This window comes from Pseudopodoces humilis, chromosome 20 (assembly GCF_049639895.1).
Source record: "Pseudopodoces humilis isolate 2021_Gansu_Grassland_sample_001 chromosome 20, ASM4963989v1, whole genome shotgun sequence".
In the NCBI taxonomy this organism is placed as follows: domain Eukaryota; kingdom Metazoa; phylum Chordata; class Aves; order Passeriformes; family Paridae; genus Pseudopodoces; species Pseudopodoces humilis.
In genome coordinates this window covers 13,388,970-13,669,210 of record NC_142219.1, presented here as the reverse complement: position 1 = coordinate 13,669,210, position 280,241 = coordinate 13,388,970, and the positions used below count along the sequence as shown (strand labels likewise).

At 51.0% G+C, this 280,241-nt stretch overlaps 8 protein-coding genes and 1 pseudogene across 25 annotated transcripts; 2 read left to right on the top strand and 7 right to left on the bottom strand.

Annotated features, from left to right (window-relative positions):
• Positions 1 to 16,456: 16,456 nt before the first annotated feature.
• LOC102099190 (olfactory receptor 6F1-like) lies at positions 16,457 to 18,683 on the bottom strand (annotated as a pseudogene).
• A 1,693-nt stretch (positions 18,684 to 20,376) lies between these two features.
• Positions 20,377 to 63,872, bottom strand: POLE (DNA polymerase epsilon, catalytic subunit). 5 transcript variants are annotated; one of them, XM_088064870.1, is made up of 48 exons: positions 63,604 to 63,872; positions 63,040 to 63,120; positions 62,918 to 62,962; positions 62,706 to 62,798; positions 62,020 to 62,174; positions 59,830 to 59,971; positions 59,472 to 59,552; positions 59,132 to 59,239; positions 58,583 to 58,693; positions 58,227 to 58,312; positions 57,429 to 57,548; positions 56,541 to 56,673; positions 55,818 to 55,931; positions 54,836 to 55,048; positions 54,053 to 54,160; positions 53,264 to 53,392; positions 52,347 to 52,449; positions 52,108 to 52,254; positions 51,387 to 51,532; positions 50,466 to 50,614; positions 50,001 to 50,093; positions 49,208 to 49,352; positions 48,585 to 48,742; positions 46,444 to 46,639; positions 44,082 to 44,296; positions 43,722 to 43,824; positions 43,445 to 43,525; positions 43,245 to 43,367; positions 42,941 to 43,159; positions 42,434 to 42,643; positions 40,396 to 40,539; positions 39,926 to 40,066; positions 37,513 to 37,666; positions 37,326 to 37,432; positions 36,116 to 36,292; positions 35,513 to 35,736; positions 35,146 to 35,366; positions 34,336 to 34,540; positions 33,771 to 33,944; positions 33,377 to 33,502; positions 32,742 to 32,874; positions 32,453 to 32,639; positions 32,232 to 32,363; positions 31,936 to 32,129; positions 31,531 to 31,731; positions 31,120 to 31,245; positions 30,906 to 30,995; positions 20,377 to 22,186 (listed from the first exon to the last, which is right to left on the bottom strand). In XM_088064870.1, the coding sequence occupies exons 1-48, from the start codon at positions 63,832 to 63,834 to the stop codon at positions 22,148 to 22,150; spliced, it is 6,813 nt and encodes a 2,270-aa protein (XP_087920996.1). In that variant the 5' UTR covers positions 63,835 to 63,872; the 3' UTR covers positions 20,377 to 22,147. The 5 variants fall into 5 exon arrangements, 4 of the variants coding, with proteins under 4 accessions (XP_087920996.1, XP_005534123.2, XP_087920994.1 ...); XM_005534066.3 differs by lacking the exon at positions 20,377 to 22,186 and adding an exon at positions 27,359 to 30,699; XM_088064868.1 differs by lacking the exon at positions 20,377 to 22,186 and adding an exon at positions 27,359 to 30,699 and having other exon boundaries at positions 32,453 to 32,636.
• Positions 63,873 to 81,157: 17,285 nt separating this feature from the next.
• On the top strand, positions 81,158 to 131,702 carry AIFM3 (AIF family member 3). 8 transcript variants are annotated; one of them, XM_088064971.1, is made up of 22 exons: positions 81,158 to 81,208; positions 91,467 to 91,607; positions 98,926 to 99,139; positions 107,722 to 107,831; positions 109,219 to 109,328; positions 110,158 to 110,202; positions 111,387 to 111,483; positions 113,912 to 114,024; positions 116,847 to 116,933; positions 117,530 to 117,621; positions 119,344 to 119,474; positions 120,559 to 120,674; positions 120,997 to 121,068; positions 121,396 to 121,459; positions 122,396 to 122,472; positions 123,312 to 123,429; positions 124,353 to 124,451; positions 125,021 to 125,096; positions 126,513 to 126,572; positions 128,723 to 128,827; positions 129,977 to 129,997; positions 130,480 to 131,702. In XM_088064971.1, the coding sequence occupies exons 2-22, from the start codon at positions 91,577 to 91,579 to the stop codon at positions 130,517 to 130,519; spliced, it is 1,878 nt and encodes a 625-aa protein (XP_087921097.1). In that variant the 5' UTR covers positions 81,158 to 81,208; positions 91,467 to 91,576; the 3' UTR covers positions 130,520 to 131,702. The 8 variants fall into 8 exon arrangements, with proteins under 8 accessions (XP_087921097.1, XP_005524597.1, XP_087921100.1 ...); XM_005524540.2 differs by lacking the exon at positions 126,513 to 126,572; XM_088064974.1 differs by lacking the exon at positions 129,977 to 129,997.
• Positions 131,703 to 134,568: 2,866 nt separating this feature from the next.
• On the top strand, positions 134,569 to 136,709 carry LOC102100730 (transmembrane protein 17B-like). Its single transcript, XM_005524639.3, has 4 exons — positions 134,569 to 135,109; positions 135,378 to 135,481; positions 135,866 to 135,979; positions 136,377 to 136,709. Exons 1-4 carry the CDS (start codon positions 134,992 to 134,994, stop codon positions 136,707 to 136,709), a joined length of 669 nt encoding a protein of 222 aa, XP_005524696.3. The 5' UTR covers positions 134,569 to 134,991.
• On the bottom strand, positions 136,630 to 148,022 carry P2RX6 (purinergic receptor P2X 6). 3 transcript variants are annotated; one of them, XM_014253931.2, is made up of 12 exons: positions 147,767 to 148,022; positions 147,519 to 147,663; positions 147,254 to 147,325; positions 144,170 to 144,245; positions 143,647 to 143,740; positions 143,286 to 143,366; positions 142,446 to 142,587; positions 142,161 to 142,270; positions 140,746 to 140,839; positions 139,063 to 139,128; positions 138,299 to 138,376; positions 136,630 to 137,676 (listed from the first exon to the last, which is right to left on the bottom strand). In XM_014253931.2, the coding sequence occupies exons 1-12, from the start codon at positions 147,889 to 147,891 to the stop codon at positions 137,521 to 137,523; spliced, it is 1,239 nt and encodes a 412-aa protein (XP_014109406.1). In that variant the 5' UTR covers positions 147,892 to 148,022; the 3' UTR covers positions 136,630 to 137,520. The 3 variants fall into 3 exon arrangements, with proteins under 3 accessions (XP_014109406.1, XP_014109408.1, XP_014109407.1); XM_014253933.2 differs by having other exon boundaries at positions 136,630 to 137,559; XM_014253932.2 differs by having other exon boundaries at positions 137,550 to 137,924.
• Positions 148,023 to 155,744: 7,722 nt separating this feature from the next.
• Positions 155,745 to 163,145, bottom strand: SLC7A4 (solute carrier family 7 member 4). The gene is made up of 5 exons (XM_005524538.3): positions 163,056 to 163,145; positions 160,878 to 161,927; positions 160,084 to 160,760; positions 159,184 to 159,292; positions 155,745 to 158,679 (listed from the first exon to the last, which is right to left on the bottom strand). The coding sequence occupies exons 2-5, from the start codon at positions 161,857 to 161,859 to the stop codon at positions 158,486 to 158,488; spliced, it is 1,962 nt and encodes a 653-aa protein (XP_005524595.1). The 5' UTR covers positions 161,860 to 161,927; positions 163,056 to 163,145; the 3' UTR covers positions 155,745 to 158,485.
• Positions 163,146 to 166,844: 3,699 nt separating this feature from the next.
• Positions 166,845 to 175,022, bottom strand: LOC102100361 (DiGeorge syndrome critical region gene 6 like). 2 transcript variants are annotated; one of them, XM_014253962.2, is made up of 5 exons: positions 174,783 to 175,017; positions 174,554 to 174,714; positions 173,801 to 173,901; positions 169,657 to 169,797; positions 166,845 to 167,596 (listed from the first exon to the last, which is right to left on the bottom strand). In XM_014253962.2, exons 1-5 carry the CDS (start codon positions 174,965 to 174,967, stop codon positions 167,513 to 167,515), a joined length of 672 nt encoding a protein of 223 aa, XP_014109437.1. In that variant the 5' UTR covers positions 174,968 to 175,017; the 3' UTR covers positions 166,845 to 167,512. The 2 variants fall into 2 exon arrangements, with proteins under 2 accessions (XP_014109437.1, XP_087921094.1); XM_088064968.1 differs by lacking the exon at positions 166,845 to 167,596 and adding an exon at positions 167,604 to 169,296 and having other exon boundaries at positions 174,783 to 175,022.
• An 11,110-nt stretch (positions 175,023 to 186,132) lies between these two features.
• On the bottom strand, positions 186,133 to 205,866 carry SCARF2 (scavenger receptor class F member 2). 2 transcript variants are annotated; one of them, XM_005524537.3, is made up of 11 exons: positions 205,694 to 205,866; positions 200,458 to 200,516; positions 198,837 to 198,938; positions 198,002 to 198,521; positions 197,686 to 197,904; positions 197,174 to 197,302; positions 194,695 to 194,798; positions 194,503 to 194,620; positions 192,986 to 193,107; positions 188,648 to 188,800; positions 186,133 to 188,330 (listed from the first exon to the last, which is right to left on the bottom strand). In XM_005524537.3, exons 1-11 carry the CDS (start codon positions 205,849 to 205,851, stop codon positions 187,126 to 187,128), a joined length of 2,889 nt encoding a protein of 962 aa, XP_005524594.2. In that variant the 5' UTR covers positions 205,852 to 205,866; the 3' UTR covers positions 186,133 to 187,125. The 2 variants fall into 2 exon arrangements, with proteins under 2 accessions (XP_005524594.2, XP_014109263.1); XM_014253788.2 differs by lacking the exon at positions 205,694 to 205,866 and adding an exon at positions 199,508 to 199,550 and having other exon boundaries at positions 186,135 to 188,330.
• A 4,341-nt stretch (positions 205,867 to 210,207) lies between these two features.
• Positions 210,208 to 222,636, bottom strand: PRODH (proline dehydrogenase 1). Of its 3 annotated transcripts, none has more exons than XM_088065203.1 (15): positions 222,319 to 222,451; positions 221,599 to 221,786; positions 215,772 to 215,806; positions 215,315 to 215,464; positions 215,111 to 215,175; positions 214,641 to 214,757; positions 214,411 to 214,490; positions 214,073 to 214,154; positions 213,681 to 213,773; positions 213,444 to 213,590; positions 213,144 to 213,319; positions 212,965 to 213,063; positions 212,479 to 212,567; positions 211,491 to 211,604; positions 210,208 to 211,144 (listed from the first exon to the last, which is right to left on the bottom strand). In XM_088065203.1, the coding sequence occupies exons 2-15, from the start codon at positions 221,733 to 221,735 to the stop codon at positions 210,963 to 210,965; spliced, it is 1,566 nt and encodes a 521-aa protein (XP_087921329.1). In that variant the 5' UTR covers positions 221,736 to 221,786; positions 222,319 to 222,451; the 3' UTR covers positions 210,208 to 210,962. The 3 variants fall into 3 exon arrangements, with proteins under 3 accessions (XP_087921329.1, XP_087921330.1, XP_005524593.2); XM_088065204.1 differs by lacking the exon at positions 222,319 to 222,451 and adding an exon at positions 222,104 to 222,229; XM_005524536.3 differs by lacking the exon at positions 211,491 to 211,604 and having other exon boundaries at positions 222,319 to 222,636.
• Positions 222,637 to 280,241: the final 57,605 nt, after the last annotated feature.

Genomic DNA, 280,241 nt, shown 5'->3' with positions numbered 1-280,241 from the left:
AGGCAGGCACCATTCATCAACAGTCCTTGATTGTCGTATGAATTGATTTCCTGGCGTTGGAGAATAGAGTCGAATGGACGTCCGGACCGAGTCTCCTCATATGTAAAGAAGTTCTGAGTGGCTCTTGATTTCATTGTGGTTCAGGCCATCCGGATGGGATGGCTGGATCCGGGTTGGAGCCGATGGATATTTCGGCTGGATTTTTCCTTTTGTTTACCTGATGGCTTCCCCCAACGGTAGCCTGCAAGGCGGGGTGTTCAGGTCTGGTGATGAATATCTCGTCGGAGCCTCTCCGTTTTGGCTTGATGTTTCGTGTCCTGTCTATTCTTCCCTGTTGATGGTCACTGAGCCTGTCCTTGTTAGTTTGAGGAGTTTTTGTTCTGTCAGCTTGATGGGCCGTGTCCTGTCTATTCTTTTTCGTTGATGGGCGCCGGCTAGGATCGTTATCCTTTGAGTGGGAATTCGTGGCTAGATCTGGGAAGGGCTTGTATGTCATACTGTACTTTATATTTTATATCATTATTGTTATATACATTTATTTAGATTTCTACGAATTTTTACAAGTTCATTTCTCACAGTCCTCCGCCTAATAATTCATTACATTAAAAATTCGTGTTATTTCATCCAATTCTGTAGGGGAGGACTCTAATTTTTTTTTTTTTTTTTTTTTTACTCACATTCATTTTCTTCCCAGTCCGTTAACGAATTCTCACTATATGCTAGTGCCAGGTTATATTTATTTTCAAAATTCTTTAAGGCTTTAATCACATTTTCGTTTTCTTTTTCCTCCTCTAATTTCATTAGTTTAGAGAGAGGAGTAGGTCTCCTTTGTGCTTTCTCAGGATCGATTGGAAGTGTGGCAATCTGCATTCCTTGCACAACAGAGTGAATTAGTCTGATGAAGCAAGGAATTAAGCAGGGAAGGAAAATGATTCCGGCAACTGAACAAGTGATGAAAAATACTAGCTTCTTCCACCAAGCCCCCTGCCCGAATATCTGGTCTCACCAGGAGGCTTGTAGGATTGAATTCCATTTTTGGACTGGCACATGAGCTACCTTTTTAATTTCAGCAGCCAATCCTTTTATTGTTTCTCCGTAATCGTCTATTTCCATACAACACTCGGATTCGTTGTATCTGCCACACACTCTTCTCTCTTCGGCTAGCAAATAATCGAGAGCTAGTCTGTTTTGGTACACAAAAGCTCTCATTTGTGAATGTTGTTTGGCTAGGAGTTCTAGGGCTTCTGAAGTGTGGTTAGAAACTATCTCTACCACCGCTTGTAATCTGATAAGTTTGTTGAGGAGATAAATGGGGGTTCTGTACCCCCAGCTGCCATCGTTTGCCCAAGTAGCGGGCCCGTAATATTGAATGATCCTTTTGGCAGGTCATTCTTCCTCGTTCTACTTCTGGTTGCCTCCCGCTATTGGTAGTTTCCGTTTTAATTTCCTCCTTTGTCTGTTTAATGTCTCAAAGAGAGGGGCTCAATGATTTACTCTCTGTTTTAGGTAGAGTAAAGAAAAAGGGCCGAATTATTCCAAGTGTGCAGGATCCTTTCCATTTTCTGGGTAGCTCGCTGTATGCCTTTTTCCACATATCCAATATATACTATCAGGAGCTTCCCAACCCTTGTTCAACTTTGCCGGATCATCCCAATATTCCTTCAATCCTATTAGCTCATGGAAGGGATTGGCCCTAGAGTTTTTGTACCAGCAAAGTTCAATTATTTCCATCCATTCACAGTTATTCCCTCGGGAGCGACTCCAATAGCCCGCGGGTGGTTCAGGTTGCCAGGTTTTTGTTTTGCTTTCCGAATTCACCGTGAGTGTGCTTACACACGGGGTATAGCCTACTAAATCAGTGAATTCTTTTCCCTCTCTGCTAATGCAGACAGTACCGATTATTCTTTGGTTTATAACCCATCCCTCTGGTCTTTGTTTTGTTTTTGATGTTTTAGAGCCTTCTCATTTTTAGAAGTTGCTCTGGGGTTAGTTCCTCTCCCTTCCAAGGCTATCTTTCAGCTGATTTTAAACCGCCACAGATCCAACAGTTAGATAGACCTAATTCTGTGGCTATTTCTTGCATTAGATCTATGAAAAGATTCTGGTTGGGGTTTGGCAACCCCCAATTGCTGTATTGTTTCTCTAATTGCTCATAATGTTCACTAAGAGAGTTAAGCCTCTCCTGTTCTAGCCTCTTTTTCCGAGCTTCCGCTTCTTGCCTTTTTAACTCTAGGGTTAGTTGTTTTATTTTGTTTTCAGGGTCCACCCCTTCCTCATCCCTGGAGAAGCAGAATACTTGGTTGAATTGCAAACATACCCGGTCATCACTACTTTTTAACAAATCAAGGATTATCGGTTCATTATTAAAAAAAGCCTTTTCTTCATGTTTTAAATTTCTACCTTCTTAATATACCTTCTCTCCCATGGTACACATTTTCAAATTCGCTTTATTGTAACATAAAGGGTTAACCGCATAATATGCCAAAAAGGTGGATTGTCTTTTCCCCCCTATCTAGACCGTTTTGTTACATTGACTGCAGATTGGAATTGGGGGACTCATTCCCACTTCTCTCCTATACCTGAAATGGGAAGTTTCAGTCTTTCTTTTCATAGGAGTTTTAGACTGCCCGTTCTTAAGCCTTGCCCCTGAGTGGTAACACTAGACCTCCCCCTTTAATTCACAAAGATTATACTGAGTGCTGTTAGACAAACAACGTTCCGGAGGACAGTAGTTAACTATTCGTCTGGTATCTGTGGCAGTCTGACACTGCTCACATTTCCCCAGGAGACGCTCCCCCGGAGGTACTTCGGGAATCATTCTCTCGGCTAAGCACACGGCTAGACTCAGGACAGTCAGGATTCCCCACCGGTGTATCCCTCTGCCTTGCCCTTCGCCCGTATAGAAATATACGGCGGGGATTACCATCTTCTCGGCAGCAAGGATATTCTTCAGGGGCCTTTGTAGTCCTTATGGCGTACTTTCTCTTGAAAGCAGCCCACCGAGACGACTTAATTGTGTCTGTCCTGCTCGGTACCTTGACTGTCTTTTGGCACTCAATTTTTAAAGTTTTTGCTTTGGAGTCTAGTTTACCTCTAATCCCCTTTTGAAAAAGCAGGTACCACTCAGGAGAGTTAAGTTCTAAAAACCCCGCCCGGGTGACAAGTATTAAGAAACGGCTAGTCAGCTCTTGTTCTTTAGTCAGACAATTGGTACACAATCTCTTAGGTTTGTACTCTCCCCAACAGTGGGTTACTCAAATTTGTTTACAACAAGCACATTTAAAATGTATAAATGGAAAACAATCACAGTTTGCGTTGATGTAACTTATCTGGTCTGCAGCTCTACGATTTTAGAACAATCATGTACTAATTTTTCTGAATAGAAACTGAGCAGGATTTTTGTGCAGTGGTTTTCAATTCTAAACCGGGTGAGCTGATTAAGATGGCTTCATATTTTAGAAGCCTGGAATCAGTCAGCCACTTCTTTGCTTTTTGCTGCAATATGTTTTTCACATCGTGGGGAGTGTAAACTACTAGGGGAGGAAAAGTTATTTTCCCTGCTTCTCCTATTAACAGAGCTACTGTTACAATTGCTGGTAAACACGTAGGCCAACCCCGACTGATTGGATCTAAGATCTTTGAAGCCTATAGGCTTCCCTTTGTCTGCCCATTCCTGAGTCAGGACTCCCTGTGTTGTTTGTTTACTCACATTCACGAACAACTGGAATTCTTTATTCGTATCTGGTAGAGTTAGTACCGGGGCAGTCATAAGAACAGTTTTTAATTTCTGGAAATTAGACTCATCCTGTTCAGTCTACTTCAGCCTGTCAGTGTTTAATCTTTCATACAAAAACTTCACTTTTTCACTGAAACCCTCAATCCACTGCCTGCAATATCCCAAGAGCCCTAGAATTTGTCTAATTTGCCTTTTTGTTTTTGGTGCAGGCAATGCAAGGATGCCTGCTACCCTCTCCGGGTCTAATTTTTTCCTTGAGATATCCAATGTCTGAGGTATTTTATTTTTTATCTCAGGCTCTGTGAATTGCAGCTTGGATTTTGATACTTTCAAACTTTTCTTTCTTAGAAAGTTTAACAAGGCAATCGTGCTTTTCTTCACACTCTCTTCAGTCGGTCTAGCTATTAGCAAGTCATCTACATACTGTGAAAGCTTTGTCCTGTCTTCAAGAGCAAATTGGGTTAACATTTGTTCTAAAGCTTGTCTGAAAAGGTTCGGAGACTCCACAAACTCCTGGGGGAGGACCGTCTACCTTAGCTGTTGCTTACGGTTTGTATCTGGGTCCTCCCACTGAAATGCAAAATAATCTCTACTCTTTTCATCCAGAGGGCAAGTCTAAAAAGCATCTTTCAAATTAATCACACTATACCACACATCTTCTGGTGTGAGTCTATTTAGTAAAGTATAGGGGTTGGCCACCACCGGGAATCTAGTCCGGGTCCTAGCGTTTACCGCTCGTAGGTCCTGGACTAATCGGACGCTATCATCCGTCTTTTTTACAGCCAGGATGGGGGTGTTGTGTTGAGACATGCAAGGCTCTAAAGTATCCCCGTTTAGGAGGTCATCAATTATTTGTTTCAACTCCCTTCTCTCTTTGAATGCTATACTTCAGGGTTTATTTTCTCTTCATTTTTAGGAGTCAACTTAAATATTTTCACCACTAATTCAGAATTTTTAATCAAGATATTAATTCTTAAAGCAACAATCATGTCTCTTCCCAGTAAATTGTAATCTGCTTCTTCTACTAATAGCAAATTCTCTAAGCAAATTTTATTTTCAGATTCTATTTCCACATCTTTTATTATAGGTACTTCAAAGGGGTCTCCCTTTGCACCGATTACAAAAACTTTTTCTCTGCTAGCCACACATCCGTATGGCAATTTCTGCAGGGTACTTTTCTCTGCCCCAGTATCTACAAGAAAACTTACTTCTTGTCGTTAGGGGCCCACTTTTAATTTTATCAAGGGCTTCTTGGATGTTCTGGTCTCTAAATTAAAGAGCCCCTGACACTCTTAATCCTCTTGAAAAATTTTCTCATCTTTTATTCTTTGTTTACAATTCCGCTGAACGTGTCTTACCTTTTTACAGTAGTAGCATTCCGGGGGCTCTCTCCGTGGGGCCGGGGCTGCCCAGTGAGAACCTCGACTTTTTCCGGGTAGTGTTTTAAACTTACCCTGCATCTGTTCTTGTTTCTGGATCTCTTTTACTGCAGTTACTAAAACCTTAGCCTGCAATTTCTGCTTCTCATCTTCTCTCCTCATGTATACTTTTTTTGAGCTTCCCTTAGGAGCTCCTGGAGGCTTTTATCTTGCCACTCCTCGATCTTTTCTAATTTTCTCTTAATGTCCTCCTAAGATTTAGCAACGAATTGTGTTTTTTAACAGAACCTCCCCCACAGGAGAGTTCGGGTCAGTCTCAGAGTAAATCTGTAAACTTCGCCGTAATCTCTCGATCTATTCAGTGGGTGGTTCCTTTTTTTCCTTGACACTCTCTAAAAACTTTGCTAATATTCTGGCCCCTAGGGACCGCTTCTCTTATACCTTGTACAATCATGCTCCTTAAATCCATCATGTTCCGTCTGCCTTCCTCTGTGCATTCCAGCTCGGGCTTGCGCTAGGCCATTTCTGGTTACCTGGCATCCCCTGTGGATTGCGTCTGTCCCAGTCTCTGATCCCGGCTTGTTTAATCATTTCCCTTTCCTCCGGATTAAACAGTGATCTCAGGATTGCCATAAGATCGTCAAAGGTATAAATGCTACTCCCTAAAAAATTCATCTAACCTCTCAGCCACTCCGAGAGGGTCATCTAACAACCGCCCCATCTCTTTTTTAAATGCTCTTACATCTCCAGAGTTAAGGGGGACATTCACAAAACCGATCACTCCCGGGGCCGTCGGTACTTCCCTAAGAGGGAACAACCGGTGCCCCTCTTCACTCTCTCTCCATTCATTATCTATCATTCTTGCTCTTAAACGGGTTCTACTTGCGGGAGGGGAATTGGTGATTGTGTGTTGCCTCCCTGTTATTAATTGTGGGAATTCTGCCGCCACCCGGCTGAAGGGAGGAGTCCCCTCCGTTGTATGGGAGGGTCCCGGTAGTGGCGGCTGGACCGGCAGGGACGGATAGGGTGTTCCCCAGCCTTGTGCAGGAAAAACCTCCGAGGAGGTTGCTGTGGTTACGGTGTTTACAGGCGGGGAAAGGGGAAGGGCTGCCAGCATTGCTGCTGGCCCCGACTCTCCCGCTTGAGACACACGTATCTCAGTGGGTTGGTCTCGGGGGCCTAAGGGTGCTGTGGGCATTACTTGATCTGCAGAGGAAGGTCCCGCTGGTCCTCGATACGGGGGTGGTAAGTGATCGAGGGGTTCCCAGGACTTAGCTCTCGACTCACGTTTTTCTTTTTGCTTTATTGGAAATAGCCCTACTCTGACATTTACCCAGAGCTTAGCGTATTCCCTCTCCTCAGGATCTGAGGGGACTTTGTTCTCCACATAGGAGAACAACTTGTTACACGTCCATTTTTCAAATGTGCCTAACACTGGCCAATTGAGGTGACTTCTCAACTCCTGTCTTCCCCAAACCTCCATACAATAATGTATTAATTTTTCCTTTGATTTCCCCTTCTTCTGGGGACAATCTTCCCAGTGTTTTAGCATCCACCCCAAGGGACTTTCCAGTGGGATGTCTGGTGATTCCTCCCCCTGATCGGAGGAATCTTTTCCTGTGCTTCTTCCTTGAAGCTTACTCTTTTTCTGCTCCATACTTCGCAAATATATTCTTACCTTTCTTCGACTTCTCCGGGAGTCGATATCAGTTTCTGCGTTGTGTACTTAGGAATCAAAATTTGCCGATACTCACCTTTCAGCGAGCTGAGCTGAGGTCTCTTGTAATCGGAACTTTTGATTCTTCCCTGGACCTCTCCCTGGGTCCGTTACTAAGAGGGTTTACCAGCCTCGAGCTCGACAAGACGTCCCTTCCCCTCTAAGTACCTTGCGATCAGTTCCCGAGACACCCTTTGGTCTCAGGTTTTACGAGTGTGTGTCGAGGGAAAAAAAAACTTTCACTCTGTATCGCTTCCTTCGCGGCCGGCCAATTCCCTCGCGGGAGGATGGAAACGCGACCTTGAAGTCCGCACTCGCTTCGTGATCAGATCACGTCTCACACACTCGCCCGATCGCCCGCTCAACCAGCAGTACTTACAGCTATTTTCCTGCGTGGGTGTCCTTGTGCGCACTAGACGTTTTACGAGCAAAGTAAGCCGCGGCTTCCCGAAGGCTCCGTGCCTTCCGAGCTCTCCGATTCGGATTTATCCTTTTTATTGTGGTTTTTACCTCCGCCTAAATTTGGTTCGGATATCGGAATGAACTACGGGGGTTCTCAACTCACCAGGCCGCCAAAATCAGCGGGGGTACCCGTCCTGGGCAGCGAGATTCCCCGCAGTTTCTCCGATCCGAGTCACGGCACCAATCTGTTATAAATGCAAAGGCAGATTTGGGTTAAATAAAAACAATTTATTATAAAACAATTTCTATAAAAAATAAACAATGAGGAAAAACCACAATAAAACAAACAGCGCAGCGCTGGGTGGACAGGGGTCTATACCCAAAGGTATAGGTGTTCCCAAATCCACGAAGGAGGGTAAACTGTCCGGGGTTTTTATAGGGATTTTTAGCCTTGAGGCCAAATTCCAGGCAGGCACCATTCATCAACAGTCCTTGATTGTCGTATGAATTGATTTCCTGGCGTTGGAGAATAGAGTCGAATGGACGTCCGGACCGAGTCTCCTCATATGTAAAGAAGTTCTGAGTGGCTCTTGATTTCATTGTGGTTCAGGCCATCCGGATGGGATGGCTGGATCCGGGTTGGAGCCGATGGATATTTCGGCTGGATTTTTCCTTTTGTTTACCTGATGGCTTCCCCCAACGGTAGCCTGCAAGGCGGGGTGTTCAGGTCCGGTGATGAATATCTCGTCGGAGCCTCTCCGTTTTGGCTTGATGTTTCGTGTCCTGTCTATTCTTCCCCGTTGATGGTCACCGAGCCTGTCCTTGTCAGTTTGAGGAGTTTTTGTTCTGTCAGCTTGATGGGCCGTGTCCTGTCTATTCTTTTTCGTTGATGGGCGCCGGCTAGGATCGTTATCCTTTGAGTGGGAATTCGTGGCTAGATCTGGGAAGGGCTTGTATGTCATACTGTACTTTATATTTTATATCATTATTGTTATATACATTTATTTAGATTTCTACGAATTTTTACAAGTTCATTTCTCACAATCTTCTTCTGGAATCCATCCCATTGTTCCTGTCGTCTCTCACTGATAGCTACATCTTATCAACTGACCCACAGCTTGTTTGTAAAGACAAACCCATCATTCCTCTCAATCCCTCCTCTTTTAATTTTTGTTAGTAATTGTCTTTACAAACTTTAGTTATCATTGACTTAATTTCTTGTTCTTGGGTCCTTTTTGGCTTTGCAACTATTTGCAGTGGCATTACTTTCTGCTCTTTTGTAGCTATCTCTGGATCAGTAGGCACGGCTACTACCTGCATTCTTTTGATCACATGTTGAATGAGTTGTATTAAGCAAGGGATCATGCATGGTAAAAAGATTAGAGTTGCTACAACACATAAGAGGAAAAAAGCATTTGTTTGACTCATAGGCCACCAGGTAACCATGAAAACATGTCCCATTCCCATCCTTTCCATGTTTGGACTGGTACATGGGCTAACTTTCTTATTTCTTTTGTTATCTGTTTTACCACCTTTCCATTGTCATCTATTTGCAAACAGCAGTTTGAGTCATTAAATTTTTCACATACTTCCCCTTCTTCTGCTAATAAATAGTCTAATACATCCGATGTTGAAATATTGCATTTCTCATCTGAATAGACTGGTCAGCAAGAAGGTCAAGAGCTGTAGCTGTCTGGTTGATTATTATTTCAAAGACAGCTTGCAACCTAATTATCCGGTTTAGATTATAAATGGGTTCTCTGGCACCTGATATTAATTCATTTGGGTTTCAGGTAGCTGGTCCATAGTGTTGTATGATTCGTTCAGGTGGCCATTCATCTTTTTTTCACTTTTGGGTGCTTCTTCCAACCAGGGATGTATCAATGGACTGCTTTTCTCTAGTTAGATTATCATATACTTTGATTCTTAACTGATTTCCTTGAACTTGTGGTAGCAGAAAGAACAATGGTCTAATATACCTTACATAACATATCTTTGACTAGTTTGGAGGTAGCCTGCGGTAAGTATTTTGGCCACAAATCTAGTAATGCTCCTTTAGAGCCCAGGTCCCATTAGTAAAGGGACCTTTCCAATTTTTATCATCAACTGGTGGGTCAAAATACAGCTTGCTTCCAGGGCCTAGGGGTCCACCCACAATAGTTGCCTCGCCATAAGAATCACAATATTTACATTTCTAAGGTCTTACATGAGGTTTCCACTTGCAATCACATCCCAGATCTGTTTTATTAGATCTGGACCAGAACTTACTGAAAAGGGTTCGAGTTCCATTCCGGTGTTGCCATTTCCACTGATAGTCTCGGACAACATGTGTCTGACTTGTGGAATTATCTCGGGGGCAGCTTAAAAATAAAGGGTCAAAAAATTTTTCCTTCCCCACTGCTTTACAGCCTTCAAAATCTTTTTGGTAATTATGGAAGGAACACCTTATCCAGCTACCATTAGTGAGCTTAACATGCATTTGATTCCATCTGCCTTGATATCTGGAACAGTCATAAGGAGGGTAGTTGGGGGTCCAACAACCTAAACCTAAAGTCCAGTTACAAACGCTCTTTCTTACATATGTGCTTCCTGTTCTGTTTAAGCAATAAATGCCTCTTTCAGAAGAATGAAGCTGCCATGGACTTCTTTCTTTGTCCTAAAATCTTGTTCCATTATGGACTTCACTCAGGGTGCTAACTCACCATTTAGGCTTGACTGGGCTGGCCACCCATGGCCAGCTTTCAGATCTTCCTGGCCTTCCACAGACCTAACAGTTTTTAAGGTTAAAGGTCTTTGCTACTTGTTCTCTTAAAGTAAAAAATTATTTTCCCACTTTAGACCTTAACTTAACTGAAAATATAAAGGTAAAATTATTAAGAGAAACATTCTAATAGTGTTATAATCTAATTTCTAATTTTCAATTTCACGTTGTCTTCTACACCACCTGTGGCAAGTGAAAGCACAGAAACAGCTTAGCATAAAGAAAGCAATGACAGCATGGATTGGCTCCCACTGTCTGGAGATTTGAGAGTAGGGATGCCCATAGAGACTATTTCAACAGGCAGTCTATGAGTAGGCATTCAGGCCTTCCCCCCGATGTCGACGCACGGCTACTGCTCCAATCCACTCCTGCGGAGTGTTAGTCACAGCTTCCCATTCTTCTCCAGCTGAGATGTCTAAACCTCTGGGGCCTCAGAGACCTTGACTCGTGTTCAGTTGTCTTGACGGCTGTTTCTGTGGTCAGCAACACCTGGAAATGTCCACTCCACTTAGCCACCAGTGGTGCTTTTTTCCACTCCTTAACTAGGACTCAGTCTCTTGGTTTTCACTTGTCCAAAGGCAGGGTCTGTGCCAGCAGAGTTTCCTGTCGAATAAATTTCACAAGAGACAGTGTCCAGGCCACAAATTGTTTTAAATATACATCACTTAACTCTACTCTTGCCTCAGGCCGAGAATTACGAGGATAAGGAATTCTAAACATCAGTTCAAAGGGAGATAGTTGAATATCTCTCTTCGGTCTGGCTCTTACTCTTGCTAAAGCTAGTGTCAAGAGCCGCACCCATGACATATCAGTTTCTATCACCAGCTTTAGAAGATGCTTCTTTATTTTTCCATTCATCTTTTCAACTCGACTTGATCTTGTTTTAAAAAAAGACTTTAATAACTGACCTTGTAGTTGCGGAAACACTTGGGAACACTAACTGACATATTATTACTAAAAAATCTCTTCACCCGGGGCATCTCAGTAAAATCCACTTGGTATCTCTGGAAGGGACTTACAGCCCAAGGCCTTCCCCCCCGGCCAGTTTCTTTGTAACTTTGTTATTTGTCTTAGCACAAATGAAACAACCATCAACAGCTCGCTTTGCCAGAGCAAAAAGACTCACAGCAGCATACATTTTGAGGAAGGCTTCTGCTATCCCTCGGGAGCCTCGACACCTCCCCCATGAAGCTGCTTTAGCAACTGCGATGTCAGAATTCTCGGCATCCGCTCACCATCCCTTGCAAACTAACCACCTCCCTTTCCCTCTGCCCCACTCTCTACAACTATCTCAAGGTCTTTCAGTGGAAAAGACAACCTTTCTGGCAAGGGGGCAGTCACTGGGAGCAAGGGAAGTATCTCAGAAACTTCCAGCAACAATGCGGCTTTTTGCTTCTCTATCAACCAGTCTGCTTCTCTTTGCTTCGTCTGAGCACCCTGCCTGGTGCCTGCTAATGTGCATCATTGCTACTTCTTTTGGCAAATTCACCACTTCCAACAGGCGGGAGATTAAATTCTCATGAGCTAACGTTTTTCCTTTGCAGGTTAATAAACCTCTTTCTTCTCACAGTTTCTCAAATGCATGTATCACTTCATATACATATTTAGAATCAGTAAAAACATTTACTGTCTTGTCTCGGTATAATTCACAGGCACTCACAAGAGCATACAGCTCTGTCTTCCTTCTATCACCCTTGAAGACTCATCAATAAACACGTTTTCCCCCTCAGGCCATGGGATGTCTCGCAAATCATTCCTTGCCTTAGTTTGTAGATCTATTACTTGAATACAATAATGGAATTTGCTTTGGCTCCCCTCCTCAGGGCCATTCAAACAGGAGGCTGGGTTAAAAACTTCCCTGCTTTTAAATTCTAAATTTTCTTGTTATAATAAACAAGACTCATTTCTTTATTTTTTAGTAACTAACCACTCTCTATCTCAATTTTTGCATCAAGTCTATCTTAGGCATAGGGAGGTGACTAACAAATTAACTTCCATTGAGGAAACTCTAATATTTATAACATTTTATAACTTTTAACATTTAAAACTTCTATTAAGGAAAGAAACAAAATACTTTCTTTTAAAGTTTTCTCATAACTTCCACAGAGGAAGTGCATGACAAATACCCAGGCCTTCCATAGGACACTATTTTTACGAGGCTGCAGTTACAGAATTTGCTTTAAGGCTACAACAAACCACAGACTGGTGGGGATGTTCCTCACAAGGTATGACTTGCAGCATTGGCTTCATAACTGAAATTTGCCAATTCTGTCTTTTTACAACAAAACATACAAAAAGCAGAGGGGTATGGTCCCCTCCAAACTGGAGCCATTCTGCACAAAACTTCATGTAGACAAATTAATTAAATCTCCAAATTAACTTACTACAATTTTTACAATTCTTTCAGAGAAAGATGTGTTCAAACTTCTGAGCTCACAGAAGAAACTACAATTCTCACAACTCTTTTGAACGATTAAAAAATTCTTTAGACAATTTTCCCCCTCGGGGATAAAAATTAAGGTGAATCGAGAGGTCTTGGTTTTTACTAAGACACACACTTCTCTTTGATCCAGATCCACTTTAAAAGTTGACAACGGCTCTAGGTTGGTGGATATAATGAGAGCTTTTGACACTCTTAACAATCCATTTCTCTTATCTTCTGGACTTTCTCGGCAGTCCAGTTGTTTTTGGCTTTTTTGCAGACATTGCTGTTTTCAGTGTCTTATGCCTTGAAGACAGCACACTGATCCTTTCCCAACCGCTGTTTGGCTTGGGTCTCCCCTGCTGGGGAGAGAAAGCTTCTGCCACTTCCTTGTGCCCGATCCCGTCCTCTCTGTCCCGGGGGACCCTTTGGACCTTGTGGTTTTTCCTTCTTTGGCCTGAAAAAGACTATCACCTTCGCTTTTCCTCTTTGTGCTCACTCTATTTACTACACACCAAATACCAGAGCCAGTCCCTGTCCTGTCACATTGTCCAAACAGCTCCTCTCCGCTCCAGTGCTCCCAGCAGGCACGGCCGGCAGCACCACAGGCAGCCAGGGCATCTTGCAGCCTCAAAGGGCCGGCAGCTGCTGCTGCCCCTGCCCGGGGCCGGTGGGGTCAGGCACTGCCCAGTGCTGAGTCCCAGCAGCCTCACAGGCCCCCAGCCTGTGCTCCTGGTCCTGCACCTCCACTCCTGGTCCCGCACCTCTGCTCCTGGTCCCTGCTTGAACCACATCTCTCCACACTCTGCATTAACCAATTCTGTTCCAGCACACTAACACAATCTATTCATCCCTTGCTGTCAAAGACTCTTTCTTGACTCCCCTTATTGCCCCCCCCCCCACCCCGGGCGTGGATTCTCGAGATCCCTTCCGTTGATATAATATGCTGCTCCCTTCCTTCTACACCACTGTTGTTTTCAGGTGAAGCTGTAGGAACAGCATTTCCCTGATCCCTTCTAGTTCTGGAAGGTGAGGATACAGGGACTTGCAGCTGGCCTTAGGTCAGCTGGTAACACCGGAGGACAAGACGGGGGAAGGTGCTGAAAAAACATTTTAATCTTCACTGTTTTCTTCTTCCCCCTCCCCCCCCCCCACCTTTTTCCTCTTCTTTTTTCCTTAACGCATAGATTTCTCTTGTTGTTTGTTTAAACCATATCAATCCACATTCCCTCTTAATCCATTTTTTTTCCAATTCTCCTCTAGATACTTTCACAGAACTCAACACAAATGAATTCTGTTTTCTAAGGTGGCCATATAAGTCTATTTGGCAACTTATACTCTGGCCATAGATAATAACAATATTTTACCATCATCTCTATAGTTACCTCTGTGTGAATGCATAATCTGTCTCAAGATCTTAGCATTCTCCCCAAGGGATTCTCCGGGGCTATTATGGGATAGCTTTTGCCGGGACCCCTTCCCGGCTGTACCCTTGCAACCCTCCATGGGTGCTCTGTTTAGCCTGTGCTACCCTCCCTGGGTGCCCTCCCAGGCTTCCTCCCCGAAGATCCCATTTTACTCACCGGTGAGATTTTCAGTGGTCCTTTCCTGTGGACTCTTCACGGACCCCCCTGGTCCGCCACTCGTCTGTCTCCTGGACAGTCTCGGGAACCCAATCGATCGCCCAGTGTTGGTGGCCACCAAGGGGAGCTGATCACCAAAACTGGGTGAGGCGCGCCTTCAGCTCCGCTCGCTGCCCGCCGCCCCGGAGGGTGGAAATATCCCGGACGAGCCCCCAAAAATTGTCAGGAAAATTAATCCACAAACACTAGAGGTTTATGTCCAAAAAGGAGACAGAGGAGTCCTTTTTCTTTATTCGAATAAAGGGAGAGGCTATGGGGCATTCCCCTGGGGTCTCTCAAATTTTTGGAGGGCTCAGCCTCCTTTTTATCCTAATTCCCGGCCGCTTGTCCCTCCTCTCTTTCCCCATAGGCTGAGGTACTTGAGAGGTACAGGCTTCCCGGAACGCTTGATACCGGCGGCGATACCTTCCCCCCCCACCCCCAATGCATAATCCCTTCTTAACTTTTATGGAATTCATAGTGTTCTTTCAGTGCCTCTTTGATCCTCTTCTGGAATCCATCCCATTGTTCCTGTCGTCTCTCACTGATAGCTACATCTTATCAACTGACCCACAGCTTGTTTGTAAAGACAAGCTCATCATTCCTCTCAATAGTAACTGGTCCTTTCTAAACTCCCACCCTCCAAAGCACCCCGTTTGAAACAGAGAAATTAAGAATTAGGAATTAATTATAAAAATTGCCTTGAGTAAAAGAAGAGGCTACAAAACCCATGTGAAATGCTGAGTGCTCCCATAAGAGCAGGAAAAGAATAAAGACTGCAGGATGAGATAAGGAGCTAGAATTCCTTAACAGGAAGCAAGCATAAATGCACCATAGGATGAGGAGGTTCCTTGGATTCTTTTGGACCTCTAAGCCAAAAGAAATATGTTGCGAATTCATATAGTAAATACTGGCTTTTCGCAAGTATTCTGATAAATGTTATATGCTATATGCTTTTTGCTATATTCTTCTCTCTCTTAGCAAGTTATAGGCTTAGAAAGGAATTCTGAATGGTAGGGATATGTTTCATCTGGACAATGCAAGATAACTCCAACAGGCAAGACAATAGGAAGGCCAAGTTGTTTCCAGCAGAAGGACAGTGGAAACCAGGCTGTTATCAGCAGCAGGAAATGGAGACCAAGCTGTTATTAGCAGCCAGAACCAGGCCATTGGCAGCCGAAAGATATGAAACCCAGCTGCCCTCAGAGGAAGGATGAGGGGCCCAGATTGTTATCAACACTGACCATTTGCAGAAGAAAGGAAACCAAACTCAAAAATAATGATGATCAGCAAAAATAAAAACCATACAGAGCATGATCTAAGAAGGCGGAACCAGGGAGGGGACATGCTTTGAATATGCATTAAACCCTCACAGCAGGATGGGATAAAAAGGGTGTTCCCAAGATACCAGGTGTGCTCTTGGCAGCGCACCAAGGCACCTGGCCGTAATTATTTGCTTTATTTTATGTCTCTTATTGTCTTTATTAAACCTTTTTAAAATTTTACAGGAGTGAACTTCATTTTTCACAAATGGAAAGGGGGGGGGCGGTCAAAAGAACTGAAGGGAGCATGTGCAAAGAGACAAGGTAAAAAGTTCAGCTGAAGGAAAATTGCTGACTTCAGCCCCAAAGACCCCCAGAAGACCACCAGAGTGACCAACAAGGAGCAGTGCGCAGCTGCAAGTAGGCGTGGAACTAATTTTAATAGGAAGCGAGGAGAAAATGAATATGTGTTAGGCGTACTGTGTAACCTTAGTTTATAGAGAATATAAAGGGAAGAAACAAGTCTCCAAGCAGTGCATGCTTTGGGAGGAGATATCCCCCATGCACCTCAGTGCTGAATAAATTCATACCTACTCTCATAACTACTCTGCGAGTTATAGAGTTCTTTTATTCACATACCACGTTAAAAGAAGCAGCCTGAATCTTTTGTCTCTTTCTCCTGGAGTTTCCCTTTGCAGAAATAATGCTGTGAAATAGAACCCAGAAGAAAGGTCCCCACTCATTTCTTTGCTTGTTCGAGGACTTGTACTCAAGGTGAGCTGGTGAGCTCAAATCCTGGTCCAGAGCCAAACAAAAGTTCTGGCTAGGACCCCTCCTGGCCCTGAGCCGGAGAGAAAAGAAAACACATATTTGAGCCAGCCAGGGAGCTCTGGCCCAGGTCATCTAGACAGTTATAGTGGTTATTTTCACTTTGATATCTGAAATTCTTTTTGTTGATGCAAGTGAAGTTTGTGAAGATTGTGTCATGAATATTTATATTAATGCTAATTACCTTAGCTAAGAGTTGAAAACAGTTCCATCTCCTTCTAACAGAAGTCTGTCTTTGGAATCTGAGATGTCTCTGAAGCTTTTCTTTTCTGCTAGACTGGGGAAGACAGTCCTGGACAAGACCTTTGGACACAGTTGTTTGGCTACTTACGTAAAGCCTTTGTCAAGATGTTCTTCACCTCTGTTTCTGAACGTGTAGCTGAAGGGGTTTAGCTTCAGGGTTACAGCTGTGTTTAAGATGGTGACTGTTCTGGTCAGTCCCAGTGAAGCTTTGATAGATGGCTTGATGTAGAGAAAGATGGTGGAGCAGTACCAAATAATTACTATCATGAGATGGGAAGAACAAGTGGCGGAGGATCATCACTGGCCTTGAGTGTATGAGATCTTCAGTATAGTGGAGATGATAGAAATAAAGGAGGTCAGGGTAATGACACAGGGGCCGAGGATGACAATGGCAAAGAGGACAAAGCACACCAGCTCAATGAGTGTGATATCTGTGCAGGAAAGAGTAATCCAGAGGGAGATATCACAGAAGAAATGGTTAACGACATTAGAAACACAGATAACCTGGCACAGAAAGACATAGCTGCTGATATGACCAGGAAACCACCCGCTGTCAGCCCCCTGGACGGAGTGCTGGACATGATGCTGCTGTAGCTCAGGGGGTAACACACAGCCAATTAGTGAGCATATGCCATGACTGCAGGGAATAAATATTCTGTACAATCAATCAAGAAGACAAAGTTCATCTGAAGGAGGTAACCTGTGAAGGAAATGGAGTGGCTTTGTAACAAAAGATTGGGCAGTGTCTTTGGGATGTAGGCAGAGGTGAACCAGATGTCCTGGAAGGCAAAATTGCAGAGAAAATAGTACCTAGGTAGTGGAGTTGATGGTAAGTACTCATGAGCACAATAATGCTGAGATTGCCAGTGACTCAGGACATACACAGAGAGGAAGAAAACAAACAGGAATACTTGCAGGTGTTGAGAACCAGGGAATCCAACCAGGATAAACTCCTTCACTTGGGTTGACTTCTGTTGCACATCCAGCAACACAGACTACAGACTGCAGGGGCTGGACATGCAGAAAGCAGAGGCAACTGTGGAGAAACCTGACTCACTCTCCCTTGGTCTTGAGGGGATCAAGGACAGTTTACATTCAGAGCATACATCTCACAGAGGCTGATACCTGTTCCAACCTATCATGGCTTTGGCACTTTCATATGAGATGAGACGATGATGTCCTCTTAATCAGAGCTGGTCAAAGTCAGGGGAGAGAAATGGGCACTTCAAGGCTGCAGCTGTTTCCCCACCAAACCCTTTCCCGCTTCTGGGTGTAATAAATGGAATTGATTTGTGCTAACTAAATTATAACTATTTGGAAAGTTATTATTAAAAGCAATCAAAAGAATCAGTGTTACAAAGCAGATGTACCCCTTTACAGATGTTACATGTTAAAATTAAGGTACAGGATGTAGTGTGGAAGATAGGTGATATCCCAAGACAAAAATGACCTTAAAATGGACAAAATTAGAACGACTTTAGTCATAGGGCCTAAAATTCGTTAAATGTGAGAGGGATGACGTGTTTGTCTTTACAAACAAGCTGTGAGTCTGCTGATAAGATGAAACTATCACTGAGAGATAACAGAAACAATGGGATGGATTCCACTGATAGATGAAAGAGGCACTGAAGAAGCACCACGAATTCCACAAAAGTTAAGAATTAAGAAGGGATTATGCACTGGGGTGGGGGGGAAGGTATCCCTGGTATCAAGCATTCCGGGAAGCCTGTACCTCTCAAGTACCTCAGCCTATGGGGAAAGAGAAAAGGGACAAGCGGCCGGAATTATGATAAAAAGTTGTCGGCGCCCTCAAAAAATTGGAGAGACCCCAGGGGAATGCCCCATGGCCTCTCCCTTTATTCAAATAAAGTAAAAGGACTCCTCTGTCTCCTCTTCGGACATAAACCTCTGGTGTTTGTGGATTAATTTTCCTGACAAATGTAAGACTAATTAATAGACTTACATAACACAACGCTTAGTACACACGCACCAACCTGTGAGGCCATCCAGAGGACAGCGAGGATGAGTGTAAGCCTTCATCCAAAAGACCCCCAAAAGAAGACTGAAGACCCCCTAACAACAGGTGAGGCATATGCCATGAAGAAAAGAGACAAAGTCAGAAAAATCAGAAATAGCAGGAAATTTATGGGAAACATTAATGAATATGTATAAGCATACAATATATAAGTTTAGCTTGAAGTGCTTTGTTTTGTACATGAGGCAGGGTGGGGAATCCCCTGCATACCCTGGTCAGTTTTGTACATGATGTGGGGTGAGAAGCCCTCTCCATACCCCCGTCGATTTTGCTCATGCTTTAATAATACTTAATTACTGGCAAATTATATATATGAATTGTATTTTTTTGCTAAATTGTATTCTTTTACTAAACTGTATTATTTTATACCAAATTATTATTCAATTTACTAAATTGTATTCACTTTTAATTAAATTGTTATTAAGGGACCTAGGTCTGAAATTACAGAAGTAATTACAACTCTCTTAGCTTTGACAACGTTGTAGAGAATAACAGTTGCAAAATTGCAACAAGATTACAGAGTTTAATGGAAGACATTTTAGAAGAGAAGGAGCTTTGCTTTAAAACTGAACTGAAGGAGAAAGAATTTCCCTCATGCACATACATTCTGTCTTGCTCCCTAGTCTCTGGGAAGGCATCTCTAAGGAAACTGCCCAACAGCCAGGCACCATGATGCCAGCATTCACCTCATCTGTGAGGCTTCCAGATCCCCTCTGATGACACCCAAGGTGAGGAATGCCAGGATTTTCATCACTCCCACACTACTTGGACTCTTCCTAGGCTGGTAGTCATGTTCAGGTTTTGAGTCTCCCTTCTAGTACCTCTCAGGTAGAGGCACCTTTCCCAGAGGTGCTTGACTCTCATCTCTGAGACAGACTGGCTTTGCCTTCTTGCCTGGGTGTGCTATAATTCCTGCCCAGTTCTTTACCTTCCCAGCCTCAACACTTAATAGTTTGAGGATTTCTTCCAGTCTGAGACCAGACCATTGATTTACCCACCCCTCCCCCATCCTTCCCTGTTCCATTATCTGGGTATCCTGAGAAACTGCACTTGACATGCAGGGATCCTTTGCTGGACTGCTAATCTGGCTGCCATCCGCATGTGCTGCTTTTGGAAGTATTCTGCTTTTTGTTTCTCCTGATGATTCCACAGTTGTACATGAGCATTCCTTCAACCCTATGAGAAGCACGTAATGCAAGTAAAGAAGCACCATCCTGGTGATCAAAAAAAGAGATTTTGGCTCACTTGCTAAATATCTGTTTCTAGGATGTCACCAAAACTTGATACAATTAGTTTTCAGGGTTAATTTTCAGTGTTGATTTTGTTGTGATTTTGGGTAGATTTCACTGTGGAAACATCTTGATGAAAGGCTGTTAAACACACAGACCTCAGGCATGAGACAGGCTGAAGGTGGAACTCACCTATATTTAGCCATCAAAACCTGATGCTGACTGATCTTACAGCAACATGGTGGTTTCCGTGGCTTGAACGCTGTTCCTGTCACATATTGCCACAGTACAGCTGGCCTGGGCTGGACAAAGTGAATCTGACCATAAGACAAATCCAGTTTGGCTGGCCTGGTTCATACCTGAACATGTCCCTGGATAAGTTACAGAGGACCCTTGGCCAGCCCCATTCGAGCTGAGAAGTGAGCCAGAGATCACTGGCCAGAGATCTGGGCAGAGAGAGATCCCACCCAATAGCTATCTAAACCTGGGAGGTTTGAATTGAGTATAAAAGTGAGCTCTGCACAATAAACAAGGCTTTTTTGTTTCATGAGCATCTGGTTCACAAGTTGTGGATTTTCATCTCCCCACTGTTATAAATGAAATTAGAATTTTGACAACTAGGTCCTTTGGGTTAATGGCAGTTTATTTAAAAATGAATACAATTTAGTAAATTGTATAGTAATTTGGTATACAAGACTACATTTTAGTAAAAGAATATAATTTAATAAAAAGATTACAATTTGTATATATAATTTGCCAGTAATTAAGTATGATTAAAGCATAAGCAAAACTGACCGGGGTATGAGGAGGGCTTGTTACCCTATCTCATGTACAAAACCAACAGGGGTACGGAGGCTTCCCACCCTGCCTCACATACAAAACAAAGCACTTCAAGCTGTGAAAAACGAGGTTCACATAATTTTTATAGAATTTAAAAGTTTAATAAAAAAACAATTAGGAGAAAAAAATAAAGTATACAGATACGGCCGGGTGTCTCTGCATTCAGCCAAGAGAGCACACCTTACTGACAAAGGATTGTCCCTTAAAAACAGAACTCTACTACATATCCATAAATTCTCATACATATTCATACATTCTTCTTAGGATCTTTGGTGTTCTTCTGTTTAGTTTTCTCTTGCCCCCTTCCCGATAGATCAATCTTCTTGGCGCCATTGAGATTTACATTCTCTGATACCAGGAATGCAATAAATTCCTCCCCCAGAGCTCTGGTCACTGCTGTCTTCATCTGGATAAGATAGTTTACAAATGCAGGAGTCTCTAGCTATTTTTTCCTCAGTCTTTGGGTTATACAAACAAAGGCAGTTTTTATTTTAATACTATGCCATAACCTAACATATATGTATTATACTACTATTTCTAAATTTCATCAATAACAAAAATAAAGAAAACTATATTAATACAACAAAATATCTCATTCTTATAACATTCATCTTAATATTTGCGAAAAGCCAACAACATAAAATGTATCTATAACAAAGCTAAACTTAGTGTACTTATACATATTCATTAATGTTTCCTGTAAGTTTCCTCCTCTTTCCGATTTTTCTGACTTTACATCACTTTTCTTCACAGCGCATGCCTCACTTGTTGTTAGGGGGTCTTCAGTCTTCTTTTGGGGGTCTTTTGGCAAAGGCTTCTCCTCTTCCTCGTCGTCCTTTGGATAACCTTACAGGTTTGTGTGTGCATGCTAAGCGTTGTGTTATGTTAGTCTACTCATTAGTCTGATATTTACTGATTTTTAGGCCCAATGCCTAAAGTCATTCTAATTTTGTCCATCTCAAGGCCGTTTTGATCTTGGGACGTCACTTATCTTCCAAACTACATCCTGTACCTCGATTTTGACATGTAACATCTGTAAAGGGGTGCATCTGCCTTGTAACACTGATTCTTTTGATTGCTTCTAATAATAACTTTAATAACAGTTACAATTTAGTTAGCATTAATCAATTCCATTTATTACACCACCCATGACTGGAACGTGGAGCCCCGTCTGAGGACACAGTCTTTCCCACGAGCAGAGTAAGGGGGGAGACAGGGACAGAGCAAGAGCCTGTACAAAACATTGAAAAGGTGGAAAAAAGAGGCAAGGAGTGTGAGGTGCCCCCCGACCAGGGAGGCAAAGATTTAGTTTCAGAGAAGCATTGTTAAAATGAGAGGCGTGGCTTTAAAGTTCAGGAAGAGTAAATTCCATCCCTCTGCCTTGGGGGATGTGCCCGATGAGCCCAGGAAGAGTTGCCCCTCCCCGGACCCTCGTGGGGTGTCAGCCCAGGGTGTCCTGATTAGTTCTGTGCCCATGGGGTTTCTCCCTTGCTATGCCCTTATTAGTCCCCGATCTTAAACTCCACCCTGGCCCTGCCCCATAAAACCCCCACCGTGCCTCCGTTCTGGGCTTTCTGTCTCTGGATTTAAGCCGAGTTTGTTCCTGTGTTGAATAAAATTGTTTCCTGAGCTTAACCAAGCAGAGGCCCATCTTATTGAGTCACATGTTGGTCACCAGAATCCATAACCTCCCTGGACTTGATCCTGCACCTGCAAAATGAAGCAAGGAGAGCCTGATGTAGAGTGGAAAGCTGGAAAAAAGAGGCGAGGAGAGCCTGATCTACAGTGTAAAGCTGAAATAAGAGGCGTGCAGAAAAAGCCGTCTAAAAGACAGCGCCGAGAGCTGTTTGCGGTGAAAAAAATAACTCAAAAACTGGAATATTTTTTGACTTACTCTTAGAAATAGAAGAAAATACGGGAGCCTGGATATCAACTCAACCACCTCCAGTTTCGAAGGCATGGTTGCTTTTTTACAAGAATGGGACTTCGAATATGATAAAGACGCATTATTAGCTTTAATAACGTAGGGAAAAAAAACCACGGTTTGGACACAACCAAAGAGGATTCTCTTGATATAAATACATGGGAATGAACTAGACAATTTATACTTCGGGCAGCCTCAAGGGGAGGCGAAAACACTATGAAAGTTTTAAAGCCATGGAGATTTAGTTTTGACTTAATGAGACAGATAAATACTGGACTGCAAAACAAAAACAGAGCTCGGGAGGGGACGGAAGGAGATTGGGACACACTTCTAAGCCCACGGGGCACCACCAAACAGCTGTCCCGTGTGGCCGTGCCGCCCTGAATGCTCCTCTCGCACCGGGACTCCTTTTAGCGAGCGGTTTCCTGCAACCCCAGCATGCCGGAGAGCACAGGCAGCAAGCAGTGCCACAGTGGGCGGCCAAACGAGCACAAAGCACAGCGTGCAGCACTGAGCTGAACTGCGCGATCCCGCCACGGGGCTGGACCCCGCCGAGTGGCGGAGCAGGGGGGAGCAGCAGGACCCCGGGCAGCACCGACACCACCGCAGCTGGGGGAACCATAACAAACCGTGACCAGCAGCTGCCCCGACCTGCAGTGCAGCGCCAGATCTCCCTGCGGCTGCATGGAGCTGCTGCCCCAGGTGGCAGAACGCCATTTCAGCCCCGCCGTTCGCGGCCACGGCGCAGCCCCCGGCCATGCCCGGGGCCTCCCGTCAGCCGTTGGAGCCGGCCCCGCCCCTCGGCACCATGGAAACACGCGGGCCGCCCCTTGCCCTGACCTGATTGGCTCAGTCCAGAAGCCACGCCCACAGCCCCACCCCGCTGGCCGCGCCTCATGCCGCCATTGCGGGGGCGGTGCCCGAGATGACGTCACATAGAGGCGTGCCCCGGCTCGTACCCGGAAATACACCGGAAGCAGGAAGCAGCGCCTCGGCCCCCGATGCCGGCCCCGCCCCCGGCGCTGCCCCAGCTCCCGTGCAGCTGCAGCCAAGGCTCCCACAGCCCCAAGGAACCACATCGGAGATGGAAACACGAGATCCCTATGAAGGGAAACCACGTCTTCACGCTGCTACCAGCCCCAGAGAAAAAACCCCTACAACCCTGCTGACACCAGCTCCAGCTCCATCACCACTCCTATCAAACACCACCCTAATACATCTTCAGTATACGAGCCCTAATGAAAAATGCAGACATGTCTACTCCAACCCACAGGTACTCAAGCTTGAAACAAAAACTTTTTTATATATATGCATGAGAACTTTCTATCTGTATTACAGTGTTTATGATAATTGTTAAATTGTTTCCTACAAGAATTGTTAATCAGAGAATATCACAGTGGTCCTTTAAAAAGGAGAACTAGACACCCTAAAATCATTAGTACAAGAACAGCTAACTCAAGGACACATAGAGCCATCTATAAGCCCTTGGAAAACCCCGGTATTTGTCATAAAAAAGAAATCTGGTAAATAGAGGTTTCTCCATGACCTAAGGAAAATAAATTCTGTGATGGAGAGCGTGGGCACATTGCAAACTAATATGCCATCTCCTACCATGATACCTGTCTCCTAGGACATTCTGATTGTGTACTTAAGACCCAAACAATTAACCACAGAGGCAAAAGCTGCTCTCAAAACAGTAGAGCAAGGTATCTCAAACAGACAAGTCGACCAGATATACCCAGAGGTGTGTATCACTGTAAATCTTCACCCTACTTGTATTATAAGGCAGTGGAATACTCACTGGCCTGATCCTCTGCACATCCTGGAGCAGATATTTTTACCGCATCAACCAAAAAAAGTAGCACACCACACTGGTATTCCCTAATTAACAACAGGACAAATTATCATGGAAAGAACACACGGCACTTTAAAACATATTCTCAAAAAACAAAAGGGAGGAATGTCTGGTGAGACTCCACAGAGCAAGGTAGCTAAGGCTATTTATACACTAAATCATTTAACAGTATCAGAAAAGTCCCAGAAACCAGTCATTTCAAATAACTTTCTATCACTACAACCATCAGTTGAACAGTTGCTTAAGCCCAAGGTAATGGTGAAAGATCTCACTAATAAGTGTGGAGGCCCATGGAAAATCTCCTGGGGATGGGGATATGCCTGTGTTTCCACGGAATATCGGGATACCCAGGAACACACTGGGTACGTGCCAGATGTGTCTGTCCTGCCTGGGACCACAAGCTGCACCCTCCTGATGGCCCCTCAACAGACATGCTGGAGCAGAATGAAGAGTAATCAGAACAACCTATTCATGTATCTCATGAAAATCTGGGACTCTTGAAAAGACAGTTCATTTAAAAACTCTGTTTAAAAATTGTTTTTCTGTTAAATTAGTTCTTTCTCACAGTTCTAAAGGTTGAATATTTTGTTTTTAGTTTGTAGAGTCAAGGTTTAATCCCAGTTCTAAATGATTTATTGTTTTTTAGTGTTAAGTTGTAACTGTAAGTAGTTAGCCTGTGGCATGTTAGCTTGAAGGATTGTGATCTCACCTGCCAGCTCCTGGGAGTGGGTGCTGCAAACTCCATTTAGTACATGAAACACATTGCTAGCTGAGGGGAACTAGATTTGTCAAAATAAGTGGAAAATCTCATTCAAATTAAATCCAAGCAGTCTCCTGTCACCCTGTCTGCAATGGGTCCCTGCAGATAGGATAACAGAGAGCATTTTAAATTTTTTAATTTAACCAAAGAGGGTGAATTATCACAGTATTGTCACAGTACAGCTGGCCTGGGCTGGACAAAGTGAATCTGACCATAAGACAAATCCAGTTTGGCTGGCCTGGTTCATACCTGAACATGTCCCTGGATAAGTTACAGGGGACCCTTGGCCAGCCCCATTCAAGCTGAGAAGTGAGCCAGAGATCACTGGCCAGAGATCTGGGCAGAGAGAGATCCCACCCAATATCTATCTAAACCTGGGAGTTTTGAATTGAGTATAAAAGTGAGCTCTGCACAATAAACAAGGCTTTTTTGTTTCATGAGCATCTGGTTCACAAGTTGTGGATTTTCATCTCCCCACACACTACCCAAATGATACATTCCATTTCTGTAAACGTTACAGGGGACACAGACGGTGGAGAAAATGTGTTTGCTGCCAAGAAAAGCCTCTGCTGAGGAAAGGTTCATGGATAAAAGGGTCCAGTGTCAGGAATTTCCAGCTGATCAGCACCACTCCAGTTGTGGGGTCTGGTGAATGGGGAATCACTCCGAGTATGATAAGCTTTCACACAAATAGGTGGGAGCCTTCTCTTTGGGCTAGTCTTCTCATGACCTGCAAGGGGATACCCTTAGGCCTGAGAGATAGTTTTATCCTGAAAGCCATGTGAAGGGACTCTGAAGGTTGTCATGGTCTGTAGGTCCTACTGCATCCCTAAAACTCTGCATGTGCCACAGGTAGAGCAGCAGTTTCTGAGAGTGTGGTCCTAAGAGAGGAGGCTGTTGGGGTACAACACATGAGGAAGCCTGACCTGTTCACAGCCCTGAGAGCTTCTGCTGCTGGCACCTCCAGGGGAGGAAGGGCCGCTTCCATGTGTCACAGCCTTATTACTGCTCCCCTTTGGTGCTGGGCCAGTGGCCCCTGTGCTCCCAACACCTGCTAACCTCAGCCTCCAGCTAAGGGATGGCAGAAAGGGTTACCCTTTTTGGTAGGACTGGCACCTGTCCCTGGACTGTCCCTGTCTGCCCACGTTCTGTCATCCAGAAGTTTGTGTCTCTTATTTTCTATTCTAACCTGCCAGCAGGGACACTTCATTGTCCTGGAACAGCTTTATCACCATCAGCTCTCAGCAGACCTTGTTAAAACATCCTTACATCACCTCACCCTTTACACAGTATGTGATTTACCCACAGGAATTTCAGAGTGCAGGAACTGTGGTGAGTTCATTCTTGCCTGAAATTCTCCACAGAGCCAGAGTCTGGATGGTAGGTGAGGCTGTCCTCTGGGAAGGGTTCCAGAAATCATGGCTTTAATGAGCACAAGAGGAAATTGTTTAATTTTTTTGTCAGTTTAAGCCTGAGAAGTTAAATTGGTCTGTGTCAAATGAGCGTGATCCATCTCCGCCTCTGCTGGGGAATCAAACACTGTCCCACTTGAAGTAGCACAACAGTCCCTGAGGCAAAGTAGTTTCTGGGCAGCCTGGAGCTGGTTGTTTTCCTGCTCAGGCAACAAGGACTAAGCTGTATCTAGTGAGATCTCTTCTGTCACTGACCCCTGCCAGAGCACAATGAACACAGCCTGGGAATGCCCTGTGGGGGCTTCAGGTCTGTCCAGTGCCTTTCCTGTAAGCTCACCTGCATGCAGGGTGTCCTGGTTCTGGCCAGGAGAGGGGCTATTTTTGCAGTAGGCAGGAGTGGGCATGGACCCTGATGTTATTTTATACCGCCTCACGTCATTGCTGGGGACAGGGGAAAGGGACCATCTCACAAGAAGGGCTTCCTTCCAGTTGAGAAAACACTTGTATCCATTCGTGGGGTTTTCCCATGTGAATAAATTCTTTTAACTTTCATTATTAGCATTGTTGCTGCTACTGTTCGTTTCTCATCTCCTTGCTGTTTCCAGTGAATTGTTCTTATCTCAACCTGGTATCTTTACCTTTTGTAGCTCCACCTGGAGAGGGGAGGGGCACATGGTTTTAGTGGGAATACTACCTTGGAGAATGCTATTTCTAAACCATGACACAGCATCAGGAGAAATCAAAATGTACCAAAAGCCATGCTATGTTTAAAAAAACCTCCAAAATTCAGTGTTTTAATCCAACTCTAAACTGCCTGTATATCAGCCTGACACAGGTGGGCATGCAATCAAGAAACACAAACAGGGATATGTGAACATGGACAGGCAGGTGAGCTGAATTACAGATAAGAATCAGTAGAGGAAATCTGGCCAAAAATTAGAGAGGCAGGGCAGATCTCATAAAAAGGAAAAGTGACTGATGAATCATTAACAGAGAGACCCCCAGGCAGTGGCTGTGTTATGGTGTCATTGTGAGTGCAGCCGAGGAGGAAGAGGAGGACTGAGCAAGCCACAGCATGGACACAGAGATTTTGATTTCTCAGTCTGGAAAATACCGTTACACAATGATGGGCAACATGTGCAAGTTGTGCATCCATCGTGGAAAATAATTTTAGGGGAAAGAAATGAATTTAATTAAATCTAAAGAAAAAAAATATTTTAACTGGCATAGGCATTCTTTTAACTTTCAGAAAGCATCACGTCCTTTAAGCAAGTGGTCTTTTTTATTGATCATCTATCAGCAGTCCTGGGTCACCAGGGGTTTGGCAAATGTGGTGTCCTTCTACAAAAAGTATGAAAAGGAGGATCTGGTGAACTCTAGGCCTGACCTTAGTGGCTAGCTTGGTGGAGTAGATAGATCATGCTGAGCACACTGCTGACAACAAGGGAACAGCCCAGGGAGAAAGGGGTTCAAGCTAGGCTTTGAGCTGGGGGAGGGGAGATGCTGCTTTTTCTCACACCAGTGTGCTCCCTTATACTACTGGCTCAGGCTAGTAAAACTCCCCCAGCCCTGGGAAAATAGTACATTCACACCATGGCCTGAGGGTTTTCATTCCATCTGATGGGGCATAACTTGCTCAAGCACGCTGATGTGAGAGGAGGCTTTTGTCTTACACGGTGTCATAAACCATCCAAGATCCTTGAAGTGCCCCAGACTCATTTCTGGGGCCTTTGACCAGAGGACTGTGCATGATCCACAGTGCTGCAACAATCCACTGTGTTGCACTAGACAGATGCCAGATACAGAGTCCTCCAAAAGATCTTGGAGGTCTCCCTGGGAGGAGTCTGGGGCTGCTACCCATGACCACAGGGCAGTGTAAGAAGTGGGAGAAATCCTGGGTGGATCCTTGAAGAAAGAGTTCATTCCAAATGTGAAACAGTCACCTGAGGTTGCTTTTCTTGGAGGAGCCTTGAGCTGCTACTAGGTTCTCAGGGGACTAAAGCCTTCAGGAGATGCCTGGGAAGAGTCTTGGGTGGGTCCTTGAGGATGAAGGTCCCATGAAAAGGGAAGAATTATCTTGGATACCTTCCCTGGAGAAATCTGGGGCTGCTATTTGGGATTTCAGGTGCTGAAATAAAAGACAGACTCCAGAAGATGCATGGGAGGTGCCTCGTGTGGAACCTAGAAGATGCAATTTCCACAAAGAGAAAAATCCTGGGCACCTTCCCTGGAGGAGTCTGGGGCTACTGCCTGGTATATTAAGTGCCTATGTTAGAGATGAAAAGACTGGGAGATTCCAGCAAATACATTTTTGTAATCAGCCCAGCTAAAGTCAGCTGAATGCAGCCAAATGCAGCTGAGCCCACTCCGGCCGAGCTCAGCTGAGCTGCTCCGCTCAAGTTGGTCGAGCAGCGCCCCCTGCAGACGGGGCGGCTCCTGCAGCCACCGGCACCGAGCCCCCGGCCCCGCTGAGGTCCCCGGGAGCCAGAGGGGAGTGACTGTGGGGGAAGCAGGCATCAGGTGCAGCAGGAGCACGGTGGTGTCACTCCGGGACGGCTTCCCGTGCAAGCCAGGTGACGGGAGGGGACAGAGGAGCAGTGTCCTGCAGAGCATCCCCCTGTCTGCCTCACACCAGGAGTGAGAGAACCCATCCCAGTAGAACCACAGTGCTGCTCCATCCTGCCTCCATGTCTGCTGAGCCCAGAGCTCTTCCCTCTTTTTGGGATCCTCCAAGGACTCCAAAGTTATTCCTTGGCCCTCAGTCAGCACTTTCCATAGAATCATGGAATATCCTGAGTTGGAAGGAACACACAAGACTCATCAAGTCCTACTTCTGGCCCTATCCAAACAGCCCAACAATCCCACCCTGTGCAACTCTGAGTGTTGTCCAAATGCTCCTGGAGCTCTGGCAGCCTCGGGGCCGTGCCCATTCCCTGGGGAGCCTGGGCAGTGCCAGCACCCTCTGGGGGAAGAACTTTTCCTTGATCTCCAGCCTAACCCTCACCTGGCACAGCTTCAGCTGTTCCCTCAGGTCCTGTCCCTGCTCATGGAGAGATCAGTGCCTGCCCAAGAGGAGCTGCATGAAGGTGAAGTCTGAATAAACCAAGTGTCCTCAGCTGCCCCATGTATGACTTCACATCTAGACCCTCCACCATCCTCACAGCCTTCACTGGATGCTCTCTAATAGATTTATAATCTTGTATTGAGATGCCCAAAAGCTCCTGGTGCCATGCCCACAAGGATGCCATGGCTGCAGTGGTTCTGTGCCCATTGAGATGCCATGGCTGTGGTGGGCTCATGACCTTTGGAATACTGTGCCCTCACTTCTGAGGGATCTGCTGCCTCCATGAGGAGTGGCACACATGGAAGAGTATGATCTGTCCTACAGCCCACCTGCTACCACTGCCAGCCCCAGGCTGTCAATAAACCCTGCCTAGGGCTGGTCACTGCAGTGAAATGGAGGGACATGGGTGTCAGAGCTGGTGGCTGTGTCCCCATCCTCCAGCCCCACACTACCACAGTGGGGACATATACAGCCTCCAGCCATGGGCTGCTGGTCCTGCTGCAGGGATGTGTATAGGGTCTCAGGCCCCCCACCTCACTGGACAGACCCACTAATACCTTAATGAGAGCTGAAAAGTGCTTGGGCCAAGCCTGCCCAAGCACATTTGCACAGGGAAGTCAACCCATTGCAGTCAGGACCCAGGACCTGCTGGCAGGTGTGGGCACTGGGAACTGCCTGCCTCAAGCTGGCAAGGGCTGGGCTGAGGGTGGGATGAAGCCAGTGGTACCACAGCCACCAGTATGCCCCAGGCTATGGGTGGTACCACAGCCACTGACCCACAGCCCCTGCTTCCTCCCTCCCTAAAAACTACACCTACTTTCTACCACCCATTTATTTACAGAAACTGAAAATTAAACCACACATGGGGCCAGCACAGACCTGTGGAGCCCACCTCCAGCTACTGGATAGCCCCAAGTCCCCCACCAGGCAGCTAGGGGAAAAGACAACCCAGTCCCAAGCATGGCTCCCCCTTCCTTCCCTCACTGCAGGAGGGGTGTGCAGTGTCTCTATGGTCCGTCCCTTGACCAAGGGGGTCCAGTACCACTCTCCATGGATGTGAGAGCATGGAGTAGGCAGAAAGAGCAGCCCAGCCCTCACTGTTGGAGCTAGAGGTTGGTGTGCAGCAGCCACTCAATGGTTTCCAGCAGGTAGGCCATGCCATAGTGCTGGGCGATGTTCTGGAAGACACTGACATGGTCCATGAAGGTCTGGGGAGAAAAGAACAGGGGGGGAAGAAGGCTGCCCAGGAACCTGGGCAGCCATGGGCTCTGATGGAGTGGCTGGGCAGGGCTTCCCAGAGGACAGCTTAACAGGTGCCAGGGCATGTGTAGCTAGAGCAGAGGAGGCACAGGGCACCTTAGGGCCCCTCACTGAGCTGCTGGGCTGGGGCTGGGCTGGGCAGGTGTTGAAGTACCTGGGAGGAGATGGTGAGGGTGAAGTCTCCAGCACAGCTGCAGTACACAGGCATGTGTGTCTCCTTCACACCATGACACTTTTTGCACACCTGGAGGCCAAGGAGGTTTAGGTGAGTCAGAAGATGAGGCCAAGCTCCTCTGCCAGTGGCAAAGTGAATGTCCAGGGCTCAGACAACTACAGGAATGGGCAGAACTGGGGACCTCTGTGCTTACCAGGTCCTGAAGCACGAAAGCCATCAGCTTCTTCTGCAGGGCTTCCACCAGTGCTGTCTCGATGGCATCAGTATTGTACTGCACATGGCAATTGGGGCAGAGCCAGCCAGGCAGTACCAACCTGTCCTAGGAGCAAAGAGAAGGAGGTGAGCACCACAAGTCTCATGCACTGGGATTGTGGAACTTGTTTCTGGAGAGGACAGAACATAAGCCAAAGCTCAAGCATGCTCAGATCCATCACATGCATTAGAAAATATGAACAGAAAATTTGCTTTAGGTGAGGATGATCACAGGCAGCACACAGAGCTGCAAAACAAGGGGAAGATAAAGAGATAAAGTAGGTAAGATGATCAGCTGGCCTCCAGCACTGCTGTACTGGGGCCTCTATTATCCCTAGGAGAGAGGCTGCACCTGGGAAAGGGCAGGGTCCTTGCACAGGTCCAGATCCCTGCAGAAGTTGCAGTTCCTGCAGATGACTTCAGGAAGCACATAGGAGCGGCAAGGGTCCCGAAACTGGGCTGCTTCCGAGAACTCGCCCACTTCGATAAGGCGCAGCAGGTCCCGGCGTAGTTTGTTCACTTGGTTGGTTATGTTGGCATCCAGGGAGAGGACCTGCAAGGATAAAAGCCAGATGAGCCTAACAGCAGAAACTGTTCTCAGCAGGACAGCTCAGATCCTTGTGACACTCATATGGATTCAGGGAACAGTAAATTAGTTGTAGATCCCTCCTGGGAAAAGCTCCAGCAATGGACAAGGACCAGAATTTCAGTTCAGATCCAATCCTTCAGCCAAGGGGCCTGACCCACCCCCACTGACCTTGCAAACGTATTTGATGAACTCCAGAGCTGGGTTGTTGAGTGGGAGGTAGGAGCCAGGTAGGACTGGGAACATGTCTGAGGGCTCTGTGGCATTCTGGGAACCAGCCATCTTCTTCTGGATCTTCTGGGTGATGGTGAAGAAGCTTTGGGTAAGCTCATTGGCCACGTAATCTTGTGAGAAGGTGATCATGCCTAGAGGGGTGAAGCAGAGAGTGAACTGTTGATGGCACATCAGGCAAGCAAGGTGGGTGGCTCTCTGCCTGCAGCAGAGCTGCCCTGGCAGTTGACACTCACCAGACATGGCCCTCAGGTCCCCCAGAGTCTCCTGGGACACCTGGCTGGTGCTCTTCCTCTTGATGGGGGTACTCCCAGGCGCGTTACACCGCAGTTCCTCCTTCATGTTGTGGTACACAGCTACGATGTATGCTGGGAAGACATAGGCAAGGCTCCAGCTCCTACTCAGAGCTGGCACGGGGGGGTGTACAATGACTTCAGCATCTCCCTGTACTGCTCACCTGATATGATCATCAAGAAGTAACTCTGGCAGGAGCCAGCCTGGGGCAGGAACTGCGCAATGTTCCAGCTGTTCTCCAGCAGCTCCTCCACATCTGGCTCCCCTTCCTCCTCCTCTTCTTCCCTTGCTTCCTCCTCTTCCTCGCTCTCCTCCTCCTCCTCCAATGCCTGCCTCTTGCTGGTGTCCTTCTGGGAGTCCCAGCAATGCCACAGCAGTCCCTCATGCCCAGCCAAAACCTCCCTACTCTGCTCCCAAGGGACAGGGTGCTTCCCATCCTTCCCATCTCTTACCTCTCCATAGTGGATGCGAGAATCCACTTTTCCCTTGATACCTCCATAATTTGCTGGGTCCATCCAGAGCAAAAACTCCCAGCAGCGGGAGAATGAGATGGTCAAAGAATGGAAGATCTCCTTGGAATGGATGCTGGAGGGAAGAAACTGCAGTCAGTCCCTGTGTCAGCATCATCTCTTTTCCACGGGACACTGTGGGGAGGTGGTGCTGGCCAGGAGAGAGTGGTATCCCCTTTCCTACTGGACCCCTGCCAGGGATCCCAGGGGAAGTCAAGCCCAAGGACACGTGGTTCTCTATTCTTGTATCAAGGTGCCTATACCACAGCTGGGATGTGGACAGCCAGCCAGGGAACAAGCTGCTGGGCGTCTCAGGCTCTCCTAGAGATCTCGTCACGATTGAGTCCTATGAGTATTCTTGGAATACTGCCTATAGAGGACAGCTAGGTACAGATCAGAACTCCAGGCATGACAGCAAGAGAACTGGGAAGCCTTGTCCCTTCAGTAGCTTTGCCAAAAAAAGTAATAAATTCAGTTCTGAGGTGCATCAGAAGGCAAAAAGTCAGCATCCTCCTCCCTGGCCTTGAGCCCTACCCTATCCCCACCACCCAGGAGCCTCATCTCCAGGTGCACCCCACCTGTTGATGATGTACTCCATGTAGCTGATGGCATCCTCAATGTGCCGCTTCTTGGTGCACAGGATGATGCGGTTGAAGTTGGCATAGACCACAGAGGAGCCCAGACGCTTGAACTCGGCCACCAGCCTGCAGCAGGGCACAGGGTGGGGTCAGTGGATGGGAAAGCAATGCCCAAGGGGCAAATGTGACCCAAAGAGGATGTGTTGATCCATCAGCCTGCAGTCAACATGCAGCAACACTGGGCAAGGGAAGTCACACAAAGAGGATGGATGAGAGGTCCATCCTACTGCCCCACCTTTCTAGAGAATCACTGTGGATGCCAGCATCCTGGTCACTAACATCACACCTCTCCATTCCCCATCCACCAGCCTGGCACACTTCAGACCTCACTTACTGCAGGAAAAGCTTCTTCATCATGTTGTGGAGTGTGCGGTGCAGTGCCGGGTCATAGAGCAGGGAGGAAGGAGAGTGAAGCCAGCGGTAAAAGTGAATGACCTGGTTGTCTGCATAGACGTTGTGGTACTGTGTAATCTCCTTCACCCAGCTCACCACCATGCTCTTCAGAATCCTGCCAGCAAGCAGAGACCACCATCACCCCACCTGACACCAGCAACCCCTTCCCCCTCCCTTATGGACACATTAGAGGATTTAGAGTAGGAACTCCCTTGTTCAGCCCTCAGCACATGAGCCACGAGGTAAATATGTGCCTGTATAACCTGGTGGAGCATGAACAAAGGAGAAAGCAATATCTGCTGAGGCACCAGGCAGCTCTGATGATTTTCCAGTGTGTTGGAGAAGATGCTTGCCATGCACTTGAGGCCTGGATATATACTTAGAGCATTCTACAAGCCCTACTGCTGGGGAAAGGCTAAAGCCAAGAGGGAATGAAGCAGGACCCTGAGGGTACCTGCCAGGATGGAGACCACCCACTCTACCTCCTGCTGTTTCTCAAGCCACACCTGAAAGTGTTGGAGCAGAGGGCAGTCTCATCATAGCTGGCTGGGATGTTGGCAGCTTGGTTCCCTGTCACCAGGTCCTCCAAGGATGCCTGCTGAATCACATCGAAGCTAATGCTCATGCTGGAGCCTCCTTCCATGTCATTCACGTGGTGGGACTGCAACACTGTGTTCACAGCCAGGCTCTGGATGTCCAGCTCCAGACACACTAAGAGCAGATACACCTGTCAGCAGAGATGCAGGGAAAGGAGCAGGAACACCCTCCCTGCTGCTGCCAGAAGTGCTTATCACAGGTACAAGGTGATCTGTAGGTGGTGCTGCACTCTGAGAGCAAATTCTTTTATAGGCATGACTGGATGTTCATAGGTGCTTTTTATGAAAGGAGTCTTTCAGGACAAGGCTCGGACCTACTGACCCTTTGGGGACCACCAGTTTTCCTGGAAGCTACAACAGTGGACCTCAGAAGAACTCATTACACTCAAGCTGCCTATGAGACACCTGTCCCAGTGGCACCAGTGATGACCAAGTGAGTTGTCCTTGGGCAACATTGCAGGTAGTCTGCCAAGTGCTACTGTCCTTGGTCACTGGTAAAGAATCCCCATTTTGATGCCTGCACATGTTACAGGTGAACCTTCCCTGCTCCAGGACATGCCCCTAACATCCACCTTGCCCACATCAATGAAACCCAAAAGCTGCTAGTTGCAATTGTCACCACAGAGACTCTTGGGGGACTGCATCCACCCCTCTTGCAGGACTCACAGAGCAGGATACAGCTCTGCCCCATTCAGTGCTACCACCTTCCTCCCTCTTCACCTGTGGAGTAGCAGCCAGGATTGTTGATCTCAACTGAGGCCCTCTCATCAAACTCCATGACCAGGCGGTTGTCATCGGCCTCCTTCCCCCCCAGGTCAGGTCGGGCCGTAGGGGACAGCCACAACAGGTGGTTGTGACGACGAAGGTGGCGTGAAAAGAATAGGTCAGAGCCAAAGGTGGAGATGTCATCAGGGAGGTTCCCAATGGGGATGTGGTAGTACCTGAGGCACAGAGACATCAGTGGTCATTGGTCTGAGCATGGGTGCAGGGAAAACAGGGACCCTGACCATCCCCTCAAGGGATGAGGCAGCTCTTGTGGTCCCACTGAGGGCATGGCAGCCTCAGGGGACATGGCCACCCTGGGTACCTGCTCATCTCAAAAGCCTGGGAGAGGCAGGTGTCCAGGTTGAGGTAGTGGCGAATCATGCGGCGGGCAGCATGGCGCTGCCAGTCCAGGACTGAGTAACTGATGTCATCTACCAGCCGGATGGGGACCAAGGGGAACTCCTCAATGATGGGGATCCCACTTGCCAGCTGTTTCAGGTCCCAGTTGGACTGCACAGCCAGCAACGTGGGGCCCCGGCGCTCATCCTGCACCAAGGAGAAAGGCACATGTCCTGGTCCACCTCTCACCTGCTCAGCAGGAAGCTGGTGGTGTCAGGTGCCCCATGCCCACAGCAGGTCCCCAAAGTCCTGGGACAGCACACCCCAGCATTCCCAAAGCACCCACCCACCTCCAACACCACCAACTCTCCAGCTGAGTGTAGGGATGGAACAAGATCCTGAGGTGGCCTTGCCACCTTTCACTGCCGCGGGTAAGCCCCCGACAAGCAAAACAAGCATCCACTTCTTGATCTTGGGTCCAGCAGTTACGTGCAGTGTTCTTGGAACTAGTGCACCACTGCCTTCCACAGCATCCTTCCCTTAGTCCCCATGGTCTTACTGAAACCTTCCCCCCACCTTATCTCACCTTGTAGCCTAAGAGCAGCCGCTGGACACCTTTGTAGATGGCCTTAGGGTCAGTCTCAGCACGCACCTCAAAGGTGTGTTTGTCCAGGGGCAACAGCTCCTTGCCCACCTTCTCTAGCAGAGCCTCACGCTCCACCGAGAACAAGGTGGTGAGGTTTGGCATCTGGTTGCTGCGTACCTGGGTGCAAGAGGGACCAAGTCAGAGCAGGGGGATAGCAATCCTAGGATGTGCAGTCCCAGGGGCCCTGCCAAAAACATGGCGGGGATGTGTGATGTATGGAGAAACCTCCTGCTGCCTGGCTCAACCAGGGAAGGGTCCAGGGTGGAAGGGACCTTTAAAGGTTGTCTAGTCCAACCCCCTGCCATGGACAGGGACAATACATAATCTCAGAATTGTTTAGGTTGGAAAATATCTTTATGATCAAGTCCAGCTGTTCACCCAACACTCCCAAGGCCATCACTAAACCAAGTCTCCAAATGCCACATCGCATCTTTTAAATCCCTCCAGGTATGGTGACTTCACCACTGTCCTAGGCAGCTGTGTCAGGGCTTGACAACCCTCTTGGTGAAGTTTTTCTGAATATTCATCCTAAACCTCCCCTAGTGCAACCTGAGGTCAACTAGACCACATTGCTCCAGACCCCATCCAACCTGGCCTAGAACACTTCTGGGGATGGGGCAGCCACAGCTTTGCCAGCAAATCTGTGCCAGGGCCTCACCACTCTCACAGGGAACAATTTCCTCCCCATATCCCACCTAACCCTGCCCTCTGGCAATGGGAAGCCTTTCCCCCTTGTTCTGTCAACTCCATCCCTTGTCCAAAGGTCCTTTCCAGCTCTCTTTAGGCACTGGAAGGAGCTCTAAGGTCTCCCTAGAGACTTCTCTTCTCCAGGCTGAACCCCTCCAGCTCTCCCAGTCTGTCTCCAAAGCAGAAGTGCTCCAGCCTTCATCAGAGCATCTCTGTGGCCTCCTCTGATTTTGCTTCAGTAGCTCCACGTCCTTCCTATCTTGCAAAACCCAGGGCTGGAGGCAGCTTTGCATGTGGGGACTCACTCAAGCAAGGCAGAGGGGCAGAATCCCTCCCTTCCCTGCTGCCCACACTGTGGAGATCAGTCCAGGACATGGGGGGTCTCTGGGCTGTCAGGGCACACAGCAAGGGCATGTCCAGCCATCAGCACCCCCAATTTCTCACTCTCCACAGCCCTCCTTACCTTGTCCAGCACGAAGACAGCAGCCTTGCGCTGTGAGGGGATGAAGAGGCCCAGGAGTGCCTTGCTGCCCTTGATGCTGTGGTACAGGTAGATGTGGCGAATGCTTCCTGGGGACACAGAGCACAGAGCATCAGTAGTGCCCACAGGCGCCAGGTGCCTCAGGAATCCCTCTTCCAGGATGCCTCACCTGGCTCCAGGTAAGTGAACTGGGCCAGTGAGCACATCTCCAGGTGCTCAATGTTGAAGGTTTCAGCCTCTCTCCCTGCCAGGTGTCGAACAAGCTGCCTGCTGACCATGCACACACAGCCCAGGTGGATCAGGGCACGGAAGAGCAGTGGCACCTGGAATGGTGGGAAGAGATGTGATGGAACAACTGCTACTAAGCTCTTCTTGGGGGCTGCAGACCTAGAATAACCTAGATTAAAACCCACAGTTGGCACATATCTGAGGTACCTTGGCATGAATTTGGTATTATCAGCCTTGCTAAGGTAAAGAACAGGTATCTCAAAATCCACATCTTCCTACCCAGATCCTACCATCAATGTATTTTGGAGGATGTGTGGAGCAATACACACAATCTTGCAAGCAAGCAACAACCAAAGCAATCTTGCCAACTCTGCAACTTGTGGTTTGTCACTATGAGGCAGGGGTTCCATTTGAACCTCCAGATAATTGGCATCGTAGGAGATTCACCACAGATCCATCCTGTTTTATTAACCCTGTAGCTGTCAAATCCACTGCTGCAGGAGACTCCTGAATGGCTTGCTGAGGAACCTGGTCCCAAACTAGTGAGAAGCAATAAACAATTCTTGCCTGACTGCTCTTCCCTTGTGCTAGTTTTAGTTGTAGAGGCCCCTCACATCTCTTTAGCAAGATAAAGCATTCCCATTTAAGTTCCATCCCTGAGGGCAAACTTTCCCTCTCTTGTATCCTTCTGTTACTCATTTTTCTATTATTCATCCTTCTGCTACTGCATTTTTTGGGATCATGACCAGAACTGCACTGCAGATGTTTAAAGATCAAGACAGATCTTTCTTTGCTCAGGTCAGTGTCGAACTGGGTTCATTGTGTCTCTGAAGATGGGAACTCCACAACCCCTTGGGCAACCTGCTTAACAATATTTGCAGAAGTTTTTTTCTGAAATTTACACAGGATTTCCATGTTTTAGGTTGTGTCCACTGCTTCCCTTTCCCTGGGCACCAGAGCAGAGCCTGGCTCCTCTTCTCCACTCTTTCCATCAAGCAGGTCCCCTGAGCTCTTCTGGGCTGCACAGTCCAACTCACTCAACCTCCCCAGAGATGACAGATGCTGCTACCCCATGATTATTAAAATTCCTTAATATCTTTGAAACTTCTCCATGCCCTTTGTTTTACTTCAGCTGCTCATTTTAATTTCACCTTAACTTCTTGATTTTCCTGTTCCCACTTATTAAACACTACTAGAGTGGAGAGGACTCAGGTTTTCCTGGAGGAAGATCTGTAGATATAAAGAATTTAAGTACATGCCAGTCACTTTAGATAAGTAATCTGAAGTAAATTTTGGCTGCTGCTTACTAAACCTCAGTACAGTTTGCTGGGCACCATTTTCAACTGCTGATGGCATATATGGTTCAACCTTTTACATCACCACAGGATTTCATAGCCTCCACATAATCATTAAGAGTTGTGCCTTGCCTTGAGAGACCTTTCTTCAAATTTTTCAAAAGCAGAAACTTAAGGCGAATACAAGTTTTCTTTAACTCTGTCCCACTGGAATGCTTCACAGGTTATACCAGTAACTTCAGTAACAAAAGTCTCCCAACTCTGTGATAAACTTTTTGCCCTTGCAGCCTCCTGCACCTCAGAAAGCATTTCATAGCCAGTGGTACCTCTGCTCACAGCAAAGCTTGTGCTACTCAGGACTTTTCATCCATAATAATCCTACAGTGCATTTCAGTATCAAATTCACCTGCCTTTATGCTTTCTTTAACTCCACTCTTACAATGGTGTGATCTATTCTGCCACTTCCATACAGGCGAGGTCTTTTCTCTACAACATCTTTGTTAAATTCCTGTCATCAGGTTTTGATCTGCTGGACAAATCAGTATCCTCACTGGAAGCAAGCATCCCACCTGCATTTTCAGCACTGGCAAATTGAATTTTAGCCTGATTGCTTTCTACAGAATTTCATTTAGGTTGTTCTTACTCTTGCTGAACCTTCAAGTTATATGCTATTTTTTTCTAAAGCTTTTACAACCTTGTTTTAGAGGACATGGCACTCAGACCTATGTATCACTCTACATAGGTTGGGTTTTCCACCAGCTTTACTCCAAATGCCACTTCTCTTTCCTGGTTCCAATACCAGCAGGCTGGCTCTGGATTAGTTTAGAAGAAGCCATCCATTTCTTTCCCCAAAGTTTCCTAACTCCAAATAAACTGAAGTCCCTTCCCTGACATACTGTAACCCATGTGCTGATACTAAGCATTTCTGTCCATATGAGCATAACTCCCAGTTTCCTGGACAATGTCAAGGGTCTTGGATTTTTGGTGTCTCACCACTGGCATTTAGACTAAAAAGCTACTGCTCAGCAACCCTTAAAGATGAGCACCTGGAGGAGTTACCTGTGTCTCATACACTCCCTCGATGTCTGGAGCAGAGAGGTCTGCGTTGATTTCGTTGATGTGCTCTTGGTACATGTCTTCAGGAACAGAGTATTCATACAAGTTGTAAACTAAGTTTGAGCGGGGCAGGATCCTGTTTACCTGGCAAGGTAAGGGACAGGATTATCGGGACACATCCACGTGGCAGCACCGCCAGGAGCGAGGCTCTGAGCCAGGCCAGCTTCTGGTGCTCTCTCCTAAGGAAATCAGTAGGTTATGGTCATGCATGTTACAAATTCCTGAAACAGAGAACTCGATTTCCAGGCAAACTGGGATTAGCAGAGGACTAGGGCCTGGATGAGAGATATCCATGGGGTAGGAGAATGAGGTGTTGCATGGCAGATGCTGGTAACTCCTGCTTACAGGGGAGGTAAAGTGCCTTATCTCAGTGCAAGCAGCTGTTTCCCCTTCCAGAAGGGGCAGGTGCTCACCTTCCTGTAGGCTGCTCCCTCCTCAGGCTTTGGGACACGCTGGTTGACATAGAAGACACGGGGGATGCTCAGCTTGATGCAGTGCAGGTCACTTCCTATCACCGCCCACAGCCGGAAGAGCCCAGGCTGGCTGGTCTCAGCGATCTGTAGGACACAAGGCACAAGGTCAGCATTAGCAGGAGATCCAACATGCCAGCAGTGCTTACATCTACACTGCAGAGCACTCTGGGGATCTACATGGTCAACTGGTGGCTAAAAACAAAGCAGGGAGCTTAGAGAATCATCACTTTCAGTGCTGGAGTCTCTGTGTCCTGCTACTGTCCCAGAGTACCATAAAGAAAACTCTGCCACAGGCTGGCCAACCAGCTCCAGGGAATGTCATTCAAATCATTCTGAAGTCCTGGACCTGCAGCTCCGAGACCTTTCTGGAGGATGAAGTGGGTGATAGGAGCTGGGTTTAGGTGGCTACACGTAAAAAAAGTTTGTAAAAACACCTTTGGATGTTTGGATCAAACTTGGATGACACCACCCCACCTCTTTATTTGTACACTGTCTGCTTCTAGGCCCCACTGGAATCCTGTGTCCAGTGCTGGGCTCCTCAACTGACATACTGAATGGACATACTGAATTGAATGAAGGGCCACAAGGAGGAAGAAAGGATTGAAGCATCTTTCATATTAGGAAAGGCTGGTAGAACTGGGACTGTTCATCCCAGAGCAGATAAAGCTCATAGGGATCTCCTCCACAGGTATATACTCCAAGGGAAGTGTAGAGAGGACAGAACCTGACTCTTCCCAGTGATGCCCTGCTGGAATCCAAAATAAAAACCTCTCTGAGCTCCTCAGAGAGAGAAAAGAATTAAAATATATAGAAGCATAGATATAAAGTAAAAGTGTAAGTTTTAGTTTTAAGTAGGTAAAAATATAGCTTAAGTGCCCTAAGAGTCTGTGTTAGCTAGTGAAAAACCTTATTACCCAGTTTGAAGTTCAGTGATAATACCATTCACAGATTCAACTTAGCCCTAGACATAATGAAGGCATTGTTTACATTCTTGGATAAGAACAGACAGGATTAGCCACGTGGACAGATGGTGCCCTATACGTGGGATTCAGGTGGCAGGAGCATTGCTTTCGCATGTTGGAGTTGAGTTTGGATTGGTGTAGAAAGTATTGTTTTAGAAGCATGTTTTTAGCTGATTGGATGATTTATGAATTTAATCCCCTCTATTGGGGACCCAAAAAACACATCCAAAGAACAGCAGCACCACCATCATCACCAACTGCTTTTGCAACGCAGGACAACAGAACTCCACGCCGAGAAGCTGCTACCCAAAACATCAGGACCTTATACCAGACAGCTGCTGCTCAGAACTCAGGGCTTTATGCCAAAGCTTTAGTAAGGACTGTAACTTTCTAAACTCTTTGCCTTTGAGACTGATGCTTTTATACAATAAATACCTTTCTAGCAACCATCAACTGCTCGTGTCTTTTTGAGACCTGGAAATATTCCTGGAATCCCTGTTGACGTGTCAACAGTGTCCAATGGCAGGACCAGACATCATAGGCACAAAATAGAATGCAGGACAGTCCCTCTGCATGTCAGAAACTTTTTCCCTGCAAAGGTGAACCTGGTCCAGGTTGCCTGCAGAAGGTGAGTGCTCTCCATCCTTGGAGATATTCCAGGATGTAGTCCTGGGACCCCAGCTCTGGGTGGCCTTGACTGAGCAGGATATGGGAACAGAGCCTCAGCTGATGTTTCTGCAATTCTGTGACTGTGCAGTGCTGCCCACAGGCTGAACTACAGCTGCCCCACCAGCAGATCTACCCATGTATCCAAGAGTCACCAAGAATGACCCTGTAGGCACCTGTTTCCATCCAGACATGTGTGAGTCTGAGGCTCAACAGCCTCTCCTGGGCTCCCCAGGGCTAACACTTACATGGGGTAGGTCAGAGTTCCTGAACTTCACCATTTGACCACAGAGTGTAAATGTGAGGCTGTGTGTCCCAGGCTGCTGTGTGGCAGGTCCCCTCCCCAGTACCTGCACAACCTGCCAGGGCAAGTCCAGGATGCTGCGCGCTGTCCGGCGCAGGTAACTGCTCAGCCCTTTGGAAGGGGCATCGCGAACCACTCCTCCACCTGCCACCACCCCACCATCCTCCATCCGCCTCCTCTTCCGCCGCTCCTGCCGCTGCCGAGCCTGCAGCTCCCACTTCTTCTGGTGGAAGCGCAGCCAGACCAAATGCTCTTCCTAAGTGGGTTGACAACAAGCATAAAATCAGCAAAGGTTTCCCAGCCCCACAACATCACACCATACAGCCTAGCCTTCCAGCCCTCCCAGATTATGTTCCTGCTCCAGCTGTGAAGCCACCACCTCCCTTTTCTCTATCAGTGGTTGCTTTTCTGTCTCCTGATTATATTTCCCCTTGTATCCCAGAGCCATGTGTGTGCAAAGTGTTTTGCAAACCCACAGCTTGCTCCTGGAAACACCCAAGCTGCTTGGTTGGATGAGTCCTGGGGCATCCCCTGCACAATCTGCTTTACCTACCTTGGTGGTGCCAAAGGGTGGAGGTGGGCCCAGAATCTCCCGCCAGGACTGGGACAGCTCCAGGTCCTGGGACAGCTGCTGGCTTTCCTCTGCTGCAGGGATACGCTTCCGCTTATTTGTAATGGGAACCAGTGGCTGAGGGATCTTGACAGCCCCAAAATCCTCTATGTCACCCACCTGTGAGCTGGGTGTCCCCTCCACAGGCCGATTGGCAAGAACCTGAGAGCAAGGAGAGCAGAAGGATGGGGACTGCAAGAGAATAGCTCCACTGGCACTGCCAGCACCTTCCCCTCACCTTCTTTACCTGTTTTTTGCCTTCTGAAATGAAGAGCTCATTGATTTTTTTCTGTTTATACACATCATTCTTCTCCAGGAGTTTCTTGTGAAGCCAGTCTGGGTGTCGGACCCGTGGAACTGGGTTCTTTACCTGCAGAGTAGCTCCAAATCACATCCAAGTCCCCCGTACAAATCCTTCCTCCTGTCCACCCCTCCACTGCCCTGTACCTGCTGCAGGGCTGCTGGAATGGTGATGATTTTCTGGATGGTGCTGCCCAATCTCTCAATGTAGTAGTCCCAGTCCAGGATCTGCGAAGAGGCCAGAGCTTGGGCAGTGAAGAAAGACAAGCAGAAGGGTCCCCAGACACAGGACAAAGCATTCCAGTAGCACCCCTACCCCAGCCCCCTGCTTTGTGAGCACAGGAAGCCACTGCCCAGGTTATGTCTCCAAAAGGACAAGCTCCTGTCCCAGATGCGGGGTCATCTGTAGGGATGCCTCACTCACCGCACGGATGTTGAAGTCCTGCAGTGAGGGGCTCTTCAGCCATTTTCGGAGATAGTGCTTGCACACGCTGGGCTCAGCTTGGAAGATGGCAAGGGGGATGGCTCTGGAGGAGGCAGGGAATCAATGTCCTAGCACCCCACAATTTACTCTCCCAGCCTGTGGAGATCCTTCAGGCTTCTCCTGAACTCTTGTGAAGCCACTGGGCTGTACGGTGCTACCCACTGCCCTGCTCAAGGCCTGTGCCAGATTCAGGTGATCACCTGGCCATGTATTCCAGCTCCCTCCCTTCCTGCTACCTGCCCATCCCTTCTTGGTTTCTCCCACACTGCCAGAAGCACTGGCCCCTCCAGGTGGGGTTACCTCTCAGTGACCGGAGACCCTTCTGGTTTCTTGGAAATGATGAAGCGACAGCTCAGCCCTGCATCCTTCACCATCTGGTCCCCCAAAAACTCTGCCAGGCGCTTAGCAGTGCTGATGGAGGTGGACTTCTGCTCCCCGTAGTCCTCCAGTTTGCGTGACATAGATCGGTTCTCTGAGATGAGCTCAAACAGCTCTGAATCAGGCATGTTGGCAGCCTGAAAGTTAGGGAAAAGCCCAAAGTTAACAAGAATTAGTGATCAAACTTTCCTGTTGTCAGGAACAGAGAGCACCACAAACAGCTGATATGTCTCTTTACAGGGAGCCTGGGAATTGCTTCCTGGCACATCTGCCAGTGGGATCTATAGAAAAGAGGGTGCGTGGGTTTCAGGCTGGCACCAGTTTGTGCCATGGCTGAGCTGCGGCAGCACAGCTTTGTGTTGTGCATGCAAAGTTAGGCTCACCAAGAATTTGTTGTAAAACAGCATCACAAAACAAAGGGCTGTACAGGACCAGAACTAAACATGTTTTGTCTCAAACATTCTGAGTATTGCTACAGGAAAGGTGTGACTGGAGGGTCCCATGGAGGTGTGGCAGTGCTTTGCCACTGAGCCGAATCCCTGCCATGCCCTAAGACTCATGCTCAGTCCTTTCTCTAACACACATCCAGGAGGGCTAGCTGTGCATGAAAGGAAGCAAATAGATTCCTCCATCCCCTCTTTTCTTTTCCTCCTCTCCTTCTCTTCCACTTTCTTTGTCTCATTGTTTACACCAGCTCTGAACCATCTGTGTAGTATGACCAAAGCAAGACCAACACAGATCTAAGGACTAGTGATATTCTTTGTTTTCTTCCCTTGCTTTGCCTAAGCAAAGAAGGGCTGTCATATTCTACTTCATACTTTGTATTGAACCCTGTTGCGGGAGTGGAGAGCTTGTGTAAAGGTGTGCTGTGGCTTGTTTGCCAGGATCTTTGAGTAGTGGTGTTGTGGCTCATGTGCCAGCACCTTTGTGTGATGGTGCATTGCAGCTTGTTAGCAAGTACCTTTGAATATTGGTGGTCTATTGCGACTTGTGAGCCAGTGCCTTTTGAGGTGCATGTGGTGGGAGCTGAGAACTTACTGAAGTGTTCTGTACAAAATTAAGGGCTCTTCCACTCTTGTGGAAGTCTCTTGTAAGAATTCGCTTGTTGACTAACACCTTTTGAGTTTAAGCAGTGGGCTGGTTGCTGGAATTACAGTGACTGTACAATAAAACATAAAAGTTCCTGACATGTGACCGGTGTCTTTGTTCAACCTGATGAGAATTTATAATGAACATCATGCCCCATGACCAGTAGGTCATGTCAAAGACCCAGTTGGACTCTGTGATTCTACAAGACAAGGGGGTGGGAGGGAACAAGAGTCATTCGGATTGAAAAGCCCTCTAATATCAAGTCAAACCACTCCCCCAGCAGTGCTGAAGCCACCACCAACCCATGTACCCAAGTGTCACATCCACACAGCTTTTAAATTCCTCCAGGGATAGGGACTCCACCACTGCCATGGGCAGCCTGTGCCAGAGCTGGGCAATCCTTTTGGAGATGAAATTTTCTCTATTACTCAACCTAAACCTCCCCTGCTGCAATTTGAGGCCATTTCTACTAATCTTGTCACTTGCTCCCTGGGAGAAGTGCCCTACTCCCACCTGGTTCCCCCCTATTGTCAGGGAGTTGTAGAGTAAGAATGGTCCCCCTGAACCTCCTTTCTCCAGGTTGAGCTGCTCCTCACAGACTTGCACTCCAGACACTTCCCTAGCTCTTTTCCCTTCTCTGGATATGCTCCAGCCCCTCAATGCCTTTCTTGTCATGAGGTGACAAAAACTGACCCTAGTCACCTAGGTTTCAAGGTGCATCACCAGTGTCCAGCACAGGAGGATGGTCACTGCCCTGGTACTGTTGGCCATGCTGTGGCACAGGCCAGATGCCATTGCCCTTCTTGTCTACCTGGGCATGTTTAGCACTGTTGATCAGCATCCCCAGATCCTTTCCTGTCAGGCGCCTTTCCAGACCCTCTGTCCTCAGCATGGAGCATTCCATGGGGTTGTTGTGACCCCTGTGCAGGACCTGGCACTTGACCTTGTTGAACCTCACACCACTGGCTTTGGCTCATGGATCCAGCCTGTCCGATCCCTCTGCAGGGCTTCCTGCCTTCCAGTAAACCCACTCCCACCCAGCTCAGAGTCATCTGTGAAGCAACTGAGGGTGGAAGAGGTACAAGGGACCAGTGATTCTGTGCAAGTGAAGTCCACCTTCCCACAGTGCCCGACCAGCTCAGACACTCCTTCCCATGTTCCACCTTGGACCGCAGATTTGTTGAGCTGTGCCTACCTTGCTGTAGAGCACATCCAGCCAGTAATCAGCCACCTTGGCCACGGAAGCGTAGACCTCCTCCAAGGTGCTGCCTTTTAGAAAGGCTTCAAACACAGATGACTGGAATATCTTCACCAGCTGCAGTTCTCCCCGGCGTTTCACCTCAAACCCCTTCAGCTCAGCCAGGGACCCATCCTCGTTGAACACAGCATACCTAGGACAGAGTGTGAATAAACCTGGCCTACACCGAGGGATGTGTCCCCCAGGGTGCCCCTGGTGTGCCTCCTGCCAGAGTACTTCTCCCTATGCCTTTGTGCCACTATCCAGTACGTTCAAAGGAGCCACAGCAGCACCCGGATAATCTCAAGTATCAACAGCTGCTCTAGCAGCCGTTTTATCTTGGTCTGGAAAAGGACATCAACTCTTGCCCCAGCTCATCCACACTGACTCATCGAACTACAGCAAAAGGGGCCTCAAAGATTATCCAGCCCCATGCCCCTGCCATGGGCAGGGACACGTTCCACTAGACCAGCTTGTTCCAAGCCCTGTCCAGCCTGGCCTAGACACCTTGGGGCAGCCACAGCTTCTGTGGGTAACCTGTGCGGGAGGTCTCACCACCCTCACAGTCAAGAATTCCTTCCCACTATCTCATCTAATCCTGCCCTCTGGCAGTGGGAAGCCATTCCCTGTGTCCTGTCCCTCCATCCCTTGTCCAGAGTCCCCCTCCAACTCTCCTGGAGCCCCTTTAGGCCCTGAGAGAGACTCTGAGGTCTCCCTGCAGCCTTCTCTTCTCTAGGTAAACACCCAAACACCTCCAGCTCTCCCAGCCTGGCTCCAGAGCAGAGGGGCTCCAGCCCTTGGAGCATGGCCTCCTCTGGACTCAATCCAGCAGCTCCATGTTTTTTTGTGCTGAGCATGCCAAAACTTGATGCAGCATTGAGGGTGAGGAGTGATCTTAATTGGTGAAGGATGACCTTAACTGTGTGTAAGAAAGGGCGGGAGAACCCAAGAGGGGAAATGAAGATATTAGGAAGAGATTTAGAAAGAAGAAAACTGTCAACTCCAATGCTGGCAGAGTGGTTGACAGGAAACTGGGTGCAGCCGTGACACACCTAAGGGAACATTCCTCCCTCTTGCCTTTTCTCTTGCATTGTTTTGCCTTTCACAGCCCTGAAAACTACCTGTATGTCCCAAAAAAACCCCAAACCACCACTGTAGGAATGATCAGTGAGGAGAGGGGATACTAAAACCTGCTTGGCCAACCCTTCTCCACCTGCCTACATTCCCATCAGCACAGCCTTTCCTTCCTCCACTGACCATGGTGCCTGCAGCCACCTCCAGGCTTGGAGAGTGACCAGGAAATAAATGCTCTAAGATCCCTAAACTGTAGGAATCCAGAGGCCCTGAGGGGAGTCCTACAAGCACAGCCCACTCAGAGCTGAGCAACACTTTGACTCCTGCAGAGGGGTATGAATGCCTGGAGAGGAGCACTGGCAGAGAATGGCAAGTGCTGAACCTCATCCTGTCAGGGATTAAGCACAAAAAAGTCCAGAATTCTGAGAACAGAGGGTACTAGGGAAAGCAACAGCATGGTTTGGAGTCAGCCTGTGGGCTGCCACCCAAAATAATGGGTGCTACTGCTCTAGCTCACTCACTCTTGGTTAGGAGGTGGTCGTTGAGAAATCAGTGAAGTTTGGGTACAATTGTGCTGTAATGTGACAGTAATGGCAGAACCTGTCCTACTTATAGATGGAGAGAGAAGGGGAAACACACAGGAGTAGTGTTACTGAAGTCTGTGAACTCTTTAGAGATAGGAAGGTAAGAACTGCTGAGTTTAAACAGATTAGATTGAATACAAGCAGTATTAGAAATCTCAGAAGGAAAGTCAGCGTTCTCCTGCACACCTCAGAGCCAAACAGGGACATGTTTGGTCACTAGGCTGGAGAAATGTAATTTTGCTGTTATATGCTAAAATTTACTGCCATAGTAGCTGAATTCAAAGATGATCTGATGTAAAGAACTTGTTACTTAAAGCCAGTGAGTCAAATGCTGCTGTCTCTGGAGGCAAGGACCAACATGTCCCACATGCACAAAGGCAACAAGATCCTTAGTCTGTTAATTCAGGGAAATAGACAATATTTCAAGCTTTGAAATCTCACCTTTTCTTCAGCTTCTTGCCCTCTTCTTTGGAGGCTGGAAGGATCATGGCCAGGTATGGACCATCCACTTCAAAAAAGATGCTGTTCTCTGAGCGTGTGATATAGGTGAGTGAGGCTGGATCCTGCAGTTCCTGGTACTGATCATTTGTGAAGCCTTCCTGTGGCACAGCCCCAGAAGAACAGTTTCAATCCACAGCTGTCTGGTCACACCAGGGGATGCCCCTAGGACACACCCTGCCCAAAGGAACACCTCAGCACCCCTCTGGGATCTACAGCACAATTAGGATTCAAAAGTCAAAACATTTGTCCTGCCCGTTGAGAAGAAAAAGGCTTTGGACCCTAAAACTACATTTCCTTTTTTTACAGAGCCTGGAGTGAGCAGAGGATAGGTTTAGACCTTCCACTGGGCTCCCTACCATCACAGGTAAGCATGCACCTAAGCTGGCCTTTTACAGACCCCCCCTCTCTGATGGGGGATATTGAGACTCCTTCTCCATTCAGATGGTCTCCAGAGCCATCACCCCTGACATCTCACCCACTATACAGGCAGTGAAGATGCTCTCCCTACTCATCAGCTCTCTATCTCCTTTTCCCAGGCTGCAGAGGACAGGTGCCAGACTCACCTTCACCAGGATGTTCAGCATGGCACCTGGGTAAGAGACGGTCACTTTTGGCTTCTTGATATTGGTTGACTTGATGACAAAGTTCTCTGGGAAGCTGTTGGGAAGGACACACCAAATCCCATCGGTATCCAGTTCTAGAGGTCTCCTAAGGAAGGAAGGAAAGTCAGGAGTAGAGCGCATGAGAGATGACAATCAGTTCTGTGTCCCCCATGAAGACAGCAGCAGCCTGTTGCACCCACTCTGTTCCTTTCTGCAAAACAAATCCTCAAATACAACAGCAGTGTCAGGAATGCTCACAGAATCAGAGAATCACAGAGCACTTGAGGTTGGAAGGGACCTTAAAGCTCATCTCATTCCAACAACTCCTTGTCATGGGCAGGGACAACTTCCCCTAGACAAGGTTACTCTAAGCCTTGTCCAACCTGGCCTTGAAACACTTCCAGGGATGGGGCAGCCACAGCTTCTCTTGGCAACTTGTGCAGAGAAAACGTTTTTCCCAATATTCTGATCTTCCTCATCTGATCCTGCCATCCACCTCCTGATGCAGTGGGAAGCCATTCCCCCTAGTCCCACCACTCCTGGTTGTTGCCCAAAATCTGTCTCCACCTTTCTTGGAGTCTCTTTACGCACTTAAAGGGGCTCTAAGGTATCCCTGGAACCTTCTCCAATATGAAAACCTGGAGCCCTTCCTCATAGGAAATGTGTTCCATCCCTCTGAAAACTCCAGTGTTTAACATGCTCCCACATCTCTCCTAGATGCAAGTGGACCTTCTTCAGCTCAGCACACACTCACCCAATCTGCTCGATCAGCTCTCTGGCCTGGGTGATGATATTTGCCCCTGTGAAGCAGACAATGCCAGCCATTTCCATGGAATACCAGCGAGCTCTGTGAGCAGAGAAGTCACAGTTAAAAGCATGACATGCTCCCTCCAAAATCCAGCCATGGAAAGGCAGGAGGATCTCCAGGGGAAGAAGGGCAAGAAACAAAATACTGGGCCTTGGACCATTTTTCTCCTATGAAATTCTCTACTTATGATGCTCCAGAAAAGCTGAAAACCCACTAAGAGACAAGATTCCCATCATTTAATATCTGATAAGAGTCTCCAGGATGAGGAGTAATGGGTAGAAGCAAGAGAAGAGTGTTACAGGAGGGACCTGCTCTCATCTTGGTGCTTCAGGAAACGACTACCTCACCAAGACAATCCTGGTTTCCAAGGGTCCCCTCTAGAGGATCCTGGATGGCCCAGGGGAGACTTACCCTTTCCGCATGACATATCCATAGAAGGAGTTGAGGATGCACTTGTGAGCCAGCTGCAGGGAGTCATAGAGGATCTCCATGTTCTTGCAGCGTTTCACTTCAGAGGCATCTCCTGTCTCCACTGCTGCAGACAGCTTCTTCTTCCACACCTGCATGCCAAGGTCAGAGTCAGGACAATTCCACATATCACTACCCGTGGCATCCAACTGGTTTCCACTCAGTCCCAGTTGCATTGCAGCTGTACAGGAATATCTTTGCCAGAGATCAGCATCATGAATCAAATGTTCCATTTTCTTTTGCAGAACAGGAGGTGTTGGCCAGAGGCATTTTGTCACTTATCAGACGAGACTTTCAGCTCCCATCATAGATCAGAATTCAACCAGCACCAGCTGTGCTGCATGATATGTGTACAGGGAAGAGCTCAATACACTGCCTGCTGCAATCCATGATGCCTGGCTAACAGCAGAACCATCAGTGTAGGAAAAGCCTCTTTGTCAGCCCTGGGAACCATGGCAAAAGAGGCAGCTGGGAGGAACTGCAAAGTAACAGGCTCTCTTAACTCTTCCAGATGTAGAGCCCCAGGAGTCCTAGAATAGTTTGGGTTGGAAGGGACCTTAAAGCTCATGTCACCCCACCCCCTGCTTTGGGCAGGAACACCTTTTACTAGACCAGGTTGCTTTAAGTCCCGTCCAATCCAACTGGCCTTGGACACTTCCAGAGATGGGGCAGCCACAGCTTCTCTGGTCAACCTGTGCCAGTGCCTTGCCCCCCTCACAGGGAAGAATTTCTTCTCAATAACTAATACAACACTGCTCTCTATCAGTGGGGAACCACAGAGGCTTAATCCTTTGAGGTTTTCAGCAAGGCACAAGAGGTCCCCAGGCTTGGCAAGACAATCTGACCAGCACCCAAGCGTGGTACCTTGTGCAGTCCCTTGAACTCGTATCGGCGGTCCCGGAATGCTCGCACCGTGTCCACATAGAAAGAGTTTTCTCTTTGGCAGATGGTAGTGACTCGCTCCTCCACCTTGGTGACATGGATCTTCTTGTATGCCTTGCGGCAGTAATCTGGTCAAAGGAGGAGGCAGAGGGAGGCTCTCAGGGATGGGTGCCCTGCTACAAAGGGATGAGCAGAGTAGGGATAGGGAGGCAGCTAAGTATAAGGCATGGGTGAACAAGGGACAGTCCTACGGCAAAGGGAGAGGAAGATCCCAGTATGGAAAGATGCAGCACCTCTTTATGGAGGTGGAGGGCAAGGGGGAAAACAAACTAATCACATGGCACACCTACAAGCCCAGGCTCTGCCCCCCAGCAGGTGGTTCTGCTGGACAGCAGATCTCCAGATGACAGGATAATGTGATGTTTGCCTTTCATTAACTGGATTTAGCAGCCTTACAAAAAACGGAGCCATTCATATTTCAGCTCAAGTCTGTGGCTCTCCAAGACAAAGGTACACTGACAGAGGTACCAGTGCCTGGCTCCTCTTAGGAAGCATGCATCAGTCTGTTGGGATCCTGGAGAAGTTCTGAGACCAGCCTGACCTCACCCCACAGCCCTATGAGGGGTCACTACTGCTGAACACTGCTCACAGTCCAGGTCCAGCAAAACACTGCCAGGATCATGACCTTGATTCATTTTTTTACCTGCCAGACGCCTTTTCTCATACTTGGCTTGTTCTTCCCGGGAGAGCTCGTGGAAGGCACGGGGTGGTCCATCAGGGAACAAGGGAGGGAACTTTTCTGACTCCAGCTGCTGCTGGATGCGGTGGTACTCACTGCGGCTGGCAGGCACTGCAGAGGAGGGCAGTGATCAGTCTCGGGGGAGAAGCAGGAATTTGGCTCCATCTCTTTGGGCTGGACTACATGGTCCTTCCTGTACTTACTGAACTCTCCTCTCCACTGCCACATCATCCGACGCTGACAGTTGGTACCCGGTTTGTTGAAGTCACAGGCAGCACAAGTGGCCTCATCCACCATGGCTGAGGGCTGGATGCAGTAACAGACATGCAGGTGTTAGAGGGGACAATTCCCCAAATGACAACTCATGCTAGAACAGATGCTGTGTGGCAGGAGAGCACAGGTGTGAACATCAGAGATGGTACTCAGTGAATTCCCCTTTCCAGAGCCTTTCAGGAGCACAAGCCCCTCAAAACAGCTGGGTTTTTGGGAAGAGTTCCTGCTAAAGCTGTAGCTGAGTCTCTGAAGACCTGGCCATCCAGAGAAGGACAAGAGAGGTAGGGGAAGGGACTGAAGCACAAGTCTGATGAGGAGCAGCTGAGGAAGCTGGGGGGGCTCAGCCTGGAGAAAAGTAGGCTCAGGGAGGACATTCTTGCTCCTACAACTCCCAGACAGGAGGGTGGAGCCAGGTGAGGGTCAGGTTCTGCTCCTAGGAAACAAGTGAGGAAACAGCCTCAAGTTGTGCCAGATGATGTTTAGATTAGATATTAGAGAAAAATCCTTTACTGAAAGGGTTACCAGACACTGCCACAGGCTGCCCAGAGTGGCATTCTCCTGAAAATATTTAAAAGTCATGTGGATGTGCCACTTGGAGACATGGGTTGGTGGTGGCTTTGGCAATGTTGGCAGAGTGGTTGGACTCAATGGTCTTAGAGGGCTTTTCCAACCAAAATAATTCCATGATTCCACAATTCCATGTCAGCTTGACCAAATTTCACACCCAGCCATATCTGCTTCCCCTGCCCAGTGCAGAAAGTTCAGCCCTTGCTTTTAAGGGGATCCAGAGGGACCATTAAAGTCATCTGGAACTCAGATTAGGAGAGACAAGATTGATGTCACCCACCTGCAACCTGTTGGTCAGAATGATGTTGGGGTACATGGCCCCCACATCCAGATGATAGATAAGAGGACACTCAATTCTGTTGGGAACATCCTTCAGGGAATTCAGTTTGGCCTTGATTTCATCACAAACCTGTGGTGAGATAAAGAGAAGCGAAACTAGGGCAGGAAGGAATTAATGAGCCAAATACTTGTTGAATTTAGTTCTTCTTCAAAGGGACACTTGCCATGGGCTCTGGGGATGGATCTAAAGGACCAAAGGAGCAGATGAGGGACTCCTCGACCCCTGGTGATTTAGGTTTGATCTGGACCTCCAGGGTAAAGCTTTTCTGTAGGGATACCTGGCAAGTGGGAGCAGCTGCTTCCTAAATATGACTTGATCAGTGCAAATGGGTTAATGGAGACAACAGCAAAGTCCAGAGGTCCCCAGTCCAGTGCTGCCCTCCAAGAAACTCCAGACTTGGATTTGGAGAGGGGAAACCTGCACTTTTGTAGCTGATAAGAAGTGGGGAACAGAAAGGACAAGAGTATTTGGGATATCTGAGGGGTCTGCCTTCTCCCTAAATTCCTTCCCAGCTCTCTCAGAGCTTTGCTCCTGGTTGAACCTGCGAAGGGAAAAAGCAGGAGCTACATTCCTCGGAAGGAGCAGAGACCCTGATCCCCAGGCTGGGCTGCAGGACTCAGCCTGTAGATGGGCTTCTTAGTCTCTCTTTGTAGAGCATAAACAAAACCCAAACAAGCATTTTAGGGTTGCTGTTTCCTGCCCAGCTCAGCCGTGCTGCCGGTGCTGTACCTCCTGAAAGTTGGTGACCTGATCCAAGGGCAGACCCTCCTCTTCCTCAATGGCGTGCTGCAGGGTCTTCTCCACATGCTGCACCAGGAAGTCGAAGGCAGCAGGATTCTACAGGGACATGGAGATGGCAGTGAGGCCATAGGCAGCTGTCCCTGGCTGCAGGCAGGCAGCTTCTGCCCTGTCCCTGCTTGGCTTGGCTCTAATCTGTAGGGAACGCACTGGGGGAGGTCACGGAGATACCAGAAACAGGTTAAAAAACCCTTAGGAAGGGTTCAGAAGAAGCTCAGTTTGGGAGAGAGGACAGGACCCCAAGCAACAGAAGCATAACTTCCAAGAACCACTGTCGGAAAAACAAACCCAAACCCATCCCCTGCTGTCAACAAGCTCTGGATTGCTTGCTCTTCCAGTGAAGCACAGATGGCCACTTAAGAGATCTCCTATCCCATCCCAGCCCAGCTTCAGGTAGCAAGGGTCTCCTGGAGGTTGCCAAGCACTGAAACAGGCTGTTGAGGCCAGTGGTGAAATCACCATCCCTGGAGGTGCTCAGAAGACATGCAGATGTGGCACTTGGGGACATGGTTTAGTGGTGGCCTTGGCAATGCTGGGTTAACTGTTGGACTTGGCAACATTAAAGGGTTTTTCCAACCTTATTGATTTCTGTGATTCTAGGTGCTATCCTAGAAGCCCAGCAGGGATACACTGGAGATGCCAACAACAGTGGAAATGCTATCCCTCCCCACCATGCTGCTCTATGAGGACAGGGGTTGGCTGCTGGCCCATTACCATTTTGAAGCGGCAGGGAATATCACTGCGGAAGACCCCAGATTCCAGTGCCTCCACGTGGCCTCCCACGTAGGTCTCTGAGTCCAGCACATGCCCATCTTCTGTAAGTTTGTTGAATTCCTGCTCCTGCTTGTTCGGGAAGATGATGTTGGCATGGTAGGCCTGAACCATCAGCAGTGCCTCGCACAGTGTCCCAGATCCTTTTCTTAATACCTGTATATGAGGAACCAAATCTGGTTTCAAATTCAGAAACAGTAGATTTAGATATCAGGAGGAAATTCTTCCCCGTGACGGTGGTGAGGCACTGGACTGGAACAGTGATCTCAGAGAAGCAGAGAATGGCTGCTCCATTCCTGGAAGTGTTCCAGACCAGGCTGGAAAGGGCTCGGAGCACTCTAGTCTAGTGGAAGGTGACCCTGCCCTTGACAGGAGGGTGGACCAGATTATCATTAAGATCCCCTCTAACCCAAACCAGTCTGTGACTCTGTAAAAGTGCTGGCCAGCACTGGCAAGACTGGACTGTCACACAAGCTGGACAGCTTCAGCTGGTGACACATCTGCAATACAACTCCATCAAGTGCCTTTGTCAGCTCAACCAGGTGGGAACAGACTGACATCTTCTACATGCTTAGCATTGACAGCTTCTTTATCATACTCCATATAGCTGACAACAGCCATCAGGAGACACAACTTTGCACGGCCATGACAGCAAGTGAACTTGGCTCAGCATGGATCATCAGACATATTTTCTTGCTCCAGCCCTGCACTGCCAAATCTCAGGTGTCCTCTTATAAAAACCTGTCTCCAACTCCACAGCTGTAGGAGAAAGGAGTAGCCTCTAAATCCACCCTCCCTTCCTCCCCGCCACACATGCAGGGTGTCTAGGCAGTGGGAATCAGATCTGTGGCCAGAGTATCTCTGCAGTGTGGGAATCATGCCACTTAACCCAGCAAAGAGATCATCATTTTGAGAAAGCACTCACCTCATCAGGCTCCATGGGAATGATGGTACACAAGGCAAAAATGAAGGGATGCACATACTTCATATACATGTAGTAAGTAGCAACAGCATCGGACACTGAGTAGGTGGCCAGTGTCTGTCAAGGAACAAGAGAAGCAAATTAATCCAAATCCCATGTGACAGAGTGGCTCAATGACAATGATCTTTCATTGCTTCCTGCAAGATACTTTCCTATCAGCAGGAAGAAGGAGAAGGTGTATTTCTCCACAGCCTAGGTTGTAAAGAATAATGTGTTTGCTTCCGAGGCCATTCTGCTTTAGCTCTAATCAAATAGCAACATATCAGCTCTGAGAAAGAACAGAGAAAATTAGCTGAAGGCACAGAATCCACCCAGTTTGGGTCTCAGGAAGCTGCTATAGGGCTCAGCAGAACCTCCTGCCTGTGACACCTGGAGAACTAATCTTCTCCTGTTCCTCCAGCAGGTCTCAGTTCTTTGTGGTGTTTCTGATTTCACTGGTGCTTTTCACTCCACACTGATGTAAATAAATACACAGAAAGCACAGTGCAGGGCCAGGGCCAGAACCACTTCAGGAGAATCCTGTTCCTTCTCCCTGTGAGCTCTAAGGCATTGGAAGTGTGGGGAGACAGATTCAGTTAATTTCTCAAAATCCACTTTAGCTTACAGACTCAGTTATAGTGCAGCTGCTCTAGGCTTGTTTTCCCACAGAGCACAGGGAGGGAATACCTGAGGTTCCTCTGTGGCCATCCGGCACATCTCCTCAGGGTCCAGCTCCACTGGATCGTAACCCAGTTTTGCTTTAGCTGCTGCTTTCAGGTTGTGACTTCCCACTGGGAGGTAACTGTCTCTCTTCACCCACCTGGACAGAATCAGGAAAATATCAGTTTGTGCAGAGAAAACAGCTCTGGTCATCAAAACAGGGTCAAGATTGTGAAGGGGACCTCAACTACCATGGGCATGTCTCACCAAGCACAGCTCAGCATCCAAGAACAGTGGGGTACAAGGCTGTCCAACTTTAGCTAGCCCAACCAGAACAACCCCCACGGTCCATCCCACCACCACTGCTCCCAATTTCCAACTTCCAGCTCCCTCAGTGGCTTTAAGGTATTTCACCACTGAAGAAGACACCACTTGCAAGAACTGCAAGGACATCCAGGTGTGCTCCAAAGCCCAGACTGCTCCAGGGGGGAAAACGCACATAAAACCCCAAAGTTCTGTCTCTCCCATGTGTCCTTTCCTCTTCCCTCTGTGTCAGGAGGCTGGTAGGTGAGGCTACAGTCCATCCTTTTCCCTGTTTCAATGGCTGGATCTTAACCCACTCCCACTCCCTCTCCCTTTCTCTGTCCTCCCAAGTCAGCAATCAAACACCCAAGGCTGCAGAGCAAGAGCAGCCTGGGAGGCCTTCAGGGGAAGACTTGGCAGCTCCTGTGGGATGCAGCACACCAAGGGAAAGAAGACAACACAGAAACAGATTATCACGCAGCTGAAGAAGGTGACACACAAAGCTTCCAAAAGACAGAATGTGAGGACAGTATTCAAATACAACTGTAGGTATTTTATTGGAACTGAAGAGATAAAGACACAGCTATGTGATAGAGGGGCAGCATTTGGTACCTCAGACAGTCCATGTGGATGCATTGGGATGCTTTGTACTCTCCCTGGCTATCCTTCTGAAACCCAATTTCCTGATACATATTAATTCCATGAGCTGCTGCTCTTGCTTCCACAAAGGGCCTGGGGAAAGAGGCAGCATGAACAGAAGGAGCAGAACAGCCATTTTCCTGCATCTCCAAGAATGGTTCCATGACCACTTCGTTACAAACTGCCTGAAGAATTTTTCTTGTGATTTATATGTGTATCTGGTCACGGGGAAAACTTCCTGCAGGACAAGTACACACCATTTCTGGAAGTGTTCAAGGCAGGTGGGACTTGAAACAACTTGGTCTAGTGGAAGGTGACTCTGGTCATGGCAGCAGGGTTGGAACAAGATGATTTTTAAAGTCTCTTCCAACCCAAACTATTTTGTGGTTCAAGAGGCAAATGTGCTTGCTTGTATCCTGCACCTGGAGGCAGAGGTGCATGGTCCCTCTCCTCCTGCTTCCCCAGGTTTGTCTGTGCACCCCTTCCAATATGCTCCAGGTCTCTTTTGACCCTCTCTCTGCTCTCCCACGACTGAGCTCATCCATACACTGACATTCCCACATTGCTAAGGCTTTAAAAGTAGCTCAAGCAAGTGGATGGGACTCTTCAGAAAGTCCTATTGCCAAGCCAATGACCACAGGATTTAGTGAGGTGCAGGACATGGCCACTCCACGTGTGGTCACAGGGCCTCCCCACACTGAGCTATGGAAGGACATTGAGGATGGAACCCGACCTTGCCCTCTAGCTCAGGTGACACCATGGCCGTTTTACCAGTCAAAGAAGTCTCCATTGTATGTGACAATGATGGTGGGTTTGGTCTCCTGGACATGTTCAAACCATCTCTGGATTAAATGAGCCTGGGATGAAACAGAAAAAACATGTATTTTTAGGAACTTCATCTCCTCTACATAGAGGTAGCGGATACCACATAGCTTGTTCCACCCTTCCTCTTTCCTCTTCACCTAGCCCAAACCCGATCTCTCTTACCCTTATTACCAAGAAACAAAAGCACAAGCAGCCCTGCTGGACTTACTGTATTCCTCAGGGAGGCAACCTGCCAGGGAATGAGATCTCTGGTCAAGAAAAGCTCCAGGCAGGTAAAACTCTGCAGAGCAGAACTAACTTACCTCATCTGGTTCATTAAAGACACAAAATGGACCCTCATACTCAGGTTTGGGAGTAAACTCAAAGTCTTCAATGTTCTCTGAGACAATCTCCCTGTTTGTGATCAGGTAGCCCTGAGGAGGTAACAAGAAGGCAGTGAGGAGGACTGGGGTTGCAGACAACTCAAAAATGCTGTCCAAACAATGGAATGCTTTCCTCTTGAAAGCCAGAGCTTCTGTCAGAGGGGAAAAACATTTTGGGAGTCATCCATTGAAGCATCATTGACCATCAGAAAAGGAGGCCACAGAGAGACAACACAGGACACCAGTGCTGTCTCTCTCCTGCAAAGAAGCACCAGCAACCTGGGCTGGGTTTCACAAAATTCCCGCCCTGTGCTCTATGGGATACAAAAGTATCCTGTATATCACCCAAACTTTAATGCCATTCCCACAATCACACATCATGCAGCTGGCAGCATGGAAAGCCTGGAGACAGCAGAATTGGAGAGGAATGCTGGGCTACTTCCTGGCTTTGCTGCCCAAGCCTGAAAGAAACCCTCCTGATATCCTTACCTGCCCATCAATCATGTAGGAGATCATCATGATCTGGTCTGTGTCTGCATCAGGAAACTTCAAAGGGAGTTTGGTTGTTTCAATATCAAAGGCAAGAACAACAGGATCCTGGGCAGGACCAAATCCATTAGAAAAGATTCCAGAGCTGACTGAAAGAGTGGTTCCCATAAAACCCAGTGTTGGTCCAGTAAGTGAACCAGAAGATCCCTGTTAATCATTTTAGTGCTTTACCAACCCAAAAATCACTACCCAAGCCCAGCATTCCCCCTGCCACCACGGTTTTACACTGGCAGCGTGTCAGACACCAGTCCACTGGGGCAGACACCTGCCCAGTGCTCACCGGCCGTTCCACAAGGTCATCTCGGCGGGTGATTTCGGGGGGGTAGGTGCTGCCCCGGTATCTCACGTTGTACCAGTGAGCCTGTGGAGAGATGAGGGTGGGCAGTGCCTTATGGCCACATCCCCACATCACTCTGTCCAGCTGCTGGGGATGAAACTGTGGCAATCACAAGCAGCCCAGAAGTAAGGCTCGAACTATGGCCAGGTAGCTTTTCTGTGTGCCATTAACTAAGGGGAAGCCTAGCAGAACAGAAATGAGCTTTAGACATGAACTCATTGTCATCAATACCTTTGAAAAGGTGTTGGAGAAAAAAACCTTTTCTGCACTTCAGGTGTATGACTGGGAAAGCAAAGCTCACCACATGGATCTTCAGGTCGATGGAAAGGCGAACGTGGTAGGGGACATCATACTCCCGCATGTCCACAATGTTTTCCATCTGGTTGGCAATTTTTTTGGAGGCTCCTTCCTCATCTGTGCTTAGACTGCCCCCACTCAGAGCACTACAAGAGCAAAGGGAAGCAGCTGCCTTACCCATGTCTCACAGAATGACCAGGTTGAAAGAGACCTTCAAGATCATCAAGTCCAACCCATGCCCTAACACCTCAACTAAACCATGGCACCAAGTGCCACACACAATCTTCTTTTAAACACATCCAGAGATGATGACTCCACCACCTCCCTGGGCAAACCATTCCAATACTTTATCACCCCTTCAGTAAAAATCTTTTTCCTAATATCCAACCTAGATTTCCCTTGCCCAGCTTAAGGCTGTGTCCTCTCATTCTGTCAGTTGTTGCTCGGAAAAAGAGACCGACCCCCACCCAACTACAACCACCTTTCAGGAAGTTGTACATAGGGAGTGACAGGGTCACCTCTGTGTCTCCTTTTCTCCAGGCTAAACAACCCCAGCTCCCTCAGTTGTTCTTCACAGGGCTTGTGTTCCAAGCCCCTCACCTATTCCATTACCTTATTGGGTACTGAGGTAAAGCTAACTTGCTTATTAATTTCCAGGATTCTCCTTCCTACCTTTCTTGTGAATGGGAGTCACATTGGCCAGCTTCCAGTCATCTGGAACATCACCAGTGAGCCAGGATTGTTGGTAAATGACGGAGAGAAGCTTTGCAAGCTCATCTGCCAGCTCCCTAATCACCCTGGGATGGATCCCATCTGGTCCCATAGATTTATGAACACCCAAGCGGCTCAGCAGCTCTCCCCTTGGATAACAGGGGGACCATTCTGCTCCCTGACACCATCTACCAGCCCAGGAGGACAGTTGTTCTGAGGACAAGCCGTCTTTCCGCTAAAGACCGAGGCAAAGAAGGCACTGAACACCTCCGCCTTCTCCCCATCTGTAGTCACTAAATTCCCTCCCACATCCAGCAGAGAACCTTCCTTATCCTTAGGAAGGTCTTACCCTTCCTTTTGCCGTTAATATATTTGTAAAAAACATTTTTATTATCCTTAACAAAAGTTGCCAAATTAAGTTTGAACTGAGCTTTGGCCTCCCTACTTTTTTTCTTACATGCCCTAGCAACCCCCTTAAATATTTCCTAAGATACCTGACCCTCCTTCCAAAGATGATACATCCTCTTTTTATTCTTAAGTTCCTTCAATACCTCATTGCCCATCCAGGCTGGGTGTCTGCCTTGTTGACTCATCTTTCAGCGCACAGAGACAGTCTGTTCCTGTGCCCTCAAGATCTCTGTTTAGAAGCACGCCCACCCTTCCTGGACTCCTTTGTTTTTAAGGGCTGCTTCCCAAGGAACTCTCTGAATATGTCTCTTAAACAGGCCAGTCTGCCCACCAGAAGTCCATTCTGAAAGTTTTGCTGTTGCTCCTCATTTCACCAAATTTGAGAACTCTGTAATTTCACGATCACTATGCCCCAAACGGCCTCCAACCACCACATCTCTCACCAGCCCATCTTGACTTGTAAACAACAGGAGTAGCATAGTCCCTCCCCTGGTGTCTGTCTACCAGGGACGCCTACTAGCACTGACGACATTGGCAGCAGGAGTCAGGGACAGGAGAGGAATATATAATACTGAATTATTTCTGTCTTGATCACAATTAGAAGTAAGGTTGCCCACTGCCTTTCTATATCCTTTCACAGGGAACAGGCAAATTATTTGACAGGCAACAAGAGATACCATCATATCCCATCCCATTAGCTCTGAGGCCTGCTGATGCACAGCACAGAGCTGGAAGAACCACCCTGAAGATGGGTGGCAGAGAGGCATAGCAGGGGTCTGACTCAGGCAAGACAGCAACTCTGAGGACAGCTGGGAAATAATCAGGAGGGTCTAATATATTAAGTGGGTGATGAGGCACTGGCACAGATTGCCCTGTGGCTGCCCCATCCCAGGAAGTGTTCAAGACCAGGTTGGACAGGGCTTGGAGCAATCTGGTCTAGAGGAAGGTGTCCCTGCTTATTGCAGGTGGGTTGGAATAGATGGCCTTTAGAGATCCCTTCCAACCCAAACTGCTCCGTGATTCTATGAATTATTAACAAGAGAGACCCACTGAGTCCCCTGCGGGGAGCTCCCACCTTGACAGCATGGTCGTGTAGACATCATTCGCCTGGTCCTGCTCCCTGTTTTTCCTCACAGCAGGAGAGATCTCCTTCCGCACCTTCACCAAGTCCTCCACTGTGTTGAAGGAGAGCTTGATATAGTTCCTCTTCAGGCCCACCAAGTGGTTTGGCTGCAAAGCAGCAGGAGAATAGCAGCTCAGGGATGGGCACCATAAGAGAGGGGTGGAAGGCCAACAAGACTGACGCAGGTGGAAGAATTGGCCAAAAAAAGGTGCTGATGGGTGGGACAATAAAGCCCTGATGAGAGATTCTGGTGGGTGTGTCAAGAGCGCAAGACCAGCACAGCAAGAGCCCAGCCAGCCCTGCTGCTTGTGCAGGCACCCACAAATGGGATTTACCAGGGAAAAAGAGGAAGAATGGGCTGAGTATGAGCAGCATCCCCCTCCTGCAGTATCCTTCTTCCTCCAACCACTTTAATTCAAGAAATTAATGTCCTGAACACATTACCTGAAACAGCTGACATGTTCAAGGAGAAGAATGTAATTACTGCTGATAAGCAATTAGTCATAGTAAACACATTTCTGAGATGCCACAGGACCAGGAGACTTAAGTCAAGCATGCTGCTTTTTCTCCCTGCTCATCCCTTCCTACATCACTAGAGCTGTGCAACGTCCAAAAAAACGCCACAGAGGGATACAGACCAGGTCCAAGTCTTCTTTGGGGACAGTTTCCAGCTTTGCAATCTTCCCTTGGAACTTCTTGGAGAGGAAGGAGGACACTTCCCGCTCACAGCCCTGTCAAGAGACCCTGAGGCTGAGCAGTGCATCTCTATCCTTGGGAGATCATCCCAAAGCAGGCTGCCCAGGAGGTCTGGAGCTCCTTCCCTGGGGAGCTCAGCCCTTCCCCTCCTCACCTTCTGGGTAGCAATGTAGAAGTAGGGCTTGTAGGGTAGGGCCACCTAGGAAGGAGCAGACAGACGATGATGACAGGTTCCATCCTGGGACACCATACCCACTTCATCCCCCCGGTACCTACCTTGAAGCGGCTCCCATCCTCCTGGATGAAGTAGTAGTCCACTGCACTCACTGACCGCCGGTCCTCATCCAGCACCTCTGTCTGTTCATGGGCACCAGGACTCAACAAGGTCTCTCCATGAGACTACCCCGAGACCCCACCACGGGACACTTTTCCCCCGGGGCTTACCGGAAGTCTCCGTGTGGGACTTCCCTCCCGATAGGGCCAGGGAAACTTGGGAGGCCCAGTAGGGACATTGCACCTCCTCCCCGAGTAGGGCCGGCATCTATCTGTGGGAAGCGTCCGGCTCGGCCCTACCACGGGACTCCCCAGGGGACTTCCTCCCACACGCCCTATGTGGGGTATCTCCATGGGACACTCCCCTTACACCCCGGGCCGTATCGGGGGTCTCCCCATAGGGCCTACCCACAGCTCTAGCGGCGATAACTCCGTCGGACTCCCATCTCTAGTACGGCTGGGGTGTCTCTGTGGAAAACTCCTCCCCAGGCCCTACCGGGGGTCTCCCCATAGGACGCTCCGTGCCCCATCTGTTGCCTGTTCGCCTCCCGCTGCGCCGCCCCGTACCGGGTGCATGTTGATGAGCCAGCCCGTCCACTCTCCGGGCTCCGCGGGCCGCTCGAAGCCGAACAGCGCGTCCAGACGGTCCGTTCGCTGTGCCCGCTCCAGGCGCTTGAATGCAGACAGCGCGGTGGCATCGTCACGGCTGGACCCCGCGCCGTCCTCCGGCTCCCGGGGCCCACCTGGCCGCCGCCCCCACCGCGCTGCCTCGGGCTCGGCGCCGTCCCTCAGTCCCATCCCGGCCGAGCCGGACCGCACCTCAACGGCGCCGCGAACGGAATTTCCCGCGCTGCCCCCTGTTCTCGCGAGAGCGAACCCCTCACCGCGCCTCGAGGCGAGAGCACCAATGAAAACTCGGCCCAGCCTCCCCCGCGGGCACATCTCACCAATGGCAGGCGGCGATCTCGCCTCCTGCTCCGCCTCCGGCGCGCGTCCCCGCCCCTCCGCGGCGGCCCGGGCGGAGCGCGTCCCCGCGGCGGCCCGGGCGGAGCGCGTCCCCGCGGCGGCCCGGGCGGAGCGCGTCCCCGCGGCGGCCCGGGCGGAGCGCGTCCCCGCGGCGGCCCGGGCGGAGCGCGCCCCCGCGGCGGCCCGGGCGGAGCGCGTCCCCGCGGCGGCCCGGGCGGAGCGCGTCCCCGCGGCGGCCCGGGCGGAGCGCGTCCCCGCGGCGGCGGTGGCTGCCGGGCTGAGGGTTGGCCCAGTCCCAGTGCACCCAGCGGGACTCCCTGCCCGGCTGCTGGAGTCCCGGAGTCGGGTCCTGCCCAGGCCCAGGATGTGGCTGCTGCTTTCCCCGTTGTGGATTCAAGTAGCACTGAAGCTGAGTACAGGTTCCAGAGTGAACCTTAAGTGGTGTTTAACAAAAGGTTAACCACAAGTAATGTAACAAGACGTGCAGGTAAAACACGCAAGATAGCAAAGAAGAGCAAGCTAATAGGGCAAGTGAGATAACAAACGCCGTGGAGAGCAACATAGCAAGTTTTAATGGAACTTGCAAACTGAAAAACTGGCTAAAAACAAGTTAAGATTAAAAAACAAGTAGCACCAAGGCATGTGCTGAAGATAGAGGTAAGAAGTTTAAATGTGAGGAAGACTACAGAAGCCTTCATCAAAAGACCACCAGAAGACTGACAACCACTGCCAAAGGAACTGACTGTTCCTTCTGTAGTGAATTAACTGAATTAACTGAATTAACTGTTGTAAAACCATGACAAGCTCTATGCAAATATGAGTATCCAAATGATATGTTGTAATTGTGACATTGCACAGGAGGACTTTTAAAATGTAACCAAAGGCTAAAGAAGATCGAGTGAGTTTTTGGCAGAGAGATCCCCCTCACTCCCAGCACTGAATAAACAAATACCGGCTCTGTAGCTGTCTGACTAGAAATTTTTATTTTCTCGCCCAGTTTTGGGCTTCAAGAGACAAGTCCCAGAGACACACACCTGAATGCAAACACAGGAACACCCAGGACTCACAGGCACCAGACACACAGATGGCCAGCTGCAAGGTGCTGCTGTCATCAGCACCTTGCACAGGACCCACATCACACCCCAGCCTCCACTCCCACATCCCTCCTCGTGTCTGGTGTCCCCCTGGTTCACACGTTCAGCAGTGGCAAAGCCCAGGCTGATCCTTCTGGAAGGGCCAACTCCAATGGCTTTCTGGATAGCCCATGGATTAGTATGTCCCCTTTGTATAGAAAATCACGCTATAAAAAGCCAATGTACATAAAGGAGACAGAGTGTTGGAAATGATACAATCATTTAACATTTTTTTATGTAACTTTAGTCAGGTTAGTCACCTTTGTCCAGAGGAAAAGGGAATTGAAGTTTCTTTTCAAATTACTCTGTTTCACCTGGCAAAAACTGATGAGTTTAAGCCTACGTAGATTGGGAATAATCAGCAGTCAGATTTACCAGCAAATAGGCAACCTTCAATGACCAGTAATGAACATCAACCATCAACTCCAGACACTGCCCCCTGGCATGGTCAGAGACACCTGGTCCAGAAAACACTAATAAGAGAACCAAGGAACTAGGACCAAATTAGCCTTGGAGGTGAAGAAATCCATGAACAACAGGAAACCAAATATTAAGAACTGGGGACCAATGCACATTGAACCAATGAATTTCTATGAGGTCTGACTGTATAAAATATGGGAAAATCTAGTCAAATTTTTATGTCATGGAATGATTTTCTCTGCACATCTAGACAATGTGTGAGTGAAATGATTTCTGTTGCACATTCTGGCCAGAATGAAGTAATGTCTTGATTCTCTATCACTAAAAATGGTTGTTGGAGAGTTTTTTTGATTTTGCCGCAGTTTCAATGACACATTCATCCTTTCTATTTGACCTGAATTCTAAGGGTATCAGGGGATATGGAAGTCCCACTGAATTCTCAAAGCAGCCATAATCCTTTGAAGGATACCTCTATAAAATGAGTTCCCCTGTTGGAGTCCACTGCCTTCACAATCCCATATTCAGAAATCATTTGTTAACTGATCAAATAGTTACTTAAGTGGCTAGAAATGCTTCTGGCCACCCTGCCAGCCAGCATACCACTACCAGAGGATATTGAAGCCTTCTTGCCCAGGGCATCTCAAATACATCCGACATCTTTGGAAGGACTTAAAAGCCCAGGGTCACTCCCCCACCTTGCAATCTCCTTTGTAGTCTGGCTATTAACTTTAGCCAGACACCCCTCAATACCTCATTTTGCTAAAGCAAGAGAATGCAAAGCAGAACATCTTGAGGAAGGTCTCTGCCAATTCTACAGAGCCCCAGTGACTCCCACCATGGAGTTGTTTTAACATTTACAGGGTCAAAACTCCTGGCATCCACTGTTTACTGTCCTCTGTAAAACAATTTTCCCCTTTCTTCTGCCCCACCACCTTTAATTATCTCCAACTTCTCTGGTGGGAAAGACAACACCACCACCACCACTTCCCCTTCCCCCATGCAATGTCTGAGCCACAGGAAGCAAAGGGAGGATCCTGGAGACCTCTGGCAGAAGTGCTCCCTTCTGAACCTCTCCATTGGCTAGTTGTTTACCTGTTTTCTCTTCTGAGTACCCTGCTTATGTCCCCTAACATGTATTATTTCTACTTCTTTTGGTAAATTCATAGGCGAGTAATTGGGCTCTCATGAGTGGACGTTTTTTTTCCCTGCAATCTAACAAGCCTCTCTCCTCCCAGTTTTCCAAACGTGGGTACTACCCCACGTGCATACTTTGAATCTGTAAATATTCACTACCTTTCCTTGATACACTTTGCAGGCTTTTATTAAGGCATACAATTCTGTGGTCTCTGCCAACCATTTTCTTGCAATTCCCTTGCTTTTACTAAACCACATCTAGAAACTTGTTTTCCTCCTATTATTCTTGAAGATCCATCAATAAACACCTTCCCCCAGGACAAGGGGTATCCTGTAAATCTTCCTTAGCTCAGGTCTGGAGATCAGTTACCCAGACACAGTCATGAGTTTCCTTTAGGTTTCCTTCCTTGGGACAGGAGGCTGGGTTTAACCCTTACCCACTTCTCAATTCTAAATCCTCCTGTTCCATTAGACAGGTTTCATACTGTAACAGTGGTCATCCATTTAGAACTTGATGCCAGACTTTAACAATCATGCCATCAGTTACCATCAAAGCTGTGGCTGCACAATTCTGTAGACAACAGAGACTTGGTTACCGTTAGAACAAACTGTGGGGCCACCCTCTCGCCAATGGGTCAAATGTTTTAGCACTAGAATTCCTTTGGCGCAGCTCTGTTCAACATGCACATACAACTAAAATTCCTTTTCTGAGTGTGGCTAAAGTTTTGCTCTTTCTGGTGTCCATACCACAACATTGGGACTATCTGAGTTTAAAAAGTCACAGAATAAAAATTAATAAATGGCACATTGATTAAAACTGTGCCATTATACTTGCCTGTATTTTTACCTTTTCCTCATCCCTTCTTATATGTACCTGTCAGAAAAATTAATCCACAAACACCAGTGGTTTATGTCCAAAAAGGAGACAGAGGAGTCTTTCTCCTTTATTCGAATGAAGGGCCATGGGGCATTCACCTGGGGTCTCTCAAATTTTTGGAGGATGCAGCTTCCTTTTTATCCCAGTTTCCAAGCCGCATCTCCCTCTCTCTTTCCCCATTGGCTGAGATACTTGAGAGGTACAGACTTTCCCAGAATGCCTGATAAATAAGATTCCCCTCTAATGTATAACCCTCCCTTTTAATTTTTAATTCTTATGGAATTTATGGTGTTTCCCCATTGTTTCTTTCACCTTTCAATATCCAATTTCATTTATCAGCAAACCTACAGTTTGTTTGTAAATGCAAGTAATTTTTTTTCATTCATCAATCAGTGGCATCCTTCCCATTGTTTCTTTTATCTCTCAGTGCTAGTTTTATCTACCAGCAGACCCACAGCTTGTTTGTAAAGGCAAATCCATCATTACTCTCATACCTGATGTGCCTTCCTAACCAACTTTTGCAAGGGCCCACTCTGTCACCTCTTCAGCCCGTGCTCCCACTTTTTGTGGGCTCTCATGTTCCCAAAGCTACCGAATTCTGCAAAATCACTCATCTCCCTGGTGACCCAAACAAAATCCCTTCTTATATCAGGCCAGGCTTTGGTGACAGATTATATGTTACGGTCCCAAAGCCAGTCCCTGTCCAGACACAGCCCCGAGCACACCCACCCAGGCCCCCGGGCTGCTCTGCCAGCACCACAAACTCGGTAAAGCAGCAGGTCCCAGCGGATGGGCACAGCCGACGGTGCCGCATGGACGGCCAGGCGGACTGCTGCATTGTGTTGAGACACATGGAATGTCCCTGGTGGCTCTCCTCCTGATCTAGAGCGTGTTTGGCTCCTTCCCCCCCGCGCCCCCCTCGACTCCTCCCTTGTCGTTTTCTCCTATTGGTTGTAACATGTATCCCTACCCCCTTCTCCCTCGGTTCAAAAGCCAACGCGGGACACGATTCTTACTCTTTTCCTCTTTCCCTGCCCTGGGCGTCTGCGTATTAAAGCCGGGCTCCGTCCCACCAGAAAAGAGCCTCGTTTTTTTACCCCTAGTCCTTGCCATTTATAACTTCCCTTTCCTCTGGGCCGCGGCTGGGCGGACCGCAGTGTCAGGGGAGCAGGGGGATTATAAAAACAGCAGTGGACGGAATGTCCAGCAGCCTCATGGGGCCGGGGGCCACCGGAGCCCACAGAGGTGGCTGCGCTGGGCACTGCCCGGCGCTGAGCCCCACAGTCTCGGCTCGGTCCCGCACCTCCTGCACAAGCCCCCAGCCCAATTTCCCGGTGCTGCAGTCTCGCACCTGGCCTCGGCACTACTTACCACAGAGAAACCTCTTTAAGTCCCGAGTAGTAAGCAGACAAACACAAATCGTCCACTCTGGTTCCGTAACGACCCGGGGAAGGGTGGAGGCATAGGAACAATACCTCCCCGTTTTCCCTATCCTGAAAATTTGGAATACAAAATTCTTGGGCCCTGTATTAGACTGCATGTTTTGAAAATAAGGTGGAGAACATCCCAATCTTCACTGTTTCACTTTTCTTTCCTTATCACGTAGTCTCCCACTGCTGTTTGCATCAACCATATTCCTTCACACTCCCCTTCAAACAATCCTTTCCCAAACCAACAGCATCTGTTGCCTGTTGCAAAGGCCCCTTCTTAACTCCCTTTATTGCCCCTTCTGGGTGTGGAGATTGCTGAGACCCTTTCTCAACTTTCCCTTACAGCCCTCTCTGGGCATCCATCCACTATTGCCAAGACCCTTTTTTGACTCCCCTTATTGCCCCCTCTGGGCATCCATGTCCTTAAGTACCTCTGTGAGAATGTGCAAACCATCTCAACATTCTCCCAAATTTCCAGATCATCATCCCTATAGTTGAGACCCTTTTCTTGATTTTCCTTTTCTGCCCTTTCTGGGCATCCTGCCATGTTTTACACCCCAAAGTACCCACTGTACTCACTAGAGAGACTTCCAGTGGGCTTTTTCTGTTGACTCTTCATGGACCTCCCTGGTCTGTCTCTTGTCTGTGTCCTGAATAGTCTGAGATACCACATCAATTGCCTCGTTGCAGCCAGTGCTGGAAGGATTTGGTCACCTAAAAACTGGGTGAGGCATGCCTCCAGCTCCTCTTCCTTTGTGCCAAGCCCAGACAGTGGAAGGACCCCAGATGAGTCCCCTGTCTTGTATGGGAATTCATGCTATGAGAAGCCAGTGTTCATAAAGGAGACAGAGGAGCCTTGCAACTTTATTTAAATAAAGGGAGAGGGGCAACTGTGGATATGCCCATGGAGTTTTCTCTCTCCAGGTTTTGGAGGATGCAGCCTCCTTTTATCTTAAACCCTTGGCCCCGTGTTGCCCTCTTTCCTTCCCCATTGCTGAGGTACTAGGAAGGTACAGCCTTCCTGAACCACATACCACATATCCCCCCTTGAACCTGGCATTTTTCTCCAAAGTTCAGCAGCTCCGGCTTGTGTGGACCCGTTTGTCTATTTCAAGAGCCAAACCTAACCCTAACCCAGCTCTGAGTTCTATAACAAACCTGCAGCTTGAAGTTGATAGAGACATTAAGACCCCTTTCAAAGACATTAACATCCATACCTTCACCCATCAAATTGTTTGTAATGACATTAGTACACATCTTTCCTATCACCTTCACTGCCTCCCATGTCACCTGGAGGTCAGCTCTGTGTCCTCTGTGTTCCCATCTTCCTCCTTTTAATAACACATCCTGGTTGCACTGAGGATCCTCAACCTCTCTAGAAGCAGAGACACACTCATAGTTACCACAGTGTTGTGGTTTAGGAATGGTATTCCCCAATTTAGTGTTCACACCAAAACATTCCAAATTATGCAACACCTTGCAGGTGGCTGGAGAGGAGTGTTGGAGGCACAAAAGGTAAAATTATAGGCTGAGATAAGAATAATTTACTGGAAACAGCAATGAAATAAGAAACAGAACATTAACAGAAACAGTATTAATAGCAGAGTGTACAATATGGGAACAATTCACATGTGAGTGCTCACCATGTGGAATCTGATGTTACCCTGATCACAAGCTTCACACCATACTGTCGCCCTGAAAACTCAGCTTCTGAGCTTGCTAACATAGTTTTCTAAGGACTTTCCCAGGACAGTAACTATAAACATAGATATGTGTACATTCTTTCTGTTCCACGTCTTGTGATGGGCACCTCTCATGGCCAGTGCAGTGAGAAAGTGTTATCCTGACCATTCAATCCCTGGCCATGGTCACAAGCCTATAAATCCTGGGAGGAAAAATAAACTCTGCTCTTTCTTGCACTACACCTCAACCTGTGCTCGCGTGATCTATTGATCTTCAGCGGTAACATCTGGTGAACCCCGCCGTGTCTTGCACATGTGTTACAGGGTACTGTCTAGCCTGTGGCTATGGATGGTTTTGGGCTTTCTCTTACGGAGGGTCTGGTTCTGGAGATATGGCATGCGGTGTCTGATCAAAGAGGGATTGATGTTTCGTATGCTGACTTTCAGCAATTGTGTGAGTATGGGAGAACTGAGGGGTTTTTCCCTGTGGTTGAAGCGATTTTTTCGCAGTCAGCTTGGGAGGCTTTAGGCGATTCCCTGATCGAGTCTCTCCTGGTCGGTTATCAGCCCCGGGTGCTCCGGCTGCTCGGGATCTGGCGGAGGTGTGGCTTTCTGAGGTCGGGTCCCGAGGTGTGCTCCCCCGGGATCGCCGGGGCCCCCAGCAGGTTGAACGGGGGCGCCGCGGGACCGGTGGGCCTGACCCCGCCTCGGCCCGCGCCCCGGCGGTGTAGGCCCGGGGCGGGGTTGGATCCCCGCCAGCAGGCTGTCCGGGGCGCCGCGGACCTGGGGGGTGGAACGCCGCCCCAGCCCGCGCCCCGGCAGTGGAAGCCCAGGGCGGGGTCGCCTCTTCCGTGTGCCCTCCCGGCACAGACCGAGGGGGGGGGTGCTTGAACGGGGGCGGCGCTGCCTCTGGGGGATGCCTCGGGGTCGGTGCCGTGTCCCTGCTGCGGCTGGGCCGTGCCGTACCCCGCGGTGGGGGACGGGCCGGGCCCGGGCCCCACGCTGGCAGCTGCGCACGCTGTTCCACTGCAGGAGCAGCCGGCACCGCTTCTTGGACCTTTCGCCCCTGGAGAAATGCTGTTAGGGGCGGTTCCAAGCGCTGTCCCCCCCGCGCCAGGAGCGGGCTGTGCCGAGCTGCTTCCAAAACCCCCTGCCTCGGGTTCGCAGGCATCGCCCGAGCCTGCAGCTGGGGCCGGCCCTCCCCCGTCGCCTCCTGCGGCTGTGGCAGAGTAAGGTCCTGAGCTGTTTACCGCTGGCTCGGGTGGTGATGCCGCGGGGACGGAGCCAGTGGCCTTGACGGGCCAGGGGTCCCAGGCTGCTGGAGCCTCTTCGGCTGGCCTGTGGACCTTGTCCTCTTTTCAAATGACTGTGCAGCTGAGTGTATCAGGCATTCCATGTGCTTCCAAATGCTTTGGTCCGATGGGTGAGGCCATGAGTGCTCTTCTTGTGGCGTGGTTTAATGTCACTGCCCAAGGCACCATTGCTCACCTAGGGTACGTTGATTCGGAATTCCTGGGATGCATTTCTGCCATGGGTTCCACACTCCTGCCTCCTATTCCTATCCCTGTGGGACCTGGATTTGCTCACTTTGTGCCTTTTGAGTTTTATGTTTGCAGAGCTGAGACCCAGCTGCGGGGAGATGGTGGCTTCGGGTTCCCTGGACCTCCCTGGGTTCACGGACTGCTGTTCTGACAGCCAGGGGTGATCCTGAACGGGTCTGCACCCGGTCCATCCTTGGTGAGATGCTGTCAGAGATTAGCTTCTGTGGGTTTTGACACTGGCATAGACATCACGATTGTCAGGTTTGCTGATGGACCCGATGCTGACACATTCAACACAAAGAAGAAATTGAGACTGACTCTTTGTTCAGCATTTTCTGTTGTCTTCTCTCATGATAGACTAGTCACCATCCGTGACATGATGCAAGGACAATCGGATCACAGTGATCTGGAGTTTCAACCAATCCCTGGGACATTCCTGTTTTCTGTATCAAGAAGAAGTCTGGGAAATGGAGGTTATTGCAAGACCTCCAGAAAGTTCATGCTATGATGGAAAGCATGGGGATGTTGCAGGCTAGCATGCCTCCACCTGCCATGTTTCCTGTTGATTGGCTAGTCCTCATTGTGGATCTGAAGGACTGTTTTTTACGATTCCTTTGCATCCCGATGACAGACCGAAATTTGTCTTTTTGGTGCCAGCTATCATTAATGCTGAGAGCCCACACAGAGATATCAATGGAGATTTTGCCATAAGGCACGCAAAATTTGCCGGCATTTGCCGATGATATGGGGCTCTAGCCCTCTCTGGAGTTTGCGAGCAGTTTCCTGCTGCTCATTTCTACAACCTCCCTGAAATTATTTGAGGGTCAAAATGATTTTGGGACAAACAGTCCTGCATTTGGAGGTGCAATTATTTTATTATTTTTTTGCATTCAGTGCAGACACTGCATGAATGATGTCCAAATATTAATGGACTTTTACATGGTTGTGTCCTTATATGGGACTGACCAAGACAGAACTGTCTCCCTTGTTTGGTCTATTAAAGGGGGACTCTGATTTTAAAGTCACCTCTGACACTGACCCTACAGGCACAGTAGATGCTGGAGGAGGTTCTGTGAGCAGTTTCTGCTCCTCAAGTTTATTACGTTAATCTTTCCATTGATGTCGCTGGTTTGTTTTTTGGGTTTTTTTAGAGAGTCATGAGGCTGGATCAGCCCAACTGATAGAATTACGGGCTGCTGTCATAGCATTTCATAAGTTTTCCCAGGCACCTTTCAATTTGGCCATGGATTCTGCCTCTGTGACCGAATTGGGAGCCATCCACAAGCAGGTGTTGATGTTGGACATTTGTTTCATTTATTTTTGGGGGTTTTTGTTGTTTTTCTGATTTTTTTGTTTGTTTGTTTTTTTGTAATAATGAAAGGGTGAGATATCACCCTGAAATTATAGCCTTCTGATTGTATGGAGTATTGTATTTTTCTATTATTTATTTTTTGATTGTTTATAATGTTGTTAGTTTCTTTGTTCATTTTTCTTTTTTTAATTTCTTTTTGTTAAACCAAAAAGGGTGATATGTCGCCCTGAAAACTCAGCTTCTGAGCTTGCTAACATAGTTTTCTAAGGACTTTCCCAGGACAGTAACTATAAACATAGATATGTGTACATTCTTTCTGTTCCACGTCTTGTGATGGGCACCTCTCATGGCCAGTGCAGTGAGAAAGTGTTATCCTGACCATCCAATCCCTGGCCGTGGTAGGAAGCCTATAAATCCTGGGAGGAAAAATAAACTCTGCTCTTTCTTGCACCACACCTCAACCTGTGTTCGTGTGATCTATTGATCTTCAGCGGTAACACCACACCACCAGAGGAGGCCCTTTCCCCCACCCTGTGCATAATATGAGGTGGTACAGAATAACATCTATCCTGGCCATGCCCCTTGTCGCTACTGCAAAAATTAACCATGTCATGGCTGGAACCAGGATACACAGCAATGTGCTCTATATGTGTTTCAGAGAAGGAAAAAATAAAATGTAATTCCTGAGGCAGAGGCCTCGTTTCAACCCACAAACCCATGGAGAGGTGAGGAGCATATCACCTCTTCCCTGAAGCTCCTTTGAGCTTTCCAAACTTGCCATCTCCCCTTATGAAAGTCTAAATTATATCTGAGCTTGACCCAGAAAATCTCTTTGTAGATCATCTCTGCCATAGAAGAGTGTTCTACCTTAGCTGGCATTTCCACAGCAGGAGATTTGGATCAGTGGTGGCATTCAAATGGTCCAAAAAGGAACTGACTTTATGGATGTGAAAAATGGGATTTAAAAATATTCTGCTGGTTTTCTTCTGAATGTGCAGCAGCTGCTATTGAGTCAGACTTTCTCTGAAGATGCAGGGACCTGTGTCTTTTTTGCTATTTTTTGTGGCTCTGTCACCTGGCTCCTGTAGAGTCAGATTGATTGTTCTTTCAGTGGATTTTGTTCATTATGGGTAAATAGGATGGAGAGAAATGAGGGAAAAGTTTGATGTTGGGTTCATGTCAACATCTGCAGTTTGCTGTGGCTTGTGTATGAGGACAGGCCTTTGCAGACAGCCTGTGGAGCAGCAGAGGCTCTGTCAGGGGAGCAGGCTCTGGTCTGAGGCATCAGCACTGGATTGTGAACCAGGGTCTCTTCTTCCAGTAACTTCTCACCAGGTGTGACACTGATTGTCTACTGCTGGCATCTGAGTCAGCCAAGCAGGACAGGGCTGAGACTGGATGGTCCAGAGGGTTTATTGCTGCTCTGCACTGTGGATTTTGCATTAAAAGGTAAGGATTTGGGTGCTGGTAAACCTGACTGGTGTAGCAAAAGAAATCACAGAACCAGAGAATGGTTTGTGTTGGGAGGGACTTTTAAAGGTCGTCTAGTCCAAATCCCTGCCATCAGCAGTGACATCTTCCCCTAGACCAGGTTGCTCCAAGTCCCATCCAAACTGGCCTTGGACACTTCCAGGGATGGGGCAGACGCAGCTTCTTTGGGCAACCTGTCCCAGGGCTTCTGTTTTACTTATTTCCACTGAGTTGTCACCTGGGATTAGGTAGAGGTGAAAAGCTGAAATTGCACCACCAAGGAGTCCATGGTGAACTTAAGGTTGAATATAATCTTCTTCAAAGCACTCTGGGCAGTGAGAAGCTGGATTCTCCAGGACAGCAGAGAAAGCTGTCAGTGGGGGAAGCCTCTCTAAGGTCATCTTCCCAGATTTAAAGTGGTCCATGGAATATGGGCTGGTGTTTATCTTCTGCAAGATAAACAGGCAACAAGGTTTTTACAAATTGTCCTGGCACTCTATCAGGCTGCTCCTTCTCTTTGAGGCTTTAGCAGCAGAAAGGGGACATGTCCACACACAATGAAATGTTCTGCTTTAGATCCCATGTGTGACCTGGGCTTTGGGGTTCAAAGGGCATTGTAGGACTGTGGCAGCCTTCCTGAGGGCTCAGAAACTGGCAGATCTGAAGGTGGCAATATGGGACCATGAAAATTGCCAGACTTCACCATGCAGTGTCTGATTGCAAGGGTCACACACCACGTACTGGGATGCAAGTAGGTACTGTGTGAATCCCCCTGGTGTTTGATCACATCAGAGATGGCGTCCCTAGGGATGACTGGGTCAGAGAGCTCTGCTGATGACCAGTCTCCTGGGTTATCTCTGGAGCACACTTTGCTATTAACCTGTCAGGATAATGTAATCAGATATAATAGAACTGGCTAGCTCTGACCTCTTTCATCCCACCCTGGCATGGTTCAGGTGGTGGGAGGGCACAGCTGTCCAGATCCTGTCCTGGTGGAGCAGAGCAGGGACAGCCATTGCCATCCACAGCTGTCAGAGGTGCAAAGGGCTGGAAACTTTCCAAGGGAGCCCACATCTGACCTACTGGCCTGTGATAGTGGCCAGGGATCACCACAGCAGCTGGGACGAGTGTGGGGGCAAGGAGAGGCTGGTGGTGTGGAGCTGAAACTTGGGAAGTGAAAGAAGGATGAAGGATATTGAAGAAAAGCAGAGGAACACAGAGGAGCACAGAGGAGAGCAGGGGACTTTGGAGGAAAGGGAGAATTTGGACCTGTCTGGAGAGAGGTCTCCAAGGGGCTGGAGAAATCCTGGAGGGGGTGACAGGCTGAGGGATGATGGATTGGGACTCTCAGGTCCCTGTGGCTACTGTACCTGCAAGGTGGATGAAGTGGGGGAGATGCACCATCTGCACAACCCTGGGCTGCACTTCCAAGTGGAAAAGGGATCTGGTGGGCACCTGGTCAGCCTTGCTTAGGTGCCTGTTTCAGGTGTATCTGTAGATGACGGTCCCTGCTGACTTCTGCCCAAAACTGAGGCCTGTAATAGAGCACTGGAGGTCACCTGCACCAGGGAGGTGGCTCTGCAGGTGGGAGGGGTGACTGGCTTCCAGAAGGGGCTCCTGCTTGGACTGACAGCTCTTACCAGGTGAGGTACCTCAGAAAGTGTTAGGTTATCTCTGGCAGATATACTTCTGGAAGATTCTTCAGCACACATGTAGCAGTTCGGATCTGAATGGGGTGTTTTGCACTGGGTGCTGCTTGCAGGGGCATGCCGGGATTTACAGAGAAGCACTACACAGCTTGGCATCAAATATCAGAGCCTTGTGAGTGTCACTGCCATCAGTGAAAAAATCATTGACTGGTACTTCCTATACTATGGGACATGAAGCAAGCACTGGCCGTGCCTGAGGCTCACAATCTCTTTAATACAGATCACTTTGTGCAGGCATATGACTCACTTGGACCAGTGCCCCTAGAGGGAAGGCATTGGTTCATCCCTGCATCCCCTGGGCAGGAGAGCTACTGGGGTGGCCATGCAGAGCAGTTCCTGGAGCTCCAGACTGTGTTTCACCCACTGATTTTTAGGTTATATTTTGCAATTAGAAGTTCCAGATGGGCAAGTTTCTGTTTTCCAAGTGAGCTGTTTCCCAAAATGTTGTTGGCTGCTCACTTTTTTTTCAGTAAAGCCTGTGTTGATCTCACTCTACCTGGGTATAGCAGCAGGGAGAAAAGTGGCCACAGGCAGTTGCAATATTTAGCAAGAACAAATTAGAGATGCAAGCAAGTGGAACTTGCCTTTCCAGGAACTTAAAAAATGGTGCAATGTGTGCTGAGTTAGTGCACTGAAAGTGATGAGACTCATCTGGAGGAAGAAGAATTGCTGTGAGTAACAAGTTCTTAAGGCACATCTGACTCTGCAGGTGACAGCCAGAATCAGTCTAATGTTCCCTGTTCTGCATGTGGGTATGAAAGTGCCTTGCCAGGACTGGCAAAGGCCTGACCTGCTGGAAGCAGGAGAAGAAGTTTAAGAACAGGAGCAGCATCCCCAGCACCAGGTGTGGTTCTGGCCCTGCTCCTTGCTCCTGCAGGGTGGAGCCAGGCTGGCACAGGCACTGAGCACACCTGGCCCACCATCAGGCTCTGTCCCTCTCCTGGGATCAAGGGCAGCTCCTGCCACCTGTTGTGGTGCTGCCTGTGGGCTGCTTGTGGCAGTGTGTAGCGCTGGACCCCCACCCACAGTGATCCATGTGCTGCAGTCCTGCCTTCCCTCAGCCCTGCAGTGCTCCTTCCTCAGGCACCTCAGCTTCAGGTGAGACCTCCCCTCTGTGCTCCTCAAGAAGCATCTGTCAGAGGTGTGCAAGGACTGGTCACCAGCTCCTCAGTCTGTGTCTGGAAAGACATTGTCCTTTATGCTTCATATTTGTGAGAAGAAGCCATCCTCCAGCAATCTTCACCCAGCCTTCCTAGTCCCATTAGCTGTGCAAGTCCTCTGAGTGCCACAGTATACTGTTGCATGTGCCGTGACTTCCACATCCTCTCCCATGACCCTGTGGCTCCAGCAGCCTCACTCATCAGGCTGTCAATGAGGACCAAGGCACAACCTGATCTGATGATTCCTTATCTTCTCACACTTCCCTGGTGCCCACAGCCACACCACCTGGCTCCTTCCCTCCTGCCTGTGGTCCTGGCCAGGGTCCATCTCTCCAGGAACTACCCCTGTCTGCACTCACTCCCCTTCCCTCCTTTGGACAAATTTTCATCCACCTCCCCCAACTCCCCTGCACTTACATGTTGGTATACTGCACAAAAAGCAACTGGAGGTGATTTTGCAGTGCTGCAGGGCCAGGTCATTCTCCATCTGCCTGCTGTTGTGGTGCAGTGTTCCTGTTTGGGGGACCTGGGAGGAGGCCAGTGACTGGAGCTCTTACACGGAGACACCAGCACTGCGGATGTTCTGTTCTGCAAAGACCTTATGAAAATGCAGAATGGGGCTGTCAGCTGTGGTCTGCTGCTGTGTCATGACATCTGTCCCAGCCATCCCAGAAGATCCAAGACTCTGTCGCGTCCCAAGAAACTGAAAGCACCGGGTGACATCAGGGCGGATCCACTGTCAAAGCACCTTCGTGTCCCAGCTGAGCACTCCTTCTCCTCCCCACGGCCCTGCCTGCACCTGCTCCCTCCCTTGGGCTGTTCCATTCGCACAGCCTCCCTCCCTTATTCCCTTCCCTTTCCACTTCTCCCTCACTTGACTTTTCTTCCAGATTTCCTTACCAGGGGAAGGCAGGGCAGAGCTGTGCAGGCAAGGGCAGATGTTTTCTTGCAAGGAAACATTGAAGCAGAGGCTTCAATTCAGCCTGGAAAGCATGTCTGGGATGCTGGAGGCTCCACCACTGGGTTATGGGGTCACCTCAGCACCTGCCCTTCACCCTATTTCCTGCATCTCCCTGGCTTCCCAGCATGTGCCTGGATGGGAAACCCCCTGCCCTCATCCCTGCTGCAGTGGCATGATGGAGTGTTAATTTTGGGGTGGTAGGAGGTGAAGGGCTGCAGGTTGTCATCTCCTTGAGACCTGCAGAGAAGGCAGAGAGCTGATGGTTTTCAGCACAGTGGGCAGCTGCCTGGCACTTCTGGCACAGCCCTGTCAGCTCTGCAGCGAGGCACCACTGTCCCACTTGCAAGACTTGCAAGCCAGGCCCCAGAGCACCAATTGCCACTATCAGCAGCATGGCTGAGCGCCCCACCAAGCACCATGGGGTGACTGGGTCAGCTCAGGAGCTGGGCAGGACCTACTGGTGACATTTCAGTGACCAACACTACAGTGCAGGCAGCGCTCAGTGTGGGAGTGGTGTCAGGGTGATGGAGCCAGTGCCAGGAGCCCAAGAAACAACAATCATGGGGGTATGCACTACCCAGCAGCTCTGTGAGGTTTCTGGGGAAGGAAGGACCTCTAGCTGTCCATCCCTCTGGACTTCTGCCCGGTCACCCCACTGCAGGCGGAGCTGCATCTCTTGCGGTTCCTGGGGCAGCGCAGCCCCACAGTGCTGCTTGTCCCATCTCTGGAGTGATGTGCTCGGATCTGTAAGGTGCAGCAAAACAGCCCCAAATTTTGTCCACTTGTGGCACCAGCTAAGCCACAGATAAGATAGAATAGAATCACAGACTGGTTTGGGTTGGAAGGGATTTTTAAAGGCTGTCTAGTTCACACCTCTGCCATTGACAGGGACACCTTCCACTATCTCAGGTTGCTCCAAGCCCCATCCTACCTGGCCTTGCACACTTCCAGGGATGGGGCAACCATAGCTTCTCTGGGCACCCTGTGCCAGTGCCCCACCACAGGGGAAGAATTTCTTTCCAATATCCAACTTAAATCTACCCTCCTTCAGCTTAAAGCATGACCACCCACAGCTTGTGATAGAGCTTGCTGTCAGGGTAATTCCCTGCAAACCCATTTACTGTCTCCTTTCAAGGCTCAATCCTTGCTGTTTGCTTGCCAGCTGCACAGGAGCAGTTCTTCACACCACAGGTCAAAAATTCTGCATGTCAGATAGGGAAATGTAGGTGATTGGTCTGCTAGGGGTCCCTGCTGCCAGCAATACCACACCCCATGGAGCTCTTCACCATGCCCAGGACCACATGAAGGGATGCTCCTTCTCAGCTGGCTGCAGACACTGGACATGGGATCATTTATCCTGCCTTAGAATTGAGGCAGCTCCATGAGAACCCACTGTCCATTTCCCAAGGCTCTGGAAGCATGTGGGTCCCTGGAGCTTCTACACTGGAATACTTCATACTTGGATTTTATTTTATTTTATTTTATTTTATTTTATTTTATTTTATTTTATTTTATTTTATTTTATTTTATTTTATTTTATTTTATTTTTTTATTTTTATTTTTTATTTAACAGCAGTGAGAACTGCAGATGAATAGCCCTGTTAAACCTCTCATCCCACTTAGAGCAGGGAACTGAAGCTGTATATTAAAGAGCAGTGATTTGCCTGGAAAGCCTCAGAGGCTGTATATTCGGGGTGTAAGAGAGCAGTGACCCGAGATAAACGGTCTGGAGGGGAAAAAACCTCCCTCTGTAAGCAGGGTGGTATCAAAAGTCGTCCACTGAAAATAAAAAACAGATTTGGGGCACGTGATAGGAAAGGCACAGAGAGATGCTGACACTGCCAGGTGGCATGATGGGAAGGGAAAAAGTTTTCTAGGGAGAAGAAAGGTTCCAGGCGGGAGGAAGAGGAGGGTGATGCAGATCCTTGTCTTCGAGGGGCGAGCACAGACGTGACTCCAGAAGGAAAATGTAAAGCAAGTGACCTGGGAAGGGCCGGGCCGGGTTATTTCAGGTGGGCAGGAACAGCCCCAGCAGTGGCGGCCCCGCGGGACCAAACAGAGACAAACAACTGCCCCGCTGTGTCTGGTGCCAGCAGAGACCTCCCGGCACGCGTGTACCGAGAGCGGGCAGGGCCAGCAGAGACCTCCCGGCACGCGTGTACCGAGAGCGGGCAGGGCCAGCAGAGACCTCCCGGCACGCGTGTACCGAGAGCGGGCAGGGCCAGCAGAGACCTCCCGGCACGCGTGTACCGAGAGCGGGCAGGGCCAGCGGGGACCTCCCGCTCGGCCCCCGCGGCGGGGGCGTGTTCCGCTCGCCGCCCCGCCCCGGGACCGGCCGCGCTCCGCCCGCCGCACCGGCACTGCCGCTGCTGCCCAGGTAAGCGCGGGGGGTGGCGGGGACCCGTCCCGGGGAAGATGTGAAGCGAGGGGAGCTGCCAGTGCAAGGCCGCTGTCCAGGACCGCACCGCACCTTCGGCCGGGGGGAGCGGGCGGTGGCGGCCGCCGTTGCCCCCAGGAGCGGGAGCAGCGGGGGTGTCGGGATTACCGGGGCGCGCAGCAGCTCCGGGGGCTCCTCTACAGCCGGAGCTGCCGGCGGGGCCGCGATCGGAGCCGGGGGCAGGCGCTGCGAGAACGCCGCATGTCTCCGCATCTCTCCTGAGATGCAGCAAATGCCCAGGAAATCAAAGCAGCATAAAAGTGGGTCGCGGAGAAAAGCCGCATTTGTCCTGAACGGGGTTTAGGTCCCTGTGTCATATCCTCCCGGCAGCGTGTTCTAAAAGCTTGTTTATCCCTGTTTCGGGGACCGTGTTTTCGCCTGGACAGGGATGAATGTCTTAAAGCTGAAGAAAGGTAGATAAGATTAAATTTTAAGAAGAAATTCTCCACTATGAGGGTGGTGAGGCAATGGCAGAAGTTGCTCAGAGAAGCTGTGGCTGCTCCATCCCTGGAAGCATCCAAGGCCAGGCTGGACAGCGTTTGGAGCAACTTGGGATTGTGGAAGGTGTCCCTGCCCATAGCATGGGGTGTGGAAAGAGATGAGCTTTAAGGTCCCTTCTACCCAAGCCATTCCACGATCCTTGTGTGTTTTTTCCAACTCATGACATTCTATGGTTATATGAACTGCAAGGTCTCCCATCTAAGGAACATCTAAGTGTGATGGATGGAGCTGGACTGTGGTATTGTACTGAAGCTGTTAGTCGTGGAAAGCATTGCTGGGATAAACTCCTTCTGCTCTGCTCCAGCTCCTGTGGGGAATGCAGATTTCTTTTATGCAATGGGGACCTTGCAGTGACAGCACAGCAGAGGCTTGACTGCCTGTGGTGGAGCAAATGAGAATTAAAGGTCTCTCGTATTGTGAAATTATTTGATTTTTGCATCAAGCACTCTTCATCTGGGGAGAATTTCCAACATTTATGATTTTCATTGGCAAATCTTTACGATCTGAACCAAATTCCATCATTAATGATTTCCTGTCCAGCTCAAAGAGGTGTGTGGAGGGGTGGCAGTGACAATGCTGCTGAATGAGCCTTTAACCTGGAGCCGGTAAATTGCTGAAGCAGCAGCCAGGAAAACAATCCTGTCTGATCGTGCTCTGACACGGCGTTCCTGCTGCACCTCTTCAGGAGCCAGCGGGGTACATTAAACGCCAGCTTTGTAGCTCTCTGTGCTACCGCTGACACAAACTTCTGGTGACAAGGTGAAGTGCACCAGGGCACGTCAGTCCCTGCCCGTATCCCTCTCTGCCTGCTCTGAGACGGGGCCGTGCAGCCCATCGCTGGGGCCATGAGCTGCTCTTGCCGTTTTGCAGCGTGACTTTTGCTTCTGTTTCTTGGGACCATTTGGAAGGAAATCACTTGGCAAAGTGCTGCTTTCTCCAGGTGGGTGTAAAGCACATGTTGGACCCCACCAAGAAGTGGCTGGAGAGGTAAAGCTTTGGCAGGGATGGCTATACTGGGGGGCGGGGCTAGGCAAGCAAGGTGGAGGAGAGAACAGGAGGCGAAGGAGGGGTCCAGTGCTGCTCTGAGGGTGTCAGAGTCACTGTGTGCCAGCAGCTGGAGGATCCTGAAGCAGAAGCCAGGCAGCAGGATTGGGATGGGTATGGAAATGGCAGGAAAATGCGAATGGGATGGTTGGGCAGAGAGAAGGGGAAGCTAGCTGGAGAGCTATCAAGGGGGAAGAATGGGTTGAAAAGCTACAGAGGTAAAGAAGAGGTTGGGGTGCCAGGCAGACAAGAAAATGGGGTTCCTGTGTGTCAGCCCCCTTGATTTTGGCTCATCTGCTCCATGGACAAGGGGTGGGCAGCAGTACATTGCATGTCTGTGCAAGCAGTGTTACCATATCCTGTGTGCAGCATCTTTGAGGTGGATGGACAAGAAACAGTGACATGAACACGGGCATGGTCCCTAGTTGGGCACACCATTCTGGAAGGCTGATCTACTGGTCTGGTCTGGGAACCACAGCAAGGGGTTGTGAGACTCTCCTTTCATCCATTGTAGTGTGGTTCCTGACAAAAACGTTAACCTCAGGATGGAGACCATCTGTTTTCATCCTCATGTTATTTTAAAAATACATGTTCTCCTTGTTGTGAAAATATCGTCACCTGTCACACTCTTCTGTGTGACTTGTTTCTCTTCCCACTGTCTCTTTTTCTCTTGGTATGCAAGCCCTGTGCCCCTCCCTGGGGTCAGAGCAGGGCTGCTGCGGGTGGTGTTGATAACACAGAGTACACAGCATGGTCCACGGGGTGGGGTAGAGCCTTGGGCTCCCCAGTGCTCCAACCATGCCTGGGTTGTGTTCAGAATCAGTGTGCATTATGTCAGAGTTCAGTGGAGAGAGCTGTTTTTTTTGGCAGCAGAGTGCGGCTTGCCCCGGAGACAGGGCAGTTTGATTTTGCTGAGCCAGATCTTGCTGGGAAACATGGGGGTTCCTCATTGAGATCATGGGCTGTGGCACCCAGGGTGTTACAGTAGGTGGAGGATGGACTCCAGGGTGAGCAGAGAGGGGAGCTACAGGAACTCAGGGTGTCAATAGGACGTTGTGCCACTGCCTGCTGTGGTTTTTGGGAGAGTTGATCTCTGCGGAGTGGTAAGGACAGTGGGAAGGTGCCTGTGGGCTGTGGGACACTGATAGTGTGGCTGTGCTCGGAAACAGCTAGAGCCCAAATACTGTTTCACCACCACTCTGTACCATGAGGAGTGTGGTGTGTCCACTGTGGGGTCTGTGCTGGCTCCTGCTCTGGCAGGCTTTGTGGAGACAGAGATGTGGGACTCCGCCACATCAGTGGAGACTGGCTGATTTGGGGGAGGGAAGGAGGTGAGCTGTGGGAGAGTGCTGGTGCACCTCTGGGCAGAAGCCTGCTCACTGGTAGGGCTAGGAGGATACTGGAGCAGAGGCAGGTTTACTGCTTGGTGAATGGCCGGACTCTTGGGGTCCACCTTATACATTTTTATCAGTGCCCTCTGCCCACAAAGCAGCTGAAACTGGCTGAGGAGGTGGAGGTGGAAAGCATCACTAGTGGATGGAGATGCATCACTGAACAGAGATGGAGGAGAAGTGAGCCTGAGACTGTGCATGGTGGCACTAATATGAAACAAGAGTGGGCCTTCAGGATATGATGAAGGACAGTCTGTGTGTACTCACCAAGGACAGGGGGTTGTAGAGTCACCACTCTAAAGTCTTTCTAATACTGGCACAGGTGTGGAGGAACCTGGTGAATGTGGTAGCCCACTGCTTAGCTCTGACTAAACACTATGGGAGTCAAACTAGAGCAAATCCACTGAAAGGTGAGAGAAATGGGCAGCCCTTGTAAGAGCACATCATGACTGTGAGTCTGGTGTGTGGGGGCTGGTGATGTGGCAAGGGTGTGTGGTTGGTCAGGGTGGGTATGTGTCTGGCTGGGATGGAGCCACAGAGGGTGGTGGTGGGGCTGAGGGATGGGGTCCACTGCTAGGTGCCATTGTGTGTGGTGAAGAGGTAGGTGGGAAAGAATGCTCTGGGCCCTGGTGATGTTCAGGACCAGGTGGACCAGTCTTTGTGTCCAGGGACCAGAGCCTGGGCTACCCCATGGGACAGACTATGCTTTGTGGGATGGCTTGGAGAGGCCATGGTGGGATCTGTACTATGCTTTGTGGGATGGCTTGGAGAGGCCATGGTGGGATCTGTACTGTGCTTTGCATGTAGGGTGTGACCAAAACAGGTCTGCTGCTGGGTCTGCTCCATGGCTCCTGCTGGCCTTTTGTTAAAGACAATATTTTGCATGTATGGAGAATTGGCAGTGCTGTAGTGGATAGGGTATGGTTTGGGATCAGGGCTTGTTTTTTCCCACAGTGGGGACCAGAGTCAAGGCCAGCTCTTCCCTGCAAGCATAAATTGTGACACTAGATGCTCTGAGGCTCCAGCTGCCCCCTCCTCTTGTGTTACTGCTTGGGGGATATGGGAACCAGCTTGCAGAACTGGATGTGAATAGCTGGAACAGGCACGTGGTACCCTTCACACTGCAGAGCAGATAAGCAAGTTTTTCAGATGTTGAGCTCAGTCCTTAAACACAGCAGAAAAAATATTATTTGACCTGGACCCTTTAAAGACATCCATGAAGGATGTCACAATAAGAAAGTGCTGAGCTCTTCAAATAGCTGTAATATTGTTCTGAGTCCAAAAATTATCTAGAGGAGCTGATAAAGGTGCTGAAGGACAAAGTTCTCAGGGCAGAAATATGCAAATGTTTGCAGACAACAGAACCCAGATTTAATAAAAAGAAAATGTTATTGTATGCAGGGGCAGTTAAAAACCAGCAGCTCCTGTTCAATGCAGAGCTGTTGGACATTGCCTTAGAAGACCTATGCTGCAAGTAACTGAAAGCTAGAAAAACAAAGCTGCCATGGGAAGAGAGGTGGAGAGATCACACACACAGCTGGACTCTTGGCCCTGCCACAGCAAGGAATCACTGGGCCAGAAACAGCCCCGAGGAGCCTGGCAAAGGGTGATGCTCAGAGCTGTAGAGGAAGGCAAAAGCCCCCTGGCACTTGTGCCAATCTCCATGGAAGACCCTTCCTGGCCCCAAACTGGCAATGAGCTGTTCTCTGAGCATGTGAGCAACCCCTGTGCCCGACCTGTCATGTGGCTGTCATGGCTCCAGGGCACAGCACAACTGCCTAACCCCTTTCCTTCCTCTGTGTGGAGGCACATCAGGGGTCTCAGCACCACAAAATACTCCAGAAGTGGAGTATCCTAGGAGCAAAAATTAATTTCCTGTCCCACCAGAAGACCATCAATGCTACAAAGTGTTAAAGAAGTGAAATCTTTCAACATCTCCTTTTCCCATTTTTAATGAGTTCTGCATCTGGCAAATGTGTGGATGGGGTGTTCTGTAGTGGTCTTCAGATACCAGGAATGGATTTTCTTGTTCTTTGTAGACCACTGGATCTTTCCAGCTGATACACATCTGAAAAGGTCTGGTACCCTTGAGGACCCCCAGATGTTAGTGGGTCTTGTAGTGATTAGTGTTGGGTCCATTCTCCAAAGCTTAAGGCAGAATTAGGGTTTGATCCAGGTTGGTATGTGACCCTGCTCATGCCTGGAATTGGGTCAGATGACCAACAGAGACCTCTTCCAGCCTAAATTTTGCCACGATCGAGGGCAGAAGGTGCAGAGCAAGAGGTGCCACCCTGATGGAAGATATCAGTGTAGTCATGACCACAGCTGCCTTGGGGCTGCCATGTTAATGCTCCCTGCATTAAAAGCTGCTGAGAGGTATAATGTCTCTTTGACTGGCCCTTTGATCGACTCTCTTTGGGAAACAGGCACCCCAGTGCTCACACTGCCTACCTCTCCTTTGTGGTTTTCATTAGTTCTCCAGTACTGAGGAGAACTTGGGGAAAGCTCTCCTCCTCATCCTGACAGAAAGTCTTTGGGAGATATCTCTTGTTGACCTCTGCTTTGAGATCCTGCTGTGTGTCTGAGAAGAGACCTTCCTCATCCTCACTTATGTGGACCTTGGCATTTTATGGACCTGTAGCCCTTCTCCTTCAGACTGGTGATGTCAATGGAGAGACAAAAGTCATCTCCTTGGGAACAGAGCACGTCCTAGATGCCCCACTTGTTCACTGAATTCCAGTGGTTCTTCAGAAACCTCCTCAAAGGTCTTCTAGGTGCTCTGCCGGGTTGCCCCCCACCTTTCCTCCAGATCCTGCTGCAGAGCACTGCAGAGGAAGCAGAGAGCTCACCTGTGTGGAGAAGATAAAAATCCTTGGAGTCTGGTTTGCTGGACCCATGGCAGAGATCATTCAGGCATTTCCAGCTGTGAGAGGGAGCCAGTCCAAGCAGTAGTGCCTGGAAATCAAGAGAGGAGAAAGGCTGGCTGAGCAATGATCCCTGGGAGAATGGAGGTTGGATGCTGGTGATGGCAAGATGGGAGTATCTGTTGCTGTCTGGTTTCCTTGGAATGATGGGCATGTTCCTAAGCCTTGGGAACCTGAACTGTGTCCCCAGCAGACCTAGGGCTGGCTTGGGTCTGTCCCAAAAGGAGGACAGGGCAGCGGAGGAGATGCAGCTGTTGGAGGACCAGGACCAGGGCTGTGCAAAGCCTGGAGGATCAGGGATTGTAAGACCCAGGGACAGAGATGTTTCTTATTCTGGTAGTCATATCCAGGATCCTCAGGAGCTGGCAGCTGCTCTGGCATCTTTGTCTCCCCTATGCTTTGGCCCCAGGGCAGAGTCCCTTCTCTGAGAGCATGTGGTGAGTTGTCACTGAGTGCCTGCCTTCTCTGGCCTCACACCTGCTAGGCCCAGGAGTCATATTAGTCATCTTCTTGATGACACTGGGAATGATGATGACACATCACCGAGGAGAGGAAATTTGGGTCCAGGGCTTGAGAGGAGGGGTTCAATGGGACAGAGAGGGCAAGGCTGCCTTGAGAGGTAGAGAAACCCCCTCTATCTGTCCAGGGGACCAGGTAAGGGGACCTGTGCTGGGCAAGTGAGAAGTGAATGAGAAGCAGCCCTCTCGCCTCTTCTTCCTCTCGTGGCACCCAGGGTTGGTGTGGCCAGGGCAATTGAGGTCAGGGTGATGTCCACAAAAAGGTGAGTGTGCAGCCAGAAGCTCAGTTAGGGTGTCTGGAGGAGCCTGGAGAGGCCGCAGGGGCAGCTGGTGTTCATGTGCACCAGGCCCCCTTCACACAGCAGATGAATCATGGCTGAGGGAACTCTCTCAACGGTGGAAAAGTGTGTCCCTGTCAGGGCTCCACAGAGGTCTTCAGCTGGAGCTAGCTGGGACTGCAAACTGACATCTTTGTGAGATGTCCATGTCATAGGGCATGGCTTGGTTCTCATATCTGTGCCAGATTTCTAGGCAGGTGATGCAGGATTATTTACAGCAGCAGGACAGATGGTGACAGATGCTGCAGCTGGATGGGAAGGACCTGGGTGCCAGGTGAGGAAATGATACTGGGGCAATAAACACAAGTTGATGCTCGGGGGAAAACATTATTTATACCTATGGTGTATTAATACACTTATGTATTTGCTACATTATCTCTTGGAAAGGATTTTGGAGTCACAGCAGAGCACTTGATTAGAACAGGAGCCTAGGGCACTGCAGAGCAGTGCTAATAATAGCTCTGCCAGCACTGCACTGCTCAGAAGTGGTGCAGGCTCTGGATCCTGCTCTGTGCCCAGCAGGAAGGAAGTGTGGGCTGGAGTGTCCATGCCTTCCTGCCCTGTTCCTGCCTGCTCATGGAAGATGGGTGCTGTTGGCCATGTTCAGGCAGTGGACACTGGGCTGAGCCAGGTGGCTGTCTGGTCTGATATCCCTGACCTGCACTGAAGCTTGATGTTGCCATATTTTACGTATATTGCTGCTGTGCAGGGGAAGTGCTCATGGTGAGTAGCTCTAAACTGTTTCCCATGTTTCTCCTGTTGGATCATTTTCCCTGTTTTTCCTGTTTGGGAGGAGGCTGGTGTCCCTGGTTCTATGCTTGGGCAGTGCTGGATGATAGAGTTCTGCAGCCAGCCAGGTGTAGGGCCAGTTCCTCATTCACACTAGAGTTTTTAGGGATGGAAGTAGTATGTTCCTCAGCACCACAACAGTTGCCTCATATTTTGGTAGCCCACTCCTTCTTGCCCTCTTTGAGCAGATGCTGAAGGTATTCCTGTTCAGCTGTGTGCTACAGAGGGTTGTTGTGTTCAGGGAACAGATGATGAACTGGTTTGCTGAGCATGGACACCTTGCTCAGTTCAGGCTGTCACTCTTCAGGATGTAGCAAGGTTTTACAAGTGATCCTGGGTTCAGCTACATTGTGTTGTATGTGGGCTTATTTCCTTCTCCTAACAGAGCTTATGGCTTTGGCCACAAATCCTGCAGGATCCAGCTCTGGATCAATACCTCTGGATGCCACTAGCAGTGACATGGCCCTATTGTGTCCCCTGAATTGGTCTGACAGGGGAGGCTGGTTCCTTTCTGCAACAGCTGAGTCTCAGGTGACTTTGAAGCATCTCCATGTGCTTGCTGAGAGTGAGGCTGGGAGCAGCCAGATGCCTTTTCCCCTGATGGCATCAGCTGAAATCCTATCAAGAACCATTTTTGTGTTGCCTGGTGAACTCTACGAGTGGAGAAGGGACACCTCTGATAGCAGCCCTTCCCTCTGACCTGCTTTGGGAGGTGCAGATGTCTCAGTGCCTTGGAAAGGTTGTTGGGACTGTGAGTGTAAAAACTAGGAGATGTGAAGTAGGCTTGAGGGGATGGTTGCAGATCGTCATTTTTAAGATCCAAACAAAGCAAAAGCATCTCAGATGAATGGCTGATATTCCAACATTCAGGAACTCTGACATCACTCCAAGTCCTTGTTAAAACCAGCCAGACATGCTAGAAACCAGTCCCATATCAGCATTTCTGGGAAGTTTGGGGAAGTTGGAGTGATTCACTGGTGAGGCATATTTGGGACCCACCCTTCTGCCATCCAACCCATCACCTGTCCAGGGGTCCCTGCTGTGGTCCCCCATATGTGTAGCATCCCAAGGGAATGCTGCAATGGTGCCAGGGCACTGCTTTCCTGGGGCATGATCCTGTCTTGCCGCCACAGTGTCCACTTCTGCTGCAGGAAATCCACTGCAAGGAGCTGATCTGGGTTAGTGGGGACTTGGTTTGCTCCCGTGGCATCAGTGGCAGTATTTTATTATATGCACTAAACTGTTGTCCTCTATCACTGATACATCAGTGATTCCAGACTTGGTTTGCCTGGTACAAAGCCATTTTCCCTTTCTCTCTGCTGGTTCTGGAAAAGGACCCTACAGCAGCTACTGCATGTAATGCCCCCACTGCATTTTCTCCTACTGTTCCCAAATCGTCTTCTATCTTTATGCATCTTGTTACATGGTATCTTTTTTTTTGCATTTTCTCTTTCATAAACGTTGTCATGCTACTTTCCTAGGATGCTCTTGGGAGAAGAGCTCTTCCCTCTGCATTTAGTAATCCCTCTTTGCAGAGTGTCAAATAGCATTTGCCTGCTTTGCACCATGGGCAAGGCAGCGGGCTTGTGTTCTTCTATAGCTTGGGTTGCTTATTCAACGTGATCCAGACTCTGAAGCTGCTTCTGCAACACAGCTGGGGATGGCAGAGGTGATGCTGTGCATGGAAGGGGAGTTTGAAGGTGTGTTTTGGAGGGATATAGCTGAAAACAGGGGGGATACATCCTGATATGTTGAGTTGATGTTTAAACTAAAGAGAGGAGGTGCTTGGTATCTCTCTCCTGGCACTTCTCTAATTTCTTCTCATTGTAAAGATCTCAAGGCATTTTCTAAACTACAGAAAAACCTAGTTTGCCTGTCTCAAAATATAATTTGGAAATTGTTTTTAACTTCCTACCCAGATCAGAGGGATTTTTGAAAAATATATGGGAAAACCATAGTAAATCAGTTGAATTCATGTAGGAATGAGTAAAATGAATGAAATATCCTATTTTATTGCCAGTGTGTTGGATGAATCTTTGCTGTTTTCAGTCATGGAATGGAATTGGAAAGGTTTATCTAAATTCTTAGTCTTTACCAAATCTGAGAGCACCCCAAGTCAAAGCTAATAAGAGAAACACAACTTGATCTTAAAAATTAAAAAAAAAATTTAAAAAATCTCAATAGTGTAAAAAAATGAGGTTGATGCAAAATGGTCTTATATCAAACACCATTTCTCTAAATAATTATTTGTTCCTAAGCCAATGGCATTTTTTCAGGAATGAGCATAACTGGCATAGGGGAACTTGCAGGACTGTGCAATAGAGCAGACTTCTTTTTTTCCATCTCTTAATAACACAAAAACCCCAACTGAAATGTATTTATGGTTCAGTCATTGTACTTGAGCTGTGACCTGTGTGCTTAGAGCTTTAATTCCCAAAGGCAGGGCTTTGGGAAATTTAATTAAAGTCTGGCCATAAATGATATGAGGGTTTTTGTAATTAACTTTGATGACTGAATTTATAAACTTCATAACTGATTTTAGCAGTGTCTCCCAGCACGGTGACCCCAGCAGCTCGTTGTCCCCATGTCCCTCAGGTCACCGAGGTGCCCGCAGTGCTGCCGGCACTCTCCCGGCTTTGCTTTCCCTCCTTCTGGCCGGACCAGCTCTCATGGAGCTTTTCTACCCAGCGCAGGTGGGAATCGACGCGGGAGCTGGGACACGCGAGCTGGCCCTGTACCATGAGAGGATGTGGCCGCGACCTGGCTGAGCTGCCCGGCGCCGCTGCCTGTCCCGCCCGGCACCATGGGAGGATGCTTCTCCAAACCCAAACCAGGTGACTGCCCTCCCCATCCCACTGTCCCCATGGGAGATGTAGGTCAGTGGTGGCCGCTGGCCGGGGGAATGTTAATACTCGGCTCCTGCAGGGAGGATTACTGGGCTTTTAATCCCCCCAAATTCCTCAGTGCTCTCTCTCACTCCCGGGCAGGGAGCTGTGGGGGGGTTGCAGCAGTGCCAGGGTGGTGGTATAGGTGGTAGGAGGGGACCTCACCCTGTACCATGAGGGAGGCATCTCTGCCTGATTGCATCTCTGCCTGGTCACATCTCCTTGTTCTTCACCACCCACCTGCTTCTGTCTTTCTGTTGGATTTGGAGCAGAGTTACCTCCCTGGTGTCCCAGTGTAGGTTTGGGTGACAGCTGTCCCAGCACAGATATATGGGGTTCCAGCACTTTCTGTCTGCCACAGCTTTGTCACTCACTGGCCAGCCCTTATTTCCTTCCCTGTGAGAAGGGAATGACCTGGGAAGGAGCAGGCCAGGTCCTGGAGCTGCTCTGTTGCTGGGATCTTATTTTCTTGGCGAAGTTTGTCCATCTGTACTGCTTTTGGTGGGGAAAGCAACTGTAGACACCTGGACATCAAGGATTCTCCCCATGCCTGGCACATTCCTTTCATGGCTGGGCTGGGTGAGCTTCCTGCTCTGTACAGTTTGGGGAAGGTTGGGTGTGTGCGAGTGACAGGGATGGTGCGACCTGTCCAGGCAAACTGTCTGGTTGAGGGGGGCCTGGTGTGGAAGTGCCAATGCCCAGCCTTGTCCTGAGCAGGCTGACCATAAGCAGGTACTGCATGATCACCCATACTTATCGCCCCTGGCAGTGCCTGCATGGCCCTGGCACCCGACCCCAGGGAGCCATGGCTGGTCCTGTCAGTGTTCCCAAAGCTGCCCTGGAAGAGGGCTCTCAGCTCCCATCCTGCAGCTTGTTTTGGCCACCTCAGAGAGAGCTTAGGGTGACCTTGTCCTTGTTACTTGCTTGTGCCCCAGGGCAAGGGGAATCAGAGAATGGTGATGATCTATCAGACCAGTCAGCATCCCTGTGTAGCCTTTGTGGGTGGAAAGATGTCTTTTGGGGACCTTTTCTTGGCAATTTGTCTTCACTGCCTGAGGCCGGAGAGATTTCAGGTTGAAGGACTAAATGGCTCGGCTGTGACTCACTGCGCATCCATGGAATGAGGTCACTGCCTTTATGCACGAGAAAATAAAGGGGGTTTTCTGCCCTTGACCTGTACTGTGATTATGGGTCACCACCAAAGTAATATGGCACTGGACACTCTGACCTGTAAGTTTTCTCTTTGAAAGCCCCGTTTATATATTTCCTTAAAATATTTGAGGAGTAAAAACACATCCAGGAATAAATTCCTTTGTTGACTAAACTTGTGACAAACTCTGCTATGAGCTCCATTTAATTTTGTATCCTATCAACAAACTGTGTAATCTTGGACCAGTGTTGGAACACCAATGCTCTGTGGGCATCTTTCCTGAGCTGCAGATTTTTGTGGAGAGCTGTATTTGCATAGCAGGGCCAAATGCCTGAAAATGCCACCCTGCAATGCACCTCCATCCCTCAGCTCTGGTTTGGATTAACATCTCCAAAGGCTTCGAACAAGCCTTCTGCTTCCCCTGGGTAGCTCAGCACTGACTGCAGGGCTTCATCCCAGGTGTATAAAACCTGCAAATGCAAGGAGGTAAACAGGGGAATTTGACATTACTGATTGTTCTAACAAAGGGTTTCAGTGACGTTTCATATTGGAATTGTACAGTATTAGAGCTGAGTACTAGAATTTACTATTTATAGGAATTCACCTATTCCTTGTCCAAATAAGAAGCAGGGACAGAATAGAGCTATTTGCTCTATCAGTGCTGTTTCCAAATGAAGGGAATATTTCAGATGCAGTCTGAAGTGAATGTAATTGATTCAGGCACTTTTTCAAGGTATACATGAGTCCTTATCTGCTCCATTTCCTTCATTACAAGAGAGACCCTCATTTTCCCTGAGCACCCTCAAGATAACCTTGGCACTGTGAACTTATCACCTTTTGATGGGCAGATGGGTGATAGAAGAGCTCTGGGGAGTAGAGTCCTGGATCCCTAAGCAGCTGACTGTACTGCTGGCCAGCCATGAGGTCTGGCTCTGCTGCAGTGTCCATCCCTGTCGGGATATTTCAGTGTTTAATTAAGAGCTTATGTTCAAACAGTGAAGTAATCTCCTGTTATCTCTAGTGCTGCAGTCCTGTGATGCCAGATCCTCTTCTGAAGGCCCAGTTCTCAGTCTCTGCATAATTTTCTTGTTGGGTTTGGCTTGGGTGTGTGATGCATTGGGGATGAGTTGCCCAGCTGGTAGCCTGCATGGTATCCCAGCACCCACTCCCACAGTGCAGCCAGGTCCGGATAATGGGTGACAGGAACCATCATATGCTAGCTCTGTGTGAGCTGTGGCAGCTCTATCTCTGCACTGGGTATGGGAGAGTGGCTTCAAAATCTATAAATTGTGATTCTTCTTCTGCTGGGCTCAGTGTTTGATAGTGGGGCAGAGCAGTCGCTTCCCAGCGCATGGGGTGTCTGGGGGTGGGCTTCACCCTTGCACAGAGAATGCATTTAGCAGGCAATGTGCTCCCTTCCCAGGGATGCTGCACACTGCTGGAGGGTGCTGGAGGGGGTGTCTTTGGCTGTGTGACCTGAGCTTGGCTCTGAGCTTGTCCCCAGCTTTGGTTGGTAAGTTCTACCTCCTGGTTTTGGACTGTAGAATTTGCTGACCAAGCATCTGGAGAGGGAGAGCAGAGTCAGGCACTTTTGATATGGTGGTTTTGTCATTGGCTCTGTCATTTTTAATAGAATGATAGAATCATGGAATGGTTTGGGCTGGAAGGGTCTGTAAAGATCAAGTAGTTTCAACCCCCTGCTGTGGGCAGGGACATCTTCCACTAGACCACCTTGCTCCAAGCCCTGTCCAGCCTGGCCTTGGAAGGAGGGGAGAAGTGGTCCATAGAAATGGTTTGGAGTCTCTTTGAGACCACCTGAAGTCACTGTCACTGAGGCTTGTAGTTGAGGTGGGGTGGGCGAGCCCAGGGGATGCCTGGAGAGTGCAGCTCTGCCAGGGCACTGTGAGCCCCAAACATGGTGGTGGATTTACTCTGTGCTGGCTTTGGGAAAATAAACCCTGTTGGGGTAAACTGAGATTTCTGGCTGTGCCTGCTGGTCCCTATAGCAACATCCCTTGATGCATTTCTGGCTTCTGCTGCTCCCAGAGTTGTTTGCACCATACAACCAGCACCAGACTATTCCCTGCCCTCAGCATTCCTCTGCCCTGTGCCTGCAGCCCTGAAGTGGCACATTCTGAGGCATCGCAGGGTTTTGGGGCTGGGGAAGGCAGACACACTGCTCTCCCCTTGTCAGCTCAGCTCCTCCATCCCCTATAGTCAGGCATCTTGATCTTACCCAGACTCCACTTGGCTCAAATCAGCTCTTGGCTCACGTCAATTCTCTCTTCCCATATTAACTCAGTATTTTCCTGATTTCTAGTATTTTAAGTATTGGGTACCTGGAGGTACAACCTTTCAATGGCCTGATATCTATAATTTAAATTTAGCCTCCAGAAGGGCTCTGAGCCATAATGGGAACTTAATCCTGTGATAAGGAAGTATTGGGGCATCTAATTGCCCTATTTTTTTTTTTTAAATAATGAGTGTGACCCTGCATTGCAGCCCAGCCACCTGCTAGCATCCTGCTTTGGGATCGATGTAAATCATCCCAGCCTCATGTCTAAAGTGTCTCTCCAAGAGCAAGCAGAGGCTTTGACTTGTCCCACAAGGCTGTGAATAGTGATTGAGAAGGAATAAATTTACAGGAGATGTAATGGGATATTAAGGGCTGACTGCTTGTGTGAATGACATCAAGGCAAAGAACAAGAACATCATGACCACAAGAGAAAAACAGCACCTGAGCCAACTGTGATAAATGGTGTTGGGACATGGTTCCTGATTGTATTTGAAGGATCCCAGCAGTGCTTGACCTAAAGGCTGAAAACCTGGGAGAAAAAAAATTGGGACAAAATTTATAGTTTTGTCAAGAGTCTGTATTTTAAATGATTCTGTGACTTTGAGGAGCTGAATCAGGGTTTTTGGGTACTGAGAGCTTTGCAGTGCTGAGGTGTATATGGATACGTGATATGAGCACTTGCTAATGCTCAGCTGGTTCCTCTGCTTTTTTTTATATTCTTATAAAATATTTCCAGCCCTTGCCTTCTGGTTCTTCATCTATGTAAGTGTGTATCTATAGAGATATCTTAAAAATGTGCATGAAACTTGCACAAACACATACACACACATATGCATGTGTATAAGTGATGTTGGTGGCACAGAGCAAGCAGGCACATCTCTGTCTCTTTCTCTCATCTATATCTATACCTATACATATATACATCTCTATATTTTTATCTATATCATCTATATCTATAACTTTATGCCCATACCTATGTATCAATATCCATATTTATATCCATATCTCTGCCTATATTCCTGAGGAGTTGCCTACAGTCTAGATTTGTAGTCACATACCTAAAACTTTCCAAACAGTTTGCTTTAAGGTCCAGACCCTCTTTTAGCAGTTATAGGATATGACTGTCAAAGAGCTGGAACACACTGGCTCCAGCCCCATTGTAGCAATCAGATTTTAGAAATAAACTTGGATTTATAAATATTTCATTTAAATGTCATTTTCCCTTATGGGAAGTGAAGCAGTTTGCTGGATCAGCTCAGGTGCTGTTTAGCCCTGGATTCCTGGAGGGATCATCCCTCAGGAATGCAGATTTCAGGCCAGAGGAACACTGCATGAGGGGCTGAGAGGCATGAGAAGGAGGAGGAGATGGGGGTGAAAGGAGTTGCTGAGTGGCAAGTAGGATAAACCCCCCACAGAGCCAAGCAGTGAAGTGTGGGGCCCAAAATAGGAGAAGGAAGATTTTATAACTGTTTTTCTTTTCCTCTGGACATTTGTCCAGCAGTGTTGGTGGGTGCCAAGTGGGGATGGCTGAGTGCTAGAGACCTGCTGCTTCCTGTGTATGTTTTTCTAACTGAGGAAGAAGGGAAAAGCTCAGAGCTACATTGTCATCTTCATCCCTGCAGGTTGATTTGCCTGTGAATCAGTGGGCACTCCATGTGCTCACCTGACCCAAATGTGCTCTGGAAAACAAAGTCCTGGGGCATCAGCCAAGTAAGAGATGTGAGTTCCCTGCAGGGTGAATTCACAAATATCCTTGTCCCCCTCACCATTAGGGCTCAGAGCCATCAGCTTTGCCCAACCTTTGTCTCATCCTGCAGCATGGTCTGGCTCTGCAGTCTGGCTGCAAGGATGCACAGCCACGTTTTCTGCAGACTGACTGTGAAATCATATGCCATCAGCCTCCTGTTTCCTGGGCCAAAAGTATTTCACTGGGACTGCATAAATGTGTATTCATTATATTTCCAAACTCTGTCCTGGAAAATCCATGTCTGCTTCTCCCAATGCTCTAGGAAAGTGCTTATGGAGAGCAGCCTTTTCACTGGGTGCCTGCAGCAGCTGGGCTGCTTCTCTAGAGCTCCAGGAACATATTTGCTTATTGCAATGTGGGATTTTTAAAGCATGGTGCTGGCCCTATTCATTTGCATTAACTCCTGCAGCTGCAAGAGCATAGCAGAAGGTGATGTTTTCTGTTGGTTCAGTGTTTATACGCAGAAAATCACTTTTCTGGATCTGTCTGTCAACTACCCCTGGTGAATCCTGCCCGGGTGAGCACAGGGATTTGGCACTTTGGCACAAAAAGCCATGCATTAGCCATGCTTGCCTTGCTGAGCAGGCACAACGAGCAGAAACATGCAGGACTCCTGAGTCAGCCACCTGCCTCCAGGGCCTGCATGGCTTTGGCCACTTGCTTTTCTCCCTTCCAAAATGAATGACCTTTTCCCTGACTTGTTCTTCCATTGTTCTCTCAATATTCTTGCAATTAAACTTTTGGGACAACAAATGAGGCTGGGAAGACCCAGCATCACTGTAATTCAAAAGCCTTGCTGAAGGACTTGTTTTTACCCTTCCTCTGCCTTTCCTTAACCTGTTTAGTTTGTGAACTTTATCTTCTGCACAGATTTTCATGACATTTATAAGATAAGGAAAGCTCAATGATTTCCCGTGTACTTGAGACACTTCACCAGTCTGCAGCACTTTCCCCTGGCTTGCTATAGAACTTCCTGGCATTTATTATTATATTAATGGCTTTAGCTTGATGAAGTCCCTAGGAGATAAAGTGATGTTTTCCATTTTGTGATGTGAGAGGTCATCAATGGCTTCTGATACTGCTGTGACCAGCTTGCCCAGCCTGGGCATGGGGTGGAGCATGGGGGTGTAGCTGGGTGGGCTGGGGCGGGGGGGTGGGTGAGCACTGCCCTTCAGGGCGCTCATATGAACACAGAATGAAAGAATGATTTGGGCTGGAGGAGGTCTTAAAGCTCATCCAGCTCCACACCCTGCCATGGGCAGGGACACCTTCCACTATCCCAAGCCCCATCCAACCTGGCCTTGGACACTGCCAGGCATGGGGCAGACACAGCCTCTCTGAGCAAACCTGTTCCAGGGCCTCACCACCCTCACAGTAACTTCTGCGTGTCCTCACCTGGGTGGCTGAAGAGAGAGCCTTTGCTCCCCACTGTCCCTGCTCCCACGTGTCCCTGGGTCCTCTGATCCCCAGGACAGGGAGGATTTATTGTCAGGCCTGGTATACACATGAGAAAAATGGACCATCCTTGCTTCTCTCACCTATTGTTGAAGAGTCACTCTAGACTCAAAATCTCATGTGGAAATAATTTTGTATATTTCTAGTTCCTTATTAATTGGTCTCCATCTAATGAAGCAGCTTTATGCACCATGCAGTGTTGGCTTTCTCTTTCAGTTAACCTCCAAACAATTAAAGAGGTTTTTGAAATCTGTCTGAGCCTCAGAGACCCTGGCATGCCTCATGTGGAGCTGCCTGAAGCTGTTTTCCACTAAACAAGACAAGAACTGTAGCTGAAATGTTGCTTTGCACCAATGACTCATGTCTGCTTTCAAGAATATGTACTTTATGAATGCAAAGTGCCCAATGCAGAAAGAACAGAGAAATAATGGGCTCAGGTAATCAAGTTAAGCTTGATGTTAAATCAAGCAAGCACTCCCAAGCCTTGCAAGTCAAGCCAACAAAAAAAATCTGTTTTGATGTCTGTTTCCAAGTTCAGGGAGGGAAGGAGTGATAGAACAGTGAACAGCAGCAAAACCTCTGGATTCATTTTAACAAAAGTTTTGGGTTGTTCCTGCAGTTGAAGTGAAAATTGAAGTTGTGATACCTGAGAAGGAGAGAAACAAGGAGGAAATGTCACCCAATGGGAAAGCCAGCCCTCTGATCTACAAAGTCAATGGGACTACCCGGCACTACCACCTTGAGGAGCATCCAATTGCTGGCAACCCCTACCACAACCCAAAGGACGTGGTAGAAGCATCTGTGTGCCACGTGAAGGACCTGGAGAATGGACAGTAAGTGCCCAAAGTTTTTGCAGATAAAACTTGAGAGACCTTCTAACCTAATCTGAATGCCCTGTCTTGTTCTTTGGAGTTGTTGGAGATGATAATTTAGCTTAGTAAGCTTTTTTTTATCTTAAAAAAATACAGCATGGGCAAGTGACAAATGTTCTTACCAGAAGGTCTGCTGTTCTCTGCATGATCTGCACTGGGACTTGTCTCAGAAGGAGGTGATGTTCTATAGCAGAATTTCTCAGGAAGCTCTACTCAACTTGCGTTAACCAACCTAGACATTTTTTTTATATATTTGTAGCCTTAGTGATTTTACAAAACAGCAGGAGAAGCGCATGGATGGAGCTGATGAGGCGGCTCATGTGCTCCATCCTGTCTGCAGTGCCTGGCTCTTCCAGCTGAGGTCATCAATTTGCTCTTTCACTAAGGATGCAGCTTTCCAGATCTTTTGCAAATGAGAGCACACTTCAGCTGGGCACATTCACTGCCCTGATTTAATTTTCTGAAGTCTAAAGTGTGCCTGTCCCAGTCGCTGTGCTTCAAAGATGCCTCTTTACTGGGGTAGAAGTACTGGTTCCATTGACATCTCAGAAGGTCCCATCTGTATGGAAAACAAAATAGTTTGGAATAGCTTTTATATAGTTCCAGTGAGCGCCCCTGCCGGCTGTGCCCGGAACTGCACCAAAGGGGAAAGTGCCGGTGGCCGAGAGAAGGCTGGGATGGGTCTGTGCTTCTGTTCATTGTTAATGCTGTTGTTGTTTGTTTGTTTGTCTTGCTCTACATACTAGTAAAGAACTGCTATTCCTTTTCCCATACCATCGCCTGAAAGCTCCTTAATTTCAAAGCTATAATAATTCAGAGGAAAGGGGGAAGTAACAGCGTACCATTTCAATAGAGGCTCCTGACTTCCTTAGCAGACATCTGTTTTTCAAACCAAGGCACAGGAGAATTGGGAAGAGGATGGAAATTCTCACCTTTGGAGGTGGCTCTTGACAAGCATGAGGGAAAGGTATTCTCTCACACATGTCAGATTCCAGTGGATGTGGCCAAAACCCACCAGATTTGTCCCCACCAGCCAACAAGGAGATACAGGCTATCCTAGGAGCTGTGTGTTTTTGGAGGATGCATATTCCAGAGTACAGTCAGATTGTCAGCCCTCTCTATCAAGTGACGTAGGAGAAGAATGATTTAAAGGGGGTCTTGAAGAACAAGAAGCTTTGAAACAAATTAAATAGGAGGATGTTGATGCAGTAGTCCTTTGGCCAGTCAGGACAGGACAGGGTGAGAAAAATGTACTCTACACCAAAGCCAGGAAGAATGGTCCTGGAGCCTCTTACAGAATGTACCTGGGGAGACTCGGGGACAATCCTGGGGTTCTGGTGTCAGGTATACAGAGGATCTGAGGCCTGTTACACTCCAAATGAAAAAGAGTTTGTTAAGAGGTTTGATCTGCTTCAGAAGTGATTAGCACTGAAGCACAGCTCCTTCTGGCACCCCAACTATCAGTGCAGGGCTGGGTGTTCACAGAGAAAGTCTCTGCCATACATCATGCCACTGATGTTACCTGGAGTAAGTGGATTGGTCTGATCAAACAGAAAGCTTGGACAAGAAACCCCAGTTGCCCTGGGATCTTGGAAATCATCACAAACTGTCCTTACGGTGAAAATTTCAGACTGTCATCAGAAGAGGAGGAGGAGAAGGTGACAGGTGCTGAGAAGGCCCCACCCATATAATCAGCTGCCTGAAAATGCAATGTGCTCTCTTCACTGACAGTTCTTGCCTTATTGCAGGGATGGATTAAAAATGGAAAGTTTCTGTATGGGGTCCTACATGGTGTGTGGCAGAAGGTTTTGAGGGACAAGGTGAATCAAATCAGGTTGTAGAGTTGAAAACTTTCCAGCTGGCTTTAGATATTGCTGAGTGAGAGAAATGACCAACACTCTACCTCTACAATGACTCATGGATGGTAGAAAATGCTCTGTGGGGGTGGCTGGAATGATGGAAAAAGACCAGCTAGCAGCACAGAGAGAAACCCATCTGGGCTGCTGAATTGTGGCGAAACATTGGTGCCTGGGCAGAAGAGTTGGCTGTCAAAGTCCATCATGTGGATGCACATGTCTGTAAGAGTCAAGCACTGAAGAGTGTCGCAACAATGGGCAGGATTGAGCTGCTGAGATGAAAGTGTCTCAGGTAGATCTGGGCTAGTATCATAAGGGTAAAATATTTCTGGCTCAGTGGGCCCATAATACCTCAGGCCATCAAAGAAGAAATGCAACATGGCCTCATGATTAAGTGGTGGACTTAACTCATGGACACTATCTCCTGGGTAATCCACGGTTGTGAGAAGTGTGCTGTGATCAAGAAGGCCAAGTGGGTAAAGCTCCTGTGGTCTGGGGGGTGGTGGTCAGTGTAAGGCTTGGAAGACAGATTGCATCACACTGCCGCAAACCCACTGCCAAGGTAAGCATTATGTGCTGGCAATGATAGAAGGCATGACTGGTTGGCTGGAGACATACCCCATGCTTTACACCACTGCCTGGGACACCATTTTGACCCTTGAAAAACAAATCCTGTGGCAACAAGGCAGCACTGAAAGAACTGAGTCAGACAACGGGACTAATTTTAAAAATATCCTTATAAACACCTAGGCTCTCTTAAAGGTTTTGAGGAACTGGATTTATAAACACTGAACAAGGTATTTAGTGGGTGTACATTATTCCCTGTCATGCACCAGGCCCTGGGAAAGTGGAATGGTGCAATGCACTGTTAAAAACTATATTGAAATTAATGGGTGATGGGACCTTCAAACACTGGGATCTAGATTTAGTGAAGGCCACATTGTCAGTTAACGCCAGAGGCTCCACCAGTCAACCTGGCCCTGGCCAATCAAAACCTCTATGTACTGTAGAAGGGGATAAAGTCCCCATGGTGTATGTGAAGAATGTCTTAAGGAAGCAAGTTTGGATCTATTCTACCTCAAGCAAAGACAAACCCACCTATGGGATTGTTTTTGCTCAAGGATGTGGGTGCCTTTGGTGGATGATGTAGAGGGACAGAGAAATACAATGTATCCCTCAAGGAGATTTGACATGTGGAGGTGTGGGTGACCTACTGCCACCTGTGCAGGTGAGCAGTGGCAGCAGGGCTGGAGAGGAGCAGGGCAGAGCACAGGCAGCAACCGGAATTGCCTTGATGGTGGAGTAAAGAAAAAGGGGGAGACTGTCTTGGGAAGTATTGGTTGCACAGAGAAGGTTCAGTTCCAGGGTCAAGATGCAGCCTCACCTAATCTAAGGAACCTAATCTACCCTGCCCATGGCAAGGGGTAAAATGAGTCTTTAAGGTCCTTTCCAACACAAACTACCCTGTGATAATGTGAATAGCTAGATTGACTGCAGAGCAGTGAGTATGATAGATTAAAAAGTTTGCAGAGCTGTTCTGGCTGCAGGGAAGGTGAGGGAGAGCTGGCTGCAGGCTGTGAGAACATACTTGGCTGCAGGTGGCCATAGCAGGGAGCTAAAGCCAGGGTTAGGAACTGGCATTAGTCTGGGAGCTGATCCCATGTGCATCAGTTGCTGCACCATGCTAGGAGTGTGACAGGAGACATGCTAACATCAGACATTTTAGGTTGAGAATAGCTGTTTTCTAGCAGGCTGAGTCCAGGTCAAGATAGGAGTTCTGTGAGAGGGTGCCACAACTCACATGAACAGTAGGCCAAGCCAAAGGAGTCCCCTCATGCTAGTACCGAGACAGATTTTCTGAGATGATTCTCCCAAGGGTTGTGCTGGGCATGGCAGCAGCTCAGGGTGTTGGCATGAGGCTTTGGGCACTACTGCCTTGCATTAGTGGAGCCTGCAAGCGCAGACTAAAGCACAGACTGTGCTTTCTGCCCAACCTTTATGTCTTTCTGCTACCAGCATGGCCTCAGCAGAACTGAGATGCAGAAAGATACTGTATATACAGGATAAACTGGTGCTTCTGTACCCAGCCAGCCTCCCAGCAGGCTAACTGGAGGGACAGAAAACAGCCCCGTGGTGCTCTCACTGCTCTTGAGCAAAGGTCCTTTGCAGGCCAGAGCTGAGATTCAGCTGTGCTTCCTGGGTGGGGAGTGGAATGGGACAACAGGACAAATTTTCAACTGAGTAAACAGCTCAGCAAGGTGCAGGGCAGTGTAAATCGTTCTGTAAATTACTCTGGAGTGAGTGCAGGATGGGAGCCTTGCAGGTGACTGTGTGCTGACTTGAAGACACCAGGTCTTGTTTTTCACTCAGCTCACACTGCTCCTTGGGCAAGCTGTAAATTCTTTAACTTATCATATCTTCCCACAGAGATATGGTTACCATTGAACAGGTTTTATCAGCTGAGGAATGCAGCAGGGCTTGTACTGCTCCATTCCCCTTGTGCAGAGGGAAGATCTCCAAGTGTCCTACTCCGTGAGGGAGCAGAGTTGCATCTCTGAGGAGCAAGGTGGCTGAATTAACGGGGCAAAGGGCAAAGGGAAAAGTGTGGTTTTCACCCAAGGTGGCAAGGAAATTGGGAAGTTGAGCATTTGTCATTGGACAGTTGGTGCAGGTTTTGCACTTGCCCAAAGTCTGGCTTGAGGTGGGTTTGAGGGTGTAACAGAAGTGTTGGTGGGCTGAGCCCTGTTCTCATCTCCATGGCTTCAAAGCAGAGTGGAGCAAGTGTCTGTGTAGCCTGGGGGAAAGTATTGGGATTGAGCTGGGATGTTATTTGAGAAGGAATGAGCATGCAAAGTCTGTCCCAATCTTCTGAGACCCTGGCACCTGGCATGCATGAATAGCATTCTGGAATCACACGTGGCCAGTGACTTACTTTCTTGAGCAAGTGGGGTTTGCTATGGCCACAGTGATGTGTTTGGCACCTGAAAGGCAATGTGCTGGGATAGCTGTAGAGTTGGTTTTCTCTCTGCAGTGGGAGAAACCAGGATTTCCAGATAAACATCAAGCTGTTTGCTTTCTGGCTGGAAGAAGGGAAGTCTCCAGGGAACAGCAGTCTGTGTTCCTTGTCCAGCTCCATACAAAACAAGGGCTCTCTCCTCAGCTCTAACTTTCCTCCTTGGTTAGCTAGAAGACTCTGCTCTGGGGAAGCAGCTGCTGACAGTTGCATTGGAAAGAGGTTCAGTGCCTCAGGCAGACCATGGATTGCACAGAGTGTATCAGGACTATTGGTTGGAAAGTGAGCATCTGAGAGGTAAGAAGAGACAGGGTGTGCTGAGAGAAAGGTCTTATGGACCTGGGGAAGGACAGTGAGCAGACAGAGAGTAAATGTCTGCTCAGTTCAGTGCAACATCAGTGTCACTCAGCAATGCCTGGGCACTGCTCTGCAAGGCTGAGGAAATGCCTTTGGCCAAGGTTTGGGCAGGTGGAGCCGTGGAGTCTTCAGTGCTGGAGCCTTCTGCACCGCCGTCTCCAGCCTGCAGAGAGGATCAATGAGCATCCTCCTGGGAATGATGGATGGTTGAAAGTCTCATGCTCCAGTAGATAGTGCCACTGACCAGTGTAACATGACTACCAACGTGAGCCCAGTCTGTACACAGTCTACAGGGCATGGGAACTCTGACAAATATGTGTTGAAGCTGTAATGCAGAGCCTGTGCCCAGCCAGCCTGCACCAGGCAGAGCCAGAGTTGTTTGGCACCATGGAGGAGGCACAACATCCCTACATCCCTGAGATACTGTGGACAAATTCACCTCTGCATGGAGCAGAGGTGTGCATTGCTCAGTTTATCCCTGATAGGACAGAAGGCTATGGAGCACCTCTTGGACAACACAAGAGTGATAGAAAGTATTTTCTAAAATACTGCTTTTCAGTGCTAGTGGTATCACCAATCACTCATCCAGCAGATGGGTGTGCTCAGTTGTTACCGCTGAAGATCAATTGATCACGCGGACACAGGTCGAGGTGTGGTGAAGGAAAGAGCAGAGTTTATTTTTCCTCCCAGGATTTATAGGCTTCCTACCACGGCCAGGGATTGGATGGTCAGGATAACACTTTCTCACTGCACTGGCCATGAGAGATGCCCCTCACAAGACGTGTAACAGAAAGAATATACACATATCTATGTTTATAGTTACTGTCCTGGGAAAGTCCTTAGAAAACTATGTTAGCAAGCTCAGAAGCTGAGTTTTCAGGGCGACACTCAGTAGCTCTTTCTGGCTTGCAAACAAGGTGCATGATCAGCAAAGAGATGTTTTTGGCCAGGATGGGGCTGAATCTCAGCCTGGCTTAGCTGGTCAAGGAAGGATGTGTTGCCCAGTGAGCCTAAAAACTGCCAAGCTCAGTGTTGTAAACAATTCCTGCTGTGCTAATCACACTTTGACCCAGGGTACCACACCGTGGAATCACTTAATCAGAATAGTTTGGGTTGGAAGGGACTATTAAAGGCCATCTGGTCCAACCCTCTGCCATGGGCAGGGGCACCTTCCACTAGACAATATTGCTCAGAGCCCCATCCATAGAATCACGGAATATCATGGAAGGGTTGGAAGGGACTCAAAAAGATCATCCAGTCCAACTCGAAGACCTGCACAGGGCACGCCAACAGTCCCACCCTGGGCATCCCTGGCACCGCCATCCAAACAGTCCTGGAGCTCTGGCAACCTTGGGGCTGTGCCTATTCCCTAGGGAGCCTGGTCAGTGGCCCAGCATCCCCTGGAGGAAGAACCTTTCCCTGATATCCAACCTGATCCTCTCATGGCACAGGTTCATGATGTTCCCTTGGTAACTGCTCTGTACTTCCATTTATCATCAATGTGTTTGGCTGAGGCATCAGTGAACCAGACATCTCTAACTTCGGAGTATGATGTTATGCAGGAACACCAAGTATAGCACTAGGCTTATGCAGCTCTTGCAAGCCCAGCATATCTGGGATCATGGCTATCTGTAATTTTGCAGGTTTTGTTGGCCCTTCAGTTATATCCATTGGACCTGTGACTCCTGAGACGTGCACACCATTTGTGCACTGTTGGTCTTTGTGCAATACCACCTCATGGAGCACAGCCCTTCTTAATACTGGCTAACAGATTAAAAGGTCTTTGGATTTGCACAGATTTGTGCTATTGAATTTTTTCTCCTTGTTTAAGAGCTGGGGTCACAGATCGTAATCCCTTTTACCAGTCAGAGTATCTCTTCTCAAGATCTTTTAATGCTGCAGAACTGAACCCTAATGGTTGTTTAGGTCTGTGTGGGCCTTTCTGGAACATGTTATGTTAAGTCCCATGTTCAGCAAAACCCCATTCAGGTCTTATAGGATCATTGGAATGAACTGTCCCAAGTGATGAATAAATTTTTAACTCCTCTGTTAGCATTTGTAAAGCCTTTTGTGACTATCAAGCCACCCCTAAGTCTGGCTTTTGCTTATTAATGCATACAGTGGTCTTGCTGTATGAAAAAATCCAGGAATATGATTTCTCCAGTATCCTGAAATAGAACCATGAAGAACATGTCCTTTACATCTATTTGTGTGTAGCTGCTTGTGGGGTGGCACTGAGAGTGACAACGTTTGAGATGAGTTTTCCATGTTGGTATTCAGCCACTGATAATCAATCATTAAGTGCCAGCTCATGTCTGGTTTCCTCACTGGCCAAACATGAGATTTATATGGGGTATGTGTCCTAAATATAATGCCCTTTTGTTCTAAATTTTTAATAGATTAATTTTCAATTTTTTACAGAAATTTTATTATATGGAGTTTTTGTGTATCTGGCTGACCAAACATTCCTGTTGTGCAATCGCCAAACTTCTTTTAAGGATATCATATCCTAAAATGTTTTATTCATGATCTAAGATTGCAACGTGTGTAAGATCATCAATTTTTCCCCAGGTATCCATAAACAGACTTTGACAGTGGAACAGATAATACTTTGTCCTATGGATCCTGTTAGATGGACTCTTTTTCCTTTAAAACTTAAATTTATTTTTTCAGCATTTATGGAGGTGATCTGAGATATATGGGCTCCTGTAGTAATTGGAAAATTCAAATGTTGTTTTCTAGGTCCTACTGGTAAGTAGATATGGGGCCCATCCTTATCAGACCATTGATAGGTCATAATGTGCTGTGTGAGAAGGCCAAAAGTTCACCCAGAGCTTAATATTTTTTTCCTTTTGTGCCTCAGTTAACTCAGAAGGGTTGTGGGGGGTGGTTTTCCTGTGGAGGCTTTCCATTACTTGTGTTCCCTCCATTCTGCACCACTTTGACTAACTCTGCTATCCTGCATTGGGCTGTCCCCCGAGGTCATCACAGGGGACTCCTAAGGTCACTTGCTCCCACTACCAGCTTACCCAGCAGCTGGGGTGGTGCTTTGAGCTGCCCCTTGGCACAGTCATGGATAAATGATGGCCACTCAATGGCCCAGCTTGAATGTGCCCCAGGCTGGGACAGCAGAGCCACCTCCAAAGCTGTCTTGGTGACAAGGAATGACCCACATCTGTAGTCACCTCAAGCCAGTAGTAAGCAAGCTGAAGGAGGAGGGGAGTCTGGTGGGACTGGGGCTGGATTGTAGGGTAGAGTGGTGGCATCTGCTGTGAGGTAGAGACTCTGCCATCTGTTTCCATATTCCTCCTTGCCAGGATGCGAGAAGTGGACCTGGGCTGCGGGAAGGCTCTGCTCATCAAGGATAATGGCGAGTTCCACGCCGTGGGACACAAGTGTCCCCACTACGGGGCTCCGCTGGTCAAAGGTCAGTCTGCATCATGTCCTGGAGAGCAACCAAGGGCATCACAGGGCAAAGGACAGTCCCCTGACTATGCTGCCAAGCATGCAGCAGTGCTGCACTGCACACTCAGCATCACCTGGGCATCTTCTGTCTGGGGAATGCATGGACAGCAAGCTGGAGTTGCACAAAACACCCCAGAGCACTTTGCCATCTCTGGTTTGCAGCTGCCACTGCTGATCACAGGGCTGGGCTTCTAGTTTAAGGGAAAGAGAACTCTCTTTGGGATCCTTTCAGTAGCAAAAAGAATGTTGCTCATTATCACTTACTGACATGAAGTGGGATGAGGTGGAGTGGTTTCCCATCTTGGGACATAAAAATATGCATCCTGGCACTTTCTCAGCACAGGCTTCAGGCAGGTCTCTGCTCCAAGCCTAAGCGATGGCAGCAGGCAGTGCTGGCCTGGCTGTTTATTGGCATGGATCACCAAAACTGGGGTTGGGAGGGCACTTCACTGGAGGTGGGATCCTGGGGAAGACAGGGGACCATCCTTCTGAGTGTCTTCTGAGCATTGCTGGCCCAGCAGCTGTGCTGTGTGTAGCAGCCATGCTCTCAGCCCCTCCCCTAGGGTGAGCAGCTTCCTGAGCAGGGCAGAGGAGCCCCACGCTACCCTGGAGGTGAGAGCTCACTGCCGTTTCAGAGACCTGTGGTGCATTCCCCAGACTGGCTGTCACACAGGGATCTCTCTGCAGACTTTGCTGCAGCCATAGGTGCAGGGGGGCTGCTCCTGTGCCCCACACATGGTGGTGATGAGATGTGGCACTGCTGTGCCTCAGCAAGCAGAGACACAAGCTCAAGACCAGTCCATGGCCACATGGCGGCTTATGCTCTGCCCCGGTGTTGTAGCAGGGAAAGCTGAAGAGGAAAGAGGTAGCAGCCTCTGAGCCAAGACCTAGAGAAAAGAATACATGGCTTTGGGCATGTGCCTCCCAAGCATGTGCAAGTGCCTTGCTGTGCCAGGGTCTGCTCTGGAACATACATACTCTAAATCAATGGTGCAGTACTTGAGGCACCACTTGTTCTGGGTAATAGTGGGAGCTGTAAGGATGACCATGAGACTCTGGGGATGGCAGCCCCATCCTGGCTGGAGAGTGAAGTTATATCCTAGAGCAGACAGCTTTGGAATTGTGCCCAGAGGTACTGGAGGACCCTGCCATCGAAGACATTTTAAAAGGAATTGTTCATAAGGGATCCCAGCTTGTCCCAAACATGCCCAGTGTGCATGTTCAGAAAAGTCCACTGTTGTCTATCCAGGTCCACATCAGCTGCCATGTGTCCTGTGCCATGTGCCATCCCACGGGATGGGAGGCAGCTGCAGGGCAGCACCAACCCTGCTCTGCCATGTTCCCTGCAGGGGTTTTGTCCAAAGGAAGAGTCCGCTGTCCCTGGCATGGAGCTTGCTTCAATATCGGCACAGGTGACATTGAGGACTTTCCCGGCTTGGATAGTTTACCCAGGTTCCAGGTGAGATCCTTGTCCTTGCAGCAGAGGAAACCACAGAACCGCGGGATGCTCTGGGTTGGAAGGGACCTTGAAGCCCACCTCATTCCATCCCCTGCCATGGGCAGGGACACCTTCCACTATCCCAGGTTGCTCCAAGCCCACTCCAACCTGGCCTGGAACACTTCCAGGGATGGAGTAGCCACAGCTTCTCTGAGAAGCCTGTGCCAGGGTCTCCCCATCCTCACAGGGAACAATTCCTTCCCAATACCGCATCTGATCCTGCCCTCTGGCAGTGGGAACCCATTCCCCCTTGTTCTGTTACTGCAGGTCCTTGCCCAGAGTCCTTCTCCTGCCCTCTTGGAGCCCCTTAAGGCACTGGAAGGGTCTCTGAGGTATCCCTGGAGCCTTCTCTTCTCTTGGCTGAACCATCCCAGTCCTCCTCTTTTTATTGGGATAAGTAGCATTGTATATGGCATGGAATAAATATTTTCCAAGAATGTGCTGGTGTCTCCAATGGAGAGCAGTTCCTTCCTTCCTGAAACTCCTTTTCACCCACCCACAGGCATCAGACACCTCCTGGGAACCTGGGAGTGCCCAGTCAGAGAGATCTCAGGAGTAGGGTGGGAATGAGATAACATATGTAAGCTTGGGGTAGAAATCAGGCTGTACACTGAGCATTGGTGAGTGGTTGATATCAGGCAAAAGATCCCACAGCCTCGAGCTGGGATGAGCCCTGCCATGGCCTCAGCTGCTCCTACAGGTGACCTGTTCCACCACCCCTTGTTCCTTAGCTGTTGCCCAGAGGGAGCCCTTGCTGCTCTGCAAACCAGCACTATTCTGTCACCCTCAGGTGAAGATTGAGAAGGAGAAGGTATACATCCGAGCAAGCAAGCAGGTGAGGGGCCACTGACATCCAAAAATTAAGGCTAATGGTTTCATGCTTTGCTTTATGCGCATGGGGGTGGGGGGAAATGCTTATCTTTGATCCTCTGTTCTGGGCAGAGGGATGTGTGAGTATACAGTTCATATGGAGGTACAAGTGGAGCAAGGCAAAGGTGTTGGGTTCCCCTCCCACCCAGCCTCCCTGCAGCTGCTGGATACCTGGCCTAGGCTGTCCATGCTTTCAGGTCTTACAGGTGTTTGTCCTGCCTTTGTCCTATGTTTCCTTAAGCTCAGAGCAACTTCTAATTTAGCTGGTCCATGGAAAGAGGCCTCTTCCACCAGCCTTTTGGCATGGTGATGACAGAGTCCACTTGTGCACCCTCTTGAGCCCACACCTCAGCTCCTGCTGGAGAGCAGGAGCTCTACCTGCTCTACCTGCTGCAGGGGTAGAAAGGGCTCTTCTGCCCTGATGGGATGCAGAATGAAGCCCACTGAGGCCACTGCCATCTTTTTTCCATGAAAAGAGTTATTTTGATGCATGGTTTTATGCACTGTTATGCAAATCCAGTGGCTCAGAGCCCCAGTGGGCCCATTATAGCACTTGGGTTAGATCCATAGATGTCATCTGAATAGCAGCACTTCAACTCTACCTGATTTGGGGATGAGATGAGGGGAAACTGAGTCTATTTGCTCTACCAGGAACAGATTTTGGCCTCTAATGCCTGGGAACAAGGGGTCTGTGTAACAGGGCTACACCGGCATATGTCCATGCCTGTGCCCTGATGGATCAGACAAGTCCATCAGCTTTGGATGTCAGGTGTACAAGCTCTGCTCAGGTTCAGGATAAAATTCCTGACAGAGCTTCGTTCTTGTCTCACCTGTGGTACAGAATTGCACGAGGACACACCTGCTTTTTCTATTACCCCACCACCACCACAGCTCTGAGTAGCTGCATGGCTTTGCAGAAGATGATGGATTTATTTTTCCTTTGGACCTTGTAAGGAGTAGTGCACTGGATGTTGGAATGGCATTTGAATGAGCAGGGGTTTGGAGTCGTTCAGTACAAGGGTGGGGTTGTTCCTTTCCGATCCAAGTTGGTTTATGACACTGCGCAGTTGTCCCCATCCCTGCCTGGCTGCCCACAGTAATGCTGAGTAAAGATAATTGCTTTTCTTCTTCTTTTTGGTGGTGACACAGGCTCTTCAGACACAGAGAAGGACAAAGATGATGGCAAAGTGCATCTCCTTGAGCAACTACAACCTGAGCAGCACCAATGTGCTGATCATTGGTGCAGGTAAGGGTGGCACATGCTGGAACTACTGTGTGTGTCCCCTCCCAGGCAGGGATGCAAGGAGGGTGTGTCTCTGTGCCCTGTACCCTCTGTCACCTTTCCTGTGTTCCTCCCTGTGCAAAGGGTCACACCAGAGGGTCTTCCTGAACCTTTTTGTTCTACATGCTAATGATCTGAAGGTGCCCTGTGGTCCCTGTGGAGCTTTGTAGTTCCCTGTTGCCATGTTTTGGAGTGAAGCCCAAATCCTCTTCCTGTTATTCCCTTCCCAGTTACATCAGCAACCCCTGATTTCCACAGATGATGAATGTAAAATCTTTTCAGGTCCCTATGATGTTGATATAACCTTTTCTCTTGTACTTTGCACTGTTTCATCCCATTGTAGCTCCAAAGTTCCTACCTCGAGATGCTTCTCTGAAAATAAGTTCTTCCATCTTCCCAGTAAATATCAGCTCCCTGCCAAAAATAGCAAAGCTGTCAAGCTCCCTTCCCTTCCCTTCCCTTCCCTTCCCTTCCCTTCCCTTCCCTTCCCTTCCCTTCCCTTCCCTTCCCTTCCCTTCCCTTCCCTTCCCTTCCCTTCCCTTCCCTTCCCTTCCCTTCCCTTCCCTTCCCTTCCCTTCCCTTCCCTTCCCTTCCCTTCCCTTCCCTTCCCTTCCCTTCCCTTCCCTTCCCTTCCCTTCCCTTCCCTTCCCTTCCCTTCCCTTCCCTTCCCTTCCCTTCCTCTTCCCTCTTCCCTCTTCCCTCTTCCCTCTTCCCTCTTCCCTCTTCCCTCTTCCCTCTTCCCTCTTCCCTCTTCCCTCTTCCCTCTTCCCTCTTCCCTCTTCCCTCTTCCCTCTTCCCTCTTCCCCCTTCCCTCTTCCCTCTTCCCTCTTCCCTCTTCCCTCTTCCCCCTTCCCTCTTCCCTCTTCCCTCTTCCCTCTTCCCTCTTCCCTCTTCCCTCTTCCCTCTTCCCTCTTCCCTCTTCCCTCTTCCCTCTTCCCTCTTCCCTCTTCCCTCTTCCCTCTTCCCTCTTCCCTCTTCCCTCTTCCCTCTTCCCTCTTCCCTCCCTTCCCACTTTCCATTCCCCTTTCCCTTCCCCTTTCCTTTCCCACCTTCCTCTTGTCCCAGTCCACAATTTGTGTATTGCCATTTTTGTAGAAAGCCTGATGGGATAAAGCCCATCTACCAAGTTTCTGGAATGGGTTAGATGCCAAGGCTGGGCCATGTTGTGGTGAAATGGAGGGTGGGAGGAGGACAGGAGCTTCTGTTCCTGGGACTGGGAGGAAAGATTTGCTCTTGGCACATGGGTTATCTTTACATAAGTCTCAAGGTCTTGAATCACCAGATTCAAATTGTGGAAATTGGGATCATCTAAGGTGTGTCTCAGAGCCTCAGCAAAGGGGAAAACCAGCTTGACTGGGTGACATTTTTCCCTTCCTTGTGCCCTGGCTGTTTGTTGACTGAATGCCAGGATGGAACATGCTGCTCCCTGAGGTCAGCTGGAATGTCCTGGTGTACAGCAGGTCTGGACACTCATCACAATCCTCAGTGAGGTCACTCCACAAGACAGCATTAGCCACTGCTGATGAAACTTCTCAGGCTTTACCAGATAAATTCACAGGTCTGTTAAAGACCAGAGTGTATTCTGGTGGACACCAAAGGAGATTTCAAAACTGGATTTTTGGGGAAGAAGTGTTGGGGAAAGACTGCTCATTGAGCCCTGTGTCAGGGACCGAGATCCAGCCATGCCCAGCAGAGCTGAGAGCAATTGATTGCAGTCCCTTGCATTTGTGAGGGTCATTCTGACATCAGCACAGCATCATGCTCCTGGCAGCATGCACAGGATGTCCACCCACCTGTGTCTTCTTCCACTGTCCCCTAGCTCCATCAGTGGGAGGGTCTTGTTGATGGACCAAACCATGATATGGTCCAGGTCCATCTTCTCTCAGTGGTGTTACAGAATCTGTGTCCCTAAAAACACTTATCATGGAGTGAGGCTTCCTTGGCTGAGAAGAGACTCTGGACTTCTCACCTGAGCTCTCCAGTCTCACCAGTTCAGTCAGGGAAAAAGGGACGTGCCAGCCAGGCACAGGGTGTGCAGACCCTTCCCTGACCAGAGAAATCCAAGGGTCTGAGCAGCTGCTTGTGGTCTGGAGTTTGTGAGAGATGTGTAGGCATTAGCATCATTCCTCAGGTGTGCTCTTCGAGGGTTTGTGACAGTTTAGGGACAGACAGGAAGATTAATGTCACAGTCCATAGACAGAGTGTCCCTTCTCCTGCCTCATGCATCTGCTCCAACCCATGTGAGCTGTTTGAGTTAGGAAATGCTGTGAAGTGAGGACAGGGCTGGTGAAGATGGCAGTTTTGGAGTTAGCCCCAGTGGGTTTAGCAGTAAAGGGCACAGACCACCCAAGGCCACATACACATGGCTGTCACTGGTCTCCTTCTCCCTTAGGGGCAGCTGGGCTGGTCTGTGCAGAGACCTTGCGCCAGGAGGGTTTCTCTGACCGAATTGTGATGTGCACCATGGACAGACACTTGCCCTATGACAGACCAAAGCTCAGTAAGGTTTGTATCACTCTGGGTATGCCACATTTCTCCATAGTTTTAAAATTTGCTCTAGGACCTTTCCCTGCTATTATTCATTGCAGCAGCAAGGTTCTGTTTCCTTAGTTTTCCTGTCTCTGTTTCCCTTGAATTTTCTTCCCTCTTTGTGACTGAAATATGAAACACAAAAAAGGAGTTGTTCAAACTGATATAAGAGTACTCCAGGAGAAAAACAAGGACATTCTTCCTTTCCTTCCTTGTCTGGGTGGTAAGGCCCTAACACAGGGTGCCTAGAGAAGCTAGGATCCCTGGAAGTGTCCAAGGCCAGGTTGGATGGGGCTTAGAGCAACCTGGTCTAGTGGAAGGTGTCCCTGCAAACTGAAATGAGACAAAATGAGATGATTTAGTCCCTTGTAACCCAAACCATTCCATGATTCATATGATGCTTTCTTCAAGATCTAATGGTAGCTGTCTTAGCCAACTTGTACCTGGATGGGTCTTTTTAAAGTGTTTCTGGATCAAAATCTTTAAGGCAGTGAGATGGAGCATGTGAAAAAATGGTGCTGTCTACCAGGGTTTTTATTAATGCCTGTCTCTTGCTGCCCAGGGATGCTTTGTGCCGTAATTTCGATGATTCTCAACTGTCATCACAACTTGATAATTTGATGGAAGTGCAAAGGTCACTTTTTCTGGCACACATCCCATTTTGCATTCCAGTTTATAGACACAGGATGATCTTTAATCAGATTCTTTTGCTGCCGATTCCTGAGACTTCTTTGATGTCAGACAGCAGCTCAAGTTGGACAGCAGCATTTGACATTGGAGCTTGGAGATAACGTAAGGTGAACTATGTGTTAATCCTCATGTCAGGAATGCTTACCGGTGGGGACTACTACAATCACAGCATCTAACTCTGCTTCCAGCACCCAGAAATGGGATTTTCAAAGACAGGCAAACATGCACATGGCTGTTTGGGAGCATTCAGACCATTTCTGTGCTTCTGTGAGTCCTGCCTGGGGTGAGGAGCAGTTGCCTGGTACCTGCATCCAAGCATCACAGGGGTTGTGCTGGGGTTGCTCAGAGAATCTGAGAGCCCCTGTCCCAGCCAGACAGCTCTTCCAAACACTTATCCCCACGTATGAGTCTTAGATGGCTGTTCTTCTCTCTGTTAAATAATAAGAACATTTCACATGCAAGAGATGTTGTACATGGTTTGTTAAATCCTCTACTAGACCCCTCTGGTTGTAGTTGCTTTTGGAAGGTGCACAAAGCCCATGGAAGAGAAGGCAGAATTTTTGGGAAGAGGGTAGGAAAAAATGAAATTTTCCTTAATCCTGTTGTGAGTGGGACTAAGCCTGTTCAAGCCACTGGAGAAGGAGTGCTAACTCTGTAAGCAGCAGAGCTCTTGCTCCCTGAAACTGCAGCACTGCCCTTCCTTTGCCCTGCCCTGCCCTGTTATCAGTCTGTCTCCAGGTCCTGCTGGACTGTTTCCCTTTGCCCCCTTTGGCCCATGACCTATTCCCTGTGTGTTGCCACATCTGTTACTGTCCTGAGTGCACCAAGCAGCAGAAAAAGCTGTAGTGGTTGTGCACTGTTCTGCCTTGCCCTCCTTACACACTGTCACAGAGAGGTGTTTCTCTCTGTAAATGTGGATTATCAAAGAATTTGCAGTAAAACCTATATGATGCTGCCCCTGCCTCGAGTCCTGTAACACCAGACTCTCCTGAGCAGAGCATTGTCTGAAGTCAGAGTAAGGGAGTGTCTTGTCGGGCTCATTCCAGCCCCTGACCAGGTCACCTCCAGGGAGAAGGATCTTGCACATCCATCTCCATGGGTGAATAGGAAAGCCCTTGATTCCTGCATCCCCTGTTGCTCCTGGATCAAGCCCAAACATCATCCCTGTGTGGCATGAGTAGATGCTGGTGCTGAGCCAGTGCTGATCTATAGTGGGGCTTGAGCATGGCACCTGTGCCTGTTCCTGCTATGCTGCAGGCAGGAAGGGGTACACCAGCAGGGAGCAGCCTGCACACTCAACAGGTCACTTGATGCTCAGCTTGTCCTCAGCCTGAATGAGCTTGTGTCCACAGAGTCAGGAGAATGGATGATCATGGGCTCAACCCTGTGTGTGAAGAAGATGTACATCTCACCCCAGTGACCAGGGAAGCCTGGGAAAAGCAAGAACCTTTATCTTGCAGCTGAACATGTGCAGATATGGGCCCCACCCCCTTGCTTCAGCATTTGATGGAACTTGTGCAGCATAAATTGGGTACTTTTTAAAGTGTATCCTTGTGTATTAATGCTGCTTATTCTTACTGCTCTTCTAGCTTCCATTTGCCCTGGTAACTGGCTGTTTTTCAAATTATCAAAGAATGGTTTGAGTTGGAAGAGACTTTTAAAAGTCATCCTATGCCACCCCCTTGCTGTGGGCAGGGAATCCTTTTACTAGACCAGGTTTTGCTTCTGTCCAACATTTTCACAGCTTCCCTGGGCAACCTATTCCAGGGCCTTGCCACCTGTGTTGTAAAATCAGGCTTTTCTCTTGCTCCTGTGAACCTGTTCATGCTGGGAGGGGCTGCAGTTATGGCTGCTTTGCTGACACTCCAAAGCACTTGCTGTGGTCCTGCCTCAGCCACTCAGCACCAGCCCCACGCCGAACCAGCAGAGAAGGCACCACAGCCCAGACCAGCCTCTTGTGACGACTCCTACTTGAACAGACTTTTATTCCAGCCCTGTAGAGCCATTCCCTTAACCCGTGCAACAAGTGCTGACTTGTGCTGGTAGCAGCTGTTTCTCCACTCACCCGTTCAACCCACAGTAGCTGACAGAAAAATGGCTTTTTGCAGTCAATGGATTCCCACCCTGAGCAGATTGCCCTGCGCCCCAAGGAGTTCTTTTGCACCTATGACATCGAAGTCTTGACTGAAATGCAGGTAAGGAGAGTCCTGTGTGTACCTGAAGGAAAGTGCTGGTATGCAAAGGCTGTATTTAGGGAATGTGTCTCTGTTCTTGGCTCACTGTGTGCCACTGTGTGAATGTTTGGTCTCCTCCAGCCCCCCTCTTTTTGCCCCAGAGTGCAAGTTGCCTGTGGTTGTTCAAAACACAGCTAATGCAGTGCTCCAGTGGCAGGAAGGGCATGCTGGGTGTGACCATGGTGTGGCCATCTGCGGTGACCATCGTGTGCTACCTGCCATTCCTCATGTGGATCTCGGGAACCGGGCACCATCTGATAAGGATAATCAGCCTTTAAACAGTGCAGACAATGATGGATTAAATATTTCTCCCCATTATGTTATTTATATTGGGAGACCTTCAAGGATTTGTGAAAAGGCAGCTAGGGATATATATGCTGTGGGTTGGCGAGGTTTTGGACAGCGGGGGACTAAAACTAACAGACTAACAATAAGCAACTAACTAACAAACTAAAACTAACATGGAGTACTAAAACCTGACAGACAAGTTGATTGGGCTGGGACCTTGCTGAAAATCTGGGATTTCTTCCCTTAACATTATTTAGGAATGATTTTAGGTGGCGGCTGTGGATATCAAGAGCAAGATAGCTGTGTTCAAGGATGGGTTTAAGATGGAATACAACAAGCTGCTGATAGCAACAGGAAACATGTAAGCTTCAGACAAACATCTTAAAGATCAAGAGAAACTGTTTTATCTGGGAATGTGAGGAGCTTGTGCATGGGGATAAGGGATGAAATGTGGCAGGTGAATATGAGCACTGAATTTGAGTATGGAAAAGCCAAGGAACACAAAAGATATTGGAAATGTCTGTATGTATCTACATCTATATATCATCATCTATCTATTTCATATATATCTACATCATATATTATAGAATCACAGAATCACAGGATAGTTTTTGTTGGAAGGGATATTAAAATTCATCCAGACCCACCCCTGCTGCCAGGGAACACTTTCCACTCGACCAAGTTGCTCCAAGCCCCATCTAACCTGGCCTTGGACACTTCCAGTGGTGGTAACAGAACCTTGAACTTATTTTCTTTAACAAAAGCTCCAAAGTGGAAATATCTTAATTTTTTTTGAGGGCATTTTCTGTCACATTGCTCTTCTTTTCACTGCTTGATAACACTCAGCCCTGACAACCGTCATCCCTCTGAATTTCCATCTTTCATTTTCTGCCAACCTTTAAGATCTTTCTCAGTAATTAAAGCTTAACACTTCGCTGTTGCAGCCTTTATTAGATGTTGCTATTGCCCCATTCTAGCAGGCCCTTTGGGAGCCTTGGCCCCAGGATAGGAATTTTCAGGACTGAACCTGGTCCAGCCATAGGGAAAGGTGGTATTGATGTGCTGGGATGCCGAGCATCACCCTGGATTGCTGTTGTCACTTGTGCCCTGGAAGTAGTAGATTAGTTTGTTTTCAGTTGGAGGTCTGTGAAAATTGGCAGTTTAAGCTGAAAATGAGGCATCCTGGCTCTCCTTCCTTGTGTTCCTTACATCAAGCCGTAAAATGAAGTAGGAGAAATGCAGCCCCTGCATAATTTATGATCTGGGGAAAGGATGCTGTAGAACAGGCAAAGCAGGGACTTAAACTGGAAACCAAAGTGCCACCAGTCATAGCCAGTACCACAAGGTGTGAATAGCTGGTACTAGGTTGTACAGCATCACAGCCAAAATGCCATATGCACCAGCCACCCAATTAGGTTCAAAAGAGGATTTAGCCTCTGGCAATAATTTCAAAATTCTCATGCACAAGCTCCGGGTATACTGGGTAATTGTTTTTAAAAATATTTAGGATCTTCTGTCCTGTTTCCAGATGTGAGTCAGGTATGCAGGGGCCAGATATTTAAAAATATATGGGCTCCAGTAAGTGCCTGGGGAGGGCACAGTTAAGCTGCTGCAGCATCAGAAGTGTGCCCATGGGAATGGAGAGTTCTGCTCTCTGCATCTGCAGAGCCTTATCAAACTTTCAATATATGACTCCAAAGGACTGCTGGAGGACAGAGTGAGTTTTCTATGTCCCATTAAATGTCATAAAAATGTTATGACATGCCAGTAATTGAGCATAGCAAGTAGAGTAAAGCAATGCCTGTCCTGTGCTGGCTGCACTGCCCCAGGAAGGAGCTCCCCTGAAGCTGTGGGTACACCAGCCCGCGATGGATCTGGGGTGGCTGCTCAGCATCCCCTGCTCCACCATTGGCCAACAGCATCTGGGTTTTTCCATGTTATGTCTCCAGCCCAGAGAAAGGTGAAAAAAAGGAAAGTTGGGAATGTTCTTGGAGCCCCAAAGAGAGTGTCTGCAATCCTGACTGGGCACTGAACTCTGAACAGAGTTGGGAAAAGCAGCTGTATCACCCTCAGTGTTTTCCAGGCCTAAAACTCTCAGCTGCAAAGGCAAGGAGATGGAAAACGTTTTCAACATCCGGACGCCTGAAGATGCCAATCGTGTGGTGAAGCTGGCCACGAGCAAGAATGTGGTGATCGTGGGAGCGTCCTTCCTGGGTGAGTGCTTGCCTGGCCCGTGTCCCTGTCCCAGCCCTCCACCTCTGCCTGCAGAGGGGAAAAGTCCCTTGCCCTGGTTGTCACTGCCCAGTTAGAGGTAACATCCCCATGAAATTGGATGTGGGATAGTCCAACCTCCAGCCCCAGGTGCGTGTAACGACATTTCTGTGCTGAGGAAATTGATTTTTCAAAGAGGCTGGGCTGGCATGGACACAGATATTTCTGTCCCAGTCTGAAAAGCACATGTCAAGACAAGTACTGGTGCTCACGTGGGTCCAAAGCTAGTGTGTCTAGAGTTGGCTTCAGTCAGGAGAGTCTTTTTGGTGGGTAGGAGCCTGTGGGCTCATTCTCTTTTACATTTTAGGAGTGTGGTGAATTTTTAAAATGCACAGGAAAAGTCTTTGTTTCTTTGATGGTTCTTCTTTTTGCTTGATATGGTTCCAACAAAATTTTTGTGAGTCCTAACAAAATAAGAGTGGGTCCTGCAAGCCTTAAATGTAAATGGTTATTTACAGGGAATATATAGTCAGGGAATTTATTGTAAAATGTTCATTATTTGTTTTTCTTTTAAAAAAGATAAACTTGCTTTTAATGGTTGAATCAATATGATCTACAGAAAACCATATGGTGTGGGGAGCCAATTGCAAACTGCAGGTCATGAAAAAGATTCTTTTCCAAAAAACCCCGCAGATAGAAAATGTCTTGGTGGAGGTTCCAATGCAATTCCCAGCACCGAAATTCAAAATTCTGATGGGAGAAAACAGCTGCTCCCAAGAGCTGAGGTTGTCCCAGCCGTAGGACAAATGTTTCCCTTGGCTGAGGTCCCTTGTTCCATATTTTTACCAGGGCACTTTGGGATTTCATAGCCAATTCCCCCTTTTGGTCTTTAAAACCTACATCTAAGAACACCTGAATCGGTGTGATCCCTGGTGTGATCAGGTCTGGTGACTCCCCAGTTCTCCCAGGAGTGCAGCTCCAGCCTCCCCACTTGGAGTGGGTAAAGTTGTTCCTTGTCTGCAGCCAGGGACACAGGTCTGTGCTGTGTGGGTTAATGTGGCTGCTTGGACTTGGTTCTCTTCCCCAGGGATGGAGGTGGCCGCTTACCTCGCAGAGAGGGCGCACTCGGTGTCCCTGGTGGAGCTGGAGCATGTTCCCTTCAAGAAGTTCTTTGGGGAGAGGGTTGGCCGTGCTGTCATGAAGGTGACCTTGCCTTCCCATCTGGGGGGGTTGGTAACAGCAGATTTTGCTTGTTTCATTTATTGCTCTAATTAATTTACTTCACATTTATTGACAAAGCTGTGATGGCAGTAGTCAGTGAGAATGGGCTGTTTTCCCTGCCATGGTCCACGTGCTATGAAGCACCTTCTTCTAGAGCCAGCTTGGGGATGTTATCCCCTTAGCAGTGCAGGTCAAGGCAAGTCTGCAGGGTGGGCAAGGCAGTGCTGGGGGCAGTGGGACATCAGGACCAGGATGGTTCAGGATTCTGATGTCCCCTGCTCTGTCCCTTGTCCCCTCCCTCCAGATGTTTGAGAACAACAGGGTGAAGTTCTACATGCAGACAGAGGTGTCAGAGCTGCGGGAGCAGGAGGGGAAGGTAAGTGGTGGGCAGGGGCTCCCTGGGGGTACCGCTGTGGCATCCCCCAGAGCTGCCATTCCCTTCCTAGTGGGGTTTTGCTCTCCCCTCTTTCCTATCCCCGAAATTCATATTCTTGGATTTGGCCCCCAGGAGCAAATGTATGCCAGTGTGGTGTGTGGGGTGTCTTTGTTGCTCCCACTCACCTCCTGCTGCTTTTCTAAGGAATTGTAGTCAATTTGCGTTTCACAAACGAGGTGAGCTGCCAGCTCGGCCTCCTGCTGCTACAGAGAGGTTTTGTCCCTAAAATAACTCTGATGTGCCCCCTGCCCCTTGTGTCTCCTGCAGCTGAAGGAGGTTGTGCTGAAGAGTGGGAAGGTGCTGCGTGCTGACGTCTGTGTCGTGGGTGTTGGTAAGGGTTGTGTGGGTGCAGAGCCAGGAAGGGAGGGCAGAGAAGAAGTTGGAGGGGACATGGCATCAGGAGGTCCCTGGGCTGGGTAGCCAGGGGTACTGGCAGTGGTCTGTGAGTCCTGCTGCACTGCTACACATGAGTTTGCATATCTAAAAAAGGCATTTCTAGAGCCCCCACAACAAAATCCAAAAAATATATATTTCAGAAGTAATACATTTTTTTCCCAGGAAAAAAAAAACATTTAAAGCAGTTTCATCCTCTCAAGATATTTTTTATTAAAACTTCCCCAAACTGAATTTTAATGTGTTTTTTTTTCTTGTTAATTACTGCTTACAGCAATCAAAAAATGTATCCCATACTATAAAATAAAATACTCCATAGAATATGATATTTTTCCCCTTTACACTTGGGGGGGAAAAAATTCCCTTTCCTTCCCTCTTTAAAATGCTGTGGACTGGAAGAATCACAGAACTAATTTAATCCTGGTTTTGTTGTTTTTATTGATTACTCTGATCTGTGAAAAGGCTGGAAGTGAAAAAAAAAAATATTAAAAAAGTAAAAGGAAGGTGAAAGAAATATACAGACTGGGGTGAGGCTGAGGAGCCCTGGCTGGAGACTGTAAGGTTCCATTTAAAATATATTTTTTTTTCAAAGTATCTATAAAAGAGAATTAAATTGAAAATTATCTCCAAGCACTTGAAAAGGCCAGTGGACAAGTTACACTGTGGTGGCTTGGGCAGAACAGGGATCCTGAGGGATCAGAGGCTGATGCAGTGGGGGCTCTGTAGGCTACCAGATCGTGCTCCACACTCCCAGAGTAGCTGCTGCCTGTCCCTGGGGGCAGCCCCACTGCCCTGACAGGGGAAAGGCTTCAGGATCAGCCCCCAGGCTGTGGAACACCAGACACTGCAGCAGTGGCCTTTGGCTTCCCCCCAGGTGCAGTCCCAGCAACAGCCTTCCTCAAGCAGAGTGGCATCAACATCGACTCCAAGGGCTTCATTGTGGTCAACAAGGTGAGCCCAGGGGCAGCCCCTGTGGGAGGGAGAGGAGGAGGAGCTGGGTCAGCTCTTCTGGATGAGCTTCCTTGGGGCTCCAAACTGCTATCACAGGAGATTTTTGTGGCCTTTTATTTGCCAAGATTGGCAGAATTGGAATTTTTGAATTCTTTGGGCTGGCCTGTACAGGGCCAGGAACTGAACTTGATGACCCTTGTGGTTGTCTTTAATCTCAGGATACTCTGTGAGATGCCGAGATTCTGGGAGCATCACTAGGAGTGCCTGGGACCTCCGTCTCTGCAAGTGGGGGTGTGCAAACCCCAGACCTGGATGCTCTGGCTAGGGTCTGGCTCTGAGCTGTCCTGGAGTGGTATGGATATTTAGAGGGGGAAAAATTGAGATAGATCCATCTTTTCAAGGATCCTAAAAGATCTCATCCTTTCTCCCCACCACCAGTGACTGCAATGGGAGTAGTGTTGGAGCTGGTGGGTGTTGGTGCCTTGGGCAAAGGAGTCAGGAGGCTGGGGCTCAGTGCCATGCAGCGCTCATCCCTGCAATAAGCTGGGCTCTATCTGCAAACACCATCAAACCCCAGACTTCTGAGAAGGGCTCCAGGACACTAGTCAATGTGTTTTTTTACTGGATAACCCACTAGCTGGGTGATACTATAGGTCCCTGCATGTGTGTGTTCTCATTTGAAGGTGAAGAAAGCTGAATGAAATCTCTTCTGGGGGTCCCACAGTCCAGGTTTTCTGTGTTCTGAGGGACTGTGGCAGCTCTGGACCACTCCAGCTCTGGAGTTTCTGTTCACGTAGGGCTCAAACCCCACTGATGCCCACCTCTGTTCCCCCCTGCAGATGATGCAGACCAACATCCCAGGGGTCTTTGCTGCTGGAGATGCTGTCACATTTCCATTGGCCTTGAGGAATAACAAGAAGATGAATGTTCCCCACTGGCAGATGGCCCACATGCATGGTAGGTACTTTGCAGAAAAGTGCCTTTTCCAGATTCCTAGGAAATTTCCAAATCCTCCAGGGCAAGAATGAGACAACTGCCCACAGAGAGACTGGGTGGTTGTATTGAACATTCTGAAGCATGTGTATCTTATGCTGCCTGTTGTGCCTTCATCTGTCAGCATTCTTGCCAGGCTTTGCTTAACAATGCCTCATCACCAGCACAGAGGAGCCCAGGGACAGGCTTTCCCATATTCCTTTTGCTCCCTGGCACTGCTGTGGGAGCCAGCTCTACTCCCTGTCCCAGGACATTTTAGGAGCTCACATCCTAATGCCAGCCTGGGCTCAGGTTCCCAGCTGGACTTCCCACACTGCCAGGCTGGCCCAGGAGCGTTCAGCAGAGCTCCGACCCTTCTCGCCTCTTGTCAGCCTGGAACCCCTGGTGTGATGGGCTACCCTCATGGCCACAGTCCCACAGGGAGGTTTCCTGTGCCCTGGGTGAGAGGTTTTGGAACCACAGCTCTGAATTCAGTCTTTGGACACCTCTCCCTTGTCCAGATATGCTTCTGCAGCAGGGACTGTACTCCAGCAGTCTCCATGCCCTTCAAGGGTTTGCCTATCCCATCCCCATCTGGGGTAGGAGCTCAGCACACTGTCAACCCTGTCACTATTGCACAAGCTGGGGGGAAAGAGTCCCATGGGTATACATGGCTCATGGCAGTGGAGGTGATGAGTAGGAGCTGCACCATTGGAAGGAGTCTGAGTCCATCCTCATGTATTTCCTGCTTTGTCTTTGTTGCTGTGTGGGTTTTCTCAGAAGCAGTTCTTGGTTTTCCTGTACTCTGTGACTGCTGGTTCACTTTACTCTGTGATGCTGTGACCTGAGGGCAGAGCATGGAGCTTGCCCTGGAATGGCAATTCCCCCATCCCAGTGCTCTCTTGCAGGCCGCATTGCCGCGCTGAACATGCTGGCCCACGGCACGGAGATCAGCACTGTGCCGTACCTGTGGACAGCTATGTTTGGGAAGAGCATCCGATATGCGGGTAAGGGGCTCCCTGGGGCTGCTGAGAGTTTGTGCTGCTGGAGGTGTCCTGGGACAGAGAAGCCAGGGTCATGTCCTTTACTGGGAACCCTCCCCACCAACTTCTGCCACAGGGCTGCTTCCCTGCCTGGCTTCTGAGGGGGTTCAGTGTCTCTGACACCCATCTGCCATGAAGTGGACTTCTCTAAAATAGAATGGAGGATTGACTTAATTTAGATATTGGGAAGAAATTCTTCCCTGTGAGGGTGATGAGGCCCTGCACAGGTTGCCCAGAGAAGCTGTGGCTGCCCCACCCCTGGAAGTGTTTAAGACCAGGTTGGACAGAGCTTGGAGCAACCTGGGGTAGTGGAAGGTGTCCCTGCCTGTGGTAGAGGGTGGGAACAAGAGGTTTTTTAAGGACTTTTCCAGCCCAAAACTCTCCTGTGATTCTGTGTTTTTCGGTACCCGCATCTCCTGATGCTGGTCTCTTGGTCACTGCAGGATGTTCTCCATGTAGTGCTGGAATGAAACACCTTGTCTTAGAGCTGGATCTGGAGGAATTGCTGCTGAATCCACTTCTTTGCTTTTCAGGCCATGGGGAAGGATTCGATGATGTTGTCATTCAGGGAGATTTAGATGAACTGAAGTTTGTGGCATTTTATACCAAGTAAGTGTTTCTCTTATCCATGTTCCTACACAGACATTCACCTGAGAATACTCTGCTAGGCTGGAAAATAGGTGTGCCAGAACTTCTGTCAGTCAGTTTTATTCACCTCTGCAGGTGATGTTCTGATTGTACAAGTTAAACTGGTCTTTGGACCTGGTGTCTCTATCCCTTGTCCTCATAATCTCTGGGCAGACAATGGCTTATACTGGCAATTCCTATCAAATATTTCTTTCCCATATCATCACCATATAATGATTTGTGACCAGCACTGGACAGAGTGCTCTGTCCAGAGAAGCACTATTTCTGCTTCTGGTTTGACAAATTGAGCTCAAAAAACTCTTCTGTCTATCACAAGCTGTGAAGGTTTGAAGGAACTCAGGAACTGTTACATCTGTGGTGAAACCCAGCTCTCCCCCGGCTTGGGAGCCTACCTGGGAATGCATTCTTGAGATGTGTTGGCAGCTGGGATGTGTTGCCTCAGCTGTTCTGGAGCCGTGCTGGCTGTCTAGACTGGAAAGTCAGTGCACCATGAATTTATCTCAAAAATGTTTGCTACTGTTTATTCTTCTATTGCCTTTGTCCATCCCAGTCTGAAACCAGTGGCTACAGAACATCCTCATGCTGGAACCAGAGGGGTTTCTCCAAGTGCTTTCTAATATTAAGGATAAGGAGAGGGAAACCAGGGAAGAAAAGGGCTGCCCAGCTCAGCCATCAAACTACTTGGCAGCAGCATCCAGGCAGGGATCAGGAGGGAGCTCAGGACACAAGCCAGCTCTGGCTCTGCAGACATCATCTCACTGCCCCTCTGTCCCATCTGAAATGTACCCCATGCCTTCTCCCTCCCTGAGGTTCACCCACTTGCCCATGTTGCTCCAGAATGGAGCCTGGCACCTGGATGTGTGCATTGAGCTTGAAGAGGTATGGGGCTCACTGTATCACCCCAGAGATCCCCAGTGCTCACCCTGCTCCCCCTGGTACCTGCACACCTTGGGTAAACACCTCCTGCAGGGAAGGGCTCCAACTGGCACCTGGGGACCTTTACACACTGGATACAGCTCAGAGTGTGCTGGAACCTTGGTCAAAATTGCCTAAAGAGGTGGGTTTGTGACTAGGCACCACCTGTGCTGGGGAGACCTGCTATGAGAGTGTTCCCCTCCTGCAACTTTTCCATATGAGAGCTTTTTATCTCTTTATCTCAAGCTAATTAGAAAGGAAACATCAGGTTGCTTTAATTAAACATCTGAGGAGGCCATTCAAAGGGAATGCCCTGAGCAAGGTGCATAATCCCTGTCCCATGCCAGGGACCCACGCTTTATGTGCCATGGTGGCTGCAAGGGACAGGGGCTGCCAGGGGACCTGGGCTTGGTGGGCAGCGCTGGGGGTCCCTGATGAGCACTGTGTTGTTCTGCCACCCAGGAGGGTCTCCCGGAGATGGCGTGTGGGTACCAGGATGGCATTCCATGCTGAGAGTCGGAGGTACTGGGAAGCACTGGCTGGTGGGGGTCAGCCAGTATGTCCCCTGTTGCTTGGCTTCCTATCTGTGAAAGGCCACTGGAGTATTTCTTTCTTTTTTGGTGGTGGTTCTTCTAGTTGGTGCTAATGCTTTTGGACTGAGGACAGTCCCAAGCTGACCATTTCCTCCTGCTTTCTTCTGCTGTGCCCACCCTGTGGTTTGGACCCTTCTCCTCCTGGTCCTCCTTAGTTTTTGAAGGAACTACTGGTGGCTCCCACTCCTACAGCCTGTCCTCAGCATTGGCTTTCACAAAAAGGCTTCTTTTGCCCCAGAGTTTGAAGAGGAAAGCTGTTTTGTCAGAGCTGTATAGAGGTCAATAAAAGGCCTGTGCTGGGAGGTTTAGGGGACAGCATTGTGCAGATATCCCTATGGAACACTGCCTTCACAACAGACTGATGTCTTCCTGCCCCTAAGATCTTGGAGACCTTAGGGGAATTGTCTTCTTCATGGTTCCCCACCTCTGTTATGGTGAACCCTGAAAAGGAAGGGAAGACCATGTAAACAAATGCACTGTGCTTCCCTCTCCCCTCAGTCTTCACAAAGACTTCTGATTGCTCCAAATCCCAGGTTCAGGATGGGAATTCTCGTTGTCTTTGAGGACCTTTTGAAAAAGAGGAATTCCTCCTGGCTTTCCCATTTATCTGACAAAGTGTTCAAAAGTCTGTGCTGATGCAGGACGCTCCAGCTCACCAGCACCTCATGCGTTACTTTGCAAAAGAAGCAGCTACCCCATGTCCTGCTGACAGAAATGTTTGGGCTGCATTCGCCTTCCTGGCTGGCCCCTTTGGGCACTGTCTGGGTTTGAGGCTCAGCCAGTGGGCAGCTGGTGGGAATACATCTGGTTCCCTAGCACACTTCAGTTATTCATTGCTTGGAACAGCATATCTCCCCCTGGTTTTGATGGATAGGTCTCTCCAACCACTTTGTGTTTCCCATCTGGGAGCTGACTCTGCTCAGGAAACTGCTCTCCTTTATTTGCCATGAGCTTATTGAGGAATGGGAGTTTTTGAAACTAAACAGTCTGTAATGGAGCTGCCCCATGGCTTTGTAAACAGGTGTGAGAGATGGCTTTAACTCCCATGGCTGCACAGGGCTGAAGAGTCCTCTGAAACATGACTTTTGCTCTCCTTGTCCTGGGAATTACCACACATCCCTCCCATCCCAGCTGCTCTTTGCTCTGTTGATCTCAGAGCACTTTGGCAGTGGATTTAAGAGCAGATCTTTGTTTAGTGGGTGCTTCTACTCTTCAGTTTATTCAAGAATATGACCAGAGTTTTAAATCTTACCCACACATCTTCCCTGATCTCACATTGTACATTCAATTACCTCTTCATGAGTCAGGCTTTGAAGGATTACACTTGGATTGACCTTGGCAAACCCCAAATGAGAAGCACCCTTCTCATTTGCCAGTGACCTTTAGCCAAAGCTCCGCTAGCAGTTTTACATCCTCTTTCTTCTGCTTCATTTGTTTTCCACTCAGCCTTTGAGGCTGCATTTGGATTCTGCTAGGGGAACAGTCAGCCAACCTGGACATCCCATATACATGGGGACTTCATTGCTGGGGCTGTGGGACCCAGGGGTTGGACACCCCAGCTGTCCCGGTGTCCGTGGAGCAGCTCACAGCAGGGCACTCTGCTCATTTGGAGGTGAGGGTCAGGAAAGGGGATGTGGAGCATCCCAAATGAGTGTTCCACAGGGAAATCCTGACCACCTGCCTCTCTACTCCCCCTGCACAGGGCAGCAGTGCAGGGATCACAGCTGGCCATTCTTCATGGTGTCCAGGTTTTTATCCACCATCAGATCTACCTTTGGTGCTGTTATCCCACAGATGCCAGGGTGCCAGAGCTATCTCCATCACCCAGGCACTTTGTGATACCCACCACATCATCATGAACATCAGTGGGACCAGTGGGGTCTGCTGTGCCACTCTGTAGCCTCTCCTGATCCTTGTTCCAGCCACTAGCACAGTCCCTGTGGTGCTCATACCTTGGGATCAGGCCTGGCTCTGGAGTGTTCCTCTTTGCCTCCCTCTTCTGTTCATCATGGTGGGTTTTGGGTGGTGGAGCTGTGGCCATCCAGTCTGCCCTAACTGCTCTGTTCTGCCTGGCCCTAGGAGTGACGAGGTGGTGGCTGTGGCCAGCATGAACTATGATCCAATTGTCTCCAAGGTGGCTGAGGTCCTGGCTGCTGGCAGGACCATCCGGAAGCGTGATGTGGAGTAAGTAGACAGACAGTGGAGAGTGGCAGTGTCAGGGCAGCAGCTAAGCACAGCCGTGGGGTGCTGGGCAGAGCTGAGCCTTTCCCACTCATCCCTCTCCATACCCTTCCATCCCCCCTGTGCTGCTTCCCAGCTGCCTCCAGGCCTGGCATCCCCCACACACAGGGGGTTTGTCTTAAACACCAGGACCCAAATCATTGCACAGACACGATGGGATGGGGATACTCCCTGCCTTTGGGCACTGGCACATCGTGTCTGATGCTGGGGTGCACCTGGGCACCCAGTCAGTCAAGGAGACCTGCAGAGAGGGACTGGATGTGTAGCCTTTGAATAACTCCCGATGCACAACCCAGCCCAGGAGCTGGTGGTGCCAGGATGCCAGGCTGTGTCTCAGCCTCTGGTTCCTTGGAGTGGAGCTCATAGGCAAAGGGCATTTTTCTCCCTTCACTTTGTTTTTAAGGTCATGCAGAGGAAAGAGCATAGCTTTGTGCTGAGGGTGGGTGCTGGAAGGCAAATGCCAGGGAGGTGATAACAGCTGGAAAGAAGCCTTTAGAGTGGGAATCAGAGCTGCTGAGGGTCCCCGTTGCAGGGGTGTTTCCACATCTGGAATAAAAACACGTATTTTCAAAAGCTCAGGGAGAGGAACACTCCCAACCCCCAGGCAGCTCTGAGCCAGCTCAGACTCCTTGGGCACTCCTGGGATGGGGAACATGTCAGGGGCCCCCCTCAGCTGAGACAGGGTTCATAAAATGACAGAATATTTTGGGTTGGAAGGGACCTTAAAGCCTGTCCAGTTCCACCCCCTGCCCCCTTCCCACCCACTATCCCAGGTTGCTCCAAGCCCCATCCTACCTGGTCTTGGACACTTCCAGGGATGGGGCAGCCAGAGGTTCTCTGCCCAGCCTATGCCAGGGTCTTACCACCCTCAAAGGGAAGAATTTCTTGTGCCATCACCCCAGTTCATTGGGAAATGGTTGCTGGTGTCCCACTTTGTGCCACTTTGTGACTGGGAGGGAAGTGGTATCTTGTGGACATCCCAGGGATGGGGAGGATCTGTTGGCCCTGTGATGGGACTAAGGGGCTGGAGGAAGCCAGATTAAATCTGAATGTCTTTTCTCTCTTTGTCTACTGCTGCTTTCACAACTTTAGGCTGTTTGTCCGTCATGGCAAGTACGTTCGGTTTGGGGTCCTGAGTGTGCTGAATGTGAGGGGCTTGCACGACAGACAGCTGGCCACCTGACTGGGTCATGTCTGTAATTCCCATGTAGGGACACTGGTTACATGGGGAGGTGTCTTTGTTTTGCACCCCTTCACATGGGGGTTAGGGCTGGAGCTGCCAGGAGCTACATCAGGCACAGATCCTGTTGGCTGGGATCTTGCTTGGCTGGGGGTTTGGTGGCTTTCCATGGATTTTCAGCTGAAGGGCTGCTTTTAAGTATAAATAAATAAAATATTTGAGCTCAGTTCTACACAGATTTGAGGATCTGCAGGTGACTTTTTGGACAGTTTAGTGACAGGTGAGTGAGGGCAGAGGAGGGAACAGGGTGCTGGGATGGACACCAAGTACTGGACTAGCACTGAGGGACACTAAGAGCATTTGCCTGTGCATGTTGAGAAACCCCTCACAGCATTGTGGTTTTCCTCTCTTTTAGAACTGGAGACATGTCCTGGTTAACAGGGAAAGGCTCCTAACGCTGCTGATGGCTGTGCTCTCCTGATGCTGCACTCGCCATGGGGAGATGGGACAGCAGCTCCACGGCCTGGTGGGAACCCCATGGCTCAGCCATTTCCCTTTGAGACCTGGATGAACCTAGCATTGTGCACTGACCTTCCCAGGAGGATCTCACACGGCTCCTCTGCCCCTGTGTCTGCTGGGCTGGGGCTCTGCTGTTGCAATTGCTGTGGAATTCTGGAAAGGCAGGCCACAGAGAGTGTGGGGTTTGGCACTGGCAGTGGACATGGGCACCATATGGCTCTGGATGCTGCCATCGGGCTGAGGGTCCCCAGGAGGGTCTGAACCATGCACATCCCTCACCCCCATAAGCAGCATGAGTGCCTTTGGTTGCTCCTGTGCTTTCATGCATGATGCTCCTTTCAAAATTCCCTTTTCTCCCAGCAGAGCTCCAATGTGCATCCCTGTGGAGCCTGACATCTGCTCCCTTCCTGCATGGCTGCAGCATTTGCTACAGCTCTCCCTGTGCACTCCCACTCCAGGGAGCATCTGGGTGGGCCAGGAGATGGGGTTACACTGGGTAATCTCTGTGCAGCTGGTGTTTGTGTTGTCCAGGCTGGTCCTGTGCAACCCCACCAGCAGAGGTGGGTCCTTGTCCGTACTGAGGGTTCTGGAGCTCATCAGTCCCTGTCCCAGCATCTCTTGTCCTAGAACAGCCAAGGGGATGGAGTGTGTTCCCTGTCTCTTGGGCTCAGTTTGGGCTGGAGCACTGGCAGCTCTTGGCCCATTCCTGGAGTGTGTAGCAGGGGTACCTGAGAGCTGTGATGGCTCAGCTGCAGCCCTGGGCTGAGTGACCACCCTTCCAGCCAACCTTGGGATACCTTTCCTTAATGATATCATGGGATCAGTGATGTTGCTGAGATGTTATTTGAGGAAAAGTAGCTGGGGAACGTTTCTGGTTGTCCATTGTCTGGCACTTGTCCAGCATAGTGACAAGGTTGCATTTCCCAGCCCAGTGCTCTGCTGTCCTGTTTCCTGCCCCATGCTGAAGAGCCATGTCTCCAGCTCAGGAGTGGACCTGGCCAGCCACAGCCCAGTGTCCATCAGCCCAGTGGAGTAGGGGTTGAGGGTCTCCCTTGGGCTGACTCCTTCCCCAGCAGTCAGTGTTTTACCCTGAGTGCCAAACAAAAGGATTTATATTTTTAATTTGTTTCACCCCTATAAATTAAAGCAATACTATTCTTGGGGTCTGTGTCATTTCTGATTCTTTCTAAAATCTTGGGTCACCTCTGCATGTTGGCCAGATTGTTCAAGCACCTCTTCTTTGGAGACTTCCCAGCTGTGCCCAGCTCACTTGGATTTCCAGTCTTTCAGATCTCAGCTGGGTTGAAATGCACCAGTCTAACACATCTCTTTTTGGTCTCTCCTGGTTTCACTGCAAAGCTTTTCTCAGATGGAATGACCAGGAGGGACAGTAGCAGGATGTGCACACTCCAGCACAGTGATGAATGGGGACCATTATGTGTCTTCTGGATCCACAAAGCAATGGGAACTTGCAAGTCTCATCTCAGGTTCCAAAAGGCAAATGTCAGTGTTTCTGTCCCCAGGTTCTCCTCTGAGGGCAGAGGTGGCTGGGATTGCTCAGGTCCCAGTGCCCCAGGCAGGGCTCTTCCAGAGTGGCCTAGGGCGATGGGCACTGCCCGGGTGGAGGCAGTTGCCCAGGTGCTGCCTCAGCTCTGCCTATGACCCACAAAAATCTGGCTTTGTATCTCGTGTCCTGCTGGTGGGATAGTTGGACTTGGCTTTGGCAGCTCCCCAGGGGATCCAGCTGGAGTGGCACAGAGTGGCATTCCCTGGAGCTGTTTGTTTTCCCCAAGCTCTCTCATATTCTCCATACTGGCTGAGACTGACAGCTCCCCCAGCATGACTTTGCTGCACTGAGGACACACTGACAGAGTGCTTTGTCTTTCAGGAAGATGCTTTTTGATTTCCTTTGCCTCTGATGGGGCCTCATCCAGTATTGGGTATGAGCTGAATAAAATGGGCATCATCCCCATGTTCACAGAGCTGAAGACCATTCAGGGGCTGAGGAAGGACTTCTGCCCCAGTCTACAGCAACAGTGGGGGTAACAAGTCCCATTCCCTGCTTTTAATAGAGGAGCTATTTCAACCAGGGCTGGTAATATCACCCATGACACAAGAAATCCCAATCACCACTCTAGCTTTTCTTGGGACATATGTCAGGTCATGGGCAGGGCTGATGGCTCAGATGGGTATTACTCCTCTGCACAGGTGTGGGGTGGTGTTGAACCTGGGACCCCTTATCCAGTGCCTTGGTGAATGCTTCCCAGTGGCAAGTCTGTCCTGGAACTGGGCAAGGCTGGGTTGTGTTCTCTGTCACCTTTCCAGGCACATCTTGCAACCTCTCATGCCAGGACAGAAAGTTTCTCTTCTTAAGAAAACTGCCTGTTCCCATGAGGAATGAGAGCCCAGCTGGGGCACATGCAGTGACCCCCAGCTGCACTGCCCCATCTCACCAGACTGCCCAGATATCATCTTGGTTGCTCACCTTGCCTGCCCATGCAGACTTGATGGCCGCAGATCCTGAGCTCTCTACCAGCTCCTGCTCGGATTCTGGGCTGTGCCTTGTCACCCTGCCCATGCCTCACCTGTGTGCTTGCAGGTTGGGGATAGCTTGGGGGACAACTGGGGCTTTGCTTCTGCCCCACTCAGGTGAGACCCCACCTGCAGAGCTGCCCCAGTCCTGGGCCCCAGCACAGGAAGGACCTGGAGCTGCTGGAGCCAGTCCAGAGGAGGCCATGGAGCTGCTCCAAGGGCTGGAGCCAGGCTGGGAGAGCTGGGGGTGCTCACCTGGAGAGGAGAAGCTCCAGGGACACCTCAGAGCCCCTTCCAGGGCCTAAAGGGGCTCCAGGAGAGCTGGAGAGGGACTGGGGACAAGGGATGGAGGGACAGGACAAGGGAAGGTTGGGATATTGGGAAGATGGGATACAGTGAAGAAATTCTTCCATGTGTGGGTGGGCAGGCCCTGGCACAGGGTGCCCAGAGCAGCTGTGGCTGCCCCTGGATCCCTGGAAGTGTTCAAGGCCAGGATGGATGGGGTTTGGAGTACCTTGGGGTAGCAGAAGGTGTCCCTGTCCATGGCAGGGGGTGGGATGAGCTTTAAGGTCTCTTCCAACCAAAACCATTCTGTGATCCTACAACTTCAGCCAATCAGGTGTTGGTCTAACCATGCTTTCAGCCCCAGATGGTTTGGTTTTGGCAGCATATGGCAGTGAGCTCTGCAATTTCGTTTTAGCTATATCTAGGAAAAAAATCATCTTTCTTTGGTTTCTTGTGTTCCTTGACACAAGGACCCCATTAATAGCACTTACACTATTTGAGGCAGCTTCTCTGATGCACCTTATGGGATGAGTTGGAGGCTGAAGGTCATGAGGTGAGACCAGATCTGTAGGGTAGAACTGACATTTACAGAGTATGTTCAGAGAAGGCAACCATGCTGGGGAAGGGGCTGGAGCCCCAGGAGCAGCTGAGGGAGCTGGGAAAGGGGCTCAGCCTGGAGAAAAGGAGGCTCAGGGGGCCCTTCTGGCTCTGCACAACTCCCTGCCAGGAGGGGACAGCCGGGGAGGGTCGGGCTCTGCTCCCAGGGAACAGGGACAGGAGCAGAGGGAACGGCCTCAGGCTGGGCCAGGGGAGGCTCAGGTTGGATATTGGGAAAATTTCTTCATGGAAAGGGCAGTCCAGCTCTTACACAGGCTGCACAAGGCAGTGGTTGAGTCTTCATCCCTGGAAGCGTTCAAAAAATGTGTAGCTGTAGCACTAGGGGACATGGTTTAGTAGTGGCCCTGGCAGTGTTGTGCTAATGGTTTGACCTCATGATCTTAGAGGGCTTTTCCCACCTTAATCTGTGATTTTAAACTTGAAGTTACTGAAGAACTTTTCCCTGCCATTCACCTCTGGCTCAACCACCCCCTAACATGTCATCCCCCACTGCCCTCCCTAGCACCTCTGAGCCTGGATGGGGCTCAGGGAATTCACAGTGGTGGTTAAATGCTCTGTGAACCTGGAGGCCTTGAAGAAGCATTTCAGGGGAAGAGAACCATGCTCTCATGAGGCATCCTCATCTGTCAGGGGTCTTTGAGCAATATTTGTGTTGATAGAGCCTGGCTGGGAGAGGGTGCAGTTGCTGCAAGTCACAGTGACAGATACAACCAGCCGTCACCCCCTAAAGGTGCTGCAGAGGGGTGATGCTCTGTGACTTGTGATTTCCTTGCAACTCCATCTTGTGATTCCTGTGTGGGCTTGGTGTTTGAAGGTCGCTTCCCCAGATTCCCCTTCCAGCTCAGCAACCCTGTCCCCAGGGAGCCAATGGGCGTCTGGCCCTGCGCATTAGCCTGGCCTGTCATCTCATTGATTCCCTCCTGGCTAATCCCAGCTGAGCCGGGCTGGGGTGAGCAGGGCTCAGCTGCTGTCCATGGCTGCACCCACCCCGCTGCCCCCCAGCCTGCGCCGGGGCTTGGTGGTCTTCAGTGGCTCCCTCTTCATCAACAACAAGACGTGGGATAGTGGCACCGCCCACACCTACCAGCCAGGTATGGGCAGAAGGGCTCTGCGGAGGGGGCTTGGGAACAGGGGCTGTCCATCACCGTGACCCTGCTCAGCACATCACCAAAGCACCTGGGTGCCTCTGAGGCAGCAGCACCCACCAAAGAGGGGAGCAAAAATAAGAACATTTGCTGGAATCAGCTGTTTGTGGGACCCAGGGTCTGTTGCTCCCCTCTGCAAGCTGTGAGGGACTCCAGGGGCAGGGGGACCTCAGGGCTGGTGAGCAGCCTGCTCATCCCTGCCTGTCCTGCCTAGCTCACGAGGTGTTGTCCAGCCTGCCCCTCCAGGTGATGCTCTACTTCAACGTCTACTACTTCCCAGTCTGGTGCCTGGCTGAGGGGATTATGCTGCACCTAAAGGTACCATCCCATGGGGCATGCAGGGATGGGGGGAGCTGCTCCTGCCAACTCTCCCTGGGCTTGGGTGGGGGACAATGTGGGCAGGGGACAGAGGAGCCTCTTCAGAATTAATGGATCCCCAAAATGCCCTGACCCCAATGAGAAAATATTGCTCATCTCTGCTAGAGATGGAACTCATGAACTAACCAGGCAGGAACGGTTAACATGGTTGGGAAGTGTAGGCAGAGCTAGGCACCAGCATGGTGAGAGCTGGCAGAGCATGGAGAGCTGGGTATGGAAAGGAGGGCACAGGGAGCTGGGCATAGAGAACAGGGAATGGTGCACAGGTAAAGGGAAACTGGGCATGGACAGCTGGACTCGGACAAGGCTGTGCCCCCATTACAGTACCACCTGCTGCCTTGGCACTACCAGTTCCTGCTGGTCACAGCCTTCCTAATCCTCTCACTGGCTGAGGGCTCCCGCCTCTACCTGGGCTACCTGGGAAACCTCCAGGAGAAGGTAAGCACTGCCTGCCCTGGCCACAAAGGCCCTCATGCTTAGTGAGGATCAGCCCAAATGGGGGAACTGGATATCCCCTCACTTAGGACCCAAGTGCCCATCACTGTCCTTCCTCTGGAGTTCTACCTGGAGCTGTCCCAGAAGAGAATCATGGGTGCAGGCATGACCTGGAGAGAGAGAATGAAGGGGACCCATTTGCCCTCCTGCTGTATCTCTCCTGTGTTACCCTTAAGCACTGGGCGGGGTGTTGACAGCATCTGACCAAAGCTCCACGTGGCAGGGACATCCCTGGTTCCCGGGTGCCAAGGCCAGCAAAGGCTGATGCAGGAAGCTCCAGGGGCACAGAGGGTCCCCCCAGCCCACCACTGCCTCCTCTCATCAGGTTCTGATCCTGCAGGTGCCCGAGCTGGCTGGATTCCTGCTCCTCTCCTTCCTGATCCAGCTGCCCCTCCTCCTCTTCCTGCTGACAGACAGCCAGGTCATCCACTTGCCGCTGGAGGTGCCCATGCACAGCTTGTTCCTGGTCTTCCTCCTCCTTGAAATGGTGGCTGCCTTCCTGGCGCTGAGGATCATGACCAAGCAGCTGGCGGCACAGTTTCACCTGCGGCAGTTCCTGGAGGGTGGGGGGGAGCGGCTGGAGCTGGGGGGCACAAGGGGACAGGCAGCCGAGATGGCGTGGTGCTGCAGGACCCCTCCACCCCACACAGCTGGTCCTGGCAGGGAGCATTAAACAGGCTCAAACCCGCAGACACTGTTTCTGAGCTTTGTGGAGCCCCCAGAGGCAGCACCCAGGCACAGCCCAGCTGACCCTTGCCCTGCACCAGCCAACACAGCCTTGGGAAAGTGGGATTGAGGGCTCAGCACCTCTGAAATGTTCCAGTTTACCCCAGGGCTGTGCCTGTCCTTGCTGAGCATCAGCCCTGGAAGGAGGCAGGAACCAGGGTGCAGGAACCACTGCACACCCCTAGGAAGTACCAACCCAGGGCTGTAAATTTAAGCTAGGCCCCTAAACCCTCCCTGAACTTCCCAGGGGGCTTCTGAGAATCCAGGTGGCCCACATGAAGCCATCCTAGCTGAAAGCTTGCAGGGTGCCGTGAGGTGCAAGAGCAGCAGCACTCCACAAGCTTACAGTCTCTCCAGGGCTAGAGACAGAGCAGAGCCTCCTACTGCTTCCAGAACAGCTTTATTCCATTGCATCCCTGTTTTTCAAGGGAAATCAAGGCCCATGGCCATTGGAACATGGAGAAGTGCAAAATTCTTTAAGCCTGTTGTGCCAAGCAGGATCAGCTGCTCCCCAGCACGCTCTGGTTCTGGGGCAGCTCTGCTCCAGCACCAGCTGTCAGTGCTGTGAGCTGCCACTGGGATGGCTTTGTGCTCCAGGAGCCAAGAACTGCTGCTGCTGCCAGTGCTTCTCCAGGAAAGGCAGACCCTAACTCCGGCCGTGCCAGGACTGGCCCACCTCCACCAGGGGTCCCCCATCATATCTACCTGGAGGTGGCTCTGGAGGGGAGGGTGTTTGTGGTGGAGCATTCCCAATGTCCCTAAGCTGTGGCCCCAGGCTTACCTTTAGGGGGTCTTGCCTGCAAAATGAACAGGGACATCAGTATACAGCAGCCATGGAGGCAGCCCAGGTGGTCCTTGGGTACTCTGCTTGGTTCCATGCAACCAGATTCACTGTCCAGGACCCTCACTCCACTCTGGATTTGAGATCAGGCATTAGGAAAGTTTCCCCCCCTGCCCCTGCATAGGATGGTGCAGCTTTGGGACAGTTCACCAGGAGATGGGGGATCTCATGCCTCAGAGGCTTCTAAGATTTGGCCAGAAAAAGCTGGAGATGACGTGAGGCAGGGCTGCAAGCTCTACTGGTCTGTAGGGGCCTCCCTGTGATTCCCTGATTGACCAGGGTAGCGAATTTCCACAATGGAATCATGCTTGGCACATAAACCTGTCAATGAACCACAGAACAGAATGTGCACTAAGAGCTGGCGTCTCTGTGCAGAGAGTTCCAACAGATTCCATTTGGAAGAGGGTGAAAAAGCATGAAGCTGTGTTGGTTTTCCAGGTAAGGTCCCCATGGCAACCCACTGATGTTTTGACAGTAGCTGAGGTCATGGTGCAACTTTCCCTGACCCTTGGCACCAGCTGGATCCCTCTCCCAGTTCAGACTGGCAACCAAGCCCAAAAGTTGGAGACTAAGAGCTGCTCCACTAGGTTTTTCCCTGGTCTTGGGAACTGAGTTGTAACCAAAAGGCAGAAAATCATTAAATCCAAAATGATTCACTTCAAAACCTCCTCTCCCCCATATGGCCCTATCCTTACCTCCTCAAACTTCCCCTTCCAATAAAGGTCAGCCTTTGCATCCAGGTAGAGCAGAACCAGGTCACAGACTATTGTAGCCTGGAGACAGACAAACATTGAAGACAAGGAACTTCTCACAGGAATGCCTGGCTTTCCATCCTGGCTCCTACGGAGCCCTGCAGCCAGCTGTGAGCATTTGCTGGGGCAGTGAGCCAGCCCTGCCTCCAGCCACCTCCACTGGCTCCTCTCTGACCCAACCTGGTCCCAGGAGGTCAGACAGGATCCCCAGGCTGCAATGGATGGACAGGGAGGGCTGTTCCAGCACCCTCACAGTCACATATGGACTGGGATGAGCATGTCAGTGAGAAAAGGGGGGCAGGTGAGGGACCTCCCTGTTACTCTGCTGGAAGGGTAGAGCCAGAGAAGGGCTCTACAAGGGGCTGCTCCACCATAGTGACAGGACACTGGGTCCCTTCTGAGTCAGAGGAGAAGCAGAGAAGAGCTGCTCTCTCCTGCTGCCAGCATCCCAGTGATACTCTGCCCCAGGATTCACACAAAAACATGACCTCCATAGGATGTGACCATGACAGCACTCAAGATCCCAATCCAGTGGTGTCATTACTAATGGTCACAGGGAGACCTGAGCTGACACCGTGCCAGACCATCTCCCCTCTGTGCTGGCTGGCACTAAGGAAGCTTTGTGCCCAGGCAGGCAGGGAAACAACTGAGAAGTGGCAAATCCCAAGCCACAGATGGAAGAAAAAGGGTGTATCAAGAGTACTCACAGCACCAAAGAAGGCGATGCTGGTGCCAAAGCTCACGGCAGTAGGAACAATGCTGAACTTCCCAGCCTGGTGAGAAACAGTGGAGGGGTAAGAGAGGGTGGAGAGTGGTCAGAGGGGTGAGAAGGTTGTGGACTGAGCCATGTGGGGCAGTGTGCTCAAAGTCAGGAGGTACTTGGAGGATGCAGGGATATTTCCCCATGCCCATTTGTAGGAACTGCTGTTGTGCTGACTCCAACCCCCTTAGGCTGTCAAAGAAGGGACAGAGGTGCCTGATGACCTAGAAGCAGCAGAGGTTACTGTGACCCACTTGCTCCTGCAGGCATAGCAGGAACCTCCCTCTTGCTGCAGCTGCCACCCATGGAGCCACATCCCAGCAAACACAACCATGGTGTGATGTGTCCCTCCCTTCAAAAATGAGTCTGGTGGTTTCCCTTCTGGCTGTTCTCTCCTGCTTCACAGCTCCTGTTCTCTCCTGCTCTCTCAGCCTAGAGGTGGTACACCCTCTCCTGCACAGTGTGCTTCACCTTCTTCAGGTGCAAAGGGCACTGCTGAGCACAAAAGACCAGCTGTGAACATCTCTCAGTGGGGGAAGTGCTCTCAGCACAGGCTTCCTCTTTGGAAAGCTAAGCACTAAATTTGTGAGTGATGCTGCATAGGGTAGCATCAACAATCATAGAAACATGGAATAGTTTGGGTTGGAAGAGACCTTAAAGCTCATCTCATTCCACCCTCTGACATGGACAGGGGACACCTTCCACTATTCCAGGCTGCTCCAAGTCCTGTCCAGCCTGGCCTTGGAAATTTCAGGTATGGGGCAGTCACAGCTTCTCTGAGCACCCTGTGTCTGGGCATCATCACCCTAACAGGGAACAATTCCTTCCCAATATTCCATCTCTCCCTGCCCTCTGCCACTGGGAAACCATTTCCCTGTGTCCTGTCCCTCCATCCCTTGTCCCCAGTCCCTCTCCAGCTCTCCTTGAGCACCTTTAGGCCCTGAAAGGGGCTCTGAGGTCTCCCCGGAGCCTTCTCCAAGTGAACACCCCCAGCTCTCCCAGCCTGGCTCCAGAGCAGAGGGGCTCCAGCCCTTGAGCATCTCCGTGCCCTCCTCTGGGCTCACTCTAGCAGCTCCAAATCCTTCTGGTGTTTGGGACACCAGAGCTGGAGGCAGCACTGCACCTAAGCAGGGCAGAGAATCAGAATCTCTGCTTTACCTCCTGCCCACACTGCTGGGGATGAGTCCAGGACATGGACAATTTCTGGGCTCTCAGTGCGCACGGCTGGGGAATGTCCAGCTTTGATCATGTGACACCTTTTCCCTCTGAAGGTACTTTTAATCAAGAAGGGATTAATTGTCCAGGTTCATTAGAGTTCAGGTTTATCTTTCTCAGGGTACTCCCACCATAAGATCCTCAGAGAGACACCTACAAGCCCAGACCTTGCCTACTGAACACTTCACAGCCCTCATGTCAGACCCTCAGAGAGGGAAGTCTCCCTCCTCAGAGCGTTACCAAAAAGTTTTTCTTCAAATGGGAGAGACTGTTTTCTCCTGCTCTGGTTAGGAAACTCTGGAAAGAAGTGAAGAGCTCACCCAGGTGGGGAGAAGTGATGGTAGCAGAAACGATGGGGGTAGAGTGGAAGCAGTGGTGTGAGGAGTCAGCCCTGGGGCTGAGGAGCTCACAGTACCTGGCCGTGCACGGAGAGGTCAAAGCGGATCCCATAGAGTTTCAGCAGGTTTCGGTACAGCTCCCGCTGCGAGCCCCAGTAGTAGGAGGCAGTTCTGTGGGAGATGGGCATGGCTCAGCAAGGCAGCTCCATGAAGGCAGGGAGGGAAGTGGGTGCTAGTGCCAAAGGATTGCTGGGCTGGTGGGTTCCTGGGTGTCCTCCAGGCTGGGAACTGGGCATACATGGGCAGCAATGACTTGCTGGCACCAACAGCTGGGCATCAGCATCCCCTCAGCACCCAATCTGGGTCACTGGGAGCATGCAGCTCTCAGTGTGCCCAGTTCAGGTGGGGACAGTCACATTACCTTCTCTCAGGCAGGTAATGCCCTGCTCAGCTCCAAACACAACAGAGCTTCGAAGTATGGGAACTGCCACAGCATCCCTGTACTGACAGGCCCTGCCCTGAGTTACCATTTTTTGTTGCCTTGGAATCACTGAATCATTGGAAAAGGCCTCTAAGATCATTAAGTCCAGTTAACCCAGCATTAACCCATGTCCACCATGTCCAATGTGCCACATCTGCACAGCTTTTAAATCCCTCCAGGGATGGAGACTCCACCACTGCCCTAGGCATCTGCACCAGGGCTGGACAAACCTTTCAGTGAAAAGATTTTTTCTAACATCCGATCTAAACACTCCCTTTAGCGCAACTTCAGGCTGTTCCCTCCAATAAAGCTCCTTGTTGCCTGGGAGCAGAGCCTGACGCTCCCTGGCTGTCCCCTCCTGGCAGGGAGTTGTGCAGAGCCAGAAGGGCCCCCTGAGCCTCCTTTTCTCCAGGCTGAGCCCCTTTCCCAGCTCCCTCAGCCGCTCCTGGGGCTCCAGCCCCTTCCCCAGCTCCGTTCCCTGCCCTGGACACGCTGCAGCCCCTGCAGGTCTCTCTTGTCAGAAGGGGCTCAGATCTGCCAGGACTGGAGGTGCCCCAGCAGGGCTAGCACAGGGAACACGCACTTTTCCCTGTGCTGCCATATCGGGGCTGGCACAGATCAGGTACCCGTGGCCTTCTTGCTCACTTGGGCACACCTGGGCTCATGTTCACCTTCAGGTCCTTTTCTGCCTGCAGCTTTCCAGCCACTCTGCCCCAGCCTGGAGCATTCCATGGGGTTGTTGTGAGCCCTGTGCAGGATCTGACACGACCTTATTGAACCTCATACCATTGGCCTCGGCCCATGGATCCAGCCTGTCCAGTTCCCTCTGTACAGCTTCCTGCCCTCCAGCTGGTCCACACTCCCACCCAGCTCAGTGTCATCTGTGAACTGACCAAGGCAAACTTGCTGGCCCTGCTGCTCCTTTCAAAACATCCATCAGAACTGAAATCTCAAACAACTGCCATGTGCTGACCTCACAGGCCTGTGTAGCCACTGTCCCAGCATCTTTACCTGAAATTGTACCTCCTGTCCTGCAGGCTGAAGGAATACTGTGGCTGGCACTGGGTAGCGGGGTGGTCCAGGTCGCAGTTCCACTCAATAAGAACTCTGATGCTTCCTCCCTGCAAAACACATTTTATTCCAGGAGAAGCATGGGATCAGATTGGCTGAGTCATTAACTGTTCAGACATTCCCAGATCACATATTCCCTTAGCATTTCAGGTCAATCCTCTGCTTCTTGCTCACATCCTTGAGGAATTTTGAGTTACCTTCCATAGTTACATAAAAAACAAGTACCAGCAGTGCGAGGTCTCCAAAGTTCTCTCCAGCTGCCTCCACCATGTCACGGACACGGAACACAGGGCAGGAGGGGTTGAAGACGGGATCATATGTGCAGCTCTTGAAATAGCTGGAGTCAGTTGTTTGTAAAGTGTTGCACCTGAGACAGGAGAGAGGGGGGGCAGGGGTGTGGGAGGTAATGGAGCCCAGCTGTGGGACTGCAAAGGGGACCCTCACATTGGATTGGGCCCACCAGTGCATTGGTGGGGGGACAGTCAATGCCTTGCCTAAAGCCTCAGATGGAGAAAAACCAGCCCAGAGGAATCTCCCATGGAGTTATTCTCTATAGCATGTGCCATGACATTCCCTTCCACCTCTTTGTACTCCTTTGTTTCTTCCCAGCACCCAGCTCTAGTCACTGCTAGGGTTAACACCAGGGACAGTTCATGCCACATCTCCTGCCACAGTAGGGCAGGACAGTCAGTGTGCTGGGGCTGTGGGGCCTTCTGTGAAAGCACTTTGCAAGGACTAAAAGAAAAAAATATTAGTTTCATTTCCAAATGAGAGTTTAGGAATTGGCTGGCCTTATCCAGCTCTTTGCAGTGCTCTACATGGGCAAATGGACACCAATCCCTTTCTCTGAGGTCCCCATCCCACTGCTCTTAGAGCTGCACACCCAGCACACCTGCAATGACCTGTATTCACCTCAAAACCTGTCCTGTTCTAACTGGCCCAGCACTACCTGCCCTGGGTGCCACTGGCTCCACGAGTGCTTCAGCTCCTTAGCCCCATGACAGGCTTGGTGCCAAGGCTGGACCAGGCTGCCTGCTCAGCCCAGCTGGAAAGTACTGTACTTACTTGGAGAAGTTAAATTTGGTGAAGTGGACAGTATTTTTTATAAAAATAGTGAAATTCTCTGCCTCAGTCAGAAGTGGTTTCCTAGAAAACAACCACCAACAAAGTCATGTCTTGCACAGTGGTCAAGGCCCCATTTCCCGATCCCTGCAATCTCTCCTGCAACCCCAGAATTTTGGCTACAATGGACAGGTGCAAGAAGTGCTCTTAGGTGAAGTCCTCTGAGTTTAACTGACAAGAAGGTCAATGTCAGAGGTCTCCCTGAGCCTGGCTGCCCTTTGGGCAAGTATAGTCAGACTCCTGGTAATGCAGAGGGAGGGAGCCAAAGCTCCCAATTATCTGCTGTCTCCTCATGTGTGATTACCTGGGCAGGGTGCCATTCTCCACAGGGCACCAGCCATAGATCTCACAGGTGGAATGAGTGGTGTTGAACATCAAACATTTCCCAGTTTTTATGCCTAGAAAGGAAACAATATAAGACAGGCTGAGAGAGTTGGGGTTGATCACCCGGAGAAGACTTTGGAGAGACCTCAGAGTCCCTTCTAGTGCCTAAAAGGGCTCCAAGAGAGCTGGAGAGGGAATTGGGACAAGGGCCTGGAGGGACAGGATAAGGGGAAATGGCTTCCCAGTGGCAAAGGCAGGTTGAGGTGGGGTATTGGGAAGAAATTCTTGACGGTGGTGAGGCCCTGGCACAGGGTGCCCAGAGCAGCTGTGGCTGCCCCTGGATCCCTGGCACTGCCCAAGGCCAGGCTGGAAAGGACTCAGAGCAACCTGGGATAGCGGAAGGTGTCCCTGTCCATTGCAGGGGGTGGAACTGGATGAGCTTTAAGTTCCATTTTAACCCAAACCATTCTAGGTTTTTGTTTCTTTAGCAAAACGCCCAGTACCATTGCCATGAACCACAGGGTTTCCCATGGGACAATCTGCATCTTCTTTGCACATCCCGTCGAGGACAGAGGGGCTCTGTGAGGGACAGAGAGAAGTGCTGTCACTGTGTTGTGCAGCTACCTGAGGCCATGCTGTCACTCCCCCCCATTGCTGCACTGCTGCTCCTGCATCTCCAAGTACTTCCCACATAATTAGAGATGAACATTCACCAGCCTCTAGCCAGTCAGAAGAGAGGCATGTCCAAGGGACAATCCTTCCTCTCCAGAGCACTTGTGTCCTACTGCTCAGTGGCAGAGGAAGCCTCAGGAGCTACCTCAGACCTTTCAGATGGAACTGGGAACCAGCACTGAGAGATTCAGGAAGGCCCTAATGACTGAGCCCATTAAACACCTTGTAAAGTACTATGATGAATTCCCTGGAGGAGAGCTTAGTAGACCCTAAATCCAGCATAAAAGAAGTTTTACAAGAGACAGGAAAAGCTTAACCCTTACTCTGGACCTACCTGATTGTCAGGAGCAGTAAAAATCTTTTATTCAAACACAGAGAGATGATGGTAGTTGGGGAAATACCACTAACACCTCCCCTAGCTACCCCAGGCCATGACAGGAATCACCAGCTCATCAGAAACCCACCTCCCCCAAGCCCTGGGGGGCACAGAGGCCCAGATGCAGGAGGGGAATCCTCAATTATGGAGTCAAAAGTGAGGTTCTGTTCAGGCCTTCCCCAAGCTGCCCCAGGACAGCCTCAGCCCCTCATTCAGGTGTAAAACCCACCAATATGATCTGAGAGGAGCAGTATCTTTGGGATGGGTGGGGTCTGAAGTCATTATGGGATGCAGGAGAACATCTGGCAATTGCCCAAGGTGTTTAGGGAAGGGGCTATGTAGGGGAGGAAGAGAAGGCATGGAAAGGAATGAACTTGGTAGTCTGAAAAGGAAGACAAACATTGGAACATAAAGGGATAAAAGGGTGCAAAGACTTAAGTGCATGTACAGCTGCTGAAACAGTTTGGCTCACATTTGGTGCTGCCTCTGGCCACACACACACTCATCTGCAAGCACCAAATACTCTGGTTGTCAAGAATATTAAGATGATTCAAACTCCCTGCAAAGCCAAAAGCTGCTAAATATTTAAAGCTTTCCAAATATGAATGTCATCTACAGCCCAAATGCCAGGAACAGAGGAACTCTTGGAGACCAGCACAGGATGTAGGCTGGGATACACACCAACACACACCCCAGCTCTGGAATGAAATCCTCAGCTCTGTGTGTCCTTGGCTTGCACACTGCAAAACCAGAGGTGCCTGTGGCTGCCTGTGAGAACCTTGAAATGTCCTACAGCACTTGTCTTCCTCCCTATTGGGACTTTAGTAGTTCTCAGCGTTTTAAAGATGGATCATTGGTGCCATTTTCCCCAATCCAAGCCCAGTGTTTCTCCTCCCCTGCAGCATTTGGCCACAGCAGGAGCTAAAGGGAGCTAATGCAATTGGTGCTTGGCTTAGGTACAAAGTGCCAGCAGTGGTTCAGCTTAAAGGACATTTACTCCCATCTGCTGAGCTGGGTCCAGCCTGGGAGAAGGAGCTGGCCTGACTCCAGCCTTAAAGGGAAGATTTCTACCAGAGAACATATACCATTAAGTGCTGGCTAGCTTGGAAAACCATCTAGACCTTGTGCTCTGTTCCTCCTAAAAACAGGACACTAAGATGGGCATTAGTCCTGCAGCAGGGAGTTATCAAGGAAACATGACACAGGTATCCATGGAGTGTGTGCCAAGGCATCCACTTGTTCAAGGGCAGCAGAAAGCCTGAAATGGTCATACAGTGCCACCACACAAAGAGTTCAGAGCTGGAGAGGCCCCCTGTTCCCTGTCCCGGCCACCACAAATAGTTCTGGTAGAACATGTGGATACACATCTTGGCTCATGAAGGTATGAGAGAGCAAGTGCAGATGTGCTGCAGAGCGCTATTTATTGTCCTGGGGTGACTTTATGATGCTGGTATCCCCAATCGCCTGTTCTGTTTATGTTACATATGTAAGTTCAGCACCTTTAAGACTGGCTCTGAGAGCAAACAGGGAGAAAGAAGAAGCACACAGCTTGTTTTCAGAAATGGCACTCACTCAGAAACGGCATGCTTCTCTGGACTGCATTGTCTGCAGCATGGACAGACAGCAGGACAGAGCTCTCCTTTGCTTTTAGTTAGTTTTTAGCTAGCTGAGACAGAGAAGTTCCCCAGACTGTTTATTTTCCTTTTTTCTTGGATCTCTTCAAACCTGCACTGGACTGAAAACCCAGACAAACCCCAGGAGCTCACGCATGTGGCTCACCAGGGCCTGGGCACGGGCACTTTCCAGCACCAGAGGAACTGATAAGAGACTGAGCGAGCTGAGCTACACCCCATGAAAAGGACTCTTCTGGATTTGCCATCTCTTTGAACACTGAGAGGTTTTATTTTTTAATATTATTCAATTTCTGTTAAATAAACAGTTTTTTCCACTTTTCTCCAAGGAAGTATTTTTCCTGAACCAGTTGGGGGAAGAGCCGCTTGAATTTGCTTTCTGGAGGGACTCCATTAGGAAGTTTTCTCCCAAATTTGCTCTAAACCAGGACAAATACAATTACTGGTGTCCAGTGTGGGGCCTGAGAAAGTGGAAAAAACCTGTACTGATTGCATTTTGGTTGTACTTACTCTGTATTGGGATAAAGCAGTCAGTAACCATGTTGCTTGAATTCATAATGTCTCTCAGGATGGAGGCCTTCATGCAGTTCTGGTCCCTAGGCTTCTCTGAGGTTTTAATACCTTTCTGGTCCCTAGGTTTATTTTCTTTTCCAGAGATAGCTCCAGTGTTGTCCCTAACACGTAGCTTTTACAGTAGAGGGGCACAGATTAGAACAGCTATTGTGCTGGGCTCAGTGATAATGATTTATAGGAAGTGAAGCAGTGAGAATGAGGGAAATCAGGTTTTGTGGGAATATAAATCCATTTTTCCCTTTTATCTGGTCTTCCACTGGGTTCCACTGAGCAGCAGGACCACTGGCTCCGTCCCACCCCTGTGAGGCCAGGCTGAGGCAGGTCCATTCACTCACCTCAGGGCAGGTGCCTTGGGCTTGCTGGATCGTGGCAATGAAGTTAGTCACCAGGAAAAGCACATTTTCCCCCTGGGAAGCAAGAAGGCACCGTCAACGGGGACTGACACTAGAGCGGGTACAAGGGGACGCCCTATGACACCATGGGTGGAACAAGCACTAATGGCTTTGCCAGGGCTTATTGGAGGCCAGTGCTACCTGCGGCATCCCCTTGCCAAGACAACTGACTGTATGTGTGACCTCCCCGCCCGGGGCCCGGCCGTACCTGCGGGGGCCAGGTGAGATCCGCAGCGTCCCAGAGCCGCCGGCCCCCGGCCTCGGCGGCCACCGCCCCCTTCACCTTGGTGACCACGGCGACACGCGGGGCCGCGTCGCGTTCCTGGTACCCCTTCCGCAGCAGCAGCACCCACCTGCGGAGGGGCGGGGGCTCTCAGGGACCCCCGGCCGGACCCGAGGGCTGGGGGGTGTCCCTGCCTCAGCACGGACCGGCCACCCCGAGGGCAGGGTGCCTACCCCAGCAGGTAGCCAAGCGCGCTCAGCTGCAGCAGCCGGTGCAGCAGCCCCACCCGCCGGTTCCGTGTCAGCGAGAACTTGGCAGTCTTGTAGTCGAGCAGGGACCCGCAGGGTGGGCCCGGCATGGCGGCAATGAGGGGAAAGGAGGGCACGGTGAGGACAGCGGCACCGGGAGTGAAAGGCGGGCAGGAGAAGGAAAGGCGGGCACGGTGAGGACAGCGGCACCGGGAGTGAAAGGCGGGCAGGAGAAGGAAAGGCGGGCACGGTGAGGACAGCGGCACCGGGAGTGAAAGGCGGGCAGGAGAAGGAAAGGCGGGCACGGTGAGGACAGCGGCACCGGGAGTGAAAGGCGGGCAGGAGAAGGAAAGGCGGGCACGGTGAGGACAGCGGCACCGGGAGTGAAAGGCGGGCAGGAGAAGGAAAGGCGGCCCCGGGGCCAGCGGCCGCGGTCACTGCGCGCCCGGCACTGCCCGCCTTCCCCGCCCCCCGCGGCCCCGCCCCCGTTGCCATGGCGGCGGTGCGCGGGCGCAGGGAGGAGCCTCAGGCCGGGCCAGGCCGGGGCCGCAGCCCCGACACCGCGCGGGTCCCAGCGGCTGCGGAGCCTGCCAGACAGCCGGGTGAGCCCCCGCAGCCCCCAGCCGCGGGCCCTACCCACAAAGAGAGTCACAGAATGGTTTCGGTTGGAAGAGACCTTGCAGCTCATCGCGTGCCACACCAGCCATGGCAGGGAAAGCTCCCACTGTCCCAGGCTGCTCCAAGCCCCAATGTCCAGCCTGGCCTTGGGCACTGCCAGGGATCCAGGGGCAGCCCCAGCTGCTCTGGGCACCCTGTGCCAGGGCCTGCCCACCCTGCCAGGGAACAATTCCTGCCCAATATCCCATCCAGCCCTGCCCTCTGGCAGTGGGAGCCATTCCCTGTGTCCTGTCCCTCCATCCCTTGTCCCCAGTCCCTCTCCAGCTCTCCTGGAGCCCCTTTAGGCCCTGGAAGGGGCTCTGAGGTGTCTCTGGAGCCTTCTCCTCTCCAGGTGAGCACCCCCAGCTCTCCCAGCCTGTGCTAAACCAGCACAGACCACCCCCTGTCCCAACCAAGGGATGGGCAATTTGTCTTTCCCACTAATGAAAATGATGTCATTCCTCTGGATGGAGCAACCTAAGTTTTACATCAAGGATACATCAAGGGCCCTTTCCAGCCTGCTCTGCTGGAGGTTCAAGGACCTACCAGGGCCCCATGTGATGTGCGGAATAAAGGGACTCTATAACTCGCAGAGTAGTTATAAGAGCAGGTATGAATTTATTCAGCGCTGACGTGCATGGGGGATATCTCCTCCAAAAAGCATGCACACCTTTTTGATTAGGTTTTCTCTTTTTATCCTTTACAGACTAGGTTTACACGATACGCCTAATACATACTCATTTCCTAACCCCGCTTGTCTTCACTTCATATTACAATTAGCTTCATGCCTCTTTCAGTCTTTTGGCTGCCTTTTGGGACTTCAAATCCATTTCTTCCGGCTTAGGGTCCGAGGAATCCCCTTTATCCTGTGGTGCCTTTGTCTTTGCATCTTGTTTGTGTATTCTAGCTCCTTATCTCATCTTGCAGTTTTACTCTTGTTCTTGTGGATTAGGGTGTCAGGGTATGGTTTTTGTCAGACACCCCTTTTAGTCAAGCATTTCTTCCTAATTCTTAATTTCTCTGTTTCACATGCACCCATACCAGAACCAGCACATGAGATGTGATGTTGGTGTGCAGTGAGGATTTGCCAGCAGACTGCTTTGAAGTGCTCAGGAACCAGAATCATCTCCTTCCCTGGATGCAGGTGGGAGGGTGGGATGTGTAAATGGGTCAGTACACCTCTTGCCCCTTGGGCTGAGAATTTTTCCTTTGTGTCATCTCCCCTGGAGTACTCCACATTTTTAAAGTAATATTTTTAGGAAGAAATTATAAATAACCTGTTTTAAATTATTATTTTAAAATTTTTAGGAAGAAATTATAAACCTTTTGTACATTCATGTCAGGTAGTCCCACCTGAAGCCACTTTCAGCAGGCACAGCACTGTAGAAATGTGCAGTTTGGACCATAAAAGAGTACAGTCTTTCATACTCATTTTTTATAAACTTTTTTGTAAGTTTATTTTGTCCGGAATTGTTCTCTGAGGTCCCTTCCAGTTAATTTTCCTGTCTCTGATATCCGTGGATGGAGATAATAATTTGATTTTGTAGTATCTTTTGTATAATCACAAGGTCATGGCCATGCTTCTGTTTAGCTGTAAATATTTTTGAAATTAGAATTGCTCCTGACAGAGAGGAGGATGCCTGAGGCAATACAGGCTTAAATGTGGAATTCAGGATTCAGAGCACCTGTGAGTAAACTAAAGGGACACTCACGCCAGGTGCAGTCACAGGCTGCAGGCAGAAGTGATGCCCAGGGAGGTACATTGTCAGGCACAGTGGGCCACAACCTTTTCCTCTGCATCATAAATAGTGACAGCAGAAGTATTTTTCATAATTTTAATGGAAAGATAAATTAATCCTTTAAAAACATAATGAAATATCTCCAGCTGTATCCAGTGTTTGCTTTCCGGGCAAAGCTTGGAATGGTTTTTGAAGGGGAATCTTGTACTTATGTACACCCACGTCAGCCTGTGTTTGGGGACTCTCTTTGCTGGTGACTTTAGATATTTCTTTTCTTGTTGGTTTCAGTCTTGTTACTGCTCTTTTATTTTGACTCCTGACTTTAAGCAGCTATTATTTAATTGCACATACCTGCATTCACAGCACTCCTGTGATGGCCATCCAGTTACTGCTCCCTGGGCCTTTTTCTGCACTGGTGTCACCAGGCTCACTTGTGCTGGGCTCAAGCCTCCATCCTTTCCTCTGGACTCTCCACTTGTGCACACGTTTCTTGTGACACCACCACTCATCCCTAACCTTCCAACATTTGTGTTCCTTTTTTTACCTTCCTGGCACAGGCTTCACCTTCTCCATCTACAGATATCCTTGGGTATCCCCAGCCGTGTGTATCTCCAGGATGAAGATTCATAGATCTCCCTACTCCTGGTCTCACCCTGCAGCTGTACTCCAAATCCCTCTGCTTCCAACACTGAGTGTGTACTTGATGGGTACACACTCAGAAAGGAGATACTGATTTATTTCTCTGCCATGCCACATCCCATGTTGTGTGCCAGATCCATGTTCTTCCTGGGTGGTGTCTTTCATGCAAAATTCAACATTCACTCCATCCACTGCTTTACAATCCTCAGTCCTCACACATCTCACCTGCTGTAGCCTCCTTCTTGAACGTCCTTCATGTCTTCAGTGGACTTTGTCTCGTGGGAGAGAAAACAACCTTAATCACCACTTCTGGCCACCAGGAACATCCCTGCCATCCACCTCATTCATTCCAAGTTCTATTCTGCCTTTTTTACCCTGTGTTTACCTTTGACGGCTGAAGTGGCTGCTTATCATCGCCCCTGTCCTCCTCACCTCCTGTTCCTTTTACAGTCCAACAGTTCTCCTCAGCTGCCTCATCTTCAGGCATGGACATGGTTTCCTTTTCATTTGTCCTGGCTGGCACCCTTATTTTTTCCTGCCCCATTGGAAACTCACACAACACTTGCTGAGCAAACATGTTCTGATTTCCAGTGGTTATGGGAGGGGTTCCAGGACCAGGAGGCTGTGGGAGCTCCCTGGCTGCTCAGTGTCAGCTTTCAGGCTCGGTGGAGCCCGAGTGGGGCATTCACAGCTGCATTGTGAGCACTGGCCCCTGGCTTTATCATGATGATGGGATTTTCAGTCCCTCTTTGCTGTCTTGGCAACCTGAGGTCAAAGAACATAGATGCTTCACTGTGTGGCAGCATCTGCTTTGGGTTTGTGGTAAATGAGGTAGAAAAAGATGTAGTTTTAATCACCTAGGGGTAATACAGACAGTTGCAGAGAAGTACATGAACTAACCCAAACTTCCTTTTAACTCTTTTAACCTTTTAACTGTTTGGTTTCATGTACTTTTTCTTAGGGGAGATTTTTGGAATGGCTATAGAAGAAAATATTGGATTAAACTTAGAATCAGCTGAAACCATTTCCATAGCCAAGGGCAGCTGCCTCGGCCAAAGGCTTGGAGCAGGGAATTGTTCTCACTCCTGTTCTTAAACTCTAAGAGCTCACATGAAGCTGATGTGCTGTTGGCCTTGTGCCTGTCCACGAGTAATCTATGACCTGGGATCACACAGACCTTGGAAATAAGAGATAAAAATCATCCAGTATCTATGGACATAATCACAGATGTTTTCATTTTTTTGTTTCTAGTTTTTCCCTTTTTAGAGTCAAAATTACTATAATGAATGTTTTGAATGGTTTAATTTCTGATTGATAAATCAATACAGATATTGTTTTGTAGTCAAAATATTGTTTTTATTCTACTAAAATTTTACTCACCAAAATAAAAACCAGTTCTTTCAGCCTCTGAGGCTGAAAGGGACCACATGTTGGTGGTTAGTGGTGAGTTGGCAGTGCTGGGTTAATGGTCTTAGAGGTCTCTTGCAACCTAAATGATTTTGTGATTCTATTATCTTCTTTACTTGAAAATAATTCTATGGTTTACCTAGTGGGGTCTGTCCTATAAATACACAAATGATTTTATCATTACGTGTCTAACACATCAAGCCTGTGTTTTGTTTTCAGGACTGTCTAAACCATTTGCATGTTGTAAATATGGGCTGCAGTCTTTAAATCTGGGCTGTCTCTAAAAACATCAGAACCATCCTGACACCCCCTCAGTCTCTAGATGAAAACTTAGTGTATTGAACACAGAAGCTTTATGGGGCTTGGTTTAAATCAGTCTAAGTGCTTATATTTTAAAACATTTTTCACCATTATTCTGTTATGTCCTTTGCCCCTAGCCCTTCCTGTGTTCTCCAAAGAAGAGATGCAAATTAAAATCCTATGAAACAATACACTCCAAGTTTGACCTTATTCACCAGCTACAGAAGATCCACTTGCACATGTTTTGACACACATGGATTTGTTTGTCACTGGAGTCAGAGCAGTGTGGTTTTAGGCTCAATAAATGTATCAGCAAACCATTTGGGAACCTAAACACACCAGGTGATCCAGCAGTGTTTTACTGGGCAATGTCACTGGGATAGGGACCTTGAGCATCCTGTTGTCCTATGGGTTTGATGAGGTGGCTGAGGGACACAGAGCACAAGCCTGCCTTGTTTCCAGGTGGGATTTGCCTTCCCAGAGGGCTGCCAGGAGGAGAGGGAGCAGGCAGCTGGAGCTGGCCTGGAGGTTTGTGTGGGAAGTTGGAGGGATTTGCTGTGCTTTGGCAGCTGCTGCCAAAGGTTGTGAGGAATTAACATGAGTTACTCCAAGAACTGTAGTTCTGTTATACTGAAATACCAGTTATTCCCGATTTACCTGCTGATCTCCCCAGCTGGATTCATTGTTCCTCTTTCCTCAAATTCAGTTGTGTTCTCTCTGTGTTGGAAGCCAATCTTGGAATAACTCACCAGAAAACTTGTCGAATCCCTGTTCTCAAGGGATTCAATAGTTCTAGTACTGAGCCTTTTTTATTTTTAAGTGTCAGTTCCATATTGTTCCTTTTGGTTTTCTTTGCAAAAGTGCCTCATGAAGGTGTTACAGCACACCAGCACTGCTGCCTCTTCACAGGTCCTGTTCCAGTCAGAGCACTGAGGTTACACAAATCCACATTGATTACTACTAATGGTATTTTTACAGAATTCTTGTGTAGCTCTCACTTTGTTCAGTGGCCTTTTGAAGCCTTGACTGTCCTTGTCCCATGTGACCTTTTGGAAGGTCACAATCTGCCAGCTTGTTTTGCTGCAGCACTCTGGGACTGCTCCAGCTGTCTGTTTCTGGAAAATGAGCATTACTACTCCAGGAAGCTCAATGCCTGATTTGATGTGGAACTTCTCCAGTGTAAGTTACACATGTGATCCCAAAGTTCTAGCTATAGCAGCTACTAACTTTGGAGGCAGGGCTGGGCAGCAGAGCCTCCAGTATGGCTTCAGCTGCTCTCCCCACACAGAAAAGGAGTTTTTGTGTTTTTCAAGTATTTTTCTTGAGCACTTTGATCTCCTTTAGGATATTGAGCATGCTGTCATGCCCAGAGGTGCATTGGCTGTTGTCCTAGCAAGGATTGGAGCCCCCAGTACTGCCCTAAAATGCTTCCAGCCTTGCAAGAGAGGTGTGGGATACTGAAAAACCAGGCATCCTGGCTCCAGAGGAGCCGCAAGCTGCAGCTTCTTCCTGCCAGCATCTGACAGACTTTTCACAACCTCAGGCCAAGCTGTCATTGCCTCAGGATGCATTTCTGGTCTCCTGCCTACATCTCCCTCATGGCAGTTTCAGTCCACTGCTTCATTCCATGTCTCCTGTGCATGTGGGAAAGATTTATTCTCCTTTTATAGAATCTGTAAGGTTGGAAAAAAATGCTAAGACCATTGAGGCTGGTAGCTGCAGTTTTGTGTCTGTGTGGTGTGTTACATGTGGGGAAATGGCTGTTTCCTCCCTAGCCCCCAAAGCAGATGCAGCAGATGGAATGGAACCTCTACCACAGGGATGGGGCCATGCCATTTGTGCCCTCACTTACACAGCTCTTTGGAAAGTGCTGAGACAGGGAAGAGCTGTGGCTGCAGGGACAGCACAAACACTCCTGGAATGACCTAGGGATTTGTCTGCCTGACTGCCAGTGCATCATGCAGGGATGAAGGGAGAACAAGACCACCTTGCTCTGTGGCATCTTTTAATGCCTGTCATTCCCCAGCTGGTGGTAGGAGCAGATACACAACTGCTAGCATCCTGGAATGCTGCGTGATGCTTACCTCATCCTCAGGCTGTGTCTGCAGGAGGAGGAGGGGAGCATGGCAGGATAATGAGAGGATTACTTACAGCCAGCTTCTTTGAGCCCTGCAGCTCATCTGCTGCTTTCAGAGCCGGGGGGATGGGGTGGGGGTGGGTAGTGATAATTTAGGAACATGAGGCTGGGAAGTGATTTAATTAGGACGTGGAGCTGCTGTCTTCTGGATGCAACCCTTTTCCTCCCTCCATCATGGACAGGGCTCAGCTATGCAAGAAGCTGCTTATACCAATTATTAAACTGTGCACCTGCAACTCCTGCTCCCCTGTGCTTTCCCAAGCAAGAGGCCAGCAATCCCTGTGGGTTCCAACACCCAGCAATCCCTGTAAGAGTTCCCACTGCCCAGAGATCTCTGCAGCTCCCACTGGTCCCATCCCCACAACTGCATGGGCTGCAGCAGCGATCCTGTGCCCTGAAGCCTCCAAAATCATCTCTGGCTCAGTACTTGTGTCCACCCCTGGAGCATCCCTGAGCTGCACCCGGGGCTAAGGTCCACAGGCTCTGTTACTCACTGCCATTTAAAGGGGGTATGTGGCAGCCCCAGCACTGATTTTCTCTCTAGTACAAATTCCGTATTATTTCCCTCTGGATTTGCATTTCTCCTTGTCCTGCTCCACCTGCCTTATGGAAACTGTCCTCCCAGGGTACAACAAACTGGCACTGCCCTGCCAGCTACTGTCCCAGTCCTCCCAGTCCAGCAGCATCACGGGAGAGGCTCAGCCAGCCCTGGCTGCTGCCTGTCCACTCCCATGCTGTCTGTGGGGATTATCATCCAAGACTCACATTAACCCTCTTAGCCCAGCCAAAAGCACGTGTGCCAGAGCTGTTCCTGCCCCATAGCCCATAAAGCCCTTCCCAGTTCCTGGGCCACTCCAGCACTGACCCACATACCTCCCTGCAGCTCTGGAAATAGACTGATTTCTTGCAGCCTGATTACACCATTGCCATGGCTCCCAGAAAATAGAGGACTTTATTTATATTTTTAAGCTAATTTGGAGAAGGATACTGCTCTGGAAAACAGGTGTATGGTCAGCCACAGGGAAGCAGCAAGCAGCTGCTCCTGGAGCTCCATGAAACAGGGTTCTGGAAACTGCACGTGGGAATGGTTTCATTTTACATCTGTTTGGAATTGAGGATATGGATGGGGCAGCCAGGGTTTTCTCTTACAATTACAGGCTGCCATCTTAAAGCCCTGCTGATGCTGTTTACTTTGGATTTTATTTCTTTTTTCTGCTAATACAATTTTCAGGAAGAAGTTCCTGTAAAAGGGCTGCTGTCTGAGTGACAGTGGCTGCTGCCATCCCCCTTTTTTTCTGTGTGCATTGATGAGTAGTCAATTAAAAATCAATTTATACATGTTCTATGCAGAGCATATCCTACTGCTGTAGGATAGTCTATGACACATTAACTGACCAATTTTGTAATCCTATTTAAAAGAAAACCCACAAGAGGTTGCTCAAGAGGTCCCACTGGTCTCCTAGGTGCTGGAGAATTACACTCCAAACCTTTAATACCCTGCTGGCTGCATCCCTGGCACCCCCTGCTCTGCTGGGGAGGACCCCGTGCTTTGCCACAGCCTATCGGGGGATTTCTGTGCACTTTCAGAAATTAATGTTTTTAAACAGAATAAATATCAATGGATACAAGGCTCATTCAGTAACTCCTTGGTCTTTCACAGCTTAAAAGGCTGACTGAGACCCCTGCTAGGAGAGCTGAGAGATGTGACTGCCATTGATTTTCCTCCACATGGGAACATGAAAGTCACACTCAACCCATCCCTCTCTGTGAGGACCTTCCTGCCCTTCCCCAGCCCTGCACTGGGCTCCCTTCTCCTCCTCTGTCCCTGTAGATCTTTTTACTCGCCTTTGTCCTGCTGACAATGGATTTATTACTGAGATTAAAGCTGAGTCACTAAGGAGGGTTCAGCCTGTGCCTCCCCAGGTGCCTGTTGAACGCCTGCTTTCTAATGAAGAAGGACTCATCTCAGGAAGGACATTTCCCTAGACAAAAGCAGTGTGGGGATGGGGGTAACTGTGGGTTATAATTAAATTCCCATTAATTACACAAGTTCTCATATCCTTTGGCTCATAACCTTGGGCAGCTTTAGTGACCCTGCCCTGGTGCTGGCTCAGCACTGTCCTTGCCGCTCAAAGTGGGGTTCAGTCCTGTCTAGGTCAGTATCAGAGTATTTGTGTACTGTAAGGCTCAAGTCCTAGCCTACCCCAGCCCTGTGGGGTCCTGGTTTCTGTGGGTCTGGCTGGAGCTTGTCTTCATGACTGGAACCCCTGTGGAAGCAGGGTGGCAGTGGGCAACATGACCCTCCCTTTCCCCACTTTCTGGGGGGGGCTTTCCTGAGCACTGAATGGGGAGCGCTTCCCACCTTGAGTCTTGTGGACACAGTGATCACAACCAGCCAGAGCCATTGCAGAAACAGTGTTTATGAGGTTGACCAAATCAGCTCGTTGCTCACAAGCCACAACACAGAGGTGCCGAGCGGGGCCACAGCTCTGGTGGCAGCAGCACTGGGGCAAGGCGGGACACGGAGCAGTGCTATCAGACAGAGGGGCTCACTGGAGTTAGCATATCCTACTGAGGGTGCCCACAGCCTCTCTAGGGCCCCCCAGGAACTGGCCAGCCAGAAATAATGGAACAGCTTTCCCACAGTCCCCAGCTCCTTGCCGCATGCAGAGGATGAGGATGGAGCAGGGTGTCCATGCTGCAAGGCCCGTCAAGTTGGCAACCTCACGCTTGACTGACTTCCAAAACATGCTGAAACTCTTTTCCCTTCCATTAGGCTGCCCATGGGCAAAACAGTCAGGGGTGGCTGCAGCAGTGCTGCTGGGGACACCCCCATGACACCCTTGCAGCTGGGGTGACCCCAGAGCATGGGGATGATTGCTGGGGAGGAGCCAATACTGAAAAGCACCTGCTGAGCCTGTCCCCAAGTCCCAGAGAGCCTGGAAAGGGCATCATGGGGGGCTGAGTCCCCATGGTGGGGCAGGTGGTGCTGCTAGGGTGCAGGAGAACTGGGGAGCCAGCTCCAGGCAGACTAGCTCAGTGATGCTGCTGGAGACCTTCAGGGACAAGGCAATGTACCTGAGCACCCATACCCCACTCAGGCCATGGCATTATCTTCCAGCAGGCATGGCCCCTAGTCCATCCCTCAGCCAGCCAGTTCCAGTGGCTGAGAAGATGCAGCTGGGCTTTTTCCATGCCAGCCTCCACTGGCTCTCCTGGGGTGCCTGCCCAGCCACCCATTCTGGCCATATCTCTTCTTCATGTCATGTCTCCAGCTGCCCCTCAGCTCCCTCAGCCCCAGCCTTTGAGGAGAGCAGCTCTGGGGATAGGGATGGCAGGGATGCCTGTGAAGATGCATGATTGGCCCCTGCCCCCTTCTGAAGGGGACTGTGCAGGACGCAGGGGGCTGCACTCAGGACGAGAGTAAGGATGGGCAGCACTGGGCTGCCTGTCCTGGTCTGTGGGGAACCTCTGCATCACCAGCTGCAGAGATGTGCTGTCAGACAGGAGATGTGCTGCACAGTGCCAGGGTGTGCTTGGGGAGAGGTGACAAGGACACGGCTCCTCATGAGCAGGGTTGGCACTGGGCTGACACCCAGCTCCTGAGTGCAGGGGATGGGGGAGGGAGGCAGCTCCTCCACACCCTGTCAGAAGTATGTGGGGAAGGGTGAGCATCCTCATCCTCTCCCGGTGGAGCCCCACACCCAGGGCAACCCCAGTGGATCTGCCATCAGAGGGACCAGGAGGAGGGGGGTGGATCTCTGGCCTCATTGTGGGAGGAGATTCCGACGCTCCCATCTCCAGGTACCCCTGTTGCCAGGGGTGTCATCTCTTGCAGTCATCGGTGTTGGTGTCTGGCAGCCCGCTGGCGGGCTGGGAGCTAGGCTGGACTGCCTGCACCCTCTCCTCCAGGCTACCACCTGGAAACACCACGTAGTGGGCGCTGACACGCTGGGGCCGCGGCTCCCGCAGGTTCTCCTTGCTGTGCCAGATGCCATAGCCGAAGTAGACGATCAGGCCTGCAGTGGGGACAGGGACAGCAGGGGCTCCAGCATAGCCTGGCTGCTGGCACCATCATAACTGGCATCACAGCAGAATGGGGCATGGATGTGGCTAGAAATCCAGTGGAGCAAAAAGCTAAAGCACCACGGGGGCTTAACTGAGCTACCTGCAGGAGGAAAAGGGTCCTGCAGCATGTTAAGAGCAAGTGGAGCACCCTCAGTCCCTGGGAAAGGGAAGTATTTCCTGAGCCCCAGGGAGCTGCCTCAGGAGCAGGGGGTGGTTCTGGCCCAGGGCTTTAAGGATCAGAACTTTAACAGGAAAAAACTGTAACGCTCTGGGAAACAGTGAGGCTCAGGAGATGCTGGGAGACCTCAGCTTGCATCTCCAAAGGGGAATCAGAGGCAGAAAGGTGAAGGATATGCTTTATAGACCCATAAGTGAGGGAGAGGAGCTGCCAAAGCAGCCAGAGTGCCAAGACAAACCCTATTCCCCCTCCCCTGAGCAGCCGTGGGAGCACTCACCTAAAAGGAGCCAGATGGCGAAGCGAAGCCACGTCATGTAGCTGAGCTTCAGCATCAGGTAGATGTTGAGGATGATGCTTAGTGCTGGGGATAGGGGTACCAAGGGGATCTGCAGGAGAAAAAAAGCTGGAAGAGTGAGACCTGCAGGACCACATTCTCCATATTTAAAATCATAGGGACAAAAGACAGCACTGGCAAATGCATGGGACAAAGGGACTGTCACCTCAGGATTTATAGAAATGGCACTTTTCTTTAAGGAAAAGGAACAATGGAGCCAGGAGCCAGGCTGGCAGAGTAGGCACAGGCATCATCATGAGGACCAAACAACCTCCTGGCATGATGGAGCCAACATGGTCCTTGCTGGAGGAGCCAGGGCAGGGGCATGGTAGGGACCATAATAACCACTGTTATTATGAAGCTGCATGGACTACATCAGGGCTCAGGTGGGCTGAAAACAAAAGAGGGAGAGCACAAGAGGCATAGAAGTGGTCTGGAGGCTGAAAATGAGCTCCATCACATAGAGGAAGGGCAGCCAAAGTAAGAAGCTGAGGCAGGAGAGGAGCAGAGCTGTGGGGATGCAGAGAAGGGAATGCAAGGTGGACAGGAGCAATCCCTGGGTCCCATGGTATGGGGATCCATCCCATGGGATGAACACAGAACTGCTGGGGATGTCCCTTCCTGGGGATCAGTGGCCACACAGAGTAATGTCAGAGATACCAACACTCCCCACACCCAGTGTCCACAAACATCCTCTTCCTCCTCTCCTCCCCTCCCTCCTCTTTCTGCTGTTGTGGTGCTTTCAACAAAGTGCTGTGCCTGAGACACCTGCAAATCCATCAGAGCTGCTCCCACCTCCCCTCACCCCCGCAGAGGAATTCCCTGCCCAGGCCCTAGGCATACCTGGAAGGTCTGGGTGCTGTGCTGTTGCTCGTGTGCCCAGATGAGGAGGAGGCTGAGCAGGAAGCCCAAACTGAAGAGGACCAGCAGCAGGGAGTAGCTCCAGGTGGGCAGGTGGAGGTGGGTGTTGCCAAACACTAAAATGGAGCAGAGGCAGATGGCAGACACCATCAGGGTCACCACAGCCACCATGACCACCTCACCTGGGTAGAAGTCACTGAGGAACTCCAGGTAGGGCTCAAATGCTGCCTTCAGCTGCCCTGGCTCACGCTGCTCATTGCTCTTGTCCCTGTCCACCAGCTGCAGCTTGTCAGAGAAGGACTCATACTCCTTCAGCTCACCCCTGGATGGGTCCTCGTGGGGCTCGGGTTTGGGCCGGCCACTAGCTGCTGGTGCGGGGACATCCCCCTTCTGCTGCTGGAAGCGCAGGACAATGACGCTGGCGGCCACGAAGGTGTAGGCCAGAAGTGTGCCAATGGACAGGAACTGTACCAGGGCCTCTAGGTCAAAGACGAGGGCCAGGAGGGCCATAAGCAGCCCGAAGACCACGATGCCGACGACGGGCACCTGTGTGCGGGGGTGCACTCGGGAGAAGACCTGAAAGAAGAGCCCATCTTCGGCCATGGCATAGACGATGCGTGGCAGGGAGAAGAGGTTGCTCAACAGAACTGTGTTCATTGCTGAGGGATGGGTAGAAGAAGGAAGACCCCATCAGACCCAAACCCAAACTGGGGATCATTTCCAGCCCCCAAAGCAGGGGGGGTGGGCAGCTCCCTCCCACCGCTGCCTGTACTCACCACAGATGGAGCCAGCAGCCACCAGAAACCCTGCCCAGGCATAGCCCCTCCTGTAGAATGCATCGGCCAGGGCAGAGTCAGGGTCCAGCGTGTGCCAGGGCACCATCAGCGTCAGCACAACTGACACCAGGATGTAGGCACCAGTGGCAAGCCCCAAGGAGAAAGCGATGGCCCTGGGAACAGCCCTCTGCGGGTTCCTGGCCTCTTCGCTGGAGGCCGCGATGACATCAAAGCCCACAAAGGCATAGAAGCAGGTGGCTGTGCCAGCCATGATGCCCGACAGCCCGTATGGGGCAAAGCCACCCTCCTGCGTGCTCCAGTTCTTGGGCTGTGCGAGGACAAAGCCCATAATGAGGATGAAGAGGATGACGCCCATGCTGATGACTGAGAAGACATGGTTGAGCCAGGAGGACACTTTGGCCCCAAAGGAGATGAAGGCGGTGGCTACCAGCAGGATGGCAGCCGCCAGGAAGTCTGGATAGCGGGCCAGGAATGGCACCTGCCAGGCACCCACATGGGTCTCGGTGAAGTTTTTGATCTTGTGGTTAAAGATGGAGTCCAGATAGCCACTCCAGGCCCTGGCCACCGCAGCCCCTCCGATCATGTACTCCAGCAGCACATTCCAGCCAATGAGGAAAGCCCATATTTCACCCACAGACACGTAGGTGAACATGTAGGCAGAGCCTGTCTTGGGCACACGGGCTCCAAACTCGGCATAGCAGAGAGCAGCCAGGAGTGAGGCAAAGCCAGCAATGATGAAGGAGATGATGACGGCAGGGCCGGCAATCTCCTTGGCCACGGTGCCTGTGAGGACATAAAGCCCGGAGCCCACCATACCCCCAATGCCCAGCAGCGTCAAGTCGATGGTGGAAAGGCATCTGTTAAAGGATGTCTCCATCATGTCATCCTCCAGGGTCTTTACCCGGTTGAGCTTCTGGCAGAAGCGGGTCAGGTCGGTGGAGCGGGGCAGCCATCTCGCCATCCTGGAGGCAGTGGGCCCTGCCCTCAGCAAAGTGACGGATCCTCAGCAGTGAGATCCTGCCTGGAGACCTGGTAAGAGGGGCAGGAAGGGGTGAACATTCCCTTGGCACCTGAGGTATCAGGTGCTGGGGACAGGGTGGAAAAGCCACCAGGGCACATTACAGGTGTCCCTGACTCCTCAGCCAGCATGGAGCTCAGCACAGCGCGTCCTCCTCCAGAGGTGGCACAGAACAGGGATATGTGCCAGGTAAACCACAGCACTCCCAGGGCAGCATCTCCCCATTCAAGCCCAAACCAGTCTGCTCTGGCCCTGATGAAGGTTTCTTTGCTGCCTCCTCTTCACCTTATCCAACATCTACCTAAATTTCACCCTGTTGTGCCAGGACCCCGTCATGGGGGCATGCAGCATCTCCCTGCTCCCAGGATCCTGCTGCTTCCCCAGAGAAAGTTCAGGCATAATGCAGAGGCTGCAGGAGAAGTCCAGAGCAGCTCCCATGGGAGTCCCCAGTCAGATCAAAAAACAGACAGTACCAGGGACCAGCCATGCTGGCAGCTGCCACTGTGACAGTGGGAGAAGACAGCACTAGGGACTTCCATGTGCTGCTTCCCAGCTACTCCACGGGGTGATTGGTGACTCTGGGGACACTCTCCCCTCCCAGCTGCCCTCCTTCCTGTTCCAGAAGCCCCACACCTATGTAAACAACGTGTCCTGCTCGGAGGGCTGGTGCAGCCCTGCTCCAGGGTCCACCTCTCAGGCCAAAAGATCCTGGAAGGCCCTGGGAGATGGCAGAAGGACAGGGCCGATGATGGTTCATGAGGACAACATGCACAATTCGTGCTGGCTGAGACTCCCACCCCTGCACAGCCAGGTCCCCGCGACTGGAGGCGTTGGCAGTACTGGGGTTCCCAATCCCAAGAAACGCAACAGGCGCAGCTGGGAGGATGCGGAGCTCGGTGCCCATTGGACACGGAGCATCCCCGGAGTTTGGGGGGTGGATGAGGGTGGGGACCGAGAAGGGTGTGTGGAGATTCCGGATTCATCCTGGGCGGGTAGAGGCGATAGTTTCTCCCCTGCTCAGCCCCGCCACGATGCCAGTTCCGGCCGGCGCCGAGCCCCCATCCCGGCCGCGCTCCCCCAGGACGCTCCCCACAGTGCCGGTCCCAGCCCGGCTCCCGGTCCCAGGGGTTGTCGCTCACCTGTGAAGGCGGTCGGGGCCCCGCACCAGCACCGGCCTCACCTGCTCTGCGCCGCCGCCGCCGCCCGGCTCCGCCTCCCCGGGCTCGGCGGGAGGGCGGGGGCCGGGCGGGGGCCGGGCGAGCCCTCGGCCTTATCCCCCAGGGTGTCGCCCCGGAACGAGGAGCAGAGCTTGGGGGGTACCGGAGCTGCACCTCCAGCCCCTCGAGGAGCAGATACGGGGGCATCCCTTCGGGAGTGTTTGCGCAGCTGGAGCCGCACGGAAACGGGATACAGGGTGGTCATGGAGATATTCCAAAGGCTGGAGCCCTGGGCTGCTCTGGAGACCGGCTTGAAGTGCTGAGGGTGTTCAGCCTGGAGAAAAGAAGGCTCCAGGAAGATATTAGAGCCCCTTCCCAAGCCTAAAGGGGTTCCAAGACAGCCGTAAAGGGACGTGGGATGAGGACCTGGAGTGACAAGGGGGAATGGCTTCCCACTGACAGAGGGCAGTTACCTGGATATTGGGAAGGAATTCTTCGCTATGAGGGTGGCGAGGCTGTGGCACAGGGTGCCCAGAAGCAGCTGTGGCTGACCCTGGATCCCTGGAAGTGTCCAAGGCCAGGCTGGACGGTGTTTGGAGCAGCCTGGGATAGTGGAAGGTGTTCCTACTCATGAGCTTCTAATCCAAGGTCTCTTCTAATCCAAACTACGCTGTCATTCTGTGATGGAGCAGTTATCCCAAGTCCCATTCACTGGATGCAGTTCTGGACGGAGCAAAGGGCTGAGACCCTGCTCCTCTGCCTCTGAAGGGCAGGCACATCCTCTGTGCTCAGGTGTTTGTCATGGAGAAACTGAGGTGTGGGGAAAGCTGCAGGAGGGGGTACAGGCCCCTCCAGCTCACAGTCCTCCTGCCTGGCCAGGAGCACAAAACCTAAGCAAAAGCCTGTGGTGCTTTCAACTGGCTCTGCAGGGCAGTGAATCACCTCCGTTCATCTCCAAGTCAAAAGGTGTTTCTTTTCCAGAAGTGCTTCACCTCCTCTTGAGCCACCACAAACCTTCTGCCTCTCTAGTCTCCTGGGGCAGGAGTTTTCCAAGCAGTCACCCGTCCCACCCAAACCTGCCTGTTACAGCTGCCCTGCAATGCTGCTGCCCCTGTATTTTGAGAGTGAAGTCCCTCTCCATGTCACTCATAGGCTTATCTCCACCTTGCCCCCTCTTGTGCCCTTTCTCAAAGATAAAGGAGACCAGCTCAGCTGGAAGGTGTTCCAGATCCCTGGTGTCCCCAGGGCCTTTGAAGAGCTTGTTCCATCCCTGTTGGGATGTGACACTGGTAACTGGGTTCTTTTCCCCAGGATTGAGAGTGATGAGACAGAGGATGTCTCTCATGTTCGGACTTGGTTGTTTATTCTTCTCTATATTACATATATACAGATTACAAGGAGCTATATACACTAAGATAGCGAGGTACAAAGTGGCTAATGAAGAAAAGACCTCTTCAAGGTCTTTGATATGTCTGTTTGTCCAATTAACAAATGCCAAGGACGTTATTTTTCTTAGTGACTCAATGACCTGGCACCTGTGTGCTGCACTGTGGCATCTTCTATCTAATCACTTATTATTACCCAAAAACCCCTAGAAGACGAAGAAGGAAAGGGACAACGCCCTAAGTCCTCCAACTTGTCTCTTATTTTCTAAAATAGCTTAAACTTTAAACTCTTTCTCACCCACTGACTTTAAGAAAACTCTATTTAACTTACACACTCACATTCCCAGTTTCTCTATTTAACAGCTGTCTCCATGGTGTTATGAGAAATTCAGTGTTTTTTTGGGTGTCAGAGCCAGGTATCATAGATAGGATTTGCATTTAGGTGCTTCACAGCAGCAACATGTTTTTAATTTTCTTCTCTGATCCACTTCTCATGTTTCATCTAATTTTCTAATGGCTGCTGGGCAATTAGGCTGACATTTTCATGGACCCACAAGTCATCACCCCAAATGTCACCCTCAAGTTGCACCCACAACTCGGAGCCCACTCAGTGAGTACAACACTTGAGGGCTCCCACCTGAACACATTCACCTTTATCCACACTGGATCAACCTCCTTATGTGGAGGGGACCTTGCTCTTCTCTTCAACAGCCCAAAATATAGGAAAAGGAAAGAATAAACATGACCTGTCTCTTCCTGCCACCCATCACTTGTGTTCCAGCAGTACTCCTGGGTAAACATGGGGCTGGCATGGAGCCATAGCTCTCACGTTAGTCACCTTGCACCTGAACAGGGAACTTGATCCTCGGGTTGCATCCTCTTTCCATGTCACTTCTGGCACACATGGAGCTCTGGGCAGGCACTGTGGATAGCTGAAGCCAAACACATGTTCCTGGGACACTGGTTGAGAGTTTGGGAGCTGCACAGGTCACTGAACCAAGGAGCTGAGACAGCCAAAGCCCAGCAGAACTTCCAAGCCCTTTGGGTGGCTCTCCCCAGGTCTGTGTTACCAGCAATACCACAGCTGCAGTGGCTGGGGCACAGCAATGCTGTGGGACAGGATCACTCTCTGGTGACACAATGACACCTGGAAAAATATCAGTATCCTCCACATTGTACTGTCCAGCTTCAGGGGCTGAGCAAGTGTTCTGCTGAAATCCTGCTGATCCCACCACAAGCCATCCCAAGGGCTTTGCTCCCTTAGGATAACCTTTCCCACCAGCTACCCACATCTAACCCCCTGCAGCTCTCCACCTTGGCCTTTCTAAAACCCAGCCTGACCATAGGCGTTGCAAATTTCAGCTTGGATCCAATCAGCTGCCTGGCAGACCCATCTGTAAACAGATGGTGGAAGCAGGAAGCCTGAGAGCTGCCATTGTCATGGCAGTGCCAGAACAGCCCCAGCAATCCCTGGCACCGGTTCTCTTGGAAAGGTAGTGGCAATCCTGGATCATGGGGGCTCTAGACTAGGATGGATTCCATTCCTCACCCCACAGGGAAGCACAGTGGGGCTGAACCCACAGGCAGTAACCTCAATCCCAGCTCCAACAGCCACACCTTCACTCTGCTGCTGTTCTAGCCATTCCAGAGAGCTTGTATAGAGGAAAGGGAAGCTTCTGGGAGGCAGTGTGATGTCCAGCACATGGGCATCCTCTCCTGCCATAGAACCCATTGTTCACCCCCCTGCTTCCCTATCCTCACCTCGGGAAGCAATTTCCTTGCCAATCACTCTGGTAACAAACCTGGCCACAGATGCTGACTTCACCCAGTCTGCACCAGCAGCTACCCTGCGTCCTTCCAGGAGGATGAAGGTGTCTCCAGAGGGCAATGTTGGCAACCTTGCCTCTTACCATTACTCAGCAGCGTAGTGCAGAGCTCCCACACTGGACCTGAGGGTCCAGAGGCAACACAGTTCCAGGAGCTCTGTGGGGACCCTGCAGTGGTGCAGGTCCCATACCAGCCTGCTTTCCAGATGGGGACTTTCATCCAGGAGGGGAAGATTCCACACAAGCATATGTCTTGTCTCCAGGTGCTGAACCACAGCAGCATCATCCTCATGCCGAGGGAACACCTACACATGATGGAAATGGGAGGGGGCTTCAGCCCTGAATTTCCAAAAATGTCCTTGGTCCTTGGCAGATCTGATCTTGTATTTGTCTCCTCCAGCACCAGCTCCCCCCACTATAAGGCCACCCACAAGTTCTCCAACACCCTGAAAGATCTCAGAAACACTCCTGGTTCCTTCCCAGCTTCCATCTAACACACCACAAAGCCCCACACTCAGCAGCTGAGGTCAGGACAAATATAACCACTGGCATTCAGAAAGCTGCAGCCCCAGAAGTGTTTTATTTCTCTTAATTTGGAAACTGGTTTAAAAAAACAAAGCAAAAGCTCTGCTTTCCGAGTCAGTAGGAACACTCCAAACACCAGTCCAGGAACTCTGGGCTGAGGCATGAAATTCTCCTTTAATACAGATAATGCCAGCCAGCACACAGATAAACTAATACAGATAATGCTGGTACCAGCCTGGAGGAGGAGGGGACTCTGGGAAGGGTCTGCCTGTTTAAGAGGTTGTTTCTGCCTCAACAACACACAGAAGCATTCTTGGAATTGTTTTTCCCCCTGTTACAAATCATCTAAACACAGGGTCACCCTTACACAGCAGGGCTCCATGGGCTGCCTCAGTGCTCAACTCAGCCTTGGCTCAGTCATGGCCTCATCATCACTGCAGGACAGTCCTGGCAGGTGACCCTGTTTCATCAGCTCCCAGCTGAGCCAGATGCAGCTGACACTGCTCTGAGGATGAGAGCTATCCCCAGTCTCCCAACCATCCCCTGTGCTGGGCTCTGCCTGCCCCAGCCCTAATCTAAGTGCCTCAGCAATTTCTTCTACTCCTGCAGCCTCTTCCTGACAACACAAAGCAAATGCATGGACGGTCTGTTTAGAGCAAAGTCAGAGAAAAAACTCTGGGAACTGAACAGCAGATTTGCTGTTTCAGGATAAAGTCTTCTCAGCCTCAGCTTCCTTCTGCTGCAGCTTCCGAATCAGCTCCAGCAAATTCATCTGTAGAGTCAGCTCCTGCAAAGGCAGAAAGATGTTTGTGCAAGTAGATGATCCCATTCTCTGCTGCAGGAAGAAGCAAGGACTGGCCCTTCCTCAAGAGCTTCTTGTTCTTAGGGAATGGGGAAAAAAAAATCAACCAGGCAGCTAAAAACCAAATGCTTCATCTTGTCCAGGTGTTTCTCTAAAACATGGAGTAGTGACATTTTACCAGACCTGCTGCAAACCATGGCTGTCACAGTGCTTGAGGATTCCTTAAGGATCTAGAGAGGCTGTTTCTTCTTGACCATGATAAATGTGCTAGGGGCTATGAGGGCTGGCAGGTTCTGCAGGCTGAGGAGGGGCAGCAGACCCAGACAAGGTTCTCTAGGTGCCTCCCCATATTCCCCACAGCATCTTCAACTCCCTGAACCCTTCCCAGCACAGAAGGGCAGGAAGAGGAGGGATTGCTTTGGGAACCCTCTAAGTGGGATCCAAGGCAAGTGCAACACATGGCTGTGCTGGTGCATCAAATTCCCTGCAGGCATTTCATTACCTATTCCGGGAGAACTCCCTTCTCCGGGACCACAATCAAGTGGATACATCAACATTAACTCATGGTTCCTTTGCCACCTGCTCGTTCTTTAGTTACATCTAGCTCAGAGACAACATGGTGGAGCCAATAATTCGTGTGTATAGGTGTGTGTCTCAGCCCTGCAGACATGGAGCTATGGAAATAAAAATCTATTTTATCTATTTATTTAAATCTATTTTCAGTAAAAATACATCCCCTGCACAAGGAGGCACTTCATACAGACTGGGGGGGAAACACATCAGCTGATGGGAGCTACATGAACAGATTCCAGCAGGCATTTCTTGGTGGCATTCACAAGTACAAGCCAAGATCCAGGTTGGGCTTGGCACCTATCCTAAAGGCAAATATACACAAACCCAGCAAAAAGGAGCCCTAATAAGTGTTATGACTTACAAAAACAACATAAAGGGCAGGGCAGGAAGGAGAGAATGGGCTCTCTGCATTATACGGCTGGGGAATAGCAACACTGAAAAAAAGAGAGGCTTGTTCAAGGCTCCACAACTGGGAATCATGTGAGTGGGTGTTAGAAAATGCCTGTTTAGCTTAATTTAAGCTGTCTTTTCTCAGCAGTAGGTCTTTATCAAAGTGACATTTAATCAGCTGAAAAAACAGAGTTAAGAACAGCTTGTTTCTGTGTTCCCTGCAGACTTGTACGGCTTTACAAAAGAACTTGGGAATTTTGAGGTTTTTTTGTTCCTGCAGTGGCATAAAGACAATGTGGACAAACTCAGGTGACTCCTCAGATGTTTTGAAAGCAAATGCCCTGGGGAAACTGGGAACAATTCTTTAAGCACAGCCTGAGATCATCAGCTCCAGCAAGTCACATGCAAGAATGAACAAAGTGCCTAATAAACAGTCTTGAAGTCAGTTTTTATAGCTAAGCTGAATATAAATGCAGTAAATTAATTATTTTAGTGTTTTTCAGACCCATTTGAGTCACAGGACTGCAGGCTATTGGTAAAGTGTTTTTTCCATTGTACACATGAAAAAAAATACTGCAGGAAGTTGGGAATGCTGCCAAGTGGTACCTGGGTTTCTGCTCTTTTGTTATGAACTGAGTAGAAGGTCCATCCAGTGCACACCAACCACCAGCTGGGAGGCAAAGGACGGATTGTTCGGTCTGACACACCCATCCCAAATTTATCTACAGTGAGATTTTTTTAAAAATTAAAGATACTAACGCAAGAGCACTGTCAAACAATCATGGAATGGTTTGGGTTGGAAGGGATTTTTAAAGGCCATCCATTCCCACCCCCTACCATGAACAGAGATACCTTCCACTATCTCAAATTGCTCCAAGCCCTGTCCAACCTGGCTTTGGACACTCCCAAAGGATGGGGCAGCCACAGCTGCTCTGGGTAACCTGTGCCTTACCAGCCTTCCAGAGAAGGCTATCCCCAATATCCCACCTAACCTTGCCTTTGGCAGTGGGACGCCATTCCCCCTTGTTCTGTCACTCCGGGCACTTGTCAAAACATCTCGCCTGCAATGCCCAAACACCAACCTGGGGGTTGGTAGTGATGTAGAAGCCAGACACCCCAGCCTTCTCCAGCGTGTTCTGCTGGTCGATTACTTTTTGGTCCAATTCCAAGACTATCTTCTCATCCATCATTCGCTGTTCCTCTCGGATCTGTTGCTCCATAGCCTGGAAAACATAGAAGTCAATGGGAGAGTGAAATATCTGCCTTCTTCCTAGCTTTTTGTCATCTCTAAGACTTTTACTGAAACCCAAGAGCAACCAGGCCCTGAATCTCTCCTGATGAGTCCAAGGATAGCAGTAGGCAACCAGCACAGCCCCAGGTGTTAACGCCACCAACTGCAAAGCTGCCATTGAAGAAAATGCACGGAAGTCATGGGAACAGCCCACTCTCTGAGTGTTTGGAGGACAGGAAAGACCATGAGGAACCAATCAGTGTCCAAATTGCTTTCCTTGATGAGTCACTACCTGAGCTATGGCTGAGCTCAGCCCAAGAACCATGTGCCCCTCTAAGGTGAGGCTGAAGGAAGCCTTGGAGGAATAACTTAGGCCACTGAAGCTCATCAAGATGGCTCCCTGGACACTAACATGTAACTGGAGCTGTAAACCCAATACAGATCCTATTTATTTGTGAAAGGATCTGAATGCTGGGCTCTATTTTTGACAGACTGAGAACAATACGAAAGAAGGACTTAGCCAGAATAGCTTCAACCAGGACATGGCCACTCCTGCTTCACCAACATCTGCCCAAACTTCAGCAGAGTCTCTGTGTTGCCTCCAAAGAAGAAATGAAGCCCAGTAAATATGTGAATGACAAAGGCATGCTGGAAATCAGGAATGGAAGCAGAGAGCAGGATTGCAGGGGACAGGCAGAGCAGAGATCAGGTCAAGAGCTCCATGTGTGTGCAGAGGTGATACAACCTCACCAGGCTGCACTGAGCAGCAGACTTCCTTTGCAAGGGAGCACCACAAATCATCAAATCCCACCAAAAAACAATGACAGGCTTGTTTTTGTAGGGTGGGTAGCAGAGCGAGCAGGTAGATTCTGCCCCTCTGCTCAGGTGAGACCCCACCTGCAGAGCTGCCTCCAGCTCTGGGGGCCCAGCACAGGAAGGGCATGGAGCTGCTAGAGCAACTCCAGAGGAGGCTACAGAGATGCTCCAAAGGCTGAAACTTCTGTGTGACCTTGGGATCCCCTTCCAGGGCCTAAAGGGGCTCCAAGAGAACTGGAGAGGTACTTGGGATGAGGAATAAAGTGACACAACAAGGGGGAAAAAGCTCAAATGGAGATGGCAGGATTAGATTAGATGCTAAGAGGGAATTCTTCCATGTGAGGATGGTGACACACTGACTGTGGCAGCTGTGGCTGCCCCATCCCTGAAAATGTCCAAGGCCTGGTTGGATAGGTCTTGGAGCACCCTGGGATAGTGGCAGGTGTCCCCACCCATGGCAGAGTGTGGGACTGGATGATCTTGAAGGTCCCTTCCAACCCAAACCACTTCAGGATTCTCTGCTTCTCCTGCAAGTAAGAAATAAAGCATTAGAGAGCATCCAAAGGAAGGCAAAAAACATGGTGATGGGCTTTGAGGGGAAACGATATGAGAGCAGCTGAGGACACCTGGTCTGTTCAGCTAGAGGAGACTGAGGGGAGACTCACTGAAATTACAACTTCCTTGAAAGGGGAAGAGGAGGGGCAGACACTATCTGTTCTCTGCGGTGATCAGTGATAGGACCTGTGGGAATGACATGAAGTTCTGTCAGGGAGGGTTAGGCTGGATATCAGGGAAAGGTTCTTCCCCCAGAGGGTGCTGGGCACATCCCCGAGGCTGCCAGAGCTCCAGGAGTGTTTGGACAGTGCTGCCAGGGATGCCCAGGGTGGGATTGTTGGGGTGTCTGTGCAGGGCCAGGAGTTGGACTAGATGGCCCCTGTAGGTTTCTTCCAACTCAGCTTATTCTATGACTGTGAAAAGCCACAAGTTTCAACATTTCATTCATGCAATGATTTCTCTTTGTAACAGAGAACACAGGAAAATGTTCTGCTGGAAACATCCATGTGGTTAAACTATCCCCACTGCACAGAAAAACAGAAGTCACAAATCCCAGGATTTCCTATACCAGTGGCTGGTGGTTAAAAAGGCCTTGGAGAGGAGCTGAATGCCCCCACCCTGACACAATTCCTGGTCAAAATTCAGAATTTGTGTGACAGAACTCTTGGCCATGAACAGTCTGGGGAAGGGCTGAGGTATGTCTGCAGCAAAAGTATCCATAGCTCTCTGCAAAAGGTGTGACCTAACGAAGAGCAGTTATCACTCTCATGGGGAAGGAGCACGTCTTGGAACCTCTCCTGGGTGTAGAGCCCACAATTAGCAAGTTACAGCGAGAAACCTTCACAGAACCACCTGCAATTAAGGAGGATGCAGAACTTGGATCCACTAGAAGGTGACCATACAAAAGCTGCTCCAGAGAAAACATTCAGGCAATATCTCATGGCAATAAGCAGGAAGAAACTCAAGACAACTCCAGCCCCAAGAGAAGGCAAGACAGAGTGATGACTGCTTTGACTGCTTCTCCACCAAAGGATGCTGAGGAACATATCTAAGCAAGCTCTGTCCTCGTATTTTCTTCAGTCCAGGGGTTTACTCCCTTTGTGGAAGACAGATTAAAATCCTTCATTCCCCGGATTTTCCTTCCTCCCACCCACCTCAATGTGCCATTGCTGCCTTCACTTACTGTGGTGGAGAATTGACTTTCTTTGGGCTTGAAAAAAACCACCCAAATTTAAGTGCCTCACATTGTTCAGTGTTGGCATCTAATTCTGGATTAGAAAAAAGTGCTATATCTTAAACAAATCTGAGGCACACAAGTTTTGCTTCAGCCCTGGTGGCCATGGACCCTGCATGATGGGTTAAGCTTTTCTAAATGCCATAGGTTCCACTGAGAAGCCCAACACCTAAAACGTCTTCTATTACCTGTCCTGGGAGCCAAATCCCAAGCTATCTCATGGGAGCTGGTCATGGAAACCTTTGACCACAGAGGGCAGCTCCAATTAGACACATATCAGATGTAACAGATATGATCAATCTGTTCCCAAAGTGCTCTACAGCAGAATCGTCAGAGGACAAAGACAGAAAGAAGTGACTCTATTAACACCTGGGAGAGGAAAGCAGAAGAAAGGCAGAGGGCGGGTAGGAGGAAGTTGCACAACATGTTAGACAAGGAGAAGTGAGACATATTTGGGCAATTTAATGAAATACTGGAAGCATTTAAAACAGGCAGTAGAGATTACTGCTGCAAATCTAAGTTACTCAGAAGTAACAAGTAGACAGAAGTAACAAGAACAGATACCAGAGGTCTAGCCTGGCTTTAGTCACCTTGACAGGAAATGAGGAATGTGGAAACACCAAAGAATCAAACAACAGCAAGCACTGACAAGGTGCTTGCCATGGGCTAAGGCAGGAAACAGTTCTTGTTCACCTTATGTGGACCAAAGTAGCTTCCCCCGACATTTCAACTCCACTGATTAACATAACCAGCTACTTGCCATTTTCTTACATTACAAAACTGCCTCTATCACCAAGAGGTGACAGAAAAGTCCTCTGGGACTGAATCTTTTTGAAATGCCTTGGGAGGATCTCAGAAACTATTACTATAATTATAAAACTCAAGGTGTTTCCTCCTTATCAGTCATACTCAGTAAAATGTGATTGCTTCCAGTATTGTCTGCTTTTGACTTGTTACAATATCATGACAGATCTCAGGTGCTTTCTACATGTTTTCTATCACTTGCTTCCTATCCTATACAGGCTTCAGCCCATCAGATAATGAAGGATCATTAAAGTACTGTGGAGAGCACTGCCTTTGGAGCAAGCTCCTGAGCTTCCACAATTCACAGAACACACCTGGGATGGCAAGAGCCTGTGTCCTTACTGTGAGGGGGAAAAAGAGCAAGAGGAGGAGGCCTCTGGATTGGGGTGGGCAACCAACATCTATGTCTATGTCAGCAAGGTCAGCCAGGACAAGTGGTGTCTCCTGAGGCTGCAGGGCAGGAACAGCCAAACCCTCCAGGGATGGTGCAGTGCTCCTACAGCAACGGGGCTGTGAAAGCCCTGGGAAGGGACACAGCTCTGCACCCCCCACCCCCTCACCTCCATCTCCAGCCCAGCCCCCTCACCTCCATCTCACGCTGCTGGGCTGCACGAAGCAATGGCAGGTTGTGGGGCCTACAGCACTGCTGGGCCTCCTTGTGCCGGTGGAACAGCTCCTGCTTCAGCCCTGCCATGGGCATGGGGGGCTCAGGAGGGCACACTGCTGCCAGGTGCCTCAAGTGCCATCAGTGCCCTCCCCCCAGTGGCCTCCCCACAACCTGAACTGTCATTCCCTATAGGCCCCCACAACCCATCCCCCGGGCCCTCAAACCTGACTTTCCTGTGTCACCTCCAAACCCCCCCAACCTGTCCCTCTCAGCGTCACCCCCAGGCCCGCAGTGTCCCCATCACAGTCCCTCACTGCCCCCTAGTGTCACCCCCAGTGTCCTCCACTGTCTCACAATCTACCCTCAATGTCACTCCCTGCCCCCTCACTGTCCCCCATTCCCCACAGAACTCGCCCCCCTCCCCCCCAGTAGCACCCCCAAGCCCCCACTGCCCCCCAGAACCTGTATCCCTGGTGTCGTCCTACCGCCCCCACAATGTCCCACCCCCAGAACCCCCCGAACCTCCCCCCCCACCCCAGAGATGCCCCAGGCCCGTCTCCCCCAGCAAGGTCCTCATCGCTTCCCTGGAGTGCTACCCCATTTCTCCTGAGTTGTCCACCCCCTCTGTCCCCTCCAGTGCTCCAGGACGGACACCCTTGTGCCCCTCGCCCCAGTGCTCCCCTCTCCGGTCCCCGCAGTGGCCCGGGACTACCCCCACGGTGGCCCCGGTACCACGGTGCTCGCTGTGCAGCTGCCGCCGCTGGCTGTACAGGTTCTTCTCGGTGAGGTGCTGGATCTCCAGCAGCCCTTGCACGATCTCGAACACGGTCCCGTCCAGTAGCGCCAGCGCCAGCTCGGACAACGTCGTGTACGAGAGGCGCTGCTGGCAGGCACTGTGGGCACAGACAGGGTCAGCGAGGGCACCGGCAGCGGCCCCTGGCCGTCCTCGGCCTCCGCTCACCTGGGCAGCGCCTTGACAAGGGCCTGCAACTCAGCCAGCAGCCGATAGTGCCGCTCCTGCTGCCGGGACAGCACCTGCTGCTGCTGCTGCTGCTGCTGCTGCTGCTGCTGCTGCTGCTGCTGCTGTTGCTGCTGCTGCTGCTGCTGCTGCTGCTCGGCTGCCTCCAACCCGCCGGGCCGCGCCATGGCACCCGCGCCGCTCCCTCACCGTCCTCTTGCGATCTGCGCCTGCGCAGGACCGAGCAACCGCGCCCTCCTGCCGCAATTTGCGCATGCGCGGAACCGCCCCACGTTCCCGCGAGTCTCCATCGTCCCGTCCCGCTCCGCCCCCGACCGTCTCAAGCCCCCCCCCTCCGGTGTCCACAAGCCCCGCCCCCAGAAAAATGCCAATCCCGGTCCCGCCCCCTCCCCGTGCCCACGCCCATTGTTCCTCCCCTTCCCCATGGCCACGCCTACTGTCCCACCCCGTTCATTGGCCACGCCCATTACCCCGCCCTCCCCGATCGCCACGCCCACGGTCCCGCCCCTTCCCGCCGCTCCCGCCCGCAGTTCCGCACGTCCCCGCTCCTTGCTGCTCCCGGCAGCCCCGGAACTCCCGCGCCCGCCCTCCCGGGCCCCGGCCGGAGATTTCCAGTCGGCTCCACCCCAGCCCATCCCATGGGATGCACGGAGAGGAATCTCGGACTGTCCCCCTGCTCCAGCTTGGAAGCAGCTACGGATACTTTATCTGTATTGATATCTGTATCTAGATTGATGGGGACTTTATCAGGAGCGTTTCAGACGTAAGTTGTCCGCTTTGGAGTGGATGAGTCAAAAGTGGGTGGCAGGGTGACTTCAACCACGGCCAAAAATGTGGTGCATCACCAGCACTGGTGGGATTGCACTCTGTGAAGTAATTCCAGCCTGTGAAGTGGGACACAGTGCCAGGGTCATGCTGGGCAATGTGTGTGGATGCCCTGGGAAGGATGAGGCTGCACGGCTGCCCAGATCCCTTCCAATCCCTGAAAACACACAGAATGTTCTGTGCTGGGATGGTGATGGGTCCTTCCCGTGCGTGCTGGGGTTGGGAGATGAGAAACTGGAGCAGGATGAGCTGTGCATTCATATCAGCAGAGCACAGGAAAAGGTTCCTGTCTAGAATTAGTAAGAGGACAGATTCATTGAAGTGAGTTTAAATGCCTTAAAAATACTGGATTTAATAGGACTTCAAAGTCTACAGAATCTGCACTGCTGCTCAAGGGGACTGGAAATGGCAGAGAGAACACAGAGCATCTCCAGCAAAATGTGGTATCCTGAAAACATCCTCAGATGGAAATTACTTTTTTTCCCCAGTTCAATATCTCAAATTTCCATCCAATGATCCCCAAATCCCAAGTGCTGGAGAGGCTTTGGTGGGCTGACTGCAGATCTCTCTACGCCCGGGCTGCTTAGATAACTCCTTATGGAGTTATCCCTGCTATGTCTGTCTGTCCAGCATGCCCCCTGCCCATCTTTCCCCCAGCCTTGTAGCAACACCTCCATAGAATGATTTTGTCAGGAACCACCGCAAGGTTTTGCTGTGCTGGAGCAGCCAGATGCTGAGTGCTACAGCCTCTAATGAGCTGCTGGGTAATGGGAAAAAAGAGTCCTTTAAAAGAGAGCTGCGACCTGTGCTGCCCAACTTTGATTGGGGCAATAGTCTGGATCAGATGAAAGCACCCCCAACACTTTGCCATGAAGATTTGATGCTAGCTTTTTCTAAATATCCCCTTCTGTGTGTCACCTGCTGTCACAGAGTTTTGCTGTCCAAGGGAATACCCCCAGCAGCACAACCCAAAATCCCATTGATAGCCAGCAGTGCTCAGGTATGGTGATGAAGCCTTCACCTGAAACATAACCAGGCCAGCTGCCTCCCCTGACACGACTGCCTGCGCTGGTGAAGATGTAAATGCCACCTGTCTTGTCCCCTCCAAGTGTCACAGCCTCATGGGCATGCACAGCGCAGCCTCTGCCTTGACTTTGCTGCTCTCGTGGCTTCACTAGGCTTCTGCTCCCTGCCCAAGGCTGTTTTGAGGGGCATTCAAGCCTGGGGCTGTCTGGCTGTGGGGACCCTGAGCAGCAGCAGGCTGGAGGGAGGAGACCATGCAGGAGGCTCTCGCAGTGTGTGGTCATGGCTGTGGACAGTGGCTGTGGGGTGCCCGTGAATCACTGTGGGTGGAAAGGGGGGTAGCTGGGCAGCTGAGAGGCTCAGCCCAGGGAAGAGGAGGGCACATGCCCAGGGACGCTCTCCAGCAGTGGCAGCAAGGGAGCAAGCACGATCTGTGCCTGTGCACCACTGTGAAGGTGGAGGGAGGGGGCAGCCAGGGCCTCTCCTCTGCCATGGATATTCCTCTCCCTTCCTTTGTGCTGCAGGAAATCTGCACTATCTCCCTTCCCACCGCTGCTCCCAGCTCAATCGCTACCAGATGTGGATCCCATGCATTTCTCAGTAGCCTGGCAGCTCTGGGCGCTGCCTCTGCAGCCTGCAGGCCTGGCAACACAGACACTGGGATTTTGGGGCTCCTGGAGCAGGGATCTGAGCTGGTGTGTGCTCCATGAGGTACCTGGCTGTGCTTTGCACTGGGATCACTGCTGGGCCAGGATACTGGTGGGGATGCAGGGTGACCTCTCTGTGGGGATGGAGCTGGGACAGGGTCCTCTGCTGGGACCTGCACAAGTGCCATGGGGACAGATGGACATGGGGTTTGGGTTGGAGAACTGGACTGCAGCTGGGTCAGTCACTGGGGACAATCTGCAGCCTTAGGCTGGGTTTGGGAACGTAGGGGAGGTGGGTGGATGGAACACATGGGGGCCAAGGCTGGAGAGCATAGTGACCTGGGGTGTCCCATGCTCTGTATGTCCAGGCAGGGAATACATCAGGATATGCTGGGATGTGCAGGAGGCTCCTGGGGAGTGGGTTCAGGCTGAGATGGGGTAGTCCCTGACAGCTAACAGTGTTTGCAGTGATGCCACAAGCAGCTCAGGTGACACAGCATGGGTGGAGGAAGCACAAATCCTTCCTGAGGTCCCTAGAACATGCCAGCACTGAGAATGGAACCACGGCAGCTGGACCCAGGGACTTGAGAGCAGAAACAACCCTGCAGTTTTGTTGTGTTGCCTGGGAAGAGCCTTAACTAAGCCTGGATTGAACTATGAAGGGACAGACAGACCTGAGAAAGCTCCTTTGTCCTTCCTCACCCTGTCACACTCACTATGGAGTGAGAGAGTGGCTGGGGAAGAGCCCAGTGGGATGCTTCCTGCTGGGCAGGATGAGGCCACATTTGGGTGCTCATGGCCATGGGACCTCTGCATTGGGAGAGTGGTGTCAGGAAAATTAATCCACAAACACTAGAGGTTTATGTCCAAAAAGGAGACAGAGGAGTCCTTCTTCTTTATTCTAATAGAGAGGCCATGGGGCATTCCCCTGGGGTCTCTCAAATTTTTGGAGGGCGCAGCCTCCTTTTTATCCTAATTCCCGGCCGCTTGTCCCTTCTCTCTTTCCCCATAGGCTGAGGTACTTGAGTGGTACAGACTGCCCGGAACGCCTGATACCTGGGATACCTTCCCCCCCACCCCAGTGCATAATCCCTTCTTAATTCTTAACTCTTGTGGAATTTTATGGTGTTTCCCCGTGTCTCTTTCATCTTTCAGTGGAATCCATCCCATTGTTTCTGTTATCTCTCAGTGATAGTTTCATTTTATCAGCAGACTCACAGCTTGTTTGTGAAGACAAACCCGTCATTCCTCTCAGTGGGATGTTCCTTGCCTTGACACAGAGGAATCTGTGGCTGATCTTGTCCTGCTGCTGCTTCATGAGCCCTCAAACCAGCTGCAGGGCTTTCCTCATGCTGCTGGTAGAGAGGAGGCTGGGTGGAAGCAGGGGGACAAGAAATACAATAGGAATGGGGTGTCTGTGGAGCATGGTGCATGGGGGCTTATTGCCATAGGGAATAATCCTTGAGAACCCCGAGCACACACCCTCCTGCAGGAGATGTCTGTCCAAGTCTGGAGTCCCTGGGAGAGCTGCCACATTACCATGGCTCTGAGTCACCAGTCCAGAGCTGGGAGTGTCCCCCCCAACCTTTGGTGAGTGTAGTGTCACCAGGCAAGCCAGCTGTCACTGAAAGAGGCCAATGCACCACAAATTCTGCATCAAACATGGCTTTACTGTCTTTATTGTAGGGTCAGGGACAACACCATCTGGTCCTTGGGCTGAGAGCTGGCAAGCATCCCAGCAGCACCTCTGCTGTCCATGGCATCGGTAAGGACCGAGATGGCCAGGGCTGGTGACTGGACAGCAGCTCAGCCCAAGCCACGGCACCCACAGTTAGTCCCTGGCTGGTGCCTGAGCCAGGGTTAGAGCCAGGGTTTTCCTTTAGCAGCAGCCCCTCAGAAGGGCCAAGTCTGGGGGGCTCCTCTCCTCAAGGCTGGATCTGTCTCTCCTCAGCCATCCTGGCTTGGATGGTTTCCTCAAGTCTCCTCCAACTCCTCTTTGGACCTTCCAAGGGCTGCACCAGCCCTCTGGGATAGGGGCTCCAGCAGCAGCCCTCTGACTCCACCCTGCACTGGTTGTGTGGTCACCCACCACAGTGGCTTTGCCACCTGTACCCAGCCTTTCCCCCTCCTTTTTTAGGCCACTTCAACCTTTTGTAAGCCCTCACCTCATCCCCCAGGCAAGGGGAGGGCATGGCTGGGACTGCCAGAGACTCAGCCTCACCGGATTTATTCCAATTTAAACACTGCAGAGTAAAAGTGTTTCCCCTGCTCTGGCCTCTGGAGCTGAAAATCTGAAGGGGAATTTCACCCCTGGGCTGCAGCTAAAATAAGAGCTGGATTGAGGTGGTCACTGGCTCTCGGTGGTGCCGGGTGAAACCTACACGCTCTCTTGCTGGCTGACTGCTGGTAGATGGGAGACCAAGGGCTACTGGGCTGGAAGGGCAGCATGCATCATTGGAAATATGTTGGAAAACATGTCCAGTCTTTGGTCATCTGGGCCAAGCTCCATGGGGACTCATAGAAGATGTTGCAGCCATGTGCCCTGAGTGCATATTATTCCTAGGATGGGACATGGATGCTCAGCCAGGGAAAATTCATGTGGGTTGTGGCTCAGCATCCCAGGAGTATCTCATGTCTTTGACACCTAAAAAGAAAAGGGTGTCAGGTCTGTGTGAGGTGAGGTGACAAGTCTGTATCACCCCATGGACAACAACCCTGCCTGGGGAGCCTAGGCAAGGGGCAGGAGCTGCTTCCCCTGGAGCTACTGGAGAGGCTTCCAGCTGGCTGGTGCAGGTGCTCCCAGGTCACTCACAGGGCTTCATAACCAATAATGACCTCAGATGAGACAGAAGTGTGTGGACTTGGCTGAGAGTTGTGTTCAAGGGCCGTGGGCTGCAAGGGATGAGTGCAAAGGATGTACAGGATGCAAGTGACACAGCAGGCTGCAGGGGGCACAAAGGATGCAGCTGGACATGAGGGATTCAGTGAGCTGAGAAGGATACAAGGGTTGTAAAGGATGTAAAGCATGCTGAAAAGGCTGCAACAGGCTATTAAGAATGCAAGGCATGCAAGGAAGCTGCAAGGGATTCAGAGAATGCAACGGGATGAAAGGGTTGCAGTGGGATGTAAAGGATCCAAAGGATGCAAGAGATGTAAAGCATACGACTGTATGCAGGGGTGGCAGCAGCCAGAAGCCAACCCCTTGTATCCCTTGTGTGGGACTGCCCAGTTGGCATCCGTGTCCCTCTGTCAGCAGCCTGACTTTGGCCAGGGGCAGGGACCCCAGCTCGTGGGTCCTGGGGTCCCCCTTGCTGTGCCCCTACAGTCACCAACGGAGCAGGGGACAGCTGCAGGCTGCACTCCCTTCCCCTCAGGATATTTGCGGGGTCTCCAAGGCCCTCAGGGGGACAAAACACCTCTCCCAACGAGGCGGCTGCAGCTCCTCTGCTGCAGACAAGGGGCTCATTCAGCCCTGCGGCCCGACACCCCCCACCCCCCGCCCCGCATCCTGCGCAGCTCCTCGGGGGGAGCGAGGCCAGCCCCCGGCAGCAGCCAGGGCTGATCATGTGGCTCCTAATGAAATCCAGATCCGGGCAGAGCGATGACATTGCGCAGTGATTTGTGCTCCCACACAGACTAAACACGGGCAGGCGCAGCCGGGAGCACAGGCTGGGGATGAATCGGGTACCCGGAGCCCCTGCCCGACTTCCGCCTGATTATTCCTGCTCACAACGCTTGGATAGAGTGCCCTCGTGCTTTCCCTGCAAAAATATGGATTTTTCCCAAATGATGCTTGCAGAGGCTGAAATAAAGGCTCAGGCTCTTGGATTTGCCCAGCGATGGCTCCGTGTGTTAGAAGTCCCTTTGCTCTGTGCGGCTTATTATGGCCAGGGATTAATTGGCGTCATGGATCACGTGGAAACACTTTCACTGCTCCATGGGCCGAGGGACGGAGCCGAGGTGGGTTTGCTGGGTGTGCGGCCCGCGGGGTGCGGCATGGCCCCCGATGGCTGCGAGCGGGGTCCGGCTGCAGCCCCTCCCTGCTCGGTGCTCAGGGCAATGTGCCCCGCTAAAGCACATTCATGGGACCCCCATCCTTCAGGCAGGACCGTGGGGATTGAAGAAGCACCCCTGCAGGTCTCGATGAGCTGAAGATGCATCCCCGCTTTGAAGCCCGTGTAATGCATTGCAGCAGAGGGCAGGACAGAGGAGGGGACCGTGGCTTTGCCCAGCCCTGAGTGCCCATCACTGGGGACAAAAAGACTTTAGAGGGGTGCCAGGTCTTGCTTGCAGAGCCCGGAGCTGCCGCTGGGATGGTGCTGGGAGGTGAAGTCCCTGCCAGACATCCTGCTGCCCTGCTGGAGTCACCTGGAAGTACCCAGCACTCTTGGATTCAGAGTCCCAAAACCCGGTCTGTGGGCACGGTGTGGAGAGGTACCTGGGTGGCACTGCCATGAGGCTAGCAGGGATGGGGCTGGCACCTGCATGCTGTGGGTAGGCTCAGCCTGACCTCGACCTCGAGTTATATATATATATATATATATATATATATATATATATATATATAACTGCATACATAAAACTATGGAAGTGTATAAATCTATGTTATATATTTGGAAGTATATGTATCATGTACTGCAGGAGTATATAGGAGAGTGTAGGTGTCTATATATGAAAATAAATATGGAAATAGAAAGACATTTACTCCAGGAGTGTATAGGAGTGCATAAAAATATATTTTTATATTATATTTATATATAATATATATTGACTTAGGAAAATTATGTATGTAATATATACACACATTTTTTTTGTGTGAGTGCATATACTCCTGGAATACGTATTTTTATCAATGTCCCATGTTTTGTGGCATCTTGGGCACAGAGTTCAGAGACAAACTACTCCCCACCCCCCCTGCCTATCTCCTCATGAGGGAAAAGGCTGCAAATACCCACCCAGAGGTTCCACCATCCCAAGGCAAAGCTGTGGGTGCTGAATCAAGATGTCCATGCCATGCCAGGGCTGCTGCCAGGGTCCCGGAGCCAGCACTCATGATCACAGAGACCCCTGGGACACAGCTTTCTTCTTCCTGCTGGGGGCTGATGCTGGAGCTGCCATCCCGCAGGATGGCTGCAGGATGGCTGCAGGATGGCTGCAGGATGGCTGCAGGATGGCTGCAGGATCACTGCAGTGCCCATTCTTGGCTCTGTGGGTTCGGTGCTACCTGCATGGAGTGGAGCTGGTGGGCACTGGGAGAGCACACAAGAAACAGCTGATGGCCTGCAAAAGGCTTCTATTTCTTGCCACTGAAACACCACCAGAGCCCTCCTCAAACCCCAACTATTCCCAAGAGATGTTAATGAGGTCGCCAATGGCTGTGCTGAGGAATGGGAAATTATTCTGGTGGTGCTGCAGTGACTGCAACTCTTTGGGGTCCCAGCTGGGGTGATCCACACAGCCTGGCAGCAGACAGCCCAGTGCCAGCTGGATGGTGGCTGCACGAGGATGTCACCCATATGGCCTGGGGACATCGCAGCGTCCCCAGCCTGGCCATCCCTGGAGCCAAGTGTGCTGGGGAAGGCAGTCAGGACCCTGCATCCTCTTTGTGAGGCAAAGAAGGAAATGGCCATTTCCCCACGTGTAACATAGCCACAGGAAGTGTCAGCTGTATATATATTTATATCCCTATAAACCTGATGGAGCTGCCCAAACCCCTTCACAGTCCCCCCCATCCAGCATGAAATTCCCTCTGACACTGCCATCCTTGTTCCTAGCGAACACTGAGAGAAATTTCCTATATAGTTTTGAGAGTTCTGAGTTGTCTCCCATGTGTTTCATTCTCTTTGGAGTTTTCCTTCTGAGTTTATTTTTGGTAAAGCCTGAAACAGGAAATGAATTGATGGCAGCAGGCTGGCTCTTATTGCTGCTTGCTGGCTGAGACAAAAAAACATGCTGTTGTCCAACCCAATGGCTCCTTCTTTGCTTTGGGAAATCAGAAGGAAATGAGAGGAAGATTAGTGTTGTGGTGTTGATGGAGGAGAGGATGAGCCAAAAGTGTCACCATGCTCCTCTGATCCCATGGATAATGTGCTGGTGGAACGGAGGGCTGGTGGCTCCATCACAGACACTCCCACAACTTCTCCTCAGCCATGGCCATCATGTTGTCACCAAAAGCCCTATCTGTCTATCAGGGAAGGTGGATCCTGCTCTGTCTCAGGGGAGCACAACACCTGATTTCCCTGCATTATAACTGAGTTCTGAGGGTTTTTCCTTGAGGTCAAAGTTTTCTGCCTGCCCGAAACAGCCCAGGAAAGCAGCTCAGAACAAGCAAGTATGTATCATTCCCTGGTGGAACTCATAGATGCAGGGAGATTGATAGTTTTCAGCCTCTGCTGAACCCCTGAACAAGACCTCTTCACTGGTGTCTATCACAGGGAGCTGTCAGTCAAAGATATCCAACATGCAGTGGTGGGAAGAAAGCCTGCAGGATGCCTGGAAAAGAGATTTATCAGCCCTTCATGATATTGAGGTGTGGCAATGCCTCACCCATGTCTTTCATGGCCCAGAGCATCACAGGACATGACTGGAAGATTCTGAGCTGTCTGAGCTGAAAAGACCCCGTTGAAAAGACGCTGGAAGCAACAGAGAACCTCAGAGTGAACATCAACTTGTTGTTTTTCCTCAGGTAAGGCAAAGCCCGTAGTGGAAGCTGCTGGAAGGACACAGGCAAACATCTGAAGGAAGTGTCTCCTAGTTCAAGAGGGATGTGAAGAAACTGGAAGCCTGGACAAGAGATATCAAGATGCTCATGGAGTTGGCACACATCGCACCAGGAGGAGGGGGAAAGGCTGGGCTGGGGGAAGGATTCTGAGAAAAGCCGGTGACTAAGGTCACAGAATCCCAGAATATCCTGAGCTGGAAGGGACCATCCAGTGCAGCTCCTGGCCCTGCCCAGACCCCCCAACAACCCCACCCTGGGCATCCCTGGCAGCGCTGTCCAAATGCTCCTGGAGCTCTGGCAGCCTCAGGGCTGTGCCCATTCCCTGGGGAGCCTGGGCAGTGCCCCACCACCCTCTTGGGGAAGAACCTTTCCCTGTTAATCAGCTTAAATCTCCACAAATCTACCACAGCTTCATGATGAAGTTGAACCCTTCTTGATGGTGCTGGATGATGCAATGGGGTAAAACAGTCACCAGCTGAAGCTTGGAAGATTCAGGTTGAATCTTGGAATAAAATTGCTCCTCAGGAGAGTGACCCTGGAACAGCCAAAGGAAGCTGGGGCATCTCCACCCTTGGAGAATCCCAAGACTTAGCCTGATATTGCCACAGCCACCCTGACATGATAGTTGAGCTGGAGCCTCTGGTGATCTGCCTGCCTGTCTGTGACATGGGATTTTTTTATCCATAGGCTCTCCTCTGGCTGGCTGGGACTGTGATTGGTGCCCATGGATGGGCTTATGCCTGAGTGATCCTCTGCTGTCCCAGGATAGCCTGGGGACCAGGGAAAGCTTACAGTGCCCAAATTTCCTGAGGCACCAGCCCCAGTTTTGCTGCCTGCATGAGTGAGAGTGCCCCAAGAGGAGGCTGGGGCAGTTCCAAAATTCACCTTGCTGGGCCACCGTCATGAGCATCAAGGGTGGCTCCCCTGGGTGCTCTTCAGCACTGACATGAAGAGATGTGTATAAGGACCATGTGATGTCTATGACAAACCTTGCCTCTTAAATTGTATTTAGTTTTGCACTTTCATTGCCTGGATTCAACTCCTTTACTTCTCTTTTACTAACCTATGAGTAGCTTAATCTGAGTGTCTTGGAAGCCTCTTCATTTTCTCCAACAACAGCCTCCATGGTGGAGATAGGGACTTGGATGCCATCCCAGGTCTCATTAGATTCAGTGTCCCTATTTTTCTATTGATTTTCTCTGTTTTGTATCTGGTGACATTGAGCTCATTCATGCACTCCTTTTTCTGCACAGTGTGATGTCCCAGGACTAGTTTCAGCCATTGTCCTTCACCTTTCCAAATAAATCCTGAAGGAAAGGGGAAGGAGAGTGAAGGAACCCTGAAAGGTCACCAGAAGCCTGTGAAGCAAAGCTGTGATGTCTTTCTTTGGCTTTGTATCCTGTGATGATGCTTCTCCAGACAGTGGCAGGTACTGTGCTGGCTCCAGCTACACAATGCTGAGCCATGGCCAGGTGTGGGCCAGAGCCCCATCCTTTCCTGAGTGCTGTGCTGGGCTGGTTGCAGTCCTGGTCCCATGTGGTCTCATCCCATTCTGGTATTTGTCAGCTGTCTCCATCACCTCCTAGATTGCTGTGTTGACCTTTTGGTCTGGTGGTCTTCTGGGACAATCATCCCCCACTCTGGGAACAGCTCAGGATGGCTCAGTGGTGGGCACCAATGCTCCTGGCTCCCCTGGAAGCAGACAGCCCCAATTCTAATGTCAGGGAGAGTCCTGCTTAGGAATCTTGGGCAGAAGCTGTGTGGGAGAATCCTCAGCTTCTGGGCTGCCCCTGGGCTTGTCCCAGCCTTGTCTTCTGTCAGCATTGTGCCTGGGGCTGTTTGAAGACACCCAATGCTGATAGGGTTGGCAACCCCTGGGCAGGGGGTTAGAAAGCTGGGCTCAGAGCTGTGCACCCCCATGCCCCCCCCCATTTGCGTCCCAGCACCCAGAGCACCCAGGGGTAGGCTCTCTCTGCTGTGGCCAGAGCTTTCTTGAACCTCAAGGTCTGACCCAGGCTACACTGAGGAGTGTCTGACCATGGGACCAGTCAGCCATTGGGACAAGGCTGGAAACTGGGGGAAGAGAAGTTCCTCATTTTGTCTTCAGGGCTCATCTCTGATGCCAGGTGAGCATGTGTAGCAGCAGCCCCAGAGGGAACCTGCCTCCCACCCTGTCTGCTGCTTGTTACCACCTGCCTGTACTGCTGCAATGTCATCCATCTCCCCCCTGCATCCCACGTAGGACCACGTAGCACTCAAGCAAGCCTACACATGTTGCCTGCCCACGGGAAGGCTGGGACAGGGATAGATGGCACCAACTATGGAAGAAATACATTTTTATTAGGAAAGCGCTCTGCAGAGGTGCCAGGCTCTCTCATATCAAACTAATCCCTCCAACTCCACGGGATGGGATACAGGAGCCCGAAGGGCGTCCAGCTCCATCCATAAATAGTGCTTCCTCCTGGCCAGGAGCAGCGCCGGGGCGGAGGGTGGGAGGGTGGCATCGGTCGAAACCAGCTCGACCCCACTCCGGCATGCACCGGCAGTGGAGAGCTGTGCCTGGAGGGCGCCGGGACGGGGAGCTGCTGCCAGCGATGGATGTGGGGCACACCTCTGGCACTGCGCTGGGCACTGAGCAGCAGCTTCCTCCCTCTCCCGTGCTCCGCGACCCCGACAGAGCGGAGTGGAGCGCGGGAAGCGAGCGGTTCGGTTACTGCAGAATATACCGTGGGCACGTCTAGTACAACAAGCGCTGCTTATGCTGTCGATAATACTGCTACAAAAAAAGGGGCGGGGGAGATACGCCACACACGAAGTCCCCCGGGGTGGCGGCGGGGCCGGCTCCTTGCGGTCCCGTCCTGCGCGGGGAGGGAGGGCGAACTGAGGCCCGGACAGAGAGCAGGAGCAGGGCACAGATGAAGGGACTGGGTCCTAGGTCAGGGGGAACTAAGGCAAAAAGGGGGATGAGTGAGGTGGAGGGGGATAAAAGGAGGATCAAGGCTCTTCCAGTGCCCCCAGCCCAGTCCAGGATCCCACGTTCGCTGGTTGTGCTGGCAAATGTCCTTGTTCCCGGTGTGCGGCCGCTGCGGGGCCGGTGCCCGGCTCCCGGTCACTGCACTGCCTGAGCAGGAGCAGCAGCTGCCCTGGGCGGCTCCAGGCTCGCTTCCCGGCTCTTCTTCCTGGGCGGCTTCTTAATGGGGGTTTTCTTGGCTGCCTGCTCCGTGGGGAGAGTCTGCTCCTGGCCGCTGCCGGCACTTGGTTTCTCCACCCACTTGGGCTCCCCGGCTGCCGTCTCGGCCGCCGCAGGGATCAGTTTTTGCAGATGGGGAGAGGTGGGCAGCAAGGGTTTGCTGGTCTTCTGGCCGCCGGCGGCCGCCGAGCGCTTGGCTTTCTGTGGAGGGGTGGGCTTCTCCCGCTGGGCACCGACCCCGTTCGCCCGGATGCCTCCGTCCCCCTTGTTGAGGCTCTGAGTCTTTTCCTTCAGCTGGGCGGCCAGCTCGGAGGCCAGCTGGGGATGCAGCGGCTCGGAGCGGGATTTGCTGGTGCCGGGACTACACGGAGCATCCCTGGTGTCCGCGGCCCGCCGCTCCGGCTGGAAGGCACTCATCTTTCGGAAGGCGTTCTGCACCGCTCCGTTGATGGTCTCCATCGGCTCCGAGCCGGCTTTGCTCCTCTGCTTGGGTTTGGAGGGTGACTGGGGCTCCCCGCAGAGGCTGGATTTGCCCTCGGGGACGCCGGGCTCCTTCGGTTGCTTCTGCGCTTTCTCCTTCCCCCGGGCGCCGCCCTTCTCCTCCGCTCTGCCCTGTACACTGGCGGACGTCTCGCTCGGACTCCTCTTCCTCTTGGCCAAGCCCTGGCCTTGCTCGGGGCTGCCGGACCGGGCGGCCGCTTGCTCTGGGGACTGGCTGGGTACCGGCAGCGAGTTGGACTGGCCAGAGCTGTACCTGCCGTGGATCCAGGAGACTTTGGGCTTCGTGGCCGGGTCTGGAGGACGGGGCTTGGTCCTTTCCGGGGATGGTGGCTTCCCGGGGCTGCGGGGCTCCGCGGTGGCATCCTCCTCCTCCTTGGACTGCTTGGAAAGGCGGGCGACCCTGGCGTAGAGCGCGGCGCCGGCCGACCCCGAGCCGCAGGAGGAGCGTTCGCTGTCCGAGGACTTGAGCAGGGGCGTCTCACTGCTGTCGGTCGGGAAGGCTCTGACAGAGCCTGTCTCCTTCAGGAACGTGTATTCGCCCGCTTCCTCCCCGCTGATCGAGGCTACCAGCTTGTCTCCGGGGCTGGCAGGTGTCCCTCTGTCCCTGCTCTCACCCATACTCTCTGCGGGAAGAGAGCACAGCAGTGTCAGGTAGGATGTCTCTGAGGAGGGGAAGGACTGAGATGCTCCCGCAGGACACTGTCCTCCCAGTTAGCCTCCCAGTCAGAGATCTCCTGGCTCTTAACCCTGGAGCAGCAAAAGCTGGAGAAGGGAGCTCTGAAACTGTGTGGGTGGTGTGACTGGAATCTGCACTCTTTCCTGGGTCACAAGGAACCAGGGTGACATGGTCCTCACCATGTAAGAGTGACACCTCTCCATTGAGCAGGCCCCTGGTATGGCCCCTGAAATGCCCTGGGCATGAACCATGTTCCCTGCTCACCTTCATGGGGGACACAGTACACGGGCCCCTCGTCCGTGGTTTCAAAGGAGGAGAAGGAGCCGCGGGATGACCAGGATGGGGAAGGCTGCTCCACCACAGAGGGTGGCTCGATGAAGCTGCAGTTCAAGGTGTTTTCCAGGTCATGGTGGGCCACTGTGAGGGCAAGGAACTGCTGTCAGTGCCTATTCTGCCGAACCCCAGTCCCCACTGCCAGCCAGGAGGGGAAGATGCTGCACAGCTCCCTGCTGCCCAGCTTCCTTATGGGTGTCAGGGACAGGGACAACATCCAAGGCAAGGCAAGGCAAGACACCTCTTGCTGCACAGTCCCACCAGGTCCCTCAGCCAAGTGGTCACAGAAGCCATCAGCTAGCAGTTGTGGCCCCATGCTTGGGCTGTGGGCAGCAGAGTCTGTTCAAGCCTCACACTTCCATCTATCCCAGTCTTCAGCTGCCCAAGTTGAGGATGCACATAGTGGAGGGACAAGCCACCCAAACCCTGGGTCCCATGAGGACTTGGTGGGTGTCCTGGTGGTCACCTGTGAGCTGTGCAACCTGGCACAGCCAGCCTGCAAAGAAGGTCCTGGCACTGTGACTGTCCCCTTTGCAGGCAGAAAATTAGCTGCTGGCTTTAATTCCACTAATTCCCACTTCAGCATCACTGATTGCATCTTCCTTTTCCATTTTGCACATGGATGCAGGATGATGAAAGGAAGCCTGCAGCAGGGGGCTGTACATTTTCCCAATTCTGCTACTTTTCATTCCCTTTGCCAGCTTCTCCTCTCCTGAAGCTGAGCGGGAGTATCCCTCCCTTCATGCCCTGGCACTGCCCCTCTTTCAAGAGGCCACCCACAGCGAAGCCAAGAGGAAGAGAGAAACAACCAGAGGAAAAATGGTGTTAATAAAACAAAATAGAGAAGATGAGCAGTTAGGAGTTGTCTGGGCTGGAGTGACTTTTTTTTCATCTTGATAATTTTTAAGGCTTTTTTTCTGGACAAGCTCATGTCCCAACACATCCTGAGAGGCTTCCCCAGGTGCCCACAGCTTAGCATCCTCCTCGGGTACCCACAGAACTGAGGCAGCAACCGGCTGAGAGGAGAGATTGACCCTTCCAGAGAGCCATGCAGCAGTAGATGCACTTGTCCCCATCCCCTTCCACTGGCTTTTTCCCCTAGGACAGTGACAAGCTGCCTCCGAAGCAAGATAGAGCCTTGGATGAAGGGCTGCAAAAGGGTGGTCCCAAGAGATTGCTCAGACACTGCCCAGGCTCCCCAAGGAATGGGCACGGGCTGAAGGCTGCCAGAGCTCCAGGGGCGTTTGGACCATGCTTTCAGGCACAGGGTGGGACTGTTGGGGTGTCTGTACAGGGCCAGGAGCTGGACTGATGATCCCTATGGGTCCCTCCCAGCTCAGGATATTCTGTGATTCTATGGAAACGCCATGCACAGGGAGGGTCCCAGCTGTACATGGGTATTCGCAGGTATTTTTAACCTTTGAACATCCAACTGCGTCCCAACCCCAAATGCATCCCAGTCATGCTGCAATTGCCTGCCTGGACTGTTTGATCCTTGCAGCACATCCCTGATTTATAATAAAATAACTTTCAGTGTTATTGGGACGCCCCAATAACATAAAGTGGAACATTTATCCATTACTAGGGAATCTTGCTTCAGACATGTAGGGCTGTTAAAATGACAGCAGTGCTGCACACTCACCCCTGCATAGTTTGGCTTCTTGGATCAAGGAAAAAAAAAACCCAAGCAGAGATATTTAAAGAGCAAACGGCCCAGAGAGGGGGAAGCAGCAGTTCCAACATGGCTTTCCTTGTAATAAAAACCAAAAAGAGAAAATTAAAAGCAGCCGTCTGGAAGCAGATGAAGGGAGATGCTTTCTGAGAAGGAGGCGTGACAAGCGGCTGGGACTCATGGCCACGAGGTGACTGTGGGACTCTAGTGAGATCTAGGACACAGCCAGATTATAAAATGAGGATTTGTAGTGCACCTGGAAGCTTCGGGAAGCTTGGGGACTGCAGCATAGTCGCCAGGGATTTTTCTTTCCTGGCTGTTGGGGCTGAGAGAAATGTGGATGCTTCCCACATATCCCTACCTGTCACTGCTCCCCAAAATCTCCTGGAGCCACAGCATCAGGATGACAACCCCAACCCTGCCTACACAGAGGCCAGTTGGTCTCAAGACTGGGATGAGGCAGAGAAGAGCACCAGAAGTACCATGAGAGAGGGATCCCAGAGTCCTCCTGGGCACCCCCTCCCACTCATCCCAAGCTCCCCGCTATTGGCATCACCCTTGGGGCTGGTTAAGCTTTGCTGCTTGGAGAGGACATGTGGTGGGGTGCAGGGCTCAGGTTAGCCCTGGCATCTTCACGTGACATAACCAAGACCCCCACTGGTGCCACTGACACCTGATGAGCAAATCCCACATGCAGGGGTACCCAAACTTTGGCCGTACAGCTGCTGGTGTGAGCCCAGGGTGTGGCCCTGCAGGCTGCCAGCTCAGGTGCAATCCCAGGGAGATGCTGTGGATCTAAAGCTGGTGCCAAGGCTGAGGAGCAGCTTTTTAGGGAAGAACCTGAGGCTCCAGGCAACTGATGAGCTTTAGTGGGGCTTCAAGACCTGCAGTCCCACCTGGGAATGTTCTACCAGGAATAGGCTTGTGTTTGAGCCCAGAAAAGAAAACCCACCTGGTGTCAGCAAACTCATGGCCAAGACTGTGGGCAGATCCAGAGCAACCACCGCCTGGGCATCAGCCAGCACCAGTTTCACTGTAACATCCCCACAAGGCCCTGAGCACCTCCAGCCCTGACCTGGCCCTTGGGATGGGGCACTTCAGCAACCCTGGGACCCCCCTGGGCAGAACCAATGTGGGCAGCAAATGGCCAGTGGATACTGAATACTGTGGATTCCACAGCACCAGATGCGGTCATAACATGGCACCCTGGTGACTGGGCATCAGGGATGCAGCTACTATAGGCAACCCAACAGGTCCCCTGGCGTCCTCAGAGCCAGTGGGGGCTGGAGGCACTGCCAGACCATGTGTCAGTGGGACTGGGAGTTTCTGGAACCCACATGGACTTCACTCTGCTGGATAACACAAGGCAAGCCCTTACCAAAGCCTTTCCCTCCAGGGAGATGACAAAGCTCAGCACTGTGACAGACTCCAGGAATACCCCAGCCCTGCTGGGACCCAAGACCATCCTGAGCACCCTCAGCCTTTCCTGGGGCTGCTGCTGCTCTGTGTACACAGAATGGCTGGACTGGCACCAGCTGCCTGCAGGCAGCCCCCCTGCCCTCACTGCACACAGGCACCCTGTGTCCTCCCCAAGCCCTTCTCCAGCCCCTTCCACAAACACAGCCTCTATGATCCTCTGTTGTCCTTGAATAGGAATATTTCTTGGGCCCTGGCACACCCTGCTCCAGGCAGGGCTTTGCTGTGCCCCATGTGGTGAGGGGCTATCCCTGCAGCTTGGATGCTGAAGGTTGTGCATGTTGTGCAGGGATGGGGGTCACCTCTGTGTCCTGCCTGGGATGTGGGATTTAGCCTCACGCCGAGCCACCGTGTGCTAGGATGTGGCAGCTCTGGGGATTCCACCAGCATGGCATGCCCAGGGAGGTGCTGGGCTCAGGAAGAGGGCTGGGGTTGAAACACATACCAGCACGGGGTGGGGATTGCTGCCTTCACACAAAGTTTAGTCAATGGGGTTGCAGCAGATCCCCAGCTCCCCATGCTGGGAAGAGGTGCAAGGAGAGTTTAGAGAGGGCAGAGGACAGCACAGCATTCCCCAGCAGCTGGGATGCAGGGGGCTTTCAACAGCCCTGACAGTGCCAGGTCAGGGGCTTTGCCAGGTGTGAGCAGCTCCCTAGAAGCCAATTATGTGCCTGGGCAAAGTGGGAAGCTCAACCCAAATCTCTGCCCCTCCATCCTCAACTCTGCTGCACATGGCAGGAGGGTGGGCATCATTACTTCATGGATTACTTCAGGATCAAAAGCACTAACAAGGCATCTTGCTGAGAGCGACATTCCTCTCCAGGGGAAACCTTAGGAGAGTAAACCAAAAACTACTCAGTAGAGCTCCAGAACCATGCATCCTCACAAAGCAAAATGTGCTTGGAAGTCCAGAAGCTGCAGACAGAAAGGGCTGAGCTCCTGTGAGCCAGGCAGCTCATACCAACGTTGAAATGCTCCCAGGGATCCATGTGTCCCTGTCACTGCCCTACCATGCTCACCACCCTGCTTTGGGACTGCAAAGACTGCTGTGAGCCACAGAGGCTGCCCTGACAGGAGTAAAATCTGACTCTATGTGCCCTCTTCAAAACCCAGCACCTTACCCATGACCTTGGGCAGCTTCTGGCGGCGCAGGGGGATGCGTGGGAGCTTCATCCCAATCCGACTGAACCGCCCACACAAACGTCTTGGAGGTTTCTTGGCTGCTGCTGGGTCCTGGCTGGAGCTGCAGAGAAGGCAATGGCACTATTAGAGGCGCTGATCCCCTCCTGTGGTGAGGATAGCCTTCATGGGCAACAGAGAGAGGCAGCAGCTCAGGGATGCTGCAAGTGCAAAGGGGTTTTAGAGTGGTAATGGGGTGGATGAAAAGCAGATGCATGCCCAGGTTGAAGGAACTGAGGACCCACAGAAGCTGCTGCCAGCCCCAGGCACCAGCTTGCACCACAGCAGGATGTAGAGCAGTACCAGGGAATGGTGGGAAGGTCAGATCCAACCACGGCCATTGGCAGTGCAGTCACAAAATACCCGCAATGCCTGGTCCAGACCCCAAATCTTTAAAAATAATAAAAAAAAAAATCCCAACCCAAAGCCAAACATGTGGCTTCTCTTTATTTGCTCTCTGGTTTTGAAGCTTCCTGGGGCCACGTTTTCAAGCACTTTTCTGCAGCTTCAGGAGTGACTGGCTTTGTGAGTTGACTCAAAGGAACCTGTGCCATGGCCACCATCCCCTGCAAGGGACCACACTGGGACAGCACCACAGGTCATCCAGCAGTCTGGGGACACTGTGGTCTGGGCACCCTGGGAAAGAGGAAACTATTTGGAGCCATTCCCCCTCTCCCTGTGCCATTCCTCACCTGATGGGTTTGTGCTTTATCTGCAGGATAATTACCTGCAGCCTGAAGGCTCTCCAAGCCAGCTGTGCCTGGCTGGGATTGAGCTCGAAGGGCTGCAAGGAAAGGCTTCTGGAAGATTCTTGTGCAGTGGCTGATGGCACGAAGGGGTTTTCTCTGCATCTGGAGGAGCTCCAACAGCTCTCTCATCCCTTGCTGAACAGCATAAACCTTTCCTCCTGCCTTGGGTCTGTCCCCACTCCTATTCTCATGGTAGGATGTTAATCCGGTGCTGCTAAAACACTACTAGCATCCTGACCTTGCTGCAGGAACCCCCCCTCCCAGCCCTGATCATCCACTCCCATGTGGGACAGTCAGCATCCCCCCTGTCCCCCAGGCCTCATCCCTTTGCTCAAGGGTTTGTTCTGAGGGCTTAGGCCATGTCGTGATGCCCTTGCTGTATTTCAGGGTCCCCTTTGCAGATCAGCTCCAGACCCTAAAGACTGGAGTGGACTTGGCAGGTCTCTGTGAAATGATGGTCCACAAGAGAGAAAAAAAGGGAGAACAGGAAAGGGTTCCCCCAGAAGGGGAACTCCATCAGCCCTGATGATGCAGCAGGACTGCTCAGACCCAGGTACCCACTCTGTGTCGTGTGGGCAGCACAGTTCTACCTCAGTTTCCCTGCAGAACTGCTGTCCCAGCATGGTCTCTGCATCCCCCTGTCAATCCCAGAACCCACCGATCTTCCACATTCCCAAGCTAGCGAGATCCCTTCTGGCCCCTGCACTCACCTGCTGGCTTCATCCTTCTTGCGGCAGACGCAGCAGCAGCAGAGCAGGGAGAGCAGGAGGATGAGCAGCAGCGCCAGGAGGGCCCCTGCCCCAATCACCCCCATCCTCTGGTTGGCCTCTGCAAGGCAGAGCCGCGGCTCAGCCCGGGGCCAGCCCTGTGGCAGAGCCCAGCCCCTGGCTCCCGGCACTCACCCATGTGGCAGGCGCCTGTCAGGGGGTCACAGGCACCGTCGTGGCAGCTGCAGACATTGGCACAGTTGGCTCCGTAGCGTCCGGGGGGGCAAGTCAGGTTACAGCTGGAAGGAAGGGCTGGATGAGAGTGCTGCATTCCCCACCCCAGGCACACCACTGGAGGCCACTTGGCTGCCACCTTCTCCCAAACCCTCCATGTTCCAGAGAGCACTCCTCCAGCTTGCTCAGACACAGCTCCTCCACACTCTGGAACCCTTAATCCACAGGGATCAGGAGACCATCACCCACAAAGTGGCTTTGCCCATCGCTCAGGGGATTCGGCCCAGCTGGATCTCAGACACTTTTACTGCTCTCTGCACGGGACTTCACCATTAGACACAGTAATTAGGAAAGGTCATTAACCCAGCAGTCACATCTAATGATAGCCTGATGTCACACACAGGGATTCCAGCTCAGCTCAGTGATGTGGCCATGGCACCCTAAATCCTATCCCCCACCAAGCCAGGCAGAGCCACAGTGGCCACAAGCTGGGAAGGTGCCCAGATTGACTTTTCTTTTGTCTCTAAGAAGGAAAAACAACAGAGCAGCCCTAAGAACTTCGCAGTTTGGTTATGCCTGGTACTGAATCTCCACTGCTGGTAAAATGACTTCATGATGGTGTGATGGAGATGATGGGGGCACACAGAAATGGGCACCAATCCACAAGTCTCAAGGGCTTGAGCATGGAAAACATGGAGTCAGTGGGTCCAACCCAACCTGCCTCCCCAGCTGTGGGCCAGGCACTGCAGAGCAGGACCCAGCTGGAGCTGGGAGATGTTGGCAGCACTGCTGGCACCAAACCCTCTGCCAGCTGCATCCCAGCTGGACTGGCTGCAGCTGGAAGGAGCCAGTGGGGCCCAGCCCAAACCCACTCCCCTGGAGACACAGCTGCCCCCAGCTCTCAGCACTGTGTCCCGAGGCAGCTCAGCCCATTTCACACTCCAACAACTTGCAACATGCCACCTTGGCCAAGCCTTTTGCCTGCTGTGTGCCTGTCCTGTGCCAGTCGTGTGCCCTTCATGTGCCTGCCAGGATGGGTGCTGAGCTTCTGCGTCTGCTCTGCTGCATCGGGCAGCTAATGCAGCAGAACAGGAGCAGGGATAGTCCCCCAGCAAGGCAAAACCTCTCACCCCACCAATTGGCTCCACATTTCTGCCCCAGACTGAGATTTTGGGAGAGGAGAGGAGGGTGATTTTTTTCCAAGAGAGTCCTGACACTTCTGGGAAAGACAGAGAAGATAAAGCACTTTGTGCACACATAAATATTTTAGCAGCTGCTCCTTTAGCCTCCTCCTGACACAGAGCTGAAAGGACGTGCTGGATGGCAGAAGGATGTTGTTTCTGCCTTTTGCAGAAATCCCATTTTTAGCAAAATTGTACCCTGCTGACAAAAACACTGGTTTGGATATAGACACAGGGATCTGCCTGAGCAGCCAGAACGTTCCCAAGCCTGCCTGACTGCACGGCCTGGCACAGCTCAGCTCAAGGTTACAGCACCAAGGCTGCATCCTGAGCATCCCCCACCCCCACCTTCCCACTGCTGAGCCAGGGTCTCAGAACAGGTTAATCCACACTCTGCCCTCTGGAACTGTGCCAAAAGCATCACCACACACCCCCCTGGGGAGCATTCAGGCCCTTTCACCTCTGCCTTTGCTACCAAAGGTGGCCATGAGGCCCAGGCTGGGCATCCTGAACAGGTGCCAGTGCCCAGCAACTGTTCCGGCACCAAAAGTGGTTGGCAAAGCCCCAAAATAACACCCCCCCCCCCCCCCCCCAAAATGGAAATGCTCCCTGTTTTTATGCCCTGAGTGAAATGCCAGCATGGGCAAGATGCCAGCTCCAAATCCCTGCCCTTGCTGTCACCTTCAGTTAATTGATGGGAAAACCTGAGCACCACCTGGCAGGATCTGGGGGATCTGTCTGCATGTCCCAGCTGGGTGGAAGATGCTTTCCTCATCTTTTCAAACAACATTTCAGTCCCACGCTGGGAAAAACTACCTGGGGATGTGAGCAGAACCTTGATGGCCCTTGTGCCCCTGGAGTCGAGGAAGGGGGAGGCCTGGGGAAGACCCCAACCAGAGGCAGAGCTTTAAGCAGGAGCTCCCCACAGATGCCATGTGCCTGAGGCTGTTTGTTATTCTGAGATGTGGTTTTCTCTCTGTTTTTGGTTAGAAATTCCACCCTGGACTTAAAAACCCCCAACAAACCAGCACTTTGTTGATCTTATTTTTTGCCAAACAGGCCTTTTCTAAGGCACAACACCACTTACTGCTCTGTGAGCTTGTCCTTCCCCCTCTGCTCACCAAATCAGCCAAATTACCCAGCGCTCACACTGCAGGAAACCTGTCAGCTGGCAACAGCATAGGACACAAGGGGGCAGGAGGTGCCTGAGCATCACCCATGCCCCGAGGTGCCCCCGGGTGTGCTCAGCATTCACTTACTATGTGCCATGGGAGCCGGGGTGGCAGAGGCACTGCCCAGTCTCAAAGTGGCACTGGCCATTGACGCAGTCACTGCAGACGAAGGCGCAGTTCTCCCCGTATGTCCCGTTCCGGCACTTGGTTTCACACCTGGGAGGGATGAGGGCAAGTGGCTGGAGCACCTGTGGCACTTGGGGACCTCCAGCATTCCTCCACATGCATGGAGATGGGGCTGTATATCACCATGGTGGCTTGTGTTTTCTGAAGCCAGGAGAGGGGTACAGGGATGGACTGAACCCACTGACACAGACATGGAACAGGAAGGAGCCTGCAAGACCCCTGCCCTACTCCCCTCAGACCCTGGATGCTTGCAATGGGGCTCAGCTCTCAAGCTGGGATGCTCTCCCACAAACTCTTGTGCAAAGGACTGGTTTCAGGGCTGCAGAAGCCTTCAGTGACCCTGTTCCCTGGGAGAATCGGGGAAAGCAGGTACTTCTCTCCCAGAACCCAATGCTGTACCCAGCCACACTCACCGGTCTCCAATCCAGCCCGGGTTGCAGTGGGAGCACTTGCCATTGATGTGATTACAGGTGTGGCCATCCTTGCAGGGGGGACAGAGCTTCTCGCAGCCCTCTCCATAGAAGCCAGGTGAGCAGGGCTGGTCACACTTGGTGCCGTTCCAGCCTGCCTCACATGTCAGGCAGCGCCCATCGGCCACGGTGCACGGCTGCAGGCTCTTGCACTGCCCACACCTGCAACGAGGGGAACCCATCACGCAGCACACCCCAAATCCTCCTGCTGCCACCTCCCACCGGTGCCAGATCAGACCCAGCAAGGCTGGCCACTCACCGCCTCCTGCAGCCTTGGCCGTAGAAGCCGGCTGGGCAGGGCTCGCGGCAGTACTTGCCCCGGTAGCCCGGCTCGCAGGTGCAGGTCCCATCCACCTGGCTGCACTTGCCCTTGTAGCACTGGCAGTAGCGGTCGCAGCGAGGCCCGAAGGTCCTCTCCCGGCACTGACAGCGCCCCGTGAACTGCTCGCAGGGTGAGTTATTGCAGGAGCACTGGTTGTTGCAGCCACGGCCCCACCAGCCAGGCTGGCACAGGCAGTTGCCTGTCTGCTGGTCACACTGGGAGTTGTGGCTGCAATAGCAGGAGCTGGAGCACTGTGGTCCCCACCAGTTGGGCTCGCAGGTGCATTTGCCTGTCTTCTGGTCACACTTGCCATGCTTGCAGAGGCAGATATTCTCACACTTGGGGCCCCAGCGGTTGAGGTTGCAGGTGCACTGGCCCGTCACATCGTCACACTGCCCATTGGGATGGCACGTGCACATTTCCTTGCAGTCGGGACCCCAGAACTGCCGGGGACACTCTGTGGGGAGAGCCATCAGCCTCAGCACTGCCCACAGGGACAACCCCACCGCCAGGCACCAATGGAGACCCCCAGTCCCAACAGTACCTCTTGACCACAGTCCTCCCTCTCCTCCCCAAGTGCACTGGATCTAAGAGAAGACCCCAGCAAGGGGACAACGCCCCGGGAAGCAGAGCCAGGGGACGGGCAAGGGCAGAGCAGGAGCATTCACAACTCCGTCCCTGGTGATCTGCTCTGGAAAGTCACCCCAGGATGAGCCAGGTCCACCCTGGTGAACCTGTCTCTGAGGACACAAAGGCACCTGCCAGTACTCACTGGTGTCGCAGGTGGCACCAAAGTAGCCGTGGCGGCAGCGGCACTCGCCGGGCCTGACGCATACCTCGTTCTCCTTGCAGGTGAAGTTCCCCTCGCATATGGCTGGACAGATGGACAGACAGCAGGCATGAACACCAGTGCTTGCTCCTTAAAGCCCCCCAGACCTCCCCAGAGCAGAAGAAGAGCTGTGCAGTGACTCTCTGTGTGCTGCTGAGCTGTGGCTCTGTCCCATCCAGCAGCCGCCTGGGCCGGATGGGACCCTTTCCAGAAAAATTCCACCAGCCTCCTGTCACCTTGCTCAGCCCCATCTCTGCCACCCAGAAAGGATGCCATCCATCCTGGCCACCAGCCTCCTGCCACCCACCCATGTCCCTGCCAGAGGCTGCACCCAATGGTGTTGTCTCTTGCTCAGTTCCACATTGCTAGAGGGGAGAAGGGGACATGGAGAGGAGGGGCTGTGGGCACTGCCATCCCAGCACCTGCCCCCAAAGGCCACCAACCCATCTCCTGCTGAGGGGATCTCATACTGAGCTGATGTCTGGAGCTAGGCAAGTGCAGGACGTGGGGCAGGCAGCAGGGACAGGCAGCACTTGCAGATCCTGCACAGCCCTGGTCAAGCTTCCTTAGGCACTGGGAGGAGGAGAGACAACCACCCATCCCAGCCACCTTACCTGGGAGTTGTTAGACCTATGATGACGGATATTAGAGAAACCCCTAAAACAGACAGATTACACATGTTAGGAGCAGTGAGTCTAAAGGTTAGAGCAGGTTGGGAGGGCAAGAGATGGGAATAGCTTGCTGTGGGACCATCCCACCCCTTACTGTCCTGGCAGATCCTGTCCTTCTCCCTTCCAAACAGGCCACATCCCATTCCCAACGCATGCAGCGAGTGGTTACAGGGCTCATGCACAGTGGGTTAGTTGGTTATGTGGGCTTTGTTCTCAGCTGCACCTCCAGCTCTCCTGGGGCATGGTGAGCCCCGTGGCCAGCTGAGACTCTGGGGGAACCCCAAAGCAGCTGTCTTCATTGGCAATGCAGGGAATGATGCTCCCAGGGTTTCACCATCCATGAGCACAGTAAGCACCCATGCTGGGCTCACTGTGGCTCCCAGTAAAGAGCTGTGACACCTTGTATGGCCCCAGTCCAAGCTCACTGGTCTTTGGCAGTCCCAGCAGCCTCTGTGAGTGAGGCCATCATAGGCTACATGCCTGGTCTGGGCAGCTTCGGCTTCACTGGTGGCTCTGGCTCAGGTCCCCATGCTGCTGCAGCATCTGCAGGGAATGTCAGTCCCATTCCTGCAGCTGCACCTTCACCCTGGGGGACAATTCACTGTCCCTTAGGACCCTGAGCAGCATCTCCAAGTCCTTAGACCCAGAGCTAGCTGGTAAGGAAAGAAACCCCCACAGCTCTGTGACCCCTGACACTGCGGCTCAGTACCCATTCCATCCACATGGTGCTGGCTCGGTGCACTGCAGGGAGGCAGGACTCCAGCTGCAGGTCCCCAGGATGGGGGAATCCCAGCTACAGGACACATCAAGGTGGCCCCTGACAGTGGTGGTGAGGCCAGGAGGGCTCAGTGAAGGATGGGCAGAGCCCAATGAAGCAAAATACCGGTGTTTACCTATTAAACACTCGCTCCCTTGTTGCCTCCATCCCAGGCAGCACACAAGAACCGAGGAGCTGCAGGGATAAAAAAAGCATCACAAATAGTTACAACCCTGAGAAAGTCCTGGTCCTTCCCAAAAGCCCACCAGGAGTACTGAAGCCATGGTGGTGAGAGGTCCTGCTGGGGGCTTCTACACCTCCAAAAGGAAAGGAGAGCTCTTGGCTCCTACAGCACACAGTGAGTTAATGGGTCTGTTAGGGCATCCCATGGGTGCACCATCAGGCATTCAGGTGATGCCAGGAGTAAGAACAGGACTAGTTTTTCCCATTAATAAGGAGTGATGAAAAAGCAAAAGTCATGTTTGCAACCTCTACAATAAAAAAAAAATCTAAAGACCCAAAAAGCTGAGAAAAAAAGGAAGATTCTAAATGCCTCATGTCAAAACATGACTTGAGATCCAGGCATGGTGCTTTGTGGTCTGGGGATGGAACCCCAAAGGCAGGTTGGAACCACCTGGCTGGAATAGCTGCAACATAGCCAGCCCCCAGGGAATGTCCCTATGTACAAGCAGGGGGATGCCAACTGCAGGTAGCTGGAATGTGTCCCTGAGCTCTTGAGAGTCCTGGAGTGCCACCACCTCCAGGGAGTACCAGGCACAGGATCATCAGACAGGACATTTTTGGCACAACTTGACCAGGATGGGGGCTTAGACCCACTCAGAGGCTCCGCCAGGGATGCTCAGCTCTCTGCTGGGAAGGGACACATGGGGACACCTCACCCACGCTTTGTCAAAGAACCACCCCCCCAAGCAAATCTTTGGGGGCTCATGATGCTGCAATTGGGCTTGGGGAGTGCACTCCCCATGACCCCACAGAAATCCCCATTTATGGACCCCTGCTCATCCCTGGAGCCACCCACTCATCCTTGGGGTGACCCACACCACCTCGTCCCACAGGTGAGGGAGCAATGCTGGAGAGTCACAAACAGCCCAGGCGGATGCTGCAGTCAAGGAAAACTTCACCCGGGCTGGTCTGGCAGCGCAGCCTGGAATGCATTTGGCTTTTGCTTTTTTTTTTTCCCCTTTTCCTCTTTATATGTAACAAATGCAGAAGAGGAGGAGACAGCGAGGAAGTATTCGCTCAAAACCCAGCGCAGTCACAGGACCACGTCTGGCTGCCAGACCGCCTCATCCTGGGGCCGGGGAGGGAGCTGCCACAGCCCCTCAGCCAAATTGGGGTCCTGGGGCTGCAGCTCCTGCCCTGGCCCCTCGGTGGGCAGCAGCTGCATGGCCCAGCCAGGAGCACCGTGTCCCCCTTTTCGTGGAGGACAGTGAAAAGTTGGAATGGAGGCAGAAAAGAACCACAAAAATGATTCAAGGCCTGGAAAAAATGCCTTGCAGCTGGAGCCCAAAATAGCTCCATCTATGCGGCCTGTAGAAGCAGCCGCAAGATGCTGTGATGGTAGCAGCACAAACACCCCCCACAGGGACCCTAGGGCTCAATGGGGGCTCTGCTCCCACCGAGCATGCGAGGGGATGCACGGGGTTAATGGCAAAGAGGGGACAATCACCAAATCACCTCCCCGAGGACCCCCGAGGACTGGAGTCAAGGTCCTTCTCTGCAAGAGGTTTCAGGCTGTGCCCCCCAAAAAAGCTTTGCCAGCTGTGCTGGGATATTCAGGCAGAGGTGGAGAAGGGTCCATGGTGCTCTTGCCCTCCCATATCATGGCCAAAACCTCACTGTTGCACCTGGGGTTGCATCACCCTTTAGAAATTCAGTTTGGTGGCTTTTAGAATGAAACCATCACAGGTTTGCAAGAGGAAACCCTTCCACCTGGGAAACCTGCCTCCAACAACCCAGCCTGGCCACCAAAACAAGCATCATGGGAAATATGCCAAAAAGTATCCTTTGTGATAAAACCCCTGAGCTTATGGTGGGGAGCTGGGAGTTACTGGAACGTGGTGGCAGGACAGAAAAAACTTCTGCCGTGAGCTGGAGGAGGTGAGCGGCACCACAACTACCCCCAGCTGCAACCAGCCCACCACCTCACAGGATTTGGGCTTATCTGTTCCCTGATAGCTAATCTCTCCTTCCCTGTGCCTGCTGATGGCCTCCCACACCCTGCTCAGCCCCCACCTCATTTATCAGCAGCTTTGACAGCAAATAAACTTGGTCCTGTGGCAAGGAGAGGTAGCCAGGATGCGAGTCTGGCAAACAAGTGCTCCCAGTGGGGTACATGGACTGGTCCCAGAGCATGGCCAGCCCATGGAGGGTCAGTGCTGGCTGCAGGTCATCAGTGTGCACCAGGGTGTGGGACCTAAAGGTGTTTCATGGCTTCAGCTCCTTGACAAGGGGCTTGCTCCATGTGCCCCCTGAGCACTGGAAAAGGATGACTGGGACATGTGTTTAAAAGCTCACTCCCAACCCACATGGACATGGCACTGCAGACATCCAGTATGCAAATACTTCCTTTCCTTCAAAGCACCACAAATGCTGGGAAAAAACCAATGAAAATCTGCCTTTGAGCTGTGGCCAGGGCTTGAGACCTCAGCTGATGTAGAGGAAAAAGAGTGGGATGTGGGCAGAGCTAGAGCTGGCACCTGCAGGGACGAGTCCTCCATGCCAGCCTTGCCCCAGGCCCCTAGCTATGTCCTGCTCATGCTGAGCATCACTGGGATCTCAGCTAATGATCCCAGGCTTTTCACAGAGGTAGAATATTTTTCTTGTGGATTAGTATCCTACACTGGCCCAGGAAATCACTTTACCAATGGCTATAGAGAGGGCTCTGAGGCAGGGGGGGTGGCTCCTCAATAAGACCAGCAGAGCCTGCCCTGAACAATGAGAAGCAGGTTCACATTCCTGGATTCTGGGGATCAGCTGGGAGCTGCTGCCTGTGGTCCCACGTGAGATCACCCAACTCAGCCCCATGGATGGAGCTGCAGAGGAGCCCTGCAGACACACAGCATACCCCTGGTGCTCAGAGAACCACTAGCACCCTCCCCATCCCCAGTGCTTCTCTATACCGGCCCTGCTGCTCCTTCCAAGCATCACCCCAGTGCTAATCTTTCACCCATCACCTAGTGCCACCCAGCTGGCACACAGTGCTCTTGGGACCACTGCGTTCCAGGCACTGGCACTCCCTAGCTGATGCCAGCTGCAGCATTCAGCCTCAGGGTGCAGACAGACAAACAGACATCCTCAGGGCAGTCAGGAATAAGATCACGCACATAAACAGAAGCCCTTCAGGCAGAGAAAGAAAATAAAAGACCAAAGATTGGAAAAGAGAATGTTAGCAAGAGAGCAGAACAGGGACAAAGTAGTGCCCAGGCTGTCACCTCTGGGACCTTTGATCATACCAGTGGGAAACCAGTTATAAATGAACTTCAAATTTAAGGACAACTTGAATTTAGAACACAAAACCCCAAAGACCCCCAAATATGCCCTTTTCTTCTCCCCTAAATTATTCCTTGAATTTCTACTTGGGAGCCAGGTCTCAAGAAGTCACACAATCCTGAGGCCTCTGAAACCCATGGTGGCATCTCCACAGGATGTCTGGATTGGCTTTGCAGAGCCAAGGGTAAAACAAGCTCAAACAGCCTTGGGTGGAGGACAATGGGACGTCCTCCCAAAGCCACCTCCAGTCCCACTGTTCCTGGCCCCAGGACCTGCAGCACCAGGGCCTTGGGGCCACTGGGGTGTGTTTGGATGGTAACATATGGGGGGTCCTCCACATCCATTGTACACAATGATGGTGGTGGGTGCCAAGTGAGTGAGTGGAGAGGGAAGAAGGGTTTGCAGATGGGTGAGGGATAGGAAGTGATGCAAACATCATCTGAGCTTCCTAGGGACTGTCCCTGCCCCGCCATCCCGAGCTCCTAGGCTGCCTTCAGGCCCCAGTCCTGCCGGACAATGGACACAACCCATCTGTCCCACCCAACAGCCAGTGCCTCTTTCATACCCCATGGCAGCCACAGGTGGCACAGTGAGCGAGCCTGAGCCCTGTGGTGTTGGTGCAGCACCTCCTCCTCCTCCTTCATCCAGTGGGGATGAGGGGGTCCTTCTGCATGGGGGGAATCCAGGCACCTCATCCCCAGCACCTGGGGCAGGACACAAGGAACAGGGTGGGGACACTACTCAAGTTCCCTCTGCCACCCCAAGATGTAGTGGCAGCTTGGTTGTGCAGGTCACGGGCAGCTAAGGAGGGATGGCTCCCTGTCAAGGAACAGCGCTGATGGGAGCTGCGGCCACTCTGGCTTGTGAAATGTCTCCTTAGGAAACTCTGGCTGTAATTTGAGGAGGGGGCACCAGCACCCTGTGGCCCTGCTGAATGGAGCCATTATGCAGCCCCTCTAGCTCAAGCTCATGTTTTCCTTGTGGACTCGTCTGACCTCACAGGCGAGATGTAAAGGTGCATTTATGGCCTGGGCCTCCCATCAAGCGCTGGGGATCCAGCTCTCCCAGGCGGGAGGCAGCAGCTGTGGGCTCTCTCCTGTTTTGCTGGGGCCAGCCTGGCCCAGGAGCTTGGGCAGACCGAGCTTGAGCACTGCAGAGAAGCTAGGCTGAGGTGATGCTCTGCAAAGGAACTTGTAGGACACGGAGAGCACTCAAAACAGGGACAAGTCAGTGCCACCTCCTGAGACCCTGCCCCCAGCCAAGCAGGCAGGATATGACCCCGGGGACAGCTAGACAGTGCCAGCACCCACTTTCTGAAGCCAAACACGAGCGTCCTGGGGCTGCCAACCCCACAATCTCCAAAAGCTTGGGGCAGCCTCACCGAGATATCCAGAGCATCCTGTATCTCACCAGTCCAGGGCCAGCAGTGCAACCCGATCCCTGGAGACACCTAGGACCGGCTCCCCAGCCCAGATCCTGACCCAAGGATGCAGGATTGCCCTCTGTCCCTCTCACAACTCCATCCGCGAGACACCCAAACGCAACTCCTTACAGCAGAACCGGCTTCGGGCATCCAGGACTGGCTCTGGAGGCATCCAGGACCGGTTTCCCGCAGCCCTTGGGGGATCAGAACCAGCCCCCACGTCTCTGGTCCCGCTCGGGCTCAGCTCCTCAAGCTCTCCCCGCCGCCGGCTCCCCCCTCTCAGACGCGCACAGGACGGACTTTGTCTTGGAAGGCGCCCAGCGCCGCGGCTGCCCGGGATGGGGGATGGACCGGCGAGCCCGTCCCGCGGCCCCGGCCCCAGCCCAGCGCTGGGGGTCCCGTCCCGTCCCGCACACCTGCCCGCCCCCGCTCCTACCCGCTGGCCCTGCAGACGTTCCTGCCGCGGGGGCTCAGCTCCTGGGCGGCTCCGCGGCTCAGCAGCGGCAGCAGCAGCAGCAGCGGCAGCGGCAGCAGCGGCAGCAGCTCGGCCCCGGCCCGGGCGCGGCGCGGCGGTGGCAGCCCACGGGCCGCCATCAGCGGCGGAGCGGCGGGGCCCAGCCGGAGCCGGCACAGCCCATCCAGGGCCGGGCGCTCCCCCCCTCCCCGCCCCCGCCGCACCCCGTCCCGGCCCCCCCAGCTCCCCGCCGCTCCCCTCTGCCGCTCGGCGTGCGGAAGCCGCGCTGCGATCGCTTCGCCGCCGCCTTCCCCGCGCCCCTCTCTGCAGCGGCGGGAGGGGCTCCGCCGCCAGCCAGGAAATTCCGCATTGGTTCCCCTGACGCCGGGCCAGGCTCCGGGGGCCGCTGCCGCCGCCGCCCCGGCCCCGGGCAGCGCCGCCCCGACGGCCCCGAGAGGCTGCACCGGGTGGGCAGCGCCTCCGAAATCGGAGAGGGTCCCCGAGGGGGAATGGGAGGATGCGGAGTCCTGGCTTCCAGCACAGCCCAATGGTCCAGCAGCTCCCGGGAGTCCTGGGAGTCCAGCGGCTCGGGGTGTGGACGGCCCGCGAATCGGTAGCGCCGGGGAGCGGCTGTCACGGTGGTTTGGAAACTCCAGAGCTCCAGAGCCCCGGGATTCCCCAGCAGGCTGATCGCCCCCGGGGTCTGGCTGTCCCGGGATCCAGGAGCTCCAGGGGTTCGACAGCCGTGGGTGTGCGAGGGATCTGGGTTTTGACTGTCCCCGGGGGTCTGGCAGTCCCAACCTCTGGCTGTATCTGGGATTCGGCAGCCCTAGATGCACAACAGCCCTGGGATCTGTCTGACCTGTGGTTCCAGTAGCTCCAGGGGTCCTGGGTGCCCAAAGACCCGAGTGTCAGCCTGCCCTGGCATTCTGGCAGCCCTCAGGAGCCCGAAACCCCCAGTATCCACCAGACCCAGGGATCCAGCAGCTCCAGATTCCTGACAGCCCAAGGATCTGGCTTCCCCAAAGGTCTGGTAGCTCCAGGTGTCTGATAGCCCCAGTGTCCAGCTGTGCTGCAGGTCCAGGTGCCAGATGCCGGTGATCTGGCATCTCCATGTGTCTGGCAGCCTGGACCAGTCTGTTGGGAGCCATGCAGGACCCCTGGGAGCTGAGTGGTGCCTGCAGCAGTGGAGCCAAGGACCCTGTACAGGGACAGAAAGGCTTCAGAGTAGCCACTGGTTAACCAACTGTAAGGACACAGCTGGGAGTCAAGGGGACCTGGGCACCTGCAGAAGTCCCACATCTCTAGCACAGTGGGGCAGCCCCGTCAATAAACCTTCTCAGCCTGACAGTGCAGCAGCATTGAATGGGCCAGAGCATCCTTGGCCACCATCCTGTGCCAGCTGGATTTTCAGCTTAATGGCCACTGTAAGAGATTCCTCAAACTTCTCTGAGCTCCCAGGACACCTGATAACAGAATGGGGGAAGTGTGGATGGGGCCATCTCCTGGCCATCTCCCTGAAGGTAATGCAAATGCAGCTGAACAGCTGCATGTGTCTCCTGAGGAATGCTGATAGCTTGCACAGAGCTAGGGAAGGTGTACAGACAGTGCATCTCCCAAAGGGCTGCCTCTGAGTGCCTCACACCTCCGGGGATCTCCTGTGGATGTGGAGGCTCCATCCCTGTAGGCAGGAGTTGAGTAGCATCCTTCTGGAGAGGATCAGGGAGTTCTGAGCACCTTAGGATCCTTGCACCAAGCAGAGAGTAAAGGCATTTGGTAGGTTTTCTCTCCATCACCACTGGCACTACTGATGTGTATGAAGGCTGCTCTCTTGCTCAGACAAATGACTCCCAATGGCAAGTTTCTGGTGATCTTGCCAGTGGGAATGTGACCATTGGTAGCACCCCATCTCCCCCTTCTTTTTTCCCTGGCACATTCCATGTGTTTGGCAGTAGCCCCAGGAAGTAGGACACTTTGTCCATTTCCCCCTGTCTCCACGTCCCTGTCCCCTCTGCCCCATCCTGTTCACAGGTGCAGGAATGTGAAGACCATAGAGGCAGGAATTGCTTCTTTGGGATGACTCAGCCTCAGGCTGAGCTTGGCATCCCTTCTGCTGGGGAAAGTGGGATGGGGAGGGTCAGCTCCAAAGTTAGGCAGAAATCTGGGTTTGGTGATGGTGCCTTCCCTGGCAGCTGTGCCCACCTCAAGCTGTAGCCTCTCTCAGGCTGTTTCCATAGCTAGGATTCCCTTCCTGTTCTGCTCTCTTCATCCCCCCCTGCATTGTGCTGAGCAGCCCCTGTGCTCTGCTGTCCCAGTCACAATGAACCAAGGCAGGATCACATTGCCTCACCTTCCCTGTGCTAGTGTTTTTTGTGAGGATGTGTCAGCTTTTGTATACTTTTTTGGCTTCCATAAACTTAACTTCTTTTTCTCTTGGCCAGGAGGCAATGCATCTCAACTGCTCTGTTTCTACCCATGTAACCCACAGCAGGGCAGGGACTGGGCTGTAGCCAGAGAGATAAGCTGTTCCCTCAGAAGATGCTGCCAGCTGGCATAAGAGGCTGGAGAAACTGAGAATGCAGTTGGGAAGAGGTGAAGGCAGGTTTCAAAGTGCTCTGGGCTGGCTGGTGCTGTCAGGGCATGGGGCACTGTACAGCCCACAGGTAGCACCCACCCCTCCCTCCCTCCCATGCCACTGCTCCTGGCCAGGCTGTTGTCCATGCAGAGCTTGGCCCACGCTTTCCATCACACCATTATTTGCAGTTCCCATTTCAGACCCTGCCAGGTGCCTGTCTCCTGTCTTTCTGTGTTTTGGAAAACATGACAGAAGAAAGAAATCCCAGCACTGTAGTATTTCCAAACACAAAACTAAGTAAAAAGATGCTGTTTTGTCAATGGTTCAAAAATCCCCATGGCTGCTTCAGTGGGCAGGACTGCACAGGGGGCCATGGGGAGACCTACAATATGAGATACTTGTCACCATCCTCACTGTGGTCAGGCTCTCAGGATGGCTGCTGCAAGGATATGGCTCTTTCCCCTTCCAGCTCTCCTCCGCTGCAGCAGCAGCCTTGCAAGCAGCAAGGCTGCAGCACAGGGTCCTACACACATACACACACACACCACCTTTCCATGCCTCCTCTTCCTTCAGGACAAGCAGAAAACAGCAGCAAAAGCTAAAACTGAGCAGGGTGGGGAATGCCTGGGATATGGGAGAGTTGGTTGGGTTAGTGCACCCAGAAATAAAAGTGGCAGTTGCTATTTTTGGCTGAGCATGGATACAGCTGTGCCAGGAGACAGTTAGGTGGGATATCAGGGCAAGGTTCTTCCCCCAGAGGTGCTGGCACTGCCCAGGCTCCCCAGGGAATGGGCATGGCCCCGAGGCTGCCAGAGCTCCAGGAGCGTTTGGACAGCGCTGCCAGGGATGCCCAGGGTGGGATGTTGGGGGCTCTGGGCAGGGACAGGGATGGGACTGGATGATCCTTGTGGGTCCTTTCCAGCTGAGGATATTCTGTGAAAGGTTGTGAGGAACCAGGCATTTTGGGTTTTCAAGGGCATCCTGTGCCTTGGGTATCCAGGAGGCAGCACCTGCAGCCCTACACAACCCCTGCAAACAGGCACACACAACCCCACTGACCCAGGCTGCAAAGCTTTCCTGTCCTAGGAAGAGGGTTGGGGAGGGGATTAGCTGCAAAAAAGAGGGTCAAGAGGGGCTTCTCCTCCCCTGCTACACAGATGTCTGAGGTTCTTTGGAGAAGCTCACAGTGCGTAACAGCTGCTCCTGCATCAGCCAGCCCTAGGTCCAGCTGCAGCAGCAGAGCTCAGCCCCTGGGGCACCAGGGTACTCTGTGCCCCTATTACAGCATCCTGCATGGGCTGGAAGGCAGCCAGGGCCTAGAACATCTCCCAGATTCCCTTAAATCCCAGGAGCCCAGCTGCTGCCTGCACCAGTGCTGTTCTGGTCCCATGCTCCAGGCAAGGCTCCCTGCTCCCCTCCTGGTTTTATTTTTTAAGGCAGAAGAGTCTCAGCTAGAGAAAAGGCAGGAGATGAACAGCTCAGGAAAGCTGAAACATCACCCCTTTGGTGTGGGTGGCTCACCAAGTAGAGGGACTGACCCAGGAAAAAAGGAGACACTGCCATAGCTCCAGGCAGGGAATCAGAGATGCCTGTGGTCCTTCAGAGCTCAGGAAAAAGTGTCCCTAATTTGAGGTGCGAAAGCCTGTAGGTTGCATGTCCCCCAAAAGCAGGTCAGAGGGTGGGGAGAGGCTCTTCCATGCTGCCACTCCCTCCTCTGCAGGTAGGGGGATGCCCCAGTGCTCCCAGCTCCCCCCAAACCCATCATAGGAAGCTCCACAGCTTCTCCAGTCCCCAGAAATTTGGACTCACTCCTTTTCCCAAGCTCTGGCTCAGGCCAAAGCATGCAGCACTAACCCCCCTTTGAGACCACGGCACTGCCTGGGGACATGTGGCTGCCCAATAACAGAGAGAGAGAGAGATGGCAGCAGGAAAACTTGTGATTTTACCATTTCCATTCTCCAATGTACAATGTACCATTCCAAATCCAATGTACAGCAGAGATGAACTATGGTCCAGGTCCTGGTGCTCCCACTGCCCCTGGTCCATCATTAGAACCAGGGACTGTGGGCAGGGCAGGAATGGTACAGGGATGGGGCCAGCCCACTAGCCTCGCCCCTCCTGTTCCATTGGACGTGTGCCTGAGGATGGACAACCCCTGTCAGTTTATCCCAGTGGGATAGGGGAGAGCCTGGACCTGCCCAGCTCTGGTCAGTGCAAAGCCAGGTAGCTGTCAGGGACAGGCAACAGGGGCTGATCCTGCCCCTTCAAAGGTCTGGTGGGCAGAAAGCTCCAGCCCTGGCAGAGGCTGGAGGAGCTTCTGGCTGAGGCCAGCCTGTCCCCAAGTCACCCAGCCACCTGGATCTGAGCCCATGGGCACAAGGGCAAGTAGATAAATCAGGGAAAAAACGCTGGGACAGTGTTCATCAAGGCACAGGGCGAGCTGGCAGGAGAGCCCCAGCATCTCCTTTGGGACAGCTCAAGAGGCTGTGGTGCAGCAGAAGGACATCCCTGGGGCAGCTGGGGTGATCCCAGAGGTCACTGTAAGGCTTGAGTGGTTCAACAGCAACAAGGACACTTCTCTCCCAGGGCAAAGGGGGAGCTGCAGCAGAACTTGGATGGTGAATGCTCACAGTGGTTCAGGCTGAAGGTACGAGAGCCCCAGGGCTGAGGCTGGGGTCAGTGGCTGAAGAGGTTTCCTGTGAGGAGACGCCTCTTGACCTCTTTCCAGAGCAGGTCCCGCTCGCGGTTTGCCCGCTGCATGAAGCCCCTGTTCTCCTGGGCCCGGCGGGACAAGTAAGGCAGCACCTCATTCACCGGCCCATAGGGCACGTACTTGTACACGGGGAAGCCAGCCTGGCCTGTGCGTCAGGGAAGTGCCAAGAGAGAAAAAATATGTGCCAAAAGGAAAAAGAAGGTAAGAAAAGGAGGGAAAAAGTGAAAAAATGTGATAAGGGGAAATAGTAGGAAGATACATGAAAAGGGGAAAAAGGGGGCAAGGGGCAAAAGACAAGGGGAAAGCGTAGGAAGGGAACAGGAAGGGAGAGGAAGGGACAGGAATGGGGAGAAAAAAGGAGGAAAAGAAGGGGATTAAAGTGCAAAGAAAAAGGTTTGAGGATAAAAGGGGGAAAAGAAAAAGAAAAGCAGGGCGGGAAGGAAAAACAAGGAAGCAAATAAAAAAGAGGCGGGGAAGAAAAAAAAAGCCACCTGCCCTTCCCTGCCTGCTCTCCCATGCCTTGAGGCTGTGCCGATGGAGCAGGGATGGATGTGCAGGAGGCTGTGGCTGGGCACTTGGGAGGGAGATCCCGGCAGTGGAGGAGCCTGGTGGGGAGAGCAGCGGTGCATCTCTCCCAGCTCAGCACCGGGAGCTTGGGAAAGCGCCAGAGGGAGTGGGCCGAGGTCACTGGGAGCCCTGGGAATGTCGGCAGCCGGGGCTGGGCCAGCTCAAGGAGCGTTCAACCAGAAACATCAAGTTAACACATTTTTCCAGCATGACCGGAGGAGGCTGCAGATGGGCAGCCAAGCCCCACTTCCAAGAGAACTCCAGGACAGAGCAGCATCTGCGCTGGACAACTGCCCAGTTTGCCTCCTGCTGCTCTTCTGGCCTTGGGACTCTGCTCTGGACACCGGTGTGGGCAGGGGGATCAGTCCCTGACCTGGGCTGGCTACCTGGACCCTTATGTGTCCTGCTGTCCAGGCCCCTGGCAGTGCTGCTCCACTGCCTGGGCTGGTGGCTGAGGACAAGGTCACACTAGAGGCTGGTGCCATCCTCTTAGCAGAGAGCCTAGGACTAGATGTGCACCTCCCCTGGAGCCAAGGGGCACCCCAGGCCAAGGAGGTACAGGAGAGGGTTTCTGTCTGCCAGAACCAGTCTCTGCCCCACCCTGAGACACCCCAATCTCTGCTCAGACTCAAAAATGGGAAATGTCCCTGCCCAGCCACTACAGGCTCATGGAACTCCAGGAGAGAGACGTGACTCTTATATCTCATCTATATACTTATATCCCCATCTACATCTTCCACAAACCCCATGCAGGGATCACAGCACTCCCCATGGCAAGGCACTGTGCTCACCCAGTGCTCTATGAGAGTGAGTCCTTCCTTCCTTCCTGCCTGCCTTCCTGCCTGCCTTCTTTCTTAGGGGTCCTGGTGGGGCCAGAGCACCTCTGCCAAGCCCCCCACTCCCATCACTCACCCAGGGGGAAGGTGATCTGGTCACACATGCCCAGCAACTGCCCGAAGCACACCTTCTTGTCTGAGGGATGGATCCCCAGCTCCATCATCCTGCAAAACAAGCCTCAGCACAGGCGGAGAGCAGACACAGCAGAGCTCACCAAGGTACTGTGTCCCACCAGAGGATTGAGGATCATCTCCAAATAGGACAGCATGGCACTGACCACATCCTAGATGGATGTTGGGATGTAGAGCTTGAGGGATTTGATTTTACAACAGCCTCTAAATTGGCGATGGGACCAATTCTGCAGCCACTGGGGCCACCATGCTGCTCCTCAGCTCCAAGCCCCATCTAAAGCCTTGAGCACCAGGTGGGAGCCAGGATTCCCCCAGGTGAGCTCAGGGGGGACCTGACAAACCACAGCACATCTGCCTGCATCACTGCTGGGCCCCCACATTCCTTAAGCCCCTTGTCCCTGCCTCACCACGCTTCCTGCCCAGCACCCACCTGCGCAGGGTGAACTTCACTGTGTCCTCGTTGTGAGATGCCACCATCACGCTGGCTTTCCGGCTATGCTTGATCTCCTCCAGGACATAGTCCAGGCACCTGTAAGGCAAGACAGGCCTCTGGTGAAGCCTCTTCCCACTGGGGCAAAAGGCAGCAGTGTGGCTGGGGCTGTCCCTTACCTGTGGTACATCTCGTTGGTCTTCTCATAGGTTGGGTTGATGGGATCTTCATAGCCCATCTGAGCCGCCCTCTCCCTCTCCTGCTCCATGTAGGCCCCACGCACCAGCTTGGTGCCAAAGTGCCAGCCCTCCCGGCGTGACAGCTCCATGTCCCCCGTCACATTGTTGTAAGCCTCCTGTGACCAGTGGAAGAGATGGCACAAGGTCATTGCTCCAGTGCCACTCCTGACTGCCTGTGCCATTGCACTGCCAGGGCTTCAGGAGATGATGTACCAGAGTACAGGGACATGCCAGCCTCACCTTCAGGTAGCACTGGTAGGTGTTGTAGATGATGGGCTGGCTCCTGTTGAAGCAGCGTTGTGTCTCTACGGTGAGGTGGCTGATGGCTGGCTGGAAGTAGCTCTGCTCCGCATCTACCATCAGCCTCACGCCCTTCTCCATGGCTCTCTGGGGGGTGATGACACACAGGTTGGGTTCATAGGGCTGCCTGCTCCATGTGTCCCCCTCTGTGGCACCCCAGCCCCAGTGTCCCCTCACCTTTGCAAGGACATCCATGCGTTGCAGCACCCGCTTCATCTGCAGCTCCTCCTCCTTGCTGAAGCGTGATAGCAGAGGCTCCAGCTGCCCAGTCTGAAAAAAGAACAGCTTTGTGGCACTCTGCCTGCACCCAGCTCTGCCCATGGGGGACACACACACCCCTGGAGGGAACCCATCCCCAGGACTGCTGCCCCATGCCAGCCCCCCAGCCCCACCAGCCAGCATGGCATGACAGCGTGAGCAGCCTGCCAGCCTGGTAGCTGTACCTTGTGCTCACAGCATGGCTAAACCCTGCAGCCACCAGCACCTACCAGGAAGAGCACGAGCCCCCTGCCCTGCTCCCACAAACACTCTGTGGGACCACTCCGGGGGTAGCAAAGCTGGGTACCCACCTTCCTGTTGGGGATGAGCAGAGGCCTGGAGAGCTTGGTGCAGTTGTCAAGCAGGCTGTTCCAGTCCAGCAGGTCCACAGTGCTGGGAGCAGAGAGCCAGGTCCTTGCTAGTGTCTTGGCAGGGGGCTCTCTATCAGCTCCCAACCCCCACCAGCAGGAAGGACACATGACATGTGCCATCCTGTCCTGTCACCTCCACCCAAACTTCCCCTATGCTCCATTGCTGTGCTCAGCCAGAGCTGGCCTTTGCAGACCTCCCTTTGCTGCTGCCCAAGGAATGGGGACAAAGTCCCCCAGTGTCCCTGCCCTGCAGCACCCGCAGGTCCCAGGCAGCTTACCCGCTCATGCCCACATTCTCGCCTGCTAACCACTGCTGGCTCTCTGCCTTGCTCACAATGCTGAGGTTGGCCAGTGCCTCCTGCCACCAAAAGAAGCGTCAGGGGCTACAGGGGTCTGTCTGCTTGAGGTGTCACAGCTCAGGGCTGCTCTGGCACCTCTGTGTCCATGGCCACCTCCAGCAGTGCATCTCTGCAGCACATCCTCCTCCCACAGGCATCACCTGCCTCACCTGCAGCTTCTCCACCTCCAGCTTTGTGTCCAGCACAGCCCACCCAGCCTGGCCTTGCTCTGCAGCCATTTGGTGGAAGAATCTCCGCCACTTCACCAGCACCTCTGAGAACCGCACCTGTGGGCACAGGGCTCCAGGTGAGACACCCAGGCTGGAGCCTCCTGTCCTGCCAGGGCTTTGCAAGCTCACACCCAGCCTGAGACAGATACTGACCCTAGAAGGCACCTTGGCCAAACCAAGCAGTAAAGACCCCACACATCCCTCTTCATGTTGAAACCTTTAAAATTCTAAACTCTTTGCGTCTCCCCAAAAGTTGAGGCAGGGTCTCCAGGGGTCTCGGGCTCACAGAGGACGGGCTGTTGGTACCCACTTCTCACTGCCATTACTAGAGATGCCACCTGCCCCAGCAGAAGCATCATCTGTGACCTTGGCTCTGCCCCACCACACTCTGTCACAGCTCTGGCACTCACCAGGAACTGAGGTCTGGCCAGTGCTGTCAGCTTGATGGCAGAGAAGCCATCCTCTGAGCTGCCACCTGGATGGAACAAGGACCAAGAGAGAGTCAACCTCACCATCGGTCCTCAGGCAGGAGAGATATGGCAGTGGTGGTAGAACTGAGAGATCCTTGCAGTCCTCAGCACAGTGGGGCTGTCCAGGACACGGGGAGCACTCACTTGAGGCATCAATACAGCGGAGGAAAGTCTCCATGTGTTGGTCACACTTGGCCTCATCAGTGTAGAAATAGGTGTGGGCACTGGTGACTCCACCATGGTGATCCCCAAATCCCTGATGGGCTTGGTATTGCTTCTCCCTTTTTTCTGCTCCTGGGGTGGAAGAGGGTGAAGATGGGCCATGCCCCTCCAAGCTCCTATAGCTTCCCCAGGAGCTTCCAGTGTGGGTGAAGGGGAGAGAGGCTCTGGCTTGAACATCAGAAGAGCCCCCCAGCACTGACATGGGCTCTGCTTGCTCTGTGCCTGAGCAGAGGCTGAGTCTTTGCTGAGGGGCAAGACTGGGCCAGGAACCACGTTGTTCTTCATCCAGCTCATTTTTTGAGGCTGTGGTACCTGGGTCCTTCCCCCACAAAACCAGGCCTGCAGTGCCCGGACCTCCAGGCTATCTCCTGTCACTCACCTCCCATCTCCTTCTCGGCTGCAGAGGTGCAGGAGCTAAGAAGAGAAACAGGGAAGATAAGGGCCAGGTCAGCAACCCCTGCAACCCTATGCTGATGGACAGGTCAGTTCTGAGGCTCCTGTGCTGCCACCCTGGTGCTGAACCCTGCTGTTCCCTTGCCATCCCATTGCTGATGGGATCCAATTGGCAGTTCAGATGCCCAAAACCCACCTGTGGAAGGGAACAGAGCTTCACCATCCATCCAGGGAAAGACCTGGGAGCCCTGAGGCAGCACAGTGAGGATGCCCTGTCCCAGGGTTCAGAGCTGTTCTCCAAAAAGCCACCCCATGGCAAGCACAAGATCAGTCTGGTGGGGCTGGCACGCTCCATCTCCAACCTGCTCATGGTCCTTGCTGTGGTGACACCAAGCCTCAACCCACTGCCTCCTCATCTTGATGGAACCAGCAAGCCAGAACATGAAGCAGAACATCAAGCCAAGGGTGCCCTGCTGTCCCATGCTCCTCCCCCTGACGTGGCTTCAGCCAGCAACTTACAATGTCTCGTTTTCAACTCCAGCTGACCTCAGATGGAATTTTAAGCCCAAAGTCTCTGCCATGGAAATAACGGGGCTCTGATGGCCTGGGGGATGCTGGCCAAATCACGAGGTCCTTCCTGAGCTTGAGTAGCTAAGTCTTGTTGCTGACACCCTAAACCCAGGTGCAGACCCAAGGTCCTACCTGGAACAGGGCCAGCCCCTGGAGAGCAGGCCTGGGTGGCAGCAGAGCCATCTCCTCCAGGAGGTCTCTGCCTTGGCATCCCTGTCCCCAAACTGGCTGTGCCCAATGGGGAAGAAGCACAGTGTGAGGGAAGCAGCAAAGCCACCCATCCAGAGCCAGCAGGCCTGGACAGGAGAGCAGAGAGGCACATGGCATGGTCCATGTTCTCCCATATGGAAACCCTGTGACACGGGTTAGGGGCTGGTGGAAGCATAAACAAGTGGAAACAAGCTGTTCCCTCTGGCTCCCTGGAGCCAAGAACAGCCCCACATTGCTCAAAGTGCCACAAAGCCTGGTGTGAGCCAGGGCAGGAGCAGCTGGAGCTCATATCTAGCAGCAGGCACCATAACTAGCAGGTTCTGCTCCCTGATTTACTCACCTGAGGACAGGGAAAGCAGCTTTCTGTCCATGAGTACAGAGGGTGAAGGAAAGGAAGGAGAGATCATACACTCACAAATGGGATTTGTCAGCAAAGGCCGTGCTAGTGGAAGCTCCCTTTGGAGCAGGTGGCATGGCATAGGGGACAGCTTCAACTGAATACTGCTGTGACATGAGGGCACACAGAGACATGGGTCCTGTGGGTAGGGGACAGCTCTGAGCCCAAGGCACACCTGGGGCACAACATCCAAAATACTGGGGACAGGTGGCTGGAGTGAAGGCACACTGCTCAAATGGCAAACAGCACCCTTGGAGTTAAGAGTGCTTTATGTTCCTGAAGATAAACACACCCTTTCCAGTAACATTTCTGCTACATGACTGAACCAGCTGGTCCTTCATCCTCTAGGGGGCATTCAAAGCAGTGCCACAGTGCTTGCTTTATTCTTCTGCATCAAGCAAAATGAAGGAAGCTCCTTCCAGCTGAAGAAATAACTTCGTCCTGGATATCAGCTGCTCACTTTGCATTATTAAACTTGGCCAGCAAAGCCATTCCCTCACCCACCAAGTGCCACTGAAGCTGGCTCATAATTGACCATCCCTTCTGCAAACCCACAAGTGTCTCAGAGCAGGTCCCATCTCTGGGCACATCGAGACACTCCTGGCAGACTGTATCCAGACAGGAACAACCTCAAGGTTGAGCTCAGGGCCTGGGAGCAACACTTGCTAAAACCAGGTTGTGAGGACTTGCTGGATGGCTGGGGGCGGTAATCCAGCTGACATAGCAGATGGGGCTTTCAGGAAGTTTTGGATCAGGCTAAGTAAACCAGCTCAGGAGCAGCACAAAGGTCCTGCTGTCAGAAATAATCCCTTTGGCCCTGGAGGTTACCCAGAGGGTGCCAGCAGCACAGCGGGTGTGCTTTGCTCAGCAGAAAATGGGTCTGGCAAAGGGGATGAGGGGTCAGGGGGAAGCTGTCCTTGAACTACCACATCCAAGGAAAAGACTCATGGTCACACGAAGTCCATTTTGTAGCTATAAGTGCTGCTTAAAATCCACAGGTAGGAATAAAGCAAAGCTCTTGGCAGAATAGACCTCAGAATAGACAGAGTTGTCAGCACACACCAGCCCAGGACCACCACAGGACCACCTTGGAGAGCTTCAAGCTAAACAGAAGCTGCCCCATGACCCCCAGGCACATGCTGACAGAGCATAGGGCAGGGGTGGCAGCAGCACTGGGAACAGGAGGAGAAGGGGAGGCGGCAGCTCTGGGAGCAGCATTGGCCAGGCTGGGGACAGTGATCCCACACTGTGGCAAAGTGTCAGATATCTACACAAGGAATTTCTAGAGGAAGCCAAGTCCACAGTCTGCATGGCAGAGCCTGAAGAGCATCTGACAATGCCAGGGGCAGGATTGTCCCTCCCCTGTGCCAGCACACATCTGCAATCTTGGGATGCCTGTGGCCCAGCAATGCCCCAAGGCTGCCAGGGGACTCCAACCACCTCCACTATGGGGGGGGGGGGCTTGCTGTTTCACCCCACAGGTATCAGAACCCTTGCTCAGTGCTGCCTCTCCACCCCCCACCCAGGGCTGCAGACATGCTGAAGCCCCCGGCCCTCTGCTGCCTGTAGGACACTTATTTTCCAGCTGTGTCACCATGACCTGGCAGCAGCCTTCAGCATGTGGCTGAGGCCTCCTGGGACAAGCTGGCAGAGTCCTGGATGCCAGCCTGAGCAGGGCAGGCAGGAGCCTGCGGCAGGTGGGATAAGCCAGTTCTTGTCCCATTGCATTGTTGTTCCCAGCCAGAAAGGCTGTGGAAGAGGTGCCACAGCTGATTGCTGAGGTGGAAAGGGCATTTCCCTGCCACTATGTAAGGCTTGCTTCAGAAGAGCAACAGGAGACGGCACCAAGAGGCCAAACCACCCACTGACTGCTGTGATTTGTAACTGTGCTTCCTGGCTGGCAGCAGCACAATCCTGAAGCATTCACCAAAGAGGACACAGCTCTGTAGTCCAGCAGCCATGAACCCAGGACTGGCCACCCCTCCCTATCAGACACAGCCCAACTCAGCACCAGCCCTGGTAGAAGCACTGAGAATTTGGGATTTTACCCCAAAGAGAGCCAGGGAGGACCCAGAGTGATGGTTGGAAAGGGGCAGCATTCAAAATAACTCTTCCCATGCCACCCTGGGCTTGGTCCCTGTTCATAGAATTATAGAACATCCTGAGGTAGAAGAGACAAATGAGGACATCAAGTTCCACTCTTAGCCCTGCAGAGGACAACAGTCCTACCCCGTGTCTGATTGTTCAAACGCTCCTTGAGCTCTGACAGCCTTGGGACCATGACCACTCCCTGGACAGTCTGTTCAGTGCCTGACCAGTGCCTGAAAGGGTGAAGGCCCTTTTCCTGATATCCAGGCAAATCCCACTGGGACTTGGGCAGGGATGCATTGGGAACTCTCTTGGGTGTGAATGGCCCACACAGCACAGGCAGAACTCATCTAGCCAGGATTACCACACATGCAAACCCCAAATCTGCAGCAAGGGGGAGCGGCACAGCCCAGCCAGCTCACAAACCACTGGTACCCATCAGCAGGAGCGATACAAGTGCAGGCAGAGCCTGTCTGAAAGTCTTCTATGGTCACCCATAGGAAAGCCCTTGGCCCAGGCATGGCCAGGCACGCAGGGCAGCAGTGCCAGCCTGGCAGCACAGGTGCTCCTGGCTCAGCCCCACGGAAATGCTGAACACTGCCTGGACCACGGCTGCGTGTCCAGGGGAGAAACACCTGGCTACACACCTTCGAAAGGTGGCTACACAACTTCAAAACAGCCACCCTCCTGCCAGGCAGCAGCAGGGTGTTTTGAAGCTTTTCTAGAAAAACCCCAAAGTTTGCAGCCCACTCTGGGGTGGCTCAGCTCTGTCTCCCCCTGCACAGCTCCCGCTGCCCTCACCAGTGCCTACTCCTATCACGGACACACAGGGGATGTGTGGCTGCGGGGCACAGGGGGCACTCGTCATGGCACATGCGGGGTCCCCGATAAGCAGTGCCCGGGTGTGGATCAGAGATAAGGCTCCCAGTACCTGCATCACCACCCTGACTCACATCCCGCTCGCAAACCACCCTAAAGAGCGGTTTCCGCGGCGTTTGTAACACCGAGTGACAAGCATGTGAGAGCCGGCCGGTGGCCCCAGTTGCCAGCAGGGACTGTGCAGCCTTGCCCGGGGGACGGCGCATCCCCAGCCAGTGTTCTCCGGAAGGGCCTCGCTTGTCGTGGGTGGGGGGACACCGCCCACCCCCGTGACTGTGGGGTGCCGGCCAGCGGCCCATCGATCCGGAAAGCGCAGGAACTGTAGCCTGAATAATGGAAAGTTACCGGCAGCTTTGGGCTGGTGCCAGCTCTTGGCAGAGGGCGGGAGGCAGTGAAGGCTGCCCGGGACTGGGGGGCAGTGCCGGAAGGGGGCAGCACCCCAGCTTGAGACAGATGGAAATGGTGGAGGGGGGAAATAACGGAACTGTTAAGATTGGAAAAAAGCCCCAAGATCACCGAGTCCACCAAAATCTGGGAGGCAGCACCCCAGTGTTTGTATGGTGGGGGGATGGAGGGAGCAGGAATGGGGAGCAGCATCCCAGTGCGGGGCGGGGAGGGGAAGGAAGACTTCAGGCATGGTAGAAACGCTGTGTGTTGTTTGTGTGCAGAGGGGTGGAGGGACACAGTGCCCCAGGGGGCTAGGGAAAATGGGGCGTGGCTGGCAGCACCCCAGAGGGAGGATGGAATGGGGAGGATGTGTTAGCATCCCAAAGGAGATGGAGAATAGAGGTGGGAACCCCCTCAGGGTGTGCAGGAGTGTTCGGGGAACGGCCGGGGACAGGTTGCACTCCAGTGTGTGCAAGGGAATAGATGAGGACAGAGAGGGTGCAGCAGAAAGGGGGGCAGCACCCACTATGTGCAGAGGGGCAGGGGAAGTGATACAGCCCAGTGGGGGCGCAGCACCCCCGTGTGCAGGACATAGTCCCTGCCGTGCTCGGGGCACTGCCACCCCCCGTGCTCGGGGCACTGCCACCCCCCGTGTTTGGGACACTACCACCCCCCGTGTTCCGGGCACTACCACCCCCCGTGTTCCGGGCACTGCCACCCCCCCGTGCTCGGGGCACTGCCACCCCCCCGTGCTCGGGGCACTGCCACCCCCCGTGCTCGGGGCACTGCCACCCCCCGTGCTCGGGGCACTGCCCCCCCCCGTGTTCCGGGCACTACCACCCCCCGTGTTCCGGGCACTGCCACCCCCCTTGCTCGGGGCACTGCCACCTCCCGTGCTCGGGGCACTGCCACCCCCCGTGTTCCGGGCACTGCCACCCCCCGTGTTCCGGGCACTGCCACCCCCCGTGCTCGGGGCACTGCCACCCCCCGTGCTCGGGGCACTGCCACCCCCCGTGTTCCGGGCACTGCCACCCCCCGTGCTCGGGGCACTGCCACCCCCCGTGCTCGGGGCACTGCCACCTCCCGTGCTCGGGGCACTGCCACCCCCCGTGTTCCGGGCACTGCCACCCCCGGTGAGGGCACGGGCGGTGGCCCGGAGGGCGAGGCCGTGACGCAAGCGGCCCCGCAGCCAATGGGAGCGGGGGGCTGGGCGGATGCAGCCAATGGCAGCCCGGCCAGGGCCCGCCCCCGCCCCGCCCCAGCCCGCGGGCCCCGCACTCACTGCCCGTCGCCCAGGTCCTCCTCCACGCTGTAATCCAGCACGGCGCCCACGCCGAAGGCCTGATTCCGCCGGAGCAGCGGCTTGATGGCCTCCTGGTCCTCCCCGGCCACGAACTGCCCGTAGAACGTCATCTTCATCAGCCGCTCGAACAGCGTCTGTCCCAGCACCCGCTGGCACAACTGCAGCAGCTGCGGAACAACGGCGGCTCAGCACCCGTCCCACCCCGGCATTCCCCGAGGAAAAGTCCCCATGACCCAGGACTGGCATTCCTCAAAACAAGCAACCCCCCGGCCCGGGTCCGAGAGCTCTCCCTCAGACCTAGAGTAGCCTCGGAAGAGGAATGACACGTCCCGAAATGGGCACCCTCAGAGTGAGAGCCCCCTCAGCCCAGGACCGGCACCCCCCGGAGTGAGAGTATCCCTGCACAACAGGCACTTTCCCGGAACGAAAGATTCCCCGCATTTGGAGCAGTCACCCCTGGAGCGACAGAATCCCCATCCCGCACCGACACGTCCGGAGGGGTCACTCTCCATCCTGGGACTCCCGGTCCCAAAATGGAACTCCCCGGAGCAAGAACCCCCTCCAGTAGGGGAGTGACACCTCCCGGAGCGGGCGGCCCCTGAGCGAGAGCCCCGCCGGTCCAGAGCCGGTAACTCCCGGAACGGGGACAAGCCACGCCCCGGAGCAGCCCTCCCAAGCCGGACCCCCTCCTCCACCCACCTCCCGGTTGTGCTGCACCAGCGGCTCCACGGCGCACAGCCCCAGCACCACCAGCCCTCGCAGCAGCTCCGCGCTGCTCTTGCTGCGGAACGCCTCGCGCGGGTCTCCGAAATCCACGGCGGGCGGCGGCGGGCCCCGCTGCGCCCCTCGCGGGGGAGGGGGCGGGTCCTGCCGGGGCCCCCCCCCCCCCGCCGCCGGGGAGAACCCGCGGGGTTCGGCGGCGGGCGCGGAGCTCGGGCGGCTCGGGGGATCGCAGCGGCGAACGGCGGCGGGGAGCGCCCGGAACGTGCTCGGCAGAGCCATAGGCACAGCGGGGCCGCCGCCCGCCGCCGCCTTAAGTACGGCGGGCGCGGGACCGCCCCCGGGCCCCCAGCTCCACGGCCCCGCTCCGCCCCGCCCTTGGCCGCGCTCTGCTGCCATCGGAACCGGCCGCGTGCCCCGGCACTGCCCCAGCACTGGCACCGGGACGGCGACCGGGGCTGCGACTGATTCTGAGATCGGCACCGGGCTCGACAGCGGGACTGGGAATGGGACTGGCACTGGCACCGAGACAGCTATCGGCACCGCCACGGCCATGGGAACTGGGATCGACACTGGGACTGGGACTGACTCCGGGACTGGCACCGACACGAGGACGGGGATCGGCAGCGGAACTAGGAACGGGACCGGCACTGGAACCGAAACCGGAAGCGGCACCAGGACTCGGACCTAGACAGGGACTGGGACCGGCCCCGGCACCGAGATTGGCACTGGGACCGGAATTGCCATCGGGATCGGGACTGCGACCAAGACCGACGCTGGGATAGGTATCGGGTCGGGGATAGGAACCGGGGATAGGTCACCGGGGGCAGCACCAGGACTGGAGCCTCCCTGCCCAGAGCACCCCGTTCCCGCAGCCCGGTGCCTTCCTCTTTCCCATCCCCTTGAAACAGCCGGTCCCGGGGGCACCTCCCTCCCCGGGAGCCCCAGGAAGGGCCTGGAGGGGCAGGTGTGGATCGAGGGGAACCCTGGGTGGGGCCTGAAGGAAACTCTCTTCCCTGGAGCAGTGCTGGGAGTGGGGCAAAGATGGCCTCATGCCCTTGGAGGAGCCCTTCAGAAAATGATGAAGGCCCCAAGGGACCACTTGAAGTGGTCCCTGAAGGCGATTTGTGGGGAGCACTGGGGCCAAAAGGTCCAAGGGGCTACTGACTGCTCAGGGCAGCCCCAGGGAGGGCCAAAGGATACCTCAAAGAGTGCTTGTTCCCTCGTAGCCATCCCTGGGGGAGGCTGTGGTGAGTCCAGCCTGTGGAGCTGGAAACACTTGCAGAAGAGATCTCAGACCAGCAGGACGTGTCATGGGAGAGATGTTTCAAGCCCCTGTACTTGCTTCTCCTGATGTATGTGTAAACAGTTTGAGGATTTCAGCTGAATCCTCACTCATTTGGTCGGGGTCCGTGGGTGTTTGAGTTGCTTGAAGCAGCAGACTTGGCTCCCTCGTCATGGGCTGTTGGGCTTCGCCTGCTCCGTGGAGCCCCTGAGAGGGCTGGTGGGATCTCGGGATCTTCCCAGGCAGGGCGAGTGCCTGTTCTGCTCCTGGCAGGCGTTTGCCTGAGCTGTTCCTCCCTGGCACACCCAGTGCTGAGCTCCGGAGGTCACCGAGCACCTCCCTCACACCCCGCGGCCAGAAACGCTCCCGAGTCTTGGCCTGGGAGATCAGGTACCTCCCTTCCTTTTCGCAGGATTGCTTCTCAGCAGCATCACAGCTGTGACACTTTCTCTGTGCCCATGTCCCTACTCTGTGCCCTCATCTCTTCTCTCTGCCCACGTCCTCTCCCTGTGACCGTGTTCCTTCTCCATGCCCACCTCTTCTGCCCCGTTTCCAGTGGCTCCCGGAGGATGACTCCAAACTGATGCAGAGCTGTCCAAATCCAGCTCCTCAGTGACATCTTGTGCTGGGAATGCTCAGCGCAGGCTGGGAAAAAGTTCCTGCAATTGTTTTTTCCTGCCCTCTGACATTGCTGTAGTGAAACCACGGGGATTCCCTGAGCTCATTTGTAAGGTTTTCTTTGGGAACATCTTGTCCTTCCGTGGAGACAGCCAGACAGTGGTATTGCCTTTGACAGAGCTGGGTACAAAGCTCTGGAAAAGCATCCACTTCCTTCAAAACATTCCCTGTGCTCTTTTGTACCATTTAGACAATAATAATAATTCACCCAAAGTTCCTCACTGTGATGAGACTGCACATATGAATTCTTGGGATGCAATTCAAACCTTGTTTCTCAGCCAATTGCCAGAGAGAAAATTCCCTTCAAAGGCTCTAATGGCACCAGTCACCCCTGGGAAACACTTGCCTGGTCTTAACAGGGAAAGCTTCCAAGTGCTGCCTGCTGTGCCAGCAGAGCTGCAGCCCTGCAGCATCCAGATGAGTGCAAAACCAGGTCTGAGTTTCTGAAGAAACTTTACTTTCAGACTCAAACTCAGAAATGAAATGTTAAAAAGCCACTTTTTGATGGAAGTAAAATCTGATGGGGTTTCTTTCAGGGTGGTAGTACCTGAAGCAGAGGACATCCCTGAGCTGGCAGCCCTGCCAGTGGCAGGGAGACCAACAAGGGATGCTCCAGACTGCTGTGGAGACTGTACCAAGCCTTTGTGGGTCACCGTGGCCTTGCAGAGCACTGACCCCCAGCTCCCAATACCCTTTGGCTGTAACACTATACCCTCGAGGCCACTGTCCCCATCCCCACCATGCCCAGGCACCTGCTCATGGTGGCTGCAGCTGGCATGGGAAGCTCAGTCAGCCCGTGGCTGGAACACACATCACAGACACAACCATGCTGCTATATCACACGTGGGGAACATGGCTGAGGCTGGAAAACACACATTCAAGTATTTCCTTGGGCACTCTCGTCATGATGGGAATAAATCCAGGAGAAGCTGTTATGGATGGCTTGAGAAGCTGTAAAATGTGAAGAAACATTTAAATATGAGACAAACGGGTGAGGAGGGAATTTGGCACAGGAGGAGATGCAGTTCAGAAGTGGAGGCCATACCATGCATATTTCATGGGCTAGCCCTCAGCAGAGGCTTCTTTGACACCACAAACATCACATATGGCAAGGAGCAACAGCAGCCACTCCCAGCATCTGGGAAGGACAAACTGTGGGGTGATTGCTCCTCCTGCCTTATGGTAGAAGTAGGCCAAAGCACAGGACCTGGAAACTGCTGGCTCTGCTTCTTGAGTGTGGGACGAGCCTTCCTCACCTTCCTCTTCCTTCAGCCCTGTGCCAGGCTAGGGGCAAGCCTGCCCCATCCTTGGGGCTGGGGCTCTGACCTTGCTGTCTCACATAAATAAACACTCAGGGATGGAAAATTTCAAGCCCTCCAGCCCTGCTGCCCCACCACTCTGTGCTTCCAGCATTGCTCCTCTGAGGTTTCCTTGGAGAATGCTGACTCAGGTCCTTCTCTGTTAGGTGTTTCTCACTGATCACATGCCTGATTTGTGCCCAGCACCTGTGCTACCAAATCATTCCCACTGCAGGCCAGCATGCAGGAGGGACACCTGCACTGTGTGGGAGCAGAATGGATCCTCAGCTGTTATCAGGCTCTATCATAGGTACCCCTTGGAGCAGCAGGTGCTGGGGTGGCAGGAGCTGGGTGGGCCAGAGTCTGACATGGATCCACTGAAAAAACCCAAGAGAAGGTGGACTTGAGGATGGCGCTTCCCAAATTGCAGCCATGTATGGGTTCTCATCTTGTAGGGGGTTATTTTTCTTCACAAGAGACTTCATCTCCCTCTGTGCAACTCTTCAGGGAGAATTCCACATCCACTACTGTCCCCTCTGAGGGGAGGGATAGACCCCTGTGGGGTGCACAGGAACCCCCAGCCTTAGGATGGGAGTGTTTGGATGAGTTGCTACTCTCAGACCCTCCCAAGCTCCCTGTCAGCCTCAGTGTCACCCTCCTGGGGATCACTCTGACTTGTGCCACATTATGGACCACATTTGAGCAGCAGGATGGAGGAACCAGCCTTCCTTCTCACAGCTGGGGAACCAGGGAACTGCATCCTTCCCCTTGCACTTGGTGCTGCAGAGGTTGGCCCTGGGAGGTTCAGCTGCTCCAGCAGGATTAGGGGTGATCCCCATCCAGTGTGGTACAGGCAGGTGAGGCTGCAGCACTTGGTGTCCTGCCTCTGTGAGACCAGAATAGGAGTTTTGGGAACTTGCTGGTCACCTGGGGAATCACAGGGTGGGAGCTCCAGCTCCTGGGGCATTCCTTTGGATTGGGGTCCCTGGAGAGAGCAGCTGAGCACTGCCACAGACCCGGCAGAGGAAAGATGCTGGGTGGCTCCTCTTGCAGCTAATCTCCTGGCCAGCCCAGACCTTGCTTTCCCAGCATGGCTGGGATTTTGAAAGCTGGGCTGTGTTCTGATCCCTGGAATTTTCGACTTGCATCCCAATGATTTTTGGTGAATTGCTTGCAGCCCAAGAAATAAATATCCTCTTGATTCTTCCTGTGAGTTCCTGGGTGGGGCTCAGCAGCCATGTGAAAATACCCAGGTGAATTTCCATAAAGGTCAATGCTGTTAAAAAAATAAATTGCCTCTGAAAGGGAACCTAGGAGATACCCAAGGCAGGGAAAGACACATCAGACTTACCACATCAGTTAATTATATTTTTTTGCAGAGAGTCCTTCGTTTTTCCATCCACTGGAAGAAGGGGGTCATGTGAGATTTCTACAAGTGTGCTTGGGGGAAAAGGAACATCAGTGGAGACCTGAAACAATTTTGCTGCTCTTACAGCTGAGAAAAGATCACGCTGGGAGGTTTCTGTGGAAGTGGGGCCTGGGGAATGGACATGAGAAACTATTTTTTCCCAGCTGACTCCCTTGGCGGGTGAGTTGTTTACAGAGCCTGGATGCCAGAGTACCTGGAGTACTCCTGGAAGGGAGCCAGCTCTATTTTAGCCCTTTGTAAATGATTTAAATACCTCTGCTGGGGAAACATTCCCAGGAAAGGGCTCTTCTTCCTGGGAGGACCAGGGATGTGCAGGAGATGGTGGGAGGCAGAAGGAGCCAGTCCTGGCAGGGACAGCAGGAGTATGTGGTGGGGATGGCTGTGCCCCTCCTGTCCCCCAAGAGCTGCTGCTGGGACCTGAACCAGCTGTTCCTAGTCCAGCTGGCCAGAGGCATCCTCCCAAACCCCTCTCAGGTGATGTTCCTAAGGAGCCCCTCTATTTTTTGCAGCCCTTGCCTGCCAGGAGCATCCCCTGGGAAGGCCAATGGAGCCAAAGGTCCCAGGTGCCCTGTGGGACCCCAGCGAGGTGGTGACATGGGGCAGAGCTCCCTGCAGCACCTGGAGGCGACCACACATCATGGGACTGGGGACAAGCTCCTGAGGCTGGAGCAGGGCAACTCCAACCCCCCCTTACCCTTGAGGAGCTGGCTGCTCCTTATTGATTAATGTGGTGGCTCATTTCTCCAAAAATAGGCTCTGTACTGAGCCCCTGGAAACAGATTTGTCTCAGCAAAACCTGATTGACTCAAGGGCAGCTGCAGCTCCAGCAAGGGCCTGGTGGCCACAGAGCCTGGATGGTCCCTGCCAGAGACAGCTTCTGGCTAGAGGAGGTTTCAGGCTGGTTCAGGTCAGTTCCCAGCTCACAGCTGATGGATATTTGTTTTTTCCAAGTGTCATTTGGTTTTTCTTCTTAACTTTCTGTGTCTGTAATTGCAAGCAAGTGGCACTGAGGGGCACTTGGACTTCTCTTCCAGTGGAACAAAATAGGAGGAAGAATATTCATTTTTCCCTAGCGCTCCTGAACTGTCTGTAAAGAAAGGAAAAAGCTGTTCTGGTTCCCTCCCTCCCCTCTTTCCCCCTCTCTTTCTTTCCCTCTTTCTCTCTTTTGTGTTGTTTTCCCACCTTCTTCCTTTACATGGACAAATACTTTGTGGGAACCTTCATGCTTTTCCCTTATTCTCCTGTCCCAAAGAAGGAGTGCAAGATCCCAAAAAGGCTGAAAAAAAAAAAAAAAGTTGAGAATAGAGTTGAAAATAGATTTATTTTCTGGGGTTGTTAATCTCTTGAGTTTGGGTTTTTGTCAGGAGTGTCTTGTCATGTCCTGGAGATGGAGAGGGGGTATTCAAGAGCCCTGTGGGTCCCCCACCCAACCTCCCTCAAGCACCACAATCTCTATGGGGAATACAGGGGCCTTCTGACACAAATGAAGGAGAAAAAGGGAAGAGTGGCTGCAGTTGCTGGCTGCCAGCCCTGGCCCTGTGTGAAGGCTGTCCATCACTTGACTGACCAGCTGGACACTGCTCTCTGTCTGCTCTCATCCAGGGTCCATGTCTGCTGTGTCTTGCTCCTCCTCCACATTCCCTGTGGGCTCTGTCCTGTGATCCCAGCCAGTCCCTGCCCTAGAGCTAGACTGGGCACCAGAGGGCCAGGGGATGCTCAGAGAACCCTGAACTCCACATCCAAACCCATGGGCCCTTGCTTACTGCATGGACTGCAGGTCCTTGCTGCCTGCTCATAGGTTTCTTTACCCTTTATATTTTATTTTTTTCAAGGCTGAATCTTTCACACTGGTGGTTGTGTACCTTCATTTTTCTCATTCAAAGTTTCTTACAGTTGAAGTTTTATGGGTAATTTTTTAAATCTTTGCCCAAGGAAGTATCAAAGGGAGCATCCCTCCTCAGAGGGATTCAAGCCATTGCATCCACAGGGGAAGCTCACCTTGCTGAGCCCCATTCCTGCTGTCATAGCTGTGACAGCCACCCCAGGACAGGGGAGAATACAGGACAGAGCCCCTCAAGAGCTCAGGAGGACAGTCCAGCAGGGGGACATTGGGCCGGGGATAGCAGTGCTGGCAGCTGTCACCAGAACTCACACCTCGACTCTGTGAGAACTCAAATCGTTTTTCAACATCATCAGCCAAGTTTCTGCAGATTTTCCTAGGGACAGGGGAAGGCAACACTCCCAAGTCCCTGTTCCTCAAGTTAGCAACTTGACAGCTTCCCACTGGAATGACAGAATTTTTTTTTTCTTAATGCAGGCCAAAGTAATTTCCTCTCATTAGAGCTGCTGATACAGCTGGAAAAAGTGAGCTGTCTCTCCAAAGCCTCATCTTCCAGTGAAGGGCAGCATCCCCCCAGCAGATCTCGGGGTGTTTGCCTGCCCCAGCTTCTTGTCCTTCTGGCTATGGCTCTTTGCACTGAAAATTGGAAAGAAAAATACTCAAGGATGGAAAATTTCAAGCTTTGGTAAAGTTGGACAGAATCCAGGTGAGACTTGGCAGAGAGACCCAGCAAAGGTTTTTCCTTGTGCTGACATTTTTGCTCTGTGCTCTGGAGAGCCTCTCTGCAGCTCTGCTCCAGCCAGGTCAGGCTCTGCCAGTGTAAGAGGTGATGTTAACACCACCACGTGACTTTCTCTGGGTTTTCCTAATTATTTATTTTTTTTATTGTCTCTGGAGCTGTGGATATTTCAGAAGCAGACACTGCAGTGGTTTTACATCCTGTGGGGATGGCTGTCCCGTCAGCCCACCCCACTCCCAGAGGTGGCCCAGAGGCTTTGATCCTCTGGCTGCTTGTCCACAGCAGACACTGCACATTGTGGTAGCACCAGAACAACCTGACGCAGCCCAGATAAATCACCTGATGGAAATAAGGAGCTGGGATTTTGTTGCAAACTCTGGTTACTGGTAACCAAAAGCAAAGAATTACTCTGTATCTGTGTGTTGCTGGCTGGCTCTGGGATGCACATGAGGATGAACTGGGGACGTGCTGTAGACTGCTGTGACTCCATCTCCCTTCTGTGAATTCTTCCACCCATACCTTGCCAGAGGATGCCAACCCATCCCTGCACAGTTTGAGGAGCTCTGCAGAAGGACCTTCATGGGCTGTCCTGAGTCCTGGGCTCCTCTACACCAGGAAGGACTGGCACTCCTTGTGGACCCCAGGAGTCACTGAGAAAGTCCCCAAGTGCTGAGGTCAAAGGCCTCAAATTTCACCTGTGGAGAAACAAGGAGGTTATATCTGAGTCATTCCAAAGTTGAAACAATTTTTGTTTGTCTTTATGCTCCAGGCATTTTATTTATTTATTTATTTATTTATTTATTTTAAAAAAAGAGAAAGGCAGCAAATTCAAGGTAAAATAAAAGCAATTTGAAGATGAGAGCTGAACCTACTCCGCTGTAAATTTGGAGAAGCCATCACCAAATTTGATGTGGGGTTGCTGTCCTCTCCTTCCCTCCAGGGAGCACTGTGGCATCTCCTTTCCCCCGGATTTTGGAGAGAATGGTTTTGTCTTTCTTACCCAGAGACAGAAATAAAGCTCCAACAACCTGTCTGTGCTGGTCTGTTGTTCCCTGCTTTGCTGATTGTGTTCCTTCATCAAGAGGATAATGAGAGGCCAAAGACACACCAGGGCATGTACATGGTCAGAATGGGCTCCCCATCTCTGAGGAGGTGGGTGTGCTTTTGTCCCAGAGCAGAGGTGCTTAAAGCACCATGATACAGACATGATTCTCAGTAGATGCTCTTGCCCCTCCTTGGATCACATCATCCAGTCAAGACAGTAACGCAGCTTGAACATGATTTTGGGTGGATCACGTGGTGGCGGCAGCGGTTCCTGGGAGCAGCCAGAAGGGTGAGCTGGGGCTGGCTGTGGGTTGGGTGTGCTGGTGGAGCTGTTGGAGATACTTCAGTGGAGACCATGGAGATGCTCCAGGGGCTGGAGCCCCTCTGGAACCAGGCTGGGAGAGCTGGGGGTGCTCACCTGGAGAGGAGAAGGCTCCAGGGACACCTCAGAGCCCCTTCCAGGGCCTAAAGGAGCTCCAGGAGAGCTGGAGAGGGACTGGGGACAAGGGATGGAGGGACAGGACACAGGGAATGGCTCCCACTGCCAGAGGGCAGGGATGGATGGGATATTGGGCAGGAATTGTTCCCTGGCAGGGTGGGCAGGCCCTGGCACAGGGTGCCCAGAGCAGCTGGGGCTGCCCCTGGATCCCTGGCAGTGCCCAAGGCCAGGCTGGACACTGGGGCTTGGAGCAGCCTGGGACAGTGGGAGGTGTCCCTGCCATGGCAGGAGTGGCACTGGGTGGGATTTGCGGGTCCCTGGAGCAGCCCCGGGCTCCGGGAGCGGGGAGGACGCGGAGGGGCCGAGGCGGTGACGCCTCTGCGCCGCTGGGTGGCGCTGCCGGCCCGGGGACACGGCGGGGACACGGCGAGCTGCGGCTGCCATCGGCCACCGCCGCCTCGTCCTGCTGTCCCTGCCCCTTCCCTTGGGTGTCTCCATCCCAGCCCAGGGTCTGGCCCACTCTGGAAGCGGCTGCTCCCGTGAATTTTTCCTGTCTCAGCCCCGCAGGCTCGCCCAGCCTCTGCCCCGCTTTCCCCCCACCCCTCCTTCAGCACAGCTCTGGAGGTCCTCCAGGTCTCATGAAAACTCGTTATCCAGCTGTTCTCTAAGAAACTCCAGTTATCCAGCTGTTCTCTAGTCCAGGTGTCCTGGCATCTATCCTCCAGCCTGAGCCCGGGCTCCTCAGGCAGCAGAGTGAGCAGTGGGCAGGGGTGTTCAGCTCTCCTGTAGCCTGGGTAGAATCTGCAACGTGTCAGGGACTGGACGAGGTCCTCAAGGAGCCCCAAGGTGAGTGTGAGTGTCCCAGGTAGGTGGCACTGAGGATGCCCTTGGATGGCTGCACCTATTCCCTTGCTCCCTGCCTGCATCAGGGCTCCTGCAGGGTGCTGGGGAGGGCCAGGTGGGCTGGGGACAACTGGGCTGTCCCCTGTTCCTAAGCCATGGGACATGGCAGCTCTCTGAATGAGCCCTCTTTCTCTGTGTGTTGTCATCCAGCCCCAGCAGTGCCAGTGCCCATTTGGGATGAAGGGGGGTGCTGGGGAGCAGGGGTGAACACACGCAGGGCTGTGCAGTGTGTTTGTGTATCCCTGGAGGTGCACACAAGGGAGATTTGGGCACAAAAGGGTGTTTATTGGGGTATACACATGTCCAGCAAGTGGGAGAAGGAAGGGGTGTGTGTGTGGAGCAGTGCCTAGCAAGACCAAGGTGGGTCCATCAGCTCTGTCCCTGCTCTGCCCCAGGGGTGCCTGGAAAGGCTCCTTTTGGGTTATCCACCATACACCTCATCCTGGCCCAGCTGACAATGGAGTTTTATTGCTGCTCCCAAGAGCTGCTGTGGAGAGATCCTGGGAGGAGCTCCCAGCCCATCCATCACACACTAATTTGGCATTTATGAAGAACCTGAAGCATGAAATTCTCCCTGGGACATGCATAGGTGTCGGTATCAAAGATAGGCTCAGCAAAATTCCCATAACCCTTGCCTGTGCCTGCTTTCCTCCTGGTGCCCACAGGACCCAAAGGTGCCCTTTCCCAAACTCAAGTTCCCTTGGCCACACTGCAGTGTGCCCATCTGCCTGGCCCACATCACAGCTGGACAGGGATGGGTGCAATCATGGTTGAGTGTCTCTCCAGGACAGGCACAGCTCACACAGCCTGGCTCTCTCTGGTGCCAGGAATTGCTGGGGTAGCAGTTTGATTTTACAGACAGGTGTGGTGGCATCAGGTTGCTCCCTTGCTGTCCTTCCCAGTACAAGACAGATGCTGGTTACTGGACCAAGTCCAGGGAAGAGTTGTGGGGATGGTTGAACCACTCATGAGAGAAGCAGTGGTCTCTACCCTTGGAGATATCTCAAAGCCTGTGGGCTATAGCCCAGAGAATCCAGCTTTAGGTGACCCTCCCTGAGCAGGGATGGCACTGGACCATCTCCAGAGGTTCCTCAACCTCAGGGAGCTGTGAGTCGGTCATGAGGGTGCTGAGCCCTGCAACAATGGGGCAAATGTCCAAGGCCAGAGAACAAAGAAAAATAAGAATCTAGTTTTGTTTTCTTTTGAAAGCATCTCTAGTTGCAGAAGATGGACAGCAATGAAGGGAAAAGCTGGGTGGTGGTGGAAGATGGAAGAGAACTGAAGTCCCATACCTCCTTTAGCTGTTCAGCATCACCAGAGGACACCAAATGGAAATGTGGCATGTTCCCAAACAAAACAGCAGTTCAGGCCCAATCTCATATTTCTCCATCCATAAGCAGATTCCGGCAACAAAAAAAAAAAAGGTAAAGAATATACAGTTTGTCCAAAATTTGGCAATTTTTTCCATGAAGGTTGTTTGGATTCTGATGAAACCTGGTTTTATCATGACATTTTGCTCTGTGAGAAAGCTCTTCTTGGCTGTGCCCAACACTGTGTGTTGCTCAGCAGAGAACAGACGGCCTGACAACAATTTGGCTGCTAAAACTTCTAAAAATAAAAGCCATCCTCTTTTATTTCTTTTTTTCCTCTCTGAAGAAACGTTGCAGCATCACACCTTCTTCCCAGTACAAACTGTCAAACCTCTTCAGGCTGAGGGGCTGTGCATGACACTGAACTCCAAGATTGTGTTATTTCGGTTTTCTGCACTATTTTGTTCTCAAAATGGGGTATTTTCTCTGGTCTTGGCAGAAGAAATAGAGGAAAGAAAAGGTCACAGGGTGTGTTCAAACACTCTTGTTGTTTGGGGCTGCCCAGAGAGGAGCGTTTGGGGAGACTCTTCTGAAACTGTCTGCTCTGATGAGGAGGCAGAGCTGGAGCTCACCCCCCTGCTCTCTGGGGTGGGGGTGTTTCCTGGTGGTTTGTGCTGAACTGGTTTGAACTGGGAGCTCCATCCTGCAACATCTCCCCTCACTGCAGCAGGGCAGCTGCCTGAGGCTCCCCTTGTGCTGCTCCAGGGCTGAGTGACAGAGCTAACACTGCTGCTGGTCATTGCTTAACAGCCAGGAAACTTCAGCGTGGGGCTGCAGTGCATGAACCAGAATTAAATAACAATATTTTCATCTGAGTATGTATCTGTATCTATACCTGTCACAGTACAGCTGGCCTGGGCTGGACAAAGTGAATCTGACCATAAGACAAATCCAGTTTGGCTGGCCTGGTTCATACCTGAACATGTCCCTGGATAAGTTACAGGGGACCCTTGGCCAGCCCCATTCAAGCTGAGAAGTGAGCCAGAGATCACTGGCCAGAGATCTGGGCAGAGAGAGATCCCACCCAATATCTATCTAAACCTGGGAGTTTTGAATTGAGTATAAAAGTGAGCTCTGCACAATAAACAAGGCTTTTTTGTTTCATGAGTATCTGGTTCACAAGTTGTGGATTTTCATCTTCCCATCGATGACTGGCATAGTAAATATACCTATATCATCTATATCTATATTTAAAGGGGCTTTACTCAAAGCCATGCACCTCCCATCACCTGAAATGTCCAGCTGAGAGGAACTGCTTTCACTTGCAGATGTTTTGAAGAAGTTTCTACCCTCTTTGGCAAGGGAAATGTGGCACACTGAGTGTTTGTCAGGGGTTGGAGGTCCCTGGTGTCTTGGGGATGCACAGAGGTGTCACCCCTGTGTTTGGACATGGACATGCCCACCAGTCATGCTGTAGGAAAATAAAAGGCATCCAGACCATGAGAACAGACTTGTGACACCCCCCTTGCCCCAGCTCTCAGCCCCCCACCTTTGCTTGGAGCATCTTTTGCTCTCAGCATTTCCCATGTTTCCACTCAGACTGTACTTCCTTGCCTGTTCCTGGGAATGCACCAGAGGCTTTGCATAATGGATCCATCCATTGTTTCTTCCTTCATTAGACCAAATACCCTGGCAAGGAGGGAAATTAGATCACCCTGACATCATTTTTTCCTGGTAGAGTTGTGTTGGCTGCTTTTTATCTTTTATTTTTATCACAATATTAGTACTTACAAATGGATTGTTCAATAATTTGTTCCAAAATTTTTCAAGGAACTGAAGCCAGCTTGGCTGATCTGTAACTCCCCAAACTCTTAATTTCCTTTATTTATGTATTTCTATTTTTCACAGAAAAAGTGCTTTTTCCGCACTTCCCCAGGATTTCCTAAGCCTTTAAAATTTGTCACAATCTGCTGCTAATTATTCAGAGGTTGCTTACATTTCCAGGGTGATTTCTCTTGACCCCTGACTACTCAATGCACTGAGCTTCTCTCGCTACTGGTGACGGCTCTGGGCACTGTTTACAGGCTTGCACTGTGCAGCCATGGTGAGGAAGTCACTGTTTGTGTCTCTGTGTTTGTGTCTCTTTGGTTCTTTCCATCAAAAGACAAATGCTGACTCTTTTTTTTTCTTCTCACTGTACTTCCAGTGTATTTCTGGAACTTATTTCCTTGCCTTTTATACCCCTCATTGGCTGTAATTCTCTCTGTTCCTTACCCTTTCTCATTCTGCCCCCATGTGCTAGAGCTTTCCCTTTATACTCATCCTTATACCCTCATTCCCGTTTTTATAGGATTACTTTTTGATTTTCAGGACACTAAAGTGCTCCTGATGCAGCAGTATTGGCCTTTTACTGTTGTCCTGTGGTTCTTCTGCAGCAGGAAGTTTAGCTGCTGTGCACCTCATATACTCTCTTTTAGTAACTTCCCCCAGTCCAGTTGCTGGTGGAAAAGCATCCCCCTGAGTTTGTTTTGTTCATGTTTGTGCAGCCACCTGTCTTTTTTTGGGTTCTCTCTTTTAATTTCAAAACTGATGAACCGCTGTTGGTGGTGGCTCTGCCCCACAGGACCCAACTGGTCCTTCCATACTGGTCAGAGGCTGGAAGAGCTGCTCCTACCCTACCACTCCAGAACAGCACTTTGGAATAAAATAAACTATTGAGAGAACTTTCCAAATGATCTTTGTGTGGGCTGTGTCCTCCTGCATTTGTCTGTGTGATGAAATGTCAAAATGGGATGGTTTAGACATAAAAAATTGCTGTTTATTCAGCCAAATACTTTCTGAATGGAGCCTTAACTTGAGAATAATTGCAGATAAGATGAAGCTATATTTTTGATGAATAAATTGTTCTTCTTTCAAATGTGCTCAATTTGAGGTTTAGTGCTATGATAAATCTTCTCTAACTTCTCTTCCTGAGAGAAGTAGCAGCGGGGAGGGAATGTGCCCAGCCCAATGTGGGACAGATGGTCCAAGCAGTGACCCTGCAGGGAAGTGGAGCCCCCTCTCACTGGAGGGAGTGGTGGGACCTGCCAGGTCTGAGCCTGAATGTGTAATGGGAAGGGAGAGTGGGAAAGCAGGAGGAATGTACCCAAAAATGGATGCAAATGTACCCCAAATGCCACACTTATTCTCTAACTAGAGTTAGTCTCCCTCCCTCCCTCCCTCCCTCCCCTGAGCCCAGTGGTGACAGTGGTAGCACAACTTGTGACCCTGAGGGTGACTCACACCCACCTCAGGAGCAGCCTGATTCTGCAGGACTGACCTGGTGGAGGGACCCATGCTGGAGCAGGGGAGGAGTGAGGAGTCCTCCCCCTGGGAAGGAAGCAGTGTCAGAGGCAATGTGTGATGGGGACCATCATCCCCGCACTGCTGGGAGGAAACAGGTGTAGAAATTGGGAGTGAAGTTGAGCCCAGGAAGAAAGGGGTGGTGGGTAGGTTTAAGATTTGGATTTACTTCTCATTGCCTTACTCTGATTTGATTTGCAATAAATCAGATTTTCCCCAACCAAGTCTGTTTTGACTGTGATGGTAATGGGTGGGTGATCTCGTCCTTATCTTAATCCAGAAGCCTTTTGTTATATTTTCTGTCCTCTGTCAAGCTGATATGGGCAGTGATGGAGAGGATTTGGTGGGTACTGAAATAAATTGGCCAGGAGACAGACTCCTGTTTTATGCCTTTATTAGGACTCAGCCTTGGGGTGTGGGCTCGAGGGGTCGCTTGCACCACCACTGTTCCCACACTGGCAGCTCTTGCACCACTGCTGTTCCCACACTGGCAGCTCCAAGGAGAAGCCACAATTCAGCTTTGCAGCACACCCTGCAGAGCTGGGGCTTCCATCCTCATGAGAGCAAGCACAAGGCCTGTCATTCTGGCTCATTGTCTAGGGGGGTCAGTCCTTTCCAGTCCTCTTAGGCCAGGGTGGCACCTTTTAAGCAGGCTCAGGTGATGCAGGAAGATGGTCTTCCATCATAGCTTACTAGGATATGTCTCTTTGACCTTTTATTCCTTTGTTAGCTCATTGTTTTGGTGTCTGGTGTGCCTTAGTTTGCATATCACTCGGGGTCCTCTGGGAGCAGCAGCAGCGATTCCCGACAGGAAGGGAGGTAGGAGTGTAGGGAGTGGGAAATAACAGGGAAGTAAGGGAAAGGGGGTAGAGGTACATTGTGTAAGAGAACTCTTAAAACACTTCAACAACTGGTAAGTAATTAACATTACTAACAACCATCGGAGTAAACAAGGGGTACAACAAACAAGGTTTAAAAATGGGATGAGAACATTAACTGTACACAACCAAACACTTACAGTATTTTAACGGGGTGGATTTCTTGAGAGATTTTATTCATGACAACCAGGTCTGCCATGTCCTTGAGGCAGTGGAGACTGTTTGGCTGGGAAGGTTCTTCAGCCTTTTTCACTCCATGTCCTTGTTGGTTCTACCCATCATCTGTGACCGCTGGATCAGGACCTGGATGCAATGGCCAGTCCCCATGGGGACTATGCCAGCCCAGAGGGATGCTGGAAGGGACTCTGCCCTGCTGGCAAAGGTGGCAATGCAAATCATTGTGAGCTGTCCTGCCCCTCACATCTCTGCCAAAGTCTGAGAAAAGAGAGGGCTCTGCCTTTTGTCTGGCACAGACTGGACAATGTGGGACCCAGGGCCACAAGTATGGACCTGTCTGGGGATATCTGCTGCTTGTGCCACCAGGGAAGGCAGGGCTGGTCCCTGACCCAGTGGGCTGCGAGGGCTGCCCAGTGCTGCCCTGGGAACAGCAGTGGAGGAGATGTCCCTCAGAGGGCCACACATCACATGTGTGACCTCAAAAGGGAAGCGCTAAGCTGCTCTGCTTTGGGAGAAGCTTAGCACTTAAAGCTGATTTCAACAGCTTTTGCCTAAAGTTTTAAGACCTGTCACTAATCAGCAGCTGGTTTATGGCTGTTGTAAAAGATCAGAAAAAAAAAAAAGAAATCTCCCAAAGTTGGGGGAGCGCTTCCCAGCTCCTGCATCCATCACAGCTTTGCTGACATTTACGAGCACAGGGAGCCATAAATCCATGTGGGGCAGACATTGGCCCAGGACTCAGTGCTGAAAGGGAAGTGTTGTGTCTGAATCTGTGTCCTGCCCTGCGAGAAACTTCATTAATGCTTTGCACGGTGAGATAGACACATCCAATCCCTGGGACATTCATCCCCAGATTTTGCAGGCTCTCCTGCCCACTCCTGCTGCAGCCTGGCACTCCTGGTGTGTGGTTTTATGCTCCTGAGCCTCCTTTGGGCAGGAGATCTGGGTGGTTTTTGGGAGGGGGAACAGGAAGTGGCGCATTTTGCTGTGATTTTTGTTACTCTCCTGCCTGCTCTGATTTGTGGAGCAGTTCTGGTGCAAACTGCCTCTCTCCTTAGACTTGGAATTGAATGGAAGCATTTGATCCTGGGGTGTCCTTGGTGCATAACTGATTGCTAGACAGAACAGCTCTGCCTCAGGTTCTGGGATGCTCTGAGGAAAATCACCTTCAAGGGGTGTCTGAGGTGTCTCTTTTCAGATTACAAGCACTTCTGCAGATAGCAGGTGCAGGCACTGCTGCCACAGGAACCACTGGGGAAGGCTCCCAGCCCTGCACTCCAGCCTTGTGATAGAAGTCAGCCCAAGGGGAGGGTGTTGTGGGCAGTATGAATGTCCTGCCTCCTGTCTTTGGGCACAATTGGGATCTCCTGGGGCAGTGGGAGCTGCAGCAGGGAGTGGGGGAGCTGGAGAGATCTCATCCAGCCCCTGGTGCTGGACTTGTCTGTGGGTCTGCTCAGCCTGGTGCAAACCTGAGCTGAGCCTGTTGGCAGCAGAGATCAGAGCCAGCCACTTCCCCTGCTGCTGGCAGCTGTCCCAAAGCACTCTCTGTGTGCACAAACCTTGTGCATGGTGGTTATCACCCACCCTGGCCAAGCCTCCCCTTCTGAGTGCATCACCTTGGTCCTTTCCCTGTCAGCCACAGAGCAGGAGCAGGAATGAGCCCTGGGCAGCTGAAGTCAGGGAAAGTCAAGGGGATGCTCCATTCCCAGCCTGGTGAGCGTAAGTAGAACGAGATGGTGGTGGAAGGCAGTGATGTGTGGCAAGGATACCACATGTGTTCACTCAGCAGCCCTACTTCCAGGGCAGGACCTCGCTCCATTGCCTGGGGAAACATTTTCTTTGCAAACCTAAGGAAACTATGTGTGTGTGTGTGTGTGTGTGTGTGTGTGCACTGTGTGTGTGTGTGTGTGTGCACTGTGTGTGTGTGTGTGTGTGTGTGTGTGCACTGTGTGTGTGTGTGTGTGTGCACTCTGTGTGTGTGTGTGCACTGTGTGTGTGTGTGTGTGTGCACTCTGTGTGTGTGTGTGTGCACTCTGTGTGTGTGTGCGTGCACTCTGTGTGTGTGTGTGTGCACTGTGTGTGTGTGTGTGTGTGCACTCTGTGTGTGTGTGTGCACTGTGTGTGTGTGTGTGTGCACTGTGTGTGTGTGTGTGTGTGTGTGTGTGTGTGTGTGTGTGCACTCTGTGTGTGTGTGTGTGCACTCTGTGTGTGTGTGCGTGCACTCTGTGTGTGTGTGTGTGTGCACTGTGTGTGTGTGTGTGTGTGCACTCTGTGTGTGTGTGTGCACTGTGTGTGTGTGTGTGTGCACTGTGTGTGTGTGTGTGCACTGTGTGTGTGTGTGTGTGTGTGTGTGTGTGTGTGCACTCTGTGTGTGTGTGTGTGCGCAGGGGAGAGGCCTGAGCTGTCCCCAGCCACTGCCTTGCTCTGCTTACACATAAATTGACATCTTGTAGGAGAGCTGTCCAGAATACTGAGTAATTATAGCTCACCCTAAATCACAGAGGAATGTGGGCACAGCAGCTCTCTTACAAATCACTGCAAAGGCCTTACAGATTAAACCCTTCTTCCCCCCTGTTAAAGGGCTGCATTTGTGCTGTAAACAGTAAAAATAGCAAGTGCTGTTATTGACGAGGATGTGCCACAACTGCTGACTTGAAGGCACAGCTCGTCTCCATATGGCCATTACAGCTGAAGGACAAAACCAATATTTTATTTTCTCACAGTTATTGTTCATCAAATGTTTATGAAAATGCATGACTGCATATGATGAGCATGCTTTTCAATAACAGGAGTGAGATGAGGACCCATGTGAATTTCCAATCCAAGTAAGAAAGATGATCAAATTAATAGCTTAATTACATGATAAATTTCAAAATATTTTCTAGAATGCATTTTATTTTTTTTTAACCTAATAACATGTTTAGCTGCAACTCTTTCTGGGATTTGTGTAATAAACCCACAGCAGTGGTGAAGCTTCTCTGAGTCTCAGTTTGTATTTTTACTGCCGTTCTGGAGGATGCTGAGGGTGGGGTCCTGCTACTGTGTGGTCCCCTGGCACACACCAAGAGAGGGCTCTGAGCTCCTGCTCCCAGAAATGCTGAATGCATTATGGTGCTGATCTCTGTCCAGCAGGACCTGTGTGGATTTATTCTCCCAGTCACACACTCTGAGGTGGTCTCTGCTAGCTCAGGGCCCTGCACAGGCTGTGCAAGTGAGATTCAATAGTGCATCTTTCAAGCAAGCAATTGCTGATAATTACCTTCCCTTCCTCACTGCAGCTGTCCAGTTTTGTGCCAAGTCCCTGTGGTGCCATTCCCAGCTCTGAGTGAGTGACTGGATCCTCTGGATGAGGACAGTATCCCCACTTTTCAGGGGTGTTGATGAAGTGGGAGATGAACAGAAGAAAGCTGCAGGAAGGGCAGAGTGGCTGGAAAAGCTGCCTTGGCCTGGGGAGTAAGGGTCAGGTGCCCCAGTGAGCTGCCTGCAGAGCAGGAGCCCTCGCTTTGGGAGAGCAGCGCTGGTGAGAGACAGGAATTTGGGTGAGAGCAGAACACAGAGAAGAGCCAGTGGTGCAAACAGTCACTAAGATGAGTCAGGGAATAAAAAGAGAAAAGATGTGCATGAACAGCTTAATAAAGGGTCAATCAGGTTTGGCGTCACTGACTATCTCCCCCCAGGGTGCTGTCAGGGAGCATTGGGTCTCTGCCCCACTTTGCTTTGTGGAGAAGGCAGCTGAGAGATGGTGGGAACTAAATCTTGCAGGTTTGAGGTGTGTGAGAGCTGCTTGGGACTGATTTTTCCTCCATATCTCCCTCCCTTGCTTCTGCCCACGTCCTCATCCCCTTGAAGCCACATGCCCCCGTGCACTTCCAGTTCCTCCTGCACATCCCTTGTGGTGCCTGCTCACCCGAAAAATCAGTGCTCACACCATGGCCCAACAAAACTCTCTGGGAATGGTCTTGTAGCAGTTTTGGAAACAGCCTATGGTGTCCAATCACTGTCCTCTCATAGAATGGGTTCCTTGCTTGGCCTGTGCACATCACTTTGGAAAACTGGGACAATTTCTTTCCAAATCCATGAGAGAAACCAACAACTGGAGTATTTTCTATGAATTTTCTGGCTGAACTATCAATGGAAATGTCCCTGCACGCAGTTAATGTATCAGACAAGAAGATTTGAGGCGTGTGCTCCTCAGCAGATTTGCTGTGCACTCTCAGCTATGGATGGGTATGTCAGTAACAACCAACACCCCACCACAGCAGCAGGGCCTTGCAGCAGCTTCTGAGAGGCATCATGCAATTAGCTGAACCTTCTGTAAACTATAAATATATAATTAGAGTCTGTCTAATGAGTTATAGTGGTGGAGGGGGGGCTGTGCATGTGCACAGTTCTTGGGCACAACCTCCTCCCTCGCTGAAAGCAGCACATTCCAGCAGTGTTGCAGCGTTTATGTCCCACTTAATATTCCACTTGCAAAAAGGTGTTTTATTAAAAGACAATTTGAAACTTAATTGTATTAATTTTCCATTGATTGCATATCTAATTCTAAATGAACTCACTGGCAACTCACTTCCCTGCTGCACATTGAATTAATCTCAACAGTTGATATAGTTGCAAACACAAAGTGGAAGGAGTCACAGGCTTGTCACCTGCCTGTCACTCCTACAGGTGCTGAATACTCACCCTTTGCTCCCAAAGAACAGGGCCAAGGCTTTTGCTCTGCAGGGGAGGATGCTCTTGGAGGTTTCCATCCAGTCAGGGCTCTTGGCCTGACCTTGGCTCTTGGCTGTTGGTCCTCTTCTTGTTGAGATCCCCTTGGAAGCTCATGAGTCATGCCAGACATGCCAGGCTGGTCGCAAATAGTCACCCTCAGCAGGTGTGGGTGTCTCAGAAATGGTGTACAAGGCCCTATGATTGATCCAGGGATGGCTGAGCCCCTAAAGGAAGCAACAAGTGCCACTGGCCAGGACCTTCCAGTCCTGGGACTTCTCTTCTCTGCGTTACCATGGGGCTGTTGCTCTCTGTCCATGGCCACTACCATCCTTGAACCCCTTCAGGCCCTGCTGCCCCAGTGGTACCCGCGTGTGTCCAAGCACTGGGATGCACAGTGCCTGTACAGGTGGGTGCACACCTCAGGGTGCACAGAAGGGTGGCATGGATTGTGAGGACCCAGTGAAGTGATCACAGCTCCCCTGCCGTCAGCCACAGCTGCTGCTGCCCCTTCTGGTCTTTCTGTGCCATCTGCCCCTGACTAGGGTTGTCCTTGTCACCAGGAGCTGTGCTGGATCTGTGGCCCAGCCTTGTGAACTGGACTCTCTGGGGTAAGATCCATGATATGGGAGGATTCATGACACAGCTGAAATTCCCTCCTGCCAACACAAGAATGAGCCCTGATGTTTCTCCAAAAAACCTTTGAGGTGTGGGAGATGCTACGCAGTCCCTGCCCCTCAATACCTTCATTTCCCCTGATGCTGGATCCAGAAGATGAGCTGAAGAAAAATCACCAACAGCTTCTTCATCCCTAATCCATCCAGGGGCTAGTCCTGCTGCTCCAGTGACTGGAGAAAGGAGAGGTTCTCTAGAAGAACCATTTGCAGGCGCCAAGCAAGGACCTTGCTGAGTCTATGAGAATCACCATGGGCTATTGTCAGTGCTTTTGCTGCCCTTGACCCTCCCCAGCCCCAAATCTATGTAGGACTCCTAATGAAAACAAAGAGAGTGTCTAACTTAGGAACACTTATGCTCTGGTTCCCACTCCCACAGAAGCTTCTCCATCCATACCAGGTACGGCATGGGCATGGGGAGGCCCCCAGTCCCAGTTTGCTGGATGGGTAGGGTGGTGGTGGGAGCCTGCAGGGAAGGTGTGAGCTGTCTAAGTGGCCAGAATGGGGGTTGTGGCCTTTCCTTTCAAAGGGACATAGAACACTGTTGGCTGGGGGACTGTGGGACAACAGCCTGTGTGCAGAGCAGGCACATAGAGAGGTCCTGCGGTGCAGGAATGGCTGCTCTTGGCCCTATGGACCAGAATGGCCAGAGGAGCTGGGCAGTGTCCTTGCCCCAGGAATTACTGCAGGAGCTGGGCAATGTCCTTGCCCCAGGAATTACTGCAGGAGCTGGGCAATGTCCTTGCCCCAGGCACCGTGTCCCCGCTCCTGCTGCACACAAGCTCACCATCTCTGCTGAACACAGCCATCGTCACTTTTATAGGCACTACAGCAGCCATTGCTTTATTTGAATGGAGGCTTCTTACGGTTTAGTATCATTAAATACAGATGCAACTTGTGTTCCTAAGGCCATAATGCCCCTTCCTGTTACTGCCTCACAATTAACTGGGCTATAAAACTTTCAAACATATTGCAGGCACTAATTCAACTGGATGGTGAAGAAACAGTTTTATTGGGCAATTACAGTGCTCGGAACATGTTCCATTCTGCATGGTACCTTCCCAGTAGGAACAGGAGCTGCCAGACCATGTCACTGAGAAAGGTCCAAAGGTGGCATCCAAATGGCTCTGTCTCCAGGCTGCAGAGATGGTTTTATTTACATCATAATAAAAAGCTCTCTCGGAGTGATGAGAGCTCCACAATCTGTGGACCATCCCCTCTGCACCTCTGCTCCGCTGTTGCCCAGCTACCCCCACCTTGCTGTTGCTAATCTGCTCATCCTGCTGCTCCCAGTTCAGTTTCAGATTCCTGAGCTATGCCCTCTACAATCAGCCCACACCCAGTGTTTCAGTCTCTGGAGAGCTGGGTGGAGAATCCCTGCATTCTCCTGCCCTGCTTGGGCGTGCTCAGGTTTCTGGGGAGGAGGAGCAGTGGGGACACAGTAGCTTTCTGGGTCTTGGTCTCATGTGTGGGGTCCTGTTCCTTCATCAGGGTCCTGTCCTGGCTCCAGAGTTCACTGGGAAAGGGTGAAGAAAGGTGCTGAGCTGGGTGGTCCTGGGCTGCCAGGGGAGTAGGAGAGTCTGGGAAGCTGCAAGGGGCCCTGGGATCATTGCTCTGATGGCTCCCAGGTAGGACAGGGTCCTATCCTGATGCACCCTGTCCCCAGGGACAGATCCCTCAGTGCCTTTGCTCCTGACATGGGAGACACATGGATGACATGACATGGCATGCACCAGACATGTGGGCATGGGGGTGGACAGGATATGAGAGCAGGCACAACTTTCTTCAACTACACTGAGTGCAGAGCTCTCTCAGGGGAATGTCCTCCCACCCAAGTGTCCCTTCTCATCCCTGCGGGCCCCTGGAAAGGGAAATCTAAACATTGTGAGCAAAATGCCACAAGGGATGGAACTGGGCAGGCACATAAAGAGGCAAAGGCAGGTGACTGTCACTAAAGGACATGAAATGATCCACACGAACACTCTCAGTGTCAGAACAAAAAACCGTCCCTTTATTCTCTGACTCCAGTATTTAGAGATTCTTGACAATGACCAGGGATTGGATAATTAAGTTACCACCTCCTCAAGCACACTGGTCATGAGAAACATCCATCCAAAGACGTTTCTTAGAAGGAATATGATAAACAACTTATGTTTATAGGACTTTCATGGGAAAGTAACTAAAACTATGATAACATTATCAGAAGGTTTAATTTTCAGAGTGACAGGTGACCATGTCCTTTCAGCCCATTCAGCCTGTCCTGCTCTGGGGCAGTGCTGAAGCAACATGGCTTTGCTGACGACTCTCATCTGCTGGAGCAGTGTCATGGAGTTACTTTACCTTTAAGAAAGTTTAAGTTGCTGGGAACTGCCTGGGGTCTTTTCTCCTGACCAATTATCGGTCATTGCTGAGAATTGACAGCAGTTTAGGCCATTGAAAAGTGGGATCAACTTGTGAACCCTACCTTAAAGTGTAAAACCAGAGCTCTCTTGGTTCTCTTTGTTTCCTGGCTGGGAAGGGCGGCAGAGCTCCAGGCCTCCCGTTCCCTGCCCAGGCCATGCGGCCGGGCGGGGACTGGGCTGGGCCCAGCGTCTCCTGGCTGGGAGATGCGGGCCCTGCAGAAGGTTTTCTCCGGGCTCTGGCCGGGCCGGGCCGAGCCGATCTCTGGCTCGGCTGCAGGTTTTTTGCTGTAACTAAATTCACTAGAAACTGCTGAGTGAAGAAAGAGAGAGGCTCTAGACCTGCAGCGGGCTGGGGCGGCGACTACACTCTCCAGAGCAGCCATGAGGAACTTTCCATCGCAGACGGCTCCAGCTCCTGCACCGGCCGGGGCCACAGAACTACCTACAACAGCCTGGGCAAGACTTTAACTCTTTCATTTCCCAGATGAGACTTGCGGATTAATCTTTTTATCCAGAGAGAGAAAAAGAGAGTGATCAACATGAAAAGAGACTTTATAAACTACCAGTGACAGGAAAGAAAAGAAGCTTCAGAAAAGGTAGAGAAGTAAGAAGATGCTTTAATTAAGCTGAAATATCTTTCTGTTAAAACTATGGAAATGGACAATAAGGTCTTGAAAACACTCCTTTAATTCATGACAGTATATAGGGAGGAATAGAGTGTTCAAAGTGTAAATTTTGAGTAAAAAGTAGAGTAATTATGGTACAGTGAAGTGCTGGAAGATTTGAAGCCTTGAGAGGCAATGAGAAAACTGTTTTCTAGTGATGCTCACAGAAACAGATGAAGAAGACTTTTTTTGCCTTTGAATAACTTATCCTTAAAAATCCCATCCCTAGACTCATGGCCCATACACACCTCAGAGTGATGTGAAATGGGAGGAGTGAGCTCTGATAACAGCAGCTCTGGGCAGCTAACATTAGGGCAATGGAAAACTATAACAAAAATAGTTTTTCTTGTGAAAAACTCCATAAATTAACAGGAAGAAACTTCTGTTTCTCTACAAAGACTGGTGAAAAGACTGTAGCAAGAATTGGGACTGTTTTAACCATCAAAGTTCCAAAGTTTTTGTCTCTTTTGTCATGTGAACAAGGGAATAGTGGGTAGACAGGGGATGAAAAGGTTTTTCTGGAAGTTTATTCTGGTGTTCTTATTATTGTAGTTTGTCAATAAACTTTCTTTTTTTTCCTTTTAAGTTTTATGCCTGTTTTGCTCTTGTTCTAATCCATATCTCACAGCAAGAAATAAGTAATTTTCTTAGTTATTGGTTTAAAACCACGACAAGCAGTCAGAGGGTGTCAGCTGGGAGCTGATGGGGCAGCTGGGACAAAGGTGACAGTACAGAGAGGGGCTGGCTGCTCTTGCTGTACTGTAACAGCTGCAGCCAGAGAAGCATCAGAAAAAATTGCATTTTGGTTCTTTGCAAGGTCAAGCAAGACACTGTTCACTTCCTAGGAAATTCCCTGGCTGTCAGAAATGGTTCAAAGCCAAATAGACAGACCTGGTGTGGAGGCCCAAGGGCCTATTACTAAAATCCCCATACCACAATCCCAGAAAGGAGGCAACAAATAACACCTCCTGAGGTTGGTGTGAGAGAAGGGCTCTCTCCCACAGGTCTTTGCAATTATATGTTAAGGTATTGTTAAGTTTGTTCCCCCATTAGTTTATCAAGTTGATGTAATCCCTGTTCAATCCCTGTTTATCCTACTTGGATCTTCCCTACAATGTTCTCCCTTCCCTCAATCCCCACTGGCCCTAGTTTGGTGCAAGCCTCTACCCCAGTTTTCCTATTGCTTGTTCCCATCCCTAACCCCTCTGTACCACTTTTATCCATTCCCATTGGACCCTGACCCTTTGATCTGCCCTCTCTTACCCATATATAACCCTGGATCCTCCATCTAGTTTTGTCTTTTGTCCCTGAGCCCCTTTGACATGTGGATCAATAAACTCCATCGGAACTCCATAGAAAAGACCCTTCCTGACTCTCTTTGCCAAAAGCTATCTGTAGTGTGTGTGAGGACTGTGTGACTGTTTGTGTGCCTGTCTGAACACCTTCACCTGGAGATGCTTTTGGGAAGGCAGCAGCATTCACCATCTACTCAAGCTGCTACAACCTGGGTGTGAGCATCCACTGTGTTCCCATGGAGACTTTCCTGGAAGAGGCACAACACTGAGAATTCCCTTTGCCATTCAAGGATGAAGCCCTCAGTCTGGGGCAGGAGACTAAAGCTTCCAGTTGCTGACTGACCCCCTCTGGCCCCCTTGCCTTGGAAATGAGATTGATCTTGCTTGGCGAGAGTCTTTTCCTGCCTCTTCTCTAGAGATGTTTTTTCTGTGGTGTCCAACTCCCCATGGAACATAAATCCATTCCCACCCCGGTGCTGGCCATGCCTCAAGCTGGCAGTGGCTGCCTGTTGCTGCTGGTGGCCGTGGGTGCTGCAGGTGACCTTGCTGGGAGCAGTGAGGGGACAATCTGTCCAGAGAGTGATTTTTTCTTCTCTTCCCAGAAAAGAAGATTTTTTTCTTCTCATCCTCAGTGTGGAGAAGGGAGTGGACACTCCTCTCTCCCAGCAGTCTGGGAGCCCTTCTTATGTCCTCAGGTGGGAGCAGAGGCTTTTTGCACATCTATAACCATCCAGTCCCTGAGCTCCTGGGGCTGTGTGAGATCAGGACCCAGACAACAGCTGGGCAATTCTTCCCCGCCTCAGGTTCAAGAATGCTCTGTGCCCACAGAACACCTTGGGTAAGGAACGGGATGGAGCCTGTTCAGAATATCCTTGATAAAGCTGTGCCAAAGGTAGCAAATATTTAAACATTCCCAAGGTGCAGGTGTGGTGCCCTTGTCTCCATCTTCCTGGATGGCCATTCCTACCACAGTGCTTTGCCATTCTGCACAGAATGATGTCTCCTATGAGGATGGCTCAAGGGATGGAGGGAAAGAACTGCTCCCATGTCACCTGTAGTGACCTCTGATAACTGGCAGTGACTGTTGTGTTGTGGAACAACGTGGCCTGAGGGTGACCAGTGCTTCTTCAGCCTGGAATGCACAGTATCTTTAAGCAGACAAATGATACAAGGGATGGGTCTTTGTTTAAAAATCCCAGAGGGTTTATTCCTTGAAGGGGTCTGGGGACAAAGACAGGCTGAGGGTCCAGAATTATATATGGGGTAAGAGGGGGTGGATCTGAGGGTCAGGGTCCAATGGGAGCAGGGGAAAATGGTGCAGAGGTGAGGTTAGGGACAAGAACAACCAGTAGGAAAACAGGGGTGGAAGATTGCACCAAACTAGGGCCAATGGGGATTGAGGGAAGAGAGAAAATTCTAGGGATTTTAAGTATAAGGCAGACGGGGGCCAAACTGGGGTGACATCAACTCAATAAACCAATGGGGGAACAAACTTAACAATACATTAACATATAATTGCAACGACCTGTGGGAGAGAGGCCTTCTCTCACCCCAGTCTTGGGAGGCACTATTTGCTGCCTCCTTTCCATGACTGGAGTATAGGGATTCTAGTCACAGGCCTTTGGGCCTTTACAAGTGGACTCTGCCAGTCCAGGGCCCAGGGAATAATTCCATCCAGGTATCCCACATGCACAAGAGGTGCTTCAGCCTGTTTGCAGTGTGAAAGCCCTGGTGACATGAGATAGGGATGCTCAGCAGGCTCAAAGAGAAAATGTTCACTGCTGAGGAAGGAAAAAGCACCCTCAGTGAGTCTGAGCTGGGGAGAGTTTCCTGTTCATCCCTGGAGGTCACTCAGAGCAACAGCATAGGTGGCATGGCCAGGAGCAGCTGGAGGGCTGGGAACAAATGCTGCTGCCAGCAGGGCTCTGTGATGCTTCTGAGCCCAAAGGCAAGCAGGAGTGGGGCTTTGATTTGTGAATTTCTTTGGAGTTAATGACCACATTTATGAAAGAAATTGGAGTCAGATATTCCTTCTTGAAACTGATACATGGTCCAGATTGGGAGTAGGAGCAGACTGTATTCATATTCCTTTTAATTTTTTCCCCCATTTTGGAAATGAAGATTTGTTAAGTCTTGAAGGAAAATGTACTATAATAGCAGATGTTTGTATCCTTGTTTAGCCTTGATATGACTGCTGCTTTCATAGTATTCCCTTCAAGAAATGACCTCTCATTTATACTTTTCTCTCTGGAGGGGAAGGTCATATCCCTCACAACTGGGAAAACTAATCAGAGGAGTAATTCAGCAGTTCCCTGATAGGTCAGATATCAGAAATAAATACAGAGGTTAGTGCATTATTATGACAGTAGTTTTTGCCCTTTTAGTGACTTGTCATGAAAATGTGTTGTATTAAGAGATGAATTTTATCCCCCAGTGCTGGAGCAGAGGAGCTGTAGCCACTCAGGGAGTCCTGACACAGCTGGGAGCGTCCCAGAGCCTCCCCTGCAGCCCTGGAGACCACCACTGCAAGGGCCCCAAGGATGGGCAGCAAAGCCTGCTTGAGAAGTGTGAGAAACAATGCTCACTTTTAAAATTTCAAAGGTTTATTAAACTTTAACAAAATGCAAGAAAAGACTGAACAAGGAGAAAAACCAGCACTGGGACCATGGAACTAAACCTTCATGTCCTCCTCTATAAAACGGATGCGCTGCCTTTTATACTCCTAGCCCCGGCCAGACTCTTGTCAGTCAGCTCCTTCTCTGCCGTCCATTGGTGGAGATCACTCTTGCCACAGTAACAAGCCAGCCCTCCCCTTCAAATGCCCCGATTACCAAGGCTGTCCAGTGACAACAATACAAGGGGGAGGGAAAGAGGACTATGGGGAGAACATACCAAAAATAACACAGCTATACATCAATAAAACTTCTCTTAATCTACACATAATGTTTATTATTTAATTGTGAGAACCAAGTATTGCATTACTCATCTATAACAAGAAGAGATATGAAATCATGGAATTTTACAATCCTTAAGGTTGGAAAAGCCCTTTAAAACCAATCATTGAGTACAACCATTAGCCTAACATGACTGTGTTCACCACTGACTCATGTCCCCGACTGACACAGCTTCTTGTAAACCCTCCTGGGATGGGCATTCCACCACTATCCTGGGCAGTTGTCCCAGTGCCTGACCATCCTTCAAGTGGAGAAATTTTCACAATATCCAGTCTAACACAATCTAATCCCTGGCACAGCCTGAGGCCATTCCTCTCATCTCATTCCTTGTTGCCTGGGAGCAGAGCCCGACCCTCCCCGGCTGTCCCCTCCTGGCAGGGAGTTGTGCAGAGCCAGAAGGGCCCCCTGAGCCTCCTTTTCTCCAGGCTGAGCCCCTTTCCCAGCTCCCTCAGCCGCTCCTGGGGCTCCAGCCCCTTCCCCAGCTCCGTTCCAATCTCTAGACACATGAGCAATATGAATGAATGTAGCAGCATGTGCGGTGGTGAGCTGCTGCTGCCTTCCAAAAGCATCTCCAGCAGAAGGTGTTTGGGTAGGCAGGCAGACAAGCACACAGTGCTACACACAGCAGCCACGGATAGCAGGATGAGACTGATGAGTGAAAGAACAAGAAGGGTTTTGTACGGAGGTCCAGTGGAGTTTATTGAAGACACACACTAAAGGAGTCCAGGGACAAAGACAGTATGCTGAGGGTCCAGGAATATATAGAGGTCAGAGGGGGTGGATCAGAGGGTCAAGGTCCAATAGGAACAGGGCAAAGTGGTGCATAGGTGGGGTTAGGGAAAGGAAGAACTAATGGGATAACAGGGGTGGAGGATTGCACCAAACTGGGGCCAATGGGGAAACAGGGAAGGGGGAACTTTCTAGGGGAAAGACATAAAAGTTAAAAAGGGGAGGCAGAGCCAACAGGCCAGCTGGGTATATAGAATTGGGGTACATTAAAATGGCTGTGTAAAGAGCTGCGGGGGAAGACCCTTTCCTTGTATTTTCACGTGGGGGAAAGCCTTTTCTTTGTTATACCTTGGAGGCTTCTTTCCACACCATTATTGCCCTTGGCTCTGGAGCCTCCACAAAGGAGTGGATGTTCCCTTCCCCCAAACTTTTGCAGAGTGCAGCTGATACATAGAGAAGGAAAAGCAGAGCCCCATATCACCAGCCATGAGCCAACCTGAGACCTCTTCAAACATCTACTTCATTTAGGCACATCACAAGGCAAGACTCCACTAAACAGCAACTCTGGACATTGTCTCCCACAGCTTTGCACCCTGAAAGCTGCACTGGCTCCTTGTTACTTGCCTATAAATTCTCTTTTCTTGAATGTGCTTGCCTGGGAGTGGGCTGAGAAGGCTCGTGGAGCTGGTGTAGTGTTCAGAGGATCATTAGTGGTTTTGTGCCGCCTGTGATAAAAAAGCCCGTGATTTCCAGTTGAAAGCCCACTGTCGCCCTGAAAACTCAGCTTCTGAGCTTGCTGACATGGTTTTCTAAGGACTTTCCCAGGACAGTAACTATAAACATAGATATGTGTACATTCTTTCTGTTCCACGTCTTGTGATGGGCATCTCTCATGGCCAGTGCAGTGAGAAAGTGTTATCCTGACCATCCAATCCCTGGCTGTGGGCAGAAGCCTATAAATCCTGGGAGGAAAAATAAACTTTCTCTTCCTTTCACCACACCTCGACCTGTGTCCGTGTGATCTATTCAGCACCAGCGGCAACAGCCCACTGTTGGTGAGTACCCACACAGCCCTGAGCCCAAGGGGTAGGAGCAGGAGCTGCTTCCTGTGACAGCATCCTAGGGGTGGAAAGGCAAGAAGTCCCTCAGAGCTGGAGCCCAGTGGGGCTGGCAAAGGACACCTGCATTGTAGCTATTTACTGATTGCAAATGAGCCACAGCTCTGGAAATGTTCCCAGGAACGACTCCAAGCAACAAATTCTTTCAAGAAAGACACAATATGCTCATGGCTGATTCGAGAACAGAAAGAGAGGAGGACTGGGGCATGTGATAAATTATTCACAGGGCACCCTGGATGCAAATTCCTATCTTTGTTCTTGAAGCAGGGGAGAAGCAAGTGAAATACTGGGCTAGCAAAGGCAAGTTCAGGCCCTGGGGTGCCTGTCTGTATGCACACAAATGACTGCAGTGAGCAGGGAGGTTACACCTGGGGGAGAATGGATAATGTGCTTTAGGTCCTCCTGAACTGGGAAAAAACCCTGCCCCCAGCCCAAGCGTGACTGAGTAAACCACCTGGGAGAGCAGGTTGTACAGCAGATGGGTATGCCATGGTCTCAACAGGTCTTGGTACTGCTTGTGGTACATCTGTGACCTGCCTGGCAAGGATCATTGTGGACATGGAATTGTCTAAAGGCAGCTCCAGAACTACATGGAAGATGAGGAGCAGGAGTGAGAAAGTGGGACAGTGTAAGAGGACACCATTGGGACTGACAGTTGACAGTGGTGCTGGAGGTTAATATGAAGCTGGGCTGGAGATGAGGAAGGAGTGGGGGGAATGTGGAGGGAAGGTGGAGGGGCCAAGGTTTTTGACCCGTTCAGTAAACCTGACCCTGGGACCCATAGCCACAGGCAGCAGACTGTTCCAATGGACACCTCTTTCTTCATGGGATTGGGCACAACAGTAGTCCAGGCTACCCTACAAAGGGGTCATCCACAGGGCTTGAGGCTTCTGGATCATCATGGTCCTGCCTGGCTGGGAAACTGTCCTTGAGCTGGAGTTGGGCAGACAAGGTCAGCTGCTTCCCAGTGGTCCTGAAAGACTCAGGATCTCCTCAAACTGGAAATCAGCAGGAGCAAATATAACCTTGGGCCCAGAGCAGACTGGGGAGTTAGACATCACCAGTATCTGTCTGGCCAGTGCTGTTGGGGGCTTAGTGCTCAGTCAGCTCTAAGAACAAACGTTTTTGGACAGAAGTGTCAAGAAAATAAAATCCTTAAGTTAAAGATAGTTCAGCTGAAACAATAAAGTGTCATTTTCTCATTTAAGGAGTTTTTAAAGAATCTGCATGGTTCCTGTGGATGAGATGGAATGGGAAAGAGGGTCATCACTCTCCGGCTCTGTGCTTTGAGCATCCCCCTCCTACAAATGCCATCTCTGTCCTCCAGCCCCTGTGTACTGGATTTGGCTCTTCCCTTTCTTTCTGAAGGGCTGTGTCATTTAGAGGCAGTTTCCTTGCCGCAGGGCTCATGAATGGGAGCCTCCATTAATCTGCCCCGTGCCTGTGGGAGGAGGCGCTGGCCTTGCCTGGCCCCGCCTGACCCTGCTGTTTGTGCTTTGTCATTTAATTTGAATTTATTGATTTGTTTGTCACAGTCCGGGCTCAATCTCTTCGGTGATTGGTGATAGGGGATCCAGAGCACGGGAGGTGCTGCTTACCTGCTCCTCCTGCTCCTCCTGGCCAGGCTGGAGCAAACCTCAGAGCCCCAGAGCCTTGAGGATGGCTGTGAGGAGACTGGGGACTGCCACCCACATCACCCACACCGCCAGGCTGTGTCTCTGGGAGGGGCTGGGTGACAATGTCCCCTGCAGGCATATGAGGAAGGCAGCCAAGTGGTGATTAATTAATAAGTGACACTTGCAGGCAGGGCTCTGATGTCTAAAACCACTTTTGTATCTCAGCAGTGTTTTCTGAATGATGGAGGGAGCAGTGAGGAGCATTAGGGTAGGAAGTGCTCCATGAAATGGACCTTCCCAGGACAGGAGGAACGTCCCCCTGTTGTAGGTATGGACATCTCCCATCAGAGGGCAGAAAGTGCCCCCGTGAGCTTGGAGTACTCTGGGAAGGTGGGAGATGTGGTCCTGCTGCAGGGCTGAAGGGACCTCCTGCAGTAGGTTTGCTGAGAGGGTGGAGAGGTCCTGGCACAGGCTGCCCAGAGCAGATGTGGCTGCCCCATTCCTGGAGGTGTCCCAGGCCAGGCTGGACGGGGCTTGGAGCAACCTGGCATGGTGGTCAGTGTCTCTGCCTATGGCAGGGGGGTCAGACTAGGCCTTTAAAGGTCCTTTCCAACCCATAACACTCTGTGTTTCTGCTGGAGCTGCTGGGCTCGGCTGTGAGAAGTGACACAGAGGATCTGCCAGGGGCTCATCCCTTGTGCTACAAGGCTTTGTCATCATTTGTTTCAAGTCTCTGCCCTCCAAACCTCCAGCTGGATGAAGCCTGTGACCCAAAATCCAGCATGAGCCAGGCCCCCAGAGCAGGCTGGGTGTGTCCCTGGCACTCAGAACCCTTGCTTCAGTCACACTGTAGGTGCTGTACATGAAGGGTCAAATGTGTTGAATGCTGGTCACCACACCCCTCAGAGCATGGTCCTGCTGAATCCCCTCACCTCCAGGATAAAGGGGACATGGCCACATGCTGCAGGAGAAGGTGCAGTGCCAAGGGTTGCATGTGAGGGATAATTCTGGTTTCTGAGAGCTGGAGGCTGGCTTCCTTCCAAGGTACCAGGCAGAGTCTCTGCCAGACCCGCTGCTGTGCTCAGCAGCATGTGAATAATCTTGTTACCAGTGTAGATGTACAAGATCTGCTTCTGCCTCACTAAATTCTGAGACTAAAGTGTCTTCAGGTACTGAGAGGCCCACATGCACCTCCTGCAAGAAGATATTGCCTCTCCCAATGGGAGCTGCTGCTTTCCAGATTCACTGGGTGTCCTTGGATTTTGAGGCAGGGAGAACAGATGCTGTGAGCCGCTCTTTTCTAGATCATTTATCACATCATTGGGCCCCTCTGGCCTGTGCCTTCTCCAAAAAGCACTCACAGGCTGTCTGACCTCTCTTCATGGCTGAGCTGCTCCAGGCCCCAGGCTCTGCCTGACATTCTCCAGGAGCAGTTCAGCTCTCCCGCTTTCTTCTAGTGGCTCCATTTTCCTGGTTTAAACCACATCATTGGCACAAACTGAGGTCTCAACCATCTGCATTTGCTCTCAGACCCTGGAGGGACAACACACTCAGATTCCTTCATGGCAGGTGCCCTTGGACTCCTGTTTTCTGGGTAGGGTTGCACTGTCATGCTCAGTTTGCATGGCTGGAACATCCCCAGGGAAGCTCGAGCTCCTTGGCCAGGACAGGACACCTGGAAAGGCTGCAGCTTGTGGGCAGCACCAGGTTTGTCGTGGGGTGATGCTGCTGGGAGGTGCAGAGAGATTTACTGAGCAAAACTGAGACTTGACTACAGGCAAAGCTGCAGTGTGGATGATGCTGGAGGTGCTGCTCCACAAGGAGGTGGGGACCAACCTTCCACCCTTGCTGGGAAAGCTGGGCCCATGGGAAACAGGGACACCTGAGGCACATCAGCACTGCTCCCTGAAGGAGGCTGCAGCGGAGGGATTTTGCTGAATGCTCACTGTGTGCTGTGTGAGATAAGGCTGCTGGGAGCTAAAAACACAGAAAGCATTCTGATAGCTGAACTTTCTGCAAATATTTGGTGAGTGCATTTCACTCCCTATGAACAGAGACCACCAGTGTGCTCTATCTGTAATGGAGAGATTGTTTACCAGGTTTTCAGGGCAATTCTGGTTGTTGTCTCCATCTGGAGCTATTTTCAATCTCGAGCTCATGGCCTCAGCTGATATCTGTTTTGGTCTTGACCCAGCCTGGAGCTGACTGAGCAGATGGAATCACAAGAGAGGGAAGCTTGCTGTACCCTCCTGGCCAGGATCTGGGATGCAGCAATTCCTGATGAACTATTCTCATGGTCTGTCTGGTGACAGGGACACCTATTACTGTCCCTTTCTGTGATGTAAAGCCAGGCTGGTCCAGAGTCCAGGGCAAGGCAAGATATGCAGAGCATGTGGACAGGGGTTTGTGTGCCATTGTGTGCCCTTATGAGACCCCTTAGGTCTATTCTAGTCCTTGTTCAATCTTTGCTCAAATGATTCTTCTCCAGCATCGTCCTGGCTGTGAGGAGAGCTGCTCCTCACCTCTCTCAGGCTGTTTCTCCTGCCCTCCTGTTAGTCCAGCTGGTGTCTCATGTGATGGCCTTCGGGACAGAGAGCTGGGCTGGTCCCAGAGGTCCTGCAGCTTTCAGGCTCTCCAGACCTCTCCCTCTGCTTCTGACCTGATGGATCCCTGGGACACAGCCTGGTTCCAGAGGGGGTTTCTCACTGATGCCACATCCAGAGATGGCAGCATTAAGCTTTGCTGCCCTATGACAAATTAGTTTAATTGATTGATGTGTCTGCTGACAGCTGGGGTGCAGTAGGTTGTGGAGGTATGGCCCTACCTGCAGATGCTCTGAGTGCAGGGGCAGTCCATCCCTGGGGAGAGTTTGGGGTGACAAGTCCTCTGCTCAGCTGCCACTTCACTCAGCAAGTGCTCGAGGAGACTGCCCATCTGCTTGCTGGTAGGCTTGCTGAGTGCATCTGCACAAGATGCCTTATTTTCCTGGAGAAAAATGCAATTATGAATGGGACTTTGGCCTCTAAGCTGTTGTGAACAGTCATTTCCTTAAGGGATATAGGAGTTTCCCCAAGGAGTTTGTCCTGGAGGAATGGTGAAGCTTTGCTGGGCAAGAATCCTTGTAAGCAAAGTGTTGCCAGCAGGGGAGTAGAAACAAATGACACAGAAGTTCAAATGAGGATCCTTGTGGCTTCCTGGTCTCCAGCAAGTCACAGCCTATTGCATTTCACTCACTCAGGCCTCCTACAGAGTCGTGTCATTTGCTTTCAGTTCAAGCATCCCCAGGACAACATCTCTCCTGGGGAAGTTCCTGCTTCCCTTTCCCACTCACAGGGACATTTCCCCACTAGTTAAAGCTCCTTCCAGCACAAAGTGTCTCCTCCACAGGAAAGTGTTTGTGTGGGATGACTGAACCAGCCTACAGACTTTCTATCAAGACAGACATGTGGAGCTCTTTTGAGTCCCTCATTTCCCATCCCTCTCACCCCCAAATGCCATGGCTCTGCACAACCAGGCTGGGTTCAGCACACACAAAGGTAGCATTACTGCCCTCCTCCTCTGTCCCTGTCCGTGCACTCCCAACAAACCACAGAGCCCTTTAGGATTCCTTGATGAAGCACTGGGCTGTAACACAACACATGCGGCAGGGTTCAGTCTCCTGGGAGATCCCAGCCTGTCCCCAGCCCTGCTGACAGCTCTGTGGGATTTATCAATCTCTCCATGCTTTGTGTCGGCCACAGATTTTCTATGAATGAGTTTTTAATATGTCTGTTTGAATCACTGACGAAAATATTGACTAGTCTGAGCCTCCTGCTCCAAAACATTATGAGAAACACAGATTCAATGACAGCTCCCCATCAGGGGCTGCTGCCTGGGCTCTTTCCCGGTTCCCTGTCTCACGTGTGTCTCCCAGATGCAGCCGAGTGCTCATTTCTAATCAGCCATGCAGCTCCAAGTCAGGCACATTCCACAGGCTGGAGCACGTCACATCTGTTCAGCCACTTCCAGCAGCCATGCAGGGAATCTCCTCTGTGAGTGAAATGAAGGCTGACAAGACCTCTTTTCCATAAAAAAAATTAATTGGCATAAATCTTCCAATTTCCTTCCAGCTGCCTCCTAGATCCCTTTCCTTTGTCTTTGCCCATGCCTGGTGCTCAGAAGGAGCCTCACCTACCCTGCCATCTCCTTTGGGATGCTCCAGCTTCTCCAGTGGTCTGAGATGTCCTGGGGATGCTCCTGCACAGCCTTCTCCAGGTCTGTCTGTGGTGTCACTCATTCCACTCAGTGCTGTTTAACATCTGCTTAGATCTTAAAAATGCTGGTGAGTTTTCAGCATCCTCTTGTGATACAGACACCAAGGCAGCCCAGAAACACCTATTGCATTTCTGCCCTATCAAGAGTTTGGCCATCTTTATAAACAAAACTTCTGCACTATTTTTGTTGTTGTTGTTGTTGTTGTTTGCAGAGCATTTCAGTTGCTTCCTTACTACCATTCATTCCCTAAGTCATGCATTTTTAACTTATGAATATAGTTTCTCATATCAATTTTCTGTATTTCATAGCTTCTAATTAAAAATCAATGCTCATCTATTTCCCCCTACACTCCATTTTGTTATTTACTGCTTTTTTTTCCTTGATTTCTGATATCTGCCTCCACTTCATCATTGAGGAGGATGGGCATCTGGCCAAAAATGTCCTCTTACTTGATTATGAAATTATGGCTCTTGCCCTTGAAGAAAAATTCCCTGTTTTCACTCCTATTTTTCTGTCAGTGTTGTGTCTTTTCCAATTAGTTTTGCTCTCAATTCACCTCCCTGCTGGGGATGTTCTCCTGTCATACCAGGTGAGTCACTTCTGGTGGTAGGTCCCTCTGTCTGCCATGGCACTGGGGAGGAGTATAACTCTATCTGTTTCTCCAGAGTCCCTCCTGGCTCCCATTCCAGTAATTCTACAAATACAACAATTACAGGAGTCTTTGGGCCACTTTCACTCTGCTAATTATTTTCCCTCCCACCTTCCAGCTCAACACCTCCCAGCCAAGTTAACCACTCCAGAGCTGGATTTCCATCCCCTACAGGTCCAAACCCCAGCCTGTTCCCAGCCTTGTGCATGTTTTTGCCTGCTTCTCACAGGACTGGTTCTATCAAAGAAAAGCCCCCTTAGGACTGATTTCAAGGGACTTGACCCCCTCCAAGAGGGAGGGACACTCTGTCTGAGAAAGCCCTTGAGCCTACTGGGAGAATTTCTGGGCAGATGTCCTGGAAGAATCTGCCACAGGCTTCAAGGAAGCCTGACTGCTTAGGATGAGACAAAAAGGACTCTCCATGGTGCTATGCTACCTTAACACTAGGTAAATTTACCTTGTTTCCTATAGGTCAGTGCCCTTTGCCTTGCCCCTGTGCCACCCCTGTGCCCCTAGACTATTGGCTCCTGACCCCATACTTAACCTGAGACACTGCAGAAAATCCTGGTCGTTTGTTACTGGAACTCTTTGGTGGGGCTCTAATAAACCTCTCTGGAATACATAGAGGAGACCCTTCCTGTCATTCTTCACTGACCTATCCATGGTGTGCATGTGAGTTTTGGATACAGAGACTGTGCCAATCTGAGTGGCTTCCTGAAGAGATGCTTTGGAGTGGTGGCAGTAACAATATGCATTTGCCACGCTGCTGCAGCTGTCCTGGTGCATGGGGGACGTGCTGCCTACCTCCATCACCTGAGCACTTCTGGGGCACCTTCAGTGGGAGCCCAAGCTCCTGGAGAGCTGCAACTTGAAAAGAGAACAGGGCAAATTGAAATTAATAATTTATGAGTGACAGTAACAATTTCCACCATTCGAGGAAGCAAAGAAAATTGCTTCATAAACATTTTTCTTTTCAATTTCCTACCAGTTACTTGATATTTGATTTCCATCTAGTTTGTTTCATCAAACCTCCCCAAAGTGATTTAAAAGGTGTCGCTGACAATTACCCGGCTGAAGAAGGAAAGAAATGGCAGTGGGACAGCTCCAATTCACCAGCTCAAAAGGAACAGGGAGGAGGAGGAGGGTTGGGGTCACTGGCAGAGAAGCAATCAGCCAGCACCAGAAATCTCTTGTCAGTAGTTTGGCCATCATGGCCTCAGCCACACTCAGCTGCACGATAGCCTTGGGGTGGCAGGCACAGCATGGGTCATTCCTGGGGACAGTGAAGAGGTTCAGGGACTGTGGGCAGCAGCAGGAGACCCTCTACCAGCCTGCACATTGCCCTCCCTCCACACTGCTGGAATGTCAGCGCTCCTGAACTCTTTTCCAACACTGGTGGGGCTGGGGTTGGTTTCCACCACGTGCTCCTGCTCTACCTTCGCTGGAGTGAGGGGCCCTCTGGGCTTGGCATGTGCTTGGCCAAGAGATCCCTCCTGCAGAGTACTGAGGGCAGGTGGAGCTGCCTTTTCTTCCTCACTTTTGACACTTTGTGAAGCTGTCTTGGCTGTCCCAACTGTTTTCTACTTCGGGCTGTGCTTCTGTCCCTCTCCCAGGGATATCCTGTGCCTTTTCCCAGCGGTAAAGGCCAATCTCTTCTGCAGGACCAGTTATCTCTGATGCTAAAGCATGAGCAGCTGCCACCCCTTTCATTCACAGTTATTCTCCCACATGGGATCAGGCCTCCAAGCATCATCCTGAGCTATGCAAGCCTGCCATGGTCCTGGCACTGGGGCAAAACCTGTGAGTATGTCAACAAGAGCAATCACTGCTGGTTCAGATTTGCTCCAGGAACTGGATCTCTTCAGGTGGCTCCCAGACCAGGGAGCTGCTGTTGGGGCTGGGCTGGCTCACCGTCACTCATCCCAGCAGTGGGGATATTTATCTGGAGATCAAGGACAGGGCTTCCTCTGCAGCTGGAGTGCCCCAAGGTGCTTTGGGAAGAGGCCACTGGAGCCCTTTTGTGGGATCTCCACATCTGCCATATCAGCATTGCCACTGGTTTAAATAACACACACTGAGAGTAGGAAAATGATATCTGGAAACAAGAGATTCAAGGGGCTGGAAGGCTGGTGATGAATAAACATCCACAGCTTGCAGTGAACCACTGCATACCCTTGAACATCCCTGAGCACAGGGGCACTGATGCCAGGAGTCAAGGAAGGTGGGGAGAGGAAGCTGTTCACCCTAACCCTCACCAAAACTTACTTCCTTGTCTTTCTGATAATTGAGGAAGACGTGTTGAGTAGGCAGCAGCCCTCAATGGGCATAATTCAAGCCTGGAAGTGTTTACAGTGTCCAACTCTTTGAGCATAATAGGGAATTACATTAATAGGCTGGCTGAGTTCTTAAAGTAATAGCTTTGTTAAAAGCAGTTAGGATCAGGCACTGCTCGTCAGTGCCACGGCTGCCTCATGCCCATGGCACTCATGGGTTTGCTATCTTGTGACTTTCTGGCCAAGTAACAATTTTTTCCCTTCTGAAGCAAATAGCAATAAATGAATACAGAAATTAAGAGCAATTCCCAGCTCATGTTGTCTAGGAGCACTCTGAGTGTCTAAAGCCTCTGTGCAGAACATGGGCAACACTGATGTCCCCACTCGGGCAGTGAGGTCTTCTCATGATGTTTTGTATTTAAATAAAGACCCAAGGTGGTGATAACTGCTCTGAGTGTGAATTCATTATCCTGAGGGATCGGTGCAGGAAGGTGAGAGGGAATCTGTGACTGCACTGAGGAGAGAGGCAGCAGGGGCTGCACACATGGTGCAATGCCCATGTTGTCCCCTCGCCCCAGGGGAGAGCTCAGCACACATCAGAGTCAATGCCACATCCATGAAGGGCAGGTGTTCCCTCTGGAGAAGAGGATGCCCAGTGGGATATGTAGGACTCATGCTTGGGGGTCAAATGAGACTGATTTTGCAGGGATCAGACCCTCTTGGCTGGGAAGTCAGACTCAGTGATGGGTAAATTTCTCTTTAGGATATTCTCTCCCTCCAGTTTTCCCCATCACACACAGTGTTGTACCCCAGGTCACAACACAATGCAACACCAGTGTCACATCCTCTCACCATAAGTGCTAAAGAGGTTTCCATAGAGATCCTATTTTTAGCATTTCACCCAGCTGCAGAGCTTTGAGGACTTACAAGTGTGTTCTGGAAGCTAATTAGATGTTTCTTGCAAAGTTTTACTAGAATTGGTCAACTTGTCATGGAGATCCAGGTTAGCAGGCATTACTCAGATTTGGACTTGCTCTTTCAATAGTAGTTTTTGGAGCAGATTCATTTATCTTAAGCAGAAGAGCTTTTCACATCTTCCATTAGACAGCCCAGACCAAAGAAGGAGACCAACAGTAGTTAAGCACAGCTGCTAATGAGGTTTTACTCAAGGGTTAGAAGTGCACCTTTTGGTGGCAATTTTAAACATAGAGGTCACAGATTGAAAATCTGATTTGCTTTTGATATCTTTTTGTTGAACGATTGGGAGGTGCAGACACAGAGCTGAGTTCCTCTCCCATGGCAGCCCCAAGACACAGCACAGCCTGGTGCTGATCACCTGGTGCTCACCTCTCTGTGTTCCCTCTTGCTGTGTGGCCAAGAAAATGGATGGGGTGGGGAGAGAGAAACCAAGAAGGGAACGAAGTGTTGGGAAAGGCAGAGCTTTGCTGCAGAGGCGAGGAATGGACCCAAGTTTGGGTCTCTTGGCCATGGTTGGTTAAGCTGGTGAAGACCAAGGCCTGTGGATTAAGGAGATGGTGTTTCCAAGGAAAGGGGACACATGTGGGGACATGTGTGTCACCCATCCTGCAGCTGCATGTGCAGGGGGACACCTCAGTGCCAGTGTCACTGCCTCCCCTGAGGGCAGTGCCCAGCTCCCCTTGGCAGCCCTGGGGATGGTGGCCATCCTCTCCTGTCCTCACCAGCTGGGCCACTCCCTTGGTCCACCCCGACCGGCGTGTGCTCTGACCCAGCGGTTCTGCCTTGTGTTTGGTCTGTGCCATTGTCCTGTCTGCAAGGCCACGCCAGCTGTGCCTGGGGGATGTTCCCCACCCCTTGGTGACAGGGTGAGGATGCCATCTCTGCTCTCTGCCCTCTCAGCCCCATGGCATGGTGCAGGCAGAGGGTGGTGGCAGTGGTGGTGGTGGTGTAGAGCCCTGTTCTGCTGCCTCCATCCTTCAACATAAAACCACTTGAGGTGAAGCATAACGTGATGTCAGCACAGGTCACCACACCAGCCATGGCCACCACAAAATGTGGTTTATGGGACTGAAGTGATGCCTTGGGCTACAAATATTCACTTAAAGCAGGAGAAGCCCTGATAATTTGCTGCATTCTTCTGATGTTTAACAGCAGACAACAGCCTTTCTGGCAGATATTTAATATAAATCCAGTGACCACATGTGGGATTTCTCTTAGTTCCTTGGAGGGTTGTGGGTTGGAGCTCAAAGTGTTCCTTCCACCCTCTCACACACCTGATCCCAGCAGAGCCTATGCCTTTGCTAGCTCTCACCAGGCTATGTTTGGGCTCCTGCTCTGCTGTTTCAGAGAAGCCAGAGCCTTGAAAAATTCATGTGGAGTGCTAGAAGGAAAAAAATCCCAAACTTAATTTGGGTTTTCATGACACACAAGCCCTCTATTAGGCCTTGTAAACTTTTTCTGACATTACCACTTCATGAAAACTTTGATTTCAGCTGCTGACTAAATCTTTAATCTCCCTCTACCTGCCAGGTCTGTCTCCTTTTCTTACTTAAAAAACCTTTTGGATTTTTCTTCAACAGCATCTTTCAAATGTCAGCAGTTACCAGACTAACACGGAATGCAAAGGCCTTGGCAAACAGTCTTTTAAAGAGCTGGGGCATATAAATTCAAAGGCATGATATAATCTAGGAGGAATCCATCAGCCAGGGGAGCCTCTTGCATGAAGTGTATTGAGAACTAAGAGCAATATGAACAGAAGGAAAATTGCTTTTTCCCTTTTGAATTTTTATTCACTTAGCAGCAATATTTACTAGTAGCAGGCAGAACCCATTTTTCATTTTCTGGGGAGATGTGAGAATTCCAGTGTCTCTCATCTTGTCACCACATTAAATCTGTCAACTTGCTGCCGGGTCACTGTGATATTAATGATACAATTGTAATCCCTACCTTTTGGGAGGCCTGTGGATGGAGAAGTAACACACTTGACCATTGTTCACATGTTGTAATAGAAGGAAAAATGGCACTTCTGAAATCCTGGGAAATTGCAGCTCCCTCATTGATTTCCTTAGTGTTCATGGAGCTGGGCTGCAACCAGCTCTGGCAGCTCTACGTGCGATGCCTCACCGTCACCAGCCTGGTCTGGTAATTAGTCAGAAGCCTCACTTGGTAATTAGTCAGCAGCCTCATTTGGTAATTAGTCAGCAGCCCGAGCCAGTACTCTCAGCATGGCCAGGCACTCCTGTAGCTCTGGTTGCTCTGGTTCCAGCTGTCAGTGGGCTGGGAGCAGCCCGGGATGTGCCTGCGCTGGCCTCGCGTGTCTCCCCCCGGCCAGGGTGGTGTCACCTCCTCCTTGTGCTGCTGTGGGGATGAGCAGCCACCACTTCCCTTCCAGAGGGACAAACTCCCAGCACACAACGAAAGAAAAACCCCAGTAACAAGTACAGAACACAGCTGATGTCTCATCCTCTGCTGCTGTGACCTTGTTTAGTGAGGACTTTGCTGTGGTTGGAGAGGGGTCTGGGACTTCGAGTGGCAACAGGGGGGCCTGAAGTCTCCAGTATTCTTCATGAGCCAGCTGGGTGACAGGAGTGACAGCATGCCCATACCTGGAGGTGTTCAAGGCCAGACTGGATGTGGGTCTGAGATATTTGGTCTAGTGGAAGTGTCCCTCCCATGGCAGGGGACTGGAATATGAGATTTAGGGTCCCTTCCAACCCAAACCATTCCATGATTCTGTGATAACTCAGGGGCAGGTGTCTTGCAATAGAAAAAGTCTTACTCTAAATAGAGTGGAGGTTCCTAAGTATTTCAGGTAGAAAATTCCTCTCCCTCAAAGCTCCCAGAGATACCTGCTGAGGTCCATCTGCAGCTGATCAGGAGAAAGCTGGGACACCCTTATGAGGCATTGGAAAAACAACTAGTTTCTCAGGTCAGTTATGGATAAACACAACCCAAACAAACCTGGGCCCTATCCAAATGCTGCACACAGCTCAGATCTTCCCTGCTCCCTTTTCCTAAAGCTTTAGGTTATCCATAACCTGGATGTGGGGGCATGTTTAGGAAATGGGGCTGCTATGGAAAAAGTTGAACTCGCAGTGATGGACTTGGCTTTGAACTTTCCTGGTGAGGGAACCTCTGGACTGTCTGTTATTAATCCTGGGGAGAAGTGTCCTCTGTGCTGACCTGACTGACCAGGCTCGTGGCAGTGCCTTGCACCCCATCACCTCCTGACTGCCCCCAGCAGGATGAGAGCCGTGGAGTGGCCTTGGAGCCCCGCTGGAGCGTCTGCCCCAGGCAGCAGCTGCATTCCCAGGGCAGGATGAGGGGACTCAGGGAGGCTTCCTGGGCACCATGTCTTCTTTTCCCACTCACCCATCTCCTAATTAGCATTCTTTTGGTGCACTTAATTAGCACATTCCTGTAGCAGCATGGAAAATGGATGGTGATTGCTGCTACCACTCCAAAAGTGTCTTCTGAGAAAGCTGCTTGGCTAGGCATAGTCAGTCACTGTATCCACACTCACACACACCACAGATAGTAAAGAAAGATGGGAAGGGTCTTCTGTATAGAATTCTAGTGAACTCCAAGGACAAAAGACATCCCACACCGAAGGGATCCAGTGGCAAAAGACAGAGATTCACTGCAGCGTCTCAGGTTAGGTATGGGGCCAGGAGCCAATGGTCTGGGGACACAGGGGTGGCAGAAAGGCAGAGCAAAGGGCACTGACCTATAGAAACTGAGGTAAATTAACCTAGTGTTGCACAGCACCATGGGGAAGCCTTTTGTCTCACTGTAAGCAGTCAGGCTTTCTCAAAGCCTGTGGTAGATTCTTTCAGGGCATCACCCTAGAAGTTCCCCAATAGGTTCAAGGGCCTCCAAACATTCCTGACTTTAAGTTATGGACTTCTTTTCCATGTTTACACCCTCCCAAAACATCAAGGGAGAGGTCTATAAATTACATCTCGTGAAAAACATTACTTGTGTGAACTCCTTCTAGCATTAATAATGCTCAGCTTGTTCTCTGCTCTGCCCGGAGCCTGCAGGCACCCACAGATGGGGGATTTACACACGTGCTTTTCTGCTCCCACGGGGGACTGTTCCCTCCTGCACATACCTGCAAACACCTGCACACAGGTATCCATCAACCCCAAGCCAGGGCTGTCCAGACCAGCCCTGCACAAGTGGAGCAGCACCTTGTGGTCTGTGAGGTGTTTGTCTGACATCTCCTGACCACACTCGTGGGCTGGGAGGCTGCAGCAGGTTCAGCTGCCTGAGAATCTCCCAGCACAGCACTGGTGTGTGCAGAGTGCCTGCTTTGTTGAGCATGGGGGCCTTATCTCAGCTACCTAGGATGTGCTGCCTGTTGCAACCACTGTTCTACAGGAGAGAATTTCCTGCTGAAGGGTGGTACTGGCAAATTTGCTGGCCCTTCCTGCAGCATGGAAGGTGAGCACCAACCTGTCACCAGGGCCTTGGCACAGGCAAAATGAGCATGAGCTTGAGTTTGAGTTCGAGCAAACAAAAACGAGTGTGAGCATCGTGGCACCATGGTCTTGCATCCTTGGGATTGCTGAGACTCCTTCAGAAGTACAAGGTAAGAAGAGCATCCCGGTGAAGAAGCTCAGTGCAGAGGTGCCAGCTGTCCTCAGAGCCCTGCTCAGGAAGAGCCAGTCCCTTCTGCATGCAGGATTGTACTACAGCTTCCATGCCAATATTCCTGCCCTCTGTATTTGCCTAATCTTTCAGATAGTTCAACTGAGCCTCCTGCTCTCCAGGCTGAGAAAGGAAAATGGCAGAAGAATGCTTGTAGTTTAGGAATAACAGTATGTAGAGATCAGAAAATCAACATCTGGAAAAGGAAAAATGTTTGAGGATTGATCTCAATTAGAGAGGAATCCTAGAAAATAGGTGCAGGAAGAGACAGGCATGAGTCTGCGTTTGGGTTTGTTTGCTTGATGCTGCAGTGAGTTTTGTGTGCCTGGATCTTTTGAGCTCCTCTGCAAAGCCCAGCCCAGCAGAATCCTCCACCAGCTGCAGCAAGGGAAATGCTGCTGAGCTAGTTGGGTTGGAATATTCCTGGATCATGGGATGTACAGCTGAGAAAGACTGGGGTTTTGTCTGGACTCCAGTGGTGAGTTCCTGCTTTCCCCAGCTTGTTCTTGGGGTTACCTACTGCTGGCTGTCCAATACCTCAAGGAAACCTCCAAGAAAGATGGAGAGACACTGATTACAAGGATCTGGAGTGATAGAACAAGGCTGAACAGCTTCAAAGTGAAAGAGAGGAGGTTGATATTAGATGTTACCATCCTGACTGCTTTGATGTCCATGAGGAGCCAGGGTTTTAACTTTTATTTGAAGGACAGAAGCTTCTACTTAGCCAAACACTTGGACATGGTACAGTGTGAGAGCCAAGGAGAGAAACCTCTGTCCTGGCATGGGTAGTGCTGTGACACCAGCTCACCTAGCTGGTTTTGGTGCTCTGGTCATATTCTGCTGCTGCCTACAGAATTTATCAGCAGCACACTCATCTCCAAAAACCCCACCTGTGGGGATTCTGCTGGATCTGCTGCCCTTTTCTTTCCACATCATTCTTTCAAACCATACCAAATTCCAGCCAAGTCAAGGTCCACAGCTTTACCTGAACAAGGGAAGAGGAGATGTTCACTGATGCGATTTTCCAGTGGATCAGGTGGGCTGGATTTTCCTGTGGCCTCCAGAACCTGGATGCCCAAAAGGCTCAGGATGGCAAAAATGTCTGCAGCTGTTTGAGAGCCTGGTCAAAGAACTAGGTCCTGAAGGACATAGGGAGTCTGAGGCATCTGCATCCTTCCCCAGGTCTGAGAGGTGAACAAATCTCACTTCTCAGCCTCTGTGTCTCTTTGCAGGCTCTCAGTGGTTACCCCTAGGACCCTGTCAAGACACATGGGCTGAGCCACTGCTCGTGGTGCTGCCTCACTGTCCTTTCCCTGCCAGGGCTCACCTTTCTCTCTGCTCTGGAACTTTGCTGGGCGGATGACACCTCACCTGTCCATGGTTGCAATGGAGAAAAGATTTATTTATTTACATACAAGTTTGTATATCTATCTATATCTATATACCCAAATATATTCATATATAAATATGCATATTCCTGCATCCAGGGAATGGGTATGCAGGGCTGTGGGTGACACCTTCCAGGTGCTCCAGTAACCTTTGTGTCACCAGAGAGCCAAGGAAAACAAAGAAGATTTTAGCTTGGTGACTCATTTAAGGCAGACCTGATGGTTGAATTGCAGAATGGTTTGGGTGGGAAGGGACCTTAAATCCCATCCAGTGCTACCCCTGCCATGGCAGGGACACCTCCCACTGTCCCAGGCTGCTCCAAGCCCCAGTGTCCAGCCTGGCCTTGGGCACTGCCAGGGATCCAGGGGCAGCCCCAGCTGCTCTGGGCACCCTGTGCCAGGGCCTGCCCACCCTGCCAGGGAATAATTTATTCCTAGTGCGTCATCTAAACCTGCCCTTTGCTCCCTCAGGAAAAGGCTGCCCCCAGACAGCATCTCCCCTGGAGCCTGGCAGGGACCTTTCCTGGCTGAGGCACCCAAGCTCAGCAGAGAGGGTTGGAAAAGGGGTGTCTGTAGCCCAGAGAGGACAAGGTCTGATTGGTGTAATGGGTCCCCCTTTTAAAGCACCTCTTGATGTTTCTGACTTGTTTTTAAGTCTGAAGCCCTCAAATCCCTCTCTGCAGCCCCCACATTCCATTCTATGTCAAAGTGCCTGTGTCTCCTGCAGCTTTACCCCAATCCCCAGTGCCTTGTCCCTCTGTTCTTGGTGGGTGGAGATGGGCAGGGTGGGCTTGAGCTCTCCCTGGCTTCTCTTTCATGCTGGTGTCTTGGGCTCTGCTACATCCCTCTATCCATTCCCAGCCTTTTTCCCTATCTCTTTCCCCTTGTATTTCTCTTGTATTTCCCTCTTTCACCCTCCCTTCCCATCCTTCCTCTCCCAGTCCATGCTCGAGTTTGCTCATAGCCAGTAAAGCTGTTTTGGGGGTAGAAAAGAACCTTGCCAAGAGCAGCACTTTGCTGTTTCCTGGATAGCAATTCTTTATTTGGCAGCCTGGCAGACCCCAGTTAATGCAACCACAGATAAAAATGTGCCTATCAGGACATATATTAGGAGAGAACTGGTTAAATCCTCAGTAGGTGGAAGTCAGTGGAGCATCACTCGCTTCCAGGGGGCTCTCCTGATTTACACCCACTGAGCTCAGGCCAAACACATTTACAGTGTACAGACATGATAAAATTGAATAAAAACAAAATACTAAATTTGATCCCATCTTAAAGCTTTATGTGAACTATAAATGTATTTGAAATAAATCAGGTACCCTTCATGGGCCCTGTAAGTCAGACCCCTTGGCTTCCAGAAGACTGAGGTGCAAAGCCAATTGCTCAGCCCTCCTGCTTCTTCCTGTGGAGGGTTGATGCTCTGTGGAGAATTGATGCTCCTTGGAGGTGTTCAGAGTATGGGCAACAAGTGCCTGCCTTGACTGAAGAGTCGAGCCCTCCAAAGTCAGGGGATGCTGGAATTAGGACTGCACGGGTAATAAGAACTCACTTTTCCTGCTGCTTCTGAGTTATGAAATACCCTCTAGCCACAGACATGACTGGTTTTTCACATCTCACTCATTTTTTGTGGCTTCCTATTTCTTTTCAGGTTTTTGATTTATGGGAAATTCCTTTAGATGTTGACTGAGACACTAAATAAGGGGAAAAAATAAAACAACAAAAGGCAAACTACCTTTCACTTACAGATGATATAGCACTAAGTTAAATTTCAGGTTCATACTTGGGGCATCTGACATTACCATTGTTCAAAGAGATCTGAAAGACAGCAACTAAATTATTCCTAATCTTGTCTCCTAGGCTGCTTAGAATATGGTTGTGTTGCTCTAAAAAACACATATAGCCCAAGGCAGAGAGCGTGGGTTGAAATGAGAGGTTGAGGGGACATGTGCAGTTAAAAGTAACTAAAAGCAGTTACATGAGCTGTGGCTCATGCCTCAGCAAGTCTGCAATGCTGGATGTTTTGGGGCTTGCAGAGCAGAGCACCTGTTTTCTCTGCTGCTTCAAAGGCTTTTGCTCAAGTCCTTCCATGGTTGCAGCACGCTCGGTGCTGGGTCACCCTTGGTGTCTGAGCATCCTTTTTCAGCAAAAAACCAGCTTTTTGGCTCAAGGCTGCTGCATTTTGTAAGGGTTTGTGTTGGTTTCTGCTTAATGATGTTGGAGTGACCTGCAAACACAGGGCAGCAAAATCCTTCCTGATGCACCACAAAAAATGATAGGGACAAAGTCTCTGCTAGTGAGGGGGATTGTGCTGGTCCCTTGTGCCACTGTTTGACCCCACCTGCTGTTCAGCACCTACTGCTGGAGAAAGCATCTAGCTGGTGCATTCACCAGCCTGTGGTGCAGGGTGTGCCCAGGCAGCTCCAGCACCCCTGGACAGCTCTGGGATGTGCCCAGCAGCTCTGGGCTGCACTCTGGCCTGTTCCCTTTGCTAAAAGAAGCTCACTTGGGAGATTTCATCTGGTCTTTCCTGAGCCTGACTTGAGCCAGGGAGAGGGGCAGGTCTGCTCTGGACCCCAGCTGCACCAGCCAACAGAGATGGTGGGGTGTGGATGTGTCCCAAACTGTGTCCAAAACTGTGGTGCCCCATAACAGAGGACAGAAACGCTGCTCGTGCAGCATCTGCAGTGTCTCCACCAGGCTGTCTCATGTCTGAGTCCAGGCTACACTTGGAATGGGACAAAATGGGCATTCTAGAACTGGGAAACTGGCAAAGCTTGTTTATCCCAAATGTCTGGCATTGATGTTTGCTAACTAAGATAAAAAAAAAGATAAAAAAGATAAAAAAAAAGGAGGGAAAAAATACTGCAAACTTGCATGACAAGCAAATCCTGGGATTTATTGCTGACTCCTGAGGGATTAGAGTAGCAGGAAGGAACTGAGCCTGTTTTCTGTCTGATAGGTGACTGCAATGGGTACTGTTTCTCCTTAGCCTTCCTGACAAGAGCTCTGGCTTTGCTTCATGCACCTGAGCTGTGGGATAAATTGTTGGGCTGATCCTATAGACCTTGAGCAGCTTAAGTTACTGTGTGGTTTTCTGCATTTCAAAGTGCCTGGTGAAGTGGAAAGCAGCCCTTCCATGACCAAACATGACCCCACTCCTGTGTCACTTTGGCTGGAGATCTTTGCTGTCTCTGTGCACCTCAGTGCCTGTCACACCTGCCCTTGCCATGGTGATGCTTGCTGCATGGTACCTGTGTGCCATGGGGTATCCTTGAGGCGCTCCATCCCGGTCCTTTGTGGGTTTCATGGGTCTTTCTCAAAGGGACAGGCTTTGTTCCTGCCCCTGCATGACTCCAGGCACTGGCCACCCTGCTGCATCCAGGGGAGCCACCAACACCAACATCTCCTTGTCATGTTGCACTGCTCAGGCACTGTCCCCTTTGGGGTCTGCAAAGCACCAGGCAGACCCAAGGCTCCAAATGGATCCAGGTGTTATTATCATATCAATATCCTGTTTTCATAATGAAACCCATGACAGGAAGGAGGTGGCTGGACATGGAACAAAGTCTGCCAGATGCAGCCAATTCCTTTATTCCCAGTTCTGATGGGATCACAAAGTAATGCATTTCTGCTCCTTCAGGGTTGTCCCCCTGCCCCTTCTTGTCAACACACACTTGTGGCCCCCCACGTGTAAATCCATTGATTTGCTGGCACACACACATGCACCCAATGAAGACAATAAAGGGCAAAGTGTGACTCAAGGACTGAGCTGGATAATCCCCACAGCAGATCTGACACTGATACATACATTGCATTTTTAAAAGTTCTTTATTCTATGACCTGTCATTCACAAGCAATGCATTTCCCCAGAGATTCCCTCTGCCTCTTTTCACTCTTCCTGCCAGCCCATGGCATTGCTCCTGCCTGTTCCAGGGAACATTGTCCTTCCTGAATCTGTGCGCAGCCTCCGCTGTCCTGCTAAACCAGCCCTGTGTCCCTGTTCCTTCCTTGGCTCCATTTCAGAGTTTATTTGTGCTGCACAACCACTCAAGGTGGGACATCAGGTGCCAAGGAAATCCCTGCCAGGCTGCAGGACTGGTTTTGGATGGGCTCCTATGAGGCAGCTGAGGACCAGCCATATTTGGCAGATAGATCTGGGGATACAGCTGGGCAGAGACAATGTGCCCAAAAACTTGAGAATTTGGGTGCTTTGGGAGCTGTCTGAGAGCAGCCCTTGGTCCTTGTGCATGTGCCATGGGAGGGGGGCTGGGAGAGCCTGAGACAAAGGGATGTGGTGGCCAGGGATGTTTGTCCACACTCCCCAGACTGATCTGAGAAGGGGAAGGAGATCCCAAGCTAAAATACATGATGGGAAGATTAGATTAGTTGCTGGGAAAAATTTCTTCCCAGAGAGGATGGTCAGGCATTGGAACTGCCCAGGGAAGTCACCATCCCTGGAAATGTTTGAAGAGCGATTGGATGTGGCACCTGGGGACATGGTTTTGTGATGAACACGGTGGTGCTGGTTTAAGGGCTGGACTTTTCAACCATAATTATTCTAAAAGGTGATTTTATCTCCGTGGCTGCCCCAAACTAAGCTGGGGGTGCTGAGAGACTGAAATGTCTCAGAAAGGACACTCCTACCATTTTTGTTTGGCTCAGCACAACCTTCTCAGCCTGTCTTGGCCAAAAGCAACCAGGGAGATTGGACCTGGATATTTCAAAACATCCTCCCTCTCTGTCCCTTCAGATGCAGGGGACAAACACCTGGGAGGCCCAAAACATGGAACAGGGAAGAAGGACTCAGTGTGTGAAAAACCCAGCATTCCAAAGGAACCCAGTGGGAGGACTGGAATGTATCTCTGGGAGTGCAGAGCTGGTGGGGCTGCCATGAGAGGAGGTGGAAAAGAGCCATCAGAGGCAGATGCCATCAGAGAGAAGGGTAGCTGCCTGTCCAAGGCTGGTGAAGGCAAACCAGCATGGACCAGTGCAAGGGCTGTGGTTCCAGACAAAGCTGCAGAGTGGCATGGCCCTGGCAGTGCTGGGTTATGCAGTGATAGAACAAGGGGCAATGGCTTCAAACTGAAGATTTAGATTAGAAATTAGATATTAGATTTATATTAGAGATTAGAGATTAGGAATAAATTCTTCCCTGTGAGGGTGCTGATGCCCTGGAACAGGTTGCCCAGAGAGGCTGTGGCTGCCCCATCCCTGGAAATGTTTAAAATCAGGTTGGACAGAGCTTGAAGCAACCTGGGATGGTGGAAGGTGTTCCTGCCATGGTGGCACTGGATAATTTTTAAGGTCCCTTTCAAACCAAGCTATTTTGTGATCCTATGATTCTATGACCTTGTTACTTGGAATTTAGTAGGAATTTAGTGAAGACTGAGCATTCCTGGGAGCCCAAATAATGTGATGCAGTTTTGGCTCAGTCCTGGCTGGTGGGATCTGGAAGAGGCAGAGTGTTAAGCTAAAGCAGCATTTAGGCTTCAGAGAGGTGCTATCAAAGGCACTTCAAAGGCAGCTGCAGGACCCTGGGGTCTGTGACAGTACATGGACAGGGACATTGGCACATGATGCTGAGCTGTGTTGGAAGTCACAGGTCAGGCTTTTTAAAGCTGGTACCCCTCAAGTGCTCAGTAAACAAATCCAGCCTGGAGAGGGAAGGAGCCAAGCTCAGATCTTGAATTGTGGTCCAGGGGGAACCAGAGTGATTTTGTAAAAGTTCTGTCAATGCATTTTAGCAAATCAGTACATCCCATTTGGCCTGGCTTTCCTCAAGTAGGTCACTAGTTAATCTGATGCTGGCAATAAGCCACTTCCTTTCTATTTATTCTTTGATTTTGCTCTTCTAGCAGGTATGGCTTCACAACCAGCATGATGAAAGAGTATTTATTGCTGGCACCTGAAAGCATTATGCTCCAAGAGGTGTCTGCATTTAATTTCAAACACATCAGGATGTCTCTAATTCCCCAGCCATGGGAAGCTGGGTGTTGTGAACTTTGGAATAATTTTTTATTGGTTCTCTAGTGGGGTTGTAGTAAAGCTGAATTTTAAAAGTTAAGGAAAAATATCTGCTTATCCAATTAGAATCATCTCAGAATGGTGGAAATACCAGTTTATGTGTGCAAATGAAGTTATCGCAATTAAAAGTTAAGCAGGAAGGAAAATTCTCCAAAGTCTCCAAAAGAACAAAGATAATATTGTTTGTAGATGCTGGGAATGAGGGCTGCTAAAGGCACAGACTTGGGAAATATTTGCTGCAGTATGTTAAAAGAAGCAAGAAGGAAACTCAGTGAAAAGGGTTTTTTGGTATTTGGAGGAAGCATCACAGAATTTTCTTTTGGGAGCACAAGGCAGCAGGGAAACCCATGATGTTTTTGTGATCTGTGTTTGTCCCTGTGTGTTCTGAGCTAGATCAGTCTGAATATTTGTGATCAATATATCAGCTGGGAAATGATTAATGTTACTTCACTTCAAAATTATTGCCTTATCCCTTTAATAGGCAGCTGAGAGCTTTTTTTGAAACTGCTATTTCAGGTTGCTTTCAGGTATGGGGAAGAGATTGCTGCCTCTGATTCACATCTGCAGGTTTCTCTAGCAAACATCAATGCCATAAACTTTCATTTGCAATGAAAGTTTAGATTATGGAACATTCTGAAGATGAATTCACTAATTACTTCATATCTGAAATAAAGTGTGGGAGCAAAATTATGTCTGCAAATTTCAGGTACAGGGGGAGGTGCTGTTTGGGACCGTGATACAACCTGTGAGTACTGGACTGCTCTGGCAGCTCCCACAGCAGGGAGCAACCACTGTGTTCATTCACTGCTGGAGCCAGTCCAGAGGAGGCCACAGAGCTGCTCCAAGGGCTGGAGCCAGGCTGGGAGAGCTGGGGGTGCTCACCTGGAGAGGAGAAGGCTCCAGGGACACCTCAGAGCCCCTTTCAGGGCCTAAAGGGGCTCCAGGAGAGCTGGAGAGGGACTGGGGACAAGGGATGGAGGGACAGGACACAGGGAATGGCTCCCACTGCCAGAGGGCAGGGCTGGATGGGATATTGGGCAGGAATTGTTCCCTGGCAGGGTGGGCAGGCCCTGGCACAGGGTGCCCAGAGCAGCTGGGGCTGCCCCTGGATCCCTGGCAGTGCCCAAGGCCAGGCTGGACACTGGGGCTTGGAGCAGCCTGGGACAGTGGAATGCTGAGTGAGATGAGCTGTGACATCCCTTGCAACCCAAACCATTCCGTGATTCTGTGAATATCCTTCCTGATCCCTCCAATGAACTCAGCTCCCCAGGGCCAGTTTTGGCACACAGTGTGATGTCACCACCCTCCATCCCCATCACTCAAATGAAAGAGCCACTGGACATGACATGGAACAAGGATCTTGGGCTTGCTTCAGTGCTCTTGGTTCTCCAACTTGTTCATTAAAAATCAATGTAAAGCTGAAGAACCTCCCTGTCTCCTCCCCCTTTGAGTACACATATCTGACAGGGATCCTATAAACTTCTGTTGCCAGATGAAATGGAATACAGAAAACCAGGATGAAAAATGAATGAGCCCATCTGTCCATCTCCTCTCCAAAGTGCATCACACTGATGGGTGCTCACCTAACAGGCCATTAACAAACCTCTGGTTAGGAGGATTTCTCTGACCACCTATTCCAGGGCTCTCTTCTGCAAATTATAAGAAAGTTTCTTCAATATCAGGTAGCTTTTAACCTTTGCTCAGGCTCAAACCATTTTTGAACTTTCTTTCTTTTTTTTTTTTGCACTCATCAGCTTTCATCTCCTGTTGTATCAGGAGCATATGCAGAAATTATGTACAATTAAGAGCATCCAAAATGCTGAACCTATGAAAAAATTCAAATCAGAGCATGCTTAGACATTTTTCCTTGCTCATTCTGACTCAAGAAACAGCTACCAGGAAAAAAAGGAAAGTTTGAAGGCAGTTTTTCTTGACAACTGCTTGCTCTGAAGCTCCTGAAGAGTTTTACATTTTTCAGATAAGTCAAGCAGAAGAGGCTAAGTGCACCCAGCTGTGGCACAGAAAATTGGGGGGTACACAGCCCATGTACAAAATAAGCCCCATGAGTGAGAGGTTTTTGAGCAGAGGGCACACAAAGAAGGCAAAATCATAGGATTACTGGTGATTGATCTAGAGAGAAGAGTCAGTCTAGTAATTTTGGGGGCTTGCTGAGTCTCTGATAAAAGACAGGGATGTGACTGAGATCTGAGAAGGAGGAAACAGGGAGACAGGGAGTAAGAAATTATATAGGGGAAGACCCAGCTGTAACACTCAACAGAACAGTCACAATTTCCAAGTTAAAAGATCTCCATGATGGGAGGATTTGGTCACTGGAGGCAAAAAGGAGAGTCCAGATGCTGTCAGATGGGACTCACACCACAGACGAAAACCTTTCTGAATTTCTGAATACAGTAACTATTTGGAGAAGTGCCTGATGTCATCAGCTCCTGGTCATGACTGTCGCCTGAGCTTGTCACCACAGGGACAGTGGCTGGCTGGCTCCACCGGGGCTGCAGCTCCTGCAATGCTCAGATAAGGATGCTCTGGATACAGTGTGTGTGGGAGATGGTGCAGCAGAGATGGTGGGGCAGGAGGAGAGCAGGGGGTTGCCCACCATATGCAGGGGCTTTGTCTGGACCAACACTGAGCTGGGACACTGGGCAGGCTCCCCAAGCACCTTCCTGTCTGCAGCACCAACCAGCCTGGTTCCCTGAACCTTTAGACAAGTGTAGGCTGCCTCTCTGGTGACAGTTTTTCACTTACACACTCCCAGTTAATGGATGATGAAGACATATTGCCATGTTATGTAATTTAAAGTGAATTTTGCCTGTCAGCACAGTTGAAATAAATGTGTTCATTTCCCCAAAATGGCCAATCTGTCACATTATCCTGTGTCCTTGTTTCCCCCATCCAGTCTAATAGTGGAAATTGGAGATCTGATTGTTTTAAAAAGTGAATTTTTCATATCCTTAATTTCTCTCTACTATGAAGAGCCATCTTTAGTGTTTGTTTGTCCAGTCCTAGCCAGTGGTCTCCCTTGGACAGCTCTGGCATGGGCAGGGTGAGGAGCTGCTCCAGGGTTTGTGTGAAGCACCCCCAGAGCTGCTAGTGCAGGGCACGTCAGAGCTCACTGAGACAAGACTCACCCCACTGTTTTCCTAAAAGCAAAGAGTCCTTGTGCTGTTTCCTGGTGCTGTTCCTCAATTTTATCTCAAAGCAATGGCACAGCTCGGGTCCTTTCCCATGCAGCTCACCAGGAACAAGTTGCCTGCCTGCAATTCCACTTTGGTTGATGTTAATTGTATAATTTAATTCTTTATCAGTTAGTTGGTTTTCCTGTTATTTTCTGTGACTGATTTCAGATGACAGACCTACTTTATTGATGGTGCACAGCAAAGTAAAACATCAGTGTTCTCCCCACATCTCCTTCAGCTCCCTGTTGTCTCTGATGGAGTCAAAATTAATAAAGGCCAGATATCACCTTGTTAGCTCACAGAGTGCTGAGGTACCTTGTCTGTTGTGATTAGTTTGGAAGTGCATCCCAGTGAGAGGCTGTGTTTAACCCTCCACAACAGTAAGGGAAACTCTCCCTGAGTCTCTTGGAGAGCCAGCCCATCCTCAGACTCCCCTCCACATAGCACATTAATATTTCTGCTCCTGTCTTCTCTACTCCATTATTAGAAATTTTATCATCTCTGTCTAATAACTGTCCTACTGACTTGTATTCTTTGATGAATCCTGTATCTCCTTTCCCAGTGGGAAGCTGCTGGCTGTGGTTATCTGCATCCCAAAGAGCTGGAGCACTGCTGGCAGTGGTGTTTCCCAGTCTGTATTCAAGCCCTGTGCCTGCTCCTGCCCCACTCTCTGGAGCTTGCTCCCAGAGTGTTTTGATGGAGCAGGTGACTGTAGATGGGCTGGAACCTCTCAGTCCTGCTGATTGTCTTGCTTGTGGAATCATGGAATATCCTGGGTTGGAAGGGACCCACAGGGATCATCCTGCCCTGCCCAGACCCCCCAACAACCCCACCCTGGGCATCCCTGGCAGCGCTGTCCAAACGCTCCTGGAGCTCTGGCAGCCTCGGGGCCGTGTCCATTCCCTGGGGAGCCTGGGCAGTGCCAGCACCTCTGGGGGAAGAACCTTTCCTTCATCTCCAGCCTAACCCTCACCTGGCACAGCTTCATGCTCCCCATCTCCTCCTGTACTGCTGTGGCCTCCCATCCCCCTGGCTCTTGCTGCTTGGTGTCATCCTGGCACTTGGGAAGGTTGTTGTGCCAGAGCCCAGACTGCTGAGACAATCTCCTGCCTGGGGGCCAGATCTGACACTGGGTGCCCTGCCCAGAGCAGGGGGTAGAGGAGCAGGATGAACTGCACTTCTCAGGAGCAGAGCTGCTTTTGTCCCTGGCAAATGCCCTGGCTAAGGAGAGGTTGCTTGACTCTGGGGATCCTGAGCAGTGGTGCATCCCCATGTTTGTCCCTGGCAGGGATACAACTGCACATTCCTACTGTAGCCTTGCAAGACGGATGTCTGATGGACACAGACAACCTGCTCTGGTGGAACGTGTCCCTGCCTGTGCCTGGGGTGGAATGAGATGAGCTTTAAGGTGCTTTCCAACCCAAACCATTCCATGATTTCATGTTTCTATGAATGTGCTACAGATGAAGGCTTTGGGTACTGCAGAGCTTCTCCCAGCAGCAGGGCAGAGGTGTCCTCTCTGCAGGACTTTGTCCATGTCAGGAAAGATGAAGCCATTGCAAAACAACGTTAATTCCTCCCACAGTGCCAGAAGATAACAATTTTTTTGTTAAAATGAAAGTTTATTTAATGACAAATATTTAAAGTTTGATTTACAGAGTGAACCAAACCTGGTCTGTCCTGTTCCAAGTACCTTGCAGCAGCACTGGTGCAGCTGGAATGAGGTCTGGGGGACTGCAGGCTGGGAGGTGGGCAGGGAGGAGCAGGGATCTCCTTGTGGGCTAGGACAGTCCATACCACTCATCCCAGTCCCCAAGCTGTGTATGAGCAGAGGGCCCTCAGTGTGAGAAGGGGTGGGAATGGCTTTTTAGCCTCTTCTGCTCTTCAGGACATGATGCTACTGAGGTGTGAAAAAGCCAGGTCCCACCAGAGTGACAAATCAGGGACAGAAAAATCTGTCTTTCAACTGAGTCTGTTCCTTCCCATCCTGTGTGTAGGGAGGCTGAGCCCTTTGTCTGCTCCTCCATCACTTTTATATCAGTTTCTGAGGTGAAGTGGTATCCTAAGGTTGCTGCTACAGCTCTCCTTCCTCCCCCCCTCCCCACAACCTGCACTCCCGATCCCACTGTGCAGGTTTCCCTTTGCTGGGAGTATTTCCTCCTGTCCTCCCTGCTCTGTGATAGGCTCAGAAATAGTAGGAATGTGAGTTTCTTCCCTGGGAAACCTAAGCCCTCATCTTGGAACATGAGGGCTGGTGGGATGGCCATGCTTGGGGCAAGGGAACAGTTAAAAGGATTTTGATTCTGTGCATCTCTTCTCTACAACAACACCACTATTTCATACAACTTATTCCTTCCATTGAAACCTTTGAATAATTTCCCTTTATAATCAAACTTTTCTATCCCTAAATCAGTTTTATAACCATCTTATTATACCTTGAAACTCAAAATGAAAAATAACTGTTATAAATAATTGGGCTGTGCTGTGAATACTGAGCACAACTGTGGCTCCCAGAGGACGGGGTAGCAGGGACGTCCCCTGCCACCCACCCAGGGAAGGGCTTGCTGGCTTAGCTTGTCTACTTCAGTGATCCTTGTAGGGTGCAGGGAGGAGAGGGGAGGTGGAATTCAGGAATGCCAGGCTCTAGACCTGCCCTGGAGTTAGGGTCACTAACTTCACTGTGTCACTGCTGTGGGTCATGTTTGTCAAAATGCAGTGATCCTGGTGTTTGCTCCAGCTGGGAGCTGGGGCTGTGCATCCCCATTTCTGCTCAGCTGTCCCCAGGGTCCCCACCCCTGCAAGGGGTCATCCCTGAGCTGAGAGCATCACTGAGTGCCTTATTAGAGTCCCTGTGCTGTCTCTGCCCACAGGAAGACTCCAGAGTGGGGCTGTGGCACCGCTGAGCAGCTGCCCATCTCCAGCTCATCGGTGCTTTCCCCTGCACCAGGAGTATGAAACCTCCAA

Coding starts and splice junctions, on each gene's coding strand:
- P2RX6 (XM_014253931.2), bottom strand. CDS start 147,891: ATGCCGGGCCCACCCTGCGGGTCCCTGCTCGACTACAAGACTGCCAAG. Junction 144,246..147,253: donor CCCAAGGCACCTGCCCTGAG/GTGAGTGAATGG, acceptor TGTCCCTCACAG/AGCCCCTCTGTCCTCGACGG. Junction 139,129..140,745: donor ACCTCTCCGTGCACGGCCAG/GTACTGTGAGCT, acceptor GTTTCTCACCAG/GCTGGGAAGTTCAGCATTGT.
- AIFM3 (XM_088064969.1), top strand. CDS start 91,577: ATGGGAGGATGCTTCTCCAAACCCAAACCAG. Junction 121,069..121,395: donor TGCGGGAGCAGGAGGGGAAG/GTAAGTGGTGGG, acceptor TGTCTCCTGCAG/CTGAAGGAGGTTGTGCTGAA. Junction 126,573..128,722: donor TTCCATGCTGAGAGTCGGAG/GTACTGGGAAGC, acceptor GCCTGGCCCTAG/GAGTGACGAGGTGGTGGCTG.
- POLE (XM_005534066.3), bottom strand. CDS start 63,834: ATGGGACTGAGGGACGGCGCCGAGCCCGAGGCAGCGCGGTGGGGGCGG. Junction 48,743..49,207: donor TGCTGAACATCCTGGTGAAG/GTGAGTCTGGCA, acceptor GCTGTGCCACAG/GAAGGCTTCACAAATGATCA. Junction 37,433..37,512: donor GTTCACTTACCTGGAGCCAG/GTGAGGCATCCT, acceptor CTGTGTCCCCAG/GAAGCATTCGCCACATCTAC.
- SCARF2 (XM_005524537.3), bottom strand. CDS start 205,851: ATGGCGGCCCGTGGGCTGCCACCGCCGCGCCGCGCCCGGGCCGGGGCC. Junction 194,621..194,694: donor GACAGGCGCCTGCCACATGG/GTGAGTGCCGGG, acceptor TCTGCCTTGCAG/AGGCCAACCAGAGGATGGGG. Junction 188,801..192,985: donor GAAGCTGCCCAAGGTCATGG/GTAAGGTGCTGG, acceptor TTGCCCTCACAG/TGGCCCACCATGACCTGGAA.
- PRODH (XM_005524536.3), bottom strand. CDS start 222,621: ATGGCTCTGCCGAGCACGTTCCGGGCGCTCCCCGCCGCCGTTCGCCGC. Junction 213,591..213,680: donor GCATGGATGTCCTTGCAAAG/GTGAGGGGACAC, acceptor ATCACCCCCCAG/AGAGCCATGGAGAAGGGCGT. Junction 211,145..212,478: donor CCAGATCACCTTCCCCCTGG/GTGAGTGATGGG, acceptor CCTGACGCACAG/GCCAGGCTGGCTTCCCCGTG.
- LOC102100361 (XM_088064968.1), bottom strand. CDS start 174,967: ATGGCGCGGCCCGGCGGGTTGGAGGCAGCCGAGCAGCAGCAGCAGCAG. Junction 173,902..174,553: donor GCTGCACAGCGAGCACCGTG/GTACCGGGGCCA, acceptor TGCCCATGGCAG/GGCTGAAGCAGGAGCTGTTC. Junction 169,798..173,800: donor CCCAGCAGCGTGAGATGGAG/GTGAGGGGGCTG, acceptor TATGTTTTCCAG/GCTATGGAGCAACAGATCCG.
- SLC7A4 (XM_005524538.3), bottom strand. CDS start 161,859: ATGGCGAGATGGCTGCCCCGCTCCACCGACCTGACCCGCTTCTGCCAG. Junction 160,761..160,877: donor GGCTGCTGGCTCCATCTGTG/GTGAGTACAGGC, acceptor CCCATCCCTCAG/CAATGAACACAGTTCTGTTG. Junction 159,293..160,083: donor ACAGCACCCAGACCTTCCAG/GTATGCCTAGGG, acceptor TTTCTCCTGCAG/ATCCCCTTGGTACCCCTATC.
- LOC102100730 (XM_005524639.3), top strand. CDS start 134,992: ATGGCTGCACCCACCCCGCTGCCCCCCAGCCTGCGCCGGGGCTTGGTG. Junction 135,482..135,865: donor GGATTATGCTGCACCTAAAG/GTACCATCCCAT, acceptor CCCCCATTACAG/TACCACCTGCTGCCTTGGCA. Junction 135,980..136,376: donor TGGGAAACCTCCAGGAGAAG/GTAAGCACTGCC, acceptor CTGATCCTGCAG/GTGCCCGAGCTGGCTGGATT.